The sequence below is a fragment of the Chiloscyllium plagiosum genome, unplaced genomic scaffold (genome assembly GCF_037043375.1).
Source record: "Chiloscyllium plagiosum isolate Xiang-an unplaced genomic scaffold, Cpla_swu_hap1 HiC_scaffold_5, whole genome shotgun sequence".
Taxonomy (NCBI): Eukaryota; Metazoa; Chordata; class Chondrichthyes; order Orectolobiformes; family Hemiscylliidae; genus Chiloscyllium; species Chiloscyllium plagiosum.
Window position 1 is genome coordinate 78,315,779 of NW_028270143.1, and position 257,658 is coordinate 78,573,436.

General features: G+C 41.7%; 1 protein-coding gene across 4 annotated transcripts; it reads left to right on the top strand.

The window, feature by feature from the left end:
* Positions 1 to 8,111: 8,111 nt before the first annotated feature.
* fam171a1 (family with sequence similarity 171 member A1) lies at positions 8,112 to 202,401 on the top strand. 4 transcript variants are annotated; one of them, XM_087987329.1, is made up of 9 exons: positions 8,219 to 8,340; positions 49,546 to 49,788; positions 130,576 to 130,803; positions 149,340 to 149,432; positions 151,776 to 151,934; positions 160,560 to 160,736; positions 198,398 to 198,514; positions 198,833 to 198,956; positions 199,657 to 202,401. In XM_087987329.1, the coding sequence occupies exons 2-9, from the start codon at positions 49,722 to 49,724 to the stop codon at positions 201,236 to 201,238; spliced, it is 2,547 nt and encodes an 848-aa protein (XP_087843455.1). In that variant the 5' UTR covers positions 8,219 to 8,340; positions 49,546 to 49,721; the 3' UTR covers positions 201,239 to 202,401. The 4 variants fall into 4 exon arrangements, with proteins under 4 accessions (XP_043546259.1, XP_087843456.1, XP_087843455.1 ...); XM_043690324.2 differs by lacking the exon at positions 49,546 to 49,788 and having other exon boundaries at positions 8,112 to 8,340; XM_087987331.1 differs by lacking the exons at positions 8,219 to 8,340; positions 49,546 to 49,788 and adding an exon at positions 62,687 to 62,783.
* Positions 202,402 to 257,658: the final 55,257 nt, after the last annotated feature.

The window sequence follows — 257,658 nt, forward strand, 5'->3', positions numbered from 1 at the left end:
CAGGAGAGTCGATGTTTCGGGCATAAGATCTTCATTTGGCATTTAGAAGAATGAGAGGTGATCTTATTGAAACATATCAGATTCTGATGGGTTTTGAAAGGAGACCAAGAACTGGGGCACATAGATTAAAAATAAGTGGCCTCCCATTTAAGATGGAAATTATGATATTTTTATCTCTGAGCATTTGGAACTCTCTTCCCTAGAGAGTGGTAGAGGCAAGGTCATTATATGTTCTAAAGTCAGAGGTAGATGGACTAACAAGACAGTGAGAGGTTATGGGCAGGGTGAGAGTGGAATTTGAAGTTGAGGCCACTGTCAGATCAGCTATGATCTTACTGATTGGTAGACAAGGCTCACATGGCTGAATGGCCAAATCCTGAACCAAATTTATATGTTCAAATGGATCACGGAAGTCTTGTAGGCAGCCTTCCTGCCTTTGAGCCAGAAGCCCAGATTTGAGTCCAACCTCAGATCCTGATGGTGTAGGGAGGTCTATTCATAATACATCAGATTATGCATCAAACTGCAAATCCTTCTCACACATACCAATGGCTGGTGGTAAAATGGAAGAGATTCCTTGTCAGTCATCATTTTCCATAGCTGCAGGTTACAGTGTGCAACTCAAAATGCATATAGCCAGAACAAACCGAACATCTTGTACAGTCAGTAACACACCTCTACCATAAAGGTATTGTTTCATTTCTATGACTCGTGACATGTCAATATTTGGATCCAGATAAAGGATTTCTACTTTGTTGGGGTCTCTCCATTTTTCTTATACTGATACTTGAAAGTTGAATTCTGGATTTTTAAATTTTTTTTAAATGAATTTAATTTCTGATTTCTATGCTATCACTGTCTTGCTATCTTGCTATACCTCTGCACAGGTTCCTTTTTAAACAAGTATTAATTTTTAGGATGTCCATCATTTATTGTTCATCTCTAATGATTATTGAGAAAGTGGTGATCCACTTCTTGAACTGTTGTAGTCCCTGTGATGTAGAGACTACCACAATGGCATCAGGAAGCCAATTTTAGGATATTCATCCAGTGACAGGAAAGCAACAGTGATACAGTTCCACGTCAGAATAGAAAACTTGCCAGCAGTGATGTTCTCATGGACCTGCAACTCTTCGAGATGGTAGAGGTTGTAGTAGATTGTTGTTAATGTATTTCAATCTCTTTCCATGATTTCTAACACTTTCTTTGGGAAATCTTGTGATTAGGAAAGATACAACAGGAGCTGTAATGATTGCAGCAAGATCAGCCAGGTGGACCTCACAGAATATGATTGGGGCTGTTGACCTGGTCCAATCAGGGAGCCCTAGCTGACAGATATAAACAGGACTGTCTCACACAGCGTTGTCCTTTGAGAAGGGCACTGATTGTCACTGGCTACTCAGGTGTTTCCTTTCATCCTGGTGGTGGGATATAAATAAAGATTTACACACTTGTTGCTTCTCACTGTGTCTGACACCTGCACACACGCAACTTGGGATGAAAAAGAGACAAAAAAGAAAAGAAAGAAAAAAATAAACAAACAGGGGATGAGAAGGGCACAAATTGTCACTGGCTACTTGGGTGTTTATTTTCTTCCTGGTGGTGGAAACTGAATAAAGATTCATGCACTTGTGTCTTTCACTGTGTATCATACCTGCACACACACATCATGGGTGCTGGGGAAAACAAAAGCACTACCACGGTTAGGCGGTAGTGTGGGGGTAATGGAAAAATAGAAAAAAAGAAAAAATAAACACGAATGTCAGGCATCCTGTTTACTAAAAAAAAGAACAGGAGTGTCAGAGGTCCTGTTCACTCAGAGCTGGCTCTGAAGAAGCTGGATCGTGTCAAGGACACTCCATGTGTCAATAAAAAGTGACTTGATAATGGGATACCGGCCTCTGTGGGATTAGTTCAAGCACCAACTGCTTAAAGAGAAAAAAAATAAAGAGGACTGTCTCACACAGCATTGCCCTTTGAGAAGGGCATTGATTGTCACTGGCCACTTGGGTGTTTTTTATCTTCCTGGTGGTGGAAACTGAATAAAGATTCGTGCACCTTGTGTCTTTCACTGTGTTTCACACCTGCACACACACACAACACGGGTGCTGGGGAAAAAAAAAGCAGTTAGGCGGTAGTGGGGGAGTAATAAAAAAAGAAAATATAATAAACAGGTGGTTTTGAGAGCTGGCTCTGAGGGAGCTGAATCAGTGTCAAGGCATCTCAAAAATAAAAAAAAATCAACAGGACTGTCTCACTCAGCGTTGTCCTTTGAGAAGGGCACTGATTGTCACTGGCTGCTCAGGTGTTTCCTTTCTTCCTGGTGGTGGGATATAAATAAATATTTACACACTTGTTGTTTCTCACTGTGTCCGACACCTGCACACACGCAACATGGGTGCTGGGGAAAGATAAGCACTACTGCTGTCAGGCGGTAGTGTGAAAAAGGAAAAAAAAGAAAAAAATTAAACAGGAGGCTCAGACATTCTGTTCAAATTTTTAAAAAGTAGAAAAAAAGTGAAAAAAAACCCAGGACTGTCAGGGGTTCATTCACTCTGAGAGCTAGATCAGTATCATGGAATCTCCATGTGTAAATAAAGGGTAATTGGGGGATGGGACACCGACCTCTGCAGAATTATCTCAGTGGTGACGAGAGAAAAGCATGCTCCTGAAGAAATGTGCTCACAACAGTTGTCCTTGAGTTGGGGTAAGCATTTCGGGCATCACGCCATTATTTGGGAAGCTCGACTCATTCAGTCCTGATGTTGAAGAAGACTGAGCCCAGTATGTGGAAAGAATGTGTTTTTTCCCAGGCAAATAGAAATTAGGTAGATAAAAAGCAATGAGTGGTTCTCCTGACAGCTTGTGGCCTGCAGCTTTTTCAGTTATTAGGAGCCTAATATTCCCTGAGACACCAGATACTAAAACCTTTCAAGTGTTGATGCATTTAGTTAAGGAATATTACCTTAACTAAATCCAAGACTCCTCAAATTCTGAGATGCTATTATTTTTACATAGCAGGTCAAGAATCAGGAGAATCTTTATTGGGACTTTTGACTAAGTTAAGGTGACTGGCAGAGGTATGTGGCTTTGGTTTAACCTTTAATGAGATGCTGAGAGACTGTTTGGTATGTGGGATTAGTGATGTAACCACACAAAAGTGCCTAATAGCTGAAACCCAACTAGTCTTCAAACTAGCTATCATTAGAAAATGCAGCAAGTGGAGCATATGAGTTGCAGGGTATTCTAGTATAAGAGAACACCCTCACCAGTCCGACTGAATTCAGGGAACATCATTTGAAGGCAATTGCTTCGGTTCAATCAAGACTTATCCTGAATAAAGGGACTCAAAGTCAGCAAAACCCCAAAACAAAGCCAAGCCTTAGTCAAAAGGTTAAAGTTTTCTTCAGGATCCAGGCCGGCAAGCCATTGTAGTTGCTGCTGGTATACAGACTCGTGAGAGCAAAAGGGTCCCCTTAGGCCTATTGAGCAAGAGAACTCATAAGCAGGTATCCAGAAGAGTGCACACCCTGGAAAGACGACTATATCTGGTTTGAAACAGATAAATTGCTTAGAAACAAATCAGAACTAATCAAACTAAACATCTCATTAATGGTCACCCAGGTCTAATGGAGGTCAATAAGAGCATGGCGGTTTCAGTGATCACAGAACCTATCTAATAAAATTTACTCTGGACTTCAACCCTTAAGTTTGCACAAGACCTCGGCTAGACTGAAAACCTATGCCAGGGATCCTTTACAGACTAAGGGCACAACTTCAGTTCAGGTCTCTTATGAGAAGCAACTGGTTCAGTTACCACTGATTGTAATAAAAGCCTTGGGCCCAAGCCTAATGGGACATTGGTTAAGAAAGATTCACCTTGATTAGCTCAACTTTTTTTTTATTAGAAATTAGCTGCCTGAGTGAAGACCTGATTAAATGCCAGGAGGTTTTTCAGGAAGGTCTAGGGACTATCAAAGGAGCCAAGGCCACCTTGCATATCAGCCAGGATGCAATTCCATGATTATGCAAGGCCCGCCCAGTGCCATTTGCTTTATGGGCAAAAACATCAGAAGGCTGGGAAGCGAAGGAATCAACAAACCCATGTAGCCTGCAGAATGGGCAACACCGGTCACTCCGATTATGGAGCCCAAAGGGTTGGTACACCTTGGTGGGGATTTTAAACAAATGGTAAACCACTTTTCATGGCTGGATAAATATCTAATCTCTCACATAGAGGATTTCTATGTAAAGCTGGCAGGGGGACTGTCCTTCATGGAGTTGGGCATGAGCCATACTTACTTGCAATTGTAGTTAGATGAAGATTCCCAGAAGTATGCTACAATTAATACCCATAATGGTTTGTGGAGAAAGTGAGGACTGCAGATGCTGGAGATCAGAGCTGAAAAATGTGTTGCTGGAAAAGCGCAGCAGGTCAGGCAGCATCAAAGGAGCAGTAGAATCAACGTTTCGGGCATATGCACCAATATATGAGACTGCCATTTGTGGTACCATTAGCCTGTGCAATTTTTCAGCAGACAAAGGAGAAGATTTTACAAGGTCTACCTATGGTCGCCATTTATCTAGATGATGCGCGAATAACAGGGAAGAGGAATATGGAGTATTTTAAAAACTTGGACATAGCTCTTAATCATTTTTTCCAGGTGGGCGTATGCCTGAGAAGGGAAGAATGTATGTTCCAGGCACCCCAAGTGATCTGCTTGGGCTACAGAGTAAACTAGACTGGGTTACACTTATTGGAAGATAAAGTGAGGGCAATCAAAGGTACCCCACCTCTCATATTTGCACCGAAGCTTAGGTCTTTCTTTGGGCTGGTGATTTATTACAGAACATTCAAACGTAACCTAGTGTTCCTCCTGGCACATTGCATCAACTCTTAAAAAAGGGTCAGCCTTGAAAATGGTTGCATAGCCAAGCCATAGCTTGCAGGGAAGTGAAGAAACAGCTGTCATCTTGTAAGGCGTTGGCATGATATGATACCAAACGAGATTTGGTATTGAAATGCGATGCTTCTCCATAGGGCACTGGGGTGGTATTAGCTTGTAGATGGCCCACTGGAGAGGAACACCCAATAGTGTACGCATCGAGGACTTCAACTAATGCAGAGTGTAAGTTCACCCAGATATAGAAGGAAGGTTTGGTGGTCATATTAGAAGTCAAGAAGTTCTACTAATACCTTTTACAGACATATATTTGTAATAATAATAGACCACAAACCCTTGCTAGGTTTACTTAAAGAGGACAAAGCAAGGCCGCCCATAGTTTCAGGCCAAATTCAGTGGTGGGCTTTAATACGAAATGTATAAAAATTACAAGTTGGAACACCAGATGGTGGCGATGGGAGAAGCCATAGGGCTGTCACAACCAAAACCAAAACCATTTTGGACCAATGCAGATGTATTGAGCCACCCCCTGCTGGCAGATATACTGCCACTGGAAGGGTCTGTATTGATATTAAATTTTCTGGGAGAAAGTGAGGACTGCAGATGCTGGAGATCAGAGCTTAAAAATGTGTTTCATGGAAAAGCACAGCAGGTCAGGCAGCATCAAAGGAGCAGGAGAATCGATGTTTCGGGCATAAGCCCTTCTTCAGGAAACACTTTCTGGATACACTTTCTGTCAGCTGACAATCCCACCATTGCCACTTGTGTGGATAATTGTTATGCTGCAGCTTGTTTGAGGTATGCTGTATTTAACCATTTTGGGGTGGCACAGTGACCCAGTGGTGAGCACTGCTGCCTCACAGCGCCAGGGACCTGGGTTCAATTCCAGCCTCGGGCGACTCTCTGTGTGGAGTTTGCATGGTCGTCCCGTGTCTGTATGGGTTTCCTCCAAAGGAGTGCAGGTCAGGTGAACTGGCCACGTTAAATTGCCCATTGTGTTAGGTCTATTCGTCAGAGGGAAATGGGTCTGGGTGGATTATTCTTCAGAGGGTTGGTGTGGACTTGTTGGGCCAAAGAGCCTGTTACCACACTGTTGGTAATCTAGCATCAGATTTTGGATGCAGAACGATCTGGTCCTGACAAAATTGAAACAGCTGGTGGTGATGGAGGAAACCAAAGGGCTGTCACAACCAGAACAAAAACCTTTTTGGACCCGGAGAGACCGGATCACAGTAGAGGATAATGTTATTATGGGGAGCATAAATGAAGGTCCCGAGCAAAGGGTGCTGCCAGATACTAACTGAACTCTACCAAGATCATCCAGGTGTTTCAAAAATGAAGATGTTAGCAAGAATTTATGTCTCGTGGCCAGGATTGGATGTAGACATAGTGGTGGGACAATGTCCAGAGTGCCAACAAGGACAAACATTACCACCAGCAGCTCCCCATTTGTGGGAATAGCCATGTAAACTCTGGACTCTGGATGATGCAGGTCTTTTAATGGGCTCAATGTTCTGAGTAATCGTAGACGCCTGCTCAAAGTGGCTAGACATGCATGGTTTCATTCATCAAATATGGGAACAACAAGAGAAAAACAGATAACATCTTTTGAATATATGGACTCCCAAAGGTATTGATCACATATAATAAGCCATCATTTACTAGCAGGAAATTTGTGTATTTCCTAAAATCGAATGGTATTCGACATACAAGACAGCTCCGTACTATCTATCATCCAGTGGCCTGGCAGAAAGAGTAGTCCAAACTTTGAAGGCAGACTTAAAGAAACAGCCTGGAGCTTCACTAAATACAAAGCTGTCCCGGTTCCTCTCTGATTATAGGACTACCTCTCATGCAGCTCCAGAGATAGCTCCAGCAGGGTTGCTAACAGGGAAAAGATTCCGCAACTGCGTAGATCTGATCTTCCCGGACCTGGGGGTGGGCGTAGGCTGAAACGGTAGTAGGAACGTGAATGCCGGACACAAGACTCCGCTAAGTGGGAGTGGCAGTTTACTTCAAGGGGCAAGACTTAGTTAGGAACCATGGGAATGGCCCTGCTTAGGTAATATGGTTGATTATGAGGTCAAGTTCAGTGACGTATAAAGTTCAGGTATGTGCGACAGTCCTGAACAAGCACGTGGACCATATCAAAGCTGCAAACTCACAAACAGTACAGGAGCAAAATGTGCCTGACTTCTTGACAGCCTTTCTAACTATTACAGAATCTATGGGCTCTCCGTCTCTGTCAAGTGATGAAGATACTTAGGAAACTGAAATGAACACGGTCACCACCTCAACATCTTTGCTGCCTGAAGACGAGAATGACTTTCCTCCAAGACGCTCTGGGCACAAGAGGTGAGCTACTGTGTGTTACACACTGTTACACACCATTACACTGCCCGTTACACACTGTTACACCGTGACACTGACCATTACACTGCCTGTATCAGAGGCAGAGTTGGAGGAACCTAACCTAATGCTAAAACGCAGCAGGAAGAGCTACAAAAAAAGTACCAGCTTATGTCTACAAAGAAAGGGAGGAATGTGGTGATTGCAAAGAGGTCAGTCAGGTGGACCTCATAGAATATGAGTTCCCTGATTGGGGCTGTTAATCTGGTCCTATTGGGAAGCCCTGACTGACAAATAACAGGAGTATCAGACATCCTGTTCAGTTTGGGAGCAGAGAGCTGAATCAGCGTCAATAGCTCTCCACCTGTAAATAAAGGTGACAGCACATTGGCCTCTGGTGGAGTTATTTCAAGAATATGGAAACAGGAGTAGTCAAACACTTTAAGCCCTTTTACTCCAATCCCATAACACTCTATGCCACTGCTAATCACAAATCTATCGTTTTCTGCCTGAAATGTACTCGAAGGCCGACCCTCCACCTTTCTACGTGCAAGATTAACTGTCCTTCAAAGGCAGTATGGGCCAAGTGGTCTCTTATACGATGCCCTGATAACAGACAGGTCCCCCATGGCAGTGGTGGCATCACTGAGGATGAAGGGGCTGGGGTCAGAGTGTGCCCATGTCTTGTGCTGAGAAAGTGCAGAGTGGGTGGTGGGCGGCGGATGGCGCCACAGCACAAGTCGCAGCGCCTGACCGCGCCTCTCGGGTGCTCTTGGGGAAGGCGGAGGGGTTGGGTGGGAGAGGGTTAAAACGCTGAGGGGAGGCTGGTTTTGAATCGAGCTGAGGCTGGAGCTCAGTGCAGGGTGCAGCTGGAGATGCAGAGCGCGGGGTAGCAGCAGCAGCGGCGGGACAACGTTGAATATGGACGGCCTCTTGGTGGGACTGGTGCTGGCGTCCGTCTCCTTTCTCTGAGCGATTCAGTAAATGATGAGCCAGCTCTCCCGGTCCGCCGCTCTCCTACTCTGCTTACTGGGCTGTAATGTGTGGAAAGCGGTCACTAAAACCTTACGCGATCAGCGTGCACAAGGTAAGTGGTGGCACGGAGAGGGAAAGAACTGTCTTGTGTTTTTATTCCCCCCAGTGGGTTCGGCCAATCTTTTTTCTGTCATTTTTAAAACAAAAAGAGCCCTGAGAGCAGGAGATGTGAACAATAAGCATCGTTTAACCTCTGCTTTTTTTAGGGGCTTCTTAGCAATCGTTAAATTTTCAAAAGGGTTCGGAATTAGCTGTTTACCCCCCACCCGCCGTGAAAATATGATTTTTTTTAAATTAAAAGTTGCGGCACAAAATTGTAGAATGGTGCAGCCGAGAGGTCACTCATTGGCCACAATCCATTTCACCTCGTTTGTTAATTTTTAAAGAAAAATCACACCATTGGTTTCTTTCAAAGGGCGTCCCGATGTTATTTTTTATTAAGGGAGCGAACACTGAATAATGTTTGAGAGAATCCACATTGACAATGTTGTTCATTTCCCTGGTTATTCCCAGTTGCTCTCGAAGCTGGACGCGTTTTCTGAGCCTCACTTTTAAACCCTCATCTCCAGCGGAATTGTTAACACCATTGATTCCCGATCTTCTAACGCGTTTATATGGAAACGCGAAGCAGCCGTATACCAATGTAGCCAATGATCGTTTTATTTCTGACATATTGCTGTCGAGCTTTTGTTTTGATAACGATCTCATCAAAATCCAACCACAGTCACACATGCGACGTGGAATCATCCACACATGCAATGTCAGGGAAAAAAAAATGCAGGAGCATGAAATCTATCAATCGGATTGGTTCAAGCTAAAGGATTCATATATTTGGGACGTCCTGGCTATTTTATCCATACAGAAGCGAGGGACTGAAAAATACAATGCATTTTTAAAGAGATATTTAAGGCCTAGGTGGCTTGGTTTTCCTGTTTCGTGATGAATACTTGTAAAATTGAATTCCTTGGACCTCTATGAAGCCTTCTGCAAATCTATTCTTCAGAATTTAGTATTGGCATCAATTCTGAATGTATGCGAATGTGAATTGAAAAGATGAGTGATGACACAGTTGGTTAATTCTGCATTACGTTTCTTCCACGGTAACAATTTAATAGTGATACAGCAAATTACAATGTAATATCCATTTTGGTCATTTCCCTTAACACTCCAAGTGAAGTTAATTATTGTAAATGAGTTTGCAGGAGGACGATGTGCAGATGGGTATCATCTCAAAGATGTTGAATTTCTTGTGTGTAAAGCCATGGTACTCAGGGTGACATATCTAGGTCATGTATAATGGGATAAAAAAAAACAAATATTTATATCTCCCTAAAGAGAAAAATGAATTGTGACTAATCTTGAGTAAACATATAGGAAATAACATTTATTGATGTGTTGAGCATTAATTCCCCACACAATGGATGGGTAAATGAATTAGAAGGGTTCAGAAGGAAATGGGTAAATGGGGCTAGTCAGATTACAATGTCTGGTCAGCACTGTCAAGTTTGACCAGAGTCCATTTCCATGCTGTAAGACTCAATGACTCTATAAATGACAAACAATTGGGGCAAAAATGCAAGAGCTGCCTAATAATTTCACCTTCACGATGGAATGGAGTTTTTTTTTAATTTGTTCTTGAGAGGTAGGAAATTTCTTATTGTCCATACTGTTTTTATTTGTATTGCCAAGCCATAGTCATGCTGAGAAGGTGGCAGGCCTCCTCAAACAGCTAATGGTATGGTAAAGGGACTGATATGACATTGTGTTGAAAACACAGTGGTATGTGGCGAAGTCAGATAATGCTTAACCTGCCGTGACACTGGAATGTCATGGCAACTCAATAGGTTGTAGAATGTAGAGTGGGAAAATATTGTTGAAATTAGCCTAGTTAATGGTAGCAGTGGCTCCTGTTCCAACCAGTAGTAGCCATGGTTGGTTGGTGGAGAGAATATTGTGTCCAAGCAGGAGAAACATTGAAACTAGGAACAGGAGTAGACCATTCGGTGCATCAAGCCTAATTTGCCATCATTCAGTATGATCGAGGCTGATCCTGAATCTCAAGACCATATTCTTACTTTTTCTCCATAACTCTTGATGCTTTAATATCTTTTAAAAAATCAATCTCCTTCTTGAAATATGTTCAGTGACTCAGTCTCCACATCCTTCTATGTAGTGAATTCCATGGGTTGACCATAAGATGTAGCAGAATTCAGCCCATTGAGTTTGCTCTGCCATTTGATCATGGCTGATATGCTTCTCAACCCAATTCTCTTGCTGTATAACATTTGATTCCCTTGCTAATCAAGAACCTATCTATCCATGTCTTAAATACAGTTGAGGATTTGGCCTCCACAATTTTCTGCGACTGTGAGTTCCACAGATTCATCATGCCCATGCTGAAGAAATTCCTCCTCATCCCAGTTCTAAAGAGTCATCCCAAAGAACAGCAAATGACATCACCATAGGAAATGACATCACCAACCCAAGGAAACCCAAACATATAAATAGAAAGCAGGAAACACCAAAATGCTTCTTCCAGAGACTCACTGAAGATGTTACCTAGTATGGTGGCAAAACGTCTGAAAATGAACCTTCCAGCTCAGCGAGCAAACCTACATCCAGTCATCCCTTCACTCTAAGGCTGTGTCTTCGGGTCCTAGTCTCACTTACTAGTGAGAACATTTTCTCCACATCCACTCTATCTAGGTCTGTCAGTATTCTGTAAGAATTCAATGAATTCCTCCCTCATCCTTCTAGATTCCATTGTGTACAGAACTAAAATCCTGAACTGCTGCTGATATGATAAGCCCTTTATCCTTGGGATCATTCTTATGACCCTCCTCCAGATCCCCACCAGTGCTAGCACATCCTTTCGTAGATATAGGGCCAAAACTGCTCATGATATTCCCAATGCAGTCTGACCAGAGTCTTATACAGTCTTATCAGTACACTCCAGCTCTTGTAGCCTACCCCTTTCAAAATACTAAATTTGCATTTGCCTTCCTAACTGCCAACTGAACCTGCATGTTAATCTTAAGAGAATCCTGCTGTAGGATAAATCCCTCTGTGCTTCAGATTTCTGAGGCCTTTCCCCATTTTGAAAGTAGTCTGTGCCCCTAAGTGCATTACCTCACAATTTCCCATATTGTATTCCATCTGCCACTTCTTTACCCGCTCTCCTGGGTGGCACAGTGGTTAGCACTGCTGCCTCACAGTGCCGGAGACCCGGGTTCAATTCCCGCCTCAGGCGACTGACTGTGTGGAGTTTGCACGTTCTCCCAGTGTCTGCGTGGGTTTCCTCTGGGTGCTCCGGTTTTCTCCCACAGTCCAAAGATGTGCAGGTCAGGTGAATTGGCCATGCTAAATTGCCCATAGCGTTAGGTATAGCGTTACAGCAGGTAAATGTAGGGGAATGGGTGGGTTGCGCTTCGGCGGGTCGGTGTGGATTTGTTAGGCCGAAGGGCCTGTTTCCACACTGTAATGTAATCTAAATCTTCTGCAGCCATCCTACCTCCTCAATACTACCTATCCCTCCACCTATCTTTGAGTCATCTGCAAACTTAGTAACAATGCCCTCAGTTCCTTCATCCAGATCATCATTGTATAACAATATATAAAGCTGTGGTCCCAACAGATATCCCTGTATAACTCCAGTAGTCACTAACTGCCATCCAGAAAGAGACCCCTTTATAACCACTCTCTGCCTTCTGCCAGTCAGCTAATCCTCCATCCATGCTATTACTTTACCTGTGACACCATGGGCTCTCATCTTCTTTAGCAGATTACAGTGTGGCATCTTATCAAAGGCCTTCTGGAACTCCAGATAGAGTCTTGTCCATTGGCTCTCCTTTGTCTGACTTGCTCGTTATTTCCTCAAAGACATCTAACAGATTTATTAGGCATGATGTACCCTTGATGAAGCCGTGCTGACTCAGGCCCATTTTACCATGTACATCCAAGTATTCCACAGTCTCACCCTTAATAATGGACTCTAAAGCCTTAACAAAAACCGAGGTCAGGCTAACCAGCCTACGGTTTGCAGTTTTCTGTCTCCCTCCATTCTTAAAGAGGTGTTTGTATTAGCCATTATCCAGTTCTCTGTAATGCACCCTGACTCCAGTGATTCCTGAAAGATCACTACCAGTGTCTGTACAATCTTATCAGTTTACAACAGGATCTTGACCAGATGGGCCAATGGGATGAGAAGTAGCAGATGGAGTTTAATTCAGATAAATGCGACGTGCTGCATTTTGGGAAAGCAAATCTTAGCAGGACTTATACACTTAATGGTAAGGTCCTGGGGAGTGTTGCTGAACAAAGAGACCTTGGAGTGCAGGTTCATAGCTCCTTGAAAGTGGAGTCGCAGGTAGATAGAATAGTGAAGAAGGCATTTGGTATGCTTTCCTTTATTGGTCAGAGTATTGAGTACAGGAATTGGGAGGACATATTGCGGCTGTACAGGATATTGGTTAGGCCACTGTTGGAATATTGCATGCAATTCTGGTCTCCTTCCTATCGGAAAGATTTTGTGAAACTTGAAAGGGTTCAGAAAAGATTTACAAGGATGTTGCCAGTGTTGGAGGATTTGAGCTATAGGGAGAGGCTGAACAGGCTGGGGCTGTTTTCCATGGAGCGTCGGAGGCTGAGGGGTGACCTTATAGAGGTTTACAAAATTATGAGGGACATGGATAGGGTAAATAGGCAAAGTCTTTTCCTTGAGTTCGGGGAGTCCAGAACTAGAGGGCATAAGTTTAGGGTGAGAGGGGAAAGATATAAAAGAGACCTACGGGACAACTTTTTCACGCAGAGGGTGGTACGTGCATGGAATGAGCTGCCAGAGGAAGTGGTGGAGGCTGGTACAATTGCAACATTTAAGACGTATTTGGATGGGTATATAAATAGGAAAGGTTTGGAGGGATATGGGCCGGGTGCTGGCAGGTGGGACTAGATTGGGATAAGATATCTGGTCGGCATGGACGGATTGGACTGAAGGGTCTGTTTCTGTGATGTACATCTCTATGACTCTATATCCTGATAATCCTACCTGGTCTTGCTGATTTAGCCACCTTCGCACCTTCCAGCTTTCTCAGTATCTTTTTCTTTGAGCTGGGCTTTACAATCACCTCTGCTCCTGATCCTCTGGAAGTTCTGATTTGCTGCTGGTGTCTTCCACTGTAAAGATTGATGCAAAGTACTTATCCAGTTCCTCCACCATTCCTCTGTTCCCCATTACTACTTACCTGCCTCATTTTCCAGCGGTCCAGTGACTGCTATCTGAGTTAAACTGACATGACACCAATTGTTAAAGTTCACTTGAGAATGTAACTTTAAAAAAGTTCTGTGATTTACATATGAAAGAACTGAAACCAACATGTTTATTCTAAAGGATGAGAGACTTAACAAACAATCCAGGACTTTGTCAATATATAATTTCAGTTACATCACACTAAACTTTTGCGATAAATAAATTCTGTGTCGTGTGATCTTATATTCCAAAACCACCTGATGAAGGAGCAGTGGTCGAAAAGCTAGTGCTTGCAAATACATCTGTTGGACTATAACCTGGTGTTATCTAACACCCCCATCTCCAAATCATGAGTTAAAAGATGTTTCCTCATCTCAGTCATAAATGACCTCCTCTGTATCCTGAGGCTGTGGCCCCTGGTTTTAGACTCCGAACCCAGGGAACATCCTCTTTGTCTCTTGTCTGTGTAGCCCTGTTAGAATGTTATATATTTCATCAGATCTCCTCATTCTTCTAAACTCTAATGAGTACAGGCCATTTGAAATGATTCCTCCTCATATGGCAGTCCTGCTGATCTCTGGTGTCAGCCAAGTGAACTTTTGCTGCCTTCCCTCTTTGGCACGTTTATCCTGTCTTACTGGAGAGCAGTACTGCACGCAATACTCTAGGCTTTGGTCTTACTAAACCCTTATATATTTGCTGTAAGGCAATACTTCTGAATTCAAATCCTCATGCGATGAAAACTGAAATATCATTTGCCTTCCACTTCAAAGCACATAATAGTTGCTGCATCTGATGTGAGGATCAGTAATCTAATCTAATCTAATCTAATCTGGAGTAAACTGAGGCCTCTGGGCATAAACCTAAAGTTTGTAAACACAATAAATGTCCCCTTTCTCATTGCGTGCTCTGGGAGGAGGGCGCCACTGGAAAATAGAGTAACCTAGCAAACTAATGCAAATACGGATAATGATTAGTGATTCACATTGTTGTCATCGATGAGACAATGTGCTTTGGTGCACACCAGTTGTAGAAAACTTGGATTGTGTATTGGCAAACATAACTCTCTTGAGGGAAAATTCAAAATAGTGGAAAAACATGTTTTTGGTTCCAAAGTGTGTTCAAATATCCCTTGTTGACTGTAGAGCATAGTGCATTTCCTTTTCATTTGGTGGTGAATGAATAAAATGTTAAAGACCCACTTCCAATTCATTGCAGCTGAGTAGATAAAGATGGCATGTAGAAAATTGTCAGTCAGAATCTATGTCTCTGACTGGGTCACTTCACAAATCCTTTTATCTCTTTAAGATGTAATGAGGTCACCTTGAAATACCCAAGCAGTATGATTCTATTTTGAAGTGGCTTGCTTTTAAGAAAATATCCATCATGCTACAAGAATCTCTGTATGTTAGTGTCTACGTACGAGCTATGTTTTTGTGGTAGAAAATAAATTACTGGTGCAATTCTCTTCAGGCAATAGCATAACATGGATGATGGTAAATCAGAAGGCCATTTTACGCTCTGTTATGATCCCAACTGATGGTAATAATGAGTAAGATTTTTTCCTTTCTGGAGTAAAAGCTGACCTGATTATCATAAGTTTGATTTTTGCATAGGGCCATAACTCATAGAAGCAGGAGTAGGCCATGGCCCAGAGTCTGTTCTATCATTCAATGAGATCATGGCTGATCTGATAATCCTCAAGTCCATTTTCTTGCCTTATCCTCATAACCCTTGATTCCTTTACTAATTAAAATGTTTGCTGTCTCAACCTTGAACGTACATAATGATCAAGCCTCTATAACCCTCTGCAGTGAAAGATTCCACAGCTTGACTCCCTTCTGAGAGAAGAAATTTCTCCTTATCAATGTCGTAAATGAACAGCCCCTTATTCTGAGATTATGCTTTCTGTTCCTAGACTTTTCTACAAGAGGAAACAAACGTTCCTCATCTACCCTATCAAGCCCCGTAAGAATCTTATATTTCTCAGTAAGATCTCCTCTGATTCTTCTAAACTCCTATGAGTACAAGTCCAACCAAGGTAACCTCTCCTCATTAGATGAACCTTCCAAACTTGGGCTCAGCCTAGTGTAACTTCTCTGGCCTGCCTTCAAAGCTGATATATCTTTCCTTAGCTAAGGGGACAAAGATCTGTTCAAAGTATTCCAGCAGTGGTCTGGCTAATGTAATTTACTGTTTTAGCACGATCTTCCAACCTTGCAGTTATTGCTTACCCGTTATGAGGTATCTCAGATGCTGGCTGACCTGCTGTGCTTTTCCAGCACCACACTTTTCATCTCTCAAAGGACAGTCAGTCTTCAGAACCCTTCAATGCAGAAGGCTGGAGAGGCTAGGTCATTAAGTATGTTCAAGATTGAGGCAGACTTTTAATCAGTAAGGGAAATATGGGTTGTGAGGGTAATGCAAAAAATGGTGTTGAGGATTATCATATTAGCAAAGATCTAATTCAATGGTGACATAGATTCATTGGGCTGAATGTAGTCTGCTTCTATGTCTTATGGTGGTTAGTCACTGAATGTAGTCAAACAAGGTTGCCAATGTTCTTTAACAAAAGAATACAAGTTTTTTGCACAAAATCGAAATAAGTAATAGCTATGGGAACATATGATGAGAATTATGTCTTTCAACCCATCGAGTCAGCTTCATGACTTAATATGATCATAATTGCTCAAACATTTCAATGTCTTTTTACCTACGCTATTCCCATAACCCTTTATGCCATTAATAATCAAAAAATTTTCAACCTCTACTATAAACATACTCAAAAACTGAGATAGTACAGACCTCTGTGGTGGAGAATTTCAAACATTCATCATCCTCTGAATGAAATTGTTTCTAAATGGCATCCCCCTTATTTTTAAATTGTGTTTCCTGGTTCTAGACTCCCCAGTCAGGGAATGCATCTTACCTGCATCTACACTGTTTGCCTTTTAAGTGTTTTGCAGGTTTCAATAAGATTCCCCCCTCATTCCTGGAGTGAGTAAAGATCAAACTTGCTCGATCGCACTTCATAGGTCAGAACAAGTCTAGTGAACTTTTGTTGCACTCTCTCTATGGCAATGATGCCTTTCCTGAGTTAAGGAGAGTAAAACTGCACACTGTATTCCTGTTATGATCCAAACACATACTATAAAATTGAAACAAGACTTCACTACTCCTGTATTCCAATCCATTAGTGCAGTTTCGTCTCCTTATCTGAGGAAGAATGTTCTTACTATAGAGGGAGTGCAGCGAAGGTTTACAAAATTGATTCCTTAGATGACAGGACTCCAGTATGAGGAGACATTGAGTCAGTTAGGATTGTATTTGCTGGAGTTTAGAAGAATAAAGGCAATATCATTGAAACCTATAAAATTCTAACAGGAGTAGACCGGTTAGATGCAGGAATCACATTCCTGAAGGTAGATAGTCCATGACTAGGAATCAGTTTAAGGATAAGGGGTAAATCTTTAAAGATTAAGAGGCGAAGAAATTTCTTCACCCAGAGAGTGGCTAATCTATAGAATTCACCATGACAGAAATTGAGGTAGGCCAAAATATTGTGTTTTCAAGAAGGAGATAGATAAAGTTCTTATAGTTAAAGGGATCAAGGAATATTGGGCGAGGATGTGATTAGGATATGGAGCTTATTGATCAGTCATGATCATAGTGAATGCTGAACAAGCTTGAGAAATCAAATGGCCTACTCCATGTTTCATTATTAATGCACTAACATTCTATTTTTAACTTTGGTATTGATGATCGAGAGACTTATTTTCAGTGCTGGAGGCCTAAACCTCTTTTCTGTTGTAGAGACCTAATTTTCTTCTTGATTCTTAAAGTCTGAGAGCTTCATAAAATCTCTGTCTGGAGATTTTGATAATTCTAAAAGACTGCCCTTTTGATAGGATGAAACTTTCTCTGCGCTGGAAGCTGATTCTTCTGGTCTGAAGCCAAACCTCGATTGGTTCATGCTCTATTTTCTGTGTATGTTGTAAAAATCCATCTTTCTAAACACTTAACAGTTAAATCCACAGTCAACCTACTCTCTACTTTGCTTAAAACACATGCTTTATTGGAAATAATTTATTTAGTTCACTGTTTCAAATGACTTTCTGACCTCTCTCAAAAAGATACCTTCACTTACCTATTCTACCTCTACTTTAACATCCAAATTCCGAAATGATAATATACAACTTTATTACAGTTCTACCTGTTTTCCTTTCCCATTTACTTCCAATACTCATTTCACCCCATTACATGGGAATGATGGGAAAATTAGGTCTTGGAAAGCCTGTGAAAAATTAGTGATGGGAGCAGCAAATGAGAGAAATCAGCCTTGATTAAACAAGAGAACCAGGACAACAAATGTGCAAGACCCCGTTGCTGGCATAAGTGGCATCATCACCCTGACCTCCAGCTACTGTTTTTATCTCTGAAAAGGAACCCTATCATGCTTTCTTGATAAAAGCTATATTTCTATACAACTGCTTCACTGAGAGTGAAGTGAAAGTAAATTTAAGAATAACTAGAAACATATAGCAAATGTGTCAGGCTGTGTAAAGAGAATAAACATGCCAACTTTTCAGGTTGGGTCTTCCTTTGCAATTGACAAAGTGTATTGTCAGAATCAGAAAGCAATTGAAATTTGAGGGGGGAAGCAATCAAGAAATGTACAGCGTTTTAATATATATTGTATAAAAGTGACGAGGATTGGAATGGAATTGTGCAATATATAATCCATTAAATAATTACCTGAAATATTAAAATAATTTTGAAAATAGGTTTTAGAAGCTTGGTATCAGATGCGAGTTGAAGTGGGTTTGAAAATGAGATATTGGTAATATTATTTAGACTAAAGAGTTGTAGAGTATCTGAGAGGTAAGAAGTATTGTTCCTGTAGTTTATATATTGAGCTTTAAACTTGCAGCGTTGAATTTAATTTTGCCCATTTTCAAAACACACCCAAGTAATTCTCAAAATGTTTCCAATGTGATGTTTCTCTATTATTCATGCTTTAACCTTCTCAACAAAGTTCACGTATTTATATTTGTTTTAATTATAACGTCAGTTGGGAAAAATATTCTCATGAGAATGCACTCAACTCTTCTGGTAGCAGTTTTGCTCTTGACTGAGAAGGTTGTGTGTTCAAATCTTACTCCAGAGACCAGAGTACATTATCGAGGCACTTCAGTGTAATGCTGAGGGAGTTTGGCGTTACAGAAATTGTTTTTCAACTGAGTTGAAGTAAAACCTCATCTAGTCTCTCAAGTAGGCCTAAATGATGTCATGGCAGTTTTCAAGGAAGAGTAAGAGAAGTCTTGTAGGATCCTGGCTGATACATATCCCTCAATCAATGCAACTGGAATAGATTAATCAGCTGATTGGTCTTAGTCTTTGGTATTTGTGTTACAATTGCTACTGAAAAAAATATTTGAAGGCAATTTTATTATTTAAGGAATGAGTTTATCTCAGCAGGCTGATATTTGTATTGTGTGTGATCACGAAGCCCCAAAATCAGATAGAACCTATTGCCTCCATAATCTTGCCCATTTGGCAGGGTCGAGGATTTTTGTTTGAGGTCATGAGGGTCATGCATGAGCATTGCTGCTGTCCCTGAACTTGTTCATACTTTTTGTGAAGTTTATGTTCTCTCTTTAATCCTCTTGATGAATGGAATCTGCATTCTGACTCCAGCCACTGGGAGGAGAATTGTTGGCAACTTTTGCAATAACCTTCTGTGGTGAGTGACAGGGATACCCTTCTGTAGTTACCACAATTAGTCTTTCTTTGCTGCCTGCAGAAATGTGTTATTATCACCCTTGTGCTGCAACACAAGCAACCTGTGATACATTTGAACTGCTGAATGGACTTCTGGTTGTTCACGAAAGCTGCTCAGCACCACTTCTCAAAGCCGATGAGGGATAGGCAATAAATGCTCACCCAGCCAGCTCACGTCTCATGAATGAATACAAAAAAAATGCATCAATGGATCAGCTACAGACCCAAAAGATATGCACACTGAGGTCAAGCAAAGCTTTGTCATTGCATCGCAATCTTCTCCTTGTTCACTACAACATTTCACCCCATTTCCATGAAGTTTCGCCACTGGAATAGAGATTCTCTGCAGAATGAACATGAAATGAAGCCTCATGTCTAAAACCAAGACCAACCCAACCTCTGTCGTTGAGCTGCTGCGTCCAGTCAGTACTTTCACATGGACACAGGCTGAGCTCTAAACATTAGCAGAGGCTAAACATCCAGAATATGAAGGACCAACACCTGCCATTGCAACATTACCCTCTGACTATCAAGATCCATAGTGAGCCATTGGGCAACATGGTTCAATTCTCATATCTTGGGAGTCTCCTTTATGAAATGCCCTTCCCTCAAGTGTACTAATGCAGTCAATGACTGTCAGTGGAACAGAATTTTAGATAAAGATCTCAAGCCTGGCATTAAGCTCATGGTGTACAGTAAGTGGAGGTGGGTGCAATTACAACATTTAAAGGGAATTTGGATGGGTATATGAATAGGAAGGATTTAGAGGGATGTGGGCCAAATGCTGGCAAATGGGACTAGCTCAGATTGGGATGTCTGGTTGGTGCAGATGAGTTGAACTAAAGGGTCTTTTTCTGTGCTGTATGACTATGTGTGACTTGTCCTACTATATGGACTGGAAACATGGACATTATCCAGCAATTTCCAATCCCTAGAGTATTACCACCAGCAACATCCTGCAATTTTACTGGCAGGATAGATGTGTCAACATCCCCAGCATTGAGGTACTGATTATTGCGAGTCAGCTGGGTTTGCAGGTCTCTGTATGTCTGATGCAAGACTTCCTCAGTCAAGCTCTTTACTGCAAACTTCCTTACGAATGATTACCAGGAGGGCAGAAAAAATATGATACTTTACTTTCAAAACCTCCATATGAAAATTGTAACATTCGCACCAACTCATGGGAAGCTTGCCCTGGATTGCCCAAACTGGAGAAGAACCAATTTCTACATCAAAAATCTACCAAATTTCTACGCGTAAGGGTGTAAAAGTAGTGGAACTTCCTGTAATTTTGCATGGATTCCTGGAGGATGACCAAGTTGAAGAAATAACTTGCATTTATGTCTGGCTTTATTGTGCCATTTGATTGTAAATACCTTTAGCAATGTTTTGTTATGTGACAATGAATTTAGGCACAGCAAGTTCTTGAAAAATATTGACATAAATGACCACATAATCTGCTGTAGCACTGTCAATTTAGGAATAAATATTGATCTCACCGTTAGAGAAAATTACCACGTGGACAGGTTAGAAAAGGGGGAAGAAATGTTAAAGGACAGCATCAAATCGAAAGAAAAATCAGAGTTTGACATTGAGTAGTGGTAAAACAGAGGATTGGGAAAGTTTTAAAACCTAACAAAGAATGACCAAAAATTAATTGACTAAAAGATAAACTTTGACATTAAACTTGCAAGTAATATCAAGGTGAACAGTGAGAGCTTTTTTTTAAATAAATAAAAATGAAGAGAGAAGCCAAAGTGAACATAGGACCCTTGGTGAACGAGGCTGGGGAAATAATAATTTGGAACTAGGAAATAGCAGTGGAATTGAATAAATACTTTGTATCAATCTTCACAGTAGAAGACACTAATAGCATTCCAAAATTACCAGATAATCAAGTGGCAAAAGATAGTTGGAAATTAAGTAAAACAACAATCAAGAAACTGATGAAACTTATCGGTCTTTAGCCCCTAAATCAAATGGGATGTGTTCTCGGGTATTAAAGGAAGTAGCTATAGAGATAATAGATGCTCTGGTAATAGTGTTCCAAGAACCCTTAGATTCCCTTAGAAAATATCCCAGAACATTTTTATTTAAACAGGGAAGGAGACAAAGATTGTAGGCCTATCAGTTTAATGTCTGTTATTGTGAAAATGTTAGAGTCTGTTGTAAAAGATGTAACAACAGAGCATTTAGAAAGACATAATATAATCATAGTCATCATGGCTTCATGAGGGGAAATCATGCCTGATAAATTTACTAGAATTCTTCAAGTAGGTAACAAGCAAGATTAATAAAGGGCAAGCACAGTATGTAATATTTTTGGATTTTCGGTGCCACTCATTAAGCTGTTTAATAAGATAAGATCCCATGGTGTTGGACATAGTACAGCAACATGAATTGGAGAACTGGCTCATTAACAGAAGACAGAGTTATGGTAAGGGGAGCATTTTCAGGATGGCAACCTGTAACAAGTTGTGTACAAATGGATTAGTGCTTGGGCAATAATTAATTATACTGATGTCTTGGATGAAGAAATTGAATGCACTATAGTCAAGTTTGCAAATTACACAAAAATAGGTTAGAAGACCAGGGGTGGTGATGACACAAAGAGTCTACACAGGGATATAGACAGGTAGGTGAGTAGGCAAAAACTTGGCAGATGGAATATTATGTGGGAAAATGTGAGGTTATGCAGGAAGTCACAGCGCCAGAGACCCGGGTTCAATTCCCACCTCAGGCAACTCTCTGTGTGGAGTTTGCACATTCTCCCCATGTCTGCGAGGGTTTCCTCCGGGTGCTCCGGTTTCCTCCCACAATCCAAAAATGCGCAGGTTAGGTGAATTGGCCGTGCTAAATTGCCCATAGTGTTAGGGGAATGGGTCTGGGTGGGTTGCCCTTCAGCGGGTCGGTGTGGACTTGTTGGGCCGAAGGGCCTGTTTCCATTCTGTAAGTAATCTAATCTAAATAAAATGGAAAAAAACTGCAGAAATCTGGAGAACCAAGGAATTTGGGACCCTTCATGTGTGAATCACAAAAATCTAATATCCATTCAAGGGTGACAAGCAAATGGAATGTTTGCCTTTGTTTCGAAGGAGTATAAAAGTAGTGAGGTTTTGCTAAAGCTACAAGGCACTAGTTAGACCACAGTTGCAAAACAGTTGGGGTCCCTTATCTAAGGAAAGATATACAGGTAGTTGCAATATAAAGTATATTCAGCAGTGGTGTGATTTGGCTATAACATGACTGAAGAATTAGGGAACAGTATTTTTGAGAATGCTTACCTCTGTTCACAATATTGATTCCAGTAGTGATCGTTTTGTTCTGCACATGTGCCAATGTCAGCTGCCATCCAAGCATGGGAGAGGTACAGCACTATCCATTGAGCAGCTTCATCTCAAAAATTAAACTAATTAATGTTCATTGTTCTCCCCCTGAGACAATCATATTCTTTTGTAATTCCTGTATAAGGAGAAAGTGAGGGCTGATCTCTGCTGGAGATCAGAGTCAAGAGTGTGGTACTGGAAAAGCACAGCAGGTCCGGGGAGTATGAGGAGTATGAGACTCGACATTTCTGGCATAAGCCCTTCCTGATTTTGCCTGAAACGTCGATTCTCCTACTCCTTGGAAGTTGCCTGACCTGCTGCGTTTTTCCAGTACCACACTTTCGACTCTAATTCCTGTACAAGCCCTGTATAATTCCTGCAGGTCTGCATTATTCTTATATACAGAGAAACCTCGATTAACCGAAGGACATGGGCGGGTAGTATTTTGTTTGGTTAATCGAATTCCAGATAATCAAATGCTGAATAACATAGTTTTGCCGAGCATCAGGACCTTGCGATCTTGCCGGATAATCCGATATTCGGATAATCTAATACTGGATAATCAAGGTTCCTCTGTATACCATTTGCCTTTCTAATTTGTTCTTGTACTTGCATATCACGCAATCTAAACCAACCTCCAAGAAACAGTCTAAAGACAATCAACCACAGTTATCCACTTGTGCGACCACAACTGCACCTGAAGGCGATGATGATGATGACCCTCTGTCCCTGTATTTACAATTTTTTTTCAATGCAATGGTTAAATTTACTTTTTATTTCATTAATAAATATGAACGATTTTTCTATTAAGCGAAGTTTCACTAGAACACAACTAAGGCACTATAGGAAGACTAACTGTATTGGCATTGAGGCAGTCCAAGAGAATGTTCACTGGCTTGATACATGTATGGCAAGACCCTCTTATGAGGAGATTGGACTCATATACATTGAAGAATTAGAAGCATCTTTATTGAAACACACAAAAATTCTTAGGGGACCTGAAGGATAGATGTGTTTTTCCCTTGTGGGAGAATCTCTGACCGGACAGTGTAATCTCAGTTTTGGGGGTCGCACATTTAAGATAGAGATGAGGAGATTTTTTTTCTCTCAGAGGGTAGTGAGTCTATGGAATTCTTTGCTGTAGAGGGCCATTGTGAGGCTGTGTCATTAAGTATATTCAAGGATGAGATAGGTTTTTAATCAGAAAGTGAATCTAGGTTGTGGAGAAAAGGCAGGAAAACGGAGTTGAGGGTTATCAGATCAACTATGTTCTTACTGAATGGCAGAGCAGGCTTGATGCATTAAATGGCCTACTTTTGCTCCTTTTTCTTATGATTTTATGTTGGTGAAATAAAATCCTGTTCTACAGGAATGAAAAAAAATTAGACTGTTTAAAGTGTGTAATTTGGTAAAACTTTGTTAATGTCTCGACTTCCTCAACTTTCGAGACTAGTAACTTAGGAAATTGGGATTGAAAGAAGACAATCTAGTCATTGTGATGTTGAGTAGTGCATTTCTGGGACTGCTGTGTTCCTGACCCACTTTCCCATTGACTTTGAATATTCCACCCACTTGTGCCTGTCTGACAGTCCGTCCGCTACTTATTATCAATCTGTTTAAAATCAAACACTTAATTCTTTGACGAGCTACATCTTATGCATAAATCATGGATACCTTCTCTCATTTTCTGCTGAAATATACAGGGTTATCTCTATAAAGGATCATGCATGATGGCGATACACAGCCTTGACAGTCTAAATCCAGAGAAGTTAAATTAAGGCGTTTTTTTTTGGTTGATTCTAATCTTTCAATCCCAAAATTGTTCATTTTTATAAGTAACAAAAGTTTGGCAAATGATTTTTAAACATTCCCTACCCACATTCCATAGTAGTTAGTGCAACTAAACTGCCTTTTTAATTGTGCCTGTTGACGCAATATTCAGAATGTCCATGATGTACAATAATTTATCTTAAAAGTTAATGATTTGAGGAATGAACTTGCAATTGTTTCACGATTTGTGCTTGACTGAATTATTCAAATTATCTGCAATTGGAAAAGGTAAAGTCGCCACAGTCCTACCAGACCAGAGAGCAATCTCTCATTAGAGACACATGACTGGTATTAGTTATAACCTGAGGGTCACCCCACTTTAGGTGAGAGGAAAGGTGGGGTCCTTCATGGTAACCTCATGCAATGCAAGAGTTAAAACCATGCAGTTACCACCGCTTTGCATCACAAACTGACCATCCAGTCAACTAAGCTAACTGACCTTCCTTCTAAAAGTGTAGTTACTGAAAGCTAAGCAACTTGTCCAATCACATGACATTGTTTCACTGTTACAGAAATATAGGTCCAAGAACTAGTTCACCTGCCTTTCTTAGAATGAGGATTATTTGCTTTTGTATAATTTTATTAAGTGTATGATGTTACATAAAGACAATTATGATGTTTGGTTGTGTAGTCCATTACTTGATTTGGCGCCATGTTTAAATAGCAAAGTCTGATTTTTGAATGATAAGGAGTGGGTAAAAACAAAATGCGACAGATACTGGAAATCTAAAATAAAAATGAAAATGGGGTGAAGAAAATCAGCAGGTCAGACATTATTGTGAACTCTGACAAACTGAGTTAACATTTCAGGTTTTCCAGGCCTTTTTGAAATCACCAGGCCTCGCAACGCAACTGAGTATGAAATGTTAGCTCTCCTTTCTCCATGGATGCTAGCAAACCTGCTGAGTATTTCAGCAATATTTTGTTTTCTTTCTCCTTAACGAGTTGATTTTTTAAAGTTGAAAGCAACAAATTAGCTTAGTTGAAATATTTCAGCGAGATTCCATTTAAATTGTGCACTCAATATTGATTAAAATAAATGTTAGTTTCAAGAACCACTTGTATTTCTGTTCTCGTATTGTCATTAGTCTGAATGTAACAACGTTCTTCAGTTTAGAAGAAAATGGTATCCCAGTAAATTAGATTAGATTACAGTGTGGAAACAGGCCCTTCGGCCCAACAAGTCCACACCGACCCGCCGAAGCGCAACCCACCCACCCATACCCCTACATTTACCCCTTACCTAACACTACGGACAATTTAGCATGGCCAATTCACCTGGCCTGCACATCTTTGGACTGTGGGAGGAAACCGGAGCACCCGGAGGAAACCCAAGTGGAATACTTTCAAAAGTCTTGCTATATAAAATGTGATGTACATTCATTGGACAATGGGGGGAAAAAAACTTGCATTAATCTCTTTAATCCCTTCAGTCCATGACAATTTTCCTTACAATCAATGAATTCATATACTACTGCCGATTTTAAAAAGTTACAGTTTTGGGAGTATGTTAGTTTAGTTTATCTAATAGTGGTTACCATGCATTCAATAGGTTTGGACAATAAGTAGTTTATTTGAAAATATAATGCATTCATATGTTGCTGAGTCAATATCCTAAAACTCTGTCCTTAACAGCGCAGTGGGTGTGCCTATATCAAATGGACTGCAAAGATTCAAGAAGCTCAGCACCATCTTCTCAAGAGCAATTAGGAATGGGCATAATTGCTGGCTCAGTCAGTGAAGGCCACATACCCTTCGTATCTCTTTATCTCTTCCACTCTGCAAGTAATTTATTAAGTAGAGTGGGAAGTTGTGTGTGAGCTTTCTTTCCACGAACAGTCCTGATGGTGCTGATCCACACAGCAAACGAAGTAGATCTGAAATTTCGGAGTATTGTTTATTGCACAATCATCTAATAATTGTGTTATTGAATGCTTCAATTGAACCTGCCTCCACCACGTTTCCAGGCAGTGTATTACAGACCTCACCATTCAAATGTTAGTTTGTCTACCATCACATTTACATTTTTTCCAAATCAGTTTAAATCTATGCCCTGTCACTCTTGATTTTTTTGTGAGGGAACATTGTTGCAGCTGGTGAGCGGATTTAAATTCTTGTTTTGATTTCGCAAGTTGATTTCACAAATCACTGACTTCCATTTGCAGGGAGATGTTCTGTTTTACTGCAGTTGCTAGTAGCCTTCAGCTGATGAAATGTTTAGAGGGAATAAATTTATTTTGCCCCTTTTTGTTTTACTTATCAAGATGTATATTATAGAAAGGATAAAATGGATATAAAGCCTCTGACATTGCTGTATGGACTTCAGTACTGAACATTACCGTTGGTCCAACGTGTCCAGTATCTTAAACTGAAACAGTTCCATTTGTCTGCATTTGGCATAAAATCCTCTGAACCTTTCCTATTCATGTGCCTGCCCAAATGTCTTATGGGCATTTCTTATTGTCCTTTACTTAATCACGTAATAGACTTGCTGCAGTGTTGTGGGAAATCATTTCTGGTCAGTGAAGGGGAAGCAAAGACCCAGTGACTGGTAAAATTAGAAGGATAAATTCCATTAATGTATAGCATTATGAAAGGAAAATAGATTAATACTGTATAAAAATAAACTAAATTACATTGATGTAGTGTATACTGATTCCCAGCTTTATTTCTGCCAGTAGCATCAGTAAATTAGTTGAATTAATTTGCCTTTTGAGTCTTGAATTGTAAGGTTGAGGATTAAAAGTCCTTCCTTCATGGATAGCAGGACGGTGGAAAGCTGGAACTTTCCAGCTATTATTAAATGGTATGCTTTTTTCAAGGAGCAACCTCAGGGTATGTTGAATCCTGGATGTTGTCTTTCTTAAATTTCACAATGGGATGCATTCTTCTCTGCAATAGCTGCATGAACTGAGATATACAAAAAAAAAGGTGCAGTCGTTGTTAATCTTATTTTTAGATTACTTAGTGTGGAAACAGGCCCTTCGGCCCAACAAGTCCACACCAACCCTCCGAAGAGCAGCCCACCCAGACCCATTCCCCTCACCTAACACTACGGGCAATTTAGCATGGCCAATTCACCTAACCTGCATGTTTTTGGACTGTGGGAGGAAACTGGAGCACCCGGAGGAAACCCACGCAGACACGGGGAGAATGTGCAAACTCCAAACAGACAGTTGCCTGATGTATGAATTGAACCTGGGTCTCTGGCGCTGTGAGGCAGCAGTGCTAACCATTGTGCCACCGTGCAATAGTTTAGGAGAAGCTAGTACTATCTGCAGATGATCTCTCCTTTTCAGCTCAGCATCCAACTCTGTGACTAACCTGACATTAACCTTACAGCTGCATCTATGCCACAAATGATTGAATAGGTAAGCCCTCAGCGGAGTAAATGCTCTACCATTAGACATTTATCAAAAAAAGTTGGTTCATTCTAATTCCTCATAGCGCATACAAGGATGAATCTTCCAAAAGATTGGCTCCAGTTTTCTACTTTGTAGGAGCAGGAGTGAAAGATTCTCATTCCTGACAATGAAGTGTTTTTTTCCATTGCGTGAATTGAGAGAAGGTAAACAATAATATGTGTAATTTTGAGGTTCATGTATTCTGGATCTGTTTTCCAGTTAACAGCTTGGCTACAACTCCAAAAGTTAAGGCAGGTTTTGTGAGATTTGTGAGCACTGAATATTTACTTTTGCTATGTTACCATCAAAACAATATGAATTTATTTCTCCGTGTTGCATCTTGGATACATTATGGGGAAATAGAAAGACCCTCCTCATTATGAAGGATGAAGTGCATGGCAAAACAGAGTTAAGTTAGCATGGCTTCATCAAGGGGATGTCATGCCTGACAAATCTGTGAGAATTCTTTGAGGAGGTAATGAGCAGGTTAGACAAAGGAGAGACAGTGGTCATGATCTGTTTGGATTTCCAGAAGGCTTATGGCAAGGTACAACACAGGAGTCTCCTAAATAAGATGAGTCCACATTGTTAGGGGCAAGGTACTGGCATGGATAGAGGATTGGCTAACTGGCAGAAGGCAGAGAGTGGGGATAAAGGGATCTTTTTCAGGATGGCACCCGGTGAATAGTGGAATTCATAGGGGTCCATGTTGGACCACAACTTTTCACTTTGTATATTAATGATCTAGATGAAAGAACTTGGGGCATTGTTACCAAGTTTGAGGTTGACACAGAAATAGGTGGAGGAACAGATGGTATTAAGGAACTGGGGAGGCTACAGAAGGACTTGGATAGCCTAGGAGAATGTGCAATGAAGGAGCAGACAGACTACAATGTAAAAAAAGTGCAAGATTATAAACTTTGGTAAGAAACATAGAGGCTTAACCTATTTCCTAGATTGGAAAGACTTGGAAATCTGAAGGACAAAGTGACTCAAGAGAATCCAAAGATTATCGTTGCAAGTTTAGTTGGCAATTAGGGAGTCAAATGCAATGTTAGCATTCATTTCAAGAGGCCAGAATACAAAAACCGGGTTGTACTGCAGAGGCTGGAGAAGACTCTGGTGAGAGCACATTCAGAATATTGTGAGCAATTTTGGGACCCTTATTGACGGAAGAATATGCTTACATTGGAGGGAGTCCAGAAAAGGTTTACAAGAGTGATCCCAGAAATTTGGGGCTTTTCTTATGAGGAGGTGGTTGAGGACTCTGGGTGTGTACTTGATGGAGATTTACAAGGACGAGGGAGGACCTGATTGAAACTTAAAAGAATACTGAGAGGCCTCGAAGTGTAGAGAAGATGTTTCCACTGGTTGGAGAGACTATGACCTGAGAGCAAGCCCCAGAGTGAAGGGACAACCCATTAGAACTGAGATGAGGAGGAATGTCTTCAGCCTGAGGGTGGTGTATCGGTGGAGCCCATTGACACAGAAGGTTGTGGAGGCCAAGTCATTCAGTGTATTTAAGACCGAGATAGGTTTTAGATTAATGTGGGGAACAAAGGTTACATGGAGAAGGCAAGAGAATGAGGTTGAGAAATATGTGAGCTACAATCGAATGGCGGAGTAAACTTGATGGGCCAAATGGCCGAATTCTGCTCCTGCATCTTATGGTCCCTTATTAAGTGTCACATGATAAAACATTTGTTCCTGTTGAAGGGCTACTTTTTGTGGAATCATGCATATTTAGTGATAGCATTCTTTGAGGAGGTAACAAGCAAGTTAAACACAAGCTGCACTAGTGATGTCGGGTTAGTTGTAGAATTAGATGCTGGATTAAAATCGGAGATGGGTCATTTGCGGGCATTTTTAAGTTCGTCATGAACTCTAACATTTTGTGCTCAACTCTATTCAGCATGGCCCTCTTAAACCCTGTTGATTCAAATGCACCTTTTTCAAAATGCATACAAGGTTCTGAACTGTGGTAAAAATAAATTGTAAGGATCTTTTGTTCTCTTCGTCCTCCTCTCCAATTCCCCCCAACAAAAGCAAATTGGCCTGTTTTGTGATCTGTAATTGATAGAAACCATGGATTGACCCTGTAAATAATACTTGGCAGGGATTCAGGTTTTCAGACTGATGGAAGAATTTTGTGAAGCATTTACGCATTGAGCTGTTAAACACAGACATTCGCAGGTACAGCCTCGTGTTATTGACTTAATTCCCATATTGTTCAAATAGCACAATAAATATGTGACTTGCTTTTTCATAGATGGTAAGTAGTAATGGTTCCAATTCTAAAGAATGATTCTCACTCCATGGAGAAACCATAAATGTGTTTTCTATTTATGTGTATAATTTTGGCATAAATTTCAAAACCATAAAATGTTTAGGGCGCTCTGATTTTGTTTTCAAACATCCTGTGGGGTAGTATTTAAATACCAGATGTCGCAATTTTTTTTTAAAAAAGGCCCGTAGTCCTCATAGTTGCAAAATCTGTGTTATCTCTTGGAAGATTGGGAGAGAAGCTGGAAGAATAGAAACAATTTGAGTCCAAATTCACCCCCTTTTGTATGGCCATTTCAGCGTAAAGAGTTGACTTATTTATGTTTATTTCTGTAATATTTGCTCAAGCTTTACTGATTATTTTTTGGTATCATCACAGCTTTATACATGGAAGACCATAGGACATAGGAGCGTGAATTAAGCCATTCAGCCCATCACGTCTGTTCCGCCATTCAATCATGACTCTCAACTCCATTCTCCCTTTACTCCCCGTAACCCTTGACCCCTGATACTCAAGAACCTACTTATCTCAGTCTTAAACATACTCAATGACCTGGCCTCCACAGCCTTCTGTGGCAATGAATTACATAGATTTACCACTCTCTAGCTGAAGAAGTTTCTCCTTTATATCTGTTCTAAAGGTCTTCCCTTTGCTTTAAGGCTGTGCTCTCAGGTACTGGTCTCTCCTACCAATGGAAACATTGTTCCAACATCTACTCTGTCCAGGCCATTCTGTATTCTGTATGTTTAAATTAGATCCTCCCTCATCCTTCTAAACTCCATCAATTATAAACTCAGAGTCCTCCAACATTCCTCGTACGCTAAGTTTTTCATTCCTGAGACCATTCTTGTGAAACTCCTCTGAACACGCTCCAGGGCAAGTACATCCTTCCTGAGATATGGGGCCCAAAACTCCACACAATACTCCAAATGTGGTCTGACCAGAGCCTTGTTGACCCTCAGAAATATATTCCTGCTTTTATATTCAAATCTTCTCAAAATAAATGCCATTATTGCATTTGCCTTCCTAACTATTGACTCAACCTGCAAGTTTATCTTGAGGGAATCCTAGACTAGAACTCCCAGGTTACTTTGCACTTCAGACATCTGAATTTTCTCTCCATTTAGAAAACAGTCCATGCCTCTGTTCTTCCTACCAAAGACCTCACATTTTCCCACACTGTACTCCATCTGCCACTTCTTTGCCTACTCTCCTAACCTGTCCAAATCCTTCTGCAGCCTTCCCGCCTCCTCAATGCTACCTGATCCTCTACCTATCTTTTGTAATGTTTCCTGTGCACATAGTTGACTGATTTCATTTCCAGTGTACCTTTTCACATTAGATGTGTAGTGTTTTCTTTGAGATTTAATTTTTGTGACTTGAACATTCTGTTTGTTTAGCTTTGTAACCTAGCGACTGTCGGGTAAAACCTTGAATGTGCTTGTCATTGAATAGTCAAAAAAAGTTGTTTAACATTAATAAAGTAAAATATACACTTTCGAAGGGCTTTTTATACATAATTGCAATGAACAGAATCATCATATTATAGCACAAATTCCTTTTGATTGTCCTACTGCAATTTCATTTTTTAATAGCTGTCTATTGTCTGTTTTGATCCATGTTTTCTATCTATTATATAGACATAAATTGTAGGTAGTAACCCAATTAAAGGAAAATTGGGTGCAAAATGGTCCAACTGAGAATAGAAAGCTTTAAGGCAACCATCATGAAAATATTGAAGATGAGTTAAGTCCAGTCAATTACTCAAACCAGGTCAAGAAAATAGAATCAGAAATTGTAGTGAACTGGATAAGTTGTAATTTTACAATGATTTGTAAAACATTAAGACTTTATAATAATGCATATTCCCATGAGCAAGCCTTTGCTACTACAAAGCAAGCTGTGACCTGTGCACACAATATCTGGTCATGTTTTATTGCCCGGCATTGATCAGAACTTTCTCGTTACTGTAATTCACTCACCAGGATTGACAGAAGCTCTCTTGTATTTTTATAGCTTTCATATAGTGCAAGAAGAATACATGATCTGGCAGATAGTTTGACTTGAGCTATAATATTTGGATATGTTTAACTTTAGGTATAGCCAAACATCAAAGGAGATTTTCTGTTTAAAAAAACCTGAAGTGAACCCTCGGGTTCGTGAAACATGGAAGACTTTGCCAAATGATATGTAATGTAGGAATATTTAAGGTTTTACAGGAAGAACAGAGAAGCTAAATATTATTTAAATGGAAAAGGACTGCAGAAAGCTACAGTACAGCAGGATTTGGGAGTCTCGTGCATGAATCACAATATGTTCGCATCAGTGAGTAAAAAGAAAGCAAATGGAATTTGGCCTTTATTTCAAAGTGAATGGAATATAAAAGCAAGGAGATTTTGTTAAAGATTTGCAAGGCAGACCACGGCAGTATACTGTGAACAGTTTTGGGCCCCTTATCTAAGGAAAGGTATATTGGCATTGAGGCAATCCAGGGAAGGTTTACTAGGCAGATACTAGGTATGAAGGGACTGACTTCTGGGAGGTTGAGTAGGTTGGGCCTGTACTAATCGGAATTTAGAAGAATGAAAGGCGACCTTTAAACATAGAAAGTTCTCAGAGACTTGATAGGGTACATGCAGAGAAATTGGTCCTAGATTCTCCCACAAGGGGAAAGAGAGGTCATCATTTCAGAAATAAGGGTCACAAGTTTAAGGCAGTAAAGTGACGGAATTTCTTCTATCAGTGGGTATTGGTTATCATGGAGGCTCAGCTGGCTATTAAGAAGACAAATGCAATATTTGCATTCATTTCATGAGGTTGAGAACACAAAAGCAGAAAAATACCTCTGAGACTGTATAAGGCTGTAGTCAGATCGCATTTGGAATATTGTGAATAGTTTTGGCCCAGTATCTAAGGTAGGATGTGCTGCCATTGGAGGGGGACCAGAGGCAGTTTGCAAGGACAACCTCAGACCTGAGGGGTTTGTCATATGAGGAGCATTTGAGGACTTTATGTCTGTACCAGGAATTTGGAAGGAAGAGGGGAAATCTAATTGAAACCAGCAGAATATTGAGAGGCCTGGGTAGAGTCAATGTGGAGGTGTTTCCACAAGTTGGAGAGACTAGGACCTGAGGGTGTAACCTTGGAGTGAAGGAATGAACCATTAGAACTGAGATGAGGAGGAATTTCTTCAGCCAGAGGGTGGTTTTTCTGCAGAACTCATTGTCACAGAAGGTTGTTGAGGCCAAGTTACTGAGTGCATTTAAGACAGAGATAAATATGATAGTCTTGATTAGCAAGGGCATCAATGGTTCCAGGGAGAAATTAAGATATTGGGGTTGAGAAACACATCAGCGCTGAAAATGTGTTGCTGGAAAAGCGGAGCAGGTCAGGCAGCATCCAAGGTACAGGAGAATCAACGTTTCGGGCATAAGCCCTTCTTCAGGAATGTTTAGTGATGTCACTGGGGGCGGAAGTGGCTGCAGCGGCGGCAACCCAGGGGACGGAAGTGGCTGTGGCGATGACCGAGACAGTGTTATTCCCGATAGCCGCGGGGGCTGCGAATCTGTTGGCGATGGTCTTCCTGGCAATCGTGAGGCGGTTGTCTGGGCAGCGATCGTGGAGGCTGCGAGGTCGGTGGGAGACACATCAGTCAGGATTGAATGGTACAGCAGACTCAATGGGTTGATTGCCCTAATTCTGCTCCTATATATTAATGGTCTTATAGTGAATCTGTAGAATTCTTTCCAATAGAGGGCTATTAAGGCTGGATAGTTAAGTATATTCAAGGCTGAGGTAGGCAGATTTTGAATCAGTAAATAATCAAGTGTTTTAGGGCAAAGGTACAGATGTCAAAAAATCCCTACAGTGCAGAACAAGGCCATTTAGCCCATCAAGTCTCCAATAACCATCCAAAGAGCATTCCATCCTATCCGTGTAACTCCACATTTACCATAGCTAATTCACCTGACCTGCACATCTCTGGATGCTACAGGGCAATTTAGCATGTGTATTCCACCTCACCTGCATGGAGAGGTCATGCAAACTCCATACAGCCAATCACGAAAGGCTGGAATTGAACCCAGGACCCTGGTGCTGTGAGGCAGCAGTGCTGACCACTGTGCTACCCTGAAGTTGAACTGAGAATTATTAAGTCAGTCAGGATCTCATTGAATGGTGGAACAGACTCAATACACTGAATTACCTACTTGTGCTCCTATGTCTTATGATCTGAACATATTAGGTGATGTTTCAGTAGCTCTCCTAATCATACTAATCCAAGTTGTCAATTTATTAGTGAAAACCATTAGTCTGCAAGGAGTCTTGTGTTCCACTCCACATCAAGAGAATCAGAAGAATAAGGACTGTTCGCTGAATGGGATCAGAAATCCCTTGACATTCAAACTGTGAGAAAGGACATTAAATGGACATTATTCACCATTTTAACATCTGTCTAATTTAAAGAATGTAATTGCATCTACTGATGTTCATGAAAGAGTTGGTGAGTACATCTCCTTCATTTGAGCAAGTTGAAATTTCTGACACTCGCACACACTGCAAGACTTTCCCTTGTGAGTTGAATAACATATATTTTGATTAAAATTCAGACGAAACTAAATTAAGCAGTCTGTCCTGATGGATCTGTAGGAGAGCTGTGATCACACTGGATTGAATGTGAATTCACCCAACAGTAAAGATCACTGCGCTGAGAGGTATTGGTGGTGCCACCATCCTTTTCTCTCTTACTGACGTGACCAAGGTGAAAGTTAATAACATTAAATATTTCCCAGCCAACTATGCCAATATGGAAATAAATATAGCCTTCACTGAAGTGTTTGGAGGTTTGGGGCAGAGGGAAAGGGAGATGTGGCACTGATGAACTGCTGGTGAAACAAACTAGTGTGACTTTGGATATTTTGTTCTGTAAACAATTTGATATTTTCTAAGGGGATTGATTTTTTTTCCAAGATTATGCATGATCTTCCAATTGGATAAATGTCCCAAAGACCCACCACCAAAATTGTGCATGGACCTTTTCTAATGTTCCGATTGCTGGGTGTCTATGAAATGAAAGCTGTGCGATGGCGTCCCATTCACTTCACGTCCTGCCTGTTGCGGCTCAGCTAGTAGCTCGCTCCAGGTCTTGAGCAGAAAGCTCAAGGCTGACACTCTAGTGCAGTACTGAGGGAGAATTATACTGTCAGACATGCCATCTTTTAGATAAGACAAAAGTCCCAACTGCCTGCTCAAGTGAATAAAAGATCTTAGTACAATTTTGAAGAGGTGCAGGAGGATTATCCCCAGTATTTCAACCAACATTTATCCTTCAGTCAACATCATGAACATGAGTTGCTGTTTCTGGAAGGTCTGAGTGCCAATGAGCTACCTTTTTTTGAGATTCCAACCCTTCAAAAGGAACTCTGAGGGTCTGGCTGAGAAGCACTTTGATGCGCCTGATGATTGTGAAAAGTGCTGCATAAATACAGCCATTCTTTTTCTTGTTTGACAACATGCCACTTTTTGTATGGAGCAGTTTACCAGGTCCTGCAAGATTATTCCACACAGATTCTTCCACACCCTTTTTACCATCTCACTGTGGTTCAAACATTTTCTCTGTTTTATATATTTAGTGTCAGAGCGTCTGCCATGTTGATTAAGAGAAATCTGTCAATTTAGCATGTTTAGATTAGATTCCCTACAGTATGGAAACAGGCCATTTTGGCCCAACAAGTCCACACCGACCCTCTGAAAAGTAACCCACCCCCCTATATTTATCCCTGACTAATGCACCTAACACTATGGACAATTTAGTACATCCAATTCACCTAACCTGCACATCTTTGGACACTGGGAGAATGTGCAAACACCACACAGATGGTCACCCAAGGCTGGAATCAAACATGGGTCCCTGGTGCTGTGAGGCAGCAGTGCTAAGCACTGAACCAATATGCGCCTGTTAAATGGCAAAATCAACAAAAAAGGAAATATAGAGTAAAACACTATGATTTTGATATTTATATTTGAGTTGACCTTGAGACTTTTACATTAAACATAGAATTGACTGACTCTGTGCCATCCCAGAATTCTTTAATACCCTGTGACATGCAATTTGAGAGACCGTGGAGAGAAACTGCTGCCTCACCTGTATCAGGTTTCTGGAAATTAGAAAACAAAGGATGGAAAACCTTTTTAAACCAGACTAAATTATTTAAAAGGAGCCTTAACTAAGAGTGTTTCAGTTAATCATTCACTTTTAGTTAGCCATTTATTTTTATACACCAAGTTATGACAGTTCATTGTTTGTAATTTTTAAATTACCTTTCTTAACTTGAGTAGGAGATATTTTGCATTAAGAGCCAACTGAGCTGATTTAAAAAAAAGGAATGCTTAAATGTAAAAATTGTGACATCTAAAGTAAAATTAGAAGTTTTACAAATACTTTGGATGGGCTTCAAATGAAAAGTTAGACTGCAGTTGCCTGCTTGATCTGGTGGTTCAGCTAATGTTCAAGATCCACTGACACTATTTCACAGAGTGCCTAGGCAACTTTCATCTCATGATTCACTCAACGATAATTTAGCATTCATTCAGTAGCTTTATGTCAGTGTTTACTTAGTTTGTAACAAAGTAAGGTATCTGATTTGTATATATTTTAATGTCATTTATTTTGGATTTTTAAATTTGAACTAGTGGCATATGGGCCATCTATATGTTGGAAGTAATAAATTTTGAAGTACTTCTGTAGCCATGGTGATTGATTTTAAAATACAGTATTTGAGAGCTTTTTTCGAGATAAATGAGGTTTGTTTACAAAGGAAAAGTTTACAAATGAACAAAATGGACAGTATAGTGTATTAGTCTTTCAGATTCTGGAACTGGGTTTGGAAGAAACACCCTTCATTGGAAGAAAGCCTTTTAGTTTCAGTTTGGGCAGTTTAGCAGGTGCCAGTGCGAGATAGAGGAACAAATATGTGGACAGATTGTGGAAAAACACAATTTTGGGGGAAGATTTTTAACTTTCCCTATATTGCCTGGGACTCCCATAGTGCCAGGGGCTTGGACCAGGGGAATCTGTTTGCATCCTGGACGCTTTCTTGAAACAATATGTAAATAAGCCAACTTAAGAAAGGGCCCATACCAGATCTGGTATTGGGGAATGAGCCCGGCCAGGTGATCAAAGTTTCAGTAGGTGAGTATTTTGTGAACAGTGACCATAATTCCATATGTTTTAGGATACTTATAAGAATAATACCAGTTCTTAGGTGGAATTATTAAATTGCGGGGGAAGGCTAAAAATGACAATATTAGGCAGAAACTGGGGAAAAGAGACTGGGGTGGCTGTTTGAATCCACATCTGCATGTGGGAATCTTTTAAAGGCCAGTTTACTAGAGTTCAGGATTAGCATTTTCTTGTGTTTTTTAAAAAATGTAAGAATAAGGATGGCAAAATTCGGGACCCTTGGATGGCAAGAGAAATTGTGAGCTTAGTCAAAAAGAAAAAGGAGACATATGTAAGTTTTAGGAACCTGAAGACAGACCGATTCCTTAAATATAAAGAAGCAGGAAAGAACTTTAAACAAGAGATTAGGAGGGCTGTAAGAGGCCATGAAATGTCCTTGGTAAACAGGATTAAGGAAAATCCCAAGGGGTTTTATTAGTATATAAGGAGTAAGAGGGTAGCCAGGGAAAAGGTAGGTCCACTCTAGGACAAAGGAGAATATGGGTGAGGTCCTTTAACAAATAATTTGCATCAGTATTCACAAAGGGGAAGGACATGGTGGATTGTGAGTCTAGAGAAGAATATATTGATATTCTAGGGCATATCGATATGAAAAAGGAGGAGGTGTTGAGTGGTTTGAAAGACATTAAGGATTAATGTAGATAAGTCCCCAGAACCTGATGAGATCTATCCAAGAATACTGAGCAAGAAGAGGGAGAAAATTGCTCGGGCCTTCAATAAAACCTTTGTATCCTCTTTAGTCATGGGAGAGGAGGTCTCAGAGGTCTGTCGGATAGCCAGTGTTGTTCCTTTGTTTAAAAAGGGCGTCAGGGATCATTCAGGAAATTACATGCTGATGAGCTTTACATTTTGGAAATTGTCAGAAGATTCTTTAGAGATGTGGATTTACTCACATGTGGACTTATTAGCAATTGATAGCATGGCTTTGTGCAGGGGAGGTTTTGTTTCACAAACTTGAGTTTCTTGAGGAAGTGACAAAGATGATTAATGAGGACAGGCTGGTAGATGTTTTTAGATTAGATTACTTTACAGTGTGGAAACAGGCCCTTCGGCCCAACAAGTCCACACTGACCCGCCGAAGCGCAACCCACCCATAACCCTACATTTACCTCCTACCTAACACTACGGACAATTTAGCATGGCCAATTCACCTGACCTGCACATCTTTGGACTGTGGGAGGAAACCGGAGCACCCGGAGGAAACCCACGTAGACACGGGGAGAATGTGCAAACTCCACACAGTCAGTCGCCTGAGGCGGGAATTGAACCCAGGTCTCTGGCGCTGTGAAGCAGCAGTGCTAACCACTGTGCCACCGTGCCGTCCATGTTGTCTACGTGGACTTTAGCAAGACCTTTGACAAGGTCACTCATGGCAGGCTGATACAAAAGATGAAATCACATGGGATCCGTGGTGAGCTGGTAAGATGGAAACTGAACTGACTTGGTCATAGAAGACAGAGCAGCGATGGAAGAGTATTTTTCTGACTGGAGATTTGTGACCAGTGGTGGCAAAACCCTTCAATGCATTAACAAACAGAGCGATCTAAGTGTGCAAGCCCACCATTCCCTGAAAGTGGCAACACAAATTGGTAAGGTGGTCACGCAAGCCTGTGACATGCTTGCCTTCATTGGTCAGGGCATAGAGTATAAGAATTGGCAGGTCATATTGCAGCTGTGTAGTTAGGCCACATTTGGAATGTTGTTTTTGGTTGCCACATTATCAGAAGGATGTGGAGACGTTGGAGAGGGTTCGGAAATGGTTTACCAGGTTGTTGGCCAGCGTGGAGGGTGTTAATTATGAAGAGAGATTGGACAAACTTAGTTTGTTTTCTCTTGAACATTGCAAGCCGGGGTTTGGGGGTGGGGGGCACCTGATAGAGGTTGACAAAATTGAGAGGCGTGGATAGTACGAAATGTAGGAATCTTTTTCCAAAGGTAGAAATGTCAGTTCCTAGGGGGTATATGTTTAAGGTAAAAAGGGAAAAGCTTAAAGGAGCTGTGAGAGGCAATTTTTTGACATTGATAAGTGCCTGGAATGTGCTGTAAGAGTGTGTTGGAGGCAGATATAATAGCTACATTTAAGAGGCATCTGTACATATATATGAATAAGAAGGGAATAGAGTCATAGAGATGTACAGCATGGAAACAGACCCTTCGGTCCAACCCGTCCATGCCGACCAGATATCCCAACCCAATCTAGTCCCACCTGCCAGCACTTGGCCCATATTCCTCCAAACCCTTCCTATTCATATACCCATCCAAATGCCACTTAAATGTTGCAATTGTAGCAGCCTGCACCACATCCTCTGGGAGCTCATTCCATACACGTACCACCCTCTGCGTGAAAATGTTGCCCCTTAGGTCTCTTTTATATCTTTCCCCTCTCACCCTAAACCTATGCCCTCTAGTTCTGGACTCCCTGATCCCAGGGAAAAGACTTTGTCTATTTATCCTGTCCATGCCCCTCATAATTTTGTAAACCTCTATAAGGTCACCCCTCAGCCTCCGACGCTCCAGGGAAAACAGCCCCAGCCTGTTCAGCCTCTCCCTGTAGCTCAGATCCACCAACCCTGGCAACATCCTTGTAAATCTTTTCTGAATCCTTTCAAGTTTCACAACATCTTTGCGATAGGAAGGAGACCAGAATTGCACGCAATATTCCAACAGTGGCCTAACCAATGTCCTGTACAGCCACAACATGACCTCCCAACTCCTGTACTCAATATTCTGACCAATAAAGGAAAGCATACCAAACGCCTTCTTCACTATCCTATCTCCTGCAACTCCACTTTCAAGGAGCTATGAACCTGCACTCCAAGGTCTCTTTGTTCAGCAACACTCCCTAGGACCTTACCATTAAGTATATAAGTCCTGCTAAGATTTGCTTTCCCAAAATGCAGCACCTCGCATTTATCTGAATTAAACTCCATCTGCCACTTCTCAGCACATTGGCCCATCTGGTCCAGATCCTGTTGTAATCTGAGAGTAACCCTCTTCACTGTCCACCTCCAATTTTGGTGTCATCTGCAAACTTACTAACTGTACCTCTTATGCTCGCATCCAAATCATTTATGTAAATGACAAAAAGTAGAGGACCCAGCACCGATCCTTGTGGCACTCCACTGGTCACAGGCCTCCAGTCTGAAAAACAACCCAGTACCATCACCCTCTGTCTTCTACCTTTGAGCCAGTTCTGTATCCAAATGGCTAGTTCTCCCTGTATTCCATGAGCTCTAACCTTGCTAATCAGTCTCCTATGGGGAACAATGTTGAATGCCTTACTAAAGTCCATATAGATCACATCTACTGCTCTGCCCTCATCAATCCTCGTTGTTACTTCTTCAAACAACTCAATCAAGTTTGCAAGACATGATTTCCCACACACAAAGCCATGTTGACTATCCCTAATCAGTCCTTGCCTTTCCAAATACATGTACATCCTGTCCCTCAGGATTCCCTCCAACAACTTGCCCACCACCGAGGTCAGGCTCACCGGTCTATAGTTCCCTGGCTTGTCTTTACCGCCCTTCTTAAACAATGGCAACACGTTAGCCAACCTCCAGAGATGAGATAACAAAGTATATTCCCGTCAGGGTGAAAGGGAAGGCTGGTAGGTATAGGGAATGCTGGGTAACTGAAGAAATTGAGGGTTTGGTTAAGAAAAAGAAGGAAGCATATGTCAGGTATAGACAGGATAGATCGAGTGAATCCTTAGAAGAGTATAAAGAAAGTAGGAGTATACTTAAGAGGGAAATCAGGAGGGCAAAACGGGGACATGAGATAGCTTTGGCAAATAGAATTAAGGAGAATCCAAAGGATTTTTACAAATATGTTAAGGACAAAAGGTAACTAGGGAGAGAATAGGGCCCCTCAAAGATCAGCAAGGCGGCCTTTGTGTGGAGCCACAGAAAATGGGGGAGATACTGATGCAAAGTAATCATTTAGTATTTACTGTGGAAAAGGATATGAAAGATATAGACTGTAGGGAAATAGATGGTGACATCTTGCAAAATGTCCAGATTACAGAGGAGGAAGTGCTGGATGTCTTGAATAGAGGGATACAGACAGTGTAAAGACAAAAGTATTTTTTAATTTAGCAAAGCATCATGTGTCGGCACAGTCTTGGTGGGTCAAAGGGCCTGTTTCTGGGCTGTACTGTTCTACGTTTGCTTTGTTCTTAGTTTGCACCATGAGTATTGCTGGAGGAAAAAAAAGGCAGAAATTTTCATCTTTCACAATTCACAAGAATGTAACTCAAACTAAACAAAGCGACTATGTTCATTAGTTGGTAAACTGTCTCTGGTCGAGGCAAGGAGAATGCACGATTTGGATGGTGTCAAACAATTAGCTGCCAGAAATAGTATTAAAGACTTGTGCTTCAGAACTAATTGTGCCCTGAGCTAAGCTGTTCCAGCAGACCTGCAACATTGTCATCAACCCAACAATAAAAAGCAGGATAATTTCAACTCTGCCAATTACTGCCTCGTTAACAGCCTCAATCAGAAGCAAAACGATGGAAAGAGCTGTCGGCAGTTCTGCCAAATGGCACTTTTTCAGCAGTAACCTGTTCACTGATGCTTTAACAAAGAAAAAACAATACAACACAGGAACAGGCCCTTCGACCCCCAAGCCTGCACCAACACATTTTAACCTGACATAGTAAAACTGACTTCACTTACAGGATCTGTATCCCTCTATTGCCGTCCTATTCATTTTTCATCTAGGTATTTCTTGAATGCTGCTATCATGTGTGCTTCCATCACTTCCTCTGGCAATGTGTGCCAGGCACTCACCACCCCTTGTATGAAAAACGTACCTCGCACACCTCTTTTAAACGTCCCTCCCTGCACCTTGAACCGGTGTCTCCTGATAATTGACCCCTCCACCCTGGGGAAAAAGCTTTTTGTACGTGTGAATGAGTCACTTGTGCTTCTTGCAAACCCATGAAAGAACAAAATGTGAACTCCGAGAGATATAAGACCTTTTGAAAGTAGGACAAACATCATAATGTCCTCAGCTGTAATAAAAACCTGTCAAAAACAAACATTAACCGTATTGAAACCTCAGGAGCAGATGATAAATTTTTCAAGCTGTACCAAATGGCCTTTCCATCAAAGCAATCCAACAGGTAGTTTTATTTTGAGTTTAAAGGGCTGGCAATTTTACTAACTTTAGGTTGTGATGCTTATCTGCTCTTCAGTAGCATTTTCATCTCTTCCAGGAATTTGTGACTCCCAAAAAAAGTAGGCTGAAGCACTTGAAACAACAAAAATAGTTCTTCTTTCACTCAACAGAAGCATCTGATGATCGTGCAATTTTGTGGTTTCCTGCCTGTATGCTTCACACACTGCCCCCTTCTCCCATTGGTAAAGTGGGATCAGTCAAAAATTGGGGTGGAACTTCTGCATCTGGGTAACACTTACCATTTGTAAAAGTCTTCAGAGTTGGCTCAACTTAACAAAAATACAGTCCAAAGTCTATCTTTTGAACTTAACATTGTATTTCCTCAAGTATGATTTTGTTTTGTAAATTTTTTTGCTCCAGTTAATTATTAGTCTGGAAAGACCATCTTTGGACTTGAAACATTAACTCTATTTCTCTCTCCAAAGATACTGCCAGATCTGCTGAGTTTCTTGAGTATTTTCTGTTTTTATTTCAGACTTGAGGCATCTGCAGTATTTTGCTTTCCTGCATTTATTAGTCTTCTCTGCGCAGGTATCTGTATCCCTCTATTGCCGTCCTATTCATGATATACAAACTTCATGGGTGAACCAGAGTATTGGTAAACTTCTGCGCTGTGTGTGTTTTGAATTAAGCTTCTGATCCCATCTGCAGCCTCAGTATGACGTTTGACTTCCACATCCATAACTATTTGCCTGACTGTCTTCCAACTTAAGCTTGATTGCTCCTGAAAGCCTGCTCCACCTCCCTTGTTACTATTAGGACTCTTAGAGTATTCGAATATCTCCCATGTTCCACATTGCATAAACCTGTGCTCATCCAGAATTTGTATCCTATCTCACCAAGTTCTGTGTACAATCACCAAATTCAGACCTACATTTGCTCTGGTCCAGTAATAGGGGCAGAGGTGTCATGATTTTTAAAATTTGCACTTGTGTTTCCCTTTCCCTCCTAGCCCTACAGCTCTGTGCTCCATTTAACTCCTTATGCTTTGAGATGTTAACAGTGTTAATAAATGCTTGCATTAGAAGGACCATAATATGTGTTATGCCGTTTAATTGTAACATGGCTGAGTGCAGTGATTTTGTTTTTCTCATCTGCAGTTATCCTTTCCCATCTGCCATTTTGTAAGTGTGTTTTGCAAAAGTGACTTTCAAGTGGTTCCTTTCTTAAACTACACAAAAATCTAAACTTTTAAGAGAAAACCACAACGCATTTTGAGAAGTCACTTTGATCTGAAACATTTGGATTGCACATTTTACACAGCTTTTGTATCTAAAGATCCACCATTAGAATTTTTAATTTTTTAATCCTAATTGACCACAGCAGTGAAATATTGAATTCATCCAGTCTTTTGGTTTTGGTAGAAGGAGAGGAGAAAGTGGGGGTCTCCACTAATGATTTTGCCCTCAGCTTTTTCTGCCGACTACTGTTGCACATTCTTTTTCTGTACACCTGCCAATGTTTCATTAGATTTTAAATTTTCCTCGTTTCAGTTCATAGCTAAATGTCTGAGTGACAGCAGTACACTGTAGCTCACAGATGACAAACCATGTGCCTAAGGAAATAGACCAATAGCAAAATCCATCCTTTTTGTCCGTCGGCTGCTATACCCAGTGGAAAAGCTGCTGACAGGTTACATGTGGAGAAAATTCAATATTCAGGGACTGTTGGCCAGCTGGCATGTAGCCGACACTTGCGAAGTTTTACCAGTGAAAGCAAATCTTTGGCAGTCTGTTTCAGTTGTAAATTGAACCAACTGTATTGCAAAATGGTTTCTAGTTGACATCATGCACATTTTGTTTTTCTTTCCTGCTCCCAGCTCCCTGGATCAAGTTTCAGATAGCAAGTCCTGCACAGTTAATATTCATAGAAGGATCTAGTTTACCATTATATGAACCAAACCTTTTGTCTTTATTTCTGAAAGCGATATTCCATTTGAAGGATGAGTGCAATTTAATAGTCTACTAAGTGATTTCGCAGTTAGGGATTAGCTTCTATTTTCCTTGACTTTTTTAGTTGGAATGATGTACTTTTTGACATTTTTAAAAAATTGTTATAGCTCAAGTTTTTTTTACAAATACTATTATGACAGATTTATTTGGCTAGAAGTAGGTGCCCCGCTCATGGTCAAATAGGGAATATATTGGGCCAGAGTTAAGATTCAGCATCCTCGTATCAATATTACATAGGAATTTACGAAATGCTTTCACAGTTACTAGTTAATTAATAAAACAAAAGCAACAAGTACTAAACACGTTCCATCCAAATTAAGGTAACTTATTTAATTGTGTTGTTTTTCTTTAAAACAAGGGTAATGGACAAAATTCACATGAAACATAGAAAATAGGAGCAGCAGTAGGCCATTCGGCTCTTTTGAGCCTGTTCCTCGGTTCAGTATGATCATCCAACTCAGTACCTGTTCCCGTTTTCTCCCCCACACCTTTTAGTGCTAAGAAGTGTATCTTACTCCTTCTTGAAAATAGTCAATATTTTGGTCTCAACCACTTTCAGTGAAAGAAAGTCCCTGTATGAAGAAATCGCTCATCATCTCACACCTTAGTGTACTAACCCTTATCCTTAAACTGGGACCCCTGGTTCAAGATTCCCTGGTCTTTGTGATCATCCCTCCTGCATTTATCCTGGCGACCAGAACTGTACACAATATTCCAAGTGTGGCTGCACCAGCGTTTTGTATAGTTGCAGCATGATATTGCGGCTCCGGAACTCAATTCCTCTACGAATGAAACCTAACACACCGTATGCCTTCTTAACAACACTATCCAACTTTCAGGGGTCTATGTACATGGACACTAAGATCCCTCTGCACATCCACACTACCAAGAATCTTTCCATTGACCCAGTACTCTGCCTTCCTGTTATTTTTCCCAAAGTGCATCACCTCACATTTAGCTGCATTGAACTCCATTTGCCAACTCTCAGCCCAATTCTGCACTTTATCCAAGTTAAAAGAAAAGAACCAATCTGACATTCCTCACTCAGTTTACAGCATGAAGTTGTTGAAAGAATGTCTGGAATGAGGGATGACATTAAGTGAGCTCACTAAAGCCAATCCTGTTCTGAATAGGGCTTGGGTTATACACATGCCTTCTTCAATCATAGAAACCCACATCTGTTCTTGGTATTTTGTGCCCCTTATTCAGTCATTGGATGAAGTTGTTATAGATAGCATGGAATATTTACTATTATTATGTTAATATTTGACTAATTGTAATAAAATATATCTTTTAGCAGTTGATAATTTGATTATGATTTTTCAATCTCAGTAGTACCAACATTATTTACTGGCTGGTCGTAGCCTTTTAATGAGGGGAGCATTTTAATTTAATTCCAAAATATCAATGGCTGGGATTGAGAGCTAGAGGGTTTGAGAGTTTAACAAGTTTAATTGAACCCTTTCATTTCTCCAGGTTGTTTTTTTTTTCATTCAAGTTGCTGAAAGCAAACTGTTAACAAATAGCACTTGACAGAAGAAAGATCAGTGGGATGCAGTAAAGGAGTATTTAATGATTAATTAGGTGTCGCTCTAATGTAAAGTATGAGAATAATTGCTTTTCAACATTAAGACCGTTCTTAAGCACACAATGCAGGGCATTAGCACACAAGAAAGTAGTACTGTTGAGTTTTGTTAACATGTGAAGGGTACCGATACAAAGAGCTACAAACCTCACTCACTTGATTACTCCGGTTCCTGTCTTGAAAAATATTTCCACTGTGCAGTTGTCATATACCTTAATGATGAATAAAACCACTATTTATTTTGGATTTCTTTGTACAATCAAAATGCACAATACCTGCAGAAGGAGTAGATTGTAGACCTCAGCATCCACAGTTCTTTTGGATTTTACTATAAATCTGAAACAAAAAGAGAAATTGCAGGAAAAGCTCAGCAGATCTGGCAGCATCTGTGGAGCGAAATGGGTGAAATGATGCTTCCTCAAAACTGATTGTACATATTGTTTTTTTTTTGGTATGATCATGTTGCTAACAAAGAACTCTTAGGTTTAATGTGGGGTAAGGTGTGAAAATGAAGAACTGGGGAAAACAGGAGCAGGAATAGATCTTTCAGGCCTTTCAGTCTGCTCAGCCACTCTAGATCACAACCGATCATCTACCTCAAAACAACTTTTCAACACCATGCCTGTTTCTTTTAAAATCATTAGTATTCCAAAATCCATCAATTTTCTGACTTGAATTTGCTCAGAGATTGACTTTCCAAAGCCCTTCTGGGGTGGCGAATTCCAAAGATTCAACACCGTCTGATTTAAGACTGTCAGTCTTGACTGAACTATCCGTTTATGCAGAGAGCATGTTGTCTGGTTGTACACTTGCCAGCCATGGCAAACACTTTATCAACATTCATCTTGTGATGCTCCAGAAGAATTCAACGAGAGCACCTCTCCTTTGAAACTGTGAACAATACAGGCTCAGTCTTTTCACCCTCTCTTCATAAAACAATCCCACCATGCTATGGATTAGCCTTTCATTGAATCTCTGTAACAATCTCTCTTTGACAAATATACTCTCCCTTAGATAATGAGATCAAGACTATACACAGTACTCCAATTACAGTCTTGCAAAAGCTCCACATCAATGCGACTAGACATCTTTACTCCTGTGCTCAAATCCCCTTATGGCCTAGACCTCTTGGTGTTTGTTGCCACTCTGGAGCTGTGTGATGTGTGGTGCAATGGAGAGGCTACGCCACATGTTTCTGCTATGCAGTGGAGGTGTTGCATTCAACCAATTATCGGTGGTGTGTTTTTTGCTGTGCTAGATGCACAATCTAATGATTTAATCCCTGAGTGAAGAAAACAGCAGTATGCAGCTTATTAGCAATGGATGCAGCACTGGGGGAATAATTTGAAATGCATACAATTAAAGAAAGAACTTGATTAGTCTACAGGAAAAGTAATGCTGAGGTTCACCTTCAGGTCTTGATTTTAAGATATTTAATTTTATCTATGGTTGAGTTGCACATTTGTTTATTTCAGTTTTGTACTGACCACTTGAAAGATTCCGTTTTTTAAGTAGACTGTTGGATGTCAACTGGAGATTGATTGATTATAATCAGACAAAATAGTTTATAGTGATTTTAAACATCTGGACTGTTTGTCAATGTTCCATGAAAAACAATCTAACCAAATATTCTGTCTTCTTCTAATGTTCAATAGAGGGAGTTACCCCTTTTGGTATTGTTTTTGCTTTAATGTTGTTAAGTTATCAGGAATAGAAATCTTGTTGAGCATCGCAAAATTTGTTCTTTTTTGTTACACGGCATTGCCACCCTCTCGCAGATTTTCAGCCTCTGTTTGTATTGCACTGCCGCCTGAGATTGGCACCAGACAAACTGGAATCACCAGCTCCAGGATGCCTATTGGAGTCAGTGTTTACCCCCAGCCATGCCACATTTGCTGCTGGGCAACCCACTTCCAATAGAGGTCACTGGCAGACGCCCAGACATACCATATATTCTCATATTAAAGTCAGTCTCATGTAAAAGTGGACCCCTTATTTTTGGCCAAAAAATCTTGTATTTTCCGTATATCTCATGTAAAAGTCAACCCTACTACATTGCATTATAAACCTCTTACAAAGGAAACTGCCTGTTCCCATTATCCCACTTAAACAAAATCACATTAATTCATTCATTCACACCGGTAACTCTACTCATCGCTCGTTGTTTACTATATTGCATCTATAATCATTCATTCATTTATAACTCTACTTATCTCACTTGGTTTACTACAAGCACATTTTGATTCATTCATTCAGACTGGGACTAAGTCTATCGGTACTTATTGTACTTTATTCACTGTACATCCAAAAAGTTAATCATTTTAATTGTGCCATTATATCTGAATAAAAAGTGAGATATATTGGCAACATATACCTTTAATTCTTTGACAAATTTGTGAATGTTGCTGAAGTTCATTACATGTGAAAGTAAATGGGAGGGAAACAGATGAATTTGATGGGAAAGTTCAAGGCGCTTACACATTCAGACTTTAATAAGTGTTTCATTTTAAGTGTGCCATTATACCAAGCCATGATGATGTTTGAACAGTGTCATTTTGCAGGATTTCAATGAATCCTTGACATGTTAAATTTTTGTACCGGTGTGTATAAATAAAGTTTATTGCCTGTAATTCATTCTTGTTTCTCTTGCTTTTATCTGGTAATTACCTTTACCGTAATTCATTGTGTTTTTCTTCTTTACCCAGGATTAGTTGAGTGATCAAATTGACTTCTGTTAATAATACGGTATTTCAAATTACAGCATGAATTTCAGTGCCTCAAAACTAGTGCCTGTGTAATAGTCGACCTTAAAAATTGAACCTTTAAAAATAGTCTAAATGTTTGACTTTTACATGAGTATGTATGGTAACAGAGCTGCCAACACTGAGACAGGCAGTCCCACTTCCGTTCCCTCCCTGGCAGGCATAGTGCTCCCTCATGATGCCCTATAGGCCCCAACCCGTGATCTACTGCAGCAAAACCAGTAACCCCACCCATGACCCAACAAGGGAGGAAAATCAAGGCCTCAGAGCCAGCCAAAAGGAGCATACCTCAAGTAGGCTGGAGGTGGCAGCAGGCTGTGAGAATGGACACCATAACCCACTAGAAATACACCACCCAGTCTTTGGTTGGCAGACTGATAAGCAAGGTCCCATGGCTTCACTCATGGAGCATCCACAGTCAAGAGATACTGTCAGTAGAATACTGCTTTATATTCTTTTATACTTTTTAGATTTCTTTTGTCTTGAGTTTATTTTATTTGTGATGTCAGAATTTTATTTACTTCAACTTTGTGAGTACAGGTAAAATGTTTTATGTTTTGTTTTCTGTTTGGGAAGACCTTTATAGAACCTAACTCCAGTTCTAATATTGATTTTGTTTGGATTCAATGTTAATTTTGTCTTCTCACTTTGTCTCAATTTTCAGGAATGCAACCCTGACTTTAAGTGAGGACACCCTGTATATCACAAGCAGTTCGGCCATGAGATGCCGGAGCAGCAGCTGACCAGTCAGCCCATCAACTCTGCTCAGCCATTTAATGATATCATAGCTGATCTGATAATCCTCAGCTCTGCATTCCTACCTTTTCCCCATACCTCTGGATGACTAAAATCATAGCTATGCCATCCCGGAATATACTTGATGACCCAATCTCAACAGCCATCTGCGGTAAAGAATTCCCCAGATTTACTACCCTCTGATTGGAAAAGGTTCCTCTTCATCTTTGTCTTAACTGGGTGGCCTAATACCCTGAGATGATATCCTCTGGTCCTAGATGTTCCCACAAAGGGTAACAACTTTCCTGCATCTTCCCTGTCAAGACCACAAAATCCTAATTTTAAGTAAGGTGGTTTATCTTTCCTCTAAATTCCAGTGAGTAGAGTCCAAATCAACTCTACTTGACCTCAAAAGACAATCTATCTTTACCAGGGTTCAACCTGGTGAACCTTCTCTGAATTGCTTCCAATGCCAGTATCTTTTGTTAGATAAGGGAACCAAAACTGCTGACAGTATTCCAGTTGTGGTCTAATTGTATAAATGTATTGAGATGTCCCTATTTTTCTACTCCATTCCCTTTGACTTAAATGCCAGCATCCCATTCACCATAAATAAAGAAAATAAAACTAAGTGTCACTGGACTTGAAAAAGTAACTCTGCTTCCATCTCCACAGATGCTGCTAGGCTTGGTGAGTCTCTCCAGCAATTTCAGTTTCTGTTTTGGTTTGATTCCATTTGCCTTCCCGACCCCTCTGAACTTGAATGCTAGCTTTTTGATATTTATCCACGAGCACTATGAAATCCCTCTGGGCTGTGGCTTTCTGCAATCTTTCCCCGATTTAAATAATATTTTGCTCCTCTATTCTTCCTGCCAAAGTGCATAATTTCACATTTTTTCACATGTCAAGTTTTTGATCCCTTGTTTAATCTACCTATAACTCTCTGTACACTCTTTGCGTCATCTTCCCCACTTATCTTCCACAAACTTGGTGCTACCTCAGCTTCCTCATCTAAATTATTCATGGATGTTGTAAATAATCGTGGCTCCAACACCGATCCCTGTGACAGCAGGACCACATGGTTAAAATTGATTTGAGTATCAAAGTGCAGTTTCCCCAATTATGTATGGAAGTGTACATGTTAACAGTAACTTGCACTCATCAATAATAGTTCATTGTCACTGTCATTCCAACAGGCACCAAATGGTTTGCTGAATAACAGTGAAGTAGGTGGAAATGTTTTGCTCCGCTTCTCTGGCCAGTTGCTGAATACCAACTTTTTGAGGAGAGGAGCAATTGGGGAAAAAGTAGCTTGAAATGCAAAGATAATACCGAGTTAATTTTTCCAAAACATTTTTCTTAATTTTTATTGTAGTATTTTTAAAATGTTTTTGGTGTTCTTCTGTTGTCATGAATCTTCAATTTGTCCTGGACGTTTTTTGGCTTTCATTTTCCATGTTCCATTGGTTTCCTCTGAGACTTGGGATTTATGTTCTCACCAGGAGTTAACGATTTTGTGTTATTAACGTCTTGTCATAATTAATCAGACTCCTTCAATGTATATTGGTAGGTATTAATACAAGGTCATTTTGCTCAATGAACATTTTATTCATATTTGTTGACGTATAGTGCATGGGGTTAGCTGCTGTATTTTGAAATCGAAATTCACATATTCTGTACACATACTGTAAAAGGAGAGTGTTGTTTATTCAAACTAAATTTGTGACCCCAACCCCAACTCGTGATGATTTTAATTTATATACAGCAATTTTTGTGGAACTCCTCTTAGGAGAACTGGAGTGATTAGATCACCCATCTATTTTACACCCCATCCAACTTTACTCTCCTATGACTTAAATTACATGGCATGTAAAAACAGGCAAGCAATTCACTACCCTAGTGAAAATTTGAGGCAGATTAAATTCAAATACCCAATTCACCCCAATAATCTGCTCTTAATTAGTTTAGTTTGGATTGAAATGTTTTACTCCTTTACAAATAAATCTCATCATTCAGTTTGAATTAAAACCTCCAGCCCAAATAGACTATGACCAAAGAAATTGATTGCTGGTTCAAGCACACAGGAGTAACCAACCAATCAACCAACCTCTTCCTACTGAAGACTTGGGAACTGACCCAGCTCCCACGTTGGGAATCTGCCATGCAATGAAAGTCAGGTCCACAAATGAAGAGCAAGCAACATTGCCGCAAAATGGATGTGTATGCGTTCAACATCACTTCATTATTTTTACATCCTACCTGTAACACCATGAAGATTTCATGGCTTTTTAAAGGCTCTAGACTTCTCTCTTCCTCTACCTTGTTACAAATCATACCATTCAGAACCTATTTCTTTCGGCATATCATTTTCTCAATATGTACTACATTTCTGTTCCTCTGCATTGAACTGTATCTGCATTTTCTGCTCATCTGATTCCATTGATTGATTCCCCACCCCTATCCACTTTCTGCAAAGACCGTTCCCTCCGCGACTACCTGATCAGGTCCATGCCCCCTAACAACCCACCCTCCCCTCCTGGCACCTTCCATTGCCACCGCAGGAACTGCAAAACCTGCACCCACACCTCTTCCTTCATCCCCATCCAAGGCCCCAAAGGAACCTTCTGTATCCATCAAAGTTTCACCTGCATTTCCATATGTCATTTATTGTATCCTTTGCTCCCGATGCGGTCTCCTCTATATTGGGGAGATTGGACTCCTTCTCGCAGAGTGCTTCAGAGAACATCTCGAGGACACCCGGACCAATCAACCCCACCGCCCTGTGGCCCAACATTTCAACTCCCCATCCCACTCTGCTGAAAACATGCAGGTCCTGGGCCTCGTCCATCGTTACTCCCTCACCACCCGATGCCTGGAAGAAGAACGCCTCATGTTCCGTTTCGGGACCTTTCAATCCCAGGGCGTCAATGTGGACTTCACCAGTTTCCCCATTTCCCCTCCCTCCACCTTACCCCAATTCCAATCTTCCAGCTCAGCACCATCCCCATAACTTGTCCCACCTGTCAATCTTCCTTCTCACCTATCCACTCCACCCTCCTCTCCAACCTGTCACCTTCACCCACTTCCATTCACCCATTGCACACTCAGCTACCTTCTCCCCAGTCCCATCCCAGTCCCATTTATCTCTCCACCCCCGAGTCTCCCAGCCTCATTCCTGATAAAGGGTTCCTGCCCGAAATGTCGATTCTCCTGCTCCTCAGATGCTGCATGACCTGCTGTGCTTTTTCAGCACCACACTCTTGACTCGATTGATTGCTTACTCCTTGTTGCTGTGTCCCTTTTGACTCTGCAATAACTCTTAACATAGGAATGTATAGCGTTGGAAGTCACTCACCATTGTGGTCCGTCTAGTCAATCCAAGTGCTAGGATATATCATACTCAAAAATAACTCGTGTTTTTGTCAGCAGGTACTTATCTAAGAGTCTGAAATTTATTCATGCCAATAGGGATAATTGCAGGCTTTTCCAAGCTGCAGCCTGTGGCTGCTTGTCATAGCTATCCTCCTTCTTGTGCCTATTTAAATTATTGTTAATATAAACTAAACCACTACCAATGGGTTACTAATCCAAAAATATCTATTTACCTCCAGTTTGCTTTCCATATTATGTCTACCTGTCACAATCTATGCAGCTACATTTCATCAAATATCTTTGGTTTTGTTATATCATGCTTGTGAAGCATTTTACGCAGCGGGGAGGAGTTAAGAAAAATATATATTCTGATAGAGATATAGAGATGTATTAAAAATAATTACTCTCTAAGATGCAGAGGCAGAATAAGCGAATGGGATTAGAACAAGCAGCTCCAGTTTGAGTCTGAGTTTGAGAAGGTTTCCTTTTTTTATTCTATAAGAACATTGGTTCTGATCTTTTTCCTTGTAGACTTTGCTGGTTTTATAGAACATAGAATATTACAGCGCAGTACAGGCCCTTCAGCCCTCAATGTTGCGCCACCCTGTCATACTAATCTGAATACTAATTTTCAAATAAAAGTCAATTAAGTTCCCAGACATGACTTCCCCTTCATGAACCTGACACAAATTAGCCTCCGTCTTTCTAAATATTCATTCATTTCATCCTGCAGCATAGACTTTAACTCTGCTACAATCAAGGTATTAGATAGCTTTAAGCAACAAGCAATCATTGCATTTTTAAAGGAATAACTGAAAGCTACATTAACAAAAATATGGAGTTCTGTTGACATCAGCTTTTTTCCATACTCACTTTTTAGTATAACTTTTTTCACATATAATAATAATTCTTAGTATGATGAAAAATTTTACATTTGCATTCATTTACTAAATGTATCTGGTTCAGGTACTGAACAAAAGTATCTGTTGTGAAGAGGCTGGGAATAATGGCATAATGCAAGTCTCACTGCATTGGTGTTACAACCTGAGAAATGTTTAAAAATGAAATGTCTCCTATAGTTGACATTCAATTCTTTTGCAAGGTTCTTGAGAGCTTGTGTAAAGGCTAATTATATAAGGGAAAGTTTATATATTGTGCTAAATTCATATCACTAAATGGAAATACTGCAAAAATTTGCCCCAAAGTGATATTTGGTCTGTTCTTCCTGTAGAATAGTAAGCTAAGACAACATTTAGCTCTTTCAATGGTTCAGTCAATTGTTAAAGATTTTATGGTACTTTTTAAAGAACAGAGAGTTACCTGTGCCCTGCAAATATTCTTGTCTTGGTCAACCTTTTGAGAATTACAGTTGTTTCTTATTGCAGAAAGCATGTTTGCCAACACAATTCAGTTTACTTCATACTTTGTGGCATCATTATGTGAGATATTTTAAGTTTCAGTAAACTTTGAGGCAAAATCTGTTTTGTCAGAAAATTTTAGAGAAGCAATTTTATAAATCTATCCTGATCAAATTTGTATGTTTGTTTTATCAAGTTAATGACATGAAGCATAATCTTTTGACAGAAATTGTGAATTTAACACTTTTATAATACAGATTAAAATAGAAGCTTTTGCTAAAGGTTTGTATTATGTGAATTACTTTGTTTTATTCTGAAATGTAGCTCATACTGCTTTGGTGTATCTTTGTTCTTGTCTGGAAATCATGCAGAACTGAGAGGTTTTTTTTGTTATTCAGGCAAGGGTTGAGGTGAAATTTTATGCTTGCCTGTGTCATAATGAAGCTCATTCTCCATATGTCATGTCAGCATGGCAGACTGGATTGAATGAGTTTGTGTTTAAGTATGGAACGTGTATCCTATTACAATACATGGATGAAGTCTCACCATCTGTGCTTCGAACACAGAATGCATGTTTTGATGTTTTGCTTTGAATATTTTGTTTGAACAGTAACCATTTGGACCCTGTTCCAATAAACATGCTCTGAAGTCAATGTGTTGCTGAAAAGAGGAAGCTGAACAATCAACTGTGAATTTTTACTCATCACAGGATCGCTATTGTACTGAAGAAGACCATTCGGTCTGTCTCAGCAGTTTCAGCAGTTCATCTAGAACCAATCTCCCACATTCTCCCTGTAACACTGAACATTCTTTCTTTTAAGATAACTCTGTTCCTTCCTGAATGCCTCACTTGAACCAGTTTTTCACCACACACACTCAGGCTGTACATTCCAGACCAGTGACACTCACTGTATCAAAAGGATTCTCATGTCCCCAATGATTTTTTTGACAATTATTTTCAATCTGTTGTTTTATTCTTGATCCATTAATTTGTGGATTTTTCTCTTATCTGCTCTCATCCCTGAAACCTCATAGAATTGATTGAGATATTCAATATTATCAACTTTCTCTTCTCCAAGGAAAACAGTCCCGACTTTCCCAATCTGTCAGCACAGTTAGTTCCCAAGGATGAGGAACTTGATTCTCTTGGATCTTATCTGCACTTGCTCCAATGCCTCCACATCTTTCTGAGGTGTGGTACCTAGAGCTGGATGCAATTCTCCTGTAACAGTCGAACCAATGCATTGGACAAATTTAACATATGGGTCGTATGAGGATAGGTTGAGAGTGCTAGGCCTTTTCTCATTGGAACGGCGAAGGATGAGGGGTGACTTGATAGAGGTTTATAAGATGATCAGGGGAATAGATAGAGTAGACAGTCAGAGACTTTTTCCCCGGGTACAACAGAGTGTTACAAGGGGACATAAATTTAAGGTGAAGGATGGAAGGTATAGGGGGGATGTCAGGGGTAGGTATTTTACCCAGAGAGTGGTGGGGGCATGGAATGCGCTGCCTGTGGGAGTGGCAGAGTCAGAATCATTGGTGACCTTTAAGCGGCAATTGGATAGGTACATGGATAGGTGCTTAAGCTTGGACAAATGTTCGGCACAACATCGTGGGCCAAAGGGCCTGTTCTGTGCTGTATTGTTCTATGTTCTATAATTTAACATAACCTACTTGCTCTCGTACTCTGTCTTTATCAAGAAAATCTAGGATACTTTATGCTTTATTAACTGTACTCTCAACCTGTTCTGCCATCTTCAATATATTAGTCACATATACACCCAGATCCTGCTGCTTTTCCATTCCCTTTAGAATTGCATCCTTTTGTTTTTTGTTTCTCAATGTTCTACCCACACAAACGAATCACTGCATACTTATGTGACCATTCCCCCAAAACTGTTTATGGCCTTTTGAAAGTTCAGCACAGTCCTCCAGCATGTTGGCTCAGTGGGTAGCACTGTTGCCTCACAACACTGGGGACCCGGGTTCAATTCCACCATCGGACGACTGTCTGTTGGAGGTTGCACTGGGTGCTCCAGCTTCCTCCCACAGCCCATATATGTGCAGGTTAGGTGAATTGGCCATAGGAAATGTAGGGTTATGGAACTATGGGGGGGGGGGCGGTGTTTGGGTAGGATGTTCTTCAAAAGATCGGCATGGACTCAATGGCTTAATTCCACAATATAGGGATTCTATGATTCTTCTGTTTACAAAGCTTCTAAGTTTCATAGCATTCACCAGTTTTGAAATTGCGTCCTTACCCAGTAATGCATGTCATGCATTAGGACTTCTTGCTTGCTTTCTTAGTGCTCATTCGCTTTGAGCTTTCATGGATTTCCACAGAATCTCTGCCTTGTCTTTTTATGCATTGCCACCTCTTTAAGAACATACAGCCCAGAGTAGTTCTTTCTTCCCATGCCTCTTAGAGCAGACAGAAAGCCAGGCAGCTTGTTGTGTTTGTCAACACTGAACAGTTGGTAGTGAGGGGGTTGGAGGGGGGGGGGCGCGGTGTGACGCATGGAAATGTTACTGTATAGCACTCTGCTACATCCGTGTCACATCTATAGTAAGTGCCAGCACTTACCATGATAGGCACACAGTATGTGCTTGAACCAAATGGTCTGAAAGTTTAAGAGGAATAGAACTTGGGCACACAAAGAGGGAATATAGTCGGTCAGGGGCTACCATCTTAATTAGTTAATGGCATTGTCCAATGGTCAATTGGCAACTGTTAGTTGAGCACTTGGTGTGAGCAGGGTTAGTGGATCGGTGTCTTTCAATGCCAGGGATTTGAACACAATTGGTTATGCCAATCAAGTGCAACTAGTTCATGGATCACAAGTACATCAGTCAGGGAGCTGCTGAGAAATCAGTCAGCGTGCCTATTCCACCCTCAGTCAGGAAATGTGGTGAACTGACCAAGGGAAGTGCTTGGGAAGTGCAGGAGGCAGGATGGGTCAGCAGTTTGTCCTCTCCACCAGGACCACCAGCTCCCTGCCAAGAAGCAGGGTGCCAATTTACCCTCTCAGGCATGTAGCTTGGAATTGCACGGCAAGACATTCAGTGCAGTTCCTGGCTGGCAGCATTTGAAATTATGCATAGCTGGTGTTTTAAGTATGGCACCAGCAGTATGAACATTGTACGATCCTGGCACTGGCAAGCAGTTCCATTGCTGTGGGGCACAAGGTTGTGTGCGAGAGCAATAGCATGGAGGCAGGATGCATAAGTTGTGAAGTGTTCAGCAGAGAATTGCATGAAGAAATTCACCAGAGCTCCCTCCCTAATCTTGATACTTTGTCAGGACGCGGGAATATTCAGCCCATAGAGTTTGAAGTATTGAACTGGAAGCTGACACAAACATTCCATGCCTGGAATGCATGTCTAGGTCTCACTGAAAATTGGACCTCAAGCCTCACCAAGACCACTGAGATGTGAGTGCCACACATACTGATGCACCTCTAGCAGCTAACAACTTGGTCCTGGGCTGGGGCAAGATTTGGTTTAAATGGCCTCATGCCCAGTCTGCCAGTGGCCTGCAGTATTGTTTGAATACAGCATTATTATTTCTGAGTTCTGGATCCATGTATGTTTCATCTGTGGCTTTGTGGTTCATGATTTATGGCTCAGAGTCAGAAGGCTGGTTGTTCAAGTCAAGGCTGATATTCCAGCATTTCTGCACCCCCCCCCCCCCCCCCCCCACCTCGTATCAGCCCATACTGTGTTCTTCGGGACTCATGATTCATCTGCTCTTCCGCAACTCTGTCCTTGTCATTTATTTTAGCCTTTGCGGGTCTTGCGACTTCTCTTCCCCACAACAGCAAACCGCTCCCTTTCACCTTGCTACCCAGATACCATGAATTTATGAAATAACATATTCATACATTAAGTGAACATATACATGTGTTTTTATATATATATATATAATCTCTTGAAATTATTTGAAGCTGTAATTTGTGACAAAATCTCTCCAACCTACAAGTTTTTTTTTCTCTCTGGAGCTGAATATTTTAATCTCAGTAAAACAACAGTAATCTAAATAAAATGACAATTGCACTTCTCCAAAGCAGTGTTAATCACCATAAGCTCCCCTCTGCTTATCCCTCCAGATCTTCCTAATCTTCCCTGGTTCAATGAGTCAATCTGCTAAAACTGAGTTTAATCCTTTCACTAGTTAATGACAAAGCAGCAGACAGTAGAAGCTGCAGGCAGACCTCCCATCAGCCCGGAGTGAAAGTTGAATGGGACGTGTGGGGGTTATTAGAAGAATTATTAAAACAGAAAAATTCTAAATTCCTCAAAGCTAATGGGCTGAATCATACCAGCAATCAGCCAAGTGTCATTTTTGTGGAGTTTCATTGGAGGGTTTCTCTAGGGAGGCTTTGTGAGTTTTCTCGTGCTGTTGTTCCCAAATTCACCTCATTGACTAAGTACAACATCCCAATGGCACACCCTTCCTTTAACGTTAGCTCAATTCTCCCAATCACTGTTGGTGGGTGAACACGCCACTGCTGGGATATCCTGGGATCCAAGGCAAGGTACCTTCTTTCGAAGGCTGTATGTAACCTCTCAAACACTGTCAGTCTGGAGCTGCACTCCAAAGGTTCATTTACCCTGCACATGGCAGATGAGTGGAAATTGGTGTCCTGCATTGCGGGCAGGTATCTGGGTCCTGGTGGATGGGATTGTGGAGAGGAGGGCTGCCTTCATCCCCAGGATTGGTAGAGGAAGCCATGATGTCTGACTCGGGCAGTCTGCTCTCAACTGTCCAGAGAGAAGGTCCAGCAGTTCCACAACAAAGTCATTGGCATTCTCCATTCTGCCAGAGTAAGTCACCATCTACCTCACCTTCACACTGTTTCTGATATTGCACTGTCATGGTCTGGCACTCTCCCTACTTCATCCAATAGCTTCCATCACTCACTCTCATTAACCTAACATGAGGAGAGCTAATGTCATTCTTTTGTTCACGAAGGACAGTAGGAACAGGCCAGGTAATTACAGACCAGTTAGTCTGGTGTCAGTGGTCAGGAAGTTATTGGAAAAAGTTCTGAAGGACAGGATTAATCAACTTGGAAAGGTATAGATTAATCAGGGACCATCAGCATAGATTTGTCAGAAGGAGATCTTGTCTGACTAATGTAACTGAGTTTTTTGATAAGGTGATTAAATATCTTGATGAGGGTGGTGCAGATGATGTGGTTTACATGTACTTCAATAAGGCCTTTGACAAGATCCGACATGGAAAGCTGGTCCAAAAGATAACATCCCATAGGATCAAACACTAATCAGCAAACTGAATCCAAAACTGGCTTACAAATAGGAGACAAAGAGTGATGGTTTAGAGTTATTTTGCGATTTGGAAGTTGTGTCCAATGGTGTACCACAGGGATCAGTGCTGAGATTCTTGCTGTTGGTAACGTGCATTAAAGACTTGGATGTGAATGTAGAAGGTATAATTAGTAAGTTTGTAGGTGACATGAAATTGGGGTTGTTTTTCATAGTGAGGAGGATGGTCTCAGGCTACAGTCTGATATTGATCAGCTGGTAAATTGGGCAGAGCAATGGCAAATGGAATTTAATCCTGTTGAGTGCAAGGTGATGCATTTTGGGAAGTCTAATAAGGGAACACTATACATAATGAATGGTAAGTCTCTAGGGAATACCGAGGAACAAAGGGACCTTGATGTACAAGTCCATAGAGCCCTGAGGTGTTTGGACCGGTAGACAGGGTGGTGACACAGTCACATGGGATGCTTGCCTTCATTAGCCAGGACAGAGAATATAGGATAACAACTTTATAAAATATTGATAGGCCACAGACCAAATACTCTGTACAGTTCTGACCACGTTGGAAGGATATGGAGAGGGTACAGAGGAGATTTACCAGGACGTTATCTGGAATTAAAAGTGTCAGTTAAAGGAAAGACTGGATATGCTGGGTTTGCTATCCTTGGGGCAGAGGAGGCTGTGAGGCGATCTGATTGAGGTATACAAATTTATGACAGGCAGAGACAGTATATCGTGAGAATTTCTTTTCCCGTGGCAGATGTGTCTAACACCAAAGTGTGTATGTTTAAGGTGATGAATAAGTGGTTTAGAGGAAAGTTGTTTTAGCCAAAGGCTGGTAGAAATATGGAACATGCTGTTGGAGGCAGGTACTCTTGCAACATTTAAGAAGTATCTGAATGAGCACTTAAATTGCCAGGGCACAGTAAACCACATACCAAGTGCAGGACAATGAGATAAGTGTGATTTCATGTATGTTAGTCAGCATAGACATGGTTGGCTGAAGGACTGTATGACTTTCTAAACCCCTCACGCTGCTGACGCTGCAAGGCCCTTGCACCTCCTACTAAAATGGTTTTCTGGTTTTGTAACTCTCCCAATAATTCCCACTTGCCCCACTCAATGTTTTGTCAGAAATAAGAGGAAGTCTGACTGTAGGTTGTAACCTAACAATGACTGGTTTGTCATCAGGTAACTCTAGGTATGATGGCAGTTTGCTGATGACAGTTATTCTTCTCCCTGAGGTGAAACATTTACCATGAGTCATTCCACCGAGCTCACTGACTGGGTGTAAACACGACCCATGAAACCTGCCAGTCTCAATTTTAATGATCGTGTAGCTGTGGTATGAGAGCCCAGAAAATAGTGAGCGCACCCTTGAGACCCTCTTACCCAGCTATTGTGGGAGCTGGGCAAAATCACTAGGGGAAACAAAGACTTTAACAGTACTGAGTGATCTTGTGTTCTAAAGAGCAAAACATTTTAATTGCTTACATGCTTTGCAACAGTGGCATATTTGAACACTCCAAAAGAAATTAGTTTCAACAATTTAGAAATGGGCTTTAACTTTAGCTTGTATGCTTTCAAATCAGAATATGGTATTGTCCAAGCCATTTTAAAATGTCAATTATGCAACGACTCATCTCTTGTATAGTTTCACATCAAATATTTGGCTGTTCACTGACTCTAACTGTAACAAAATGGAAAGTATGGAGGTTTTTGTTAAAATATAGTCCAATAAGCAACCCAAAAAAAAGTGATTCATGGCTAGAGTAAAGACGACAGGATATTGTGCTCTGGCAATAGCTAGTTATATTTCAGTGGAGTCCATAAACTGAATATGTTTGGAAAAATTTGTTATTCAGTGAATGCCAATGCACTTCAAATTAATAAGTTTCAGTAGGGCAATAGGGCAGTTCATTGGTTAGCATTGCTGCCTCATTGTGCCAGGGACCTGGGTTCGATTCCTGTCTGTGTGGAGTTTGCACATTCTCCCCGTGTCTGCATGGGTTTCCTACTGGTGCTCCAGTTTCCTTCCACAGTCCAAAGATGTGCAAGTCAGGTGGTTTGGATGTGGTAAATTGCCTATAGTGTCCAGAGATGTGGTGGGCTGCTCAGAGAGTCACAATGGACCTGATGGGCCGACTGATCTACTTTCACACAGTAGGGATTCTATGATTATCAGATTATAAAACTAAAAGTTGTAGGAGCAGAACTAAGTTATTCAGCCCATTGAGTCTGCTCTGTCATTGTATAATTCTGCTAGTAATCTTTGATCGTCAAAAAAAACAAAATTGTTAAGTGGACCACCTCAGAAATGGAGAAAGATGTCTAACTCCAGTATCTCAAAAATAGAGGGTGTTGGCCACTGCAAGTAGTGAAGATTCTCTGATAACTATCAAATTATTGATAATTATCGAAGGTTGCTATGGTTTCAGACATTTTCTTTGATTCAGAAGAACTTGAAACACAATGGATTCGGTCATGTTAATAAATGTCTTGAATAATAAAGATGGAAACTCTTGCGCAGTCTTCCACTGAGGCTGTATTCCCATTTGATAAGAAATTTGAATCCAATCAATGCAAGAGCACATTAAGTTAAAACTAATATTAGCTCTTGTGCCAAAGCTAGTTGGGCACATGATTGCTGTCCTGCTGGATGTCTGTAATTGGTTGACGGTACATTTGCATTAAGATGTTTTTGTTAGTCACAACATAATGCATCTATTTTTTTCCAATATCAGTAGCTATAAAGCATATAGCCAAACTTAAGAAAACAATACATTATGGATGAGTGCACCAGAGAGTTTAAAATCATTTCCATATGTTTTGAAAGGATGTTTACCCAGCCTACAAAAGCTCATTAGTTTGGAATGAGATTTGCTGCATGTACTTTAGAGAGAGAACCATGATCATATGAATTGTGATAAGTAAACAAAGCATCATATTTTGAAATGGCTGTGAACTGCACCTTGATTGTTTTGATTGTAAAACTTGCTGATATAGTTGATATTTCAGATGGCAGCGTCCTGAAAGGTCATTCTAGTGGATTGGGGCATCATGGCAGAAGGAGTGAGCACTGTTTGTAAAGACAAAGGAATGACAGTGAAGACTGTGAAGAAGAACATAGAGTGAAGGAAATGCTGATGTAAGCAACTGTAAGTTCACTATGTCCTTTAGGGGACGGAAACTACCATCCTTATCTTTTCTGGTGTCCGTGCGACTCCAAACCCACAGCAACGTGGTTGACCCTTAACTGCATGGTGGGTAATTAGAGATGGGTCTAGCCAGTTACACCCACACCCTGCAAATGTATTTAAAAAACATTGATCTGGAAATGGTTTGTAAGTTAAGTGAGCCATTTGACTTTTGCAAGAGTTGGGATGAAGAAAGTACTGGCCTTTTGATCAGTTTAAGAACAAGAGCTGCCTACAACAGTGAAAACACAATGCAGTCATGTGGAGACTGGAGGTGAGAAGACTGGCTCTGACTCTGATTGGAGAAATTGCATGTTAGAAGTTTGATCATAGTTGAGGTGAATGTTTTTGAGAATGTTGACTTTTGTGATTTATCAGTGTGGGAAAGGAGACTGTTGGCTTGGAATTGAATGTCATGCTGAGGCTTTATGTGACCAGGATTAACTTGAAGTGATTTGGTGAGAACTATACCTGATAGTTGCGGAACCCAGAAATATTTAATTCAAATTCCATCTTTACAAATTGTAGAATAAAACGCAGTGAATCTGTTGTCACTTTGGGACAACACCAGAAAATGGCCATTAAAGCTGCTGTGTGGCTATAGAACCCCAAATACTTCCCGCATCCTTTATAGAAAGAAACCTGTGATTTATATAATACTTAATCCTCTGGATGTAAATCCACATTTGTTGCCCAACTTAGTTACACTTTGAGCGATGGGTGTCTCTTTTAAGTTGCAATTCATTTGGTAAGTACATTGTAGTGCTACTAGATAAGGAATTCTGGGAATGTAGATAAGGAGTATGCTTCAGCAGTTTAGAGAGTGTGGAAAGGAGCTTGAAAAGAAATTGAGAGCAAATGGGGGCCACTAAATATCCCTAGCAGATATGATTAAGGAAAACATCAAGGCATTTTATAAGTATATTAAGAATAAGAGGATTACCAGGGAAAGAGTTGTGCATAATGGAGACCAAAGGGGAAATCTGTGTGTGGAGCCAGAGGACGTGGGCGAGGCCTTAAATGATGATTTCTCATCTTAATTCATAGAGAGGAAATACATAGTAGCTAGGGATTTCAGTTGGAATGGTGAGGTTCTAGAACACGTTAAGATCAATAAGGAGAAGGTATTAGATGTTTCAGTAAGAATAAAAGATCATAAATCCCCGGAGCCTGATGAGATGTATCCCAGGTTGTTATGGGAGGCAAGGGAAAGGATTGCTGGTGTCCTGGTGGATATATTTAATACTTATTGGCTGCAGGTTGTGTCAGATTATTGGAGGATAGCTAATGAGGTTTCTTCATTCAAGACGGGCAACTGGGACAGGACAGGTAATTACAGACCAATTAGTCTGATGTCAATGGTAGGGAATTAATTGGAAAAATATTCTGAGGGACAGGGTTAATCAAGACTTGGAAAGGCAGGGATTGGTCAGGGGCAGTCAGCATGGATTTGTTCGAAGAAAATCCTCTCTGACTAACTTTGAATTTTTTGAAAACATGACTAAAGGTATTGATCAGGATAGTACAGTTGATGTGGTTTCACTAAGGCCTTTGACAAGAACCCATATGGAAGGTTGGTTCAAAAGGTAACATTAGCAAGCTCAATTCAAAATTTGCTCACAAATAGGAGGCAAAGGGTGATAGTCCAGGGTTTGTTTTGGTAATTGTAAGCCTGTGACCTGTGGTGTACCCTTGCTGTTTGGTAAGCATATTAATGACTTGGATGTGAATGTAGAAGGTACAATTAATAAGTTTGCAGAAGACATGAAAATTGGGGGTGTTGTTGATAGTGAGGAGGGTGGTCTCGGGCTGCATTCTGATATTGATCAGGTGGTAAGTTGACAGAGTCATGGCAGATGGAATTTAATCTTGATAAATGTGAGCATTTTGGGAAGTTTGGTAAGGGAAGGGCTTACACAATGATTGATATGTCCCTAGGAAGTATTAAGGAACAAAGGGGCCTTGATGTACAAGGCCGTAGATCCTTGAAGATATCATCATAGGTGGTAAAGAAGGCATATGAAATGCTTGCCTTCATTAGCCAATGTATAGAATATAGGAGCAAGGAAGTGTTGTTACAACTTTATAAAACATGATTAAGCCACAGATGGATTACTGTGTTCAGTTCTGATCACAACACTGTAAGGACATGATTGTACTGGAGAGGGTGAAAAGGAGATTCACCAGGATGTTGCGTGGAATGAAAAAGCTCAGTTATGAGGAGAGACTGGATATGCTGAGTTTGTTTTCCTTGGAGCAGAGGAGGTTGAGGGGGGATCTAATTCAGTTATGAGAGGCACAGACAGTAGATCATGAGAATCTTTTCCCCATGACATGTGTCTAAGACCAGAGGGCTTAAGTTTAAGGTGAGGAGAAGTTGTTCAGAGGAAGTCTGAGGAAAATATTTTTCACCAAAAGGGTGGTAGAAACATGGAACATGTACTTCTTGAGAGAATAGTGGAGGCATTTACTCTTGCAACATTTAAGAAGCTTCTGGATGGGCATTTAAAATGTCAGCTCATCTTAGCTATGGACCAAATGCAAGTAGATGGCCTTAGAGTAGGTCAGTGTTGGTTGGTCAGCATAAACATGGTAAGCTGAAGGGCCTGGTTCTATGCTGTATGACTCTATGCATAAGAGGTATAGTTAGTAAGTTTGCAGATGACACCAAAATTGAAGGTGTAGTGGATGGCGAAGAAGGTTACCACAGATTACAATAAAATCTTGATCAGATGGACCAATGGGCTGATATGTGGCAGATGGAGTATAATTTAGATAAATGCAAGGTGCTGCATTTTGGGAAAGCAAATCTTAGCAGGACTTAATGGTAAGGTCCTAGGGAGTGTTGCTGAACAAAGAGACCTTGGAGTGCAGGTTCATAGCTCCTTGAAAGTCGAGTTGCAGGTGGATAGGATAGTGAAGAAGGCGTTTGGTATGCTTTCCTTTATTGGTCAGAGTACTGAGTACAGGAGTTGGGAGATCATGTTGCGGCTGTACAGGACATTAATTAGGCCACTGTTGGAATATCGCATGCAATTCTGGTCTCCTTCCTATCCGAAAGATGTTGTGAAACTTGAAAGGGTTCAGAAAAGATTTATAAGGATGTTGCCAGGGTTGGAGAATTTGGGAGAGGTAGAATAGGCTAGGGCAGTTTTCCCAGGAGTGTTGGAGATTGAGGGATGACCTTATAGAGGTTTATAAAATCATGAGGGGCATGGATAAGATAAATAGACAGTCTTTTCCCTGGGGTCGGGGAGTCCAGAACTAGAGGACATAGGTTTAGGGTGAGAGGGGAAAATTATAAAAGAGACTTAAGGGGCAACTTTTTCATGCAGGAGGTGATACGTGTATGGAATGAGCTGCCAGAGCAAGTGGTGGAGGCTGGTACAATTGCAACATTTAAGTAGCATTTGGATGGGTATATGAATAGGAAGGGTTTGGAGGGATATGGGCCGGGTGCTGGCAGGTGGGAATAGATTGGGTTGGGATATGTGGTCGGCATGGATGAGTTGGACCGAAGGGTCTGTTTTTGCGCTGTACATCTCTATGTCACTATGACTATGATTTTTACCAAAACATGACTCCAGTTATGCACTTCACAGATGGCTCCTAAATACTTACTGCCCTTCTCAAGTTACACTAAAATGCTCCTTATTGATGCTGAATGACACATTTACAAGAAGCCAAGGATTGTGGAAGCTGTGCAGAAAAGGGCACTTTAAGTAAACTAAAATTTTTGGAAATTTTAATTTGTTAACATTTCCAGATTAATCTTTGACATTTGGGTGGGAAAGTGGCTGGCCTGTCCAGGAACAGCAGCAAGAGGCTCAGCCAATTCTAATGGACAGGCCTTAGTAACATCTTACTGGTCAACCTCTCCAGAAAAGTACTGACCGGATCTGATTAGCTACTTCTCTGATTAGTTTGCCCAATTTTACTTTTGATTGGACTTATTTCAAGAAGTAAATCTCCAGATGATCATTGACTCCAAAGAGCTCTACAATCAATAACCTGACTGGTAAAGATAGGTCTTAACTAAAGAGTCAGCATAGCATTTTAAACAGCAGCTACTGTTGAGCTGCACTGTTTTACACTGTTTCAGCTTTGAAGTGCATTGACTGTTTGATTGGCTTTATTGTTAGTTCAATAGTACAGCTTTAATAACTGGTAAATATGGATTAATGTAGTCAATTGTATGCACTTTGAGTTGTTGGATTTTGTAAGTAACTGCCCTGTTTGATAAAACTTTATTCAGTTGAATACATTATATATTACTCTAAGGAAACGTTTTATTTCCCCCATCCCATTCCCATATCCATCCAAATTGCTGCCAACATTTTAAGCTGATGGAAGTCCATATATGTTTTAATGAAAAATCTTTCTTTACGTACAATCATCCAAGTACAGTAAAATGTATACCTACCTGAAAATGTGTTACATAATATTATTTTCAACTGATACCAGGGAACATTGTACCTCATTATAATGCATTTTAGTTGCTATCAGCATTTTACATATCGTATATGCATATTGTGTATAAGATATACAAGCATGCCTGACTCAGTCAAATGTGTTTAGACCCTATCATTTTTTTAAAAAATGGTAATTTATGTATCCACCTTGGTTTATTTCCTTTACACATAGTGCTTATTATAAGGATGGGGAAAGATGAAAGAAAAGAATTAAGAAGTGAAAGAACTATGCTGGAAATCAGAAACAAAAGCAAAAATTGCTGGAAAACCTCAGCATCTGTGGACAGAAATCCAAGTTAATATTTTGGGTCCAGTGACCCTTCCTCAGAATTGATGGTGGCCAAGAAAAAGTTGCTTTTTATGCAGAACGTAGTTTGGAGGTGAGTGTAAGGAGTAAACGACAGGTGGAGATGGAGCCCAAGGACAGAAAAGAACAGTTGGACAGACAAAGGGGTTGATTAAAATCATCCTAGGAGAATGAATAGACCAAAGAGAGCCAATGGATATTATGTACCTGGAAGTCAAGAAGGCCTTTGACAAGGTGCCACAGAGGAGGTTGCTGAGTAAGATAAGGACCCATAGTGTTAGAGATAAGGTGCTAGCATGGATAGAAGCTTGGCTGTCTGGCAGAAAACAGAGAGTGGAGATTAAAGGGTCCTTCTCAGGATGGCAGCTGGTGACAGTTGGTATTCAGCAAGTCTCAGTGTTGGGACCATAACTTTTCACTTTACACATTAACGATCTAGATGAAGGAACTGAGGGAATTCTGGCTAAATTTGCAGACAATACAAAGATAGGTGGAGGAACAAGTAGCATTGAGGAGGCAAAGAGACTGCAGAAGGATTTGGACAGGTTAGGAGAGTGGGCAAAAAAGTGGCAGATGGTGTATAATGTGGGAAAGAGTGAGGTCATGCACTTTGGTAAGAAGAATAGAAGCATGGACTATTTTCTAAATGGGGAGAAAATTCAAAAGTCTGAAGTGCAAAGAGACTTGGGAGTTCTAGTCCAGGATTCCCTCAAGGTAAACTTGCAGGTTGAGTCAGTAGTTATGAAGGCAAATGCAATTGTGGCATTTATTTTGAAAGGACTTGAATATAAAAACCAGGATGTACCTCTGAATCTGTATAAGCTTTGGTCAGACCACATTGGGAGTATTGTGTGCAGTTTTGGGCCCAATATTTCATGAAGGATGTACTGGCCCTGGAGCATGTTCAGAGGAGGTTCACGAGAATGGTCCCAGGAATGAAAAGCTTAACATATGAGGAATGTTTGAGGTCTCTGGGTTTATACTCAATGGAGTTTAGAAGGATGGGGAGATCTAATTGAAACTTACAGAATACTGAATGGCCTGGAGAGAGTAGATGTTGGGAAGATGTTTCTATTGGTAGGCGAGACTAGGACCTGAGGGCATAGCCTTAGAATAAAGGTAAGACCTTTTAGAATGAAGAAAAGCAGAAACTTCTTTAGCTAGAGAGTGGTGAATCTATGGAATTCATTGCCACAGAAGGATTTGGAGGCCAGATCATTGAGTATATTTAGATTCTTGATTGCCAAGGAAATCAAAGGTTATGGGGGGAAAGTGAGAAAATGGGGTTGAAAAATCTATCAGTCATGACTGAATGGCGGAGGAGATTCGATGGGCTGAAAGGCCTAATGTCTGCTCCAAAATCTTATGGTCTTACTGGGGACTATTAGTGGCTAACAATGGGTTGTGGGTAATCGCAGACCATGTCATAACAAGGCCTAGTACATGGAAGTTGGAATAAGGACATGGGAGAAGGTGTCTCAAGTTGAAACTTTATTGCTGGAACAGCACAGCAGGTCAGGCAGCATCCAGGGAACAGGAGATTCGACGTTTCGGGCACAGGCCCTTCTTCAGGAATGAGCAGAGAGTGTTCAGCAGGAGAAGATAAAAGGTAGGGAGGAGGGACTTGGAGGAGGGGCGTTGGAAATGTGATAGGTGGAAAGAGGTCAAGGTGAGGGTGATAGGTCGGAGTAGGATGGAGGCGGAGAGGTCAAGAAGAAGACTGCAGGTCTTGTTCCAGCAATAAAGTTTCAACTTTGATCTCCAGCATCTGCAGACCTCACTTTCTCCTAGAAGGTGTCTCAAGCCCTTAAATTGTTAAACTTAATATTGAGTCCAGAAGGCTGTAGCGTTCCCAAGTGAAATATGAGGTGCTGTTCTTCCAGCTTGTAGCAAGACTGAGACAGAGATGTTAGCCAGGGAACAAGGTGGGGTGCTGAAGTGGCAGGCAACTGAGAGCTCAGGGTTTTGTTTTTTGCAGATAGAGCATAAGTATTTTGCAAAGCAGTCACCCAGTCTTTGTTTTGCCAATGTAGAGGAGACCACATTGTGAGCAGCGAATACAGTAGACTAGATTGCATGAAGTGTAAGCAAAGCACTGGTTCACCTGGAAGGTTTGTTTGGGTCCTTGAATACTGCGGAGGAGGAGGTAGGTAATTGGGCAGATGTTACACTTTCTGTTGTTGCCTGGGAAAGATGCTGAGGGGATGTTGAGAGTGAGAGTGGACCAGGGTGTCATAGAGGGAACAATTCTTGTAGGAGGCTGACAATGGGGGTAGGTAATATATATCTGGTGATGTCATCTTGCTGGAGGTAGTAGAAATGGGAACTAACGATTCTCTGGATGTGGATGCTGGTGAAATGGCAGGTGAGGACAAGGGGAATCCTATTGCTGTTGTGGGAGGAAAGGTGGGGGGTGAGGGCTGAAGTGTGGGAGATGGGTTGGATGAGGGCTCTATCGGCTATAGTCCTTGGGAATCCTTGTTTGAAGTTGGACATTTTGGAGGCCTCATTGTTGATATTGGCATCATCAGAATAGAAGTGATGGAGATGGAGGAACTGGGAGAATGGAATAGAGTCTTTATAGGAAGCAGGATGTGAGGAACTGGATGTAGGTTAGCTTGCTGAGCTGGAAGGTTCACTTTCAGACATTTCATCACTACACTAGGTAACATATTCAGTGACCCTCCAGAAGAAGCACTGCTGATGATTCCTGCTTTCTATTTATATGTTTGGGTTTCTTTGGATTGGTGATGTCATTTCCTGTGGTGATGCCATTTCCTATGGTGATGTCATTTCCTGTTCTTTTTCTCAGAGGGTGGTAAATGGGGTCCAAGTCAATGTGTTTGTTGATAGAGTTCCATTTGGAATGCCATGCTTCTAGGAATTCTCGTGCGTGTCTCTGTTTGGCTTGTCCTAGGTTCGGATGTGTTGTCCCAGTTCCTTATCTGTATATAAGGATACTAGTGGGAGAGGGTCATGTCTTTTTGTGGCTAGTTGATGTTCATATATCCTAGTGGCTAGTTTTCTGGTTGTTTGTCCAATGTAGTGTTTGTTACCGTTCTTGCATGGTATTTTATAAATGACATTTGTTTTGTTTGTTGTATGTATAGGGTCTTTCAAGTTCATTAGCTGCTATTTTAGTACAACAAGCTATAGATATTAGACAGCGACAAACACAGAAAATGAAAAAAAACTAGATTGGCAAAAAAAAACTCGACAAACTTACACAAAGTAACAACACTGACAACACAGAAGCATGGCATTATCAAAGTATCCGAGTTGGCCTTGTAGAGACAGGTGCAGAGAGATAAAGAGCGCAAAACAAATCAGTTCCCAGGAAATATCATTAGTTTAATTTTATGTCTATTAGTCATTTTATTTCATTTTATTGGATTAATTTTGCAATTAAGGCTGTACTGTTTGTTAAGAGACCTATAAAAGTTGTCTATGTTAAGTTAAAGTACGCAGCTTTTCCAGAGTACACAGAGGTGCTTAACCCCTGTGTTGCTGGATAACCTGTACCTGGCATCATAATAAATTGTTAAATATTGCTGAATCAGACTGAGCTGCTAGTGTTTATTTGACCAATCATGGAACCGAGAGACCCCTCTTAGGGAACCAGATTTACAGGAGTTGATGGGTTTGTACTAGATATTGGTGGCCATCCTATCCCCAGGTGTAGAAATAGAAATGTTGAGCAGGGGAAGGAAGGAGTCAGAGATGGATCAAGTGAAAGTGAGAGCAAGGTGGAAATTGGAAGCAAAATTGATAAACTTTTCCAATTCCAGATGACAGAGGAAAGCAGCACCGATGTTATCATCAATATATTGGAGAAAGAATTATGGGTGGGGGTCAGAATAGGACTAGAACAAGGAACATTCCACGCACCCACAAAGAGACAGGTATAACTGGGGCCCATGCTGGTACCCATGGCCACCCCTCTGATCTGAAGAAAGTAAGCCAAGTTAAAAGAGAAGTTTTTCAGGATGAGGAAAAGAGTTAATTTGTTTTTAGTAATTTATTGTTGACCCAACTTTCTCACATACCTTCACTAGGTGATTTATTCCACATATATATGAACTAGTAGAGAAAAAACAATATCTTGATTTGTTACTTAAAGATTTTGTTTTAAACCTTGTATTTTGATTCATCTTCTACACAGAACTGGAGCTATGAGCTTTTCAAAATATGATTAACAGCACTTTTATTATTTCATTAAATAATAGAAAATTACCTATGTTCTCCCATCCTTCTTAAAATATTTATTCAATGTGAAATTAACTATCCAAATTCAAATTATTTTGACTTTGGATCTGAGCCTATGTTAAATTGAACATCTCAGTGACCCTAACCAGTTTATTGAAAATGAATATTCAATGACTTCTAATTGACTTAGCTGTAGCAATCTGTGAATGACGACATCAATCTGAATTTTCTTCTTTGGCAAGATATTTGTATATGACTAAGAAGGAATCAATTCTTGACACAAATCAATTAAATGTACTCAGCCAATTATTTACGTGAACCATTAACAAATTGCTTGTTCAACAAAATAAGTTACAAACATGGCTGAATTTTGCAGGGAAACCTTGAAGTTCCACTATGAGATTGAAAGCAAAAGTTGATCTCAATTTTGTGGCTGGTAGTTGCATTTTGTCAGAGGCAGCTAATTAGCAAGTTAATTTCATTATTCACAGGAATTAGGCATCATCGAGAAAGGCAGCATTTGTAGCCTATCCCTAAATGTCTTTGAAATGAGTGACTTGCTAGGGCAGTTAAGAGTCAAATCCATTTGTCTGGAGTCACACAATGACCAGACAGGTCAGAGATAGGAGATTTCTGTTTCTGACATTAATGAACCAGGTGGATTTTTAATGACAATCACGGTCCCTGTCACTGAGCGTAGCTTTCAGTTCCAGGTTTTGTAATTTAATTTAATGGCCACCATCTGCCATGTGGGCTTCGAACCTTCACCCCCCAGAAGATTAGCCTGGGCCTCTGGTATACCTTCACAGGAGTCTCCCAAGCACTGAGGATGTCACCTAAACAGGGGACGAAACGTCTGCAACACAAATTCCCACTTGGCGAACAGAACCACAACAAGCACCTGGGCTACAAATCTTCACACAAACTTTGAACTCTAGTATACCAGCCCAGTGACAAGACTGCTCTGACAATATCTCTTGCTGAGGCCAATGTCCAATTAAGACTACTGGCTGAAACATGAAGGGTTAGTATTTCAGCATTGCCACTGATTGACTTTGACTTTGGCTGGTCCTGAGATTGCATGCGCAAGGAAAAGATACTTCAGACTGGGGGGCTTGGGGCAGGGGGTCACTCTGAAGAGAATATGGTACATGAATGGGCAGACAACCAGGCCCTAGTGATCTGGGGAGCTGGTGGGCCAGATCGGAGGAGTCATGATGCTGGCTGACTATGTTAGTGGTGGTGTGCCTATTTTAGATGCAAAACTACTCTGAAGATGCCAGGGTTTACAGCAGCGGCCCCTCAATGTGAACAAAATGCCTTTGAGGACAGACAGTGGCCATGTGAGCTGCTGTGCTGATGTGACATGGTGTTATGAAAACGATAGGATCCCATGGCAACACCACCTTCCACCATTTTGCCAGCACTCCTGTCAACCAGCTCATTGACAATGAGCCAGGAAAATTCATCAGGGTATTTTCCACTCCTTTTGACGAGTAGCAGTTCTGACTTTTTAACGTGCTGATAGAGTCTGAGAATGACTAGACCTTTCCCAGGATAAAGCATCGACTGACTTGCCCCACGTCACCCTACCAAATATGAGTGAGGGAATTCTTCATTCAAGAAATGCAGGTTTAGTTATTGATTGACCAATGGCAAATTAGTCATTGTGTTATTGCAAAAGCTGAAAATCATTCTCCCTCCCTTGTCATTCTCCCCAAAGTATTCTTTTTTTCTCTCTTAATTGGCCATTATCGTTAAGACTATCTCCTACGCTTTGCTGCTGTTTCAAGCAGTCAAGCAACAGCACACAGTGGATGGGATGTGACAGATCGCAAGATTAGGAATTCATGATGCCGATATGTGCAGTCAGTCTTGACCTTCCCGAATGACAAAAGCAGGAGCTAGGAACAGCAATTGAGATGTCAGTTAGGATAGCCCTGCTCTTGGACCATGGACCTCAGGAAAGCACGGTTTGTGTTTTATATATTGACTTGCTTTGTTATTGTCTCTGTGTAGCTCTAACTCTGAATATCTAAAGAACTTGACTGTAGGTTTATATTGCAAAATTTAATGTTCAATCTTATATCACAGACATTTGTGTTATAAAATCCCGTTTTATTTTGTAATGCAATCGCATTTTAAGTTTTTCCCAATTTTAAATGATGTCTTAAAACATATATGGAATAGAATTAGGCCAGTATTAAATACAGACACTTTCAGTCAAGATTTGATTTTATTTATGTATGCCCATATTCAAAAGGGGTCAAACGAAGGGAGAAGATAGAAATGAATGTTAATTGGAGGGGTAGGAAGACTTTTAAAGCTGGTGAGGAAATTGGAAATGTGAGGGATACACACAAGACCAGAAACAAGCAGTGGGGTTTGGCTGCAAGGTGCACTGGAAGAAATGTAACCTAAGAGGAGACAGGAAAACTAGCAAGAACAATGCTTTATTCTAGAAGTGCTGAAAGCAGTTATCCCAAAAAGATTTCTTTGGAGAAAGGAGCCAGAGGTGGAGGCAATGGGAAGGAACGTGGTAGTGCTGTTAGTAACGTATCTGCCATTTAGTGCTTTTTTTTTGTAGCATCCGGCCACATTTGTTTCTCTCTTGTCCTTGCTCACGTTCTCTCTCTGGCTGTCTTTGTAAAGTAAAGTAGTTGGCCTTGTTTCAGATGCTCTTTGGTGAGTCTAAAGAATACTACCCAAAGTCAGTGAAGCAAAAGGAATGTGTCACAAATGTGAAATGGAAGGAAAACCGGCATACAAGTTTTAAACATGTGCCTGGAGGAATACGAAATGAAACCTTGCTCGTGTTTTACGTTATCATGCAGAGTTATCTCAACGCAAATTTTTTTGTATGAGCATTTTAAATTAGCAGAATATATTGGATACAAAAAATTAAAATGTTAGAAGTTAATGGCTAGCTTGTTTTGTTCACTCTCTTAATGCTACCTGCTATTGGATCAGACATTTAAGATCTTGCATACATACTTAGCCTATTATTATTAATCCAGATAATTGGTTATGTATTTGGTTCAAGTGGATCATTGGATATATAAAAGGACATTTTATTGACTTCACTACCATACAATATTTCAATAACATGACAGCATATCCACTTATTTGTTATGTACAGCAACAGAATGCAATCTATTATATTAATGTAAAGTAACTATAGGTTATATAGCAAATGCATGCACTCATGAGACTGAAGTTGTTTTACTGCCATTTAAGTATATTGGAACTGTAAGGATGTTGCAGAGTTTGAGGAAATGGTGGACCTAAAAGCTGGGCTGTATTTAATCTTAAAATCTTCTTGTAGTAAAGGCAAGCAAAACTTAAGGTTGAAAATGACATTATATTTTAATAATTTGAACTATAATAAGTTTGTTAACCAAATGTTGGTAATAAAGCTGCAGATATATAATTAATGTAAAATTGACTTTTTAAAGCAAGGAGCCTATACCTCCAGAGAAATGACCTTCATTCTGATCCCGAACATAATTCTTAGATAGGAATGATGTAATGGAAATTTTAATTTCAAATCCATCTCTACTTCATAAACTTCATTTTTTATCAAGGGCTTTCTATCTAACGGAAACAGTCTAACCTTTCCCTTTGACTTTCCCTCTGACTTATCTCATTGACTTATGTTAGTATTTTAACACAAATGATGAAAGGACAGTATTTCATATTGAGCTGTGTTTTTTCAGCTAGTCTGACTCATATCTTATTCAAGACTTCCTTTGAGTCAATATCGTACCACATTTTAATTATTTGATAAAAGATGATCTAGTCATTAATTCATTCAAGTTCTTATCTTAAATAATTGTGATAAGAAAATCTAGATAACCATCAGTTTCTCCTCAGGCTTATTATCTGCTTGAAGATCACGGCCTAACTTTTAACCTTGACAACAAGCCTGGGTGGAGTTGACTCCAGCAAAAGTCAGAATTCATTGCTCATCTCTAATTTCTCTTGAGAGGGAAGTAGTGAGCTGCTCCTTTCAAATGTTGCAGAGAATGTGGTGTGGATATAGCCATGGGAAGGATGTGCCCGGATTTTGATCTAGTGACAGTGAAGGAATGGTGATACAATTCAGACCAGGATGGTGTGTGGTTGGAGGGGAACTTGCAGGTGGTGCAGCTCTCGGACATCTGTTACCCTTGTAAAGCTTACGTGAGTTGGAAGATGCTGTCAAAGGTCGTTTGGTGAGTTATTGCAATATGTTTTGTATTTTGTACGTAGGGCTGTCACTGTGTGCTAGCAATGCAGAGTGTATGTTTGAGGTGGTGGATTAGGTGCCAGTCAAACAGGCTGCTTTGTCTTGGATGATATCAAACTTCTTGAATGTTGTTGGGTTTTTTTATCATGTGGTTTGATGCCACATTATGACTTTGAGTTTGAGACATACTGGTCAGGGAGAAGGTGAGTAAAGAACTACCTTCAGATTTAGAATTCAAAGCAACACTACTATATATTACAGGTACAAGATCCTTTTATCCGAAATGCTCGGGACCAGCTGTTTCTCGGAATTCGGAATTTTTCGGTTTTCAGAATGTGACAGTTTAATGGTGAAATTTTTTAAAATCTTACCAGAGAAGCAGACTTCGAACTAAGAACGTGTTTGGCCACGCTGCCCACCCATGTTGCATCTGAGTGACACACATCGAGTGGGTGTCGACTTGGGTTAACTGTTTGCTCACCAAACAACCTTGTTAATGAGAAAATAAATTCACAAAAAAACCTTCAGATTTAAGAGCTTTTCGGTTTTTGGATGTTCAGATAAAGGATCTTGTACCTATAATACAAAATACTGCAGTACATGACAATCATGATAATATGGTGTGGCTAGCTCTGGAATATAAATCCTGGGCACTGTTACTAGGTTGTTCTCGGCATCCATAACCTTTTATCAACTCAGCAATGAAGCATCCACTTAACATTACTGCTTGACAATGATTGATTTCAAATGTTTAATGGGGTCTTGTCAGTCTTGTCTTTTACATCAACTTGACATGCTCCCTATCATTTGAGGATGGAAATATTTTCGAAGCTGCTGCCTCTGGTTAATTATTTAATTGTTTGCTATCATTCATAGCTTGACATGACAGAATTGCAGGATTTCCTCTCATCCATTAGCTGAGGGCTAATTTTGCTCTGTGTATAACATTGTCAGTTCCAAGTTTTAGCATGCCTGTAGTCTTGTAACTGGAACAGGTTAATAGCTTGTTTTTAGGTCCAGCTGGTATTGCTCCGGGCATATTCTCCTATTCTCCTCTTTTTATCATGTTTGTCTTTTTGATTGGTTACAAAAGTAAAATGAAGGCTATGACAGTCTGAGCGAGGTTACTGATTCTGGTTAAGTGCAACTATACTACTGTCCAAGGCCACCAGCATCTAATAGTTACATGGTTCTGAGCTGCCAAATCTATCCTGCGTCTATATTCTATTTTCCCTATAAGATAATGCCAGTATCCTCAATGTGAAGACAGAACTTCATCTTCGTTTGCACAGCAGAAATCAAGTCACTTTTTCACTTTTCTGTTGGTTCTCTTGCCATCTGCTGAAAATCCAATCTGGTAAATATTTCCTTTGGGATCCAGCCAGCTTGTTCAATAGTGCTGCTACTAAATTACTCATAGGAAGTCCCTCACCCAGAGTACATTCCCCTGTTACCCTTAGTGTTTCTTCCATGTTGTGTTCACCGTGGAGCACTGATTCATCAGCTGAGAGAGGAAAGTAGGTAATAATTAGTAGAAGATGCTGTTGCCTGTGTTTGACCTGATACCATTGGGTCGAGACTCAATGTTGAATACCTCCAGAACCAAACCTTCCTGACTAATACATCAATGTGTTGTCATCCCAGATGGCCTGTCTTGCTCATGAGGCAGGACATACCCACAAATGGTGATCGAGGCATCTGAGATATTGGCTGAAAGGTTTGATTATGTGAGTTTGAGGGTGAAAAAGAACTGTTTAAAATCATGGTGATTTTATTTTATAATATTGCCACTGTTCTGTCTGTCATAGCTTGAATCACTTAGAAGATTTTGCCAAATATCACATTTTAGATCTAGATCTAGATTTAGATTTAGATTTTATTGTCACGTGTACTTGAGTACACGAATACAGGAGTACAGTGAAAAGTGTACAAGGTCGCCATTGTCCAGCACCATCTTAGTACACAAAGACAGAATTCAAAACAGAAGGAGAAATTAAAGAAACAGCCAAAGGAAAAGGAAATGTCCAGATCATTCCCCCACCTCCACAATAACTCCTCACCACCATAAATATAAAGCCCGTCCCTCAGTCTGCGAACACTCAGGTTCCCCGAGTCCCAGACCTTGTAATCTACATTAAAAAGGAATTTAAGATAGGTACTTTGATACGTGACTCAAATGTTTATTTTTACATTTAATTAGGTTTTAAACAGAGAAAGAAATTTGCAATAAGCCCATTACTCATGAATGATGCAGTGGAATTTTATCACTTGCTGTAGTAAATGTGCCATTTTGATTTTTTTCTGGGACCAGGAACTGCCTTTAATGAACTGAAGCAGAGCCTGTATTTACAATGTTGATAAAACTAAGGTCTAACCTTAAGCCATATTTAAGTGGGAAATGGAATTCCATTGGAACACATTTATCTGAACTGAATTTGACCTCCCTAATGTTTACAAAAGGCACATCTGAACAAGTGAGTGTGGCTGCTGAGAGAACTCACTGTGATTTAGCAGATGAAAGAAAATGTGATTCATGAGTGCAGGTTCATAGCTACTTGAAAGTGGAGTCGCAGGTAGATAGGATAGTGAAGAAGGCATTTGGTTTGCTTTCCTTTATTGGTCAGCGTATTGAGTACAGGAGTTGGGAGGTCATGTTGTGGCTGTACAGGACATTGGTTAGGCCACTGTTGGAATATTGTGTGCAATTCTGGTCTCCTTCCTATCGGAAAGATGTTGTGAAACTTGAAAGGGTTCAGAAAAGATTTACAAGGATGTTGCCAGGGTTGGAGGATCTGAGCTACAGGGAGAGGCTGAACAGGCTGGGGCTGTTTTCCCTGGAGCGTCGGAGGCTGAGGGGTGACCTTATAGAGGTTTACAAAATTATGAGGGGCATGGATAGGATAAATAGGCAAAGTCTTTTCCCTGGGGTTGGGGAGTCCAAAACTAGAGTGCATAGGTTTAGGGTGAGAGGGGAAAGATATAAAAGAGACCTAAGGGGCAACTTTTTCACGCAGAGGGTGGTACGTGTATGGGATGAGCTGCCAGAGATGTGGTGGAGGCTGGTACAATTGCAACATTTAAGTGGCATTTGGATGGGTATATGAATAGGAAGGGTTGGGAGGGATATGGGCTGGGTGCTGGCAGGTGGGACTAGATTGGGTTGGGATATCTGATCGCATGGACAGGTTGGACCGAAGGGTCTGTTTCCATGCTGTACATCTCTATGTAATTTTTTTTTACGTTTCCATCTTTGAATAATATTGTAGTAACATATTTGTACAACTCATTTTGCAAATTTAAAAATTTAAACTGTGCAAATAGGGTAAATTTTATTAAGGAGCATATTGCCAAGGAGCCTGCAATTTATGAAGCAATCTAAAATGAAATACTGCTTCAGAATTTTGGGTACTATGTTGTATTTAGACAATTCTTGAAAATATCGTCAGTACCCATGCTGCACGATGTGAGAAGTCGTGGTCACTTCTAGTATTCCTGGTCACCAAGCGTATAGGAGTTGTAACCAGCTGCAGATTCTGTCCAATCGGCTTTTAAGAGCTCGAGCAGTGTGTGGACTCACTGTGAAACACCCACAATGCTGAGCTTACCATGGACAGTACATTCATTGGGTGGTCATACTACAGGTATAGACTGAACAGGCAGAAAAGGGATAAGTAAGCAGCAGACAGGAAGTGCAGGAGACCCTATGGTGATCTCTCGCTCTGATGGATATACCATTTTTGGAAACTGTTGGGGGCAATAACTTCTCAGGGGATAGCAGTGGGAGTCAGGTCCATGGTACCTGGGCTTGCTCTGTTGCACAAGAGGGGCAGAAGCAGAACAGGAGGGTGAGAGTGGCAGGGAATTAATCATAAAAAGGAGCTGCCAGGCCTTTTTGCAGCCACAAAAAAAGACTGTATTGCCTCTGTAAGGTATAGGGTTAAGATTGTGCAGAATAAGGGAACAGGTGTTGCTTCTGCAAAAGCTTACATTATAAAGTTAGGCTGCGCATGCAAATACTAAACAGTGAGAAGTGAAAACAGGTAGAATTATCTATGACTAATAGGGAATGACTGTGTGGCGGGATGTAACAGGAGAATAGTGTGCCAGTCTCAGGAGGGATGTGGCCAACGGATGGAATTTAGTTGGCAGGATGATCCATCAAAGACAGCAAACTATGCCGGGATAGCCACATATAGAAAATGAGATAAATAAGAGTAAGGAGCGACAGGTTTAGAGTAATGGGAGAAGTAAACAGAGGCGGAGAGAAGCTAGTCCAAGGTGGAGTGAAGCTAGAGCTTGTGATAGGCTATGCGCTACAGCAAAAGTAACCAATGGGGTGAAAGGGGAGGACCGAGAGATGCAGCTGAACAGCATAAATCAAAATGTAACCCTCAGATCGGGATGCTCACTCGTTAGGCACCCATTCTTGCAAGTACGTATCAATAAAATTCGCAGCTTCAGAATTTGACTCTGACTGAAATTTATTAATATGTGAGTTTTGTTTCTCAAACCTCCATGGTGATGTACAGGGGGCGCGGTGGCTCAGTGGTTAGCATTGCTGCCTTAGTGTCAGGGACCCAGGTTTGATTTCACCCTTGGGCGACTGTGTGGAGTTTGCACATTCTCCCTGCGTCTGCGTGGGTTTCCTCCAGGTGCTCCGGTTTCCTCCCACAGTCCAAAGATGTGCAGGTTAGGTAGATTGGCCATGCTAAATTCACCATTGTGTCCAGGATGTATAGGCTAGGTGGATTAGCCATGGAAAATGTGAGGATATAGGATAGGGCAGTGGGTCTGGCTGGGATACTGTTTGGAGGGTCAGTGTGGACTCGAAAGGCCAAATGGTCTGCTTCCGCACTGTAAGGATATTTTGAGAGGCTGTTGGACATTCTTCAAGGGGAGGGCCTGTGTTTATGGTAGATATCTGTATCAACAACAAAAGGTTTTTTTAAAAAAGACATAAACAGAAGTTGCTGGAGAAACTCAGTAGGTCTGGCAACATTTGTGGAGAGAAAAGATAGTCAACATTTGGATCCAGTGATCCTGAAGAAGGGAATTATAATGTAGGACCTCAAAGGTAGGAAATTTAGAATTATGACCAGTACCACCTGCTAGCGAGGGAAGCAATATCAGGATATGCCAGATGAATATGAGGCTGGAGAAATGACGTAGGAGGGAGAGATTCAGATGGTTCACTTCTGGGCAAGGTGTGACTGGTACATGTAGGGAGGTTTACATCTGGGAAAGACCTGCAAAACAACATGCTTTGTGTCTTAAAACATGGGACATTCATAATTATATGGATGAGTAGCAATGCAAATATCTATACATCAGTTATGATGCAGTTATGATTACAGGAAACATGGCTACAAGATGACCAAGATTGAATACTGAACTTCCAGTGATATTCACTATTTAAGCAGGACAGACAGAACAGAAAAAGTGGTGGGATAGCATTGTTAGTAAAGGAGTAATCAATACAATACTGAGGAAAGACATTGGCTCAGAAAACAAGGAATGTGGAATCTCTATAGGGGGAGATAAGAAAACCCAAGCACAGAAAACATTGGGGATTGTCGATGGACCCCTCAAACAGTCATTGAGATGTAAGGGAAGGCATTCAATAAGAAATCAGAGATGTGAGCAATAAGGGTACAACTTTAAACATGTCTGGCTTTAATTTATGCGCAGAATGTACTAACCAAATGGTGTTGCGGAGGGTAATTTCCTGGAGAATGTATGTGATGGTTTTTTAAACCAATGCATTGAGGAACCAATGAGAAACAGGCCATTCTAGACTGAGGACTGTAAAATGAGGAAGAATTAATTAACAATCTTATGATGTGTAGCTCCTTGAAGAGGAATGATCATAATATGATAAAATTGCCTTTGAAAATGGAGAGTAACCTGGTCAAATCTGAAACTGAGGTCCTGTATCTAATTAAAGAGAACTATGAAGGTATGAGCTGTGAATTGCAAGATGGATCGGGGAAACTTATTAAACAGAATGAGAGTGGCTAGGCAATGGCTTATTTTTAAGATGTGTGCATGAATTACAATAATCCTTCATTCCTATTTGGTGTAAAAATAAAACGAAAGGTGGCTCAACCTTGGGTTACAAAAAAAATTAGGGATAATAATAGTTCCAAAGAGTCCACATCATAAAATTGCTGGAAAAAGTAGTTGGCTTGAGGACTTGGAACATTTTAGAATTCAGAAATAAGTTTGATCAAGTTGGGTAATATAGGGTATGAGAGCAAAATTGCAGGGAACAAAGAAATTGACTGTAAAAGCTTTCATAAATATATGAAGAGAAAAAGATTAGTAAAGACAAATGTATTCAAAGTATATCTAAATGACCTGAATGGGAAACCAAATGCAACATTTCTAAGTTTGCTGATGTCACAAAACTGGGCAGGGTTGTGAGGAAGATTCAAGAAGCTTCAGAGTAATTTATACAAGTTCAGATAGTGGGGAAACACATGGCAGATGCACTACTACATGGCTAAATGTGAAGCCATACATTTTGGTGAGAAAAAAAAGGAAAGGAAAAGTATTATTTAACTGGGATATATTGGAACTTGTGAATATTCAAATGGATCTGGATGTCCTTGTACTCACTTTTTAAATGTAGTTTGGTTCATTAATGTTCTTTGGGGATGAAACTGCTGCCTTTATCTGATCAGGCCAACATGTGACTCCAGACTCACAGCAATGTGGTTGACTCTTAACTGCTGTCTGGGCAATTAGGGATGGGCCATTATTGCTGGCCTCGCCCACACCCCATGAGCGAATTTTTAGAAATCTCATTAAAGGTGGCAACTGTTTTAAAAGCAGATGGAACCTGGGGGCAGAATATAAAAGCAAAGAAGTTATAATGAACCTGAAAATGACATTGATTATTGTATCATTCAAGGCACTACACTTTACGAAGGAGGAGAAGGCTTAAAGGAACATAGAGCATTACAGTGCAGTACAGGCCCTTCGGCCCTCAATGTTGCACCATCCTGTGAGACCAATCTGAAGCCCATCTAACCTACACCATTCCATTCTTGTCCATGTGCCTATCCAATGACCATTTAAATGCCCTTAAAGTTGGCGAGTTTACTACTGTTGCAGGCAGTGCGTTCCACGCCCCTACTACTCTCTACTGCAGTAAAGAAACTACCTGTGACATCTGTCGTATATATATCACCCCTCAATTTAAAGCTATGTCCCCATGAGCTAGCCATCACCATCCAAGGAAAATGGCTTTCATTGTCCAACCTTTCTAACCATCTGCTTATTTTATATGTCTCAATTAAGTCACCTCTCAACGTTCTTCTCTCTGACAAAAACAGCCTCAAGTCCCTCAGCCTTTCCTCATAAGACTTTGCCTCCATACCAGGCAACATCCTAGTAAATCTCCTCTGAACTCTTAACAAAGCTTCCACATCCTTCCTATAATGCAGTGACCAGAACTGTGCACAATACTCCAAATGTTGCCGCGCCAGAGTTTTGTCCAGTTGCAGCATGATCTCATGGTTCCAAAACTCAATCCCTCTACCATAAAAGCGAACACACCTTATGGCTTCTTAACAACCCTATCAACCTGGGTGGCAACTTTCAAGGATCTATGTATCTGGACACCGAGATCTCTCTATTCATTTACACTACCAAGACTCTTACCAGTAGCCCAGTACTCTGCACTCCTGTTAGTCTTTCCAAAGTGAATCACCGCACACTTTTCTACATTAAACTCCATTTGCCACCTCTCAGCCCAACTCTGCAGCTTATCTATGTCTCTCTGTAACCTACAACATCCTTCGTCACTATCCACAACTCTACCGACCTAATAAAAATGACAAACAACAGTGGACCCAAAACAGATCCTTGCAGTATCCCACTAGTAACTGAACTCCAGGATGAATATTTTCCCTCAACCACCACACTCTGCCTTCTTTCAGCTTGCCAATTTCTGATCAAAACTGCTAACTCACTCTCATTCCCATGCCTCCGGATTTTGTGCAGTAGCCTACCGTGGGGAACCTTAACAAATGCCTTACTGAAATCTATATACACCACATCAAGTGCTTTACCCTCATCCACCTTTTTGGTCACCTTCTCAAATAACTCAATAAGGCTTGTGAGGCATGATTTACCCTTCACAAAACAGAGTTGACTATCCCTAATCAACTTATTCCTCTCTAGATGATTATAAATCCTATTTCTGATAACCCTTTCCAACACTTTACCCACAACCGAAGTAAGGTCGCAGGTCTATAATGTCCAGGGTTGTCTCTCCTCCCCTTCTTGAACAAGGGAACAAAATTTACTATCCTGCAGTCTTCTGGCACTATTCCTCTCGACAATGACAATATAAAGATTAAAGCCAAAGGCTCTGCAGCCTCTGCACCCTGGCTTCCCAGAAAATCCTCGGATAAATCCCAACCGGCCCAGAGGACTTATCTATCTTTACGCTTTCCAGAATTGCTAACAGCTCCTCCTTATGCACTACAATCCTATCTAGTCTATTAGCCTGTATCTCCGTATTCTCTTTGACCACATTATCTTTTTCTCATGTGAATACTGGGGAAAAGTATTCATTTAGCGTTCCTCTTTCTACTCTGACTCTACACACAACTTCCCATTACTATTCTTGATTGGCCCTAATCTTACTCTAGTCATTCTTTTATTCCTGATATAGCTATAGAAAGTCTTAGGGTTTACCTTGATAAGGAGGTGGAAGAAAGATTTAGAAGAGTGGTTCCAGAAATGAGAGCCTTTAGTTCCATGCATACATTTTGGAGAATTTGGGGTTGGCTGACCTTGCAGAAGCGAAGGTTGTGAGATGACTTGAAATGAGTGTTCAAAATCATAAGGGGTCTAGACCAGAAAGAATGGCTTCCCAAAATGTTCCCTACTCTGACCTGATTTTGAAGCCTCAAAATTGCTGAGTCCTTGGTAACAATTGTTAAGAGCAGTGGAGGAGTCAAGGAGCTGTGAGGTATAGAATTCACAGCTGTGAGTGGAGAGGCAATGTGTTCCATCTTCAGGGATTTCTGAAAGACCTGCATTTTTAATGGCCTTTGTTTTAGAATAACAATCAATATTCAGCCTGGAGCCCAGTTACAAGTGGAGTTCCGCAGGTATCAATTCTGGGTCCTCTGCTGTTCGTAATTTTTATTAATGACTTGGATGAGGGAGTCGAAGGGTGGGTCAGTAAATTTGCAGATGATAAGAAGATTGGTGGAGTTGTGGATAGTGAGGAGGGCTCTTGTCGGCTGCAAAGGGACTTGGATATGATGCAGAGCTGGGCTGAGGAGTGGCAGATGGAGTTCAACCCTGCCAAGTGCGAGGTTGTCCATTTTGGAAAGACAAATAAGAATGCGGAATACAGGGTTAACGGTAGGGTTCTTAGTGAGGTGGAGGAACAGAGGGATCTTGGGGTCTATGTTCATAGGTCTTTGAAAGTTGCCACTCAGGTGGATAGAGCTTGTAAGAAGGCCTATGGTGTATTAGCGTTCATTAGCAGAGGGATTGAATTCAAGAGTCGGGAAGTGATGTTGCAACTGTTCAGGACTTTGGTTAGGCCACATTTGGAGTACTGTGTGCAGTTCTGGTCGCCTCACTTTAGGAAAGATGTGGAAGCTTTGGAGAGGGTGCAGAGAAGATTTACCAGGATGTTGCCTGGAATGGAGAATAGGTCGTACGAGGATAGGTTGAGAGTGCTAGGCCTTTTCTCATTGGAACGGCGAAGGATGAGGGGTGACTTGATAGAGGTTTATAAGATGATCAGAGGAATAGATAGAGTAGACAGTCAGAAACTTTTTCCCCAGGTACAACAGAGTGTTACAAGGGGACATAAATTTAAGGTGAAGGGTGGAAGGTATAGGGGAGATGTCAGGGGTGGGTTCTTTACCCAGAGAGTGGTGGGGGCATGGAATGCGCTGCCTGTGGGAGTGGTAGAGTCAGAATCTTTGGTGACCTTTAAGCGGCAATTGGATAGGTACATGGATGGGTGCTTAAGCTAGGACAAATGTTCGGCACAACATCGTGGGCCGAAGGGCCTATTCTGTGCTGTATTGTTCTATGTTCTAATCAAGCATCAATTAGGTTACACCCACCATTAAAATATATAAAATATTTAAAGAGGCATTGCTAACATTCGGCCAGAATTCCTTGGCAGCCCTTGTAGCTCACAAGCCCAAACTCTTGTCTCAATAGCATCCTGACCTACCATTTGGATATTCCAGGTCAAGACAGAGTAAGAAGGCCTGTGGTTCAGAAGCTGCTGGCAAGTTAGATAAACGTTACAATATCCAGTGAAAGTATTATTTTTATTGTTTGTTAGGAATAATCATTATTCCTTAGTTTTCACTTAATTTAGTTAGTGTAATCATATTTGGTTGTGAGTTCATGGTTTGGCTGTTCATCCATTGACAATAATGATTAGCAGCCTTGTGAATTGAACACAGAAATAAATAAATAAATTTATAATGTTTTTTAGCTTTGGAGCCATAGTTTCTAATGATAGGAACAAGGAGTAGCAATAGAGCATTCAGCTTCTCAATCCTGCTCCGCTATTCAATAAGGTCATAGCTGAACTGATTGTAACCTCATCTGAGTCCACATTGCTGCCTACCCCACTAAGCTTTCACCCCATTGCTTACCAATTATCTATCTACCTCTGCCTTAAAAATATTCAAAGACTCAACTTACACCATCTTTTCAGAAGAGAGATCCAAACATTCATGACCTCCTGCAAGAAAAAGATTGTGCCTCAAATCTGTTTGATGAACCAGATGGGCATTTCAAACAATCAACAATGGCTTCATGGTCATATTAGACTCTTAATTTCAGGTTTTTTCATTGAATTTAAATTCTACCATCTGGATGTAGGTTTGCTCGCTGAGCTGGAAGGTTTGTTTTCAGACATTTCATCCCGGTACGAGGTAACATCATAAGTGAGCCTCTGGATGAAGCACTGGTGGCAATGGCCCGCTTTCTATTTATGTGTTTAGGTTTCATTGGATTAATGATGTCATTTCCGGTGGTGACATCATTTCCTGTTCTTTTTCTCAGTGGTGGTAATTGGGATCCAAGTCAATGTATTTGTAGATAGAGTTCCAGTTGGAATGCCATGCTTCTAGGAATTCTCATGCACGTCTATTTGGCTTGTCCTCGGACAGATGTGTTGTCCCAATCAAAGTGGTGTCCTTGCTAATCTGTATGTAAGGATACTTGTGAGAATGGGTCATGTCTTTTTTGGGCTAGCTGATGTTCATGTATCCTGCTGGTTAGTTTTCTGCCCATTTGTCCAATGTAGTGTTTGTTATGGTTCTTGCAAGGTATTTTGTAAATGACATTAGTTTTGCTTGTTACCTGTAAAAGGTCTTTCAGGTTCATTAGCTGCTGTTTTAGTGTGTTGGTGGGTTTGTGGGCTACCATAATGCCAAGAGGTCTGAGTAGTCTAGCAGTAATTTCCAGGCTGTCTTTGATGTAGGGGAGAGTGGCTAGGATTTCTGGATGTGTTTTGTCTGCTTGTTTGGGTTTGTTGCTGAGAAATCAGTGGACTGTGTTCATTGGGTACCTCTTCTTTTTGAATACACTGTATAGGTGATTTTGCTCTGCTCTGCGCAGATCCTCTGTGCTGCAGTGTGCAGTGGCTCATTGAAATAATGTTCTGATGCAGCTTTGTTTGTGGATGTTGGTATGATTGCTTCTGTAGTTCAATATTTGGTCTGTATGTGTTGTTTTCCTGTAGATGCTGGTTTGAGGTTCCCCATTGGCTGTTCGCTCTACTGCAACATCTCGGAATGGCAGTTTGTTGTTGTTTTCCTCCTTGTTAGTGAATTTTATGCCAGTAAGGGTATTATTGATCATCTTGAAGGTTTCCTCTAATTTGTTTAGTTTAGTGATGACACATCCACGTAGCGGATCCAAAGTTTGGGTTGGATGGTTGGCAAAGCTGTTTGTTCGAGTCTCTACATTACTGCCTCTGCTAAGAACCCTGATATTGGAGATCCCATGGTTGTTTTGTTGGTTTGTCTGTAGCTTTTGTTGTTGAAGGTGAAGTGGATGGTAAGGCATTGGTCCACTAGCTTGACGACATTGTCCTTGTTGATGAAGTTAATGGTGTTTGGTGTATGTGTCTTTGGGTCTTCTAATAATAGTCAGTGTTACCTTGGCCAGGTTGATGTTGATTGATGTGAACAGGGCTGTTACATCAAAGGAGACCATTATTTCATCCTCTTCTATCTTGGTATCTTTGATCTTCAGGAATTACCACCCCTGAGAAAAAGAACAGGAAATGACATCACCACAAGAAATTGCATCTCTAACCCAAGGAAAACTAAACACAGAAATAGAAAGTGGGCCATGCCACTAGTGCTTCATCTGGAGGCTCATTAATGATGTTATCTAGTGTGGTGACAAAATGTCTGAAAATGAGCCTTCCAACTCAGCAAGTGAACCTACATCCAGAACCTCAACATGAGCTACAAATTTTCTCAAAACTCGCTAATTCTACTATATGCCATGATGGGATTTGCACCCAGGTCCCCAAGTATTATCTGGGTCTCTGGATTAATAGTGCAGCAATAATACCTTTATTGTCTCCTTTCCACATCTAACCTGTCAGAACCCCTCTGGATCTTAATTTGTTTAAATAAGCACCATGTGATGAAATCACAGATCTGGAACATTAGTCTCAGTCTTCCCCGACTCTGAATGATGTGGGCAAGGGCGAGTCAGTTGGAAAATATGGTGAGAGTGGTCAAATCCGTTTGTGAAATGGTGAGACGAGAATATTATTCGGGAGAAGCGAGAGGCCTATGTGCCTGAATTGACATCTCATTATTATCTAATCTCACCTCATTTATATGCAGTTTGCTATCATCCAGGGCATTGGAGAGAAATAAGATGGCACTAATTCCCAACATGAAATTCTGAGCAGATATCTGGTAGCTGCATCTGTAGCTGCATCTTGCAGGCCTCTTCCCCAGGTGTCCGTCTTGGCCAGCATCTCAGGGCATGCTCCATGGGCAGTGACTGCCTGCACCTTCCATCCATGGAGGTGGGCATCAGCAAAGCACCAATCTCACCACAGCACCAAAGAACATTTGGGACTCATTTTTAATATGGTTCAGCACTTCACTTCTGCACTTTGGAGCTCATTAACATCTTACATTACGACACTGCTGCCAGGCTGCTTTACAGTAGGGTCAGGCTGCCATCTCTTGCTTCAGAACAGGGCGCATCTCAGATCTCTTTGCTTGCTTTCTTAATGCTCACTCAATTGCATCAACTTGGATGCAACACCATCTCTGCCTTGCTTGCCCTTTTGGCGCAGTCAGAGAGCCAGGCAGCTTGTAATGAATGATAGCAATGAACAGTAACGGGACACAGACCGGGGACTGACCCTTGCCAGTCAGGAATGGATGTGAGGTGACCTATGTGAGCGAGTAAGAAGCACAGAGAGCAGGAAATCTTGCAGTTTGGGGCAATGGGCTGGATGAGAGTCATTGAGGGAAGATGCTGCATCTAGTATTGAGTGATTGTTGGTATTGGGCAGAATTGGATGCAGTGGCAGAGAATTGCGCGAGACAGTGCACTACAGTTCAGAGAGCGAAACCCTCTATGAAAACCCTAAAATTGACACTTAGTTGAATTTTGTTAAAATTTGGCCCATTAACTCTGTTTTTCCCTCTTCTTTATAGATCTGCTGAGAATGGGATTCTATTCATTAATACAGTCTAAGTTCATCACTGAAAAGATATTCCTTTGTTTTCAGAAATCAGAAAGATGTTTAAGGCAATGGACTTTTCTTTAAACAATAAGTGCAAGTCGTTAAAGGTGTGTAACATTCTTCTGAAAGCTTAGGTGCCATGTTAAACCACCCACATTGTGAAGTTTTGTAGGTCTGCATAGAGCTAGTTGATCTCAGCTGGTAGACAGTGTGAACATTACTGTTGGATGTAAATGGGAAATAGTGTTTGTACTCTATTCAGTGACCCTGTGTGAAAGGTCCAACTATGTGGGTGTTTGGCTGAGGATGGGTTCACCTTGACTAATACTCATCGCATTACATTTAACATTGAGCTGAGACGCATCGTCTAGGATGTAGAGACAAGTGCTGTGATTCATGGAAATCTGCTGCAGGTTAGAATTTTTAACTGGAAAGGGGAGGATGGACCTCCTCTGTGGCTTTAGAAATATTTGGTTTGAAATGATGTTATAAAGCTATTGATGACTCTTGCAACTTTTGCAGTGAGACCTTTCCCTCACATTTTGACTAAATTTAGTTTGGTAATCGAGGTCTACAATTTGTTAAATACTTCCCAAACTCTAATGGACCTATTGACCATGGTGCTATATAGTTTTAACAGTAGTAACTATGAAGCATCACCAATTGAGATGGAATGTTATCCCTTATGGGTCAGGTATCAATGATAGTCCCAGTAGTGAAATAAATGCTCTTTTCATTGTCTGATTTCCACTGGAGAGATCTTCAGATATTGCATACACTGGCTGAATTCAAAATTTAATCAAACACAAACTACCTGTTTTAATCAGTTTTTGTCACAATTGAAGCAATGGGGTGGGGTGAAAAAGTAATTAAGTTTGGGTCTGAACAGGGTGGAGAGTGTGGTGCTGGAAAGACACAGCAGGTCAGGTAGCATCCAAGGAGCAGGAGAATCGATGTTTTGGGAATAAGCCCTTCATCAGGAATGAGGCCAGGGTGGCATGGTGGCTCAGTGGTTACACAGCTGCCTGACAGCACCAGGGACCCAGGTTCAATTCCACCTTCGGGTGACTGTTTGTGTGGAGTTTGCACATTCTTCCCATGTCTGCATGGGTTTCCTCCCACAGTCCAAAGATTTGCACGTTAGGTGGATTGGCAATGTTAAATTGCCCAATGTGTTCAGGGATGCACAGGCTAGGTGGGTTAGCCATGGGAAATGCAGGGTTACAGGGATAGGTTAGGGTAGTGGGTCTGGGTGGAATGCTGTTTGGAGCGTTGATGTAGACTGGCCTGAATGACCTGCTTCTACACTGTAGGAATTCCATGATTTCTGTCAAATGAAGGAAGCCAGTACTCTAAACTAAATAGCAACATTGCTGCCAAATCTAGAATTCTGAAATGTTTACTTGCTGTTGCTCAGAGATCTAAGGATGGAATCTTGCCTCTTCAAGCAGAGATAATCAGGTGGGATTGGTGTCAGGGGGAATACCCACTGCCTTCCTGCCTCCACAAGAATTAAGTTCTGGGCAGAAAGGATCAAGCCTTACCTTCACACCCTGCTGCCTGTGAAGGCCCTTATGTAGTCAATCAACAATCACTGAAGGGCTCTTCATATCCCTGACACAATTAACTGTGTATCTGGCAGGCAAGAATGAGGGTTGACAGCCATCCTGAATGGTAAAACAGAGCTGTTGGCATGATGGGTTAGAGGGGGTTCTTGATCTGGAGCGTGATAGGGGACACTAATGGAGAGCAGAAGTCTAGTTGCTCAAAGTCAAGCCACTGATCTTGATCCAACTTTCATCCCCGAAAAGTAGCCAATGTTGCCCACTACTCCTGAGCTTTGGTGTTCCTGCACCACCAGCAGCCCCATCCCCTAAAGTGGCACTGCCATTCACTGGCTGCTAGCCTCTGATTGGCCAGCACATTCAGGTGGGGAAAAACATGATTGTCTCAGGAAGTGATCTGCCAAATAGCTTTTTGGTTTGCCCACTTAGGGGCCTGATTGGCCCAGGATACAGTGGACTTGCCTGTTTGTGCTGGTGGCAAGTGTTGCATGCTTTTTGGTGTCCACCACTTCACTTGGTGAAAGTTGGAGATTGGAAATGCCCACAATTAATATTAAAACATACCTATTTCTCTCTCTTTCTGAAGAAAACATAAACATTTCAGAATTCTAGATTTGGTTGCAATGCTATTATTTAGTTTTGAGTATTGGCTCCCTTCATTTGACAGAAATGTTCAGACACAAACTTAATTTCCATATGAAGTTGAGTTGATTTTTAATAGGAAGAGAAATCTCTTGCCCTATTGTACCAAGATTGTACTTCTGGCAGACATTATATTTAATTGACTCCAGTGACACTGAATTTGAGTTTTATTTTTCAAAAATGGAATTGGCACAGACACCATTCTCGGTTTCAGATTAGAGAAGAAAATTGTTGTTTAACAATGTGTGTGCAATGACACTGTGTAATGGAGTCCTTTTTGTATGAATAGGTTCTTGTATGCTTGAGATTTTGTTGATGTATTTAGCACTTAGAATTGCATAATGTTAACTCCAGAAAACTGCAAACTGTTTATGGTTGAAATTATCTTTTATTCTAAAGTTGATTGCTTTTATGATATGCTCACATTTGTGGATTTGTTCCGAAGACATTTTATAATTTCATTTTGTACCGTTTATTATACATGTCCTAATAGATAATGAGGCTAAAGATAATAACATTTTGCAATGTTTCAATATAGTTTGTTTGAAATTAGTTAGTAATTAAGATGTGGCGAGTACAGAGACTTAATCCTTGCAGCTGCCCGAGGCATATTCACCTGATGGTCTTCCAAGGCATAACAGTTATTTGTTTCAATGAGATATTTAGCATAGAAAGTGTTGCAAATCTGCCAGAATGTGCCTGATTGCAATTTTTAAATAGCAGCATTGAGCATTGCAAAGTTAGCAAACACCATGTTGTGGATTTAACCTTCAGTCACAATGTTCCTGTTCACGTGAAACAACTTACCTATGGTGCACCTCATTGTGGTATCAATGGATGTTTAAAAGGTTAATGTACAAGTGGTACTTAAGTACAGTTTCAAGTATCATTCAAAGTAGAATGACATTTGAGATGGATGATAGTTGTAATGGTTTATTACACAACCTCCCCTTCCCTCGTAGTCACACTCCATTTCAGGAGCAATCTGTTCAGTTTTCAACTTGACATTCACTGGCCTCCTGAGTCACCTACAAGTGAAGCTTTATTTACAGATTGTGAAGTTATTTCTTTCCTCTTTAGGTCTTTATTGCTGAACAGTGGACTGTAAGGAAAAGAACATTTATTTTGACTGTTCAGAACGAAGTTCTGTTTAACTATTAAACTTACACAATTAGAATATAGAGCAAGACAAATGAAAGAGTATAAAGTGAAAATCTTGTGACTTGTTTATGCAGCACTTTTGGTCATGTTTCTACTTGCTGTTCTTAAACATTCAAAATAGAAGCAATAGTTGACCATGCGGTCCCTCGAGCCTGCTTTGCCGCACACTAAGATCATGACTGATCTTTGTGTTCTTAATTCCACATTTGCATCTACTCCCAATAACCCTTGATTCTCCTGCCTAACAAGAATCGATTGACATCTGTCTTAAAAATATTCAGTTACTTCACCTCCACTATCTTCTGAAGCAGAGTTCTAAAGTCACACAGCTCATTGCGAGAGAAACCTTCTCCTCTGAAGGTGACCCCTAATTTAAAAACAGTACTCCTTGGTTTTGGACTGTCTAAAATGAGAAAACCTTTCCATATCCCCATCTTGTCAAGACCATTCAGGATCTTGTACGTTTCAATCACCCCTCAGTCTTCTAAACTCCAGTGAAAGCAAGCCCAGTCTGTCCAACTTATCCTCATATGACAACCCTATCATTCCAGGTTTCTGTTTAGTGAACATCCTCTCAACCACCTTCATTGGTTTTACACCCCTCCTTAAATAAAGAAACAAAAACTGCACAAAGTTTTCAAGATGTGATCTCACCAATGCCTTGTATAACCGCAGTATAACTTCCTTATGTTTATGTTCAATTCCTCTTGGAACAAAGGATAATATTCCATTAGCCTTTGGGATTTTGTGCTGTACGTGTGTACTCACCTTTGTGACTCGAGCACGAAGGCACAGAACTCGACCCTGTTCCCTATTTAAGTAATACTGTGCTTTTGTTTATGTTTCCTGCCGGAAACTTCATACTTTCCCACGTTATACTTCATCTTACAGGTTGAGTGAGTTGTCAAAAATCTGTCGATATATGTTGGCAATGTCTTTATCTCTTTTATTTAATGGTGGGATGTAGGTGTTACTAGCTGGCCAGCATTTATTGCCTGTCCCTAATTGCCCTTGAGAAGATGGTGATGAGCTGCTATCTTGAACCGCTACAAACCACCTGACCCACAATGCCTTTGTGGAGGGAATTCCAGGATTTTGACCCAGTGACAGTGAAGGAACAACATCTTCTTCACAATATACTTTCCTAATGATCTTATATCTGTGAATTTAGCTTCCATGCCTTTGCTCCTCTAATTTAAATAATTGATGCAAATTGAAAGACATTTGAGATCCCTGCAAGGACTCCACTCATCCTATGAATCAAGCAAAGACCCATTTATGCATACGCTGTTTGACCTGCAAAGCAAACTTCTATCCATGTTAATTTGAGCTTTTAAATGCCCTCTGGAAATCTAGGTATACTTTTGTATAGGTCCCCCTTCATCCACAGTGCATGTTTTTCAAAGAACCTCAATAAATTGGTTGAATGCGATTTCCTTTGACCAAAACATGCAGATTTTTCCTGATTACATTGAGTTTTCTCAGTGCATAGCCGTAATCTCTTTAATGTTCAATTCTAACACTTTCCCCATTACATACAACAAGCATATAGTGTCCTGTTTCATGCTTCCCTCCCATTTTGAATAGAGAGGTTATACTTTTCAGGTTGTACTTTCCAGTCTAAAAGAACTTTGCTAAATCTAGGAATTTTGGAAAATTAACATCAAAGTGTCAACTACATTATTAGCCATATCTTTTAGAACCACAGAATGATGTCTATCTGGATCCAGAGATTTATCAGTCTGTAACCCCATCAATTTGCTCAATACTGCTTCCTTGGTGATTGCAATTACATTACATTTCCCCCTGTCTTCCACCTTTTGATGTACAGCTATTCTTGGTTTGCTACTTGTATTATCTATATTGAAGACAGAAGCAGAATATATCGCTCACTTTACCCTTGATCCTCTTACCACTCAAGAATCCAACCATCTCTGTCTTAAATACATTCAACAAATACACAACCTCTGAGTTCCACAGATTTACAACCCTCTAGCCAAAGAAATTCCTCCTCATCTCACTTCTAAAGTGTCGTTCCCTTCGCTCTGAGGCTGTGCCCTTGGATCCTAGTCTCTCCTACTAGTGGAACATCTTCTCCGCATCCACTCCACTCTATCCAGGCCTCTCAATATATTGTAAATTTCAATCAGATCCACCCCGCCATTCTCCTAAACTCCATTGAGTATAGACCCAGAATCCTCAACTGCTCCTTAGCTGACAAGCCCTTCATCCCCCAGATCTTTCTTGTAAACCTCCTTGGTACTCCCTGCAATTCCAGCACATCCTTCCTTAGGTACAGGATCCATAACTACTCACAATATTCCAAATGTGGTCTGACCAGACCCTTATTCAGCCTCAGCAGTAATTGTCATCTTAACTGGCAACTGAACCTGAATGTTAACATTAAGAGAATCCTGAGCTAAGACTCCCAAGTCCCTTTGTGCTTCAGATTTCTGAAGTCTTTCCCCATTTAGAAAATAGTCTAAGCCTCTCTTCTTCCTACCAAAGTGCATAACTCCACTATTTCTCACATTGTATTCCATCTGCCACTTCTTTGCCTGCTGTCCGTGCCTGTCCAAGTCCTTCTGCAGCCTCCCTACCTCCTCAACACTACCTCTTCCTCCACCTATCTTTGTTTCATCTGTAGACTTAATACCTGTAATTAACTTGCCATTCTTGCTCTCTGAGCGATCATCACTCACTTTACTCATTTTTAATACCTGCATTCTTACATTCTTAACAAGCCTGTCCTCATTTCTGCTAATTCCTTTAATTTATTCCTCCTGATTAACGTTTTAGTCCATTCTCTGTTGTCCTTTATATCCTGACTTATCACCTGATCTGCCACTTAGTTTTTCAATTATGTTTGTCCTTAAATGTGATGCTTTCCTTGACTACTTTATTTGACCACAAATGATGTGTCCTTTCTTTGGAATTTTTCTTTTTAGTCAGGATATGTGTATTCTGAGCATTCGGAAATATACCTTTTTATATCTGCTACTGTCTCTATCCTCACACCTAGTATCCCAATTGACTTCAGCTAGCTCTGCTTTAATGCCCACATGGCTGTCCTTATTTATGTACAAAATACCAGTCTTAGACCCAATCTTCTCCCTTTCAAATGAAATGTAAATGCATTCCTATTGTGATCACTGTTTTCCTTATTTAAGCTACTCCTATCAATCTGATTTCTCCAGTTTATATGTTGATTAATGTCTCACAAAATTATTACCACGCCTTTATTGAAAACATCCAGTTAATTTACTTTATCTGAACGTGGTTACTTTTAGTGAACCTATAGACTACTCCCACTTGTGCCTTCTTTCCTCTATTATTCCTCATCTCCACACAAAGCAATTGTACATTCTGAAATCCTAAACCTGGTCATCTCTAACTATAGAACAAAAGTCATTTGTGATTGATAGTGCTACCCTTCCACCTTTTGCTTAGCTTCTTATTTTTCTTGAATGACATATACCCTACAGTATACCCAATCTTGTCATCTTGAAGCCATGTCTCCATTATGGCTATTGGATCATATTTATTTCCTTGAATGTTCAGTTAATTTACTTTATCTGAACGTCAGTAGTGTTCATGGCACAGCCTGTAGTTTTGTCTGTTTGTTATCTTTGTAACGCATATTCCCAGTATTTCACTGTCTACTGCTTCCTATGACTCTCTGACCCTCATTTTTCATTTTCCTCTCTACTCTTTGATACACCACACAATTTTACATTTAATCCCTTGTCCCTACTACTTAATCTAAAATTCTTGTCTACTTGCCTATTTATGTGTTTCATAAGAACACTGGCCCAAGCAGAATTTGGGTGTAGGCCGTCGCAGTGTTACTTTTTGGGAATGTGCATGTTGCTGCAGGCAGTGCACTTTTAAAGTTCTGAAGCCAAGGTGAAGAAACATGGTGTGCATTACATAATGTTAGAAAGATTGAAAAATATGAAAGATGAAGTATTAGGAGATATTGATGAGTTGAAAGCCACAAAGTTGCCAAAGGACATGGAAGTTGACGAATTCTGGTTTTGACATCTGAGAAAAATGATAGAGTTAAGTTTGTATTGTGTGTCCTAAGCATAAAATGCAAAACCTCACCGTTTTTCTTTACGTGTCTTTTATTTGTGTTCTCAGCAGGATCTGTGTGTGGGCACCACTAGTTTTCTCCCTCCTCTTCACTCTGTTGAATATCTGAAGCCCAGATTTTTAACCTCCTGGTGAGAGTTATGCAGGCATGAGCTGGCCTCAAGCTAGATGGTCAAACAAAGCTGTCAAAGGAATATTTTACCATTCTCTCCACCAAACAAGCTGTGTATAAAGAATTAAAAACATTACACTAATCTTGTTTCAAAGCATTGGTGCAAAGACTGAAAATTATTTATTTCCTTTATTATGTTTTTATATTAATATTTCATGATCTTCCACAATTGTTTACATTGATTCTGACTTGTGTCGTTGCCATTGGAAAGACTGTTTGAATTGTGCTGGGATTGACTGTGTGTGTTAATGGATCAAGATGATGTGACAGATGCTCGTGCAGCTAGCTTGGAATGATCCTTAAAGTGGGATGTGGCTGATCTCCATATGAATGAATGTACCAGATGTGACTGGAGTGAAAAAAAAGGGATTGTTGAAGGCTGTTAATATCCAAACCCAAATCCCTGCTGTGGATAAATAAGAGTTCGCTGTAAACAGAGTAAGAATAAGCTAAGCTGAGGGAGTTCTGATATTGCAGGATGAGTTTCTGTTTTCACAACACAGCAGCTTTTTCCAACTCGCAATCCTTCATTCAGTTGAAATCCCTCTAATGAAACATGAGATTGTCTGATGCATATACTTTTAAAACGTGCTAGTTATGTGAACATTTGTATGATTTTAAAAGCTACAATTTCATTATTCAGTCGTTAATTATGAGGAAATCTTTCTCTGTTAGAAAATGTATGGGAGTATTTCTCTTTTATAGATTAAAATGCACCAAAATAAGTAATTGCTCTTTGGAGAACTAATAATTTGAGTTGGAGGAGAAAGGAGCATGAAAACTTAAAAGACCAGGATAAATATTAAATATCCTTTGCATTGAGTAATGGGGTGGGGGAAGGGAAGGAATGGATGGAAGTGGGATACAGGAGGGATAAAACAACAATTAAATTTTGTTGTATGTCTTATTTATCTTGTTATGTACTTTCATCCTCCAAGGGCACATTAAATTATATTTACTTTAACCTGGACGGCTGTAGCACAGCTCACAAAACTGATTGGAGTGGCAGATGTGAGAGCGAGGCTACTAGTCCTCTTGAGGCTGTGATGGGAAAGGTTGTTTCTGTGCCTGATGGAGTTGCTCAGCTTTTGCAGTGTAGCTTGTTAATTGTAACTTCAGTATTACATTGACATTAGAACAGTTCTCTGTGGTGTTTCTAAACAAAATATACAACAATGCGCAACTTTAGTCCAGCAATGAGGTGAACGTTTCGATGAGCAAACTATCTTCATTCTGCTTCTTTCACCCACTACTTAACCTAGATGGCTGCTCTAGCAAAATCTCACTTAAAATATATGTACTGCATTTGTATAGCATTAGATATTACCCTCAATGTTATTAGTCATGTGCAACAGACAATCTCTTGTATTTCCTTAAAGAAATTACAGCCCGAGGAGGTGTATTAAAAGCAGTGGACCTGCACTAATGCATTTCACTTAATTCTCCTCAAGTTAGTCATTCCTTGTTTTTTGTGCCAGACATGTTGTCAGTAAGTAATGACCATGGATGTAATTACAGTGCTCAGGCAACAATATTTTTCAGATTGCATTCCTGAGCACTTCCTTACTGCATTAAAGGTACCATATCGATGTAACTTTATTGTGGGTCAGAATGTAAACATACAAAATGAAGTGTTTTGTGGGCTTCCTCGGTGTTAAGAGCATAGCTGAAGAAAGTACTAAAACCAACTTAGTAAGAAAAAGGGCAGTTCTTAGGCACCTTTTAGGGGTAGTTTTGTCAGCTATCTCTGACTAAGCACAAGTGGTAAGCAATACAAAATAAAGTATTCATTGTTGGTACCAAGGTGGATCCATCATTTTGGATCTGGCCACAAATTGAGGTGTTGAACAGCATTATGGTTTTAGTAGTGTTGGCCTGAATCTTGGAGCACTGAGCAAGGTTGCAGACAAAAAATGCAAGTCAAACTCCTGCACATGTAGACATGTTCATATTTCCAATAAGGGCATATTTGAAGGTAAATGTCAGACCTGCAGCTCTTGACTGAATTACAGTGAGCAGCATAAACTGTATTATAGCAGTTCTGTAATATAAAGGGACATGAAAGTGCAGCAAAACAGGAATCTTCCTGAAATACCCAAGAAACCTTCCTGTTTGCTTGATTTTGTTCCAATTCACTAGGGCTCTGTTTCCGCAAGACATAAGTAATGTACGGTCAATCTAAATTCCCAATCAGAAAATAATATACAAAACAATGTTATATGGTACTGCTTGACTTCCTATCGTTTTGTAACTGCCATGATTTCATTGCAATTTGATTTGTAATTAGTAAAAGATGTGTAATTTTATGCAGAAATATAATTAAATCAGTATTTTGCTGATTATCTGAGGCGTCTCAGTTCTTTTGGCCTGAAGTTAATTTTACTTAATGTGGTTCTTAAACTCTTTCTGATTCCCTTAAAATTAAAAAAAAATGATTTGTGTATTATTTATTCACATGTAAGAGAATTTTAATTCCATTAATTTTTTTTAGCATTAGCGATCTGGTTTTAAACTATATTCCAGTTAGTTTGCATCAAAAAAAATCTTTGACATTGAAGGATTTCCTTTTCTTCACATTTAATTCTCAGTCAGCAATTTTGTTTGATGCAGTCAGTAGTTGCAATAAATAAACTCAAAAAATGCAATTTCCTCCTTTTGTTTGAGGATTTTAGTATGACAGGTTTTGTTTTGATTTGGAATAGTTGCCAGGATATCTTTAAACTATGTAAGTACTCCTGGGTAGTTTTTTTTTCCATAAGAGGTACATTTTATCGGAAGGAGCACCTTATTTCATTCACAGAGTTTACTGGGTTCCCTGCTGTAAAAGCCCTTCCATTGGCAAGGAAAGAAGCCATAAGACTGTGGCTTTCTCCATGCAGTGTTATTGGAGATCTCATCGGAACCAAGCAAATTAATAGTCTTAACTAGACGTTGGCTACTTAGCAACTGTGGTCTGTGATGCACGATTAGTGCCTAGAAAATGGAATGGAAAAGTGCATTTTATATAAGCCATGAATATAATTTTTCCATTGATAAAACACATTTCAAGTTGCAACAGTGTATTATGTAATCCTGCAGCAAATTATTGTGCTTCAAAATTGCATGAAGAGTGTTAAAAAGCAGGGCAGAAAGAGGTGGAGAGAAAGGAAGGAGATGGTTGATTCTATAATGTGAAAAGAAATCTCAAAATGTAAAAGTATAATGCTTAAAAAAAAAAATTAGAGAAGCAAAGTTGTTGCTTCAACAGTGTCCGAAGCAGCAATTGTATCTACTAATTCTGGAAGTCCACTGGATTTATTATAGCATTTTAACATTGCAATCGTCACGGGCCTGTCTTTGCCATATATATTTTGAGGTTAGATTGAGAACTTTTTCAAGCATCTGATGCTGAACACAAGCATGAAAAATGGGTCAAGTTGTAACACGCTGTATTTAGAAAAAACGCTGCAAGTGAGAGAGGTTTTATGCTTGATAGAAATTGCTTTTTCTCGCAACAGTTCTCTGTTGTATTCATTTTTTAAAAATTTGATGCATGTGTTCAGTGCAGATATTTATAACATGGTGTTATTTCCGTTTTATTCCCTAATGAGGTGCTTATGCGATGAAATGATAATTCCATACAATGTGATTCAATCAAGACAAACATTTGGCAGTCAACTTTTGCGTTAAGAGTTCCATCAACTGAACTCCTTAATGTAAACAAATTGGCATCCAGGAAATTGGTTGCTTCATCAGCCCTTAAAAATCTTGATTACATCTTGCCCATTCAGTTAAGACCCCCTGTTCCGCCACAGTAAAGATCGAAAGCATATTTCTAACATTTCCTTATGCATATGCTGATTAGTCTCTTGAGAATTTTTCATTATAAAAAAAATTGTGCCTTTCTCTTTGTTTTGAAGTTTTGTGAACTAACTCTATAGAGAGTGGCAGTATTTAAAGGATAGCAGACCTTGAGCTTCTTAAGTTGCTGTAGTTGACAGCACTCCAAAGGTAACAGTGTAGACCCATACCCGACATGTTGGATCCCAAGCCTGGTGTCTCGGTGATGTGGAGACTCTCAGCCTGGTCTCTCATCAGCTTCTGACGGCTCTCAGCCTGGTCTCCGCTGGCTTGAGGTGGGTCCCAGGCCTAGTCTCGCGGCAGCTCTCAGCCTGGTCTCTTAGTTGGTCTCTTGGCAGCTTATGGCGGTGTTTTGGCTTAGCCTGTGAGTGGATCCTGCCCAGGCATGTTCCCAGGCACCGGGGGAGAATAAAGAGTTGGCAGTTTCACAGCAGCGATGGTATCTGCGGCGGCTGCTTTGACAACAGAGAGCTGAGGTCTCCTGGAGTGAGATAAGTGGAAGACTCCTCAAAGACTGTTGAACTTTTAGCTTATTCCTTTATTTTCCTAGTTTAAACTATGAAAGACTTTAATGTGAACTATAACCTATTTCTTTATTTTTCTATTATTTTATGAAATAACGCTTAACTTTTTACTTCCTGTTTCTCTTACTATTTTGTACGTAAGCATTTTTTTGTACAAAATGGTGCCATGTTTGGCAAAATTGTACACTTTTTGTTGTACTCCTGTACTTGAGTACATCTGACAATAAAATCTAAAATCTAAATCCAAAATCGGCCATCACAAGAGTTAACACTGCACAGGGCGATTTGAGTGATCAACATCTGTTCTGTCACAATGTTATGTTGTGGTGTGAGTTCATGTGAGAATTATTCTGTTATAAAATGGAATTGCATCATATGTCCAGCAGGATCTTCTAAAAGCAAAATATAAAAATACCTCATGGAAATTAACCATTATCTCAACCAGGTTAAGTTTTGTCTACCATGAGTCTTTTTGCATATTAGTTTAGTGTGTTTTCTGACATCTGATATTTCAGTCTAATTTTGACTTTTTGATATAGTTTTTGTCACAACTACTAACTCTGCAGTTGAATTCCATAGCCTGATATCTTTGATCTTCTCTCTTGAGTTATTGCAGTGTTGCTATTTAAAGCCAGTATTCATTGCTGATGTCTAATTGCACCCAATTGTTAAAACTCCATATTGTGACCACATTTTAAGGATACCTTAAGGAAAGTGTTGCGGATATTTAATAGGAATTGGAGATGCAGAGCTGTTAAGTGGTGAGAACGTAAAGTGTGGGAATGTCCAGCTTAGAGCAGCAATGTTTATAGACTCAATAATACAGGTGTTCAAAATCATGAATGGTGCTGATAGGGTAAATGAAGTGAAACAAGTTCAAACAGCAAGACCGCCGGTCACCAGAGCACATACTTAACATTAGTAGCAAAGGAACGAGAAGCAGGGTGAGGACACTTTTTTTTTGTCTGCCCAGAAACTTATGATTTGAATTACATTGCCTGAAACGGCATCAGAAACTGAATAAATAACTTCACAAAGGAAATTGGATTAAAAACTTTGAAGGAAAATATTTGTTAAGATATTGGAAAAGAGCAAATGAGCGCAATCAACTGGATTGCCCTTCCGAACAACTGGTATAAGCAAAAAGAGCCAAGTCTCCACCTCCTCTTCTGTACCTTGTTCATCTTTCTCAATTTCTCCAGTTCACCCACTTAAATCTTCTGTATTTTACACTCTTACACTCAGCTCTCATCCTAGGCCCCTCAAAAACTGGAAGCTTTCTGCTTCTGTCTACCCTGCTTCATCCTTTCTTAACTTTAAAAGACTTCATTGCTGATGTTAATTGCTTTACACTCTTCACTCTTCTTTGCCCCGTATTTATGTTTGCTGGGTTAAATTGTCCATGGGTTTAAAATTTGCTTTGGGGCTGGCAGGTTCACAAACCCCTCTTGTAGCTGTTTACTTCCACTCATACATTTTCTGCATAATTTGAAGCAATTTACTACAAGCCATGTTGAGAGTCTATCTGTTTTATAGGAATGGAGTCTATCTGACTTGTTCCTGGTGCACGTGGTTCTAATGTTACAATAGATGTAGGAGTAATTCAATTTTGGGGTTCATGTTAACTTTAATTATAAAGATACAATCAGTTATAGTTATGGATTGAATCTAAAGGATTGCTGGTCCTGGTGAGTTACAGCAGTCATTATAGACACAAATATGTTTTTCCAAGTTTTACAGAATTTATTAAGTTTGTCATAACGAGTACAAAACAAATGCTATTTGATAGAAACAGTGGTTTTCAATCAATCCACTTGTCTTTTGGTCTTTTCCCATGCACCTGAAACTCTAACAATCACTGCATATTAATCCTTGACCGCCACTTCTGTCTGAACATTTATTCTGAACTCTAATTGGTTGATCCACACATGATCAGCACATGAACAGTCTTAGATTGGCTAAACAATATATGCCCAAGTCCTGATCGGTTTAATTAAAAGTGATGTACTGCTATTACTCCCTAGCATATCCTGATTCCTTCCTTTCATGATAGCTTCTCCATCTTAACTTGCCGACTTCCTAGGTTTCTACCAAGATAACATGCATCTGCTTACAGCATGTAGTGTCACCCTATGATGATTAACAATCATCCTAAATATCTTAACTAATACACATGCAGATTCGCCAAAACCTATCAATATCCTTGAAGAAAAGAACTGTTGTTGACTCTGTTATAGTTACTGCCTAAAGCAAATTAACCAAATTTACTTTCAATATGCACCACTGACTTCATCTGTCCTCCAAAACGCACACCATATCACTGCACTCCGTTAAAATTGAGATAATAATGTATCATTGCAAAGTACAAGGTATACATTGCAAGGTATATATGTAATGTGTAAAGCTCAAAATAAACAGTCAAAACTTGTATAGGTTACAAAATTAATCCATTCTAAAAATGTAGCTGTGTCTTGAGTAAAAGCCTTTACCCTCAAAGCATTCTCACGTTTGCTAAATTAAACTTATGTTAGCTTGAACCAATAAAAAAGCTATAAAACTTTAAAAATGTGACTTTTATTTTGACCTGGGCTATATGACTATTCTTCCTTACAGAAAGTGTTTTACAACTAACCCCAATCAGACAGCATATTGGCTTTTGCCCAAAACGTTGATTTTCCTGCTCCTCGGTTGCTGCCTGACCCACTGTGCTTTTCCAGCACCACTCTAATCTAAACAGAATATTGTCCATTTCATCACTTGTTTAAAAATCCCAATAGTACACAACTCTTGCCCCCTCCCTCACCCATTCTATAAATAGGAAAGGACATCCAGTGAGTAAATAGTTCTCCTACTTCCCATTCTCTTTATTTTCTAAAGACGGTGACTTATTTTAGGAATAAACAATTATTAACAGCACTGATTCTTTGCTCAGAAAGTTATCCTTATGCATAAGTTTTGACACAAAAAGGTTGGAGTTTTTGTGTGTGGAAGGAACAACAGAGTGAAATGTGATTTTGTCTTTGCCTAATGTGTGTCGCCTGTCTGCTCATCACCACTCTGAGTACTGAGCAGGAAGGTGATTTTTCTTTGTGGTGTTTGTGCTGCTGGCAACATCCAGGCTGGTCATTCTGGCCAGAGACTTCAACTGCATCATCGATGCGGCTGGACGATCTGGAGAGGCTGACAGCGACTGGACTCCACACCCAGATTCCTGATGGAAACAAATAAAGCTGTCAAGCTGCACGGCATTTTCAGGACCAATGCAGATGGAGCATAGCGTAGATACACCTGGTCACGGCTAGCCTGGTCTATCTGCTCAAGGATCGATTTCCTGTTTGCCTCTCACACGTTCTCAGTTAGATCCACCGACGTCAAGCTGGTATTCTTCTCTGATCCCTGCCTGTCACCTACAGGATAACCAGTGGGCTGGCAAGGGAACGTGGAAGCTGAATGTGAAATTGTTGACCCCAGAGAACATTGAGGAGCTCCAAAGGAATTACACAGGTTAGAGAACCATGAAGCCCCTCTTTGAGTCTCCAGCGGACTGATGGGAAACAGGTCAAAGTGGTTCTTCATCCTCAAAGGTGTTCAGAAGGCGAGGGACAGGCAGGCAAAACTGTCCAAACTCCAGAAAAGCATGTAGATGGTCGAGGTCGATGTCTCTGAGGACCTCCAGGAGGTGAGGAGCCAGCAAGCCTTGTTTCTTTTCCTCAGAGGCCTCCAAGATAATCTTCCAGTCCAAGGTCCGTATTGTGGAGCAAAATGAGATGTGCTCACCTTTATTCTCTCAGAAGCTCTGTACCCAGCGGCCTGAAGGAAGGAGACGGCTCGACATCGTCATCTCCGTCTGACATCCTGAGAATCAGCAAATCCTTTTATGCCAAATCATATGGTATTAAGCCCACAGGCAGTGCGGCCTCCTATCATTCCTGTCCTCTATCTCGGAGGTCTTAAGACAACACTGGCCGTTATCTCTGGATGAGCTGGGCAAAGTCCTCAAGGTCTTAGAAGCGACGGCTTACAGGCCGAGTTGTATTCGGCTCTGGGGTTCTTGATTGGCGAGGACCTGCTGGATGACCAGTGTATGACAGTATGCTTCTGGCAGGTAGCGTGTGCGAATCCATGAGGAAAGGTATCATCACCCTCATCTACAAGTGGAAAGGAGAGAGGGGGTGAATGAGAAATTGGTGGTCAATATCATTGCTGAATGCAGACTACAAAATCCTGTTTAAGGTCATCGCCAACTGGGTCAAGTCTGCTTTGGGATCAGTGATCCACCCCGACCAAACCTGTGCTGTACTGGGCATGCGATCTCTTGGGAGCCTCACTTTCCTCTGGGATTCATTCACCTATGTCGAGGATGGGGAGTGGGGATGGACACCTCCCTCATCAGCCTGGACCAGGAGAAGGTCTTTGATGGGATATCGCACACCTACACATGGGATTTGCCCTCCTAAATGGGCTTTGGGGAGAGAATCTACAATTGGATTCAACTGTTCTACACCAACATTGTTAGTGCAGTCTCAATCAGTGGATGGGAATCTGTAAGCTTCCCGATCAGATCCGGAGTCAGGGAGGGATGCCCACTCTCGTCTGCCTTGTTTCTGTTGTGTAGAGCTTTTTGCTGAGTCCATCGGGAAGGATGAGAGCCTGAGAGGGGTGACTATTCCAGGCAGCAGAAGCCAGCAGGTCAAAGCTTCCCTGTGCATAGATGATGTCATTGTTTTCTGCTCGGATCCACTGTCACTGCGCAGATTCATGACCATCTGTGACCAGTCGAACTGGCCTCGGGGGGTAAAGGTAAACCAAGACAAGAGCCAGGCCACATTCTTTGGGAGTTGGGCTGACAGATCCTACAATCCCATCACCTTCAGAACAAATTACCCAAAATTGCGGGGAATATGGTTTGGAGGGGCCAGGAGGGGCACAAAATCTGGGGAGGAGAACATCATCAAGGTGAAGCAGAAATTGGGCTTTTGGGAGCACTGCCCACTCTCCATTGTGGGTAAAAACCTGGTTATCAGGTGTGAGGCACTCTCTCTTGTACATGGCACAGGTCTGGCCCATTCTCAGAACCTGCTCTGTTGCAGTCACCCGAGCTATCCTCCATTTCATCTGGAAGCCTAAGATGGACTGGGTCTGCAGGAACTCCATGTACAAAGTTCTGGATAAAGGGGAGAAGAATGTTGCCCTTCTCCTGATGACTCCTTCAAGCTGTGTGTAGACCCTCGGTACACAAACAGCAAGTGTCACTATGTATCGTAGTTCTGCCTATCCCTGGTATTTCAAAAAATGGGATTGGTCTCGCTACCGCGGAAAGCTCCAAGTAGTTGGACCATTTTGTATCACATGTCATTCATGGAGAAAACTTGCAAAGAAAAACACCTTTGACTACTAGTACATCTGGAAGTGGTCAGCACGTAGTGTCCTCAAGACCATGTGGGGAACGGAGAGGGTGGATCCTATCGGGTGGTTCCCTAAGCAGACTGTCAAACTTATTTGGCAGAATGCCTCATCATCCCAACTTTCCAATAATGACCAAGACATCACTTGGCTGGCGGTGAGAAGGGCATGACCTCCGAGATCCTTTATGTACGCCCAGTCAGCCTGCATGCTGCCCTTGAAGTGTTTGCGGGGAATAGAGACTGTCACACATCTCCTGCCAGAATGTGCCTTTGCAAAGGAAGCCTAGTGGGAGATGCAGTGGTTGTGTTGAGGTTCGTCCCGAGCCGCTCTGTGACGTGGGACTCTGTGCTCTACTGTCTGTTCCCCAGGACACACACTGACACAAACATCAACAGTGCCTGGAGGACCATCAACTTGGTGAAAGCTGCTCTTTGGTCTGCCGAAAACTTGGTCTTGCAGACTGAGTGCTGCTGACTGGCACATTCCAAGGTCCAGGACGACACACTAAAGTTGGAGCAGCTGCCACCAAGGCACAGTGAAGAAAGACCATTGTTTGAGGTCTTTCTGCTGAAGATAACTGGGGGTCTGTTCAGTTATTGGACCCACCCAGTGCCTCAAACATATGTAAATAATAATGTTGTAAATATTAATGTTGTATGAGGTCTTTGGATTTTTGGATAGAGTCAATGTCCTATATTTTGTTTATTTACTTGATATGCAATTGTAGAGAACTGGACTGCTTTTGTGACAATATAAATATACAAAAAAAATTTATGAATAAAATATATTTTTGAAATTTGAAAAAAGACTGTTTGTCTCGCTGAGATTTAACTGTCTCTGAAGAAATCAGTTCACTCCGTTAGGGCTTGAAGTCAAACACCAACATCTGTGACGTATTACAACGTTAACAGAAATTGCTGGAAAAGCTCAGCAAGTCCGGAGACATGCGTGGAGTGAAATCAGAGTGAACATTTTGGGTCAAGTGACTCTTCCTGCAATTCTGAGGAAGGGTTGCTCAACTGGAAACATTAACTCTGATTTCTCTCCACAAATGCTGCAGATCTGCTGAGCTTTTCCAGCAATTTCTATGTCTGTTTCTCATTTCCAGCATCCACAATTCTTTCAGTTTTAAATAGTCCAACATTAAGCAGGTTATGAAGGTAGTTTTCAAAGAAATTCTAACCTTTACAACAAGTTTCTTTACTTCTCAGCTCCTAATGGTAAGTTTGCATTTATTTTTTGTGCTCTAGTGAAAGAGATTGCATTAAAAAAAACCCATCCACTGTTGCTCTGTTGTTTCTGACACTAAATTAGGTGCAGAAACAGGAAATGTAAATTGCAGTGGTTGCAATTGATTGTCTTTTCTAAGCTGCTCACGAAAGAAACCTGATCATGGGGATAATGTGCTTTCTGTTGGTGCAAAGTTCACTTGCTACCAGGAATCGTACCACTCTCCCTAAGAGCAATTGCTAAATTTACATTTGCTACATTAAAACCATCAGGTACAGAGAAAACCACCAAACATTTTCAGTCTTCAGGAACATGCACATGAAGTTACATTAACAGACAGAGACAGCTGGGTTAGAGCATTTTTATTCAAGTTAATAAGTTAACAGGAAACAAACATGACATTAAAATCTTCACAAATTCCCAATATAGTTCAGAAATTCACTCTGAATTCATTTTACGGTGTTGATTATAGAACATGCTGCCAATTCACACTTCATAGGTTCTGTTATAATTCAGTCAATATAGACCTTAATTGCTGGTATCCAGGAAAGGCTAACATGAATGCTAGCTGTTTTACTCTAATCACCTACAGTACAATTGATATACAGAATCCAATATACATGGAAGTTAGTTCTTTATTACATTGTAACTCATTGTTTATGCTTGGGACCTTTAGATGGTATAATATGCGAAAAGTCTTCATGTTTATGTCATCTTGGTACAGTACTGACCACATTTAGGAATTGACAAAAGCCTCAAACAAGATGGCATTGATCACAAAAGCCGAGAGGCAATGAGAAAAAAACCTTCTCATGTTTCAAACAAATCAAAACATTTCCTGTTACATAGTAAAGAATTGTAATGGAGTATAACTAGTTCATAAGTTGATTAGCTTGGTTCCAATTCACTGCAGTGAAAGGCACCTTTGTAACGAGCTTACCCATGTTGATTAAGATCAAAAGGAGGATCCAGGAGACTGTGGACTATTTTCCGCATCTTGGGATCTTCCTCTCAGTGAAGGCAGATCTGGATTTTAAAAAGTCACCACTGCCTCTCATGTGCCAGCTCAGTCTTCAACCAACTATTTTCAGGGTAAAAATCTCAAACCCAAGGTTAAGGTCATGGTGTGCTGGACAGGAACGATCCCTATGTTCCTATGTGCTTTGGAAACTTTGACCCACAGTTGAAGAAGTGCCATCAGCAGTGTCTTCACACACTCCAAGCGTGGTGGCAAGAAAAGCAGTCCAATAGTATCATCCTCTCCCAAGCCAATATGTCCAGCATCAAGATGCTAATCACTTAAAAGTAGCTCCAATAGGTAGGACATGTCATATGTAAAGCTAACACCAGACTGCCAAAGCAATTGGCCTGCCATGCTCTCATGCTATAGGTAAACCCACAATGCCCTTAGGTAGGAAATTCCAGGACTTTAGCCCAACAACACTGAAGAAACAGCAAAATATTTCCAAGTCAGGAAAGGAACTTGTGGGTGGTGGTGTTCCCATCCATCTGCTGCCCTTGTCCTTCTAGATGGAAGGTCCTGTCTAAGTATCTTTGGTGAATTTCTGCATCTTGTAGACTGTACATATTGCTCCTACTGAGTGTCGATTGTAGAGTGACTAAATGTTTATGGATATGGTAGCAATCAAGCAGGCTGCATTGTCCTGGATGGTTTCAAGCTTTTTGATGTTGTTGGAGTTGCACCCATGCAGGTAAGTGGGGTGTGTTCCATCACACTCCTGACTTGTTGCATCAGTCTTCAGTTTAGGGGATACAACTACCATCCCAGAAGCAACTGTAGATCAAGAAATGGTAGGGAGGGAAGAACATGGGTCAATCACTCGCACCAGGGAAATACTAAAGAAATCGTTGGAACTGTGAGCTAACAAGTGTCCAGACCCTGACCAATTTCATCTGAGTGTCTTAAAAGAAGGTCAAGTGAGATCATTGACATACTGGTTTTAATTTTCCACAACTCCCTACAATGAAGGTCCCATCAGATAGCAAGTGCAATTCCCTTATTCAAATAGGGAAGGAGATAGAAAACAGGAAACGATAAGCCAGTTAATTTAGTATCAATCAATGGGAAAATATTAGAACCTATTCCAAAAAATATGGCAATAGGATACTTAGATAAATTCAAGTAAAGCAGGCAGAGTCAATTGGTCTGTGAATTGGATATCATTTTAATAAATAGGGAGAGGTTGAATAGGCTGGGGCCATTTTCCTTGGAGTGTTGGAGGCTGATGGGTGACCTTGCGGAGTGGACTCGATGGGCCGAATGGCCTTACTTCCGCTCCTATGTCTTATGGTCTTATGAAGGTTTATGCTGAAAATGTGTTGCTGGAAAAGCGCAGCAGGTCAGGCAGCATCCAAGGAGCAGGAGAATCGATGTTTCGGGCATGAGCCCTTCTTCAGGAATCCTGAAGAAGAGCTCATGCCGGAAACATCGATTCTCCTGCTCCTAGGATGCTGCCTGACCTGCTGCGCTTTTCCAGCAACACATTTTCAGCTCTGATCTCCAGCATCTGCAGTCCTCACTTTCTCCTCTTATGAAGGTTTATAAATTGAGAGGGATATGGATAGGGTAAATAGCCAAGGTCATTTTCCCAGGGTAGGAGAGTCTAAAACTAAAGGGTTTAAGATGAGAGGAGAAAGATTTAAAAGGGATCTAAGGGACAACTTTTTCACACAGAGGGTGGTGCATATATGGAATGAACTGCCAGAGGAAGTGGTGGAGGCTGGTATAATTACAGCATTTAAAAGGCATCTGGATGGTTACATGAATAGGAAAGGGTTAGGGGGATATGGGCCAAATGCTGGCAAATGGGTTGAGACTAATATTTGATACCTGGTTGGCATGGATGAATTAAGCTGAAGGGTCTGTTTCCATGCTGTACAACTCTATGGCTCTAATCCATTGAAGTTATTTGAGGAAGTATTTATTTGAGAAGTACTGTGGATAAAGGGGATCCAACAAGTGTACCGTACAGTAATCTCCCGGTATCCAGCACGCATGGCGAATGAGTTACTGGTTAACTGATCCTGCTGATTGCATGAGAAACAGTAGCAACACTGAGAGAACTTGATTTGGTGCTGACACAAGATCAATGTGCATTTTAAAAATGAGCAGCCAGTATTGCTCATAAACTTGTATACCTGGCTGTGTTAGGTGATTCTATATTTAATTAGTCTCGACAAAACTTCTGATCCATTATTCTCTTCCAAATGCTAACACCAGCAAAGTCGCTATTATCCAGATCCCAGGAGGTAGAAGGCAATGCTGAGGTGTTAAATGAATACTCTTCCTATGTCTTTACTAAAGAGGAAAGAACTCTGTCACTAAAAGGGTTCAAAACTCATAAAGATAACGTGTTGTATCGCCTCTTTGTGCTTAAAGTTTGCAACACACCAGGTCCAGATGAGACAAAAGTAGCACTGTTGATGTGGTTTACATGGACTTTCAGAAGGTGATTGATACAGTGCCATATAACAGATTTTGAGAAATGTTATAGGTCATGGAATAACAGGGTTAGTAGCAACATTGGTACAAAATTGACTTAAGTGATAGGAAACAGAATAATGGTCAGTGGGAATATTTTTGGGCTGGAGGAAGGGTTGTAGTGGAGTTTCCTAGGATCGGATTTGGGATCCTCGCTTTTTCTGGTGTGCAGGGGACGATTTCAAAGTTTACAGATGGCATGAAACTTAGAAGAATTGTAAACCGTGAGGAGAACTGTGTGGAAGTGGCAGGTACATTTCTATGCTGAAAAGTGTGAGGTGATGCATTTTGGTTGATAGGACATTGAAAACAACACAAAATGGGGAGTGCAATTCTAAAAGAGGGATGTGCAGGAGCAAAGGAAACTGGGTGTATATGTGCACAGAATGCACAATGAATGTGGCAGGGCAGGTAGAGAAAGCACTAAACACAGCATACAATCTCCTCGGCTGTATTAATAGGGGTATAGAGTACAAGAGCAAGAAAGTGATTTTAAATTTTTATCAGACATTTGTTGTCCTCAGCTAAAACATAATGTACAGTATGGGGTGCCATATTATAAGAAGGATGTGAATACATTGGAGGAGTGCAGAAAAGAGTTACAGGGATATTCCAGGACTTAGAAACTGCAGTTTTGGGGATAGATTGAAGACATTGGGAATGTTCTCCCAGGAGAGAAGAAGGTTGTGAGGAGATTTGATTGTCCAGGTCTTCATAATTTTGAAAACCTCAGAGTAAATAGGGACAACAATTGCTGCTTGCAAAAGAACAAGATCGAGAGGGTATATATTTTAAAGTGATCTGCAAAATGTTAAGGGTGAAGTGAAGAAAAACGTTTTCAATCTGCAAGTAGTTAGGGTCTGTACTGTATTGCCTGGAAGTGTGGTAGAGGCAGGTTCAGCAGAAGTATTCAAGAGACCATTGGAAGAGTATTTGGATAAGAATGATGTGCAAATATATAGAGAAAAAGCAAGAGATTGGCTACTTAACGCACTGGTGAAGGCATGACTGGCTGAATGTCCTCTTTGTGCACCCTAAACTTTTCTGTGAGGAAAGCTAATAGAATTTTATCATTTGTCATGTGTGGAATTGAGTACAAAATAGGGAAGTTTTGCTTTTGTCATATAAAGCACTGTTGGGATCATACCTGGAGTATTATTTACAGCATTGCTCACCTTATTTGGGGATGGATGTAAATGCACTGGGGATGACTTTTATAGAAGGTTAACCAGATAATAACTGCAATGGGCACATTGTCTTAGGTGGAAAGGTTGCAGAGAACTGGCTTGAATCTGCTGAAGTTTAAAAGAGGAAGAGGTGACATGACTGAAACGTAGTAAGATCCTGAGGGATCTTGACAGGGCTGTTTCCGAGAGGGTGTTTCATCCTGTGGGAGAACCTAGAACAAAAAACAGCAATCACCCATTTAGCACAAAGAAGAGCCAATTTTCTTTTCCCAGGGAAGGCCATCAATCTTTGAGATTCTGTACCTGAAATGTTCTTGGAAGCAGAGCCTTTGAATATTTTGAAGGCAGAGGTGGATAGATTCTTGATATGCAAGGATGTAAAAGGTTATCGGGGGTAAGCGAGATTGCAGATTTGAGAGAACTGTCTGATCAGCCATGGTCTTATGAAGTGATGAAGCAGGTTTAAAGGATCTTGTTGTTTCATGTTCTGCTTCTTGTTCGTACATTTGTAACTTGCTAATTGGACTACTGAGGATTTATTTTGAAGAAGTATATAGAATTCAATATAGGTTGATGTATCTAATTCTTGCTTTGAATTCATTACATGCTACCACTTTATACTAAATTAAATAAATACTGCTATCAACTCCTCAAGATTAAACATACTGCTACATTTCCTGAGGATACAGAATAGGATAATCTGATTTGACAGACTAGTACAGCGATTGGAAGACCTGTTTTATTCGTTGTTACTTCTTGTGTTCGTTTGTACAGTGATAATAATTCAGCTAATCATTACAGGGTTGAAGGTTAATTGCACTGCACTTTCTGATGATTGTTGATCTCTTGTAATTCATTTATGAACCAGTATGATATTACACTGAAAATACTTACTGAACCCTAACGTTTGATATGAATTTTATCTGAATGATAGATTGAAACAGATAAAAGATTTTGTTCTCCTGTTTGTGCCTATAATAATGATGGACTTGAAAGTCCAATGTAATACTACATTGCTTATATCTTTATATATCATTTTGCTTTTGGTGCAGGAATATATTGTGCCACAATGGATTTGCCCCTTGATTCTAGAAATTCCAAGTTTGAAACCAGCCAGTGAATGTGTTAAGTATTGCCTCTACCATATCAAACTGGGGCAAGAGTTATCACAGGTTGTTCCTAACTAATTTTTGGCAATTGTTAAAATAGGCTGTCTTTCCATCTCCCTCATGAGAAGGATATGTGCCACAGGTGGAGAGGCAGGATTTTATGAAGAGGGAGGCAAAATTGAAATTATTTCCAAGCCCAGAGGCATAGAAGCCAACTGTAATACCCTGTTGATGCTCTAAATTTTATCAACGGTCACAGATGGGGAATCAAACCAAGGGCATTCCTGTTGTTATAAGCTCAGTACCATAGCAGCTGGTGTATTTACCGAGCAAACCATTGGGGAAGAAATTTGTTTATGCATTTTATTTCTACTCCAGTTGTGTCAGCATTTTGCCCAGTTAAAGGAATTGTTTTTGGTTCAGTGTGATTCATTAGTGCTCTACAAATTTGTTTTAAAGTGCATAGAATAGACTGGATTTTGATTGCTGGTAAATATTATAATTGTAATCAACTCTCTTCATTATTTTGAAACCGGTCGTTGGAAGAAAAATGGTGGATTTGGCTCAGAAGGAAGTCATACAGACCGTTGTATTGCAAAGATCGATCCAGTCTTATCTCATTTTACAGCTCTTAATCTATAATCCTGTAAATCTCCTTCCATTATTCTGTATTCCAAAGACAACAATCATAGCCTAGCCAATTGTTCCTCATAGTCACAATTCACCATCACTGGTGACTTTCTTGCATCCTCTCTCTAATGTGATCATCAACTTCCTGTAATGTGGTGACAAAACTGTACACTGTGGTGTTACTAGTGATACATCATTATTCTAGCATATCTTCCCTGAGGGTCGGAGTAAGATCGGTGTTTTAATGGCAAGTGCAGGTGGGGAGGCAGCAGTGAACGGAATCCGGACCTTGTCGCTGAGGGCCAAGAGAAAGGAATGCACTCTGATGTGAAAAGATGGCCAATGATAGTGATGCTCCTTTCGCCATCTCTCATTTCCTGCCTAACCCAATCAGATTGACCAGGGGAGCATTCCCACACATCCCTTAGCACCTTCTCAACCAAAAGTTATACCTGGGTGGGAAGTGGCCAGAAAGTGCCAATAATTGGCCTTTGACCTTGCCTAGCCCCCAGTGAGATGTAGGAAGACGATTGGGGAAGTTTTGCTGACCACCATGCCTGCAAAGCCCACCAGCTGGAGTCTGGAAAATTTGACCTTAAGTCTCTGCTAATACAGAAACATTCTTCCTGTTCTTTTTTTAATTGACTCATAGAACATGGGCATTGCTGGTTAGCCCAGGATTTATTGCGTTCCTAGTTGCCCTTGAAAATGTGGCAGTGAGCTGCCTTCTTGAGCTATTGTAGGTAGAACTAGGATGCCATTAAGGAGGGATTTCCAACACTGTCTCAGCGACATTGAAGGAACAGCGATATATTTCCAAGTTAGGATGGTTGGTTGTTTAGAGGGGAACTTAGTGGATGGTGGTGTGCCCATATATCTGCTGCCAGTGTCCTTCTAAATGATAGTGATATGGGTTTAGAAGAGGCAGTTTAACACTGTTTGGTGAATTTCTGCCATGCGTCTTGCAGATGGTACACACTACTGCTACTGAATGTTGGTGATTGAGGGAGGAAATATTTGTGGATGTGGTGCCAATGAAGGGGGCTGCTTTGTCCCATTAATCATTCTTAACTGACTACCCTGTAAATTTCACCTGTTACCTTTCGGGATCTAGATACATTGTCAAGGTTTCTTTATTCCTTTAAATTTCTGAGTTTCTTGCCATTTACTGTTTTTTCCTTTTTCTTGTTTGTCCCTTCTAATTGCATCACCTCACACTTTTCCTGATTGAATTCCATTTGTTACTTTTCTGCCCATCTCACCAGTCCATTGATATCTTTCTGAAGTGTGTACCTTTCTTCCTCATTATCAATCACATGGACAACTTTCATTTTATTTGTAACCTTCTGAGCCATAGAAGACCACTGAAAGCTGCCTTCCACTCTCTAACACCTATTTATCAGTACCCTTTGCATTCTGTTGCTGAGCTAAATTTGGATTCCGCTTGCAAATTCCCTTTGATCTCATGACCTTTTAATTTTCTGATCCGGTGGGATTTCAGCAAAAATGTTGCTCAAATGGATGCCAACCATATCGTCTCAATGACTGCCCTGGTTTGATCTGCGATTTTTTTTTTTTAATCCTGTTTCTCAGAACTTTTTCTAATAATTTGTCAAGTGTCAAGGTTCGTCTGACTGACCCTTCTTTTAAACAATGGCATAGCATTAGCAGTTCACTAGTTCCCTAGTAACATGCCTGTTGTTAGAAGGAATTGGAAAACGACGACCAGTGCCACCTCCACTTCCTTGGGAGGTATCCATTGTGACTGAATTTTTAAAAAAATTTGTAAAATGTTCTCACTTGATTTGATTTGATTCATTGCAGTCACGTGTACCTCGGATCGGTGAAAAGCTTTGTCTTGAGAGCAGTACATAGCAAACAAGGACAAACAAATCGTAATGTGCCTAGGAGAAAGTGAGGTCTGCAGATGCTGGAGATCAGAGTCGAGAGTGTTTATTAGGAAAGCACAGCAGGCCAGGTAGCATCCAAGAAGCAGGAGAATCGACGTTTCGGGCATCAGCCCTTCATCAGGAATGTGCTTAGACAGAGCAAGGCATACAGGTTACACCGCACAGGAGGTGCGCACAGCAAGATCAACATTAATTGAAGTTGGAAAGTCCATTCATCAGTCTAATAATGGCGCTGAGGAAGTTGTTCTTGAACCTGTTGGTGCATGTGTTCAAGCTTCTGTATCTTCTGCTTCGTTGAAGTTCAACCTTTTCAGTTGATAGTACAGCTTATTCCCACAAAGTCAGAATGTTTTGCCATCTGATTGCTATAGCATCTAAAGTTGCATTCTTTTTGAAGTCTGGCTGGGCATTAGTAGGTCAGGATTTTCTTTTGCGCAACACTGCACCTTCAGTGCCTGAATTGCAATAACTGTTTCTTCACTGTTGGTTTTCCTTTGCTCAGTGTTTCTCTGCAGGCCGTCCCTTTGTTCTGGTGACAATCTGTCATCTTGCAGCTCCTATTACAGCTCCTGCTTTGTAGTTTGTGATAATTAACCTTTATGTTGCTATGGTTATAATACCCCGACTCCCTTGGGTATAATCTGATCTTGAATTGAAAAGGGTGAGTTGAGTGTAGCCACCCTGATTATGTTGCATGTGTTGTCCAAAGGGCCTTTTTCATTCACACTTCCATATTCCAAGACTGGACGGTGTTGCCATGGTTACACCATTTCATCTGTAAATATTGCTAAAGTCTACTCACAGATATTGAATAGATTAAAATGGAAGAGAGGAGGGACAGTTATAATTTATGACTGACATTTAATTGTCAAGTCTATAAGTCATATATTCCTAATGTAGCAATCTGTGCAAGTTTTCTACTTGTGTAGGGAGTGGGTTGGCAGAGCCAAACAAAACAAAGGCGTTTGACTGCAGGAAGCTGACTACATGACTGAAAAGAGCCTTTATTTAAAGGAGTATGGGGAGTGGGGGATGGTGGAGGTGAAAGTCACTTGGGAAGAAAGCAAAGCAATGTTAGGTATCCTAACCTGCAGTCTCCTGCTGACCAAGCAGTCTTTCTCTACTAATTTAAATTAATTGCTCTTTCCTAATACATCAAACTTAAGTTTCATCCTTAGATCTTTATTGCTGTGGCTCGTCACCCCGCAATTCAGGACACCAACCTCCTGTTCTGCTACCTCTTCCATTCTTGTTTCCTCCCTGCAGCTCTTTGACTCCAATCTTTTATGCTCTGGTCTGTCATTCCCTAACTTTGTAGGCAAAAGCTTTAGACAGCATGGGCCCTTCTCTCTGGGATTCCTTTACGAAACTTTTTTTTTCGCTGCTGGCCACAGAAACATCTATCTGTGCCTCGAACTAGACAGTCCCCTAATGCAATCGATCTCTTGCAACACAACGTACCCCTCATTGCATTAGAGCCAGTCTCAATACCAGAAACTTTGCTGTTTGTGCTACATTCCCCTGAGAATCCATAATCCCCTCCATTTTCCAAAACAGCATACTTGTTTGAAATGGGGATGGCCACAGAAAACTCCTGCACTACCTGCCTATCTCTCTTACCTTTCCTTGAGTTAACCAATCTATGTGACTGTACCTGCGACTTTTCTCTCTTTCTGTAACTGTCATCCCTTGCTCTTGTAAGTTCCTCATTATCTCTAACTGTAGCTCCAACCATTCCGTTTGTTCTGATAGGATTCACAACCAACAGCATTTATTGCAGATATAATCCTCAAATACATATAAACTCTCTCTAAACTCCCACATCCGACAAGAAGACCATACTAAAGGCAATTTTTGCTTCTTCCAATCTGCAGACTCAGAAAATAGCACCACCTTATTCCTCTACAAAACACTGCTCCAGGCTAACTTAATATTTATGGTTTATATTTTTATGTTTAATCAAGGACATATCTCAATAAAACATATAATCAAGAAAGAACCCACTCTATTCACTACTGCAGACTTACAGCAAGACTTACATTAAAACTATTCACTTCTCTGTCTCTGTACTGTGATCTCTCCCAAACAGGTTCCTCCAAGATCAGTTTTGAATTTCACTGTTTGTTAATTTTCCTAGATGTACTCCAATGTCCAGCGATACATGAATTCAACAGGAAAGGCAGTAACTGTGCAGATTCACTCCAGTGTCAGCTGTGTGGGATTTCTCTCTCTCTCTCTCTCTCTCTCTCTCTCTCTCTCCTGCACCGACCTCACCATATGCTGCCTTTGTCAGTTCCCCTGGAATTCAAGGAAATCACCTGCAACACTAAAATACCTCAAAAAAGGAGCAGCCTGTTACAGCCAGCAATTTGTTTTTCAGCCTGGAGGCCTGTGACCAGTGGAGTGCCACAAGGATCAGTGCTGGGTCCACTACTTTTCGTCATTTATATAAATGATTTGGATGTGAGCTTAAGAGGTATAGTTAGTAAGTTTGCAAATGACACCAAAATTGGAGGTGTAGTGGACAGCGAAGAACGTTACCTCGGATTACAATGAGATCTTAATCAGATGGGCCAATAGGCTGAGAAGGGGCAGATGGAGTTTAATTTAGATAAATGCGAGGAGCTGCATTTTGGGAAAGCAAATCTTAGCAGGACTTATACACTTATTGGTAAGGTCCTAGGGAGTGTTGCTGAACAAAGAGAGCTTGGAGTGCAGGTTCATAACTCCTTGAAAGTAGACTCACAGGTAGATAGGATAGTGAAGATGGCGTTTGGTGTGCGTTCGTTTCTTGGTCAGTGTATTGAGGAGAGAAGTTGGGAGGTCATGTTGCAGCTGTACAGGACATTGGTTAGGCCACTTTTGGAATATTGCATGCAATTCTTGTCTCCTTCCTATCGGAAAGATGTTGTGAAACGTGAAAGGATTCAGAAAAGATTTACAAAGACGTTGCCAGGGTTGGAGGATTTGAGCTACAGGGAGAGGCTGAATAGGCTGGGGCTGTTTTCCCTGGAGCATCGGAGGCTGAGGGGTGACCTTATAGAGATTTACAAAATTATGAGGGGCATAGATAGGATAAATAGACAAGGTGGAGTGGGGGAGTTCAGAACTAGAAACCGTAGGTTTATGGTGAGAGGGTAAAGATATAAAAGAGACTTAAGGGGCAACCTTTTCATGCAGAGGGTGGTATGTGTGGAATGAGCTGCCTGAGGAAGTGGTGTACGCTAGTACAATTGCAACTCTTAAAAGGTATCTGGATGGGTACTTGAATAGGAAGGGTTTGGATGAATATGGGCCGGGTGCTGGCAGGTGGGACGAGATTGGGTTGGGATAGCTGATCAACATGGACAAGTTGGACCGAAGGGTCTGTTTCTGTGCTGTACATCTCTATGACTCTGTTCTGCTCTCTCCATCATACCTTGATTTGATTTAATATTGTCACATGTACCTAGGTACAGTGAAAAGTTTTGATTTGTGTGAAGTTCAGGTAGATCATGTATAAAATGCATTAGGGTTATAGAACAGAGCTAAGAATACAATGTTATGGCTGCAGAGAAGGTGAAAAGATCAATATTAAATGTAAAATTTGTTCATTCAGAAGTCTAATAACAGCAAGGAAGAAGGCATTCTTAAATCTGTTGGTATACATGTTTAAACGTTTGTAACTTCGGCCTAATGGACGAGGTTGGAAGAGACTATAACCAGGGTGGGGAGGGGGATTTGATTATACTGGCTACCTTCAGGAGGCAGTGAGACATATAGATGGAGTCAATGGATGGAGGGCTGGTTTGTTTGCAGTTCAGGCAGATCATATTGTACAAAATGCCGACAAAATATCATAGACTGGGTGGAGTTCACAACTCTCTATAGTTTCTTACAGTCCTGGGCAGATTAGTTGCCATACAAAGCTGTGCTGTATCCATTAGAATGCTTTCTATGGTGCATCAATAAAAATTGGTAAGAGTTTCTATGGACATGCCGAATTTCCTTCGCCACCTGAGGAAGTTAGAGGCATTGCTGTGCCTTCTTGACTATAGCGTCAACGTGAGTGGACCAATCCAGCTTATGTGTTTTTCTTTCAATTTCCAGTTATATTTATAAATACTGATGGAAATACCTGCATCTAGAAAACTAGAAGAAACAAATCTAAGATGCTGGGCTCTTTTTTTCACCGAAATATTCAATGAGCCAAGGTTCATTTATTGGAGTGGCCTGGGATGATGAAACGAAGGAAAATATTGAGAGTGAAAACCCAAGTTAACAACTTCAAGCAGAATAATTGAGGGCTGGTGCTGTGAGGAATACAGGAGGCACGGATGCTGAATTGCTGTTCTTTTTACTCATAAACATTGAACTTAAGTGCCATTTGAACCTACTGCATTATTTGATAAGATCATGTTTGAGCAATAGAATTAATGAGGTCTTCACTTCTATAATTGTGACTGTGCAGAGGGAAAACAAGTTTTTTTTAATTAAATGTGAGTCCATGGGATGTAGGCAATACTGGTTAGGCCAGCATTTATTACCCATCCTTAATTGTCCCGGAGAAAATAGGGGTAAGTCGCCATCTTGAACTTCTGCAGTTCACAAGGTGTAGGAGATTATCAATGTCTAAAGTTTGTGCGAAGATTTGTAGCTCGGGTGCTCGTTGTTGTGGTTCTGTTCGCCGAGCTGGAAGTTTTTGTTGCAAACGTTTCGTCCCCTGGCTAGGCGACATCATCAGTGCTTGGGAGCCTCCTGCGAAGCGCTTCTTTGATGTTTCCTCCGGTGTTTATAGTGGCCTGTCCCTGCCGCTTCCGGTTGTCAGTTTCAGCTGTCCGCTGTAGTGGTTGGTATATTGGGTCCAGGTCGATGTGTTTGTTGATGGAGTTTGTGGATGGACAAACTCCATCAACAAACACATCGACCTGGACCCAATATACCAACCACTATAGCGGACAGCTGAAACTGACAACCGGAAGCGGCAGGGACAGGCCACTATAAACACCGGAGGAAACATCAAAGAAGCGCTTCGCAGGAGGCTCCCAAGCACTGATGATGTCGCCTAGCCAGGGGACGAAACGTTTGCAACAAAAACTTCCAGCTCGGCAAACAGAACCACAACATTATCAATGTCTGACACTGGTATGGTATGAATGTTATTTGCCACTTGTCAGTCCAAGTCTCAATATTGACCAGGTCTTGGCCCATATGGACATGGATTGCTTCAGAATCTGTGGAGTCACAACCAGTAAGAATGACAATGGGTTTGTCTTTCCTTCAAGAATGATGGAGAGGTAATGGGGCTTTGGCATGATCATTTAGCGTGATCAATGAGTAAAGACAGTGACGGCCAGGCTGTTGTTACATAAACTGTGTATGAGTCTGTAACATAAGACCTGATCTGACTGTTAGACTGAAGGAGTGGTTGAGTGTTGGAGACCTTTAGACCATGGAGAGGCAGGGGTTTAACAAAATCTCGTACTGAATAGTGGAAGCTTTCATACCATTCTGGACATAAGTCAGAGGATAGAAAGATTGTGAGACTCTTGTAAACTAGCTAGTTTACATCCAGAACCATCCTGCCTGCAAGATACCAGAAATATCAGGTAAGCTGGGGATGGGTGCATCAGCAGATATTTTAAACTCTGGTAAAATTTTAAATTACCTCCAGAGTGCAGATGGGAAAATCTGTTTAGAAGAGTGACAGAAAGAAAGCAGGTCAAAAACGTATGGGAAGGCGAGCGCATTGAGGTCACTATAGGTTATGTTTATGGAGAATGAATATTTATTCAGTGCCTTGCTTGCCAAAATCTCCTTTTTGGATCCTCTCTCCCCTTCCCTTGAATCCTGCCAATTTATGCATTATTTTGAGCTTTTTCCACAAAAACAAATAAATGCATCAAAATATTTAGAATTTTGCTACTGTAGAGGAATCCTAGCAATCTCTCACAGATAAATCTAGCAGCCTGTTGGTCATGTGCACAGATTTTTGTCTTTGAATTTTGTGGATTTGGGATCTTTGCACTACTAGCTGATTGGTGAATGCAACAGAAAATCAAGATCTGCTAGAATCAAGAATCAATCTGAAACTACAGTTGAACTTTGGTCTCTTAAGTTTTAGGTCTAATGGGACTCTTTGCTGTCTTGACTCTGCATACCAGCAGCAACTACAATGGTTTGCCATTGTATAATTGTGACTATGCAGAGGGAAAACAGGGTTTTTTAATTAAATGTTAGTCCATGGGACGTGGGCAATACTGGCTAAACCAGCATTTATTACCCATCCTTAATTATCCTGGAGAAAGTAGGGGTAAGTCGCTATCTTGAACCTAAATCCTAAAGAAAGTTATAACCATTTGGCTGAGGTTTCGGCTTTGTTTTGGGGTTTCGCTCTGGGCTGACCTCGGGTCCCTCTGTTCAAGCTATGTCCTAATTGAGACTTTGCAATTGCCTTCACTCAAGTGGTGTTTGCAAGCTCAGTTGGACTTGCTGTCCACTTTCATCAGAATACCCTGCAACTCATATGCTCTACTTGCTAGATTTTCCAATGAAAAAGCCAGTTGTAATGCCTGTTGAGGTCCATTTGGGCTTCAGCTAGTATGTGCTTTTGCCTGGTTACATCATTAATCCCACATGCCAGTCTCTCAGCATCTCGTTAAAGTTAAACCAAAGTCATGTGCCTCTGCCCGTTGTCTTAACCTTCAAAAGTCCCAACACAGATTCTTTTGGTTCTTGATTTTTCAAGTAAAACCAATAGCATCTCAGAATTAGAGGAGGTATAGGGTCATAATATTCCTTATTTAAATCCACCAACTCTTGAAAGATTATAGTGTCTGGTGCCTTAGAGAAAGTTAGACTCCTAATGACCGAAAAAGCCTTGGGTTCACAAGCTGTCCGAAGAATTACTTCTTGCTTTTCATCTGCCCCAATACCATTTGCCTAAAAAAAAAATGATGCATTCATTCCAAGTATTGGGCCCAGTTTTCAATGGCAGGATCAAACGGGTCAAGCTTCCCAAATACAGAGGAACCTCAATTATCGAAATGGGATGGGTGGGCACTATTTTGTTCAGATAATTGATTATTTGGTTAATTGATTCAATGCCTCTCCTCTGGGGCTCAGAGTTTTCTGAAGTTTCCTCTTTCCTCGCTCTGCCTGCCTTGCTCCCCCTCTCTGTCTCAAGGTTTGTTTCTGAGCAGACACACACTTGTGTGTAAGGGACCTGCAGCATTTCTGAAGCCGTCATGCCTCCCAACCACCCCCTCCCCCCCCCCACCAACTCCCCCTTCAATTCAATGGGATTGACACAGCAAGCACTTGCTTAGTCCGTTCCCCATTCAGGAGATGAGGCAGCAGCACACCACGTATGACCCCCACCCTGTCTGTTCCCACAAACCCCCCCACCCCTCCATCTGCCCTCTCCAACCATCCGCACCCCAACCCTATCCAAACCGGCAAACCCCCATTCAACACGGTCACTCTGTCTGCCTCCCCCGTTCGCCCCCCCCACCATCCATGCCCCTCGCCCTCTCCGAGCCAGCCGCCCCCCCCGCACACATGCGCGCGCGCACACACACACACACACACACATATATGCATGCAGCCACACAAACAACTTTTTAACAAGTTCCACTTTTCCCTTGTATCTGGGGAAGGGGGGGTTTAGGTTACACCCCTGTGCAGAACTCCAGGGAAAGTATGGGGAGTGAGAGAGAGCGCGACGATCAGTCATTTGGAAATGGTGCCTGGGATCCCATCGATGTCTAGGCCTGTTCTTGACAGCATTTTAGTGAGCTGAGTTCATTTTTAATCATTGTAAACAAAAGACGCAAATCAGTGTTGGAAGCACCTCTTTGATGTAATGTTTCTATCAAGACCTTCAGATCTTCGTATAATCCAAAATTCGGATAATTGATGTTCAGATAATCGAGGTTCCTCTGTAATGCTTATCCCACCTCAAAGGTGATTGTTGTGAGTGAATCTCTTCAGGTGCATGTTTTTCTCTCCTTGCCACTGAAAAAACTCCACAGAGGCCAGTAGTCTAGTCACCAAGTCACTTTTTATTTACACATAGAGAATCCTTGGCACTGATCCAGCTCCCTCAGAGCCAGATTTCAGAGTGAACAGGATGTCTGACACTCCTTATCTGTCAGCCAGGCTCCCAGATTGGATGATATTAATTGCCCCATTCAGGGAACTCATATGAGGTCCACTCAGCTGACCTCATTACAATCACTCCACTGCTGATGGCAAAAACTGTCTCACGAGTTCCTGGTTTTGAGTTGATTGATCATTCTGAATCACTTCTATTTCATATGGTATTGGTGGTAGGGGTACAGCACACAGTGGAAGATGTCACGGTGTGAGGATGGAACTTTGCTCGGTTTGATTCCTTGCAAAGCCAATCATGTCATGGGTGAATATATGTTCAGTAGGCAGGTTGACAAGAACGAGGCCAAGTCAGCTTTTTCCTTCATGGTAGTTCTTTCAATATCTGCTGCAAACCCAGTCCGGCAATAATGTTCCTTGGGAATAAAATCAGAATTAAAGGGATCATCTCCAGACAGGGCCCATTGAACTGCCTTTGTCTGTCTGTAAGCATATGTAGATTAAACGAGTTATAGATTGACAGTTCATAGATTCTAGCAGCAGGTAAACAACTATTTATTTGTGATACATAGTAATTCTTGTTAAGTACAGAAACCTGGCCAGTGCTTTCTGTTAACCTGAGTCTAAAAAGACAGGTGAATGGAACATTTTATATACTTCGATAAAATGTTTAACTTTCGTAACAACTCCAGGAACAGCAGGATTTCAGCATGCTACCCCAGTGAGACAGGATACTAGCAAAACAGACTGCGGACACATATTTGAGAGCTTTAATACCTTCAATCCTTTTTTGATGTAGTGCTCAACCTGGAAGAAAATGGATTCAGCTGGAGGTTTCTTTGTCCTTGTTTTACCTTATTCCTTAAGACTTCATGAGGTCTAGAGTGAATGTTGAAGATTCGCAGGGCCTTTCTGACTATCTATGTGCCATCACTTTTGGGTTTGTCCAGAGGTGCTGGCGGATGCGTCTGCGATGTTGACTGAGAAGTGAATATGATTCACTCAGAGTTTAGATTAGATTACATACAGTGTGGAAATAGGCCCTTCGGCCCAACAAGTCCACACCGACCCTCCAAAGGCCCACCCATCCAGAACCATTCCCCAACATTTACCCCTGACAAATGCACCTAACACTACGGGCAATTTACTATGGCCAATTCACCTAATCTGCACATCTTTGGATTGTGGGAGGAAACCAGAGCACCCGGAGGAAACCCACGCAGACACTGGGAGAATGTGCAAACTCCACACAGACAGTTGCCCGAGGCAGGAATTGAACCTGGGACCCTGGTGCTGTGAGACAGCAGTGCTAACCACTGAACCACCATGCCGCCCTAATTTGAGGAATTGATGACTAATCATTGGAATTGCTCTCTCAATTTTAGCACAAACCCTCCTAGATGTTAGTTAGGAGGGATTTGCAGGGTGAAAGATGTGGTGAAACTTGAAAGGGTTCAGAAAAGATTGACAAGGATGTTGTCGGGTTAGAGGATTTGAGCTATAGGGAGAGGTTGAACAGGCTGGGGCTGTTTCCCTGGACCGTTGGAGGCTGAGGGGTGACCCTATAGAGGTTTATGAAATCATGAAGGGCGTGGATAGGATAAATAGACAAAGTCTTTTTCCTCGGGTGGGGGAGTCCAGAACTAGAGGGAATAGGTTTAGGGTGAGAGGGGAAAGATATAAAAGAGACCTAAGAGGCAACTTTTTCATTCAGTGGGTGTTACATGTATGGAATGAGCTGCCAGAGGAACTGGTGGAGCCTAGTACAATTGCAACATTTAAAAGGCATCTGGACGGGTTTATGAATAGGAAGGGTTTGGAGGGATATGGGCCGGGTGCTGGCAGGTGGGGCTAGATTGGGTTGGGATATCTGATCAGCATGGACAAGTTGGACCGAAGGGTCTGTTTCTGTGCTGTACATCTCTATGACTCTGTGACTGGGGTGGGCATGCCAGTGTTATATTTAGTGATAGACAAGCACTGGAAGAACACAGCAAGACTGGCAGCATGAGGAGGTGGAGAAGTCAATGTTTCGGATATAACCCTTCTTCAGGAATGTGTGCAAAGTTTGACACAGCTGTGTGGTCAGTTCAGTTTTCCTGTTTCTTTTCTTTGTAACAGTTTGATATAACTGACTTATTGGCAATTTTGGAGTATGTGAGTGTGGAGTCACACATAAATCAAACTAAGTAAGGAAGAGCAATTTTCTTTCCCAGTGTTAATCACGGAAGCATATGGGATTTTTTTTAACAATAATTTCTGGTCACCATTAGTAATGCTAGGTTTTTATTTCAGATTTTGTGTAATTAATTGAATTTAGACTTTCCAACTGTCTCAATGAAATTGAAATTCACGGTGGTGGATCATTAATTTAAACCTTTTGATAGTCCAATAAAATCACCACCTTCCTACTGTACTGGATACTGTCTTTTATTTCTGTTCTTTTTAAGAAAAGGCATCTGCATGGTACTTCAAAAAATGCTCATATTTAATTCCTATCCAGAATCTTAATGTTGGTTTAAGGCCCCTTTATGGGACATCATTCTGCTTAGTAAGCTGGATCCTGTTAATTCAGCAAGAGAATGTGGTGCTCATATTTTGGAAGTTGATTTGAAATTTATCTTTGATGAAAACGAGTTTTGTGCATCCCTGATGGACAATGTGAAATCAATTTGGAAATATTTTAAAATGTAGTTTGCCAAGTTGCATTACATACAAGTCTATATTGCATTTTAATATCTTACAGTCCTGGTTGCTGCCGACTGAAATTACACAGTACTAATGTTGTGTCCTGCATTACAACAATGACCGTCCTTCAGAAATATTTACTAGACTGTGAAGCACCATGGAATATGCCGAGGTTATGAAAGGCATTTACTAAAATTAACTTCTTGCTTTGTGTTTTGATCTTTCTTTCTTTTCTTATGAATGACTCCGTTGTCATAACTGGATTAATGCATGTATTCAAGGAATGGGCTTTTACCTGGAATTGGATCTATTCCATGCCTGACTTCTGCAAATGTTCAGTGTTTTATTGTGTGACCCGTCATCCAGAAGAGCAGTGTTTTGTTTAAAGACACACAGCTAAACATTACTGTGAAACTTTAACTTTCAGCTACCTGAGGAGATATACATTTTTTTCTGCATGCTCCTTCTATTTTCAAAATGGCTTCTTGTATACTGTTCTTAAAAGTATTCAATCAAATTGGAAGTTCTTTTGCAAAATCACAGAATCCCTACAGCATGGAAGCAGGCCATTTGGCCCATCGATTCCACACAAACTGTCCAAAGAGGATCCCACCTAACCTACACATCTTTGGACTATGGAAGGAAACTGGAGCACCTGGAGGAAACCCACGCAGACACGGGGAGAATGTGCATACTCCACACAGACTGTCACCTAAGGGTGGAATTGAACCCAGTTTGCTAATACTGTGAGGCAGCAGTCCTAACCACTGAGCCACCATCCCACCCCAATGGAATAGCAATCCTTTGTTCTAAAGGGAGAACTACCAGGCGAGAGAGAGATTGGTTTCTCTGGAAAATGGATGCAGGTTATCTTTGTTCGATGAAGCAATTTCTTTCACAAAACCCAGTGCCACCTTGGACTAACCTGAACAGTCTGAACCTGTTTTTTGAAGAAGTAACAAAGAGGATTGATGAGGGCAGAGCAGTAGATGTGATCTATATGGACTTCAGTAAGGCATTCGACAAGGTTCCCCATGGGAGACTAATGAGCAAGATTAAATCTCATGGAATACAGGGAGAACTAGCCATTTGGATGCAGAACTGGCTCAAAGGTAGAAGACAGAGGGTGGTGGTGGAGAGTTGTTTTTCAGACTGGAGGCCTGTGACTAGTAGAGTGCCACAAGGATTGGTGCTGGGTCCTCTACTTTTTGTCATTTACATAAATGATTTGGATGCGAGAATAAGAGGTACAGTTAGCAAGTTTGCAGATGACACCAAAATTGGGGGTGTAGTGGACAGCGAAGAGGGTTACCTCAGATTACAACAGGATCTTGACCAGATGAGCCAATGGGCTAAGAAGTGGCAGATGGATTTTAATTCAGATAAATGCAAGGTGCTGCATTTTGGGAAACCAAATCTAAGCAGGAATAATACACTTAATAGTAAGGTCCTAGGCAGTGTTGCTGAACAAAGAGACCTTGGAGTGCATGTTCATAGCTCCTTGAAAATGGAGTCGCAGGTAGATAGGATAGTGAAGAAGGCATTTGGTATGCTTTCCTTTATTGGTCAGCGTATTGAGTACGGACGTTGGGAGGTTATGTTGCAGCAGTACAGGACATTGGTTGGAATATTGCGTGCAATTCTGGTCTCCTTCCTATCAGAAAGATGTTGTGAAACTTGAAAGGGTTCAGAAAAGATTTATAAGGATGTTGCCAGGGTTGGAGAATTTGAGCTATAGGGAGAGGCTGAACAGGCAGGGGCTGTTTTCCCTGGAGCGTTGGAGGCTGAGGGGTGAACTTATAGAGGTTTACAAAATAATAAAGGGCATGGATAGGGTAAATAGGCAAAGTCTTTTCCCTGGGCTTGGGGAGTCCAGAACTAGAGGGCATAGGTTTAGGGTGTGATGGGAAAGATATAAAAGAGACCTAAGGGGCAACTTTTTCATGCAGATGGTGGTACATGTATGGAATGAGCTGCCAGAGGAAGTGGTGGAGGCTGGTACAATTGCAACATTTAAGAGGCATTTGGATGGGTATATGAATAGGAAGGGTTTGGAGGGATATGGGCCGGGTGCTGGCAGGTGGGACTTGATTGGGTTGGGATATCTGGTCGGCATGGATGGGTTGGACCGAAGGGTCTGTTTCCATGCTGTACATCTCTATGACTCTATGGGGAATATGAGGAGAGAGAGACATCTAGCTGCCAGGTGGAGCAACAGTAATCCTAAATCAGTAAAGATTTTCAATGAGCCTTGTCCCATGACTAAAGTTGTAGAAGAGATTGGTACATTGCAGGCTCTCTTTTGTTCATAATTTATGACCAACCGGGGTTTTGCATGCAACTTGCATATTTTACCAGTGATATTATTTGGGCATCTCCAGATTTTTTGGGAGTGATTCCTAATACAGGTTTTACTGTACATGACAAAAGGGCTTTTGATAGAAATGAATACTTTCCATTTTTGTGAAATGAAATTGCATTTAATCTTTTTCCTACCTATTTTATGAATCGCAGGAATGTGGAAAATGGGCACCAAAAATAACTACAAGAAGGATATGACTGCAGAGTTCAATTTTAAGTCTGCTGAACTCCAGGCAGTAAGACCAATAGCTTCAAGAAAAAGTAATTGAGACAGAAAATAGACCCTGGTGCACTTGGAAATTGGAGTTGCAAATTCCAGGCTCTTACACTCTCCCTTGTCAGTATTGCAGCATGGCTGAATAAACTGATTGTCATTTCAAAAAATAGCAGTAGATTGACAGAATGTAAAGGACAGGGAAATTGGCTCTTTGAATGTATTACTAATGTTTAAACTTGCTACTACATTCTATTATTGTCACAAATAATGGTTTCATTTGTGCAAATTGTTTTACAACAATCACTTTAACACTGTCTCATTTGTTATGTTTTCTCTCTGAAAACCATAATAAGTGCAAATAAATTGTACATCTTAAAGTCAAACTGGGTATTTATTATTTTACAGTGAAAACAAAAATAATATAATTTTATTGATTGGTAATTTCTTACTCTATCTCTATTGATTTCTTTTCAGAGGTGACATTAAAAGTCCATGTCAGTGATTCTAGTACACATCAGCCTTTGGGTAAAGCCTTCATTGAGATTTTCGCCAACCAGACCTCATTTGTCTCGGGATACTCAGAAGCTGATGGGGTAGCCTTCATCACGTTCCGCTACACCCCTGGAGTTCAACTACTCATTACTGCATCAAAACGTGGCTATGTCCCAAACTCCTCACCATGGCTAGCCACCAAACTGCCCTGTGAGTATGATTTTAGTATTCTTTACAATTGCAAAGGTTTCTTGTTTACAGGTTCCCGCCCTCACCTCTCACTTTGTGAATAGAAAAAAGTCAAAGGGAAGGGGGATAATGTGGTATTGCTTCTCACCTCTTGCATGATATTGACACAACCAATATGAAGATTCAATTTCTACGCACTGTTCAAATAATGTGTGCACCCCTGAGCAGGTTAGGTGGGGTTTGATTAGCTCAGTTGGCTTTTGAGCTGGTTTGTGATGCAGAGTGATGTCAACATTGCAGTCCTTCTGGTGTAAGTGCCCATACAATGTCATTAAAGAGAAAATTCCAACGTTTTGACACAGTGGCACTGAGGAAACAGTGATATATTTCCAAGTCAGGATGGTGTGTAGGTTGGAGGGGGACTTGCAGGAGGTGGTGTTCCCAAGTATCTGCTGCACTTTTCTTCGGGAGTTTGGGCGGTGTTTGTCTAAGGCATCTTGATAAATTTTTGAAGTGCATCTTGCAGATGGTCCTGACTGCTGCTACTGATCATCAGTGATGGATTAGATAAATGTTTATGGGTGTGATACCAATCAAGTGCACTGTTTTGGCCTAGATAAAGTCAAATGTGTTCAGTGTTGATGGAGCTGCTCCCATCCAGGAAAGTGGGAAGTGTTCCATGATATTTCTGACTTGTGCCTTGTAGATTGTGGCCAGGTTTTGGGGAGTCAGGCATTGAGCTAATTCTACAGGAAACCTCACCTGAGTTGTTCTTGAATCAACAGAATTTATATGTCTAGTTCAGTTTCTGGTTAATCATAACACAGAATGTTGATAATGGGGAATTCACTTGTGATAATGTCATTGAATATCAAGGGCCATGATTCGACATGGTCATTTCCTGGCACTTGTGTGGCCTGACTGATGATGCTGCCAGTCGCTACATCAAAGTACAGTCCTGACTCCCACAGATGGTGTAGAAGGAGCCTCTGGCTCTGCAGCTTGCCCTGTATATTTGAAGGACTTGGGAAGTCACCCATTTGAGCCTAGAGGGCCTCGGTCTGCTGAGAGTCTCCACTCAAGTTGACACACCTTTCTCTGCTGGATGGCACACCTTTCTCTGCTGGTACTGCTATAGGCAATGGAATGTGGAAAGCTGGATGCATATCCCGAGAAGAAGCATTTGGCGGGGGCTTCTTTCACTCTCCTCCTCTCTTTGAGTACCCGCAGTCAACACCCTGTCTCTGTGAGAGATAAGGACACCTGGAAGTGTGGTCAAGTTCCCTCGTTGCCCTGTTGTCTTTTAATTTGACATTAAACAGCCATGGTTAAAATGATGGAGTGCAGATCTGTGATTGTCGACCTCTTCATAAGGTAGCTGGGCATAGTGTGCCTGGGCACATTGGCCCTTCATTCCAGCTTATCAAGTGCCTTTGGCAAAACTATCTGATGTTCCAGCATCAGTCCCTGCTGGTTGATCGAGTCATTAATGGCAAGTACAGATGTTAGTCTTCTGTTTGAGTGTGAGCAATTGCCCAGTCTCAATGATTGCCAATGACATGGGGAGTTTCTTCCTCATCCATCTGTGGAGACGTTTCGGTGACACACTCACCAGATTATACTCCAGAGTCTAATCTCTTAAAAGAATACCCACTGAGTGAAAGTCTGTAAACTGATGGAGGGTGCAAATGAACGCTGCGCCAGTGTATCCTGTGAGGGCTCGCTGATGTTTTCCTCAGAGATGCAGATAGAGCTGAGGACTACTGGTGTTGGCCTCTTTGTGGAGATTTCCTGACTGCTGCAAGGCTAGCATGGAAGATACATGAAAGTTAGTTATGTCATATGCAGAAAAACGTGCAGATTAAGAATGAGTTTGTACTGATGGTAATAGGAGAGCCTACTGTCTGCCCACTGAAGCTGGCTTGCCCCCATTTGGGAACTCATTCTCTTCTCTAACCACCTGTGTTATTTTCTCCTTAAAATGAGTGAGGGGCCTGATGTTTGGCACAGTCACAGACAGACTCTAAAAACCCTTCAGTCTTGGATATCTTGGACCAGTTATGGGCTGGTTTCTCTTGCAGTGAGACGAAGGGAGGGATTGAGTTGATGGAAGTGGATGGACAGACAGTCAGTGGTGATGGATGAGTAGGAGGGGTTGTAAGATGACTATTTAGGAAGCACAAAGGACAGGAAGTAATAATAGTTTGAGAATGTGAGATGAGTGTGAGTCTTTGAGTAGTGCGTGCAATACAGAGAATCGTTGTCTATATCTTGGTAAGTTATGCATGCAGTGGCAGAGTTATAGTGAGCACTGGCTCAGAGAGTGTGAGGTGGCAGAGAGATGATGGTGGAACTTAGTCTTGCAGAGTGTAGAAGGTCGTTGATCTTCTTTCTGTATTGCTGTATGTCCCTTTTCACCAAGGATGCTGCTCTGACCCATAATACTCCTGGTCTGCAGGCTGGCATGGTCTTGGCAGTTGATAGTTTGCAGAGAGTCTGCCCTCATGCCCACTATCTCACTGACCTGCACCTCTAGACCCCTGCCTTGGTCGGAGCGAGCTAGGTTACCTTTCTTCTGTGACAACTTCAGGGTCAGACAGTGTAGTTTGGAGGGCTGTCGCTGGCTTGCAGTGTCTAAAATGGTATGCAGCCGGGGTTGAAATATGGCACCAGAGGCATGTAAATCGAAAAGTTTCACCAGTGGCTAGCACCTGTCTGGCCAGACGACTCCCTGTGGAACTTACCCAAGGTCACAGTTGCAAAATGAATGGGGTGAAAAGTGAGAGAAAATGCAATCCAGCCCAAGATGAACTGATGCTACACAACTTTCGCACCAACACACTTCAGCTGCAAGTGGGAAAATCCAGTCCTATGTTCGAGTGATTGGCAACAAAAAATCCAGACTAGTTTTCCATTTTTAATTCTTCAGCTGAAAGAGCTAATGGAATATGTTGGAAAACTAATTCTGAAAATGAGAGCTTCTCCTTCAAATTTATTGAACAAAATAAATTCTGTAGCCAGTTTTTTTCTGTCTTTTAAGCTGTATCTGTCACTGCCAGGAAAATAGCATTTTTTTTCTGGGAGTTGCCTTTCCTTTGGCTGCTGCCTTTATTTCAAATGTCTGGAAGGAGTGTAGCTTCCTTTTCTCCTTTTTTTTTGGAAGGTGTGATTGCATAGTCTCAGCAAAAGAGAACCTACTGCAAATTTTGTACACTCAAACTCTTATTTAAATATTTGTAAATAGCTCGAGCAAATTTGGCACAAGAACAGGCAGTTGCTAGTGAGTTTGGCAGGAAGCATAACATTTAATTCACCCATGTACCTTATAGCTTGAACTCGACCTTGAATTTATATTGATTTAGTTCTACTCAACCTTTTTTTTGATAACTAGAATTGCAATGTGAAGGAAAATATAAATACAATAGAGATTAACTTCAGTAAACAAAACCTATTTTTGTAAAATGTTTGCCTCAGGATACAGTGCCTGTGCTGCCTTTGTTTCACTATATGGTATTGCTTGCTGGGCTTTAATCTGTGGAACAATTTCATGAGAGTTGCAACGGATTCAGTTCTTTGCTATTCCATTTTTCTGAGAACTTTGAGTGCCAGTGTAAATTTTTTTTGTTTCCTAGATAAAATTTATTTAAAATGTAGCGCAGGACTACCTTCTACAGTGTACCTACTACAATTCAGGATTCTGAGTGCCTGAAGAAACTGGAGATGGAATGCCATGGCAGGTGTAGGATCTGTAAGAAGTGGATGTTTGTTACTTTTGTTGAAGGGACTTATAATAAAATAGTTGGAAGTCTCTGGCCTAATGTGTTTTGTGAACAGAGAGCTCCTGGAGTGTGAATGGACTTTTTTTATACTGGAATGATTTACAAGTGTAGTCAAGATTGAAGGTATTCACTTATTTCCAGTTTAGAATCATGAATTGACTTTTTGATTTAGAAAAAAAAAGATTTGAAACATTTTATGACAGTTCAGTGGACACCTAACTGAAGACAGAAACAAATTCAGTCTTTTTTTTCTCCACAGAAGCGTTTTATAGCCATTAAGGGAATAAGTTACCTTTGTAGAAAAGCTTTGTTCAACTTCTAGACTAAGTGGGTTTGGTTAGAGTTGACAGGTTTTTGAAATCTGAGAAAGTTTAAGCTCTCAGTTTTATGACAAATCATGTATGAAAGTTCTATAGTTTTCTCCACAGAAGCGTTTTATAGCCATTAAGGGAATAAGTTACCTTTGTAGAAAAGCTTTGTTCAACTTCTAGACTAAGTGGGTTTGGTGAGAGTTGACAGATTTTTGAAATCTGAGAAAGTTTAAGCTCTCAGTTTTATGACAAATCATGTATGAAAGTTCTATAGTAACGTATAGAGGAATTTAGGCAGAGATCCACAGTTCCTTGAAAGTGGCAACACAATTGGATAAGGTGGTCAAGAAGGCCTACGCCATGTTTGCTTTCATTGGTCAGGGCATAGAATATAAAAATTGATAAGTCATGGTGCAGCTGTATCGAACTTCGATGGGGCCATATTTGGAATATTAGGGACATTTCTGGTCACCATACTACCAGAGGGATGTAGAGGCTTAGGAAAGGGTACAGAAATGGTTTATCAGGATGTTGCCTGGTTTGGAAGGTATGAGCTATGAGGAGAGATTGTACAAACTTGGTTTACCAGGGGACATAGGTTTAAAGTAAAAGGGGGAAAGTTTAAAGGAAATGTGTGAGGCAGGTGTTTTACATAGAGGCTGGTAAGTGAGTAAAATGCACCGCCAAAGGAGATGGTAGAGAGGGATATAATAGCAATGTTTAAGAGACATCTTGACAGATATAGGCATAGGCAGGGAATAGAGGAACTTGGACTGCATAAAGGCAGAAGGTTTTTAATTTAAAAATTTTGTTGGCACAGGCTTGTTCCTGTTCTGTGCTGTTCTTAAAGTGATGTTGGAAACTTAGGTTGAAATATTGTGCTACTAGCTGCTGGTTGTTTTGTTTTTGCTTTTTGTGTAATAAACTACTGTTCTGCTGATAAAGAAAATCCGCATCCTCAAGTGGCCATGTTTCCGTGAATAACCACCATGTTCATAAAATCTTGACAGTGTGGAAGCAGGCCATTCAGCCCTTCAAGTCCACACTGACCCTTTGAAGAACATCCCACCCAGACCCAGCCCATCCCCTTAACACTGCATTTCCCATCGCTAATTCACCTAGCCTACACATCCCTAGACACTATGGACAATTCCCGAGAGCCAATCCACCTGACCTGCACATCTTTGGACTGTGGGAGGAAACCAGAGCACCCAGAGGAAACCCACGCAGTCACTGGGAGAATGTACAAACTCCACAAAGACAATGGCCCAAGGCTGGAATTGAACCTGGGTCACTGGCGCTGTGAGGCATCCCAAAAGTTAACTAAAATTTTTAAAATGTTCAATCAGGCTAGTATTCATTCTGGGATCTATCTTGTTCAGTCAGCCCACAAGCTGGGATCATAACGAGTAGTGTTGAAGAGTGCGGTGCTGGAAAAGTAGGGCTCTTGAACAGCATTTGAAGTAATTTAAGAGGGATCTGTGTCTCAATTAAAGAAATTAGTATATGAGGTGCAAAACACAACACAGGAATGTTGTGATGAGTTTATTGTATGGATTGGATTTTCACAATGGCTTTGAATGTTGCTAAGAGTTTTCTGGGAGTGGAAGACATAACAGTGGAGTCACAGAGGTGTACAGCGCAGAAATAGACCCTTCAGTCCACCTCGCCCATGCTGGCCAGATATCCTAAATAAATCTTCAGTCCCATTTTTCAGCATTTGGCCCATATCCCTCCAAACCCTTCCTATTCATATACCCATATAGATGCCTTTTAAATGCTGCAATTGTACCAGTCTTCACCACTTCCTCTGGCAGTTCATTCCATCCACGCACCACTCTCTGTGAAAAAGTTGTCCTTCAGGTCTTTTTAAAATCTTTCCCCTCTCACCTCTACTCTATGCTAGAGTCTTAGAGATGTACAGCATGGAAACAGACCCTTTGGTCCAACCCGTCCATGCTGACCAGATATCCCAACACAATCTAGTTCCACCTGCCAGCACCTGGCCCATATCCCTCCAAACCTTTCCTATTCATAGGCCCACCCAAATCCATTTTAAATGTTGCAATTGTACCAGCCTCCACCACTTCCTCTGGCAGCTCATTCCGTACACATAGCACCCACTGAGTGAAAACGTTGTCCCTTAGGTCTCTTTTATATTTTTCCCCTCTCACCCTAAACCTATGCCCTCTAGATCTGGACTCCCCAACCCCAGAGAAAAGACTTTGTCTATTTATCCTATGCATGCCCCTCATAATTTTGTAAACCTCTATAAGGTCACCCCTCAGCATCTGACGCTCCAGGGAAACAGCCTCAGCCTGTTCAGCCTCTCCCCATAGTACAAATCTCCAACCCTGGCAATATCCTTGTAAATCTTTTCTGAACCCTTTCAAGTTTCACAACATCTTTCCGAGAGGAAGGAGACCAGAATTGCACACAATATCCCACAGTAGCCTAACCAATGTCCTGTACAGCCGCAACATGACCTCCCAACTCCTGTACTTAATACTCTGACCAATGAAAGAAAGCATACCAAACGCCTTTTTCACTTTTCTATCTACCTGTGACTCCACTTTCAAGGAGCTAGGAAACTGCACTCTTTGTTCAGCAACACTTTCAAGGGCCTTACCATTAAGTGTATAAGTCCTGCCAAGATTTGCTTTCCCAAAATGCAACACCTTGCATTTATCTGAATTAACCTCCATCTGCCACTTCTCATTCCATTGGCTCATCTGATCAAGATCACGTAGTAATCTGAGGTAACCTTCTTTGCTGTCCACTACACCTCCAATTTTGGTGTCCTCTGCAAACTTACTAACTATACTTCTTATGCTCACATCCAAATCATTTATGTAAATGACAAAAAGGAGAGGACCCAGCACCGATCCTTGTGGCACTCCACTGGTCACAGGCCTCCAGTCTTCTACCTTTGAGCCAGTTCTGTATCCAAATGGCTAGTTCTCCCTGTATTCCGTGAGATCTAACCTTGCTCACCTGTCTCCCATGGGGAACCTTGTCAAACATCTTACTGAAGTCTATTTCGATCACATCTACTGCTCTGCCCTCATCAATCCTCTTTGTTACTTCTTCAAAAAACTCAGTCAAGTTTGTGAGACATGATTTCCCATGCGCAGAACTGTGTTAACTATCCCTAATCAGTTCTTGCCTTTCCAAATATGTGAACATCCTGTCCCTCAGGATTCCCTCCAACAACTTGTCCACCACCGACGTCAAGCTCACTAGTCTATAGTTCTCTGGCTTGTCCTTACTACCCTTCTTAAAGAGTGGCACCATGTTAGCCAACTTCTGGATTAGTGGTGCTGGAAGAGCACAGCAGTTCTGGCAGCATCCAAGGAGCAGCGAAATCGACGTTTCGGGCAAAAGCCCTTCAATAGGAATAAAGGCAGTGAGCCTGAAGCGTGGAGAGATAAGCTAGAGGAGGGTGGGGGTGGGGATAAAGTAGCATAGAGTACAATGGGTGAGTGGGGTAGGGGATGAAGGTGATAGGTCAGGGAGGAGAGTGTGGAGTGGATAGATGGAAAAGGAGCTGGGCAGGTCGGACAAGTCCGGACAAGTCATGGGGACAGTGCTGAGCTGGAAGTTTGGAACTAGGGTGAGGTGGGGGAAGGGGAAATGAGGAAACTGTTGAAGTCCACATTGATGCCCTGGGGTTGAAGTTTTCCGAGGTGGAAAATGAGGCGTTTTTCCTCCAGGCGTCTGGTGGTGAGGGAGCGGCGGTGAAGGAGGCCCAGGACCTCCATGTCCTCGGCAGATTGGGAGGGGGAGTTAAAATGTTGGGCCACAGGGCGGTGTGGTTGATTGGTGCGGGTGTCCCGGAGATGTTCCCTAAAGCGCTCTGCTAGGAGGCGCCCAGTCTCCCCAACGTAGAGGAGACCACATCGGGAGCAACGGATACAATAAATGATATTAGTGGATGTGCAAGTAAAACTTTGATGGATGTGAAAGGCTCCTTTAGGGCCTTGGATAGAGGTGAGGGAGGAGGTGTGGGCGCAGGTTTTACAGTTCCTGCGGTGGCAGGGGAAAGTGCCAGGATGGGAGGGTGGGTTGTAGGGGGGCGTGGACCTGACCAGGTAGTCACGGAGGGAACGGTCTTTGCGGAAGGCGGAAAGAGGTGGGGAGGGAAATATATCCCTGGTGGTGGGGTCTTTTTAGAGGTGGTGGAAATGTCGGCGGATGATTTGGTTTATGCGAAAGTTGGTAGGGTGGAAGGTGAGCACTAGGGGTGTTCTGTCCTTGTTACGGTTGGAGGGGTGGGGTCTGAGGGTGGAGGTGCGGGATGTGGACGAGATGCATTGGAGGGCATCTTTAACCACGTAAGAAGGGAAATTGCGGTCTCTAAAGAAGGAGGCCATCTGGTGTGTTCTGTGGTCGAACTCGTCCTCCTGGGAGCAGATACGGCGGAGGCGGAGGAATTGGGAATAGGGGATGCCATTTTTGCAAGAGGTAGGGTGAGAAGAGATGTAATCCAGGTAGCTGTGGGAGTCAGTGGGTTTGTAAAAAATGTCAGTGTCAAGTCGGTCGTCATTAATGGAGATGGAGAGGTCCAGGAAGGGGAGGGAGGTGTCAGAGATGGTCCAGATAAATTTAAGGTCAGGGTGGAATGTGTTGGTGAAGTTGATGAATTGCTCAAACTCCTCGCGGGAGCACGAGGTGGCGCCAATGCAGTCATCAATGTAGCGGAGGAAGAGGTGGGGAATGGTGCCGGTGTAATTATGGAAGATCAACTGCTCTACGTAGCCAACAAAGAGACAGGCATAGCTGGGGCCCATACGTGTGTCCATGGCTACCCCTTTGGTCTGGAGGAAGTGGGAGGATTCAAAGGAGAAATTGTTAAGGGTGAGCACCAGTTTGGCCAAACGAATGAGAGTGTCGGTGGAAGGGTACTGTTGGGGACGTCTGGCGAGGAAAAAACGCAGGGCTTGGAGGCCATGTTAGCCCCCCTCCACTCTTCCGGCACATCACCTGTGACTATCGATGATACAAATATTTCAGCAAGCGGCCCAGCAATCACTTCTCTAGCTTCCCACAGAGTTCCAGGGTATACCTGATCAGGTCCTTGGGATTTATCCACTTTTTTGTGTTTCAAGACATCCAGCACTTCCTCCTCTGTAATAAAAACATTTTGCAAGATGTCACCATCTATTTCGCTACTTTCTTTATCTTCCATATCCTTTTCCATAGTAAATACTGATGCAAAATATTCATTTAGTATCTCCCCCATTTTCTGCTGCTCCACACAAAGGCCGCCTTGCTGATCTTTGAGGGGCCCTATTCTCTCCCTAGTTACCCTTTTGTCCTTAATGTATTTGTAAAAACCCTTTGGATTCTCCTTAATTCTGCTTGCCAAAGCTATTTCATGTCCCCTTTTTGCCCTCCTGATTTCCCTCTTAAGTATACTCCTACTTTCTTTAAGGATTCACTCAATCTATCCTGTCTATACCTTACATATTCTTCCTTCTTTTTCTTGACCAAACCCTCAATTTCTTTAGTCATCCAGCAGTCCCTTTACCTACCAGCCTTCCCTTTCACCCTAACAGGAATATACTTTCTGTGAATTCTCGTTATCTCATTTCTGAAGGCTTCCCATTTTCCAACCATCCCTTTACCAGCGCACATCTGCACCCAATCAGCTTTTGAAAGTTCTTGCCTAATACCATCAAATTGGCCTTTCCCCAATTTAGAACTTCAACTTTTAGATCTGGTCTATCCTTTTCCATCACTATTTTAAATCTAATAGAATTATGGTCGCTGGCCGCAAAGTGCTCACCCACTGACACCTCAGTCACCTGCCCTGCCTTATTTCCAAAGAGTAGGTCAGGTGTTGTACCTTCTAGGAGAAAGTGAGGACTGCAGATGCTGGAGATCAGAGCTTAAAATGTGTTGCTGGAAAAGCGCAGCAGGTCAGGCAGCATCCAAGAAGCAGGAGAATCAACATTTCGGGCATGAGCCCTTCTTCAGGAATGATTCCTGAAGAAGGGCTCATGCCTGAAATGTTGATTCTCCTGCTTCTTGGATGCTGCCTGACCTGCTGCGCTTTTCCAGCAACACATTTTAAGCTCTGATCTCCAGCATCTGCAGTCCTCACTTTCTCCTAGGGAAGGTACAAAACCTGAAAATGTGTTGCTGGAAAAGTGCAGCAGGTCAGGCAGCATCAAAGGTGCAGGAGAATTGACGTTTCGGGCATGAGCCCTTCTTCAGGAATGATTCCTGAAGAAGGGCTCATGCCCGAAACGTCAATTCTCCTGCACCTTTGATGCTGCCTGACCTGCTGCACTTTTCCAGCAACACGTTTTCAGGTTTTGTACCTTCCCTAGTAGATACATCCACATACTGAATCAGAAAATTTTCTTATACACACTTCACAGATTCCACTCCATCTAAACCCTTAACACTATGGCAGTCCCCGTCTATGTTTGGAAAGATAAAATCCCCTACCATAACCGCCCTATTATTCTTACAGATAACGGAGATCTCCTTGCAAGTTTGCTTCTCAATTTTCCTCTGACTATACAATCCCAATAAGGTGATCATCCCTTTCTTATTTCTCAGTTCCACCCAAATAACTTTCCTGGATGTATTTCCAGGAATATCCTCCCTCAGCACAGCTGTAATGTTATCCCTTATCAAAAACACCACTCCCCCTCCTCTCTTGCCTCCCTTTCTATCCTTCCTGTAGCACCGAAAAATGCTACCTCTTGCTGGCCCCCTCCCCCTTGAGAATATTCTGCACCCTCTCTGAGACATCCTTGATCCTGGCACCAGGGAAGCAACACACCATTCTGATTTTTCGGTGCTGATCACAGAAACGTCTGTCTGTACCTTGGACTAGAGAATCGACGTACCCCTCATTGCATTAGAGCCAGTTTCAATACCAGAAACTTGGCTGTTCGTGCTACGTTCCCCTGAGAATCCATCACCCCCTACATTTTCCAAAACACCATAATGTAAGGGTATGGGTGGGTTGCGCTTCGGCGGGTCGGTGTGGACTTGTTGGGCCGAAGGGCCTGTTTCCACACTGTAAGTAATCTAATCTAATCTAATCTAATCTAATCTAATCTAATCATTTGTATCCTGGAACATTAAGCTGCCAGTCCTGCCCATCCCTGAGCCATGTTTCCATCATTGCTATGATATCCCAGTCCGATGTACCTAACTATGTGTTCATCTGCTTTCCCTGTTAGCCCCTTGCACTGAACTAAATGCAGTTTAATTTGTTAGTGCCACTTTGTCCCTGCCTACTCTGATTGTTGACTCACTTCTGTTCTCAAATGTACCAGTCTCAGATTGATCTCTTTCCTCACTATCTCCCTGGGCCCCACCCCCCCACCTTACTAGTTTAAATCCTCTCGAGCAGCTCTAGCAAATTTCCCTTCCAGTATATTCATCCCGGTGCAAACCGTCCTTCTTGTACAGGTCACTTCTACCCCAAAAGAGATTCCAATAATCCAAAAATGTGAATCCTACTTCCATACACCAGCTCCTCAGCCATGCATTCCTCTGTTCTATTCTATTCCTGCCCTCACTAGCGTGTAGCACCGGGAGTAATCCAGATATTACTACTCTCGAGGACCTCCTTTTTAAATTCCTGCCTAACGTTTTGTAATCTCCCTTCAGAATCTCAACCTTTTCCCTTCCTATGTCATTGGTTCCATATACAGACCTCTTGCTGGCCCCCTCCCCCTTGAGAATATTCTGCACCCTCTCTGAGACATCCTTGATCCTGGCACCAGGGAAGCAACACACCATTCTGATTTTTTGGTGCTGATCACAGAAACGTCTGTCTGTACCTTGGACTAGAGAATCGACGTACCCCTCATTGCATTAGAGCCAGTCTCAATACCAGAAACTTGGGTGTTCGTGCTACGTTCCCCTGAGAATCCATCACCCCCTACATTTTCCAAAACACCATAATTGTTTGAAATGGGTATAGCCAGAGAAGACTCCTGCAATAGCTGCCCACCTCGCTTACCTTTCCTGGAGTTAACCCATCTATGTGACTGTACCTGAGAGTTTTCCCCTTTCCTATAACTGCCATCCATCACATACTGTTGCTGTTGCAAATTCCTCATTGCCTCTAACTGTCTCCAACCGATCCATTCGATCTGATAAGATTCACAACCAACAGCATTTATTGCAGATATGATCCGTAGTAACCCCTAAACTCTCTTTAAACTCCCACATCTGACAAGAATTGCATATCACCCTCTTAAAGGCCATTTTGCTCCCTCACAATCTACAGACCCAGAAAATAACACCATCTTATTCCTCTAAAAAACACTGCCCCAGGTTAAATTAATATTTATGGCTTATATTTTAAGTTTAATGAAGAGACATATCTCAAAAAACATACAATCAAGAAAGAACCCACTCTATGCACTACTGCAGACTTTCTGTAGGAAACACTTAAAAATAATACACTTATCTGCTTCTCTACTGTGATCTTTGCCCAAAGAGTTCCTCCAAGATCAGTTGTGAATTTCACTATTTGTTAATTTTCCCAGACACACTCCGGTGTCCAGCGATACATGCATTAAAACAGCAAAGGCAGGAACTGTGCAGGTTCACTGCTGTGTCAGTTTCTTTCTCACTCCCTCCTGCACTGACTTCACCATGTGCTACCTTTGTTTGTTGTTCTTCCTTTTAAAACTGCTATGGTTTTGACTGTTTTTGGACTCCCCCATCCCGAGGGAAAAACCTCATCGATTTACCCTACCCATGCCCCTCATGATTTCAAATACCTCTATAAGGTTCCCCCTTAGCCTCCGATGCTCCAGGGAAAGTAGCCCTAGTCTATTCAGCCTCTCCCTGTGCTCAAAGCATCCAACTCTGGCAATATCTTTATAAAACCTTTCTGAACCCTTTCAAGTCTCACAATATCCTTCTTACTGCAGGTAGACCAGAATTGCATGCAGTATTCCAATAGTGGCCTAACCAATGTCCTATACAGCCATAATATCACCTCCCAACTTCTAAACACAATTCACTGACTCATAAAGGCAAGCATACCAAACTCGTCCTTCACTGTCCTATCTACCTGCCACTGTACTTTCAAGGAACTATGAACCTGTGTTCCAAGGTCTCTTTGTTCAACAACACGTTAGAATAAGCTTAAATTGAAAGAGTTAGCAAATAAATTCAAGGTAGAAAATAATGCAAGCAGGTGATGTGCAAAGTGATTTTGACACTTGCGGAATTAATTTCAGGTTTACCTTCTAAGATCTCACAGCTAGCATTAGCTGAGATACCGTTAGAAATAAAAAAAAATCTTGACTTTTTTTGTTCATTCACTAAATTAGTCAGAAAAGGAGAGGGATAAAGGAAACAGAATAATAGAAAAGGAAATTGAATTCATTCTCCAATTCCCAATGTTACTTTGGTCTAATTCCACTACTCTTGTCAAATTATAATTAATTTCAATTATTAACACCAACACTGATGTTAAGACATTTATAAGTAAAGAGTAAAAATTCTTGCATTTGTGCAGGATGTCCCAAAGCACTCTGTAGCCCATGAAGTATAATCATTAATGTAGTGGAATTTTTTTTTTGTATAGTGCGAGGAATTAAAATACAAAGAGTTAGATGTTTCATTAGGGCTCTACAATATTTTGATTTGAGCACTCCTTAAGTAATATGAGGCAGACCTTGAAAAGGACATATTGGTCTTGGATTTGTAGCTTAGATTTCCCAAATTGTAACCAGAACTCCAAAGGTTATGAGGATAAATTGCACAAAATATGATTGTTTTCCTTGTAGTTTCCAAGATTAATGTCAGTGTTTTTAAGATCTTAATCAGAGTAACTTGAATAGTTTGAGGAAAGACATTCCCGCTGTTTGTGGAGTTTAGGACGTGGTCTAAAATTAGAACAAGAGCTTTTCTGGAATGATGTTAGGAAACAATTCACCAGCAATAGATGGTAGAGATTTGGAAATCTCTTCAGTAAATTATATTGGATATTAGATCAATTGTTAATTTTAAAACCAAAATTTATAGGTTTTTATTACCTCTTGTTATTATGAGGCATGGGATAAAGCTGGGTATTTGAAGTCAAGTCACTGATCATCACTGAATGGTGCAGGAGGCTCGAGGTAAATTCCTCTATTTATGTGTGATGTAGGAATCTTGAACTAAGTGCAAGAAAGCTGATATTTTTCACGGTCATTTAGCTTGCTTGCTTCAGGAGCCAGAATGTACCATAATTACAAATGTAAGCAAACTGTTAAAATACTTGTTCCATCTTTATTATCATGAACACTTAAGCATCAGATATAAAAACAGTATTTAATTAGACCCTCAGGAAGTTCTGGTTGTGAAAATGCAAACACTAATTATCTGTCTTTTTGCATTATATTTAAAGCCAAAGAAGCATGTTTTCAGTTTATTGAAGTGTTGAATTTCAGACACTAAAATATTAACTCAGTGGTAACCACTAACAAAACTTGAAGCAATACTGGACTGATAAGTGGCAAATGGAGTTCAACCTGGAAAAGTGTGAAGTGATTCACTTTGGGAGATCGAATTTGAATGCAGAATACAGGGTTAAAAGCAAGATTCTTGGTTGTGTGAAGGAAAAGAGGGATTTGGAGTCCACATCCATAGATCCCTCAAAGTTCCCACCCAAGTTGATAGGGTTGTCAAGAAGGCATATGGTGTGTTGGCTTTCATTAGCAGGGGGTTGGGTTTAAGAACCATGAGTTTATGCTGCAGCTCTATAGAGCCCTGGTCAGACCATACATGGAATATTGTGTTCAGTTCTGGTCGCCTCATTATAGGAAGGATGCGGAAGTGTTAGAGAGGGTACAAAGGCGATTTACCAGGATGCTGCATGGACTGGAGAGAATGTCTTATGAAGAAAGGTTGCTGGAACTAGGGCTTTTCACAATGGAGTGAAGAAGGATTGAGAGGTGACTTGATAGAAGTGTACAAGATGTTGAGAGGCAAAGATAGAGTGGATAACCAGAGACTTTTCCCCAAGATGGAAATGTCTATCACAAGGGGGCATAAGTTTAAGGTAATTGGTGGAAGGTTTAGGGGAGATGTTACATGTAAGTTCTTTACTCAGAGAGTGGTGGGTGCATGGAATGCATTGCCAGCAATGGTAGTAGAGTTAGCTACATCAGGGACATTTAAGCAACTCTTGGGTATGCAGATGGAAGATAGTACAATGAAGGTTAGTCTGATCTTAGAGTAGGATAAAAGGTTGGCACAACATCGAGGGCTGAAGGGCGTGTACTGTGCTGTACTTTTCGATATTCAATGTTCTGTGTATAACACAGGTTTTGGGGTGGTGTTTAGAATAAAATTAAAAATTAAAATAAAGAACTTGAAAACATATATTGTGACTCAAGGAAAAGCAACCATTGTGCTGATGTCAGAATATAAACACAGGCGTAGTGTGATACTAAGTTTCAAATTGGCAGCTTTGCTGGGATTGCCGATGTACTGGCTCTTAATAGGATTGTTAAAAATTGATTTAGATTGGCTTTATTGTTCACCTCTGCAAAAATTGTTAGCTTTGGGAGGGTGTTTTTGACCAGCTTACATTGGTCTTTGACTGGTCCAGCAACAAAAATTGCTGGCAAGTTCCCGGGGAGCTGGAACTGTGAGATCAATTGATTTGATTAGTTCTTCAAACTGATCTCGCTGACCAGCTAACTGATGTACTTCTGTTGACTCACTAGATGTATTGCTGTTTTCTTATGGAGATGCTGAAAGAGAGAAGACTAATCCTTTTCAAAGCCCATCTTGCTATTGATACTGCTTATATTTCCTGTTAAATATAAATCACAACAGATTACTTTTATTGCTGTTATTTAACAATGTAATGCTACATTTCAGAAGTAATAAGCTGTAAAACATTTGGTGCCTGAAGATTTGACAGGGAGCTAGAAATTTTTTTCATTTTACTTTAACAGTCAGTACTCACTGATTTGCAGAACTTGTAAATGTCATTAGCCTTTCCCATTGGGCTATTAATACTCAGGGTAAATCATTATTTTCTTTATGAAGCAGAGTTAAAAATAATGGATCTTAATTAAAGAAGATGGTGTCACATTCTTGACAGCTGTGCACTGCAGGTCCTCAATGTGAAAATTTGTAATCAGGCAAACTTTGTCCTCTTCACATAAGACTGTAGAACTTTCTTTAGGCCCACATCAGTGACAGAATGAAGTAGGAAGACATTAGTTTATCATCCGGAAGATGGCACCTTTGACATCACTTCAGATTATGAGTGGAAATCTGCGATTGTATGGCTCAAATCAGCAAGTGTCTGACCAAGAACTGAATGTGCTGCCAGCTAAACTAAACTAGCATCTGTAGAGTTTGTGCTTTCAAAGGATTGTGTGGACAGCTGCCAAGCGGTCTAGCTTGTGATCAGTAGAGAGTGAATTTATGCGCAATAAGGACCAGGTATGAATAAGCTCCTAGCGTGGTAAGCAAGCCTGGAAGTCTTGGCATTTGATGAAAGTATTTAACTTGGTGTAAGTGCTAGCCATCTATAATGTATTGCACTTGCAGAATATAAACATGTTGTAAAATTACTAATGCATAAAATAATGGTTCATAATAATGTATAAAATAATACCCATTCTTCCATCATTTGCATCTTACCATCCTTGACATCCATCAGTGTAATGCTCAGCCAAAAATAGCTCCTATCAAAGGAACCTGCTCTCCAAAATGATCAGAAATATGTAATTGTTCTCTTTAATTTCTAACCCTGGTAAAGTATCTCCTTAATGTGTGGACCTGTAGAAATGAAATCCCGCACCTCCTGTTCAACCCATTTGCACTGTGCAAACTTTCTCATTCTGTCAATGCACTTAAGAACATTGGAATTCCTGACTGGATCAACATAGAGCAGGTTGGCAATAAAATGCATCACTTAGACTTAAATTACCATTGGGCTACATTAAACTATTACAAAAAGGTGTTGAAAATCATGCAACCATGTCTACTTATATTTTATTTGCCAGCATCTGTTGTTACAATAAATCTCCCACATGTATGTTAAAGATTTTCCTTCAATTATACGATGGTGCTACAAAATCTAATACCACAGTGTAATAGGATATAAATTCTTACCATAATGTGCCATACATTGTAAATGTACCTAATTTCACCCAAGTTGATAAAGCAGAGGCTGAATACCTTTGAGAAAGAAAGAATAGAATTGATGGGGTGAGTTTTTTTTTTCAATTGCATGATCCTGTTCTCATTTTGGCATTTTCTCTCATTGTCACATAGCTTTTCACTTTCATGACCTTCCCCCACCCCTGTTTTTCTGTCTGGCTTCTATAATCTGTCTGGCTCTCATAACCAATCTTTCAACATGTGTTTAAGAATCTGTAAAGGCAGGTGGAGAAAGGAACAAATTGAATCAATTGTTGGCAATACTTGTGAAAGTTGGCCGTTAGGCAAACTATCTTTATATCTTAACAAACCTTAGAACACTCACTCTAAGACATTTCTTCATGAAGCAAGACCAGATTTTGTAACCTTTTAAAGGAAACGTATAGAATTTAAAGCAGTTACAATAACACTGGCATATCTGGTCATGTCTGTTAATTAGACTGAATTACTTAAGTAGCATTTCAGTACCACTCCTGAATAGTTCGCTGAAAATTTTAAACCTTCGCATCAGTTACTTCTAATGCAAAAATGCACAATACTTAATCTAGATTATACTAATGACTCACTCATGGCTAAAAGATGTGATTGAACTAAAAAGGTATGGAGCCCAACCAATTTCTTTTTGGGGGCAGTGGGTAAGGGAATAATAGATGTGGGTCCTGAACTTATTATACAGCAAATCTCAAAAACAACCTCTAAAAGTGATTAATTTTTATGTAATTTTCAAATAATTATTTTTGAAATGCTGCTTTTTTTTTCAAAGAAAAGTTGTCAATTGCTCAATGTTTCTTGAATCATATTATCCAAGGGGGAGGATAATCAGATTCTGGAGTCCTTGGCAATCTTGCATTTTCGTTTTGTGGGTTTGCATTTGCGAAATGTTGGTTAGATGGATCCAGTAGGGAGCCTGGAGACTCTATAAATGATGACCTTGTAGTCTGTTTCATGAAAAATTAATTGACTGGAAAACATTAATTCACAGCCTGAAAGGGGCTTGTCTGGAGCCACTGGACCAATTTGGTTGTTTGCGCATTTATGAGTTGCCAATCATCTATGATGCTGCTGTGCTATTCACTTGTAAATTGCAAGTTTGTGTGAGAAGTCTTCCATACTGCAGTATCATGATTTAGAAATCTATTTACTATCCAAATTAATAATCATATTAAAATTAGTACGTGAAAAGCTTGTAAATTGTAATGTTGCAGTTTTTGGAAAATAGATATTTTTTTAAAATTCTGTACTTTTTAGCTTCCTGCAATGCCACAAGGACTCTGTTAATATACACAGCTATTTTGATCTATTTCTTTATCAGTGTTTTCATCTGTGAGCTTGCTTCTCCATCCTGAACGGTCAGCAACCCTAATGGTGTATGAAGATGTTGTTCAGATTGTCTCAGGATTTCAGGGTATGTACTGACAGAATATGACAAATAATTTCAAACCAGTTCTTAAATAGGAAAAAACCGTGACTTCACACCAGAACTGCTTTTTAAGTGACTATGTTTCTTTTTAAGTTGGTAAGCTATGTTTAAAAAGACTGTGCAATATTTTTGTAAAGGAACATTATTTTACTGCACTTCAAAAAATGATATCCTTTATAAACTGGAATGTATGGTGTAAACATATTTATGAGAGTCCAGAACAGCATTCACCACCGCTGTTCCTCTGAAACTGATGACAGTACCTAAAGTCCATATTCATGCTGTTAAACACTGAGGCATAATTGGGTTTTTAATAACTTAACTACAGTTGAATTTATATTTGCAGTTAATATTATATTTGTAGTTAAGATTTATATTAACTAAACCTGATTTTATATTTGTATAATGTCAACTGTTTCCATTCTATTAAGTGCAAGCTTTTAATATACTTTTAAGGTTGCATATTGCAGCTTCTAATAAATACGAAAAATCATTTATTTTAATCTCTGGAAAATGTCTCAAATGTAAAGGATATTTGATGCTTTTTACTTCCTAATTTGTGGTGTCTAAAATTAGCTGATTGGTTGCTTGGCCTGCTTGATCATTTCCTGTTGCCAGACCTCTGAAAATCCTCTAGACTAGTACTGGATTCAAACGGACATCCACAAAGCTGAAATTCAAGTAACAGAGAATGCCAGATCTTTGTAGGGCTTTTTTTTTAGAAGTCAACACTGAGTGTTATTGCTTCATTGATGACAATAGAGTCTGGGCCATAGTTTCCTCTATTTTTATCCCACAGAATCTCAATCTGATGTTTTTCCATCCGGAATAACATGTTTGATGAAATCGCATAATTGTTTTTTCTTAGATAATCAACATAGCCTGATAAATATTGGCTTCTTCTCTACCCCATCTACTCCATTCAACTATGGAAGAGAGATCATCTATGTAATTAGCATCATAAAATCCCTAAAGTGCTGGCAGAGGCCATTTGACCCATTGTGTCTGCTCTGAGTCTCTGAAGAGCATCCCACCCAGAACCACATTTCTTTCCTGCACTTTGTTTGGTTATTGGTACTTTGCAGCATTTTATAAATTGGATTTATGAAGGTAATGTTGTATTCGGGTCTCCAATCAGTTGGTGCTTTCTCAACATCTGACCAGAGGTTAGTGTGCTGAGTCCAGTAGAAGTTGCAAAGTCAGGTCAGCTTCATATTATATTGTGGATGTGTAAGGTTCTTTCAGGCAGAGGGTACTCACTGGAGGAGTAATGGAAAATTACAGATGTGATGCATAAGAACACAACTATCTGCAATCTTTGCAGAGATTGATAATATTTCTAGAATGCATTTCATTCTTTGCAAAGGCTATTACAAGTGGGTTATCAAAAATCCATGCCACGTGGTGAAAAATTGAAACTCTTGTCTGGAGTTAAAAGGTGGAGTGGCACAGAATGAGGTGTATGTCAGGAAGAGATAGGGATGGGAACACAGAGAACAGTGTATGGAATCTGAGGAAAGAATGCATCTAATGTTTGTTCCAGTTGGCACTGACACCTTTATGGCAAATGTTTTGGGTGGTCTTGCTTAGACTGGAGTCTTCTTCTCTACAGTCCTAAAATCTGCATCAAATTCCATATGAGCATTGCAGTCTAGCTGCTTGTCAACTTGTTGTTGCAGATGGACAGCCACTAGTGGATGCAGTTCATCTTTGATACACCCTTATCTTTCTTGCATCTTCAATTTTTCTCCTTATTCCTCCTTTCAAACAACAGTGGTAAAGGGTTATTCCCTATCATGAAAACAAAATGGTAGTGCCACAAGCCATGACCCAACTTCCTGGCTGATTGAAACAACCACAAATAAGAATAAAATCCTTAAGACGCTGCTACAAATCTTTTCTCAGAGATCTTTTAATTAATGTTCATAAAACGGTTTAAGTACACAAGTTAAATGGAAAGGTGTATTACATGAGGCTACAACTTGCCTGCAAACCACAATTAGATCATTGGAGCCTAACTTAAAAATTGCAAACCCATGGCATCTTTTGGTGCAATTGTAAAACCTAACCACAAAATTAATTAGGCAAATTCCACCTGAATCATGATTTGTGTTGATTCTTCTCTCACCCACCCGCAAAGATTACATCTGAAGTTTTGAGAAATAACACCATTATTATCTTTATTTACTCTAGGATTCATGAGAAAATGGGTGCTGGAATGAAATAATTTATAATTAATGTTTCATTAGTTGACCCTGAAATGTAATGCTTGTATGGTAATGTCTTACGAAAAGCGATTGATAAGTCCTTATTTATTTTGATCCATAGGTGCTCTAATTCAGCCTAGAATCCAGTTCCAGAGAAGGTCTCTCAACTTGCCAAAGAACTCAACCTATCGAAATCTGGTAGCTTTTCTTACAGTAGCTGCCACCCCTTGGGAAGTAGGTGATTTCCCATATCTTCAAGGAATTGATGTAAATCGAACAGGTAAGGGACAGATATTAAACAGTGCAAACTCTTACGCAGAGTTAAAATGTCATATTACTCTGTTCGATGCATTTCACAAATGGTGCAGCAATTACTGCCAACTAATTTACTACTTTACATTGCTAACATAATTCAATATGACTACAAAATATTGTCACACTTCCTCTAAAAAAGTCTAAATTACCTTCATTTTGATTTTCACACAAAAGAAAGTAGAGCAAAACAGTAATTTCATCATTCTCCTCAGTGGAAATGTTTTAAGATGATCAAACATGATGCATAAATGGCTACTCCTACTGGTATAAATCTCTCAATTGATACTGCTTCCAGCATATTTCCAGGCAGTGTATTCCACACCTTAACTACTCACTGTGTGAAAAAGTTTCCTGTCACATCCCTTTTACTTCCTTTGAAAATTAGTTTAAATCTATGGCCTCTCATTCATAATCCTGTTATGAGTAGGAACAGTTTCTCTCTATCTACTCTGTCCAGTTCTCTCAAGGTTTTGAAAACCTCAGTCAAATCTCCTCTCAGCCTTTTCCTTTCTCAGCTCCAACTTATTCAATTTCTCTTCGTAATTGAAGCTTCTCATCCCTGAAACAATTTTCATAAACTTCTTTTGCACCATCTCCATAGCATTCACTTCCTTCCTGATAATGTGGTAGCCTGAACTGCACACAGTACTCCAGCTGAGGTCTAATCAGTGCCTTTACAAGTTCAGCACAAACTCCTTGCTCTTGTTAAAGAGCAAGGATACATATTGTATCCTAGGCTGTGTAAATAAAGCCTAGGATACAATATGCTTTATTAACAGGTCTCTTTGCCTATCCTGCTACTTTTAATGACTTATGTCCATGTACACCCAGGTCTCTCTTTTCCTGCACACTATTTAGAATAGCAACTTTTAATTTTGTACTGTCCCTCCATGTCCTCGGTAGCAAAGTGTAGCATCTCTCACTTCTCTGCATTGAACTTCATCTGCTGCTTCTCTGCCCACTCCACTAACTCCAAAATGGCATTTTGAAGTTCTACACTATCCTTGTCACAGTATACAGTGCTCCCAAGTTTTGTATCTTCCCCAAACTTTCAAATAGTCCCTTGTACACCAAGGGCTAGATCATTAACATAAATCAGCATATAAATCAAGGGTCCCAAATCAACCCCTGGGGAACTCCACTACAAGCTTTCCTCCAACCTATAAAAATACCTGTTAACAATTATTGTCTTTTTCCTATGTCCACCCTGCTACTACATCTTTTCATTCCATGAACTCTAACATTGTTCAGAAGTCTGTTGTGCGGCATTATGTCAAAGACCTTTTGGAAGTCCTTGTACATCAAATCAACAGCATAACCCTCATTAACCCCTCTCTGATGCCTCTTCAAAGACTCCCGGTTTGCTAAAACTTATTGTCACTGAGGAAACCCATGCTGTCTCCCCTTACACACATTTCCATGTCACCATTAATTTTATTCAGATTCATTGTTTCTCAAATTGAAATTAACTGCTCTGTAATTGTTGGTTTATCCTTACACTCTGTCTTGAATAATTGTAAAATTTTTCTTTTCTCCACTCTGGTGGCACCTCTAGGCTAAGAAAGAATGAAATTTTGACCAGTGCCTCTGCAATTTCCATTCCTGCTTCCTTTAGTATTCTCAGTTATATGCATTTGGTCCCAATGCTTTGCCAGCTATAAGTACAGTCTATCCAATACCTCCCCCTTTCCATCCAGGGAACTCTGGATTAATTTATCCTTTGAGGGACTATATCTTACCTATTATTAAGACATCTCTTTTTTGAAGGTAGACCGCTGTTCAGCTACAGGTTTTCCTGCAGTATGTCCCAGCCAGTTCTGTTTTTCTCACTGGAGTCAACCATGTCCCAGTTAATGATTTTTGTTCTGTTTTATTACTCTGTGTCAGGATGGAAATGGCTTGGAGAAGAGCCTGCAGCTAGTGGTATTCCCATGTATTAGTTACCCTTTTCCTTGATGGCATTGATCATGGCTTTGGCAAGTACTTTGTAAGGACCCTCAGTGAATTTGTGCAGCACATTTTGTAGATGGCACACGTTGCTGCTACTAAACATCGGTAGTGGAAGGATTGAATCTTTGTGGCTGTCATGCCAATCAAGCAAGATGTTTTATCCTGGATAGTGTCAAGTTTCTTGAATATCATTGGAGCTGCACTCAATCAGACAATTGGGGAGTATCTCTTCACACTCCACATTAGATTGTAGACAGGCTTTGGGGAGTAAGGACCTGAGTTACTCACCACAGGGTTCTTAACCTCTGACCTGCTCCTGTAGCCATAGTATTTATAAAGCTGTTCCAGTTAAGTTTTTGCTGAATGGTAACCCCCCTCCCCATGAGGAACATGTCAGATTCAGTGATGGTGATGCCATGGAATGTCAAGAGGCAATGGTTAGATTCTTTCTGCTTGAAAATGATCAATACCTGGCATTTTGCCAAATGAATATCACTTGTTCATTGTTCTTCTCCACTGTCAGAGACCTTATGATATGGTGACCAATACCCCATCAATGTCATTTGATCTACTGGGCCCACCTCATTCCCAAGAACCAGGTCAATCAGTGCTTCTTCACTCCTTGAGCTGCTGCAGAAATTCTCCTGTTTACATTCTTGCTTGGCCTCTCTGCCATTTACACTGTCACTATCTCAATCTACTTCCAGTTACTTAGGTCTCCCATTATGACAACTCTATAATATTTAATAATGAACCCTCTGTGACATTCTGTTTCTCCAGCATTGCATTGTCCTCCTTAATGAACACTGCAATTCCTCTTCTTGCATTCCTGAACAGGATTATTTAACCAGTTATGTTGTTCTTTGAGCCAGGTCACTGTTATAGCTATAAACACCACCTTAATTCCACATTTACCACCTGTGCTTTCAGTTTATCAAATCTCATTTATTGTATGCAATACATTCACAAACATCCTGTTTTAGAATGTTTTAATTGATTAACTGTTCTCTATTATAGTGCTAATTGTCACTGCAAGTATTTTGCAAAGAAGATCCTTTGCAGCCAACAAACCTCAAGTTTATTCATGAGGAAGCCCATGATTTTCCTTGTGGGTTTTGTGGCTTCGTTAAAGTAATTGGAACATTTTGAGAATCAAGCATGGTCTTATTTATCTAGTCTTGCTCCATTTGTATATGTTAAGTGAGAAACCTAGTCAGAAATACTGCAAAGGAGAAATTCTGCTGAGGCTGGCAATCTGAAATAAAAACCTGAAATGCTGGAAGTACTCAGCCGTTTGGGCAACATCTGTGGAGAGAGAAACAGTTAAGGTTTTCGGGTGGATAACGTTTCATCAAATGAATGGTCATTGATCCAACTCAATTGAATTGAATTTTAGTTCCAGGATCCAATTGTGGCACTCACCTAAATTCAAGGGCACTAGAAAAGATTTTTAGTTAGGCGGCCAAACTAATTAGGCTGTGAGGTCCAATAGGATCTCCAAGGCTGTGGATGGCTGGCACTCTGTGAGTTGCTAGCTGTAGGATGGTGACCATAAATGCGCGACAGAATAGAGGCAGCCTCAGAAGTCTTGTAAATGGTGTAAACTGTACTGTGGCCACCCACCACTGCCAAGCCATTCACGCTGAGAAAAGCATGTTTCCCAGGATACTGCAGTCATGAATCTCATGACCCACTGACCCATGTTCAGCTGCTTTGCGGGATGTGCCTTTAATTGCTGTGGCCTACAGTCATTGGATTGCCAGTACTCAGTCAATGAACTCCAGCCAGATTGTGGGATCTTGGCTGTTAACTAGTAAACTCACACGGTGTATGAATTCCCTTCACTTCAATCAGTCACCCTTCAGTTCCCCCAGAACCTCCCTGAAAATATGCCAGAGGCAGGAACATGCAGATAGAGGAAATAAATTAGTTGATAGTAAGACATTGTTGACATGCCTGACTCCAGCTCAGGATAAATACTCAAACTTAGTATTTGTGAGGCCTTCAACAAGGTCCCGCATAGTAGATTGGTTAGTAAGGTTGGATCACATGGGATCCAGAGAGGGCTAGCCAAGTGAATATAAAATTGGCTTGATGGTAGGAGACAGAGGGTGGTGGTAGAGGGTTGTGGACCAGTGGTGTGCCACAAGGATTCAGTTTGGTTTCACAGGGCGGCGCAACATCGAGGGCTGAAGGGCCTGTACTGCACTGTAATATTCTGTGTTTTGTGATTGGTGCTGGGTCCATTGTTGTTCGCCATTTAGATAAACGATTTGGATGAGTATACAGGACGCATCGTTAGTAAGTTTGTGGATGACACCAAAATTGGTGGTATAATAAACAATGACAAAAGTTATCAAACCAGACAACAGGATCTTCATCAACTGGGTGAGTGGGTCAAGGAATGGAAGATGGAGTTTAACTTACATAAATGTGCCGTGTTGCATTTTGGTGAAACAAGCCAGGGCATGACTTATGCAGTTAATGATGGGACTGTGGAAGTCATGCCCTGGCAGAGAGACCAAAGGGTGCAGATACATAGTTCCTTGAACATGGCGTCACATGTAAACAAGGTGGTGAAGAAGGCATTTGGCAAGCTTGCCTTTATTGGTCAGAGCATTGAGTATAGGAGTTGGGCTGTACAAGATGTTGATAAAGTCACATTTGAAGTACTGCATGTAATTCTGATCATTCTGCTACAGGATGGATGTTATTAAACTGAAAAGGGTACAAAATAGATTTACAAGGATGTTACCGAGACTGGAAGGTTTGAGTTATAAGGAGAGGCTGGATAGGCTGGGACTTATTCCCTGGACTGTAGGAAGCTGAGGGGTGACCTTGAAGTTGTATATAAAATCATGAGAGGTATAGATGAGATGAATAGACAAAGTCTTTTCCCCAGGGTAGACAGTCCAAATTAGAAGGCACAAGTGCTTTAAAAGGGACCTGAGGGCAACTGCTTCACAGAGGGTGGTGCGTATATGGAACAAGCTGTCAGAGGAAGTGGTAAAGGCGGGTGCAATTACAATATTTAAAAGACATTTGGACGGGTACATGGATAGAAAAGGTTTAGAGGGACATGGGCCAAATGCAAGCAAATGGGACTAGTTCAGTTTAGAAAGCCAAGTCGACATGGATGATTTAGGCCGAAGGGTCTGTTTTTTTGCTGTATGACTCTGACTTTATCCCTTCTTCAGGAATGAGGAAAGTTGGTCCAGCAGGCTAAGATAAAAGATAGGGAGGAGGGACTTGGGGGAGGGACGTCGGAAATGTGATGGGTGGAAAGAGGTCAAGGTGAGGGTGATAGGTCAGACTGGGGTGGGGGCGGAGAGGTCGGGAAGAAGATTGCAGGTTAGGAAGGCGGTGCTGAATTTGATGGATTTGACTGAGACAGGCTGGGTGGAGGGGAAATGAGGAAACTGGTGAAATCCGAGTTCATCCCTTGTGGTTGGAGGGTTCCTAGCCGGAAGATGAGGCGTTCTTCCTCCAACCGTCGTTTCGCTGTGGTCTGACGATGGAGGAGTCCAAAGACCTGCATATCCTTGGTGGAGTGGGAGGGGGAATTGAAATGTTGAGCTACAGGGTGATTGGGTTGGTTGGTCCGGGTGTCCCAGAGGTGTTCCCTGAAACGCTCCGCAAGCAGGCGGCCCGTCTCCCCAATATAGAGGAGGCCACATCGGCTAGGAACCCTCCAACCACAAGGGATGAACTCGGATTTCACCAGTTTCCTCATTTCCCCTCCCCCCAGCCTGTCTCAGTCAAATCCATCAAATTCAGCACCGCCTTCCTAACCTGCAATCTTCTTCCCGACCTCTCCGCCCCCACCCCAGTCTGACCTATCACCCTCACCTTGACCTCTTTCCACCTATCACATTTCTGACGCCTCTCCCCCAAGTCCCTCCTCCCTATCTTTTATCTTAGCCTGCTGGACCAACTTTCCTCATTCCTGAAGAAGGGCTAATGCCCGAAACGTCGATTCTCCTGTTCCCTAGATGCTGCCTGACCTGCTGCGCCTTTCCAGCAACACATTTCCATCTCTGATCTCCAGCATCTGCAGACCTCACTTTCTCCTCTATGACTTTATACATGCCTGGACCTTGTCTAAAGGCCTATTTGATTTTCAGCAGTCGACATACATCCACTAGTGAATCTTAACAAGAAGAAGCTCTTTGATGAGGTGAAACACAACTCCACTTGCCTGGATGAATGTAGCTACAACACTCAAGAGACTTGACCCTATCCAGGACAAAGCAGTTTGTTTGATTGTCACTGCATCTGCAAACATTCACACTCACCTCCACCAATGCTCAGTAGCCGCAGTCTATACCATCTACAAAATGCGCTGCCAATTAAACCAAGACTCCTTAGCTAGTACTTCCAAACCCATGATCACTTCAGCTTGAAGGACAAGGGCAGGGGATACATAGGATTACCACCACTTGCAGGTTCCCCTCAAAGCAATTCACCATCCTGGCTTGGAAATATATGCTGACCCAGTGTTGCTGAGTCAAACTCCTGCAACTCACTCCCTAACAGTTCATCGGGTATACCTACATCAAGTGGACTGCAGCAGGTCAAGAAGGCAGCTTACTGCCACCTTTTCAAGGTCATTTGGAGAAGGGCAATTGATGCTGGCCCAGCCAGTGAAGCTTACACATTAATTAAAAAATAATTAGGATGATGCCCAAAAAAAAATTAATGATCTATCATTCAAAGACATTGTGACCGATCTGATAGCACTCCACTCCACTTCTTTTCCCACTAAACCTTGATTCCCACTATGAGTAAAAATCTGTCTGCTGAATACGCTCAGTGACCCAGTCTCGATAGCCCTATGTGGAAAAGATTTCAACAGATTCACTACTGTCTCAGAAGAAATTCCTCGTCTACTCTGTTCTACTCTGAAATGATGCCATCTGGTCCTCAATTCTCCCATGAGAAATAACCTCTTCAAATTCATCCTGTCAAGTCCCCGAAGAATCTTGTATGTTTCAGTGAGGTTTTCTCTCACTCAGATGAAAGCAGGATTTTGCTTTCCTGAGGACAACTGAAATCAAAACTGCACAGTCCATGTAGTTTGAAGAATTTAGATTTCTATCACATCTTTCGCAACATCAGGATGTCCCAAAGTGCTTTACATCCAAAGGAGTATCTTTGAAGTGCATTCACTATTCTAATGTAGGAAACGCTAAAGTTAATTTGCTAACATCAAGGTCCTGAAAACAGTAATCACCTAATTAGATTGTTTCACTCAGGTTGTTTGAGGATTAAATAAGGTCAAGGCACTGCTTCTTGTAAAGTGTGCATCTTGTTCATCGGTTCACAGTGAGTCTTCAATCTATAGCAATATTAAAGACTAAGTTGTTGTCTAACTATAGCTTGTGATCCAAACCATTTCCACTTGGATTGTTATCAGTTTCCCTGCAAACCCCAACAGTGTTACCTTAGTGTTATTTACATAGAATTGACAAGTGAGCTCAATTAAAAAATGATACATTAATTTGTTCAAATATAGTTTACGGTACTCTCATCTGAGTGAATAACATACCACATTCAAGTTGTTGTAATTTGGTCTTTTTGAAAACCATAACAGTTATGTAACTTATGAGATTTTGAATTCACATGTAAATTCTCTCCAGGTTTTATCTGCTATTCTGTCACTAGAAATGGGGGTCACTATTTAAAAATGAAGGGTTGTTCATTAAAAAGAAAGGCGGGTTCATTTCTCTCAGATGGACAGGGGTCTCAGAGCTCTCATCCTCAAAAGGTAGTGCAAATAGTATCTTTCAACATTTTTAAGACTGCGGTGGATAGTTTCTTTATAAACTTCCTGTTTATCAGGGCTGGGCAGGAATGTGAAATAGTCAGACCACCATGATCGTATAGAATAAGGGAGCAGGGTTAAGAGTCCAAATGGCTTCCTCCAGCTTGAATCTATATGTTTATGCCTTACGATCTTCCTTTCTGGAAACATGCTGTAGGAAGTGAATGTGATATATAAGTTAAATTTAGCAGTTCAATTGATCAATACTGATTACTGTTCTTCATTAATAGAACATTTGTATTTAATTGCAATGTAGATTTAATTTGTATAACAAACAAAAGTCACTTTTTTAAAAAAAGATTGGTTCGATCAGATGAAATGGGAGATGTGATTGGACTGTACTTAAGGACAGGGATTCGTTGAGTGTTAGTCTGATAAACTGATTTGCAGGTAAGTTTCAGAAGCTGTTAACATGCACTGCATATAAATTTGTAAATATATTGTTTATATTGATCACATTCATCTGGTTTTGAGCATCAATCATGGTTTATTCCAGGACACAGCAGTTATTGAGAAATGTGGCTGCTTGGAGGAATCCATTTGTGTAATTGCATCTGTTTATGTTGTGGATTTTGTAAACTGTATCCTCACCCAGCAGAATTTTATACTTTATTTAAAGAAGAGGAATGAATAATAATAATAAATATGCATTATCTATGTTCTGGGCATTGAAGATAACTTGCTTCCCAAATCTTGAAACCAGTTTTCCTGATCAATGTCAACAATGCACCATAGAGTAATTTACTTTGCTTCAACATGATACACTAATAATGTGTTTAACCTTTTTTACTTCTAATGCTGTCATCTGTTTTACAGGAAACAGCAGCAGGTTTCAGCTGACCCCTGTCACAGCAGTGAGTGTTCATCTCTTGAATAGTGATGGAACTGAAATCCAAGTGAACGGTCCCATCTGTGTGACCATTCCCCTGCCAGCCAAAAGCTCCTTGAAGCCGAATGATGCTCTCCCAGCATGGAAGTTTGATAAGAAAATTGGTAAGCCATCCAGATAATTTGTCAATATTTTGAAGACTGAAGACGGGAGAGCTAACTAATTGTCTGTTCTCCAAGTGCAGTGCCAGGATATTACACAAGGTTCTGTTTTTGTTTTTCTTCTCGAAAGCTTTTCTTGGCAAGTAAAACACAAAAGATATTGTTCTTGTCTTTTGTGTAAGTTTGTTTATTTCCATCTAATGTGTGCTGTTTTTGGTAGTTCTATTTCTTTTTATCCCATTTTCTGAAAACACGTACCTGTGTTATGCAATTATTAAGATTAGTCTTTGAATTAGTCCACAAATAATTCTATCCTCAAATGTTTCTTTTCACTGCTAATTGTGCTGTTCATGCAGGTTTTACAGTGACTATGTAGTCTTGCCCATTACTGAAAGCTGTTAAGCTCACAAATCCTTGGTGAGAAACTTAAGTGTGCTTGGCCATAGAAACAGGACTCTGCCATTTAGTTCCTTGAATGAGACCATGACTGATCTATGAGCTAACTCCATGCAGCTATCTCTACCCAGGTTTCTATAAAGACCTCTAACTGACAGTGAACAATTAGAGTCATAGTGTCATACCATACAAAATCAGAGTGTTTGGCCCAACTCGTCCATGCTCACCAGGTTTCCTAAGCTGAACTATCCCATTTGACTGCATTTGGCCCATATCCCTCGAAACCTTTTCTATCCATGTACCAGTCTAAATGTCTTTTAAATGCTGTTAACATATTCTACCACTTCCTCTGGAAATTCCTTCCATATACGCAGCACCCTCTATGTGGAAAAAGTTGCCCCTCAGATCCCTTTTAAATCTTTCCTGTCTCACCTTAACCAATGCCCTGTAGTTTTAGACTCCCCTACCATGGGGAAAAGACTTTGGCTATTCATTTTATCTCTGTCCCTCATGATTTTATAAACCTCTATATGATCTCCCCTCAGCCTCCTACACTCCAGGGAAAAAGTGTCCCAGCCTATCCAGCCTGTCCTTATAACTCAAACCCTCCAATCTTGTTGATATCCTTGTAAACCTTTTCTGCACCCTTCCCACTTTAATAACATCTCTTCTATAGCAGGGCAGCCAGAATTGTACGGAGTACTCCGAATCTGGCCTTACCAATGTCCTGTACAGCTGTGACATGATGCCCCAACCCTACATTCGATGCTCTGCCTGGTGAAGGCAAGCATGCTAAATGTTTTCTTCATCAAATCTAAAACCAACTTCCATTTGTGAAATAAGTGTTAAAAGCTTCAAGCATCTTTTCTGTGTAGAGATGTGTCATAATTACACATCAATATCACGTTCCTGTAGTACTCCAGGTGTGGTCTAACCTGGACTGTTATAAAGATGAAGCATGACTTGTACCCCCTGGTATTCTACTCCACTGGATATAATTGCTCTCATTCCATTAGCTTTTTGGATTACTTTTTATACTTACATAATTTAAATGCCCTGGATCCCCAAATGTCCACTGTATCTAGCCTTTTGCCATGAAGAAGATAGCTTGTCCTGGCCTTTAAGGTCAAATGTAGATGACCTCATTTGCTTATATTGAAATCCATTTGCCACAGTTTTTCCCATTCATTTAATCTATTAATATCTATCAATTGTATAGCAAGATGCCTCACCCAGAAGGCGAAACACCAACTACTACTCACTCCCCATCAAGCATATCTCATCGTGGGATATTTCAATGATATTGCTGATAGTTACAAAGGATTGCACTTCCGGACTGTCTCACTCGTTCTACTTTCTGAAGGAGGCTACAAGAGGGGATATTAATGAAAGAAAAGGAAAAAGATGGAATTGAAAGTGCAGTTTGAGGCATGTCCTACCATTCTTTCTTATTGAACCAATGCTTCTAGGTGTTTTAATTAACTAAACTGTGTTGTGGTTTCATTTCTAAAATCTATAAGTCAAAACAAAACCCTGCCTGATATTTAGTTTGGAGATTTCAATTTCTCCCTGCTATTTGCTTATCCCAGCATTCCCCTCTGGTTTGGTAAAATCATTTGCCGTGTAGATTTAGCCAATTTTTTAGATGGTAAAAGGTGTGTCAGAGATGGTGTTCATGTGCTGGTAATTTTGTATTGCATCATTATGTGTGTTTATACAGAGTTAAGACAGGCTAGGCATAAATACTTAGTTGACCTTGAAGTAATCTGCCTTCAGTTTGGCAAGTCTTCATGCTGGTTAGTCATACTTACAGGATGTAGATTTCTCAATTCTGTTTTGTTATATTTCACCATCAAACACACAAGACCTCTTTTGATTTGGTTGTGTGTCCGCCAAATGATACCTTATAATGAGGGTCCAATTAACCAATGCACAGCCATCATACAGAATCTACCGTAGACTCTCCAGGAAACCATAATCGTATCAGCTTTTGTCAGTCATAGCACAGAGTACAGCACAGAAACAGACCCTTTCGTCCAACTCATCCATCCCAACCAGACATCCTAAATTAATCTAGTCCCGTTTGCCAGCAGTTGGTCCATATCCCTCTAAACTCTTCCTATTCATATATCCACACACAATATTCCAAAAGGGGCCCAACAAATGTCCTGTACAGCCCACATGACCTCCCAACTCCTATACTCAATGCTCTGTCCAATAAAGAAAAGCATACCAAATGCCTTCTTCATTATCCTATCTACCTGAGCCTGCACTTTTAAGGAAGTTTGCACTCCAAGGTCCCTTTGTTCAGCAACACTGCCCAGGATGCTTACCATTAAGTGCATAAGTTCTGCTCTGATTTGCATTTCCAAAATACTGCACCTCACATTTATCTAAATTAAACTCCATCTGCCACTCCTCAGCCCATTGGCCCATCTGATCAAGATCCAATTGTACTCTGAGGTAACCTTTTTCACTGTCCACTACACCTCCCATTTTGGTGTCATCTGCAAACTTACTAACTATACCTCCTACGTTCACATCTAAATCATTTATATAAATGACGAAAAGCAATGGACCCAGCATCAATCCTTGTGGCATACCACTGGTCACAGGCCTCCATTTCTGAAAAGTAATCCTCCACTACCACCCTCTGTCTTCTACCTTCGAGCCAGTTCTGTAACCAAATGGCTACCTCTCCCTGTATTCCATGAGATCTAACCTTGCTAACCAGTCTACCATGAGGAACCTTGTTGAATGCCTTACTGAGGTCCATGTAGATGACGTCCTCATCAATCCTCTTTGTTACGTCTTCAAAAACCTTTTACATTTAGAAATCTCCATACTGTTGAAATATTTTTTTCCCCCAGAAGGAAGTTTCTGTTTGTGTCCCAATTAAATATTTCACTTTTTATCATCTTTATTCTTCCAATAGTTGCTACTCCTAATATTTTTATATCTTTTTGACCATTCCAATTCCTTTGCTTTATGGAAAGCATTTTTATATTTATCTGCTGTTGGTGTCTTTGATGGTCTAGGTGATTCCAGTAATCTGTGCCAGTTGCCAGCTTTCCATGTGAAATTATCAGATGAAATGAGACAATTGGTTCGGCTATTAAGTATATGATGCTGAACTGTCCTTTTTAAATAATGTAAAGAGCAGGAAATGTCAATCAAAAGTGTTTTCAAGCACAGAAATACTGTATATGAAATTTCAAATGAAGCAATTTGAAGTAAAAGTTGCAATAATAAAATCGATTAACGTGCGCAGTCAGACTTCCACTGTTCTGATGAGTTTAATTGCATAGTAACTGAAATTGAAGAAAGCTGAAAAATGTGTTGCTGGAAAAGCGCAGCAGGTCAGGCAGCATCCAAGGAGCAGGAGAATCGACGTTCCAAGTATAAGCCCTTCTTCAGGAATGAAGAGAGTGTGCCAAGCAGGCTAAGATAAAAGGTAGGGAGGAGGGACTTGGGGGAGGGGTGTTGGGAATGCGATAGGTGGAAGGAGGTTAAGGTGAGGGTGATAGGCCGGAGAGGGGGTGGGAGCGGAGAGGTCGGGAAGAAGATTGCAGGTCAAGAAGGCGGTACTGAGTCCGAGGGTTGGGACTGAGATAAGGTGGGGGGAGGGGAAATGAGGAAGCTGGAGAAATCTGCCTTCATCCCTTGTGGTTGGAGGGTTCCTAGGCAGAAGATGAGGCGCTCTTCCTCCAGGCATCGTGTTGCCATGGTCTGGCGATGGAGGAGGCCAAGGACCTGCATGTCCTTGGTGGAGTGGGAGGGGGAGTTAAAGTGTTCAGCCACAGGGCGGTTGGGTTGGTTGGTGCAGGTGTCCCAAAGGTGTTCTCTGAAACGTTCTGCAAGCAGGCGGCCTGTCTCCCCAATGTAGAGGAGGCCACATTGGGTGCAGCGGATGTAGTAAATGTGGAGGTGCAGGTGAATTTGTGACAGATATTGAAGGACGTAAGGGGGGAGGTGTGGGCACAAGTTTTGCACTTCTTGCGGTTGCAGGGGAAGGTGCCGGGAGTGGAGGTTGGGTTGGTGGGGGGTGTGGACCTAACGAGGGAGTCGTGGAGGGAGTGGTCTTTCTGGAACGCTGATAGGGGTGGGGAGGGAAATACATCCTTGGTGGTGGGGTCTGTTTAGAGGTGGTGGAAATGATGAAGGATAATACAATGTATCTGGAGGTTGATGGGGTGATAGGTGAGGACCAGTGGGGTTCTGTCCTGGTGGCAATTGGAGGGGCGGGGTTCAAGGGCGGAGGAGCGTGAAGTGGAGGAGATGCAGTGGAGAGCATCGTCAACCACGTATGAGGGGAAATTGCGGTCTTTGAAGAAGGAGGCCATCTGGGTTGTACGGTATTGGAAATGGTCCTCCTGGGAGCAGATGCGACAGAGGCGAAGGAATTGGGAATATGGGATGGCGTTTTTACAGGGGGCAGGGTGGGAGGAGGTGTAATCTAGGTAGCTGTGGGCGTCGGTGGGTTTATAGTTTGAGTCGCCCGCCCGAGATAGAAATGGAGAGATCTAGGAAAAGGTGGGTGGTGGTGCCAGTGTAGCTGCGGAAGATGGACTGTTCCTCTTCGGCGGATATGTGGAACAGTCCATCTTCCGCAGCTACACTGGCACTACCCCCCACCTTTTCCTCCGCTACATCGATGACTGTATCGGCACTACCTCGTGCTCCCACGAGGAGGTTGAACAGTTCATCCACTTTACTAACACCTTCCACCCCGACCTCAAATTTACCTGAACCGTCTCAGACTCCTCCCTCCCCTTCCTAGACCTCTCCATTTCTATCTCGGGTGACCGACTCAACACGGACATTTACTATAAACCGACCGACTCCCACACTCGCACCAACCAACCCAACCGCCCTGTGGCTGAACACTTTAACTCCCCCTCCCACTCCACCAAGGACATGCAGGTCCTTGGCCTCCTCCATCGCCAGACCATGGCAACACGATGCCTGGAGGAAGAGCACCTCATCTTCCGCCTAGGAACCCTCCAACCACAAAGGATGAATGCAGATTTCTCCAGCTTCCTCATTTCCCCTCCCCCCACCTTATCTCAGTCCCAACCCTCAGACTCAGCACCGCCTTCTTGACCTGCAATCTTCTTCCCGACCTCTCCGCCCCCACCCCCTCTCTGGCCTATCACCTTCACCTTAACCTCCTCCCACCTATCGCATTCCCAATACCCCTCCCCCAAGTCCCGCCTCCCTACCTTTTATCTTAGCCTGCTTGGCAAACCTTCCCTCTTCCTGAAGAAGGGCTTATGCCCGAAACATCGATTCTCCTGTTCCTTGGATGCTGCCTGACCTGCTGCGCTTTTCCAGCAACACATTTTTCAGCTCTGATCTCCAGCATCTGCAGTCCTCACTTTCTCCTGAAATTGAAGAAACCCAACTATGGTAATACTGAGCATTTGTTACTAAATTTCGATTAGAGAATTTATTGGCCTGAATATAGAGTTCAAAAAATACACGATTCCTTATCAATTGAGCTTAGTTTGCACTTCTAATGGGAACTAGTGAAGCCAGTAGATGTGCATAATGCAGCACTACACTCAACATGGGGTCTTGATTCAAGTGAGATACCTGCCAACAGTGTGTGCACATGACAGAAGTCATGTGACTACATCACACTCAGTGGGAAAATTGTACACAATTCTCATTCAATCCAAAATCCCCTATTAATCCAAAATCCCCTATTAAGCAAGAAAAAAGTACATGCTTTATTTTGTATATTTTGAGTTAGCAAAATTATCAAATATATACATGGTTGATCTCACAGGTTAGCAGTTTGTTATTCTCAGAAGTCTATGCATACAGACTGGATACACACACAGTCCTGAAATCAGGGCTGCTCTCTTTAACAGTACACATGTGATTCTTGTCAGCAGCTGTCTGCCAAACAATGCAGTTCTTCGGGTTGTTTCTGCAAGAAGTCTCGATTGTTGCTATGGCACCCATTGTTCAATTTCTGTTGTTGGGTTGCTGTGGGTCTGATGATTGGTGTGTGGAACTGTTCAGGTGGTATATTCATGTCATCCTGATCAGGCGATTGTAGTATAGTGTAGAGTGATTCCCTGGAACCTTCGGCCAATACCTCTCCGCTGCCCATCTGGACTTACCTGTTGTGCTTCTATTTAGCCAGAGGCTTATTTGTAAAATGAGCTTCTTGCAGTGAGAACACTGCTTTCTCCATGCTGAACATCGGGAGAAAGTGAGGTCTGCAGATGCTGGAGATCAGAGTTGAAAATGTGTTGCTGGAACAGCGCAGCAGGTCAGGCAGCATCCAGGGAACAGGAGATTCCTGAAGAAGGGCTTATGCCCGAAACGTCGATTCTCCTGTTCCCTGGATGCTGCCTGACCTGCTGCGCTGTTCCAGCAACACATTTTCAACCGTGCTGAACATGTCTTGCTCTACTTTCCAAAAGGTCCTCCATACTATTTGCATCCTGCCCTTTGTCTGTGATTGTTCTGCCCTTTGTCTGCGATTGTTCTGCCCTTTGTCTGCGATTGTTCTGCCCTTTGTCTATGATTGTTCTGCCCTTTGTCTGTGATTGTCCTGCCCTTTGTCTGTGATTGTCCTGCCCTTTGTGCCTGGTGGAATTTTCAGATTAATGCAAGACCTGATCTGTTCTACCATGAATATCCTCCAGCTGCTGATTCACAATCTCAGCACTTCTCCAAATATCAATTTCTCTCCTGAGTGTAAGTTTCTCTTCTGTCACTAGGCATGTTCTCACTGCAGTGTCTCTTATGCCTAATACATTTCTTTCTTTAATATGTCATATGTCAGGTATAAGCATATGTCAGGTATAGACAGGATAGATCGAGTGAACCCTTAGAAGAGTATAAAGGCCAGTAGGAGTATACTTAAGAGGGAAATCAGGAGGGCAAAATGGGGACATGAGATAGCTTTGGCAAACAGAGTTAACGAGATTCCAAAGGGTTTTTACAAATACATTAAGGGCAAAAGGGTAACTAGGGACAGAATAGGGCCTCTCAAAGATCAGCAAGGTGGCCTTTATGTGGAGCCGCAGGAGATACTAAACGAGTATTTTGCATCAGTATCGACATGGACGATATAGAATGTAGGGAAATAGATGGTGACATATTGAAAAATGTCCATGTTACAGAGGAGGAAGTGCTGGATGTCTGAAAACACATAAAAGTGGATAAATCCCTAGGACCCAATCAGGTGTACCCTAGAACTCTGTGGGAAGCTAGAGAAGTGATTGATGGACCTCCTGCTGAGATATTTATATCATCAATAGTCACAGGTGAGGTGCCGGAAGACTGGAGGTTGGCTAATGTGGGCCACTGTTTAAGAAGGGTGGTAAGGACAAGCCAGGGAACTATAGACTGATGAGCCTGACATAAGTTTGGGCACGTTGTTGGAGGGAATCCTAAGGGACAGATGGACATGTATTTGGAAAGACAAGGACTGATTAGGGATAGTCACGTGGCTTTGTGCGTGGGAAACCATGTCTCATAAACTTGATTGAACTTTTTGAAGAAGTAACAAAGAGGATTGATGAGGGCAGAGTAATGGATCTCATCTATCTGGACTTCAGTAAGGCGTTTGACAAGGTTCCACGTGGTAGACTGGTTAGCAAGGTTAAATCTCATGGAATACAGGGAGAACTACAATTTGGATACAGAACTGACTGAAAGGTAGAAAACAGAGGAGGGTTGTTTTTCAGACTGGAGGCCTGTGACCAGTGGAGCGCCACAAGGATCAGTGCTGGGTCCACTACTTTTCATCATTTATATAAATGATCTGGATGTGAGCATAAGAGGTATAGTTAGTAATTTTGCAGATGACACCAAAATTGGAGGTGTAGTGGACAGCGAAGAAGGTTAAAACAATGACTGCAGATGCTGGAAACCAGATTCGGGATCAGTGGTGCTGGAAGAGCACAGCAATTCAGGCAGCATCCGAAAAGCTTCGAAATCGACGTTTCGGGCAAAAGCCCTTCATCAGGAATAAATAAAGGGCTTTTGCCCGAAATGTCGATTTCGAAGCTTTTCAGATACTGCCTGAATTGCTGTGCTCTTCCAGCACCACTGATCCAGAGCGAAGAGGTTACCTTAGATTACAACCGGATCTTGATCAGCTGGGCCAATGGGCTGAGACGTGGCAGATGGAGTTTAATTTCAATACATGTGAATTGCTCCATTTTGGGAAAGCAAATTTTAGCAGGAGTTATACACTTAATGGTAAGGTCCTAGGGAGTGTTGCTGAATAAAGAGACCTTGGAGTGCAGGTTCATTGCTCCTTGAAAGTAGAGTCATGGGTAGATAGGACAGTGAAGTAGGCATTTGGTATGCTTTCCTTTATTGGTCAGAGTATTGAGTACAGGAGTTGGGAGGTCATGTTGTGGCTGTACAGGACATTACTAAGGTAAAAACAATGACTGCAGATGCTGGAAACCAGATTCTGGATTAGTGGTGCTGGAAGAGCACAGCAGTTCAGGCAGCATCCGAGGAGCAGCAAAATCAACATTTCGGGCAAAAGGCCTTCATCAGGAATATAGGCAGAGAACCTGAAGTGTGGAGAGATAAGTGAGAGGAGGGTGGGGAGAAAGTAGCAGAGAGTACAATAGGTGAGTGGGGGAGGGGATGAAGGTGATAGGGTGGAGTAGATAGGTGGAAAGGAAGATAGGCAGGTAGGACAAGTCATGGGGACAGTGCTGAGCTGGACGTTTGGAACTGGGGTGAGGTGGGGGAAGGGGAAATGTGGAAAATGTTGAAGTCCACATTGATGCCCTGGGGTTGAAGTGTTCCGAGGCGGAAGATGAGGCGTTCTCCCTCCAGGCGCCTGGTGGTGAGGGACCGGCGGTGAACGAGACCCAGGACCTCCATATCCTCGGCAGAGTGGGAGGGAGAGTTGAAATGTGACATTACTAAGGCCACTTTTGGAATATATCGTGCAATTCTGGTCTCCTTCCTATCGGAAGGATGTTCTGAAACTTGAAAGGGTTCAAAAAAGATTTACAAGAATGTTGCCAGGGTTGGAGGATTTGAGCTATGGGGAGAGGTTGAATAGGCTGGAGTGTAGGAGGCTGAGGGGGTGACCTTATAGAGGTTTAAAGAATCATAAGGGGCATGGATAGGATAAATAGACACAGTCTCTTCCTTGGGCTGAAGGAGTCCAGAACTAGAGGGCATACATTTAGAGTGAGAGGTCAAAGATACAAAAGAGACCTAAGGGGCAATGTTTTCACGCAGAGAGTGGTAGGTGTATAGTGCTGCCAGAGGAAATGGTGGAGGCTGGTACAATTGCAACATTTAAAAGGCATCTGGATGGGTAAATGAATAGGAAAGGTTTGGAGGGATATGGGCTGGATGCTGGCAGGTGGAACTAGATTGGATGGGATATCCAGTTTGCATGGATGAGTTGGACCAAAGGGTCTGTTTCTGTGCTGTACATCTCTATGACTGTATGACTCTAATTAGAGCACCCATTAATGTGCACCTCATGATTGAAAGACAATGCGCACATCTCTTTCATTTTGTTTTCTAAAATTGAATACATAGCATTCATATGTAGCATTCATTTTGCACTCAGTGTACCTTCAAAGCAGTTAAAATTTCTACCTTATTTTATCTGCTCTTCAGAGAGATTTAGGTGGAATATATTTTGAAAGTGACTTTCCAACAGTGATAAACTTACAATGACTTATAACTGTTTGTTTAATAAATCTGTTGCTGTTTCATAATTCTGCCATTATGCACAGAAAAAATTCCAGTTTTGCTTAATATCCCATGTCATTTGAACAGGAGCTGGTAGCTGGTAGCAGTATTTTAACTGTAAATGGATATGATCATTCAAAGAACATTAAAAATGTTGCATGGTATGTATATTTGCTTTATTTGTCAGCTATCGCCAGAGGAGAAAGTGAGGACTGCAGATGCTGGAGACCAGAGTTGAAAAATGTGGTGCTGGAAAAACACAGCAGGCCAGGCAGCATCCGAGGAGCAGGAGAATCGACATTTCAGCCATAAGCCCTTCTTCAGGAAGAAGGCCGATTCTTCTGCTCCTCGGATGCTGCCTGGCCTGCTGTGTTTTTCCAGCACCACATTTTTCAACAGGTATCACCAGAGTTATGCTAAAATGATATTTAGATGGGACATTCTAAGAGCCAAATCACATCTGATGTAAACATTATCCTGTATACATTAAAACAGTAATGTCTGATAAACATAGAATTATTATTTCAAATAGCAACCTTGCAAAAGCTGTTAATGGATACCTAACAGAAATAGCACAAGAAATAGTCACAGTGAGTAAAATGATACTCTACTACTGCTGGACTAATCGCTGGAGAAATAGCAATAATGGAAAATGTTGGCCGGAAGAGTGAAGTTTTAAAAATTAGCAAAAGACAACATTTTAAAGAATACATAGAATACAAGAGAAAACTAGCTAGAAAAATGAAAACAGAGTAAGCGCGTCTCCAAGTCTACAAAAAGGACAAGAATAGCTAAAATAAAGATTAGTCACTTGGAGGATGAGACTAGAGATTTCATAAAGGGTAACAGGAAATGGTGAAACTTTGAATGATGACATTGTGTTTAACTTTGTTGTAGAAAACACAAAAAGGATCCCTAGAATAGTGGGAAGTCAGGCAAAACGAAAGAAAGAACTTAAAACAATCAGTATCTAGAAAAAAGTACAGGGATAACTAATTGTTAGCAGGTCCTCTGGACTGATAACTGACATTTGAAGTCTTAAAAACACAAGAGGTAGCAGAGATGTGGTGGATGTTTAGTAGTAATTTTCCAAACATCCCAAAATCTTGAAAAGGTTCTAGAAGTTTTGAAAACTACAAATGTTACACCTCTACTCAAGAAAACAGGGAAGCAGAAACCTTTAGCCCTCTTAGGCCAACATTTTTCATCAGGAAGATGTTATAATCTATTATTAAGGAAGTGGTATGAAGGGTTTCAGAAAATCATTAAAAATCTGACAAAGTCAACATGGTTTTGTGAAAGGGAAATTGTATTTGACAATTAGAGTGCTTTAAGATATAATGTGTAAAGTGGATTAAAGGGCACAAGTAGATGTGAATTTGGATTTCTAAGTTCCAAGAGGATTTCAATAAAAGGCTGCTATGCAGGAAATTGGCTCAGAGTGTTTGGGGTGGTATATCAGCACAGGTATGGGATTAGCTAACTGTGACATAAGTCAGTCAGAATTAATTGGTCATGTTCAACTTGACAAATTGTGATTGGGGGAGTGCCACAGGGATCAGTGATAGGACCTCACTTACTATTGTAATGTGTAGTATAGGATTTATCTCATGACTTGGATAAAGGGGACAGAGTGTATTCTCAAAATCGCTAACAATACATGAAAGACTAAGAAAGTTCCACTTGCTTTCCACTTTTGGCCTGTGGTTGAGTGGATGATTCAACTCGATGACTTCTTGTGATTGGCAGCACACACTCCCATTCTTCAAACAATTTGATTCATTCCTTGTGATATCGAGTAACAATGGATATTGCAAAGCTATGGGACCTGATAACAGTCTGACAATAATATTGAAGATTTGTGCTGCAGCATTCACTGTGTCACCATCCAAGGTATTCCTATAAAGCTATAATAATGGCAAATACCTGGTAATGTGGAAAATTTCCAAGGTATGCCCTATCCACAAAAACCAGGACTAAACCTGGCCAATTACCATCAATCTGCACTCCACCATCTGCAAAGTGATGGAAGGGATCATTGATAATGCAGTCAAGGGACATGTGCACAGTGGAAGATTGATCACTGACACTCCATTTGGGGCCCATCAGTGCCAATCAGCTCCTGACCTCATTAGAACCTGGATCTGAACATGGACAGAAGTACTGAATTCTAGAGGTGAGGTAAGAGCAACTGTCATTGGCATGAAGGGAATTAGAAAGGCAATGTTGGCCTTTATTGCAAGGGGAAAAGGAGCATAAAATTAGGGATGTCTTGCTACAGTTGTGCAGGATATTGGTGAGACCACACTTAATATATTGTGAGCAATTTTGTTCTCCATGTCATAGGGTCATAGAGATGTACAGCACAGAAACAGACCATTCAATCCAACTTGTCCATGCTGACCAGATATCCTAACCTAATCTAGTCCCATTTGCCAGCACTTGACCGATATTCCTCCAAACCCTTCCTATTCATATACCCATCAAGATATCTTTTAAGTGTTGTAATTGTACCAGCCTTCACCACTTCCTCTGGTAGCTCATTCCAGTCACACACCATCCTCTGTGTGGAAAAAGTTGCCCCTTAGGTCCCTTTTAAATTTTTCCCCTCTCACCCTAAATCTATGCCTTCTAGTTCTGGACTCAACCACCCCAGGGAAAATACTTTGTCTATTTATCCTATCTATGCCCCTCATGATTTTATAAGTCTCTATAAGATTACCATTCAGCCTCCAATGCTCCAGGAAAAACAGCCCCAGCCCATTCAGCCTCTCCCTATAGCTCAAATCCTCTAATCCTGGCAACATCCTTGTAAATCTTTTCTGAACCTTTTCAAGTTTTACAACATTCTTCTGATAGGTTGTCTTCGAGAAAATTAGCTTGACTGATTCCTAGGATCCTATGTCCTATCAGGAAATGTTAAGTAGGATGGGCCAAGGTTCTTTGGAATTTAGAAACAGAATAGGTAATGCTTTTGAAACGTATAAGAGTTTGATGGAGTTGTTGGCAGGGTAGATATTGAGAGGTTGATGTTGCACTTCAAGGCTGGAGGGTAGGGTGCTGAAATCTAGAAATAAATGGATGCTGGGTCTCTGAATATATTCAAATATGAGTTGGAACAAATTCTTGATCATTTATGGAGTCAAAGCTTATGGAACATAGGAGTTGGTGGGGTGGGGCAGGCAGGAAAGAGGAATTGAGGTCACAATCAGATTAACTATCATTTTATTGTGGGTCAGGCATGACAGCCTGAATGGGCTACTCCTTCTCTTTGGTTCTTACTTCACACTTCCTTATGGTATGTGCTGTTTATTTGTCAACAGCTGCCCCTTAATCAAGTATGACTTCTATTCAGTCACAAGTTTTTACCTTTGGTCTTGATGTGGTAGTGGAGATATGTGTGTGTGATAAATATGTTTGTGTTTGTATGTACATATCTTGCTTTCGCTACAGACCAATAACCTTTAGAGTGATTTGAACGTTAATAGTATCTGAAAGAATTACAGATTTCATATTTGAAATAATTCATTGTAACCAATGATGAAAAACATCATTGATGAAAGAGTTTCTTTTTTGTGGGCAACTTATACTTCAAATTGCAGAGGGAATTGTCCATTTTTTAAACTTGTATTAAATTCTGCGTGGAGTTACAGTAATTGTAGCAAATAGCCCACACTAACTGAGCTTGAAAGAGGTTACTGTAAAACTACTGTAAAACTGAATAGTAACTTCAAGTTACTGCCTTGTTCAGTTTTCAGATAGTTTCCTAAATTTATCATCAGCAGTTCCCCTCGGCATCACCCTGTGGTCCCTCTCAAAATCAGGCAGCACTTTTTCTCTGTTGACCACACGGAGCTGCTGTCCATCTGAGCTATTAATTCATTTGTATGGCAGCATGTAACCTGATCTCAAAAGTGGAATTCTCCGCCCGGCTCCTCATCAAATACGTTAACCTTGCATCCAAACAGAATTCTAATTAGCTTGTGTTTGACCCCAACTCTTTTTCAGTTCAGAAAGAATGCACAGCTTAAGTACAACTGTTTATAATCCAGTACTTTCAGTGCCTTTTTGGCACTTTGAAAGTCTCAAAGTCTGGCCTTTGTAAATGTAAAGACTGACAACATTGTCTTTAGGGGTAAATATCTTGCATGTTCTTCCTAGTGAAGAGATCTGAGCTTTTTATTTGATCTAGAACATTCCAACCTCCCAGACTTGCTGTCAGGCAGACTTCAGAGCAGACTTCACATGACCTCTTTCATTTGTTTCCTTTATTAGCACTACAGTAACAGATACAATCCCAAAGCATCATAAATTGATGAACCACATAGTTGTTTGGGTGTATGCATGTGTCTTTGAAACCTTGGGTTTGATCTCTTTCTCTATTACCTCATCATTCCTTCATTTAGATTTTACAAAAAGCTGAAACATGTAAGTCCATATTTTAGTATAAATAGTATTATTCAATTATCCTCAATAGTCTAAGAATGGGCCTGGATTTTGTTACTGTAGCCCAATATAGTAACTGTAATTAACAAAGGCGGCATACTTAAACTACTGGACTTGTGCCTCACAACACACTTCATATTCAACAACCAGATATACGAACAAATCAACGGAACACCCATGGGCTCACCGATCTCGGGACTCACAGCAGAAGCAGTAATGCAAAGGTTAGAACAAACAGTCTTACCACAAATTCAACCCAAACTCTAGGACAGATACGTTGATGACACCTTTGTAATCATTAAAAGCACGGAAATAGAGAAAATACATCGGATCATCAACTCCACACTCACAGGAATCCAATTCACGAGAGAGGAAGAAAAGGACAACCAACTCCCATTCCTAGACGTGAGGGTACAGAGAACACCAAACGGAGAATTCACCACTAAGGTACACAGGAAAGCCACACACGCAGACCAAGTCCTGAACTATGAAAGCAGCCACCCCAATACACACAAACAAAGTTGCATCAAGACACCATTCAAAAGGGCCACAACACACTGCAGCACACCAGAACTGCAAAAAGAGGAAGAGGAACACCTATACAAGGTATTCGCCAAAAACGGATATCCTCGCAATTTCATCAACAGATGCCTAAGGGAAAAACAACAGAACGAGGACATGCCGCAACATGGCTAGCCACACTACCATACATCAAGAACATCTCTGAAATGACAGCCAGACTACTGCGACCACTAGGACTTATAACAGCACACAAACCAACAGCCACTCTCGGACAACAACTCACCAGAACGAAGGACCCAATACCCAGCATGAGTAAAACTAATGTAGTGTACAAAATCCCATGCAAGGACTGCACAAAACACTATATATGACAAACAGGAAGACAGCTAACGATCCGCATCCACGAACATCAACTAGCCACGAAACGACACGACCAGCTATCCCTAGTAGCCACACACGCAGACGACAAGCAACATGAATTTGACTGGGACAACGCTACCATTATAGGGCAAGTGAAACAAAGAACAGCCAGGGAATTCCTAGAAGCATGGCACTCATCCACAAACTCCATCAACAAACACATCGACCTGGACCCAATATACCGACCACTACAGCGGACAGCTGAAACTGACAACCGGAAGTGGCAGGGACAGGCCACTATAAATGCCGGAGGAAACACCACAGAAGCGCTTCACAGGAGGCTCCCAAGCACTGAGGATGTCACCTAGACAGGGGACGAAACGTTTGCAACAAAAACTTCCAGCTCGGTGAACAGAACCACAGCAACGAGCACCCGAGCTACAAATCTTCTCACAAACTTTGAACTGTAATTAAGGAATTTATAAATATTTGAGCCAAGTCTTGTGGACCTGTTCATTTATTTGTTTTGTATTCAGTCTGATTATTGTCCGAGTCAGTTACAATTACAAAAATTACAAATATATTCTGCTTCAGAACTAGGCTAAATTTGGGAGAAATTTTAAAATTCCAGGCTGAGCTTGTCTCCATTGATCTGGGAAGACCTGACCATATTTTGCAGTCCTTGGGCAAATAGCTGCCTGGAGTAATGGCTTCTGTCCCTTTGAGAGATATTCTACCTCTGAGGGCTGCTGTCCCAATTCGCAACCATCAACACACAAAACCACTATTTCTTTCCTTTTACACATTTACAGTGATTCCCACAAACAGAAATATTACCCCTGACAACTACTGCTTTGTTCAGAGAAAATACTGAATATGAGTTTGAAATTCCCACTCCATTCATTCAAGTAGCAATGTAGCTTCGTTCACACCACTCTCTTTAAAAATTCTTTTGCAGGATAAAGGTGTTGCCAGATGGGCTAGCATTTATTACCCATTCCTGACTGCCCTGAAGAATGTGGTGGTGATCACCCCACCCCATCCTCTCCCCCGTTTTGTAGTGTCATAGAATAATACAGTAGGGAAATAGACCCTTCAGTCCACCTCATCTATGCCAACCAGATATCCTAAACTGATCTAGTCCCATTTTCCAGTATTTGGCCCATATCATTCTGAACGCTTCCTATTTATGTACCCATCTAGCTGCCTTTTAAATGTTGTAATTGTACCAGCCTCCACCACTTCCTCAGGCAACTCATTCCACACAGATATGAACCCCTACCTGGAAATGTTGCCCATCAAGTCCTTTTTAACTCTTACCCCTCTCACCTTAAATCTATGCCCTCTAGTTTTGGACTCCCCCTACCCTAGGAAAAAGATGTTGTCTATTCACCCTATCCATGTCCCTCATTATAAACCTCTATAAGGTCACCCATCAGCCTCCAATGCCTATTCATCCTCTCCCTTTCTTGAAACACAGCTGTCTGTGTGGTGTACATACACCAACAATGCTCAAAGAAATGGAGTTCCACACTTTGACCCAGCCATGGAAATGCAGCAGTGATTTTATTCCAATTCAGCATGAGTAAGGGAACTTACAGGTAACAGTACTGGGTGTCTACTGCCTTTGTCCTTCTAAGTGGTAGAGTCGTAAGTTCAATGTGCGTCACAGCAAGTCTTTACAGTGAATTATAAAATTATACTTTTCTTGAAGACGGTTGCTGTAGTGCAATGTAGAATCTCTGATCTTCATTTTTTAATATTCTCAACAACATTCTACTCATAAGTGTATATCTACTGGCACATCTAAGATGGAGTTCAGCTTTTATGATGTCTGTGTTGATGGTCATGACCTGGGTTGTTCTAGTAACGTGATTATTTAATTCTGTCGTGAATTTGTTGGACAACATATCCTTACAGTCTTTGCTAAGATGATATAAGTGATTAGTAGAAAGTACACTGCAAGCTTTCTGAAAATGGCTTGACTTCTGTGATCAGTCCCTAAGCAACTGGGAGTATAATGAACATGAATGTGATGTAACATAAAATACAGCAACATACCAGAACCATGATTCTTGTATCAGTGAACCAGAAAGACTTTCATTTGTTTAAGGTTGTTTTTATGATTAGACATTGAAGATTAAGATCTAAAGGATGATCTACGTTATAAACCTGTTTTGTTTAAGGTATCCTGTGGAAACAAAAAGACAAGAAAGCTCCTTGAAAGGGCTGGTATGGGGCCCAATGTTTTGAATGGCCAACTATGTTGGGATAGTCTAAAGTTCTAAGGAGGTTTTGCACAAGAAATTTTGTTTACATTTGCACCAGATGTTTTATTTAAATGTTGCTAAATTTTAGATTATGAAACAAAATACTTTTCACCTATCAGAGTAATTCATTATTTTAATGCTGCCTGTATATAATAATATATATTAATTATGTGTGATTTAAATTGATTAGTTTCTTGTCAAGGTCTGTGCAAACAGTGTTAACAAGCCTGTTTCTAAGCTGTTTAATATTCAGAAAAGGCATTTCTGATGTGTGCTTCACTTAGGTTAACTTGTTCAAAAAAATAACATTATATATCTGTCTATAAAGAGATGGGTAAATGACAGAGTAGTCTTTGATAATGCCTAAAGTCACAATTACAAAACACAGGAAATTAAAATCACACTAGCTTCGAAAGCTAATGTCTCCAAATAAACCCCTGTTGGAGTATAACCTGGTGTTGTGTGATTTTGACTTTGTCCACCCTGGTCCAACACCGGCATCTCCAAATCAAAACACAGGAAGGTAGCTAATTGCTTTTGTGTCCTGTATCAAGGTCCACATTCCAGTATGGGACATGATTTATGTAGCTATAAGCTAATTCATGCAACACCACTGACCTCCGTTTGCAGTATGTAGTGATCAATGTTGTGGTAAGTTTGCCAATGAGTATTTTTTAGGGCAGATTAGAGATGGAAGTAATTTGAAATACAAAATAACATTTATAGAATAAGGTAATAAGATAGTGGAGGAGGTTAGGGGTGTATGTTCCTTGCAGTAATAAGTATTATATTAAAAACTATCCCTTTAAATCATCAAAACTTGCAATTTGCAAATTATGAATACACTTCAATGAACCAAGTCTGTTTACAACTTGAAGCGGTGGACATAAAGATCAGTAAGAAGTGACAGCTGATGAATGAGCAGCTTTGTCATGGTGATCTTTTTATCCATCATTCAGCAATTGAAATCTCTTTCCATCCCTGGGAGTGAATACTGCCCAGCTCTCGTCCAGACTTTTTACACCAATATAGATGCTAGGTAGTACAATCTCCCTTAGATAAATGGGCAAAACTATCAAACTGGAGGAAAGGAGTCAAGAATTGAGTGCCTTGTGAAATAGAACAGCTGTGGTCAGTGGAAGGCGGTGTTCAATGTTCAAGTTGAAGAAATGTTTGAGTTGGGGAGAACAAAACTGAGAATTGAAGGCTGGTTGGAAAGATTGAAACTAAGAGCCTGCTTGGAGAGCGTTTTTTCATTTTTTTATTTAAAACAGAGATGAGGAGAATCTACTTCTCTCAATGCATCATGAATCAGGGTCTGGGAAGAAGCTGCAGGTTCTTCTTGTATCAGTTTGGAATGTGCTGCTTTGAGATATCCCTCAAACTTGGTCAAATAGCTTCAGTGTTTCTGTCCCTAAATTGGCGTCAACTTACTTGGTGAAAAAATGCACATGAAGTTTCAAGTCTGAACTGTGTTTTGTGCTCAGTTGCATTATACCTCAAGCTTAAGTGAGTCTGGTGGAGAAAATAGGTGCAAGTGCTTCAGCTTACCAAGAATGGAACACAGAGGGTGGACCATAATGAAACTGGCACAGGGCATAAGCTAAAAGGCTTAGTATTCCTTCTGTGGATGAGCTGTCCAAGTGCAGAACTCTCCTACTGGATTGGGTGTACAATCCACTGTGGGAACATGTTCAGTGCTAGTGAAGGTCTAGATACTCTGCATGATCTTTTCTCATTTCTTCATTGTGCAATATCTAGAATAGTAGATGTTGGATTAATGTTTCTATGACTACTACATTAACATATTGCTTTGTGAACTGTTTAATGTGAGCATTCTCAACAGTGCAATAACTGGTTATAACTGCACCTCCATCTGATACTCCAACAAAGGAATTGGTGGGACCTTGGCCTGATTATGTTTGCTATTCTGTGGTCCATTAAGTTGTCTGTGTTGTGAGAGAAGAGAGAATCTAGAGAAATGAAGAACAGTTACACTTCTCCTTCTTTCTCTCTTCAGGAAACAAACAAAGTGAGTGATGGGTTAATTGTGGCAAAATACAGGTTTATAACATCTTAAAATGACTAAATTTCAAACAAACATCCAAAAAATGAATTAAACATTGTGCCTGTAGCAGGAGGATCCATATGTGGTTCAGATCTCTCAGCATCTTCTCAAATATAAGTTCCGATTCTGTTTTGGCTTTAATTTTCAAAAGCTGAGTCTGATTAAGATTTGATAAGAACATGTATTATAGGACAGACTTGTTATGAAGAGTTACTGTATAATGTGCCTTTGTTCAGTATCTGATCAACATGACAGCCCTCTGTTTTCATTAGTCAACAATTTTTTTCTTTATGCTAACATTTACAAAGCCTTTCAATTGTTTTACTTAAATTTGTTTTCATAAGGCTGTTAGAAGAATCCTGCTTTCTGGTGCCAAGTTGAAAGATTTAACAAACATCAGTATTCTTACAGCTTTACTGGCAGATTTCAATGAGCTTAGTTCAAAATTAAACCAGTTCAATCAAAGTTAGTGTGCACATGGGGAGGAATCATTCTGGAATATTTGTGGACTTTTAAATGTTACACTATTGCTTACATCTGGTTGAACATACTTTATAAATAAACTTGTGGCTCTCCCTTAAACTCGCATTGTAATGCCTGTGAATGCTATCCTGATTTATATCCAAATGAAATCAAGCATGGTGATTCATGTAACTCCTGGGATCAGTAATTTGAGTTGAGCAGGAAGCCATCTGTGACCAGAATCTGGGAGAGTCATTGATGTGCAGTGAACAGAATGTTATAGATGACTTTACCTGAGGTATGAACAAATATTCCGAAGGAAAGCAGCATTTATTAAAGGTTATACTTTAATTAACATCACTGCAGTCCCCAATTAAGTGTGACTAAGAACTTCTTTTTAAAACTCGTGATAAATTGGTTTTTAGTTTTTTTTTATTGTTTGTTGCGTATTGGCCACTTCTGTGAATTACTCTGCAAACTCATTGCAAAAGTGGCACAGTGGTTAGCACTGCTGCCTCACAGCGCCAGAGACCCGGGTTCAATTCCCGCCTCAGGCGACTGACTGTGTGGAGTTTGCACGTTCTCCCCGTGCCTGCGTGGGTTTCCTCCGGGTGCTCCGGTTTCCTCCCACAGTCCAAAGATGTGCAGGTCAGGTGAATTGGCCATGCTAAATTGCCCGTAGTGTTAGGTAAGGGGTAAGTGTAGGGGTATGGGTGGGTTGCACTTCGGTGGCTCGGTGTGGACTTGTTGGGCCGAAGGGCCTGTTTCCACACTGTAAGTAATCTAATCTAAAAAAAGTGATCAGCTTCTTCAAGAATTAAATTAGAAGTTGCTAAAGTTGTATCATTTTTAAAAAATATCATTGGGACTACTGTGCTGAAAAGCAATGGGTCAACTAACTTGTTGTTTCATTCAGAGTTCAGGATTGAGTTAAAATTGAAGTGCTACAGCAAGTACTTTTTTGATAGAACTTTAGTTCACCATGCCTTTTGGGAAATTAAGTACCGACACCAATACAGAGTGAAAATTGTGAATCTGTTTTGCTGTCACAAATAATTTTCCGAATTCACAGAAAAGAGTTTTATGTTTATCTATCCGTGGTCTGCATGATGTCTAAATTTCAGAGTTGTTTATTTTGGAAAGTGATTCCCCAGGGTGTTATCAAATTGAAAGATAGCATTTAATTAGCAATCTTTGAATACAACATTTTGTACCAGAGCTGAAACAAGTGGTCTGACTAGCTTCTTAAGAATAATCAAAGGTTATATGACGAAACAGGAGTCATGTGAGTTATGTTTGCTGGAAAAATCCAAATCTAATCCAGTCCTTATTCTCATTGAAATCAGTTCACCGAGTCTCTGCTAAATCTGTACAGAGCAATCCAGTCAGTCCCACACCTCGGCTGTGTATCTATCGAACTGTAAAGTTATTATTTCCTTAAAGTGCATATCCAATTTCCTTTTGAGAACATTGATCATCTCTGCTTTTATCTGTCCTTTTGAACAGTGCCATCCCTATCCCCATTTGTTCCAATATTATTTTTTTTTCCCATTAAAGATACAGTGATGTATGCTTTAAGAGTTCTCTATTTAAAGCCTTATGCCAAGGGTTTTCCAAGTTGGAGGTTGGGATCCTAAGTGGACTCCCGAGCTTAGATTTTCTGGTTGTGAATTATGAGGCAGCAATGGCCGAGCCGACTGACTCCCAGCCCCTTACTCTAACAGATATTCTCCTACCCCTTCCACAGCTCAATGAGGGGTTGCAACAGATTTCAAGCTTCGGAATGGGGTCTTGGTAGGAAAAGGTTCAAAAAGCACTGCCTTAAGCAAATTATCCTAAATTTGTCATTATCTCTCTCTGTCAGTTTTACAGTGATGGGCCCTCTTGACCCAGTCATTGGAATTAGGCTCTCGCTATTCACCGTACAAAAGTCTCTATCAAATGGCTGAAGCAACATCTGAAAGTATTTTTTATTTATGCATAGAATGTTGGCGACACTGTTGGAAAAAACTTTGGTGACCATTGGAGTGCATCTTCGAGATGGTTCTGGTAGTGGAGGGAGTGACTATTTAAGGTGGTGAATGGGGACCCAAACAAGTGGGCTACTTTGTCCCGAGTGGTTGAATGCTTCTTGAATTTCATGCAGCTATGATTCTATGCGATATAAGCTGCACTTATCCAGGTAAATGGGGAGTATTCCATCACATTCCTAACTTGTGCCCTTGGAGAGATTCTGAAAGAGTCAGGAAGTGAGCTACTTCCTGTACAATATGCAGCCTTTGGCTTGCTCTTGTGGCCATAGCATTTTGATGGCTTTTTCAGTTAAGACCTGTGGCAAGCCCAGGATGTTGATGATGTGCATTTCGGTGATGATAATGTCATTGGTATGTTGAAGAGTGATCAATAAACTCTTGATGGAGGTGGGGATGTGTATTACTTGCCTCAAATGGATCAAGATTGTATATTGTCATAGCTGTGCCAGAACAGAACTATTTGACTCCTTCAGCCTGATCTGCTATTCAATAAAATCATGATTGATCTGGTTGTAGTGTCAATTCCACTTTATATGCTACCGGTAACTATTGATATCCCGATTAATCAAAAATCAACCTAACTCAGCTCCGAGTAAATTCAGTGACCCAGCCTCTACTGTCTCTGGGGAAGAGAATTCCACATTCTGATGACACTCACTGAGGAAGGGAAAATCTCCTGATCTTCATCTTAAAAGGGAGAGTTTTGTTCTTAAGCTCTGTCTTTTACTTCTCGTCTCCACACTCCCACACCACACAAGCACACACAAGAAGAAACAATCTCCTGGTAACCATGATATAAAGACCCCTCAGTATTTTCCAATGCAATGACATCATTTGGGAGCGATTTCTTCAACCAGGATGTATTGTTTCTGGCTGCAATTGTGTAAGGCCTTGGTGAGACCACACTTGGAACACTGTTTGCAATTTTGGTCTCTTTATTTAAGGAAGGATGTTCTGGCTATGAAGTAAGTGCAATAAAAATTTACCAGACTGATTCCTGGGATGGCAAAACTGATGTATGAAAAGAGACTGGACCATTTAGGACTACATTCACTGGAGTTTTAAAAAATGAGGGGGTCATCTCATAGAAAGCTATAAGATTTTAACAGGACAGGACAGCATTTACATAAGGAGGGCATTCCCCCATGAGTGAGGAGTCCAGAACTAGAGATCATAGTCTAAGGATACGCGGTAGGTCATTTCAGACTGAAAGTGGTTCAGGCCAAAATATTGAGTGTTTACAAGAAGGACACAGACATAGTTCTGAGGGGTAAAGGGATCAAAGGATACGAGGAGAAAGCAGGAACAAGGCGCTGAGTTGAATGATCAACCACGGTCGAATGACAGAACAAGGGTCAAATGGCCGACTCCTGCTCTTTGTTTCTTTGGTTTGTTTGTAAACAAAGAGAGTAACACTTTAAAAAGAGTGGACTGCTTCAGTATCTGAGTGATTTTGGATGGCATGGACCACTTGAAAAAGACAGTTGACTTTTATGAGCTACGATGTTGTGGCCATTATGGAAACTTGGATATCACCAGGGGCAGGAATGGTTGTTGGAGGAAGGAGCACATCGGGAGGCAGACTTTGGAAAGATGCAGAAGTAAGAGTTGTTGTCATGGGTGACTTCAACTTCCCTAATATTGATTGAAACCTCCTTAGTGCAAATAGTTTGGATGGAGCAGGTTTTGTCAGGTGTGTCCAGGAAGGATTCCTGACTCAATTATGTAGATAGGCCTACTAGAGGGGAGGCCATTTTCGATTTGGTGCTTGGCAACAAACTGGCCAGTTTTCAGATCTCTCAGTGGGAGAGCAGTTCAGTGACCACAATTCGCTGACCTTTACTATATTCATGGAGAAGGATAGGAGCTGACTGTGTAGGAAAGTATTTAATTGAGGAAGGGGGAATTACAATGCTACTAGGCAGGAACTGTGGAGAAGTTGGATAGGTTTGTCCCACTGAAGCAAGGAAAGGATGGTAGGGTGAAGGAACCTTGGATGACAAGAGATATGGAATATCTAGTCATGAGGAAGGAGGAAGCTTACTTAAGGTTGAGGAAGCAAGGATCAAACAGGGTGCTAGAGTGTTACAAGGTAGCCAGGAAGGAACCGAAGAATGGACTTAGGAGAGCTAGAAGGGGGCATGAAAAAGCCTTGGTGAGTAGGATTAAGGAAACCCCCAAGGTGAACTACACTTATGTGAAGAACAAGAGTATGGCCAGAGTGAGGGTAGGGCCAATCAGGGATCGTGGAGGGAATTTGTGCCTGGAGTCAGAAGAGTTATGAGAAGTCCCTAATAAATACTTCGCTTCAGCATTCATTAGTGAGAGGGACATTCTCATTTGTGAGGACAGCGTGAAACAGGCTGATATTCCCGAACAGGTTGATGTTAAGGAGGAGGATGTGCTGTAAATTTTAAAAAACATGAGAATAGATAAGTCCTGGGCCAGAAGGGATATACCCTAGGTTACTATGGGAAGCGAGAAAGACATTGCTGTGCCTTTGGCGATGATCTTTGCGTCCTCACTGTCCACTGGATTAGAGCCAGATGATTGGAAGGTGGCAAATGTTATTCCCTTTTTCAATACCCCTTCGAATTTTGGATGCATTTTGGAAGATGCAATTCAAGAGCGAGCTATGCAGTAAATAGAAAAGTCTAGGGGAAAATGGATGTACAGAGAGATCTGGGTGTTCAAGTCCATTGTTCCCTGATGGTGCCAATGCAGGTCTGTAGGGTGGTCAAGAAGGCATGCGGCATGTTTTCCTTCATCGGACGGGGTGTTGAGTACAAGAGTTGGCAGGTCATGTTACAGTTATATAGGACTTTGGTTCGGCCACATTTGGAATACTGCATACAGTGCTGGTTGCCACATTACCAGAAGGATGTGGATGCTTTTGAGAGGATGCAGAGGAGGGTCACCAGGATGTTGTCTGGTATGGAGGGTACTAGCTATGAGGAGAAGTTGAGTAGATTAGAATTATTTTCATAAGAAAGAAGGAAGTTGAGGGGGAACTTGATTGAGGCCGACAAAATCATGAGTGGTGCAGACAGGGTGGATAGCAAGAAACCTTTTCCCAGAGTGGGGGACTCAATTACTAGGGGTCACAAGTTCAAAGTGAGAGGTGAAAAGTTTAGGGGAGATATACATGGAAAGTTCTTCACGCAGAGGGTGGTGGGTGCCTGGAATGCGTTGCCAGCGGAGGTGGTGGGGCGGGAACTATAGCGCATTTAAGATGTATCGAGATAGATTCATGATTGGGAAGAGAGCAAAGGGATACAGATCTTTAGAAAATAGGCAGCAGGTTTAGATAGAGGATCTGGATCGGCATAGGCTTGGAGGGCCGAAGGGCCTGTACCTGTGCTGTAATGTTCTTTGTTCTTTTCCTCTGTATTTACAGACCAATCAATCTTACATCATGGTGGGCAAATTATTGAAGAGGAGTCTGAGAGACAGGATTTATGATTATTTGGAAAACCATAGTTTGATTATAGATAGTCAACATAGCTTTGTGAGGGGAAGGTCATGCCTCACATGCCTTATTGAATTCTTGGAAGATGCGACAAAATACATTGATGAAGGTAGAGCAGTGGATGTGGTGTACATGAATTTTCACAAGGTATTTGATAACTTTCCCCACTCTAGGATCATTCAGAAGGTAAGGAGGCGTGGAATACAGGGAAATCTGGCTGTGTGGAGGAAGAGAGAGATTTGGGGTCCACATCCATAGATCCCTTAAAGTTGCCATCCAGGTTGATAGAGTTATTAAGAAGGTGTATGGTGTATTGGCTTTTATTAACAGGGGAATTGAGTTCAAGAGCTGTGAGGTTATCCTGCAGCTCTATAAAGCCCTGGTTAGACCACACTTGGAATATTGTGTTCAGTTCTGGACGCCTCATGGTAGGAAAGATGTGAAAGTTCTAGAAAGGGTGCAGAGGTGATTTACCAGGATGTTGCCTGGACTGGAGGGCATGTCTTATGAAGAAATGTTGAGTGAGCTAGGACTTTTTTTTATTGGAGCGAAGAAGGATGAAAAGTGATTTGATAGAGGTGTCCAAGATGTTGAGAGGCAAATACAGTTTGGATAGCCAGAGACTTTTTTCCAGGGCAGAAATATCTATCACAAGGGTGCATAATTTTAAGGTAATTGGAGGAAGGTTTAGGAGTGATGTCAAAGGTGTGTTCTTGACACAGAGAATGGTGAGTGCATTGAATGCACTGCCAGCGGTGGTAGTAAAGTCTGATACATTAGGGACATTTAATATGACTCTCAGATAGACACGTGGAAGATAGTACAATGAAGGGTATGTAGATTAGTTTGATCTTACAGTAGGATAAAAGATGGGCACCATATCAAGGGCTGAAGGGCCAGTACTGTACTGTACTGTTATGTTCCATGTTCTATAATAGAGGCAAGGTCTTTTCAAAAAGCCACTGAAGAGAGTTGATCCCAAGTTAGTGGTTTTGAAGAACTCCAGAGCAACATTGTAAGGCAAAGGTGACTGACCTTCAATCACAACAACCACCCTCCTTTGTTCTGAGTATCACTGTGGCTGGTGGAATACTTTTCTGTGATGTCCATCGACTCTAATTGTTTGGGACCAGATTCTTGCTTGGAAGCAGCAAGGTCCCTGTTAGCAGGGATGATTGCTTATTGTTGATTTCATTACCTGCAAATCTCACCTTTGTAATGTGCAGCTTTGTATTCTACCACTCGCCACGTGGACACTAGCCATCAACAACTCCTGACATGGAAGTCTGGTGACTTCAGCTCATTGCTTCTTCCTGTGGGCCATCACCTTGGATATCCATCAACAATATCTCTGCACCCACCAGGGCACCTCCTGCCCTCACCCTATCCGAGACACCAGCAAGCAATGCCTTCCAGCCTTTCAGTACAGTCATGGCACCTTTCCAGTTCGCCTAGTGTCTCAGAGGTCTGAAGCATGGAAAAAGACCCTTCAGCCAGTCTGCACCAGCACAAACACCTACCTGATCTAATCTCATTTTCCAGCACTTGGCCCATGGCCTTGTAATAGGAGAAAGTGAGGACTGCAGATGCTGGAGATCAGAGTCAAGATGAGCTTGATGCTGGCAAAGCACAGCAGGTCAGGCAGCATCTGAGGAGCAGGAAAATCGGCATTTGGTGAAGGGCTCCTGCCCGAAACATTGACTTTCCTGCTCCTTGGATGCTGCCTGACCTGCTGTGCCTTTCTAGCACCACTCTAATCTTAACCATGGCCTTGTAATGTCTTGGCATCACAAGTGCATATCTAAATATTTTTAAGATGTTATGAGGGTTTCTGTTTCTACCACCCTTACAGGTAGTGAAATCCAGATTACCACTGAAAATATTTTTCTTCATATCCACTCTAAGCCTCTTGCCCCTTAACTTAAATCTGTGACCCCTGATCATGATCTATGCATCAACGAGGCAGAGTTCCTTCCTGACTGTCCTATCTATGCCCCTCACTTTTTTTATGCATTTCCATCTTCACCACCCACCTACCCACCTCCCAAATCTCCTCTGCTCCAAGGAATTCAACTCACGTCTATCCAATCTCTCCACATACCTACCTTACAGAGCACTTCTGCCCTTTCAATCTGAACTTCAAGGAGGACCAGCATGTAGCATTGACATGCTGCCTTTGGGCACAGGGACAGCTTCCCAGCTCATGTATTGTACTGGGTTTCAGCACAGGTGAATGCTTGCTGTCTTAGTGTCACTCAACTTGAGCCTGCCTGGATGCTCACAGCCCTGCCTTGCCTTGCATTCTTGCAATTTGCCACCCCCACCAATGTGACCAAACTTCTATCTTGCCATTTAGCACAGGCACAAAGCCAGGAAGGTTGTCATGGTTAACAGTCCTCAGTCAGGTCAAGGGAGACCTTTATTGTTCTGGTACAGTAAGGCAAGGGCAGCTACTGATATCAGTCCAGGAGCTTGGATGTGGTCAGTTGGCCACTTTGTGAAGGGCAGTGTAAGGATCCTCTCCTTGTAAGGGGTGAGGAGCCAAATGTGACAGTAAATGTGACTGATGTAACTGCCCTCAGAAATGTCCTGGAAAACCATTCAGTTATATCAAACCCCTCCGTTATTTCAAACTGCTAAAAATATCTCAAAGGAATGGACCCCCTGGTATCACCCAGGAACGGGAAATTATAAACTCAGGACTGTGAATACTGCAAAGTCGTCCTCAATAATATCTGGGGGGCTCATGCCAAAATTGGGAAAGCTGCCTCACAGATGAGTCAAGTATTAGGATTTAGGACACCCTATTGTTGTAGAGTAATGCCCACTTGATATTAGGACCAGATAGATCAGATGCCTAACAGGCTGGATAGATCATAAGTTTTCTTTAGTTTTGTTACCAAAGTGATATTTTATGAAAACATAATCATGCAATAGTGCATCTTTGTTTTAATAATAAAGCAAAACAAAGTTTATTAACAGAAATGAAGGTAAACAAAAAGAAAAACCACTCTATCCTCTTCTAACACAGATTCAAAGATTTTTTTTAGAAACAACTCAAGCACTCTTTACAAATTGAAAAGAAACAATAGCTTTGTATCAATATCAGTAAAGATAAAAGTCACCAGAGTCCTCCTAGACCAAAGGACTGCTCTCCCATTAGAAAGGGATGACTGGTGTCAGTTTAACCTGAAAGTCGCCAGACCTCAGGGGAGGGGAGAATTAGAGAAGGAGGGTCCTTCATGGTAACATCAGCCAGTGCAGGAACAAACTAACTGATGGCATCAAGCTGCATTGCGAACCATCCAGCTAACTGACCCTTTCTTAAGTCACCATAGTTCGACTGGACTGTCAGGCTGCTCTCTCACTGGAGAGAGATGATTTGTGATGGTTTAATCTTAGGGTCACCACACCTTAGGGAGAGGTTGAGAAGGAGACTCCTTCATGATAACATCAGCTGGTACAGAAATTGAACCCATGCTTTTAACATGACTCTAGATCACAAACCAGCTGTCCAGCTAACTGAGGTAACCAACCCCATCATATCAGAACAAGTTACCTGATACAGCTGTCTAACATTGTTCCAATTTGTACATCTTGTGCTGTACCTATGGCAAGACCCAGTCAGCTAATTTGCAACAGAGAGAAACTCATTGTTTTTTTAAAATGTAGATTGGCTTGAAGTAATTAAGATTTCAACCCATTTGCTGAAACTGCAGATGATTTGTTCTTAATTATTATTATACTGACAGCTTAATTGTTGTGCTACACTATCACTGATGCAGTTTCAATTCCTTTTTTTTCAAAAAAGTTAACTTCATTTCCACCAACTGTATCCAAATATTCCAGTCTAGAATTTTTATAAACTTCTTATTCCAAGATAATTTCATTACTTTAAACTCCTTTCCTCAGGAGTGCTGCTTAGCACTTTTTACTTCATCAAAAGACTTCTTACCACTTTGGAACTTTATATATTCTCTCTCAAAGGTCTTTCCTGCACAGACTAAAAAAATGAAATAGGCACCTAGGTACTCTGGGTGATTCTAAGTTCAGACTCTGGATAATTTTTTCTTGCTCGGAGGTATGTTATTGTATTCTTTAAAAGCAATCCAAAAACACTGACAAAGCCATATGTTTAACTTAGAATTCATATCATAGGCCAGACAACATATTTCCTTCCCAAGAGGACATTAATGGACCAGGTGGGTTTTTAAAATAATTGGCAATTGTCATCATTAGACTTTTTATTCCAGATTTGTTTTTAAAAATTCATATTCTACTGTTTGCCACAGTAACACCAAAAATGCTCGGCCCTTCCCTAACTACAATTGCAGTTCCAAAGAATCATGCATTAAAATCTTGAATCTTTTCATTATTAAAGACTTTTTTTTTTGAAGATGTAATGCTCAATACGTTGTTGATTTAATATTTGTCTGCTCATTATGTGAACGTGTCCATGTTTTCCTGAATACCACCTCTCTGAAGCCACTATCTGCCCGGCTTCTTGGGGCTCCCTTCATTTATTTCCATTCCTGCCTATCTGAGCAGAGCTAAGGCATTTTCTACAATTCCTTCCCTAATCATAATGACTTACAACTCTTAGCTTTTATATAACAGTAAGTATAATAGCATGCTATAATGTCTTAAATTGCTGCCTATCAAAGCAAAGTAATCCTTCGATGGCAGATGTCCTACATTTTGGTAAAAAGGGAAAATAAATTTAAATGATTTTTGTTATTCAGTGACTGCATTTACAAAACAAAAACACATCTGCGCCCCTGATGTAGACTGCTTTGAATGTGAATGTTACACAGTTGTGTTTCACATGGGGACAGAAAAATGCCAGAAAGGGATGTTTACTTAAATGGAAAGAAAATAATGTGGATGGAAAATGAATGCCATCTGAGGCCTCTGATTGACAGTAAATTGAAGCTATGGCAACAATGTTCAATGGCACTAAGTAAAGCAAATCAGATGTTAGGATGTATTAAAGGTGAATGTTGAGCCAAAATTGTGAGGTAATCTTAGCACTTCATAAATCACACAGCTGCACTTACTGTGTTATTGCCACAATACAAAAGGGATATTGCGGCTCTTGAAAAACTGTAGAACATAGAAACATAATGATTGAAAGGATGGAATAATTCCATAAATTGGTCATGTTCTCGTTGGAAAATAGAAAATCGAGAGGTGATATGTTTGCTGTTTTATGGTTTGACAGAACAAGATCATATAAACCCACGGTGAATTGTTTCACCTTGTGCAGAGCAGTAGACTCGGAGGGTATGCGCTATGCTTGAAAGGGCTAAGTCAAAACGAACCATTAGAAACAGTGACCCAGAATTTATCGAAGCAGCTCACCTGGTGATAAGCGCTATAAGTTCTTAGAATCATACGGCACGTAAACAGACCCTTCAGTCCAACTTGTCCATGCCGACCTGATATCCTAAATTAATCTAATCCCACTTGCCAGCATTTAGCGCATATTCCTCTCAACGCTTATTATTCCTATACCCATCCAGATGCCTTTTAAATGTTGTAATTATACCAGTCTCCATCACTCCCTCTGGTACGTCATTCCTATACACACTACTCTCTGCATGGAAAAGTTACCCCTCAGGACCCTTTTAAATCTTTCCCCTTCCATCTTAAACCAATGCCCTCTAGTTGTGGACTCCCCTCATCTGGGAAAAAGAGCTTGGCTATTTATCCTATCCATGCCCCTTAAGATTTTATAAACCTCTTTAAAGTCACCCCTTAGCCTCTGGCACTCCAGGGAAAATAGCCCCAGCCTCTCCCTTTAGCTCAAATCCTCCAACATCCTTGTAACCCTTTTCTGAACTGTTTCAAGTTTAACAACATCTTTCCTATAGCACGGAGACCAGATCTGAACATTTGAGTTGAATGAATTTATTTTCCTCACCTTTCAGCTCTGGTTTTGTCTGAATATTTCATGAGCTCTATGTCCAGGGACCAGTGAAGGCAACAGCCATCTGAGAGCTTAGTGGACAATGGGACAAATGGTCTCAATATTTAACCAGTGAAAGTTTAAGGATTTTACAAGCTAGCAAAGTTCTGAAGTGGTAGCTTGGTTATCTGATTATTTAATGAGCCATGGTGAGACTTGTGGCAGGATTCACCAAGACTTCCAACAAGTCTCAGCTCAGCGTCAGTAGCATCTCACTGTATTTTTTATGCTTTTGACAGGTTAATAATCCAAATTTCATGGTTAGTGTTTCGCATTGATTTGCAGGTGCCGGTGTTTGACTGGGGTGAACCAAGTTAAAAATCACACACAACAGGCTTATAGTCCAACAGGTTTATTTGGAACTGCAATTTTCAGAGTGTTGCTCTTGACGAAGCTACCTGACAAAGGAGCAGCGCTCCAAAAGTTTGCACTTCCAAATAAACCTGTTGGACTGTAACCTGGTGTTGTGTGATTTTTAACAATATTCAACATGCCATCTTACCAAACATGCCAACCAAGCTCTATTTCGGGCAAACTCGCTGTGGAAACCAGAGCAGCTACAGGGAAGTTTTCAAAGGACTCCATCTTGCAGGAGATCAGACAGCAACTCCGGGCACGATCCATAGGTGTCAGTTGGATGTACCGCTCGTCCACAAACATTGACATCCAGCATTTGCCAACCTGTCCTAACCATCAGGGAATCTCTCCGATAGACTGGCGGACAGCTCATGAAGCGCAAACTGTTGCTCGGCAGGGTGCACTGGCAAGTGGTTATGAAAGCCTGCTTCAAGGCCACCTTGTGTGCCACGCCAGGCACCCATTACAAGGATTGGCCCAGCCATATCTTGGGGCTGCTTGTTTGTTATCTTAGTGCTGACTCACTTCTTGGCTACCTGCATGCTGTACCATTTATACTTGGCTGTGTCATGCCAGTTAACGCAGTTACACAGCCACGCAGGATGCCACGTTGGTGGCAAGAGGGTAGACATCTTGCTGTACAGCAGTGTGTTACATCAATATCACGCCTTCTCCATGTGTCAGGACATTGTGTGGCAAGCACACTGCATGTGCAGCAAGCAAGCTCCCTTGTGCTAAAGTCTAATCAACGTGGTTCTCAATGAAGTCCTAAGATGGACGTGGGAAGTAGTGAGGACTGCAGATGCTGGGGATCTGAGTCAAAAAGTGTGGCGCTGGAAAAGCACAGTCGGTCGGACAGCATCCAAGGAGAAGGAGTGTCAAAGTTTTGAGCATAAGCTTTTCATCAGGAATGTGAAGGGGGAAGGGGGCTGAGAGATAAATAGGAGTGTGGGTGTGGGTAGCTGGGAAGGCGTTAAGTTGATGCAGATGGAGGGCGATGGTGATAGGTCAGAGCGGATAGGTGGGAAGGAAGATGGTCAGGTAGAACAGTTCAAGAGGGAGGTGCCACGTTGGAGGGTTGCATCTGGGATAAGGTGGGGGGAGGGGAGATTTGGAAACTAGTGACATTGACATTGATACTGTGTGGTTGAAGGGACCCAAGGTGAAAGATGAGGCGTTCTTCCTCCAGTTGTCATGATCACCAATGGCCTGGTGTCTGATTGGAGTGATCCTGGTCAGGATGCCTATGTCTCTACAGTCAAGGAAGTAGGTCCCAGGCATTGGGTGTGCAGGAGGCAGCCTTGCTGTTACTCACTCCAAGTCTCTGTACTATTGCCCTCTGAGGGAGGCAGGAGGGTTGAGGGGGTGTGTTGATTGCAAATGAGTGAGGGGAGATTTTACAAGTATAGTGAGTGTGAAAAAGCACAGACCCCTCTGCCAGTCCTATGGGAAACTGACTCTTCTCCTTTGCGCCATCCTCTTGACCCAAGAGCTCCAGGTCCTTGTTGGAGAATCATGACACCATCTTCCCCTTCTCCAACAGATCTGGAAATATCTTTGGCCAAGCAGGGCAACTTCGAAATACCAGTGCTTGTCTGAGAGCACAATGACCCGTTAAATATGGCGTGGGTGCACGGGATACTGCTCTGTCGGCTGATATCCTCCGATTGGCAAGTTGTTCTGAAAGTGGCACATGGTAAGGTGAAGGAAGATAGTCCCAACATTTAGAAACTATCTATCCTCATTCCTAGGAACATTTTTATAAATGCTTTCTGTCCTCATGTGAATGTCTTCACATCTTTCCTAAAGTGTGGCCATTTCCTAAAGTAGATGTGGTACTCCAGTGAAAGCTGAACCATATTCTAGAAATTTTAGTACAACACCCTCGTTCTTACAGTCTATGCCTCTATTAATGCAGTCGGGGTGCTGTCTGCTTTATTAGCCACTCTTTTGGTCTGCTCTCCCACCTTTGATTGATTTTATATGTATAATCCAAGTGCCTGTGTTCCTGAAGCCCCTTTGTTTGATGTTGGGCACTTCTGTATTCTTCCTAAAAATGAATTGGTTCACACATCTCTACACTGAATTTCCTCTTCCATGTGTCCACAAACTCCACTTATCTATGGTGAAAAGTGTGGTGCTGGAAAAGTACAGCAAGTCAGACAGCATCCAAGGAGCAGGAGAGTTGACATTTTGGGCATAAGCCCTTCATCTCATTACTGATGAAGGGCTTATGTCTGAAACACCGACTCTCCTGCTCCTTGGATGCTGCCTGAGCTGCTGTGCTTTTCCAGTGTCACACATTACAACTCTGACTCCAGCATCTGCAGTCCTCACTTTCTCCCTTAATGATGGCCTTCTGAAGTTCTGCATTATCCTGCTCACAATTTACAATGCTGCCAACTTTCATATCAGAGGTTATTCTTGCATTGGCAGGTAGTGACTACTAGGTTACCATAAGGTTCAATCCTTGGACCCAGTTCTTCAGAGTAAATACCAATGGACTTCCAATCAGCATAACATTTTCAAATTTGTAGATGATACGAAGCTAAACAGAAATGTTGTGTTGCGAAGAAGATGTAAAATGTTTTTAAGTGGATCTGGACAAGTTTTGTGACTGGGAAATACCATGTTAAATGAAATCTAATATGGAAATTGTGTGATTATCCACTTTAGTACAAACGACAGAGAATTTCTTCAATGCTCTATTCCTGTGAAGGTGAAAGATAAGGATGACAATTTTGCAAACCTTGGATGACGAGCGATATTAAAATGTTAAACAAAAATAAAAGGAAGCTCATATAAAGTTTAGTAAACTGAAATCAAACAAGGTCGTTGAGGTGTATAATGGAAGCAGAAAGGAACTTAAGCGAGATATTAGGAGGGCTGGAAGGGGCATTGAATTGTCCTTGGTAAGTAGATTTAAGCCCAATGTATTTTCTACGTATATGAGCAGGAAGAGGGAAGCCATGAAAAGGGTAGGTCCACTCAAGGAAAAAGGAGGAAATTATCACATGGAGCCACAGGACGTTGGTGAAGTCTTTAATGAGTACTTTGCATTGATATTAATGAAGGAGAGGGACATAGATGATGGTGAGATTAGAGAGGGGTTTGTTGATATTTTGGTGCATGTCATTATTAAGAAGGTGGAGGTTTTGGGTGTGTTGAAAAATATTAAGATAGATATGTGCCCAGGGCCTGATGGAATCTACCCCAGTATACTAAAGAAGGAATGGGAGGGGATTGCTGGGGCCTTGACACGGATCTTTGTAGCCTCTTTAGCCACAGGTGAGTTCCCAGAAGACTGTCAAACAGCCAATGTTGTTTCTCTGTTTACAAAGTGCAAAAGGGATAATCCAGGAAATTATGCGCTGGTGAATGTTATTTCAATGTTATTTCAATAGGAAGATTATTGGAGAAGATGCTTATGGACAGGATTTACTCGCGTTTAGAGAAGAGCTTATTAGGGAAAAGCAGCATGGCTTTTTGTGGGGAAGGTGTTGTCTCAAATGCAAGAAGGAAGTATACAGGAAATGCCAGGACCCTTTGGAGTACTGTTGTACAGAGTGATCTTGGGGTCTAAGTCCATAGCTCTCTGAAAGTGGAAACACAAGTAGGTAAGATGGGAAAGAAGGCATATGGCATGCTTGCTTTCATCAGAGGGGGAATTAAGTATAAAAGTCAGGTTGCAAGTGTGAAAAGCATTAGTTAGACCACATTTACAGTATTGTGTGCAGTATTTATTTCCCTCTGTTTTACAGACAAATGTGATTTCATAGGCTTAGTTCATATATTCCTGACAAACTGATCAGAATCTCATTACTGTTCTAAACATTCACATCTATGGGCTTTCATATGTTCTGTGATAATGCTGATCCTTTAACAAGTTTATATTGCCCTTGTTTTTTTTTCAGGAGATCGTAAAAACACAGTTTCCAAAAGCTCTGGGTTTTAATGGATTTTAGGACCAATTTGATTACAGCTAACAAATACTGTCTCGGACAAAAGATTTTCAAGTTTTTAGAAAGAGCAATTGTGCAGTGAAAAGAGAGTGGCCAGTTCTCCCAGCTCAGCTTTTCTCTAGTTTCGTTTGGTCTGGCTATTCACTGAAAGCAGTCAGGCAGTTTTAAAGCAGGTCCATGCTGATCCTCCTCTCTCTCTGACATCTCTCCTGTAAGATCCTGGGTTTAATTTTACCTTTTGTGTTAAGGGGTGTATATGGGGATTGTTGCAAGTATTTAGAACCTAAAACAACACAGCACAGAACAGGCCCTTCGGCCTCGATGTTGCGCTGACCTGTGAACTATTCTCAGCTCGTCCCCCTACACTATCCCAAAATCATCCATGTGCTTATCTAAGGATTGTTTAAATCTCCCTAATGTGCTTGGAGAATAGCATCATTAAGGTGGCATGATCTGTTGAGTTTTCGGACAGGTTAAGTTATTCAGTAATGCTCTCTTTTGTTTGCATTTCATTCGGTAATCTTGCAAATAAATTCTGTTTTGTTTAAGACTACGTGGATTGACTAACTGCATCCCTCCTGGAATATCGTACTTAAAATAACTAGCAAAGTTAGGGTCCGGCTATGTTCTTGAAATGTCTTGGGTGGTCTGGCCTGGTCCACAACAGTTCCATCCTGAGATATTGCATATACGACATTAAAGATAAATTCATTGAGAAACATCACACTTGTTCATTATGGAAATGCTATGTAATGCTCTGATGACCTTTTTTTAAAACTATTTACTTGTGGACTATCACTGGCTGAACCAGAATTTATTGCCCTCCCCCCCCCCGTTGCTATTGAATGAGTTGCCTTCTTGAACCACCATTTATTTTGCAGACTAATATCTGAGCTCTAGCTTTGCTGGGATCAACTTTATACAGGTCTGCTGAATGTATAATTTTGAACTGATTTTATCAGTGGAAAGCTGTACTTACTTCTGTAAATTCTAAGAAGAAGCTTGCAAGGTATTCTTTGTCAGGCTTGTTTTGTCTTGATAACTGTATTCATCAACCATGCACCTTTTGCTCATATGAGAATGCCATCTGGTTTTGTATATTGAACAAACAGTTGTGCAACTACCTTAATTTGGTATTTGGCCTTAATTGTGAAGAAATGTTAACAATACATTCTTGTACTTTATATGATGTTATGTACTGTGCATATATGCCCTCTAGTGATTGATGAGAAACTTGCACTAGAGTCACACATTTCTGAACAATTGGAATTGGTAAGTGCAAGTTATGAGAAATATTCCATATCAATTGCTCACTGTAATTAGAAAGTAGACAGTAATTTGTTAATGTTTACTGGTTTGAGATAAACTGAACTTCACAAGGATTATAATGCCAATATCCAGAAGTGGAGGAAAAGCGACTGAGAAGGCAAATTTTCAAAATACCATTTTTCCAACACCTTCTCAACAGTATCACTTACTTTGATTTCCCTTAGTTCATTGACAATTAAGTTCGTTTGAAGAGATTGGGTGTGGTTCTTTACTAGAGTGCCCAATTTTCCAATGTTAATTTAATGAGATAATAAATTTCTTTTTGATAATATATGACAATGATTTGAACCAAAGTTTCCTTTTTGATGGCTTTTTTTTAGGTGCTTGGCTGAAGAGTGGATTGGGCCTTGTACAAAGAGAAGGGGATTATCTCACTTGGACATACTTCGCGCCACAGTTGGGTTACTGGGTTGCAGCTATGTCCCCTCAAAGCCCAGGTAAATAATTCAGGAAAATAGTAGCAAAGTTTCAGGGTCACTATGGATGGTAGAATTTAGGAAGTAATGCACTAGAACACTGAAATACTGAATTGATATTTACTAATATTGAAGGTGAAGGTGCCTGATAAGTGTAGGTGTTACTTACTTTCACAATTCTAAGTATTTGACATTAAATGAACAGTATTTCACCTCTTTTAATGTTATGCAGTACAGAGGGATCCCATCTCCTTCATAAAATTATTCTGTTGATACTTGCTAAATTATTCATTTTAACAAAAATAAGCTGTTTGATATAATATAATTTGTATGTTTTAGGTAATATGGGACCTGTAGGAGCCAGTGACATCACTGTCTATCACACAGCCTTCCTGTTGGCCATTCTTGGAGGAATGACTGTCATTCTGCTGGTTCTGCTTTGTTTACTCATCTATTATTGCAGGTAACGTTTCATAGGAAAACAAACCAGTACACATCAAAATAATCCTTTTCCAAAAGATGGGATTTCTTTTATTAACCACAGAATTTTAAGTCTTAATTTCTGATAGACTGCTTGCTATGTCTTGCATGATTTGACTGATTATTAGTGATTTTTTTTAAAAAACTGTTGGCAACCAGAGCTATATGAAAAATTATTAATTTTTTTGAATAATTTTGAGTTATGTTAATGTGTTTTATCCAGTATGTGTACCCCAGTGACATGGAAAATTGCTTCATGCAGTGATTCTCCTTTGAATCTCAGTCTCGGCCTTGCTCTCAAGAAAGCATCTGATGGGGAGAATAAAATGCAGATTGGAGAAACTATGGCAATATGCTTTCATGCAGTCATATAGTACAGAAGAGGTCCTTCAGCCCATTGAGTCTAGAATACCAAATGAAAAGCTTGATTTATGTATATGTTCATTCATTATCAGTCATTAGTATATAGTTTACTCATTATGAAGCTGATTGGCATAAATAAAATACAAGAATCAAGACACTGCTTTTTAAGTTGCCAGGTAGATGCCCCTCAAAGTTTTGATGCATTTGGCTTATTCTTAAAATATATAAAGTTTAACATGAAATTTGTTAATTATATGAGCACTTTTTCTCAGTACGTTCTGAAATATTCTTTCCTTCCACCCCAATCAATTTCATTGCAGGAGAAAATGTTTAAAGCCCCGTCAGCACCATAGAAAAATTCAGCTGTCCTCTGCACTGGACAGTTCTAAGAAGGACCAAGCAACATCCATGTCTCACCTCAACTTAATCAGTGCAGTCCACATGGAATTGGTATCATCCAATGGAGAGGCGGATGTTCATACACCAATGCTGAAACCCTCATACAGTACTTCACGAGAATTCAGTTCTAGAGAAGAATTAATTTCACACAAAGACCCATCTTTAAGGGAGACCTTAAAAGAGGAATATTGTCGGTCTCCTCCTAGAAGCTATCACCTCAAAATGGCAAGATCCATTGATGTTCCAGAAGATTTTGAATCTTCTGTGAGAGAAGACTATAGAAAAAGCTACAATTCCGTTGTTTCACAGCCACTATTGGATAAAAGAGATAAAGAAGTTCAGGCTTCAATTAGACTTCTTCCCACAGACAGTAAAAGTAGTATCCAAGAGCCAGATTATCAACTATCATATGTTCCTGACAAAGCACAAAAAATGGACAGAAAGACAACTGATTACATGATGTCCCGGTCAGTTGACCACCTTGAAAGACCAACCTCTTTTCCTCAGCCAGGCCAGTTGCTCTGTTGCAGTTCGGCAGATGAGGTGAATGATAATGTTTATAGAAAAGTGTTACCCACGTTAGTTATTCCTGCCCATTATATGAAGTTGCCCATGGAATATCAGTCCATGGGGCAGCCTTTATCTGCCCCCACAGAACAGCAGCTGGAGTTCGAAAGATTACAAGCAGAGCTTTCTATTTCTCACCAACAGATGCATCCTCATTCTGAACGGCAAGCGACACCACAAACTTTATCGCAGCAGCAACTTCAGGAAACAGAAGTTGGAGACTGGAGTCCCCAGTCATCCACCATGTCAGAATCTGTCTCCATCCCAGCATCACTAAGCGAAGCAGCAATGGCTCAGATGAATAGTGAAGTCCAGCTCTTTGCAGAAAAAGCACTGCTAGAGCTAACAGGTGGAAAGCCTCTTCCTCACCCCAGAGCTTGGTTTGTCTCCTTAGATGGCCGTGCAAATGCCCAGGTTAGGCATTCTTACATTGACTTGCAGAAAGCTGGCAAAAATGGGAGCAACGATGCAAGTTTGGATTCTGGTGTGGACATGAATGAACCAAAACCTTCCCGAAAGGGAAAGGAAGCACGAGAACAGAATCTTTCTGGCAGTATGACGTACACCAGGCTGGTGTATGTAGATGACATGGAACAGAGTGGTAGTGAAAGTGGTACAGCTGTATGTAGTCCAGAGGACACCTCAATGAAACCACTAATGGATGGGTCAGCTGAAAGAGAAGGTGACACAACAGTGGGATTACAGAATGAAAATATCCAGCGAATTGAAGAAATGGAGGAGTGTCTTCCAACTAGTCCACAACACACAGAGAATGCTGAAACTGATGATAAGATGATGAATGATGAAAATGACCGTATTAATGACAATGATCAAATCAATGATGACAATGACAGCACTGAAGACCAAGATGAGGATAAAAAAAGCCCTTGGCAGAAACGGGAGGAAAGACCTTTAATGGCTTTTAATTTGAAGTGATCACTTACAGGTTTGCTCTCATTGGAGTTAAAATGAAGTTGCCAAATATGTTATGAAAGTGCGTGTTCAATTGTGGGAACCTGAGATAAAGAAAGAGGGAGAAGACATAAATATATTTGAAAGGAACTGTGAATGCTGTGCTGATGTTTCAAACGTTGTAGGGAAAGTGTTTAGAGTTTTCTGAACAATTGTTGCTTAAATGAAGACCTATGAGACAGCCAGATAATTATAGAAAGATAATGTCTTCAAATTTATTTTTGCCATAAATAACCTATTGTATGAAATAATCAGTTCCATTGCCAGATATTTTACCTGAATATCCCAACAGTGGCAGTGGTTGATGGATTTCTACTTATTTGCCAGAATTATACTGTAATAGTGTATTAAAGGGCATCACGCTATGTCCACAGTTATAGAATATTTGAAAGAAAGGCTATGCATTGCTGCTTTTAAAATTATGTTGCTTAATTCACTTGTCACGTCTAATATTTGTTGTAAACTATTTTCTTTAAGATTGCTTATTCTATTAGACTCAATATTGTTAGAGCATTTAGCTACCAGTATGCTGTGAATGACAACACTCAGTGATGGCAGAAGCCACTGATTAAAACCAAACTGTCCTCTTTATTAAAAAAAAACTGGTCCGGTATTCTCCAAGTGCCTTCATGTTTTCCACTGAACGAACCCTATTTCAATAGTTCTTGTCTCTGGACTCTTGAAATTCTGCTTTTCATAATTGTCAGTTTTTTGACAGTTCGACATTGATTTGCATGCAATCATCAACCATTTGTGCTTTTTTGTCATGCTTAAATTGCAACAGTATATTGTAGATAGTAATGTGTATTGTATTACTGGTTTGCTGTTGAACTACAGATAGACTAGAGAACTTTTACAGAGACATGAAAAAAGTAGCCATGAATGGATGTTCTGTATATATTGTATGTTTGGCTGCAGTTGAATATTTTAATTGCTAGCATTTCCAATGTCTTCCCAATCTGGGATAATTGAGTGGTCAAGACTGAGTGATCAATGTGTTCGAGTCAACATTTTATCCTTCTGTGTCATTTTACAGTACAAGGATTCCTTTTCTGTACATTTGTTTGAATTGGTTGCTTGTTTCTACAAGGCTAATTATTCAAAATAAATCTTGGGTAAAAGTTGAACTTTCGTGTACTTTTTTTTAAAAGTATTTCCAGTCAGTCTTTTTTTTAAATCCTGATTTATTATACGTTTCTTTATATAAAAAGCCATTTTTTGTGCACTTGGTCTACAGGTTGAATGAGACGTTGAATATTTGCTAACTCCGTGATCATATTAACTGTTTTATAGGTTACAATAAATCCTATTGTCGAACGTGCTCCCTTGTCTCACTGAAATTGAGCTGAAAATGTGTTGCTAGAAAAGCGCAGCAGGTCAGGCAGCATCCAAGGAACAGGAGAATCGACGTTTCGGGCATAAGCCCTTCTTCAGGAATGCTGCCTGACCTGCTGCGCTTTTCCAGCAACACATTTTCAGCTCTGATCTCCAGCATCTGCAGCCCTCACTTTCTCCTCACTGAAATTGATACATATTTAAGATATTGTAATTTCTTTTTATTCTGGGGTTATAGAATAATATATGTTTAAAGGTCCAAAGACAGAATAATATATGTTTAAAGGTCCAAAAACAAAAACACCAATTTCTGCTTTTCTGCATTTTGGATCTGCAGTTCTTTGTTTTGTTTTTATTTGTAAAGATAGTTAGCCAAATGTTAACACTTTTAAAAGTATCACACATATTCAACTCTTCAGCAGAAATCCTAGTGACAAATAGTCAGCCCTCTGAGCACTGACCCCTCCAAACATGCAGGATCGATGGAAAATCTTAATGTTTAAATAATATGATGGGTATCACATGGCCAAAGAGTTTCTGAAAACTCATCAGCTCTCACAACTTAACAAGTCTGGGATCTACCTTTATTTGAAGCTGGCATTATCAGTCTCTTTACACCCTATCCCACAAAGAACAGTTGAGAACATTTTGATCCCTTTTGTGATGGAGCCAATGATAAAAAGAATGCCTGACCTGTCTTCTGAATTCCAAGGCCTGGATCATGAGATGGGCTATACTTTTGGTGGCCTATTTCATACTTGGCATATCAAACCACAACCTGAACACAAGACAGTACCATTATCCCTTTATGTTAAGAATACAGAACATTGATAGCACACATAATCTGACAGCTTGAAAAACAGGTAACAGAGCACCTGCTAATATTTATAAAAGAAAATTTAAGACACTGTAACATGATATAATTTTATTTTACTTTATTTTTGTCAACTAAAATGGGAAAAAGATTATTTTAAAATTTGCCACCAAAGATTCCCCAAACAAATCCAACGGGTTCAGTACGTGGGGGTTGATTTATGGCCATGAGACTAGAGGTCCATTAAAATTGATTAGGTAGAAGTTCTTGAATACATAAAGGCAAATGCTCAATGTTGGCTTAGGTATTCATGTTTTTAGGAAGGACAATGGGATTTACACAATAATCTGGAGAGATACACCTGGATGTACTACATTAGCTAGGCAAGATGCTGGACAGCCTGTATGAATAAAACAGCGATCTTATCCGTTCAACTCAAATAAACAAGCTCAGATAGGAAACAGAGATTCAGTCCAAACTGGAAAATCACTTTGTTGAACCTAGTCAAAACAGGTGAAGTCCACCAATAGTGTTGGTTCCTAAATGGGATTGATCAAGTAAATTCCATGTAGACTACAGAAAGGCAAATGCAGTCATGGAAACAGATTTGTACTCCATTCCAAAAATACTGGAAACTCTAATGGAATTTGTTGTTCCTAAAACAACAGAAATCATGAGATTTTTAAGAATGCATGGGTTTTATCAGAAATGTGTGCATTAATTTCAGTAATGTAGCTATTCCTTTAAAAAAATATATTTGTTAATTAGGCAAGTGAAAGAAGTAGGGTCAGCAGAATGCCATTCAACCTTTCAGAAGCTGCACCCAATCTTAATAAAGGAACCATTGTTGATCACATTTAAAATGGAGATTGGTGCTCATAATCTGGGGGTAGGTGTAGTCTTGGAACAGAATGATGAGTTGGGAATAGAGAAGTTGGTGTGCTACTTTTCTAAGAAATTAAACAAGTATCAGAGAAAGTATTTTAGTGTAGAAAATTCAACTTTGGGAATATTATCATCCCTCCAACAAATTAATATCTATATCTGACATGGTAACAAAGAACAATTAATCTATATGGACCTTAATCCACTGGGATTCATTAAAATATTAAGACTTGAAACACGAGACTATTCACATGGAGCTGGGTTTTCTTTTCAACCATTTAATATAAAGATTATACATTTTACTGGAAAAAGTATTGTGATGGCTGAATGTAAAATGATGGAATAAGTTCAAGGTCTAAGAAATGCTGAACCATTATAAAAGGAAGGCTGTCTAAAGGGAATGAAGAAAGAGTGAATGGATATAAATTTAGTATTTTCTTGTTTGTGTGTCACATACTTTGTGATGAAACATGTTTTTAAATAATGTTTCATCTCTCATAAGGGTGCATAACGATCACATATTTTGGTTTTTCTTTTGTTTTGGACATGGACTAAAATGGGAAAAGGTTGGGGGGGTGAGACCCAGAGAGATAGTGAGGAAAGAGATCGATCTGAAACGGGTACAGCTGAGAACAGAAGTGGGTCAAACAGTCAGGGCAGGCAGGGACAAGGTAGGACTAATAAATTAAACTGCATTTATTTCAATGCAAGGGGCCTAACAGGGAAGGCAGATGAACTCAGGGCATGTTAAGAACATGGGACTGGGATATCACAGCAATTACGGAAACATGGCTCAGGGCAGGACTGGCAGCTTAATGTTCCAGGATACAACTGCTACAGGAAGGATAGAAAGGGAGGCAAGAGAGGAGGGAGAGTGGCATTTTTGATAAGGGATAGCATTACAGCTGTGCTGAGGGAGGTTATTCCCGGAAGTACATCCAGGGATGTTATTTGGATGGAACTGAGAAATAAGAAAGGGATGATCACCTTTTTGGGATTGTATTATAGACCCCCCAATAATCAGAGGGAAATTGAGAAACAAACTTGTAACGAGATCTCAGCTATCTGTAAGAATAATAGGGTAGTTATGGTAAGGGATTTTAACTTTCCAAACATCGACTGGGACTGCCATAGTGTTAATGGTTTAGATGGAGAGGAATTTCTTAAGTGTGTACAAGACAATTTTCTGATTCAGTATGTGGATGTACCGACTAGAGAAGGTGCAAAATTTGACCTACTCTTGGGAAATAAGGCAGGGCAGGTGACTGAGGTGTCAGTGGAGGAGCACTTTGGGGCCAGCGACCATAATTCTATTCGTTTTAAAATAGTGATGAAAAAGGATAGACCAGATCTAAAAGTTGAAGTCCTAAATTGGAGAAAGGCCAATTTTGACAGTATTCGGCAAGAACTTTCGAAAGCTGATTGGAGGCAGATGTTCGCAGGTAAAGGGACAGCTGGAAAATGGGAAACGTTCAGAAATGAGATAACAAGAATCCAGAGAAAGTATATTCCTGTCAGGGCGAAAGGGAAGGCTGGTAGCTATAGGAAATGCTGGATGACTAAAGAAATTGAGGGTTTGGTTCAGAAAAAGAAGGAAGCATATGTCAGGTATAGACAGGATAGATCGAGTGAATCCTTAGAAGAGTATAAAGAAAGTAGGAGTACACTTAAGAGGGAAAGCAGGAGGGCAAAACGGAGACATGAGATAGCTTTGGCAAATAGAGTTAAGGAGAATCCAAAGGGTTTTTACAAATATATTAAGGACAAAAGGGTAACTAGGTAGAGAATAGGGCCCCTTAAAGATCAGAAGAAGGGCCTGTGCCCGAAACGTCGAATCTCCTGTTCCCTGGATGCTGCCTGACCTGCTGTGCTGTTCCAGCAATAAAGTTTCAACCCTTAAAGATCAGCAAGGCGGCCTTTGTGTGGAGCCACAGAAAAGGGGGGAGATACTAAATGAATATTTTGCATCAGTATTTACTGTGGAAAAGGATATGGAAGATATAGACTGTAGGGAAATAGATGGTGACATCTTGCAAAATGTCCAGATTACAGAGGAGGAAGTGCTGGATGTCATGAAACGGTTAAAAGTGGATAAATCCCCAGGACCTGATCAAGTGTACATGAGAACTCTGTGGGAAGCTAGAGAAGTAATTGCTGGACCTCTTGTTGAGATATTTGTATCATCGATAGTCACAGGTAAAGTGCCAGAAGACTGGAGGTTGGCTAACGTGGCACCATTGTTTAAGAAGGGCAGTAAAGACAAGCCAGGGAACTATAGACCAGTGAGCCTGACCTCGGTGGTGGGCATGTTGTTGGAGAGAATCCTGAGGGACAAGATGTACATGTATTTGTAAAGGCAAGGACCGATTCGGGATAGTCAACATGGCTTTGTGCGTGGGAAATCATGTCTCACAAACTTGATTGAGTTTTTTGAAGAAGCAACAAAGAGGATTGATGAGGGCAGAGCAGTAGATGTGATCTATATAGACTTCAGTAAGGCATTCGACAAGGTTCCACATGGGAAACTGATTAGCAAGGTTAGATCTCATGGAATACAGGGAGAACTAGCCATTTGGATACAGAACTGGCTCAAAGGTAGAAGACAGAGGGTGGTGGTTGAGGGTTGTTTTTCAGACTGGAGGCCTGTGACCAGTGGAGTGCCACAAGGATCGGTGCTGAGCCCTCTACTTTTTGTCATTTACATAAATGATTTGGATGAGAGCATAAGAAGTACAGTTAGTAAGTTTGCAGATTACACCAAAATTGGAGGTGTAGTGGACAGCAAAGACGGTTAACTCAGATTACAACAGGATCTGGACCAAATGACCAATGGGCTGAGAAGTGGCAGATGGAGTTTAATTTAGATAAATGCGAGGTACATCATCTTTTACACTTAATGGTAAGGTCCTAGGGAGTGTTGCTGAACAAAGAGACCTTGGAGTGAAGGTTCATAGTTCCTTGAAAGTGGAATCACAGGTAGATAGGATAGTGAAGAAGGCGTTTGATATGCTTTCCTTTATTGGTCAGAGTATTGAGTACAGGAGTTGGAAGGTCATGTTGCGGCAGTACAGGACATTGGTAAGGCCACTGTTGGAATATTGTATGCAATTCTGGTCCCTTCCTATCGGAAAGATGTTATGAAACTTGAATGGGTTCAGAAAAGATTTTCAAGGATGTTGACAGGGTTGGAGGATCTGAGCTACAGGGAGAGGCTGAACAGGCTGGGGCTGTTTTCCCTGGAGCGTCGGAGGCTGAGGCGTGACCTTATAGAGGTTTACAAAATTATGAGGGGCATGGATAGGATAGACAAAGTCTTTTGTCTGGGGTCGGGGAGTCCAGAACTAGAGGACATAAGTTTAGGGTGAGAAGGGAAAGATATAAAAGAGACATAAGGGGCAACTTTTTCATGCAGAGGGTGGTACATGTATGGAATGAGCTGCCAGAAGATGTGGCAAGGCTGGTACAATTGCAACATTTAAGAGGCATTTGGATGGGTATATGAAGGGTTTGGAGGGATATGGGCCGGGTGCTGGCAAGTGGGACTGGATTGGGTTGGGATGTCTCGTCGGCGTGGAGGGTTGGACTGAAGGGTCTGTTTCTATGACTCTATCTAACTGTGGAAAGAATTGCAGCAATTTTAAAACAAATTATTGGAATTCATTGTATGTCGTGTTTACAATGTTGCTTTTTTTAAGCAGTAAGGGAGGAAAGAGAAGATGCCATGGAAGCGTGTAAGTGCGCAAAGTTTGTCCAACTATAGATTGCTGATTGGTTTGTGGTTGTCACAAGCTATCAGCTTGATAATGTGCTGTCATTGATGCGTTGGCAGGTGAACAGTTTGGTTTTTATGATAGAGAAAAGAAGCCTCTGGACTTCTGAAGGAGAAGCTTCGCTGTTTATCTCTCTGCTGTGTGAGATCACCAATTGACCCTTAACTTGATACTATCCTTTCCCCTGTCCCAGTTTGTTAATCACTTTGTCTCTTTTGTATTGGCTTTCACTTCATTCCGATCTGTCACACTTTCACATTTGATCCCTTGCCTATGCAATAGGCATAAATTCTGGTCCCCACAGGGTTCAGTTAGAGATAGGTCCATTGATACAGATCCCACTTTCATCATTACTGGTACCAGTATCCCATGAACATATCTTACTTCTCCATCACACTGGTCTTTGAGCAATCTCTTTCAACTAATTTCCCCTGTGCTAATTTGCACGTGGTAATAGAAGGAAAGGTATGAACCCCAACAGCAGAATAAGCCTTCACATCCGCACAATGTTACAGCTATGCCTTGGCAAAAGTACCAAAACATACGTTTGCACGGCATGGAGACAATTGCTTCTCTAAAGCTCCTTTGTTGACTTAACAACACAATGAGTGTAAACCACTATTAGCATGATTAGCACTATTTTCAGTTTATTTGGGTCAGATAATGTCAGAAAATGGACCACAGTTCACCTGTAAATCACTTCAAGATGAGTATTAAGTGGAGTGTGGATCATATCCTACCTCTAAATCACCATTGACCCTCAAATTGTACAGCCGAATGTATGGTGCATACATGTATGAGTAACAAACCATGATTCTTGCTTTGTATTGTGGCATTTCCCTGCAACACGAATTTAACGAGGAATTACCAAGCCCAATACAATTTATGCTCAGAAGGCAAGTGTGGACAATCTTGCCCAGCAACCAATTGTCTAATCATTCCAAGACCGAGGATATTCTTCTCCAAAGACAGAGGAGAATCAAAGAGTTGTGTGAAAGATGAGTGAATAGGTAGACAGCAACCGATTTGAAATGCTGGTCTTGCACACCCTTCCTCTATGTATAATTATTATGTTCAAAATGTAATTGCATTTTATGGATGTCTTTTTTCTAATAGAAAATTACATAAGCGTTGTCTCATCAGGTTAGGGAAATTCCTGTTGAAAAACATACACTGCTGGTGGTGTCTATCATGGGTAAAGTGATGGAAGGTGTCATCAACAGTGCTATCAAGCAGCATCTGTTCAGCAGCAACCTGCTCAGTGACGCCCAGTTTGGGCTCCACCAGGGCCACTTAGCTCCTAATCTCATCATAGCCTTGATTCAAATGTGGACAAAAGCGTTGCATTTGTCACAGCCCTTGACATCAAGGCTGCATTCGACCGAGTGTCACCCCGTGGAGCCCTCACAAAACAGGAATCAATGGGTACCAGTGGGCAAAGTCTCTGCTGGTTAGGTCATACCGAACACAAAGGAAAATGGTTCTGGCTTTTGAGGTCGGTCATCTCAGCTCCAGGACATCTATTCAGGAGTTCCTCAGGGTAGTGCCTTATATCTGAACACCTTCAGCTGCTTCTTCAATGACCTTCCCTCCATCATAAGGTCATAAGTGAAGATATTTTCTGATGATTGCACAATATTCAGCACCATTCATGACTTCTCAGATACTGAAGCAGTCAATTGTCAAAATGTAGCAAGACCTAGACAATATCCAGGCTTGAGTTGACAACTGGAAAGTAATAATCACACCGCAAGAATGCCAAGCAATGACCATCTCCAACAAGGTGTAGTCATTTCTTGACATTTAATCTCATTACCAAGGCTGAATCATCTACTGCCTGGGGATCACCTTTGATCAAAAACTCAATTGGACTATGCTTCTCAATACTGTGGCTACAAGAGTAGATCTGAGGCTAGAAATACTGCTTAGTTAATCACCTCCTCTTACCCCAAAGCCTGTCCACTAACAACATGGCACAAGTCAGGAGTCAGCTGGAACACTCCCCAGTTGCCTGGATGGGTTAGTTCCAATAACATTCAAGAAGCTTGACAGGACTAAGCAGCCCATTTGATTGGCACTTCATCCACAAATGTTGACTCCTCCTATGACTCACTAGCTCAGTGGTTAGCACTGCTGCCTCAACAACACCAGGGTAAAAACAATGACTGCAGATGCTGGAAACCAGATTCTGGATTAGTGGTACTGGAACATAGAATATAGAACATAGAACAATACAGCACAGAACAGGCCCTTCGGCCCACAATGTTGTGCCGAACATTTGTCCTAGCTTAAGCACCCATCCATGTACCTATCCAATTGCCGCTTAAAGGTCACCAAAGATTCTGACTCTACCACTCCCACAGGCAGCGCATTCCATGCCCCCACCACTCTCTGGGTAAAGAACCCACCCCTGACATCTCCCCTATACCTTCCACCCTTCACCTTAAATTTATGTCCCCTTGTAACACTCTGTTGTACCCGGGGAAAAAATTTCTGACTGTCTACTCTATCTATTCCTCTGATCATCTTATAAACCTCTATCAAGTCACCCCTCATCCTTCGCCATTCCAACGAGAAAAGGCCTAGCACTCTCAACCTATCCTCGTACGACCTATTCTCCATTCCAGGCAACATTCTGGTAAATCTTCTCTGCACCCTCTCCAAAGCTTCCACATCTTTCCTAAAGTGAGGCGACCAGAACTGCACATAGTACTCCAAATGTTGCCTAACCAAAGTCCTGTACAGTTGCAACATCACTTCACGACTCTTGAATTCAATCCCTCTGCTAATGAACGCTAATACACCATAGGCCTTCTTACAAGCTCCATCCACCTGAGTGGCAACTTTCAAAGATCTATGAACATAGACCCCAAGATCCCTCTGTTCCTCCACCTCACTAAGAACCCTACCATTAACCCTGTATTCCGCATTCTTATTTGTCTTTCCAAAATGGACAACCTCACACTTGGCAGGGTTGAACTCCATCTGCCACTCCTCAGCCCAGCTCTGCGTCATATCTAAGTCCCTTTGCAGCTGACAAAAGCCCTCCTCACTATCCACAACTCCACCAATCTTCGTATCATCTGCAAATTTACTGACACACCCTTCGACTCCCTCATCCAAGTCATTAATAAAAATTACAAACAGCAGAGGACCCAGAACTGATCCCTGTGGAACTCCACTTGTAACTGGGCTCCAGGCTGAATATTTACCATCTACCACCACTCTCTGACTTCGACTGGTTATCCACTTCTCTATCCAATTGGCCAAATTTCCCTCTATCCCATGCCTCCTGACTTTCTGCATAAGCCTACCATGGGGAACCTTATCAAATGCCTTATTAAAATCCATGTATACTACATCCACTGCTCTACCCTCATCCACATGCTTGGTCACCTCCTCAAAGAATTCAATAAGACTTGTAAGGCAAGACCTACCCTTCACAAATCCGTGCTGGCTGTCTCTAATCAAGCAGTGTCTTTCCAGATACTCATAAATCCTATCCCTCAGTACCCTTTCCATTACTTTGCCTACCACCGAAGTAAGACTAACTGGCCTGTAATTCCCGGGGTTATCCCTATTCCCTTTTTTGAACAGGGGCACAACATTCGCTACTCTCCAGTCCCCTGGTACCACCCCCGTTGACAGTGAAGATGAAAAGATCATTGCCAACGGTACTGCAATTTCCTCTCTTGCTTCCCACATAATCCTAGGATATATCCCGTCAGGCCCGGGGGACTTGTCTATCCTCAAGTTGTTCAAAATGTCCAACACCTCTTCCTTCCTAACAAGTATCTCCTCTATCCAGAATCACAACACCAGGGACCTGGGTTTGATTCTAATCTTTGGCGACTGTCTGTATGGAGTTTGCACATTCTCTCTGTGTCTATGTGGGTTTCCTCCGGGTGCCCTGGTTTCCTCCCACAGTCCAAAGAGGTGCAAGTTTGGTGAGTTTGCCATGCTAAATTGCACATAGTGTTTACAGAATGTGTATGTTAGGTGCATTGATCAGGGGAAATGTAAAGTAATAGGGTAGGGGAACGGATATGGGTGGGATACTCTTTGGAGGGTCGGTGTGGACTTTTTGGGCCAAATGGCCTGTTTCCACACTGTAGGGATTTATTTAATACACGGTAGCTATTTGATTTTTGTGAAGTAAAATTCTTTTGTTTTAAACTATGAACTGCCAGTATGTCCCTTTAGAATTAGATTAGTGACAGTATTTTTTCAAAATTCATTCACGGATGTGGACATTGCTGGCTGAGCCAGCATTTCTTGCCAATTCCAAGTTGCTTTTGAAAAGATGGGGGTGAGCCGCCTTCCTTGAATCGCTGCAATCATTTGCTATAGATAGATGCACACTGCCAGTAGGAATGGAATTCCAGAATTTTGACTCAGTGACACTCAAGGAATAGTGAGAAACAGTGTGTAACATTTACGCGGTGCACTGCAAAAATTCAAAAAAGCTCTTTAAACAGCACTTCCAAACCCAAAAACACTACCATCTGCTGGTTAAGCAATCCTGAGTGCTACCGTTATGCAGATACCTATGAGGGTTTACACAAAGAAGAATATCGTATTTAATGTTATAAAATATGAAATGCAGCCACTACCATTCCAGAGACATGCTTGACAGGGACCCATGGCACCTAGCTAGAAATGGATCTTAAATAAAATAGTCTCTTCATCAAGATTTCATAAAAGGCAGAATTGAATGTCATAGAGTCATTCGGTCCAACCTGTCCATGCCGACCAGATATCCCAACCCAATCTAGTCCCACCTGCCAGCACCTGGCCCATATCCCTCCAAACCCTTTCTATTCATATAACCATCCAAATGCCTCTTAAATGTTGCAATTGTACCAGCCTCCACCACATCCTCTCGCAGCTCATTCCATACACGTACCACCCTCTGCGTGAAAACGTTGCCCCTGAGGTCTCTTTTATATCTTTCCCCTCGCACTCCCAACCTATGCCCTCTAGTTCTGGACTCCCTGACCCCAGGGAAAAGACTTTGTCTATTTATCCTATCCATGCCCCTCATAATTTTGTAAACCTCTATAAGGTCACCCTTCAGCCTCCGACGCTCCAGGGAAAACAGCCCCAGCCTGTTCAGCCTCTTCCTGTAGCTCAGATCCACCAACCCTGTCAACATCCTTGTAAATCTTTTCTGAACCCATTCAAGTTTCACAACATCTTTCCGATAGGAAGGAGACCAGAATTGCACACAATATTCCAACAGTGGCCTAACCAATGACCTGTACAGTCACAACATGACCTCCTGACTCCTGTACTCAATGCTCTGACCAATAAAGGAAAGCATACCAAACGCCTTCTTCACTATTCTATCTACCTGCGACTCCACTTTCAAGGAGCTATGAACCTGCACTCCAAGGTCTCTTTGTTCAACAATACTCCCTAGGACCTTACCATTAAGTGTATAAGGTAAAAACAATGACTGCAGATGCTGGAAACCAGATTCTGGATTAGTGGTGCTGGAAGAGCACAGCAGTTCAGGCAGCATCCAAGGAGATTTGAAATCGACATTTCGGGCAAAAGCCCTTCATCAGGAATAAGTCCTGCTAAGATTTGCTTTCCCAAAATGCAACACCTCGCATTTATCTGAATTAAACTCCATCTGCCACTTCTCTGCCCATTAGCCCATCTGGTCAAGATCCTGTTGTAATCTGAGGTAACCCTCTTCGCTGTCCACTACACCTCCAATTTTGGTGTCATCTGCAAACTTACTAACTGTACCTCTTATGCTCGCATCCACATCATTTACGTAAATGACAAAAAGTAGAGGGCCCAGCACCGATCCTTGTGGCACTCCACTGGTCACAGGCCTCCAGTCTGAAAAACAACCCTCCACCACCACCTTCTGTCTTCTACCTTTGAATGTATAGAGTTTTGTTTGATTAGAATGGTTTAAAGTAATAATTGGGCAAAGAAAATGGCCAGCGTCCCTTACCCTGATAAATCCTACAATTTTTTTTGTGTGCAGCATCAGTTGTGAAATTTACTGCCTGATAACACTCAATTTCACATAAATAGTATGAAAAATTCAAGTTCTGTACAGTACTGTTCAAATGTTGGTTAGAGCCAGTGTAGCACTATGTTCTACTCTTCTTTTCTGTGGGTCATTTTAAATTGATCTTACAGAACATCTATTCACTTCATTAGAAATGAACTGGTTCTGACCACTTACGTCTTGATCATTAGATGCCATCTGCCAGTTAAGCACCATTAGGAAGAACTAATTGGAAAATGTAACTGTTTAAATTTGCTGAAAGTTAACTGTTTACAGCAATCAATAAATTCTTTATTCATCACAAAACAAAGCTACGTAATGTGCATTTACTTTAATAACTTTGAACCATGTTTACTGATTCACAATTATTATTTATGATGACTTTAGTATATTTCAGTGCCATATCCATGTTGCCTTCAATAGTGTCATGGACTCTAAAAACAGGCAGGCCCCCAGTTGTGAACGGGTTTCATTCCTGAGTCCATTTGCAATGTGGTTTGTATGCAAGTCGGAGCACAATGCAAAACAATATAAAGTAACCATTTGTAAGTACAGGAAATGTTGATATGTCAGATCTTTAAAATTACTCCCCTGTATGGGATCACGTTGGTAAGTACAAGAATTGGAAAGTCAGGCATTCATAAACCGGAAAGCCCCTGTATGCAAGAACAGAAGAACAGATGTAGGATAACGTGATGCCAAACAGGGTACAACAAAAATAGAAATTGCTGGAATTTCAGAACACTGAAGAAGGGTCACTAACCCAAAATGTTAATCTTACTTTCTTTCCACAGATGCTGCCAGTTTTTCCAGCAATTTCTGTCTTTGTTTCTGATTTCTAGCATCCGCAATTCTTTTGGTTTTTCATATGTATCACAAGTACGTTGAGTTTTTGAGGAAGTGATGAAGGTGGGCAGTGGATGTTGTCTATATGGACTTCACTAAAACATTTGACAAGGTCCCTCATGGTATGCTGGTCCAGAAGATTTGGAATGGGATCCAAGGTACCATTCTTAACTACCATCAGTTCTGAGGAAGCCTCACTTGACCACAATGTTAACTCTGATTTCTCTCCACAGATGCTGCCAGACCTGCTGAGCTTTTCCAGCAATTTCTGGGTTTTTTTACAGCATCTGCAGTTCTTTCAGTTTTTAGATGCAAAATTGATTTGGTATGAGAAAACAGAGGGTAGTTGTAGAGGGGTATATTTCTGACTGGAGGTCTGTGTCACAAAAATTGGTAAACTTATGGACTGTGAAGAAGGTTATCAAAGGACACAGCAGGATATAGATCAGTTGTAAAGTTGGGAAGGGAAATGACAGATGGATTTTAATCCAGACAAGTGTGCTGTGATGTATTTTGGGAGGTCAAATGAAAGAAGAAATTATACAGTAAATGGCAAGACCCTTAGGAGCATTGATATACAGGGAGATTTTGGGGTCCTTAAGACCATAAGATATAGGAGCAAAAATTAGGCCAATCAGCCCATCCAGCCCATTCAATCATGGCTGATAAGTTTCTCAATGCCATTCTTCTGCTTTCTCCCTATAACCTTTGATCCCCTTGATACTCAAGAACCTATCTACCTGAGTCTTAAAATACACAATGACCTGGCCTCCATAGTCTTCTGTGGTGATGAATTCCATAGATTCACCACTCTTAGACTGACGAAGTTTCTCCTTATCTCCGTTCTAAAAAGGCCTTGCATTTATTCTAAGACTACATCCTCGGATCCTAGTCTCTCCTATCAATGGAAACATCTTCCTAACATCTACTCTGTCCAGGCCATTCAGTATTCTGCATGTTTCAATTAGATCCCCCCTCACCCTTATAAACTCTATCAAGTATAGACCCAGTGTCCTCAAACGTTCCTCATATGTTAAGCTTTCTATTCCTAGGACAATTCTCGTGAACCTCCTCTGAACACCCTCCAGGGCCAGTACATCCTTCCTGAGATATGGAGCCCAAAACTGCACACAATACTTCAAACGTGGTTTGACCAGAGCCTTATAGAGCCTCAGAAGTACATCCTTGCTTTTATATTCAAGTCCTCTCAAAATAAATGTGATCTTTGTATTTGCCTTCCTAATTATTGACTCAATCTGCAAATTTAGATTGAGAGAATCCTTGCAAGGGTCCAAGTCTATAGCACCTTAAAGTAGCCACACAAGTAGATAAGATGGTAAAGAAGGCATGTGGCATATGTCCTTTCATCTGTCAGGACACTGAGTATAAAAGTTGGCAAGTCATGTTGCAGCTGAACAAGACTTTAGTTAGACTACATTTGGAGCTCTGTGTGCTGTTCTCCTCGCCACACTATATGAAGGGCATGGAGGCTTTGGAGAGGAGGAAGAGATAGTTTACCAGGATTGGAGCGTATTAGCTATGAGGAGAGATTGGACAAACTTGAATTATATCCACTAGAGCATTGGAGCCTGAGGGGTAACCTAACAAAAGGATATAAAATTATCAGAAACGTGAATAGGGTGGATAGTCAAATACTAGAGGCCATAGATTTTAGGTGAGAGGAGAAAAGTTTAAGGAAGATGTGCGAGGAATATCTTTTACACAGAGGTTTGTAGATGCCTGGAATGCCCTGCCAGGGGAAGTGGTAAGAGCAAATACATCAGCAAAGTTAAAGAGGCATTTAGACAGACACATGAACAGAGAATAGAGGGATACTGATCCTGTGCAGGCAGATAGGATTAGTTTGTAATGGCCTCATGGTTGGCACAGATATGGCAGGCTGAAAGGCCTGTTCCTGTGCTGTTCCATTTTTAAAAAGAATGACTTCCAACCAACATGATGTAGCATGGTTTGAATTTGAGATGTATAGCTTATTTTAAACCACAAAGTTAGGCCCAGCCCATTCAAAATAAAGCAACACTGATCTGAAGTTACAAAATGAATGGCAATTCACATTTTAAGAGAAAATCAATTCAATTTGGTTGCAATAAAACCACCAGTATTACCAAAATAAAGTGTCATTCTTAACCATGCACTGAAAATCCGACTGATCTGTTATAGATGACGAATTCTGAATCTTTGTACACATGGTATATGTGGTGATCATATTCATCTGAACTAGCTGAGATGTCTTGGATATCATTGCCACCAATCCTTTGTATTGATATGAATGTAAGTCATGGACACTAAGTGGGGAATGATGCCCAACAAAGGTTTTGGCAGAAGTGAAGTTTTGTCTTAATAAACAAAATAAGATTATTACATAGAACTTAACAGATAGTAACATTACATCTGATTTACATAATACATCAGGCTATACTTGGAAATAAGTGCACATTGCAGTTAGCTATATAGACTTAGCATTACAATAACTGCAACTGTGCATTGGTTAGTTCCTCCCAAGAGCAGTCACTGATCTCCCAATGGGTAGAGCTTGTGTCCTGCCAGTTAATTTTTTCAGGCACCAACTGCCTTATACAACAGGATCTTCACTAAAATGAGATTTATCTGGCCTTCACAAGGCAGTGACTTTAAGTGGTGCAATGTAGTCATGCCCCATACAGTTGTGAATGGTGGAGACAATTAAACACCTAACAGGAGCAGACTCCACAAATAACCCCACACTCAATGATGGGGGAACCTAATGCAAAATATGAGATTGAAGCACCTTAAGCCATATTACCCAAGTGATGAGCCATCTCAGCCTCCTAACCAGCATTATTGGTTCCAAAGGCAAGTAATTTATTCCACATGATGTCAAGAAATAGCTGAAGGCACTAGAAACTGCAAAAGCTTGGACTCAGACAACATTGCAGTGATTGTACTAAAGATGCATGCTCCACAATTGATTATACTGTTAACCACATTGTTCTAGTACAGCAATCCAATGACACTTGCTCACCAATAAACTGCCTACTAATGCTCAAATGTATCAGGGCCACTCAGCTCCAGATCTCATTTCAACCTTTGTCCAAACATGGAAGAAAGAGTTGAATTCCACAGGAAAGTTGAGATATCAGTATTTGTCTGATGGAGCATTGAGGTGACCCAGTAATTTGTAATCCAAGACAATGAGGGACAGTATGGAAAACCTCTCACTGGATAGATTCATACCTAGTACAAAAGAAGGTGGTTGGGGTTGTTGTAAAGTCTATTCATCTAAATCCCAGGATATTGCTGCAGTAGTTCCTCAGCATCATATCCTAGACTGTCAACTGTTTTATCAATGACTGTTCTCCTTTAGAAGTGAGAGTGTTCACTGATGATTCACTGATATTCAGTACCATTTGTAAATCCATCAATACTCAAGCAGTCCATGTCCCTTTCAAATTGTCACAGACAGCTTTGAAATTTGGGCTCATATTCATCAGTAATATTTGTATCAATCATGTCCATTCCCAAGAAGGCAAAAAAAATCATCTCTCCTTGACACCCAAAGGCATTTTCATTCCTGACCTCCTCACAATCACCATTGACTAGAAATTTAACTGGTGCTGAAAATGTGTTGCTGGAAAAGCGCAGCAGGTCAGGTAGCATCCAAGGAGCAGGAGAATCGACGTTTCGGGCATGAGCCCTTCTTCAGGAAGGGCTCATGCCCAAAACGTCAATCCTCCTGCTCCTTGGATGCTGCCTGACCTGCTGCACTTTTCCAGCAACACATTTTCAGCTCTGATCTCCAGCATCTGCAGTCCTCACTTTCTCCTAGAAATTTAACTGGACCAACTATATAATTACAGTGGATATGCAAGCAGGTCAGAGGCCAGGAATTGTGCAGCAAGCAACACAGTTCATCATACCTCAGAGCCTTTCTCTATCTACAAGACACAAGTCTGAGAAGTGATAAATACACTGCACTGTTGGAATGAATTTAGCTCCAATACTATTTCAGCAGCTTAACATTATCCTAGACAAAACAGTCTATCTCAAAGAACGTGGTCAGAAGGTGCTGGGAAGAAAACCATTTGGAAGTTGCTTTCTAAGTCACACACCATCACATTTGGAATGAGCTTAGTGTGTACTTTGCTGGGTTAAAACCCTGGACTACCTTCCCAGCAATACAGTTGATGTACCTACATTATATGACCTACAACAGTTCAAGAAAATGCCTCACAAGCACATACTCAAAGGTAATAAAGGATGGGCATTAAATAAAAAACACAGTGACATCAGACAATTCAATTTATTTCAATGCCGGGTCTTTTAGGTACTAATGGAGCATAGTTTCCAGAGGAACAAAGCAACTCAGATCACACTCTCCTGATCTCTGTGTTTATCGGTGTGTGGTTATTTGAAGTTGCTGTCCAATAAATTATTATTCTGTTCTAAAAGTAATTCATAATTTAGTAATTCCTGCACACTAATAGTCACACTTTCTACAGCAAAATCTAGCTTATGAAATTGTTTGTTGTAAAAATGCATAGATAACTTGTAAATTAGTTTACTTTTGTTTTTTTTTTCTCTGCCAATCTTTAATAATTAAAAACCTATGCTTTCTACTTGCTATTCATCATGCTGCTGAGTGGTGGGCATGGGGAGATGATGTTGGGGACACTTTTGTATTCCCCTCCTGGTTACACACTAGGCATTCATACTTGTTTAACTGCTTATATATGTGAGGTAAGATCAGTGGAGGCAGACACCTCAGTACTGAATACCTGCAAAGTGATACTGCATGTTTAGTTGTTGAAATATGTTGATAGCTCAATTTATCTAACGCTTTTCAGGCTTTCAGCAGCATGAATGCACATTACTGCAGGGAGGACATTGTGTTAGAAGCTGAAGAATGGGAAAAGGATTAGTACAGAAATACACAAATGCTAGAATGCTTGAAACCCAGGGTTGGGAATAAAAGAATTTAGGATTTAGAAAGAAAAGAAATGGAAAAACTTTGAGCATTAAAGACAAATGAAACACCAAATACAATGGTAACTAAAATCTACAGAAATACAGATAAAGAAAAGCAATATGAAGAATAAGTGAAAGAAAATTTCTCAGCAAGCTCTCCAGGGAAATGCTTGACTTTGGGTTTAACATGAGACAAAGAGTAAACATTTAGCACTTCAACAGATCAGAAAGTATGTTGGCGATTGAAAGGAAAATAGCAACTGAAATAAAATTAAGGATAATATATATATCTCAAAGTAAATGTGTGCAGTGTTCCTAATATTTTGCTGCAACAGGTTGAACAGTCAGTAATATTATTGAAATATATAAATTAGCAAAGTGCATAATATAAGATTACAGAGGGTATAAGGAACAGAAACATTCAGCAGATTCTAGTTTTTATATCCCAGCTTATTTCCAACAAGATAACTGCACGTTTTAATTTCAGCAAACACAATCACCAAATCATGACTAAATGTTTGGAGGAAAATTTCACACAATGTTTGGTGTATTTTCCAGGCCTTATTGAGGAAGGAATTTTTATTGCTAACAAAAGGTGCAAAGGCCACATAGAAGTTCAGAAATCTTTCAATGAATAATTTGTTAGCAGTATGTAGGTGTTGCTGATTAGGCCGGTGTTCCTCAAAGCTAATTGCCCTTGAGAAGGTGATAGTGAGCCATCTTAGTGAACTGTAACAGTGGGTAAAGGGGAGTGCATCAGCTGTATTGTTGTGAAGGGAGTTTGCAGGATTTTGACTCAGCAACAGTGAAAGATTGGCAGTGAATTTCTAACTCAGGATGGTGTGTGGTTTGGATATGGAAATGGTAGGTGGGGGAGTTCCTGTTCATCCAACCAATTAACTAGCACTTTTCAATGACTTCAGAAACCTATTTCAGACATTAAAACGGGTTATGGAAACTTGCAGCCAATGTGCAAATATTGCATTTTTCTCCAGGGTTCAATCTAATATTGGAAAATTCAAGTCCAGTCTGACTTACAGATGTGCCAGAGCATGAAAAAATGCTGTTGTGATAACAGCTTCCAAATCTTGATAGGTTACCAACTGTGGATTCAGTTGAAGCAGTAGAATCTGAAGACAAATTGTGGAGTAGAGGGTAGGATCCAGAAGTTTGCACATGACATGAACATTAGCAGGGTGATAAACAGTGAGAAGGATGGTCGTAAACTGCAGGAGGATATGAATGGACTGGAATCGAGTTCCATAGGAGTCAGTGCTAGAGCCACAATTGTTCACGTTACACATTAGCGATCTGGATGAAAGAACTAACGGCAATGTTGTTATGTTTGCAGATGACACAAAAATATGTGGAGGGGCAGATCATGTTGCGGAAGTGAGGAGGCTGAAGAAGGCCTTGGACAGGATAGGAAAGTGGACAATGGAATACAATGTGGGAAACTGTGAGGTTATGCGCTTTGGCAAGAAGAATAGAGGCATGGATTATTTTCTAAATGGAGAAAAGTTTCAGAAATCTGAAGCACTAAGGGACTTGGGAATCCTAGTTCATGATTCTCTTCAAGTTCACATGTAGGTTCAGTTGGCAGTTAGGAAGGCAAGTGCAATGTTAGCATTCATTTCAAGAGGACTAGAGTACAAGAACAGACACGTACAGCTGTATAAAGCTCTGGTCAGAAAGCATTTGAAAGGTTGTGAGCAATTTTAGGCCCCTTTTCTAAGGAAGATGTGCCTGTATTAGAGGGAGTCTAGCAGATGTTTATAAGTATTATCCTGGAGATGAAGGACTTATCAAATGAGGAACAATTGAGGGCTCTGGGTCTGTACTTGATGAAGTTTAGAAGGATGAAGGTGAATCTGCTCGAAACTTACAGAATACTGTGGGCCTGGACAGAGTGGACTTGGAGAAAATGTTTCCACTAATATAAGGAAGGCTAGTACCTGCGGGAACTGTCTCAAAGTGAAGGGACAGCCCTTTGGAACTGAAATGAAGAGGAATTTCATCAGCCAAAGGGTAGTGAATCTGTTAAACTCATTGTTGCAAAGTGCTGTGAAGGCAAAGTTATTGAATATATTTAAGACAGAGATAGATAGGTTCTTGATTGGTCAGGTGATCAAGAGTTATGGAAAAAGGCAGGAGAACAAAGTTGGCAAATGTACCAGTCTTGATCAAATGATAGAGCAGACTGGATAGGCCAAATGGCCTAATCCTACCCCTTTATCTTATGGTTCTATAGACACAGCTGAACACTGTGAGGTAATGCACCTGGGGAGGGATAGTTAGGCAAGAGATTACACTTTGTATGGTAAGACCCTGGAAAATACTGAAGATCAGATGGGCCTTGATATGCATAGCAACATCTCCCTGAATGTAGCAGGTCAGACAGATAAGGTGGTTAAGAATGCATTTGGGATACTTGTCTTTATTATCTGAGGCACAGAATATAACAGCAGGGAGTTTAGGTTGGAATTGTGTAAAATTCTGATTAGACCACTGAGGTTTGCAGTCTGAAAGGGTGGTTGAGTCAGAAAATCTCGCAACATTAGACAGTATTTAGATATTCACTCTTATTGCCATGTCTCCAGGTATTTGGGCAAAAGCTGGAAATTGGGATGAATGTAGTTACATCTTTGTTGATGAAGCAGACATTATACATGGAAGAGTTACCTTTGATGCTTTAAATGTCTATGAATCATCTGAGTTTAATATTCAGTTCACAGTATTGGCCATGAAACAGACATTGAATAACAGGTGTGGAATTGGAATACAAACACCCTCTGCTGGTTGAAAGCAGGAAAGAATATACAACAGAGAATAGAAAAGTCCAACGCAGAACAGGCCCTTTGGCCAACAATGTTGTGCTAAGGATTAATCCTAATGTAAAATAAAATAATTTTACCTACGCACCCATCAATTCACTGCTATCCATGTCCCTAATGACTCTGCTTCCACCACCACCGCTGGAAATGCATTCCATGCATTCACAACTCTCTGCATAAAGAACCTTCCTCTGACATCCTCTCTATATCTTTCTCCTAATATCTTAAAACTATGACCCCCCGTACCAGTCAATCCTGTCCTGGAGAAATGTCTCTGGCTATTGACTCTATCCATTCCTCTCATTATCTCGTATACCTCAATCAGGTCATCTCTCTTCCTCCTTCTCTCCAGAGAGAAAAGTCCGAGCTTAGTCAACCTCTCTTCATAAGGTAAACCCTCCAGTCCAGGCAGCAACCTGGTAAACCTTCTTTGCCTCTCCAAAGCCTCTGTATCTTTCCTATAGTAGGGCGACAGAACTGAACACCAGGGACTTGTAGATCTGTAGCAAAACCTCACGGCTCTTAAACTCAATCCCTCTGTTAATGAAAGCCAAAATACCTTATGCTTTCTTAACAACCCTATCCACTTGGATGGCAACTATGAGGGATCTGTGTACTTGAACACCAAGATCCCTCTGTTCCTCCACACTGCCAAGAATCTTGTATTTAATCCTATATTCAGCATTCGAGTTCAACCTTCCAAAATGCACCACTTCACATTTACCTGGGTTGAACTCCATTTGCCATTTCTTAGCCCAGCTCTGCATCCAGTCTATGTTGCGCTGCAGCCTGCAACAGCCCTCGATACTGTCGACAGCACCTCCAACCTTTGTGATCTGCAAATTTACTAACCCACCCCTCAACCTCCTCATCCAAGTCATTTATAAAAACTACAAAGAGCAGATGCCCAAGAACAGAGCTCTGTGGGACCCCGTCAACACTGACCTCCAGGCAGAATACTTTCCATCTACAACCACTCTCTGCCTGCTGTCAAGCAACCAATTCTGAATCCAGATAGCCAAATATTATTGTATCCCATACCTCCTGACTTTATGAATGAGCCTACCATGGGGAACTTTATTGCTGGAACAGCACAGCAGGTCAGGCAGCATCCAGGGAACAGGAGATTCAACGTTTCGGGCACAGGCCCTTCTTCAGGAATGAGCAGAGAGTGTTCAGCAGGAGAAGATAAAAGGTAGGGAGGAGGGACTTGGAGGAGGGGAGTTGGAAATGTGATAGGTGGAAAGAGGTCAAGGTGAGGGTGATAGGTCGGAGTAGGGTGGAGGCGGAGAGGTCAAGAAGAAGACTGCAGGTCAGGAAGGCGGTGCCGGGCTGGAAGGATCCGGCTGAGACAAGGTGGGGGGAGGGGGGATGAAGAAACTGGTGAAGTCCAAGTTCATCCCCTGCGGTTGGAGGGTTCCCAGTCGGAAGATAAGACGCTCCTCCTCCGACCGTCGGGTTGTTGTGGTTTGGCGGTGGATGAGTCCAATGACCTGCATATCCTCGGTGGAGTGGGAGGGGGAGTTGAAATGCTGTGCCACAGGTTGGTTGGGTTGGTTCGTCCGGGTGGCCCAGAGGTGCTCCCTGAATCGCTCCGCAAGTAGGCGGCCTGTCTCCCCAATATAGAGGAGGCCACACCGGCTGCAGCGGATGCAGTAGATGATGTGGGTGGAGGTGCAGGTGAATCTGTGGCGGATATGGAAGTTTCCCTTGGGGCCTTGGAGAGAAGTGAGGGGGGAGGTGTGGGCGCAAGTGTTGCACCTCCTGCGGTTGCAAGGGAAGGTGCCGGGAGTGGTGGTTGGGTCGGTGGGGGGTGTGGATCTGACAAGGGAGTCGCGGAGGGAGTGGTCTCTACGGAAAGCTGATAGGGGAGGGGAGGGAAATATATCCTTGGTGCTGGGGTCTGTTTGGAGGTGGCGGAAGTGACGGCGGATGATGCGCTGTACATGGAGATTGGTGGGGTGGTAGGTGAGGACCAGTGGGGTTCTGTCCTGGTGGCGGTTGGAGGGGCGGGGCTCAAGGGCGGAGGAGCGGGAAGTGGAGGAGATGCGGTGGAGGGCACCGTCGACCACGTCGGGGGGGAAATTGCGGTCCTTGAAGAAGGAGGCCATCTGTGTTGTACGTATTTTGAACTGGTCCTCCTGGGAGCAGATGCGGCGGAGACGAAGGAATTGGGAGAATGGGATGGCGTTTTTACAGGGGGCAGGATGGGAGGAGGTGTAGTCCAGGTAGCTGTGGGAGTCGGTAGGTTTGTAGTAGATGTCCGTGTTGATTCGGTCGCCTGAGATAGAAACAGAAAGGTCTAGGAAGGGGAGGGAGGAGTCCGAGACTGTCCAGGTGAATTTGAGGTCGGGGTGGAAGGTGTTGGTGTAGTGGATGAACTGTTCAACCTCCTCGTGGGAGCACGAGGTAGCGCCGATACAGTCATCAATGTAGCGAAGAAAAAGATGGGGGGTGGGGCCAGTGTAGTTGCGGAAGATGGATTGTTCCACATACCCTACGAAGAGGCAGGCATAGCTGGGGCCCATGCGGGTGCCCATGGCTACTCCTTTTGTTTGGAGAAAGTGGGAGGATTGGAAAGAAAAGTTGTTCAGGGTGAGGACCAGTTCGGTCAGTCGAAGGAGGGTGTCGGTGGAAGGGTACTGGGTGGTACGGCGGGAAAGGAAGAAGCGGAGTGCTTTGAGTCCTTCGTGATGGGGGATGGAGGTGTACAGGGACTGGATGTCCATGGTGAAGATGAGGCACCACCCAGTACCCTTCCACCGACACCCTCCTTCGACTGACCGAACTGGTCCTCACCCTGAACAACTTTTCTTTCCAATCCTCCCACTTTCTCCAAACAAAAGGAGTAGCCATGGGCACCCGCATGGGCCCCAGCTATGCCTGCCTCTTCGTAGGGTATGTGGAACAATCCATCTTCCGCAACTACACTGGCCCCACCCCCCATCTTTTTCTTCGCTACATTGATGACTGTATCGGCGCTACCTCGTGCTCCCACGAGGAGGTTGAACAGTTCATCCACTACACCAACACCTTCCACCCCGACCTCAAATTCACCTGGACAGTCTCGGACTCCTCCCTCCCCTTCCTAGACCTTTCTGTTTCTATCTCAGGCGACCGAATCAACACGGACATCTACTACAAACCTACCGACTCCCACAGCTACCTGGACTACACCTCCTCCCATCCTGCCCCCTGTAAAAACGCCATCCCATTCTCCCAATTCCTTCGTCTCCGCCGCATCTGCTCCCAGGAGGACCAGTTCAAAATACGTACAACACAGATGGCCTCCTTCTTCAAGGACCGCAATTTCCCCCCCGACGTGGTCGACGGTGCCCTCCACCGCATCTCCTCCACTTCCCGCTCCTCCGCCCTTGAGCCCCGCCCCTCCAACCGCCACCAGGACAGAACCCCACTGGTCCTCACCTACCACCCCACCAATCTCCATGTACAGCGCATCATCCGCCGTCACTTCCGCCACCTCCAAACAGACCCCAGCACCAAGGATATATTTCCCTCCCCTCCCCTATCAGCTTTCCGTAGAGACCACTCCCTCCGCGACTCCCTTGTCAGATCCACACCCCCCACCGACCCAACCACCACTCCCGGCACCTTCCCTTGCAACCGCAGGAGGTGCAACACTTGCGCCCACACCTCCCCCCTCACTTCTCTCCAAGGCCCCAAGGGAAACTTCCATATCCGCCACAGATTCACCTGCACCTCCACCCACATCATCTACTGCATCCGCTGCAGCCGGTGTGGCCTCCTCTATATTGGGGAGACAGGCCGCCTACTTGCGGAGCGATTCAGGGAGCACCTCTGGGCCACCCGGACGAACCAACCCAACCAACCTGTGGCACAGCATTTCAACTCCCCCTCCCACTCCACCGAGGATATGCAGGTCATTGGACTCATCCACCGCCAAACCACAACAACCCGACGGTCGGAGGAGGAGCGTCTTATCTTCCGACTGGGAACCCTCCAACCGCAGGGGATGAACTTGGACTTCACCAGTTTCTTCATCCCCCCTCCCCCCACCTTGTCTCAGCCGGATCCTTCCAGCCCGGCACCGCCTTCCTGACCTGCAGTCTTCTTCTTGACCTCTCCGCCTCCACCCTACTCCGACCTATCACCCTCACCTTGACCTCTTTCCACCTATCACATTTCCAACTCCCCTCCTCCAAGTCCCTCCTCCCTACCTTTTATCTTCTCCTGCTGAACACTCTCTGCTCATTCCTGAAGAAGGGCCTGTGCCCGAAACGTTGAATCTCCTGTTCCCTGGATGCTGCCTGACCTGCTGTGCTGTTCCAGCAATAAAGTTTCAACTTTGATCTCCAGCATCTGCAGACCTCACTTTCTCCTACCATGGGGAACCTTATCAAATGTCTTGCTGAAGTCCATATACACCACATCCACTGCTCAACCGTTGTCGACCTGTCTTGACACCTCCTCAAAAAACTCAATAAGTTTTGTGAGGCATGACCTGCCCCTCTCAAAGCCATGCTGACTGCCTTTAATCAAGCTATACTTTGCCAAATAAATCCTATCCCTCAGAATTCTTTCCAAAACTTTTCTGACCACAGACGTAAGACTGACTGGTCTGAAATTGCCAGGGATTTCCCTATTACCTTGCTTGAAAAGAGGAACAACATTCGTTTCCTTCCAATCCTCCGGTACAACTCCCATTGAGAGTGAGGTGACAAAGATCTTCGCCAGTGCCGTAGTAACCTCCTTTCTCACTTCCCAGAGCAACCTAGGATAAATCTGGTCTGGCCCTGGGGACTTATCAATCTTAATGTTTGCCAAAATTTCCAGCACATCGACTTCATCAATCTTGATCTGGTCAAGCCTGTATCCCAGCTCCTCAAAGTTCTCATTCACAACAAGATCCCTTTCCTTGGTGAAAACCGAAGCATAAAACTCATTTAGGGCTTCCCCTGTCTGCTCAGACTCCATGCACAAGTTCCCTATGCTATCCCTGACTGGCCCTACCTTCTCCCCGATCATTCTCTTATTCCTCATGTACGAGTAAAATGCCTTTGGGTTCTCCCTAATCCTTCTTGCCAAGTCTTTTTCATGCTCCCTCCTGACTCTCCTCAGTCCATTTCTGAGCTCCTTTCTAGCAAACCTGTAATCCTCTAAAGCTGTGCTGGATCCTTGCTTCCTCCAACTTACGTAAGCTGCCTTCTTCCTTTTGATGAGAAGCTCCTCTGTTCTCGTCATCTAAGGTTCCTTAATCTTACCCCTTCTTACCTGTCTCAGTCACAACAATTGCTCCTTAACTAGTCTCCACATGTCTGCTGTGCCCTTTCTGCAAAACAATTGCTCCCGTCTGTACTTCCCAACTCCTGTCTGATATCGTCATAATTTCCTTTTCCCCAATTAAATATCTACGCTCGGTAAATGCTCCTTTCACTCTCCAAGGCTATGCTAAATGTGAGGCAGTTGTGATCACTGTCACCAAAGTGTTCTCCCACCACGTGATCTGACACCTGTCCTGGCTCATTGCTGAGCACCAAATCCAAAATGGCCTCTCCCCTCGTCGGTCTGTCTACATACTGAGTAAGGACACCTTCCTGAACACACCTGACAAAAACGGCTCCATCCAAACCATCTGCACTTAGGAGGTTCCAGTCGATATTGGGGAAGTTGAAATCACCCATGACAACAACTCTGCTACATCTGCATTTTTCCAGAATCTACCAGCCTATGAGTTCTTCAATCTCTCTACTGCTATTAGGGGGTTTGTAGAAAGCCCCCCAATGAGGTGGCTGCTCCCTTGCTGTTCCTAACTTCCACCCATACTGACTCAGTAGACAAACCTTCCTCAACAACCTTCGTTTCTGTAGCTGTGATGCACTCTCTGATTAGCAATGCTACACCCTCTTTTTCCACCCTCCCCCTGTTCATTTTAAACTTTCTAAACACTTGAATACAAGCAACTATTCCTGCCCCTGTGAAACCCACACCTCCGTTATGGCCAGAACATCATAACCCCAAGTACTGATCCATGCTCTAAGTTCTTCACTCTTATTTCGGACACTCTTTGTCTTAAAGCAGACACACTTTAACTGATCCCTTTGTTTTCATCGCATGAGAAACCTTCCCAAAAGATTCACTACATCCTGTCACTGCCCCATCTGCAATTGCCCCAGTCTCAGACATGTGGCTCTGATTCCCACCCATCTGCCAAACTAGTTTAAACCCTCCTGAACCACACGAGCAAATCTCCCACCCAGGACATTTGTGCCCCTCCAGTTCAGGTGCAACCCGTCCTTCATGTACAGGTCCCACCTTCCCCAGAAGGTATCCCAATGGTCTAGGTATCTGAAGCCCTACCTCATGCACCAGCCTCGCAGCCACATGTTAAGCTGCACTCGCTGACTGTTCCTCACCTCACTATTTCATGGCACCGGTAGCAAACCTGAGATCACTACTCTACTCGTCCTGCTCTTCAGCTTCCAACCTAGCTTTCTGTCGTCACTTTTCAGATCCTCAATCCCTTTCCTGGCTATATGAAAATTACACTCGACATATTAAGCACAGCTGTCACACCTAGTACCTAGATGAAGTTTTTTTAAAGAAGTATTTAGTCTTTACTGTTTTCAGAATTTCAGGGTCATAATCATAATTTTAGAACTGTATTGCCAAGCAGTGGTGTAAAGTTTTGGATCAGTTGCCCATTTATTTTTATGTAAAGGAATATCAGATGGTTTGTTAAGTTGACGTTGCCTGTTTTACATCATTGCTCAAAGTTATAATTATCACCAAAGCCTCCAAAGATAAATAAAAGAAGTCAGAGGTCTTTGACTATCGAAGCCACAGAGATGCTCAACAATTGGTGTTTGGAAATTTGCAAGTAAATTCCTTCTGGAACCAGCAAATGCATTGTGAAAAAGCCCCAGAGTGAAAATCCTCTCATGGCAGGCTCTCCTCATCTGACTGACCATTTTCCAATCTCAGATACAAACTGATGACCAGAGAGTATAACTCAGTTGTGTCCAGTATTCACTTGAAGGCATCACTGACTGCTGGACACAATGGGCTAACAATTGTTTCATGAAAAAATAGACAAAATTGTTCCTTAAACTTATTGTGTATTTTTTTTAATTTTGAAAAGCTGAGCGCATTATATTAATAATCTCCTACCTCTGGGGAGACACTTACTGATCTTTGATAGAATGATTATACTTAAAATCAATGATGTAAAGCATGCTGTTGAACAAATGTGAGTTACTGATAAACTAATTTGCAAAAATGTAATAACAAAGTCGAAATATATGTTGTCAATTTATTAGTTGTTGGTTATTATTCTAGATGATTAATGACAATCAATATCTGGTGAAGTCGTTATGGTGTCTCAACCTTCAATCTTGTGATAAATATTAACAGAACAGTAAAACGTAATAACATGGAATATGATCGTGGGTGCATTGATGAACATATGGAAAATTGTATTGATCTTATAATTTACTATCTAAGACAATGAATTGGCTGAAAAGTTAATGGTCAAGGTTGTAGAGTCTAGGGTTCTGATAATGAATATATAACATGCATTGATTTTGAGCAAACTGCTGAAAATCCTAAGAAAAACAATGCCTGGTTTGTAGGTTTCTCACCGATGGAATGCTGAAAACTTAATTATCTTAACGCAATTTGATGTTGACATTTCTAATTACATTTCTGTGCAAACAGTAGATTTTGGGATAAATCTTAGAATAGACGAGGATTTATAACACATGATATTTTTCCATCCCACAAGTTGAAAATAATTTATATTAAATATGTAATCACTTATGGAAATACAGCATTTGCCACTTTTCTGATGACTTTAACACAAGCGATGGATCAGGCAAAGTTTCAACATAAATCTGCTTCCATTATCATGGCAATGGCAAGCCTATTTTAATTATACACAGGTTTGAGAGAGGTGATAGCCTAGTGGTTTTCTTGCATTATTGTTAATCCAAAGAATCAGGTAATGTTCTGGGGACCCAAGTTCAAATCCTGGCACAGCTATTCAATAAAAGAGTCTAACAATGACTATGAACGATTGTTGGTTGACAGGATAAACCTATCTGGTTCGTTATTGTATTTTAGGAAGAGATATTGCTCTCAGCTACCTTCTCCCCAGCCCCACCCCCCTCCCATTTATCTCTCCACCCCCGAGGCTCCCAGCCACATTTCTGATTTTCCTTCTCCTCAGATGCTGCCTGACCTGCATTGCTTTTCCAGCACTACTCTAATTTTGACTACTGCCATCCTTACCTGGTCTGGCCTACATGTAACTCCACAGCAATATGGTTGACTTTTAACTGCTCTCTGGGTAAATAGGGATGGGCAATAAATGCTGGTCTAGCCTGCAATGCCCACATCCTGTGAATGAACAAAAGCAAAATTGGGTATTGCTGGCAGGGATAGCATTTATAGTCTATCCATCACTGCCCTTGAGAAGGTGATGGTGACTGCATTCTTGAACCGCTGCAGTCTATTTGATGTAGCTACATCCACAAGACATTCCAGCATTGCGACCCAACACCCCTAAAGGAATGGCAATATATCTCCAAACCAGGATGGTACTTGGTTTGGGAGAGAACTTTGTAGTGATATTCCCATGTATCTGCTGCTGTGTCCTTCAAAATTGGATTGATCATGAACTCAGAGGCTGTTATCTGAGGAGTCTTTGTGAATTTCTTCATTATATCTTATGACTGGCACACACCACTGTAACAGAACACAATGGTTAGAGTGTAGTTTGTTGATGCGGTGCCAATCAAGTGGGCTGCTTCATCCTGGATGGTGTCAAGGTCCTTGAGTTTTGCTGAAGTAGCACTCACGCAGGCAAGTCAGGAGTATTCCATCACACTGTAGATAGTGGACAGGCCTTGGTGAGTCAGGAAGTGAGTTACATGTGATAGGATTCCTAGCCTCTGACCTGATTTTATAGGCTGTTTAGTTCAGAATGTTGATTTTGGGGATTTCAGCAATGATAATTCCATTAAATGTCAAGAGGCGATAGTTAGATTGTATCTTGTTGGAGATTGTCATCACCCAGAACATGTAGGGCATGAATGTTACTTGCCATTTGTCAGCCCAAACTTGGATACTATCCAAGGCTTGCTGCATTTGGATCAGTCACAAATGGTGCTGAACATTATGTAATCACCAGCAAACTACACCTTATAATGTTTGAGCTAGGGCACTACCCTGGGGAGCACTTGCAGAAATGTCCTGAAATTGAGATGAGTGACCTCCAACGAATGCAACCACCAGTTGTGGTAGGTTTGACTCCAATGAATGGAGAATATTCCCTGGTTCCCATTGACTCCAGTTTTAATCCGCTTGCTCAAATGCTGCCTCTCAATGACAGTCATTCTTACCTCACCTCTGAAATTCAGCTCTTTTGTCCATGTTTGACGAAAGGTTGTAATAACATCAGAAGCGCAGGTGGAAACCAAACTGAGCATCAGTGAGCAGGTTATTGCTAAGTAATTGCAGCTTGATACAATTTTTGATGCCATTTTTGGCCATAAATATGACTCCAGGACAGCATGCTGCTTCCCATGTGCTGGTGTCTAGAATATCATGGAATAGCTGCAGGGCAATGTGAAATGGCAAGGTGAACCATCCATTATGACAAGGGAAGAAAGAGAAATGAGGTCATGCAAGGAGACCTTAGGAAGCTGGGTAGGAAATTGAAGACGAGGACTTCAACAGTAGCATTCTCTGGATTGCCTCCAGTGCCAAGCAGCAGCAAGAATCGGAACAGAAGGATGGAGCAGATGAATGCATGGCTGGAGAGATGGTGCAGATGTGGGGGGGTTTCCTAATGCTTCAAAGGGCCATGTAACTACTAAAGTCTCTTTCTTGATGGTGACATACCAGACTTCTGTATCTGATAATGCCTGGGAAGAATAATAAATATGTTTTTTGTATCCTTCCTGCTGTTCTTGAGAAAACAAAACTGCACCAATACCTGTTGCTGAGATATTTGCAGCAATAAATGCAGAATATAGAGTCTTAGAGTCATAGAGTTATACAGCAAATGACCAGAGAGTATAACTCAGTTGTGTCCAGTATTCACTTGAAGGCATCACTGACTGCTGGACACAATGGGCTAACAATTGTTTAATGAAAAAACAGACAAAATTGTTCCTTAAACTTATTGTGCTTTTTTTTTAATTTTGAAAAGCAATATAGGCCAATGCTGGCAAGTGAGACTAGATTAATTTAGGATATCTGGTTGGCATGGACAAGTTGGATTGAAGGGTCCAACTTCAGTCCAACTTGTCCATGCCAACCAGATATCCTAAATTAATCTAGTCCCATTTGCCAGCATTGGTCTATATCGCTCCAAACCCATCCTATTCATATACCCATCCAGATGCCTTTCAAACGTTGTAATTGTTCCAGCCTCCACCAGTTCTTCTGACAGCTCATTCCATAAACGTATCACTCTCTGCATGAAAATGTTGCTACTTCAGTCCCATTTAAATCTTTCCCATCTCATCTTAACCCTATGTACCCTGGTTTTGGACTTGGCTACACTAGGGAAAATACCTTAGCTATTCACCTTATCTATATCCCTCATGATTTTATAAACTTCTATAAGATATCACCTCAGCCTCTGAAGCTCCAGGGAAAATAGCCCCATCCTATTCAACCTCTCCTTATAGCTAAAACCCTCCAACCCTGGCAACATCCTTGTAAATCATTCCTAAACCTTTACAAGTTTCACAACATCCTGTCTATAGCAGGGAGGAAATTGCAGACAATATTCCAAAACTGGCTTAACCAATGTCCTGTACAGCCTCAACATGACATTCCAACTCCTATACCCAATTACTGATTAATAAAGGTAAGCATATCAAATGCCTTCTTCACTATCCTATCTACCTGAGGCTCCACTTTCAAGGAACTGTGAACTTGCACTCCAAGGTCTCTTCGTTCAACAGCACTCCCGAGGACCTTACAATCAAGTGTATAAGTCCTGCTCTGATTTGCCTTTCCAAAATGCAGCACCCCTCATTTATTTAAATTATACTCCTTCTGCCACTCCTCAGCCCATTGGCCCATCTGATCAAGATCCCGTTGTACTCTGAAGTAACCTTCTTCACTGTCCACTGCACCTCCAATTTTGGTGTCATCTGCAAACTTACTAACTATACCTCCTATGTTCACATCCAAAACATTTATATAAATGACAAAAAGCAGTGGACCAAGCACCAATCCTTGTGGCACATCGTTTGTCACAGGCCTCCAATCTGAAAAGCAGCCCTTCACCATCATCCTCTGTCTTGTAGCTTGGAGGCAGATCTGTATCCAAATGGCAAGTTCTCCCCATATTCCATGAGATCTAACCTTGCCAACCAGTCTATCACGAGGAACCTTGTCAAACACCTTACTGAAGTCCATATAGATGACGTCCAGTGTCTGTCTTCATCAACCTACTTCATTACTTCTTCAAATAATTTCATTAAGTTTGTGAGACATCATTTTCCATACACAAAGCCATGTTGACTATCTCTAATCAGTCCTTACTTTTCAAAATACATGTAAACCCTGTCCCTCAGGTTCCTATCCACCAACTTGCCCACCACCAATGTCAGGCTCATCGGTCCATACTTCCCTGGCTTGTCTTTATCACCTTTCTTAAACAGTGGCACCACATTAGTCAATGTCCAGCTTTACGGCACCTCACCTGTGACTATTGATGATACAAATATCTCAGCAAGGGGCACAGCAATCACTTCCCTAGCTTCCCTCAAAGTTCTAGGGTACACCTGATTAGGTCTTGGGGATTTATCCACCTTTATGCATTTTAAAACATCCAGCACCACCTCCTCTGTAATATGGATATTTTTCAAGCTGTCGCTATTTATTTCCCCGCATTCTCTATCTTCCATATGCTGGTCCACAGTAAACACTGATGCAAAATACTCATCTGGTATCTCTCCCATCTACTGCAGTTCCACACATAGGCTGCCTTGATCTTTAAGGGGCCCTATTCTCTCCCTAGTTACCCTTTTATCCTTATATATTTGTAGAATCCCTTTGGATTCTCCTTAACCCTATTTCCCTCTTCAGTTTACTTGTACTGTCTTTATAGTCTTCTACAGATTCACTCGATCTCTATTGTCTATACCTGATATATGCTTCCTTCTTTCTCTTGATCAAAACCTCAATTTCTCTTGTCATCCAGCGTTCCCTACATCTACCAGCCATACTCGTCACCCTAACAGGAACATGCTATGATAGATTGTAATGGATTAGATATCAGTGGAATTCAGCATGCCTTTAACTTCTTGACAGAACATCTGTTTTTGTGCACCCCATACCATGATTGTGACTTTTTAAAGAGATGTCTTAAGCATACTGTTACGGGGTGATGTGTTGTAAAAGCTAAGGCAATTGATTCACCATCCACATAAACTGTTGAAGATTGTACACCAACTTTGGAGTTGGAAGTCTTTGACCACTTAGTTTTCTAGGAATCAGCCTGTATCCCGTTCTTGGTTATGAAGTAAGGCTGGAAATTAATGGAATCTCTAGAAATTTTATATTTGTCCCTTAATGTAATGCCTGCTGCTTGCAAAGATTTCAGCACATCATGTAATAATGGAGGCGAGTAGCTTCAATATGTAGCAAGAGATCATCTTTGGGGCGTAGGACAGTATCCATGCCTTCTAACATGTTAGACATTGTGAATCAGACTATTTCCAGGGCAGAAGTGATATCAAACGGTTGTAGTCTGTTCAGATACTATTGACCAAAAGAGGTAGTGAAAGTATGAGGAATTGTAACATCTTGTCTATAGGGGCTTGCCAAAATCCATTACTGGCATCCACCTTTTTAAATTTTCAGAAAGTGAGAAACTTAGCCAAATTTCCATCGATAGGACGAATTTCTTAGCAGCTGCTTTCTTGAGCTGTCTGAGATCCACACACACATTTGTATAGAGCCATTGAGTTTGGGATGTCAGAGCACCATTCTGGAGCTTTAGGCCCCCAGCAGAGAAGAGCAGAGGAGCTCTGCATGGAGTGACCAGTTCTGCTGCCATCTTGCCAGAAAACCTACTTAAAAGGGCTTGCAAATTTATCGAGTGGATGAGGTTCCTCTGCTCAAAAGTAGTCAACAAAATTCATGGTTATAGTCCAACAGGTTTAGTTGGAAGCACACTAGCTTTCGGAGCAACGCTCCTTCATCAGGTGTTGTGTGATTTTTAACTTTGTACATCCCAGTCCAACACCGGCATCTCCAAATCAACAAACTCATGGTTTTGTATGGGTGCTTTCCACAATACAACTGAGGATTAATGGCAAAAGTGGGAAAACTGTCCCAAATCAGGCCTATAACAGTCTGAAATAGTCAGGTCCACAGAATCAAACCTTATTGTCTCAGGCTTCTTCACCAGTATTTCTTTATATGTTCTGTCCCACCAGCAGGACAGACCCATCAAACGTGTCACTGCTGCAGTTTACACACGAGAGGAAGGATACCAGAGGACTGGAAAATAAGTAATGTGATGCTCCTGTTTAAGAAGGAAGGGAGACAGAAGACAGGAAATTATAAGCCAGTCAGCCGGACGTCTGTCATTGATAAGTTTATAGAGACCATTATTAAGGATGATTTGGAGGTACCGGTGTTGGACTGAGGTGGACAAAGTTAAAAATCACACAACACCAGGTTGTGGTCCAATAGGTTTGTTTGGAGGCACTGGCTCCCCTTCATCAGGTGGTGGTGGAGTGTAGGATTGTGGGACATGGGGTTTCTAGCAGACGTTTGCAGTGTGAAGTAGCTGAAATTTTTTTGTGGTGGGGGGACCTGGAATGTTTGCTGAGTCTCTCATCTTTTGGAATGACCATGTTGGTTTCAGATATGAAGAAACCAAAACCATAAGGGTTATCCTGGGGGATGGGAGACTTGGCCAACAATCCAAGTCTTTTTCAGTATATAATTTTGGTTGCTTCACGCTGTGGACATTTGCTATGGATTCTATGTCCTTCCGTCTCATGCTCTGTGGCCGCCTGTGGGGGAGTGGTGCTCCGGGGGCTGGCGTTTCCAGGTAGACCTGTTGGATGGTAACGTGGTGTTGTGTGATGTTTAACATTATGGACAATGAAATTGCAAGTACGTGGAACTGCATGATAAAATAGGGCTGAGACATCACAGCTTCTTCAAGGGGAGGTCAGGGTCTTTTTCAGGATGGCAGGCGGTGACTAGCAGACGTCTGTTGGGACCATAACTATCTACATTATACATTAATGGTCTGGATAAAGGAACTGAGGGATTTTTGCTCATTTTGCAGATGGGTTTGATACGTATAGAAGTGGATAAATCCCCAGGACCTGATCAGGTATACCCTAGAACTCTGTGGGAAGCTAGGGAAGTGATTGCTGGGCCTCTTGCTTAGATATTTGTTATCATTGATAGTCACAGATGAGGTGCTGGAATACTGGAGGTTGGCTAACGTGGCGCCACTATTTAATAAAGCTGGTAAGGAACTATAGACTGGTGGGCCTGACATCAGTGGTGGGCAACTTGTTGGAGGGAATCCAAAGGGACAGGATTTATATGTATTTAGAAAGGCAAGTACTAGTTAGGGATAGTCAGCATGGCTTTGTGTGTGGGAAATCACATCTCACAAACTGATTGAGTTTTTTGAAGAATAACAAAGAGGATCGATGAGGGCAGAGTGATAGACATGATATATGGACTTCAGTAAAGTGTTCAACAAGGTTCCCCATGGGAGTTGAAACTTTATTGCTGGAACAGCACAGCAGGTCAGGCAGCATCCAGGGAACAGGAGATTCGACGTTTCGGGCACAGGCCCTTCTTCAGGAATGTTCCCTGGATGCTGCCTGACCTGCTGTGCTGTTCCAGCAATAAAGTTTCAACTTTGATCTCCAGCATCTGCAGACCTCACTTTCTCCTCACTTTGGTATGCTTTCCTTTATTGGTCAGAGCATTGAGTACATGAATTGGAAGGTCCTGTTGTGGATGTACAGTACAATGGTTAGGCCGCATTTGGAATATTGGGTGTAATTCTGGTCTCCTTCCTATCGGAAGGATGTTGTGAAACTTGAAAAGCCTCAGAAAAGATTTACTAGGATGTTGCTAGGGTTGGAGAATTTGCACTATAGGGAGAGGCTGAACAGGCTGGGGTTGTTTTCCCTGGAGCATCGGATGCTGAGGGGTGACCTTACAGAGGTTTATAAAATCATGAGGGGCATGGATAGGATAAATAGACAAGGTCTTTTCCCTGGGGTGGGGGACCTAGAGAGCATAGGTTTAGGGTGAGAGGGGAAAGATATAAAAGGGACCTCAGGGGCAACCTTTTCATGCTGAGGGTGGTACATGTATGGAATGAGCTGCCAGTGGAAATGGTGGAGGTTGATACAGTTACAAGATTCAAAAGGCATTTGGAGGAGTATATGAATAGGAAGGGTTTAGAGGGATATGGGCTAAGAGCTTGAACATGGTACTAGATTAGGTTAAGCTATCTGATCAGCCATGGACGGGTTGGACCGAAGGTACTGTTTCCATGCTGTAGATTTCTATAAAACCCACATTAAACATGTCCCCCAAATGCATCTTCACTTTTTCTATTTGTGGTTGAGAGATTTTACTCTGTGTTTGGCATTAGCTTTCAATGTGATTTTCTTCGGAGTCTTCAGTTTTCCCTGACCAGTAAACAATTACTGGTGTTCAAAGATGCTTTTCATCAGTGTGTGAGAGTACCTGCACTCTGCACAGCAAATTGATGGCAAAGCATGTCTTCTTACTCAACAGGAACAATTGGCTGTATTTTGATGATGCATTCTTTTTCCTCATACATGCAATGTTTGAATGTCTGAATAATATGCAACACCCCTTTAATCTAGGTCGGGTAGCTATGTTTGCACAAAGGTTTAAGTCACACGGTAGAACCCTAATTTCCACTACTATGGGGCATCACCTGTGATGATCGTGGCACGAGTACATCACTTAAGTTAAGTTGTACAGCCATTTATGTGAATGATGTCTGCCAAATCTACATCAGCTAACTGTTTAGTTTCTCCTATGGAAGTGAAATTTCGGTTTTTCATGGATAGCTGTTCTCCATATAAAAAAAACTTCTTCCCTTACAGTACTGATTATTCTTCCAAGTTTTGTTCCAAGGCATAACCATACATTTTAAGTTGAGGATGATTTGATTTGTGGCTTGATATGTTCTTCATCCTGTCGTGCCTTTTGAGAAGTGACCTGTTTTGTTGTTGGTGGGAAACCAGGTAGTTTTGTTTTTGCTGATATGGCATTTTTGAACCACACCTGTGACAAGATAATATTATATTGGATTGCTTAGGATTTTGTGTTGATGTTGTCACACGTATAAAATTGTTCAGTTGAAAGTTCCTTTATAGTTGTGATGAAATATAAAAATTTCACTAGCTTCACTATTAAAGCTTTGAATTCTCAAATTGCAGTAATGATTTTTATTCCCAAATTCATTTTTCTTTTTCCAAATGATGCCCTTTAAGTCTGTTCCTGAAGAATTATTGGAAGGTACAATTGTTAATTTTTTTAAGGAGTAGGTTGTTCAAGAATGTGATAACTCACTGCTGGAACTCTTAACTGTACTCTTTAGCTTAATTTTCAGGTGGCAACATAATTATTTTGTCCATTCACTTAGGGGATCAAATCTGCTCCACGTGCCTAATAATCAGCCTCTTTTCATGGGCAGTTTGGATTTCTCCCTTTAGCATTTAGTGGGCTTTGATTGCTCTGACTGTAAGGTTTTTATAAAGCTTATCTTCCCTATGACTGGCTGTAAAAGGCTTTTTGAGACTTATAACGATCTTGTGGTTTCCCTGGAGGGGTTTTTGGCTCAGATATTTTGTTGACAGCAGTTATTCAGCTCTGTGGCTTTTCTGGCTGTTAATTAGTCTTAAAGCTGTACTAACAGTTCCTTGAAAAGAATGATTTATAAAGCTTCTTCTCTTTTCAATCTGTTTCTTGATGTTCATTGCTGCCATGACTTTCTTGGCAGTGTATCCCATTATTGCCACCATCTTTATCACGTGGTATCAGGCCACACTATGGGTTTGTGTGCTCTGCAGACTGATTGCGAAGAAGGCAAAGTCAGACATAAACCTTGAAGTAATACTACTATCTACACTAATGCTAAATACTGCTGTACGTGGTAATCATAAATGTACAGATTCGCACTTATTTTTACATCAGGTAAAATCTAATTTATCTTCTTCATGTGTTCATGTTTATATGCTCTCAGACTCTCTGTCATTCTGCGGCGCTCTAACACTGCCACACTGTGCCATTTACACTCAGTAACGTGCAGCTCTGTGCCATCACTACAAGGTTTCTCCAGGAACCTGAAGTGCTTACACAGCACTACCTACGTTTGCTGAAGATGACAATAACATAGCTTTAAGAATGTATTTGGCTTTTTTTTATTATGAGATAGAGGTGTAGAGCAGTCTGTTCCAAGCCAATAAGGTAAACAGCTTGTGAGGCCTTACATTTTATTTTAAAACATTAGAACAATAGAAGCAGCATTAATAGGGAGAGTCAAGCTCCCACAGAACCAAGGTTTTAGTTTAGCTTTCAATAGTCATTGGGATTTAGAAGCTGTCAAACAACTCTCCCTTCTACAGCAAATGCTCGAGTTCTCTCTCTCTGCCAGAATTTTCTCTTCATATTCTTTCCTCCTAGACTGGAGAAATGTTGCATGTGAGACAATTTATCTTACTGAATTTGCCTTTGCCAAGAATGTGTTTATAGGATGTTGCTATTTTGGAACAGCTGCTGTTTGGTAGTTAAATAATCTATTATTCTGTTAAGTATTCCAGTCGAGTTAAAGTTATACCAATTCTTCTTTCTTTTGTTTGCATTTTAACTGTAGAGAAAGAATATAATATGTTTTGCTTAAAGCTGACTAGTGTAACCAATCAAATTACACTTGAAACACAGTACCTTACAATTGCCCTTAAATAAGCAAAAGTTAGGGTCAAGGCTATCTCCTTGATATATTTGAAGAGGACTTGGGCTGCACTTTAACAAATTGGGAGTGCTTGTTGGGATCAAAATCTCTAATTCCATGTTGGGTTCAGGGGATTTGGACTCAAAGACAATGTGGTGAGTATTGATGAGGTGAAATAGTGTATATTGTTTTGAAGGTATAGAAGTGTACTGTACCTTTAAGAGAGTTAAAAGCAACAGAACTCCCTGACAGCACCAAGTGTTCTGAAAAAAGATATAATATAACCTTTTGTTCCAGCAGTTAGTGTAGCTGGTTGCCTGGAGACAAAACAGATTTGAATTAGACCAATCAGTTTAAATTATACCCCAAAAAATACCAAACTCCAATCAAGTTTGAATACAGTATATTGATAATCTTAAAAGCCAATGACACAATCCAATGCTTTGGGGGTATAAGACTGGGGAACCTTGGGAGGAGAACTGTCAAGCCAATTACATCTGCAAACTGCCCAGAGAATAGCTCTCTTAAAGGTACCTTTATCGATCAATAACCCGTGATGCAGCATCTCCAAGAAGAAGAAAAGAAGAGAGGAATACAGAGAAGAACCAAAAGCTGGCTGGATTTGAGATAAGAAGTTTTGTTTTATAAATCTTAATCAGGAGTTTTATCAGGCTAGTATTAAAGAAGGGAAGGTAAAAGATAGGTTAGAGGAAGGAGTTGTAAATAGTTGTTAGTTAATTATTTTCTGTTATACTTTAAGAAATAAAGTTGTTAATTTTTATTTTAAATACTTCATGGCCTCTCGAATTTTCACAGATTACTGCACAGGATAAATATTTGCTGTGTTGCTGGTTTTAAATTAAGCAGGAGTGTTTACCACGTGTCATAACAATATGAACTAGTGCCAGAAGCCTAGAGACGTTTTAGGAATCTGAGGAAGGAACCTGGTCAAAAGTACAGTGTTTGCAAGGATCAAACAAAGTAACAGTGATAGGTGGACAATAGATTGAAAATGGATCAGACATAGGACGCTGTTAGAAAGACTGTGGGATCCTGCACGCTGTTTGTGGGACTGGATTGTTTGTGGGATACTGCACGCTGTTTGTGGGTCTGGATTGTTTGTGGGATACTGCACGCTGTTTGTGGGTCTGGATTGTTTGTGGGATACTGCACGCTGTTTGTGGGTCTGGATTGTTTGTGGGATACTGCACGCTGTTTGTGGGTCTGGATTGTTTGTGGGATACTGCACGCTGTTTGTGGGTCTGGATTGTTTGTGGGATACTGCACGCTGTTTGTGGGTCTGGATTGTTTGTGGGATATTGCACGCTGTTTTTGGGTCTGGATTGTTTGCGGATACTGCACGCTGTTTGTGGGGCTGGATTATTTGCGGGATACTGCACGCTGTTTGTGGGTCTGGATTGTTTATGGGTCTGGATTGTTTGTGGGATACTGCACACTGTTTGCGGGTCTGGATTGTTTGCGGATACTAGATGCTGTTTGTGGGTCTGGGTTGATTGCAGGATACTGCACACTGTTTGAGGGTTTGGATTGTTTGTGGATACTCCACGTTGTTTGTGGGTCTGGGTTGTTTGCGGATACTGCACGCTGTTTGTGGGTTTGGAAAATTTGTGGGAAACTACACGCCGTTTGAGCGTTGGCATTATTTACCCAATACTGCACACTGTCAGGGAGTCTGGATTGTTATAGGGATACTGCTCGCTGTTTGTGGGTCTGGATTGTTATTGGGATACTGCACGCTGTTTGTGGGGCTGGATTATTTGCGGGATACTGCACACTGTTTTAGGGTCTGGATTGTTTGTGGGATACTGCACACTGTTTGCGGATCGGGGTTGTTTGCGGGATACTGCACACTGTTTGTGTGTCTGGATTGTTTGTGGGATACTGCACACTGTTTGTGTGTCTGGATTGTTTGTGGGATACTGCACACTGTTTGTGTGTCTGGATTGTTTGTGGGATACTGCACACTGTTTGCGGGTCTTGGTTATTTGCAGGATACTGCACACTGTTTGAGGGTTTGGAGTGATTGCGGGGTACTGCACGCTGTTTGTGTCTCTGCATTGTTTGGGGGACACTACACGCTGTTTATGGGTCTGGATCTTTTGTGGGAAACTGTACGCTGTTTGCAAGTCTGGGTTGTTTGTGGGATACTGCACACTGTTTGAGGGTTTGGATTGTTTGTGGGATACTGCACACTGTTTGCGGGTCTGGATTGTTTGCGAGAGACTGCACGCTGCTTGTGGGTCTGGATTGTTTGTGGGATACTGCACGCTGTTTGTGGGTCTGGATTATTTGCGAGATACTGAATGCTGTTTGCGGGTCTGGATTGTTTGCGGATACTGGATGCTGTTTGTGGGTCTGGGTTGATTGCAGGATACTGCACACTGATTTGCGGGTCTGGATTGTTTGCGGGAAGCTACACGCCGTTTGAGCGTTGGGATTATTTCCCCAATACTGCTCCCTGTCAGGGAGTCTGGATTGTTATAGGGATTGTGAGAGACGATTTCGGTACAAACAATTGAGATGTGCATGACCCCAAAGTCTAAGGGGAATAGAGCCATAGGGGTAGGGTAAAACATGCTTCTCTATAATAAAGGACGAGACATCTGCTGCTACGGATTGATAAGACCACTCACATAGACAGAGTAGAAAAACAAGTCCTTGACTGATAAGACTACTGGGTAGAAAAACAACTCGGGAAACGTCTGCTGCAGACTTTGTGATAAGGGATGGGAAAATACTGACTGTTTAGAATGTGAACCTCGTGACTCTTTAGAGCTATAGAGGGGAGGGAGTTGTCCTGTATTTAATCAGAAACATTGTTAGCCTCGTAGCGTTTTTTTCTCAGAAGGGTGCCCAACTCTGCAGACTTGCTAATAAAACTTTGTTTTCCTGAATTTGTCTAGAGCGATTATTGAGAAGCGATTTTCGTTTCTAACAAACTTGGGGGCTCGTCCGATCAACACTCCGGCCGCGAGGGGGGGCTGAGGAAGGACATCGGAGAAGGTGCACCCTGCCGAGTTCGGCAGTCCCTGATTCTTTGCTTGTCGCCCCACGCGGCTTGAGCGAGTGATATCCGGAAGACTCAGGAGAACAAATGAGGGGTGTGGCCGAGGCAGTGGGGACGGTTAACGATCGAGTAATTTCGGTGCACCGAACCCAGGTAAGAATAGACTTGTGGGGACCGTCTTTCCGGAGGACTGGGGACCTGCGGAGTGCCTGTAGATTTTTCTACAGAGACGTGGGACTCAGGAATCTAGAGACCGGGGCTCGTCTGTGCGAGATTTTGCAGAGACCGTGTTTGCGGAGGAACGTGGACCTACGGGGTGCCTATGATCTGTTTCACAGAGACGTAGGACACAGGAATCCAAAGACCGGGGGTGCCTGCAAAGGGACCTTGGCGATCACGGGACTGAAGGTCCGGGAATTGGCTAAATAGTGATAGATTATCACGGGATAATACAGGAATCTCCGATTTTACAAAGTCCTCGGCAATGGGAAATAAGGGATCCAAGGCGAATAAGGGAAAGGTAGGCTTGAGCGTAGACAATGAAAAATACCCCGGGGTACCTGCCGATAGTCCGTTAGGTATAATGTTAAATAATTGGGATCAGGGTAGGAGAAAAGGAAAATCTAGAAAGAAGATGGTGAGATACTGTCAAATGTGGTCCCAAAAACGTATTCAGGGAGACTCAGTGTGGTGGCCTAAATTCGGCACTGATGAAGACTGGGTCCGGCAAGCTCTAATTTTATATGTCAATTCGAAACCTAATGTTACTCGGGAGGAAAGTGATTACGCCCTTTGTTGGCTAACAGTCACACTATCTTGCAAAATGAAGGTAGCCAATGAAGACTCGAAAGGGCAGAAAGATCACTTACCGCCGCCCTACGTGACCCCGTCTGCCCCGCAAAATAGTCCTTCGGGTGGCGACGATTCAGGGGAAGGGGAAGAAAGCGGGGAGGAACCACCAGGTGCCTCAGGAGTACAGACTAGATCTCAAGCTGAAAAGAGTCACAGACGAAACTCTGTCCTGATTGCAAGAATGAATTCACTCCAGGAAGTGCCCATGGGAGGCGCGGAAGGAGGGACGGGATATGTGAACGTCCCCTTAACGAGTACTGAAGTACGGGATTACAAGAGGGAGATGAAGGGCCTACTGGAGAACCCCATGGGCCTGGCTGAACAATTAGATCAGTTCCTGGGGCCAAATACTTACACGTGGGATGAGATGTATTCCATCATGGGAACATTGTTCTCTAGCCAGGAGCGACAGATGATACGACAAGCTGCGCTGTTGGTCTGGGAGAGAGAGGGAGGAGCAGGAGGGGAGCAGAAATTTCCCCTCACCGACCCCAAGTGGGATAAGCAAACGGAAGAAGGATGACGCAACATGAGAGACATGCGGGAATATTGGATAAAAGGAATAAGGCAGGCAGCCCCGAAGGGGCACAATTTTACCAAGGCCTTTGGGAATCATCAAAACCCGGAAGAAACCCCTACAGACTTCCTAGACAGGATTAGGAAGAACTTGCAGCAGTTCGCTGGGGTGGACCCTGAGACGGAAGTGGGACAGCAACTCATACGGGTAGAGTTTGTATCAAAAGCCTGGCCGGACATACGAAAGAAGTTAGAGAAAATGGATGATTGGGATAGTAAACCTCTGAGTGAACTACTACGGGAGGCGCAAAAGGTGTTTGTGAGAAGGGACGATGAGAAGCAAAAGAAGGTGACAAAGATAATGATGCAGACGGTGCAACAAGTGACAGCTGGAAGGAGGGAAAAGGGGGTGCCGTGGCAGGAACCGGAAAGGGGAGAGTCGTGGCAAGAGCAGAGGAAAAGAGGACCGGGGCCGGAACAAAGGAAGGGTGGAGGAACTCGAGGCCACGACAGGGAAACGAGGAGGATACTCAGATGTTACTACTGTAATGAAGAGGGACATTTTAAGCGAGAGTGCCCCCGCTACAAGCGGGAAGTGCGGTCGTACGCCCTGATGGAGGAAGATTAGGGAGGTCGGGGGTTCCTACCCTTGGGGCAAAAGGACTATCGACAGGAACCCCTGGTAAACTTGAAAGTAGGGCTCCAAGGGTCGGAGATCACATTTATGGTGGACTCGGGAGCCGAAAGATCAAGTATAATCCAAATACTCCCCGGCGCCCGAGCAGGAAGAACAGTTATGGGGGTATCTGGCATTGGAGGAAAGACATTGCAAGTCCCAGTAGTGGAGGACGTGGAAATTGGGTATGAACACAGAACTACTAAACGAGACCTCCTTCTACTGCCATCGGCGGAGTTTAATTTGTTAGGAAGAGACTTGCAGGTCAAACTAGGGATTGGAACGGTACCAAGTAACGGGGAAATGGTGGTAAGGTTGTTCGCCCTCACCGAAGAAGATGATCAACAAATAGACCCGGGAGTTTGGTACCGAGAGGGGAACAGAGGGGGTCTAAACATCAAACCTCTCCAAATCACCATGTTACCAGGAAAAGGCCCAGTAAGAAGGAAACAGTATCCGATTGCTATGGAAGGACGGGAAGGTTACAATCTGTGATAGAAAGATTAATCACAGATGGACTACTGGAGGAATGTATGTCCCCCTTCAATACTCCAATACTCCCTGTGAGAAAGCCAGATGGGACATATAGGCTGGTGCAAGACTTGCGGGGGTTGAATGAAGTAGTCCAGGCTAGATACCCGGTGGTACCCAATCCCTACACGTTAATGAGTAGAATTCCCCCCGAACATGAATGGTTCAGCGTAATAGATCTGAAGGATGCCTTCTGGAGTTGCCCCCTTGACGAAGAAAGTCAGAACCTTTTTGCATTTGAATGGGAGAATCCCTTCACAGGACGAAAGCGACAGTTAAGATGGACAGTCTTGCCGCAGGAATTCACGGAGTCACCCAACTTGTTTGGACAAATACTGGAGCAGATCTTAGGAGGATTTCGGTGTAACCCGGAGAATCAATTGCTCCAATATGTCGATGATCTCTTACTCTCAGGACCGAGAGAAGAGGAGGTACGAGCAGACACCGTTGCCCTGCTGAACCTCCTGGGGAAACAGGGCCTACGCGTCTTCAGGACAAAACTCCAGTTTGTGGAGCAAGAAGTAAGATATCTGGGCCATCAAGTCAGTAAGGGGCATCGCCGTATCACGCCAGAACGAATATCGGGGATTACGGGTATGCCAATACCCAGGACGAAGAAGGAACTCAGACAATTCCTGGGGCTAGTAGGGTATTGCCGGATATGGATTGAAAGTTACACCACTTTAGTAAAGTTTTTGTACGACAAACTGGGACAAGAAGAACAAAAACTGGACTGGTCAGATAAGGAGGAGCAGCGATTTAATATTATTAAAAGTAAACTGATCCGAGCTCCGGTATTGGCTTTACCCACCATGAAGGAACCGTTCCAGTTATATGTTAATAGCGCCGGCGGAATTGCCCAAGGTGTGCTTACCCAGCTGCGGGCAGGGAAACGTCAGCCGGTTGCATTTTTGTCAAAAATGTTCGACCCTGTGTCACGTGGATGGCCGACCTGTATACAGGCAGTGGCAGCTACGGCAATGTTAGTAGAAGAGGCCCGGAAACTTACCTTTGGAGGAAGAATCACAGTATACTCCCCACATTCGGTTAGTACCATACTGGCTCAAAAGGCTCACCGCTGGTTAACAGACTCTCGCATCCTGAAGTATGAGACGATTTTGATGACCGGAGACGATCTCAATTTTGCAAAAGATCTCAGTTGCAACCCTGCCCAGTTTCTATACGGACGTCCTACAGATGGGGAACAGGAGCATGATTGTGTGGAATTTGTAGACTTACAGACCAAAAGCCGAGAGGACCTGCAAGAGGCCCCGCTGGCTGAAGGACAGGAACTGTACATCAACGGGTCCTCCCGGTGCATCAGTGGGGTATGGTACAGTGGCTATGCGGTCGTAGATGGCGCAACGAAACGGATGATCGAGTCCGGACGACTGCCCGGGAAGTGGTCAGCCCAATCCTGTGAGTTGTATGCCCTCCAGAGGGCCCTGAAGTTGTTGGAGGGGAAAGTGGGGACTATATATACTAACTCAAAGTATGCATACGGAATCGTTCATACTTTCGGGAAAATCTGGAAAGAGCGAGGATTGATAACTTCCCGGGGAAAAGAATTAGCTCACAAACAAATGATCAGCCTAACGTTGGAAGCCCTGGCGTTGCCTACAGAACTCGCAGTAGTCCATGTACCCGGTCACCAGAAGGGGTCGACACTGGAAGCGGTGGGAAACCGGCTGGCAGATGAGGAAACCAAGCGGGCAGCGGTCGAAAAACCCGTCCAATTATTAACATTAATACCGTTGAGGGAAGGGCTCGCTAAACAACCCGTCTTCACCCAGGGGGAGATTGATAAAATGGATCAATTGGGTGCCCGGCTAGAAACTAACGGGAAGTGGACGGTTCCTGATGGGAGACAAGTACTAAACAAACAGATCACCCGGAGTATTCTGCACCGATTACACCATCAGACCCACTGGGGGGTGCAAGCCATGTGTGACACGATCCTGAGAGACTATGTATGTAGGGGGATATACACGTTAGCCCAACAAGAAATAGTCGGATGCCCCACTTGCCAGCGAATTAACAAGAAAGCCATGCGTTCTATGCCAGCTGGTGGTCAGCCTCTCGCAATTAGGCCATTCCAGAGGATCCAAATAGACTTTACAGACTTACCCCCAGTACAGAGATGGAAGTATCTGCTAGTAATAGTAAACCATTTCACCCACTGGGTAGAGGCTTTCCCAACCACCAAAGCCGATGCACCAACCGTGGCCCATCTATTGTTAGAGAACATAATCCCGAGTTATGGCATGATGGAATCTATAGACTCAGACTGCGGGACACATTTTGTTTCTAGGCTACACCATTTGATCTGTACAGCCCTGGGTATCCAGTGGAAATTCCATGCACCCTGGCATCCCCAAAGCTCGGGTCGAGTTGAGAGAATGAATGGCACGCTCAAGACCCAATTGACTAAGCTGATGTTAGAAGCTAAGTTACCCTGGCCAAAGTGCCTTCCCATTGCCCTATTGAGGATACGTACAGCACCTCGCCAGGATATCGGGGTCTCCCCCTATGAGATGCTGTTCGGATTACCATATTGGAGTAAGGTTGATGGGTGTCCCATTCTACAAGGGGGAGATGTATTTGTCAGAGACTATTTACTGGCCTTATCCCGTTCTTTTGCAGATCTCCGGAGGAAGGGTCTCCTGGCTCAGATTCCGCCGCTCGACTTCCTCTTGCATAAGGTGGAGCCCGGAGATTGGGTACTTGTAAAGACCTGGAGGGCCGAAAAGCTCCAGCCGCAGTGGGAAGGACCGTTCCTGGTCCTGTTAACAACTGAAGCTGCTGTTCGGACGAAAGAAAAAGGGTGGGCCCACGCATCGAGGATAAAGGGGCCTGTTTCGCCAGAAGGAGAGAGCACTTGGACATGCGGGCAAGGGGACAAGCCATTGGTGGTAAAGCTGAAAAGACAGCGACAATGAACTCTACCTGGACTGTATTGGTGGGGATATTGATCGGTTTACTCCTGTATGTAGGGGAGGGCGAGGGGAGATGTGACAAATGTCGGACTACGGTGAGGCTTGGGAGTCAGATCTACTCGGGATCATTTGTGTCTCACTCCCATGTGAACGATCAGTGTTACGATGTGAATGCACGGCAAGAATGTTGGGAGGGTGGAAAACCCTATTATCAAGTGTATAATAAAGGGTACGGTGGCAAAGTCCGTGGATGCCCTAAAAATGACCGCTGGGTGGTGTTAACAAAGATGGGCAGTGGGGCCTACCCTCCGTGTTGCTCAGAGAGCAGGTTGACAGAGTCAAGGAGACCAGAGTTCAGAACACTGAACGGGAGTTAGAGAAAGAGCACGACCGTCAGAGAACGGTCATTGTCTCTAAAGTGCCATCTATATACAAAGAGGTAGAAGAGCAGATTGAGCTCCCTGATGTAACACAAAACCTGTTTATTGATCTCACCTCTAGGATTGCCACTGTTTTAAATGTTAGCAATTGCTGGGTTTGTGGGGGGCCACATATGTCAGAACAATGGCCGTGGTCTGGTCAAAGCTTAGACATATGGGAATTGCTTCAATACAATTGGACACATGTCAACGAAAGGAAAAGCCAGGGGTGGAGACTGACAAATAGCCCTGAGGGCCAGTTATGTGTTGAAGGCAAGGGGACCGTGGAGGTAGGAATTAGTCCCTGTCAGAGTGTATTGAATGCCACCACACAAGTATGGTGGCCTGAGAATATTGCTTGGTACATTGCAAACCGAGATCATCATAATTGCGTTCGGTTATGTACAGATTCCTCCTCTTACGAGCTAAGTGCTGACCCTTCCGATGGCATGAAAAGAGTGTGGAGCGGTGGTTGTCAGGGGAATCAATGCTGGGATAATCCTGTCCAGACTCTGCCACGGGGCCAAGAATCCGAATACTGGAATTGCAGTGGTCCTGGTCCTTATGAGGGCGTCCCTGGGGTAAAGGAGCTGTGGGATGACGTTGTGAGGCAGGGAGGGCCTGCTCCAGATGGCCTATTTTGGATATGCGGTAATCAGGCATATTCCAAACTGCCCATGGGATGGGCTGGAGTATGCTTCCTGGGTCTAATACGACCTGAATTCTTCCTATTACCCCGGGAGGAAGGCGATGATTTGGGAGTTAAACTCTTTGACTCCCTGCGTAGGTCGCCAAGGGATATCCAAGTCGGTGACTGGGGGGATGAGTGGCCACCGGCCCGTATTATTGAATACTACGGACCTGCTACATGGGCACAGGACGGATCATGGGGATACCGTACTCCTATCTATATGTTAAACCGAATTATCAGGCTCCAAGCAGTCGTAGAGGTCATTACTAATCAGACCGCCCTGGCCCTGGAGTTGCTGGCTAAGCAGCAGAATCAGATGAGGGCTGCTATAACCGGCTTGCCTTGGATTATCTGTTGGCCTCGGAAGGGGGCGTGTGCGGGAAGTTTAACCTGACTAACTGCTGTCTGAAAATTGACGATAATGGTAAAGCAGTTTTGAAGATTTCCGATAAAATTCGGAAATTGGCCCATGTGCCGGTACAATCCTGGCGTCCTCTTGGTGGCATCGGATGGTGGGATGGTCTCCTAGGTGGTAGTTGGTGGCGCACGGCGTTACTGGTGGCTGGGGGGGGCGTAATGCTTCTACTCATCTTACCCTGCCTGACCCCCTGTGTTCAATCTTTAATCCAGAAAAATATTTCCCAACTCCAGGCAGTGGCGGTACCCCAACATGGAATGCAGGAACTTAAGGTGCTGTTGCTGCGAAAGACCAAGGATTTCCCGGGCCCCTGATGGGAGGAGGCTTATCTTTGTCATGCACATCTTAAAAAAAAAAGGGTGGAATTGTGAGAGACGATTTCGGTACAAACAATTGAGATGTGCATGACCCCAAAGTCTAAGGGGAATAGAGCCATAGGGGTAGGGTAAAACATGCTTCTCTATATTAAAGGACGAGACATCTGCTGCTACGGATTGATAAGACCACTCACATAGACAGAGTAAAAAAACAAGTCCTTGACTGATAAGACTACTGGGTAGAAAAACAACTCGGGAAACGTCTGCTGCAGACTTTGTGATAAGGGATGGGAAAATACTGACTGTTTAGAATGTGAACCTCGTGACTCTTTAGAGCTATAGAGGGGAGGGAGTTGTCCTGTATTTAATCAGAAACATTGTTAGCCTCGGGGCGTTTTTTTTCTCAGAAGGGTGCCCAACTCTGCAGACTTGCTAATAAAACTTTGTTTTCCTGAATTTGTCTAGAGCGATTATTGAGAAGCGATTTTCGTTTCTAACAGGGATACTGCTCACTGTTTGTGGGTCTGGATTGTTTGTGGGATACTGCACACTGTTTGCGGGTCTAGATTGTTTGTGGAATATTGCACGCTTTTTGTGGGTCTGGATTGTTTGTGGAATATTGCACGCTTTTTGTGGGTCTGGATTGTTTGCGGGATACTGCACGGTGTTTGAGGGTTTGGATTGTTTGTGGGATACCGCACACTGTTTTAGGGTCTGGATCGTTTGTGGGATCTGCACACTGTTTGCGGGTCTGGATTGTTTGCAGATACTGCACACTGTTTGTGGGTCTGGATTGTGTGTGGGATACTGCACCCTGTTTGAGGGTTTGGGATTGTTTGAGGGATACTGCACACTGTTTGTAGGTCTGGATTGTTTGCGGGATACTGCACACTGTTCGTGGGTCAGGATTGTTTGTGCGATACTGCACACTATTTGTGGGTCTGGATTGTTTATTGGGGACTGCACACTGTTTGTAGGTCTGGATTGAATGTGCGATACTGCACACTGTTTGTGGGTCTGGATTGTTTATTGGGGACTGCACACTGTTTGTAGGTCTGGATTGTTTGAGGGATACTGCACACTGTTTGAGGGATACTGCACACTGTTTCTGGGTCTGGATTGTTTGTGGGACACTGCACACTGTTTGCGGGTCTGGATTGTTTGTGGGATACTGGACACTGTTTATGGGTCTGGATTATTTGCGAGATACTGAACGCTGTTTGTGAGTCAGGTTTGTTTACGAGATACTGCACACTGTTTGTGGGTCTGGATTGTGTGTGGGATACTGCACGCTGTTTGTGGGTCTGGATTGTTTGTGGGTCGGGATTATTTGCGAGATACTGAACGCTGTTTGCGGGCCTGGATTGTTTGCGGATACTGGATGCTGTTTGTGGGTCTGGGTTGATTGCAGGATACTGCACACTGTTTGAGGGTTTGGATTGTTTGTGGGATATTGCACATTGTTTGAGGGTCTGGATTATTTGCGAGATACTGAACGCTGTTTGCGGGTCTGGATTGTTTGCGGATACTGGATGCTGTTTGTGGGTTTGGATTGTTTGTGGGATACTCCACGTTGTATGTGGGTCTGGATTGTTTGCAGATACTGCACGCTGTTTGTAGGTCTGTATTATTTGCTGGAAACTACACGCCGTTTGAGCGTTGGGATTATTTCCCCAATACTGCACACTGTCAGGGGGTCTGGATTGTTATAGGGATACTGCTCACTGTTTGTGGGTCTGGATTGTTTGTGAGATACTTCACTTTGTTTGCGGGATACTGCACACTGTTGGCAGGACTGGATGTTTGGGAGATACTGCACGCTGTTTGCGGATCTGGATTGTTTGTGGGATACTGCACATTGTTTGCGGGTCTGGATTGTTTGTGGGATACTGCACATTGTTTGCGGGTCTGGATTGTTTGTGGGATACTGCACATTGTTTGCGGGTCTGGATTGTTTGTGGATACTGCACGCTGTTTGTGTGTCTGGATTGTTTGTGGATACTGCACGCTGTTTGCGGGTCTAGGTTGTTTGCGGGATACTGCACGCTGTTTGCGGGACTGGATTGTTTGTGAAATACTGCACATTGTTTGTGGGTCTGGATTTTCTGCGAGATACTGCTCACTGTTTGTGGATCTGGATTGTTTGCGGATACTGCACGCTGTTTGTGTGTCTGGATTGTTTGTGGGATGCTGCATGCTGTTTGCGGGTCTGGATTGTTTGCGGATACTGCACGCTGTTTGAGTGTCTGGATTGTTTGTGGAATACTGCACGCTGTTTGCAGGACTGGATTGTTTGTGGGACACTCTATACCGTTTGCGGGACTGGATTGTTTGTGGGATACTGCATGCTGTTTGTGGGTCTGGAATGTTTGCAGGATACTGCACACTGTTTGTGGGTCTGGTGTGTTTGTGGGATACTGCACGCTGTTTGAGTGTCTGGATTTTTTGTGGGATACTATACACTGTTTGTGGGTCTGGAATGTTTGCAGGATACTGCGCACTGTTTGTGGGTCTGGATTGTTTGTGAGATATTCACTCTGTTTGAGTGTCTGGATTGTTTGTGGAATACTGCACACTGTTTGTGGGTCTGGATTGTTTGTGGGATACTGCATGCTGTTTGCGGGACTGGATTGTTTGTACGATACTGCATGCTGTTTGCGGGACTGGATTGTTTGTGCGATACTGCATGCTGTTTGCGGGACTGGATTGTTTGTGGGATACTGCACACTGTTTGTGGGTCTGGATTGTTTGTGAGATATTCACTCTGTTTGAGTGTCTGGATTGTTTGTGGAATACTGCACACTGTTTGTGTGTCTGGATTGTTTGTGGGATACTGCATGCTGTTTGTGGGTCTGGATTGTTTGTGCGATACTGCACACTGTTTGTGGGTCTGGATTGTTTGTGCGATACTGCACACTGTTTGTGGGTCTGGATTGCTTGTGGGCTACTGCACACTATTTGCGGGTCTGGTTTGTTTGCGGGATACTGCACAGTGTTTGCGTGTCTGGATTGTTTGTGTGAGAGGTAATTTCGGTTTAAACTTTAAGATGTGCCTGGACCACAGACTGATCTATAATAAAAGACAAAACTTTTGTTTCTTTTCTAGAACATTTTATATACTCAAAAGTAGAATAGTTTAAATTGTGCAGAATGCTGACAATTTGTGAGCAGAGTAAAAACAAACAGGCTAGTTTAAATTGTGCAGAATGCTGACAATTTGTGAGCAGAGTAAAAACAAACAGGCCCTTGATTGATGAAACCATTAACACAGGCAGGGAAGGATGAGTCCTTGACTGATAAGACTCCAGGATAGGGGAACGACTCGAGAGACATCTGTTACAGATTGAAGTCTTTGACTGATAAGACTACAGGGTGAGAAAAACAACAACTTTAGAGACTCTGGAGCCATTTGTTGCAGACTTTGTGATAAGAATAATGATATTTTTAAGAATGTGAACCTCATGGCTTGTTAGAGCCAAGGAGAGGAGGGACTTGTACTGTATATAATGGGAGACTTTGTAAGCCTCAGCGCGCCTTTTCTTCAAGGGTGCCCAACTCTGCAGACTTGACTTGTTAATAAAACTTTGTTTTCCTGAATTTGTCTAGAGCGATTATTGAGAAGCGATTTTCGTTTCTAACAACTTGGGGCTCGTCCGGGATAAACACTCCGGCCGCAAGGGGAGTTGAGGAAGGATATCGGAGAAGGTGCACCCTGCCGAGTTCGGCAGTCCCTGATTCCTTGCTTGTCACCCCGCGCGGCTTGAGCGAGTGATATCCTGGAGGCTCAGGAAAACAAAGGAGGGGTGTACCCGAGGCAGTGAGGACGGTTAACGATCGAGTAATTTCGGTGCACCGAACCCAGGTAAGAAAAAAACTTGCGGGGACCGTGTTTCCGGAGGACTGGGGACCTATGGGATGACTGTGGATTTTGTTTTCTACAGAGACGTGGGACTCAGGAATCTAGAGACCGGGGCTCGCCTGTGAGGGATTTTGCAGAGACCGTGTTTGAGGAGGAACATGTACCTACGGGGTGCCTGTGATTTGTGTCACAGAGACGTAGGACACAGGAATCCAAAGACCGGGGGTGCCTGCAAAGGAACCTGGGCGATCACGGGACTGAAGGTCCGGGAATTGGCTACATTGTGATAGATTATCACGGGAAAAATACGAAGTCCTCGGAAATGGGAAATAAGGGATCTAAGGCGATTAAGGGAAAGGTAGGCTTAAACAGGGACAATGACACATACCCCGGGGTACCTGACGATAGTCCGTTAGGGAGAATGCTAAATAATTGGGATCAGGGTGGAAGAAAGGGAAAATCTAAAAGGAAGATGGTAAAATACTGTCAAAAGTGGTCCCAGAAACCTATTCAGGGCGACTCAGTGTGGTGGCCTAGATTCGGTACTGACGAAGACTGGGTCCGGCAAGCCCTCATTTTATATGTCAATTCAAAACCTGATGTTAATCTGGAAGAAAGTGATTATGCCCTTTGTTGGCTACCGGTTACGATATCTTGCCAAATGCAGGTAACTAATAAAGACTCGAAAGGGCAGAAAGAATGGGACCCTTTAGATCACTTACCGCCGCCCTACGTGACCCCGTCTGCCCCACAGAATGTTCCTTCGGGTGACGACGATTCAGGGGAAGGGGAAGAAAATGGGGAGGAATCACAAACTACCTCAGGGGTACAGACCAGATCTCAAGCTGGAAAGGGTCACAGACAAAACCCTGTTTCGATTGCAAGAATGAATCCACTCCGGGAAGTGCCCATGGGGGGCGAGGAGGGAAGGACGGGATATGTGAACGTTCCCTTGACGAGTACTGAAGTACGGAATTTCAGGAGGGAGATGAAGGGTCTACTAGAGGACCCCATGGGACTTGCTGAACAATTGGATCAGTTCCTGGGTCCGAATACTTACACGTGGGAAGAGATGTGTTCTATCATGAAAACATTGTTCTCTAGCTAGGAGCGTCAGATGATACGACAAGCTGCGCTCTTGGTCTGGGAGAGAGAGGGGGGAGAAGGAGGGGAGCAGAAGTTTCCCCTCACCGACCCCGAGTGGGATAAGAACACGGAGGGAGGACGGCGCAACATGAGAGACGTGCGGGAATATTGGATAAAAGGAATAAGACACGCAGCCCCGAAGGGGCACAATTTTACCAAGGCCTTTGGTAATCATCAAAACCCGGAGGAAACCCCTACGGACTTCCTAGACAGGATTAGGAAGAATTTGCAGCAGTTTGCTGGGGTGGACCCTGAGACAGACGTGGGGCAACAACTCATACGGGTAGAGTTTGTATCAAAAGCCTGGCCGGACATACGAAAGAAGTTAGAGAAAATGGATGATTGGGATAGTAAATCTTTAAGTGAACTACTACGGGAGGCGCAAAAGGTGTTTGTAAGAAGAGACGATGAGAAGCAAAGGAAGGCAACAAAGATAATGATGCAAACGGTGCAACAAATGACAGCTGGAAGAAAGGAAAAGGGAGAGCCGTGGCAGAAACAGGAAAGGGGAGAGTCGTGGCAAGAGCAGAGGAAAAGAGAACCATGGCCGGAACAAAGGAAGAGTGGAGGAACGCGAGACCGCGACAGGGAAACGAAGAGGACACTCAGATGTTACTATTGTAATGAAGAGGGACATTTTAAACGGGAGTGCTCCCGCTACAAGCGGGAGGTGAGGTCGTACGCCCTGATGGAGGAAGATTAGGGAGGTCGGGGGTTCCTACCCTTGGGGCAAAAGGACTATCGACAGGAACCCCTGGTAAACTTGAAAGTAGGGCCCCAAGGATCGGAGATCACATTTATGGTGGACTCGGGAGCCGAAAGATCAAGTATAATCCAGATACCCCCCGGCACCCGAGCAGGAGGAAAAGTTATGGGGGTATCTGGAATTGGAGGACAGAAATTACAAGTCCCAGTGGTGGAGGACGTGGAAATTGGGTATGAAAACAGAACTACTAAACGAGACCTCCTTCTACTGCCATCGGCGGGGTTTAATTTGTTAGGAAGAGACTTGCAGGTCAAACTAGGGATTGGAACGGTACCAAATAACGGGGAAATGGTGGTAAGGTTGTTCGCCCTCACCGAAGAAGATGATCAACAAATAGACCCGGAAGTATGGTACCGAGAGGGGAACAGAGGGGGTCTAAACATCAAACCTCTCCAAATCACCATGTTACCAGGAAGAGGCCCGGTAAGAAGGAAACAATACCCGATTGCTATGGAAGGACGGGAGGGGTTACAACCTGTGATTGAAAGATTAATCACAGATGGACTACTGGAGGAATGCATGTCCCCTTTCAATACTCCAATACTCCCTGTGAGGAAGCCGGACGGGACATATAGGCTGGTGCAAGACTTGCGGGGGTTGAATGAAGTAGTCCAGGCTAGATACTAACGGGAAGTGGACGATTCCTGATGGGAGACAAGTACTGAACAAACAGATCACCCGGGGTATTCTGCACCGATTACACCATCAGACCCACTGGGGGGTGCAAGCCATGTGTGACACAATCCTGAGAGACTATGTATGCAGGGGG

What these genes read in the sequence shown, in the direction of transcription:
- fam171a1 (XM_043690324.2), top strand. Translation starts at nt 8,238, where the DNA reads ATGATGAGCCAGCTCTCCCGGTCCGCCGCTCTCCTACTCTGCTTACTG. An exon ending in ACGCGATCAGCGTGCACAAG is followed by an intron (nt 8,341 to 130,575) that starts GTAAGTGGTGGC and finishes ATTTCTTTTCAG; the next exon opens with AGGTGACATTAAAAGTCCAT. An exon ending in GCTAGCCACCAAACTGCCCT is followed by an intron (nt 130,804 to 149,339) that starts GTGAGTATGATT and finishes TTTCTTTATCAG; the next exon opens with TGTTTTCATCTGTGAGCTTG.